We start from the raw sequence: 288,358 nt of genomic DNA on the forward strand, positions 1-288,358 counted from the left end.
TTGTTTCCTTCATTTTGAGGATTTCTGCTTGATACTTTTAATTATCTCTGCCTCTTTATTGAAGTGATCTTTCACTTCCTGTGTTTTTTTTTTTTCTCCAATAGCATCCTTTATTTTGAAGGTCAACCTAACTATCTTACCTTCTAAACTCCTCCTGTGACATTTTTTCTACTGGGTTGTCTACAGATTCTATTGTTGGAACATCTTGGTTCATTAGAGGCACTTTGTTCCCTTGTTTTTTTTTTTTTTTTTTTCATGTTGTTTGTGTGTCTTCTCATCTAGCTGTATGAGTCGAAGGCAGTATAGTTTCTACTTTGTACTCTTGTAGTGTCCCCAAAGGCTTCCAGGACCTCATCTTTAAGGGGGAGACCAATATTAACAGTTCCCAGTGCAAGCAATATACACCTTTAAACCAAATTGCTCCTATTAAGGTGTCTACAGTTTTGTCACAATAAGCAAAAATGATGTGTTCAATTATGGTCTAGAATATAAACAGTAAGATTGCTAAAAGCGTTTACCATTTCAAATGATGAGGGAACAGATGTAGTGTAAGCTGTAATATTTATAAGGGAGAAGGAGAGAAGACAGAGGTAAAAATTTATATTAAGAGTGAGGGGGCTGGGGATGTGGCTCGAGCGGTAACACGCTCACCTGGCATGCACCTGGGTTCGATCCTCAGCACCACATAAAATAAAATAAAGATGTGTGTCCACCAAAAATTGAAAAATAAATATTAAAAAATTCTCTCTCTCTATTTAAAAAAAAGAGCGAGGGAGGAATTAATAAAGGTTGGCTGTTAGTATGAGAGAAGTGAGAGAGAATCCAGCGAGACAGATAAGTGAGAGAAAAAATATATACAGATTAAAAAAAAGTAAAAATATAAAAATACACAGCAAAACTGTAATATACTATTCAGACAATCCATTCCTCAAAAATTTGATGCATGAATGATATTTGGAATCAAAGAGGGCAGAAATGTGAAAGAGAGGGAAAAAAAACAAAAAGGAAAGTCTCAATGGAAATTTGGACTATTGTCTCCATTGGCTCTCAAAAATTTTCTGTTTCCCTCTCCACAGATAGGTGGGGTTGTCTGAAGTTTGATGGGTGGTGGGTGCCAGACTGATTGGGTGGGCGAGCTGATAGCAAGATGCTCTCACACCTTCTTCCAGTCTTCCCACCCCTTGCAGCTGGCCCCTTCCATCCCCCCCACGCACTTCAGGACTCACTGAGCTGGAGAGAGCCTGGTTTTCTCCAGTTTTTCCAACTTGTGCTCCTCCTAGGAACTGCCCCTTGTTTCTGCCTTTCTACAGGTTTGACAGACCCAGCATGCTCACACAGAGCCAGCTGCAATCTGAGGGACCTGAGCTTCAGCTTCCCCAGGTTCTGCTTTGCTGCAGTCCCAAGATCTCAATGCCTTTTCAACTTGAAGAGAGACCACCAGGGATGCGCTCACTCAAAGGAGAAACCCTGCAAAGAGGCAGCCAGATGGCTGCATTAGCACACCCAGCAGGAAGACCTCAGGTGCAACCAGACCAGTGTCCCCAGACTGAGGTGGCTGTGTGTAACCAAACCTGCAGATACTGTGACAATGGACAGCAGTGAGCAACCTGCTGGCTCTCTGTGGGCCATCTGTGGGTTAATGGCGGCAGGTGATCAGCAGGTGGACCTTGGGCAGTGGGCAATGGGTAGGTGAAAGGCAGGCAATGGGCAGGCCATAGGTGGGAAAATGGCAAATGCTAGATGATAGGCGGTGATCACAAGTGATCTGCGCTCGGAAGGCAGGCCATAGGCTGGCAGACAGTGGGCGGTCACATTGGACAAATGGGTGGTAAAGAGCAGGGATCAGTGGGCAGCAAGGGCTGCCTCCCAGGGAAACAGTATTTCCTCTGTTTGAATCCTGAGTCACGGGGAGACAAGGGATGCATCCTCCCTCTAGTTCACCATCTTGGATCCTCTGCCTGCCATATTTGTTATGATATCTTCAATGTGAAGTGTCCGTCCATCTGTTCATTTATCCATCCATCCACCCACTCATCCATATTATGTGCTTTATGGTGTCTGAACAGTTTCTTTCTTTCTTTTTTTTTCCCTAAAATGCTGGGGCTCTAATTCAGGGCCCTGTGCATGCTAGGCAAGTGTTCTACCACCAAGCTTCATCCCCAGCCCCCAAACATTTTGATAAGAGACACGAATACATACATGGGCCAGTGTAAGAAAAGGTATAGATGTTCTGCTGGAGGAATATAGGGTACCATAGAAACATATTATAGAAGTCTTTTGGCTATGATAAAATTAATTCAAACCTAGCAGAATGAAGAAAATATAATTTTTATTATTACAACTGTTAAAATTTCTATTTACAATAGAAATCACTTGAAGGTGTTTCATATGACAAGGTAGATAATTATATAAATTATGTCACATTCCTGCTACAGACATGTTGCTAGTATAAACCTGTGCTTTGAGGACAGTCCCCAGAGTTGCATAATATTTAGATAAAAGTGGTATAGTGGTGGCAAACTTAGCAAAGAAACAGTCTCTGAACTAGTTCCTTCTGGTTTGGGTGTAGCCTTTGGATTTGGGTAGGGAAAAAAATCAGACGCTCAATTCAGGACACTGCTAAGGAGGGAAAGAGGTGCATATTAACATCTGCTAATACCAAAGTCATGGAGCTTCTCACTGTGTGCAGGGCCTCTGCATAAGCTGTCACTCTGAAAGTCCCCCAGAGGGAGAAGCTTCCTTTTCAACTGGGTCTCTCTTATTCCTCAAAAGATAGAAGGGAAGCTGCATCCACTGTTAATGATCTTAATTGTTACTCCCAAACTACCAAAAAGACCTAGAAGAACGACTATCAAGAATGCTAGCAAAATCATAACAGGTCCTCGGCTGGAAGATTGGTTCCCCAACTCTTTTCTAGGGCTAACATGCCTCCTGAACACCGGCTAGCAACCCTTGAGATTATCATTTCCTTCATATGGAATTCTCCTGGATGTGATGAAGGGAAAATGCAGTCCGCTGCCCAGCCCCAGTGCAAGAGGCCCTTTGAAATTACTGAAGAGTCATGCCTATAATTAACCCCCTGTATTAGGAGCACGTGGGGCTGGGCAGGGCTGGGCCTCACAAATGCAGTGAGCCTTTGTTTCTGATCAGAGAATCATCCTTTAAGTCTCTGAGGTTGCTTTGGGACATAGCATGTCTCTGGGGCTATTCAAGGTTCTGGTTATTGGAGAATTCCATTCATCTTTTGGTTTCTGTTGTCTCAGAACATCTGCTTGTGTTTCTCTCAGTCTGGGTGGTGGAGGTGGGCAGGGATTCTAGCTTCCAAGTTGGAATACTCAGGGTGATTTTACACATGGTGGTTATGATGAATGTCACATCCTACCAAAGCCAGGGATGTGAGGAGGTAGTGGAACCTTCAGTAGGTTGCGCCTAGTGGAAGGAAGTTAAGTCCCTGGAGGCCTAACTTAGGGGTCATTGAAGGGGATATTAGGACCCTGGATGTCCATATATAGAAGGATAAAACTACATCCCTACCCCTCACTCTGCACAAAAGTCACAACCTGCCAAAGACATGAAACATTGTTCAACATTCCTAGCAATCAGAGAAATGCAAAACTACATTGAGATTTCATCCCACTCCAGTTAGAGTGGAAATCATCAAGAACACAAATAATAGTAAATGCTGGTGAGGATGTGGGGTACAAGGTACATTCATGCATTATTGGTGGGACTGCAAATTAGTTCGACCACTTTAGGAAGCACTATGGAGAGTCCTCCACAGCTAACAATGAAACTCCATATGACCCACTCCTTGAGATGTTTTCTCACATATGTGGAAGCTAGACTAGAATAAAGAAAATGAAAATGTTGGAGAGGGAAATCTCATGAAAATAGAAGGGACATCATCGGAGTAGAGGAAAGGAATAGAAGAGGAGGGAGGAGGGACAGGAAAAGGGAGGAGTGGTGGAATGAAATTGACAGAAGTATGCTGTGTAGTTACATTAATATACCACCGTGAACTTCACCTCTATGTATATCTATAAAGCACTGAGTTTAAAAACTATAATAGAAGGAAGACCAGTAGTGAGGAGGAAGTGGGGCAGGGGAGGGAGGAGGAGGAAAGTAATGGGGACTCAAGTGGAGCCAATTATATTTCATGCTTGTATAATTATGTCAAAATGAACCCCTACGTTATAACTATAATGTGCTAATAAAATATTAGAAAGTGCTCTCTGTTCACTGCCTCTGCCGGTTCACTTTCTATTCATTTTGTAATTCATGGCAGTGAAGCTTTGCCCTTGGCGGGACCACGACTTCTCACATCCATTTAGTGCTTTTCAGTTCCTATTTGACTTGACTTTTCTGAAGCAAATTACATATGGAACGAGAATTATGATCTTTGGAGTCAGAAAATTCTGGCTTTGAATCCCATTTTACCACTTAGTCGCTATGTGAGCCTGGACAAGCTATTTTAGCTTTCTGGGCCACAATTTCCATATTAGTTCAATCAGACTATTAGTACGTTACTCACGGGATCTCCCTAGGGCCATTAAACGAGAGAACATATGTAAAACACCTGGAGTAGGGCTGCCGGTGGAATAGAGCTCAATGAATGTTGGCGCCATTGCTTTCTCCTCTTCCCTTATGCTCCTGTGATTTCAGTCTCTTTTATATTTTTCTCCCTTGCACACTTTTCTTTATCCTTCCCTCCACCCCCTGAGCTATGTGGTTCCCCAAATTTGTCCAGAGTCTTGCCCTCTTTTTCTGCTACTCTGTGAACCCTGGGTTGTCTCATGCACACCTGGGACTCCAGTTGCTGCCTATCAGTGATCTCAGAATTCACAGCCTCATTCCAGGTCCTTCTCCTGGGCTTCCAACTTGTATTCCCCACTCCTTTCTGACATCTCATCCACAGGTCCCACTGGTATCTCCAACTCATCCCATCCCCTTTTGTCCTCCAACCCTATCTTAGAGAATGGTCCATCTTCCCAGTTGCTCATTGGAAATCTGAGTCCGTTTTTACCACTCTGTCTTCTATGTCTCTTTTATTTCACCACAATAATTTCTAATTTCTGAATATACTTCAAATATTTTCACCTTTTCTTCTCCCTTAATTCAAACTCTAATCTTTCCTTACTTGACTGCCAGCGTTTTAAACTCTTTTCCCCATTCAGTGTGTTGTCTTATAATCTTCCAGAGAGAATTTCTAAAATGGAAATATGATCATGTGATTTCCATTTTTAAATAATTACTCAATTGTTACCTGTCTTCTTGGGGATCATTTCAAACTCTTTAGCATGATAGATTCAACTTTTCATGAATTGGTCCCATTCCCAGCTACACCTGCAGTTCTCCAATGTGCAATGACAAGACCCTGTCTTTGCCTGAGTTTTCCCCACTGCCTGGTCACCCTCCTCTCTCATCCATTTGACAATCTCCACTTAAGCCTGGTAGCACTCGGTTCCAATATCACTTTCTCTTTGAAGCTTCATTTACCTTTTCAAGATGGGGCAAGTGCTTGCCTTGTGACCTCCCCTACTCGACTCCTTTTATAAGATTTACCACACCCCTCTCTAATCCATTGATTTCCATGATTCCTGTGCAGCCCTGCAGGCTGGAATGCCAGGGGAGGTATTCACCGCTGATTCTGGAGACTTTGGCAATGTGTGACCCCCCCATGAATAATGGTTGGCTGAATGAATGGCAGGGTCTGTGCTGGTTTTACTTGAGCAAACTGGCAATGGCCTGGCTCTTCCTTTAGAGCATCCAAGCTGTTGAAATTGTCAACTTGGCTTCCCTCTACCCTCGTTTCCCTATTACATATTGCATGTGAACTGATTCGAGACTTGCTTTAGGTTTTTTTTTTTTTTTTTTTTTTTTTTGAGAACTAACTCAATTTTTCTCCTCCAATTTGGACCAGCTCTGCCACTGAGCAGCATGGCTTCTTGCACAAGTCCCCCAGCCACCTTGAGCTTGAGCTTTCTTTTCTGTATGACGGAACGACTATTCTTGTAAACATTAGCAGGGATTAACTTGGAGTATATGAAAGCATTAAATGCAAGGCAGTATCTGTAGGATACTACACCCAGAATTTCTACAGCTTATACCACCTCAAAATAGACAAGTGTCACATGGCTGCCTGGCTGTACTATTTTGAATCAGGAGAGGCCATATAAAAAATTGTTAGCGTTGTGAAGAAATAATACAGAGTCCTTAAATACCCTAGAGCACTCAGAACATTCCAGAAGACTCTTAGAGACGTGGTCTAAGAATGTCTTTTGAAACCTGGAAAAGTTGAAATGGAGTTTCATGGGATGGAGCTCCAAAGACTGGGGATGTGTCTGACCCGGGGGATGAGTTTAGAGTGTTGCCCTGGAATATGCTTCTGAGACCACTGTCAATCTAGAGGAAGATCTCACTGCTGTGATTTATAAATCCAAGAAATCCCTGAAGAATGTTCTAAACTTAGAGCCCCACGAGCTGCCTGGCTTAAAGGCTATGGAGAGAACCTGGTCAAGAATCAGAAGCAGGGATGGAGACTTTCTATGGATACACCAGTCCATTTGAGAAGACTTGTTGAGGAATCGGTATGTGTGTGGGGTCCACTGTTGAGTTTTGAGAACACAAGATGTATAAGAGATAATTTGGGACTCTGGGCAGTCCCCTGCCAATGACTACATGAGTGACAAGAGGCCTGTTCTCCTGTCCCTATATTATAGGCCTGGGGGCCTTGACAGGTTCAAAGGCAGAACCAGTGATGTGGTTTTTGCTCTGAGTAGTCCAAGAGAATCATGGTTCACAGATGTGGTTCTATTTCATAGGCACCTAAGCCCTCCCAACAGAAAGTTACTTCCCAGAGGCCAGCACTGTGTATCTGCCCTTTAACTATTATAGGGTCATTTCTTCAGACTGTCAATGAGTGATCATTTGAAATATGAATAGTTCTGTTAAGTACTAATAATAGATAGTCCCTACTGAAATCCTCTAAGATGAGCCCTCATTTAAATGTTTTGTGATTAAGTCATTTAATTCTCACAACAACCTAATGAGGTAGGTGTTTTCATTATTTCCAGTTTACACCTGGGGAAATGGAAATGCAGAGCTCTGAGAAACATGGCCAAAGCAGGTCACACACTAGAAAGTGGGAGAGGCAAGATCTGAGTCCAAGCAGACTGTTTTCAAGTTCATGATCTTGATCACTATGCTATTCTAGAAGAGCAGCATTGTGTCCTCTTAGCAATTATTTCCATAATTTAAATGGCTAATTTTTAATGAGGATATATAGGCATGGCACCAAGTGATTTTTTTTTAGAAGGGGGGATACCAGGGATTGAACTCAGTCACATCCCCAGCCCTATTGTGTATTTTTAATTTAGAGACAGGGTCTCACTGAATTGCTCAGCACCTCACTTTTGCTGAGGCTGACTTTGAACTCACAATCCTCTTGCCTCAGCCTCCCGCCAAGTGATTTTTATTATTTCATTTATTGCTAACAAATCCAGCAGAATAGGTATTGTTATCATTACCATTTGACAGATGAGAAAAACAAAATTTGGAGATGATAAAAAATTCATGTGAGGCCACATAAACAGGAAATTTGGAGCCAAGGTTTGAGATCAGGCATTTTCATTCCAAAATCTGAGGGTATTATAGCTACACTTGACAACTGGGTGACACCAGATATCTGTGGGCTGTGAGGCCCAGTTATCTCAGGGTAGTGAGAGCAGACACGAAGAAGAAGTTCAGCTAAAGGGCCCTGGGTGGTCCTGGGGAGAAGGGGACATAAGGGAGTATGGAAACAACTGTTTTTACCCCTCAATGTTGCCCAGAGTTGACTCTGTCCATTGTTCAGCTCAGAATTTGGGAGAGTAGCTTTATTTACTATAGCCTTATTTAATAGACTAAACATTGAACTTTAAATTCACAAAGGTTAAGACTCTTGTATCCAACCCCACGCCATACATAAGTTCCCTAACAGGCACCAACTGTCTTTCTAATTGTATTCTCATTCATAGGAACTCACTGCTTCTCCAAGGTAACTGTGCCTTTTTTGTTTGAGCTCACTATCGTGGTCAGATTATTAAGTTGAAAGATCTCCCTGTAACTTCTATTTCTGGCTCTGCTGGAACTAGACAAATTGGGACCCTGTGTTCTGAGCTCATCTCATGATCACATCTCACACCAGACTCCTCTTACTCTGTGGACTCATGACTCACCAACTTTCCTTGGGACAACCATAAAAGTCATGCACCCTACTGCCACAGGACTTTTGTGTGTGCTATTTCTTCTGCCCAGAAGACTGTCTCCTTCTTTTCCAACCCATTTTATTAATTTTTCACTTCAATTGAATCATGTCCTCTAGAAAGCTTTCCCTAGATGCCCCTCACCCTTGACTTGGTCAAATCTCCCCATTATATACTATCAGAATATCATTGTCTTAGAGTACATTCTCTAATGACAGCCTGATTGGGGCAGAGGATGTGTGTGCTCATGATTTACTGAGGAGCACCCTCAGGAAAACCGGAAAGGAGTGAAGGACACAAGAGGTGGGACAAACAGACACACGAGAAGGTGTAAGGCTCTTAGCTGTGGCTACATCTTGATCTGGGAGGGAGCCCTGGAGGGTAGGCTGAATCTCAGAGTCTGTGCCTTAAGGAAAACGCTGGGCTCTTAGACCTACCCCAGTCAGGTTCGGCTGCCAGGGCAGGTGACTGGCCAAGCACTGTCACAGGGTATCCTCTGGAAAGGTTGTAGGCCCGCCCATTGGGTGGAGACTGAGGGCAGCTGGGAGGTGGGTCACTCACCAAACCCAGGCATCCCAGAGGTCTGCTGGGCACCAACAGTGTGAGCTTAGCCAGCCTCTCCTTCCTGGAACTTGGGTTTCCACGTGTGGCTCTTTGGTTGAAATCTCTCTCTTCCATTGGAGCCTAACCTCCTTGCAGGCAGGACCAGCGTCTCTCTCCCAGTGGTTTCCACGGTGCCAAGCACAGGGCTTGTAGCTAGTCAGTACGGAGTGAATGAAAGCATCTAATGGACGAGTGGACCCATTCCTGTCTTAGATACGCACAGTCTCTTTGACCTCCACGTCTCCTTTCCTACTTTTCAGCTTTTGGACACTTTCTATTCCCTTCTGTCTTACAGGATCTCTTCCCTCGGGCTTCTTTGAATTGCAGTTCCCTCCTAAGAATCCTTCATCCTGCTGGTTAACAAGCCAGCGTGTCTAAAGTCATTCTTCAAGCGCTGGTTCTCAAGAATGGGATCAGCCTGCCTTCGTGACGGCTCAGAACTGCCAAGAACTTCAAAGAAAAAGATACAGCAGCAGTCTTTTTAAAATTGCTTTTTATTTGTTCTAATTACTTATACATGACAGTAGAATGCATTTGATACATCATACATAAATGGAGTTTAACGTCTCATTGTTCTTCTAGTCGTACATGATGTAGCATCATACTGGTTATATATGCAGCTAGGGTAATAATGTTCAATTCACTTTATGATCCTTCCTACCCCCATACCCCTCCCCTCCCTTCATTCCCCTTTGTCTAATCCAAAGTACCTCTATTGTTCCCACCCCTACCCCCGACCCCGTCACCATTGTGAATTAGCATTCACATATCAGAAAGAACATTCTACCTTGGTTTTTGAGATTGGCTTATTTCACTTAGCATGATGGTCTCCAGTTCCATCCATTTACAGGCAAATGCTATAATTTCATTCTTCTTTAATGTTGAGTAATATTCCATTGTGTATATATACCACATTTTTTTTTTATCCATTCATCTGTTGAAGGACATCTAGGCTGGTTCCATTGTATAGCAGCAGTCTTTAGATCCAGGTTTTGTCCTGTTCCCTCAATGTTCCTCTCTGGGTGTTGGGGGAACAGTGGTGAATTCATCTTTTTTGTTCCCCCGGACCTTTCCATGGCTAGCTTCCCACTGACCTTCTGCCATTTTCACTTTTGTTATTTAGACTATTGAGGATTCCCATTAATTCTGGTTGATCTGTTTGTTAATATAATGAGCCAAATCCCACGTGGCATCATATTAATTGCTGTGGAGTCAGGCCCTAAAAGCAGTGGTATGAGAAAAGGTGAAGTTTTGATAGTGGAGAGATTAGAAGCCTAAAAGCTTTTAGAATGCTGATGCTGTTGGGCATTGGGCAAAGAGAACATTCTAGAAGATAATGGAGAGTTCTGAGACCCAGCTAGTCTGGCTCAAATTCTAGAACTGACTCTATCTACTGGATTATGCAGTAGAGTGCCAATCCATGCTCTGCTGTGCAGAAGTGAGTGTGTATATGTGTGTGTGTTCACGTGTGTATGTGTGTTCACACATATGCTTGCACACGTGCCCATGCCCATACCCAACCTTGAGGTTTGCTGCTGTCCAAGGCCCCTCTGAGACAGCCATACTCGTCTGGTTTCCACAGCCTCTCCTTCCATGCATGAGAGCAGCATGGCACACGGGACTGCTGTAGGCCAAGAGAAAAGAGCTAAACTCCATTTCTGGCTCCGTACTGGCCAGCAGGGCCATACTAGGGGTAACATCTTACCTCTCTGAGCCTCAGTTTTATCACTTATGTAACAAGGGGTTGGAATAAATATCTGTAGCGATAGAATCCCATGGCCACATTTATTGTGAGTACTATGTGCCAGCCCTCTTTGGAGGATCTCAGCAGATATCATTTTCTCATTGTGTTCTCTGCTGACATCTTTGATTTATTGATGAGGAAATGGAAGCCAAAGAAATGGAGTTCCTTTCCCGTGGCCACTGAGCCAGTCATGAGAGAGCCAGGATGAGACCCATTGATGTGGACTTCAAGTTCAGTGCTATTTGCTCCATCATTGAGTCTACTACTCACTTCAAGCCATCGATGGACTGTCAGGACTGCAAGGTGGCTCTGGTGGGCAGTCAGAGAAGAAAGGAGGGAAATCCACCTGGAGCAGCTGCTGCTATCTTGCTTGAAATCTCCTGCATACTGAAAATGGCAGAACAACAAAATCAAAATCTCTACACCATGGTGCAAGCTGGCCCAGTTGTCACCAGTGTCACGTGAGCAGAGACGGCCCCAGGAAGGACCCGGTGTGCACAGGAACAGGACTTGGTGTTGTCAGAGAATCCAATGATAGGGGCAGTACTCTGTGGCGTAGCAGTCAAGAATGAATAGTAAATAGTTCATGTGCATGTGATTAGTTTTGGATTTTAAATGCTAAGCTAAGCCCTGTTCGTTGCAGAAGGAAAGAGGAGTTGGCCTCAGTAGCAAAGGCTTCCCATTCTACTTTCAGCTGAGTCCCACTCTGACCTTTCCTGATTGCGTCTTTTTGGACAGTGCTTCCCTCGGCCTACTGCCTGCCATTTCACTATCTATAAAAATGGTGACAATAATGATAACTATAGTCTGGGGTAACATTTATGTTTTGGGGTTAGTTGCTTTTATGGAACACACTGTACAAATGTAAAGTGATAACGATGTTGATTTTTATTTTGTGCTGCCCTGGTTGCTGGGATATAGAATGAAGAGGATGTTATCCTGGCTGCTGAATGCTGTTTTGTTGGTGCTCTTGTGGCCAGGGCTACCCTGGACTTGTATGTTCTCGTTGCTGCAGGTCACCTCGTTTCCTCATTCTCTGGCTTACTGTGGTTAAGGTACACAGAGCAAACTGAGCTGATTTGAGGGAGTGCCTCCTTTTCTCCCAGGTGAAACTCTGATCTCTTGCCATCAGGTTGCTTTCCTAACACCAGCATTCGTTTCTCAGTGACTGATGGCACAGCATAGATGCGTGACACGGAATGCACCTCTGGCATGGGATGAGGAGCCAGCTGGAGTGACCTGGTCCCCTGGAGATAGGAGCAAGGGACCTTGACTGAGTTTGTTCTGATGTAGGAGGTCAGTGTAGCAGAGACTGCCCATTGTTCACCTACAACAACCTCCCTTCTTTTTTAGCCAGAAAACCCCCATTTTTAATTGGGCGTGTGATTGCCAAGTCTTATCACTCCTATGTGTGGTTGTAAGACCAAGTTCTATTATGTGAACAGAAGTGATAGGCACAACTTCTGGGTTGTGTGCCCTTAGCAGATGTGATTTTTACTCAGTCGCCTTTTTTTTTCCTTTCTGTAGGCTAGAATATTGGCATGATGGCAGGAGTAACAGCAGCCATATATTATACTACAAAACAGAAGCTGCATACTGAAAATGGAAGAACAACAAAATCACAAGAACCTGTGTTTCTAGCACCATAGGAACATCATGATAGAAAGAGAAATAACTTATGATGTTCATAGTCAAATAATGAGGGTCAAAAAATTAATTGTATCTTGCAAAATAATTAGTAGAGAGAATTTTTAATGTTCCCAATACAATGATATAAGTTTTTTAGGTGAGGCATGTTTTAATTTCCCTGACCTGATCTTTAAGTTGTATATCTGTACTGAAATTTCACACTGTACCCCTAAAAATATGTGTTAAAAACATATAAAAACCATTACACAAGGGAGAAGTATACCCTATTTTGCTTCAATTTCTGTTATTTTGATATGTGTTATAGCTGTTGGGTTATAACTAATATAATGAGAATGGATGTTTTGTACCCTGTAAGGTTGGACATTTCCACACATTAAAAAGAACTATTTGTTGAGGTGGATATAATTCAGTAGAATAAGCTAACATTGATGTTCACTAACTAGTTTGTTGTGGAGAGTGGTGATCTCAATCATGGCCTGTCCGACTCTAGTGGCTGTGTTTGCCCTGGGAGCCGACTGAGCTAAGTTGCAGGTCAAGATGCCCCAGTTGCTATGGTTATAACCAGCCAGGGGCAGCTACATGTGATATCAGTCCAGGGCTTGAGTTCAGCACCTTCTCCCAGGGATAGTGAATTCTGAGCAAAACTACATGACCCTAATGTCTTGCCAGTCCTGCATCCTTCAGATTGCTTGCTTTGCTGAAACTTTCCCACAATTAACCTTTGGATGATGAAACCTATATAATAAACTTACTGAGCTAGCTCAGAGTCAGTCAAGCCTCCCCAGGGCTTGGCTACCCACCTGGCCCCAGCCTTTTCTCCCTATGTGTGTCTATTTGTCTTTTCTCATGCCCACTCCCCACATAGTTCCTGTGTATTGGGATCTCCCTTAATTTTTAACAGCTGGGCTGAAAGAGACGAGAGAATCACAGCAATTGGTGCCTGAACAGGGACATGAGAGGCTGAGGCAGTTTGTCCTGGTCATGTTATGATTGATAGGTGGGTAATTAACCTCTGCATCTGTTATGATTTGAATATGAGGTGTTCCTCAAAAACTGGTAATGCAGGAATAGTCAGAGGTATGATGATGAGAGCTATTACCTAATCCATGGATTAATTCAGTTTGTGGATTAATAATTTGAAAGGACTTACTGGGTGGTAACTGTAGGCAGAGGGGGCATGGATGGAGGAGGTGGGTCACTAGGGGCTCACCTTGGAAGAGTTCATCTTCTCTGCAGCCCTTTCCCTTTTTGCTCTCTTTGCTTTCTGTCCTCCAGGGACAGAGAGGTGTTCCTCTGCCACGCCTCTCTGCCATGATGTTCTGCCTCACCTGGGACCCAGAGCAATGGAGTTGGCTGACCATGGACTGAACCCCTGAAACCATAAGTCAAAATAAATTTGTCTTCCTCTAAGTTGTTCTTGTTTTGGTTACAGTGACAATAAACTGACTAACACAGAATCTCAGTTCTTTTCTTACTTATAAAATAACAGTAACAGGGGCTGGGGATGTGGCTCAAGCAGTAGCACGCTCGCCTGGCATGCGTACGGCCCAGGTTCGATCCTCAGCACCACATACAAACAAAGATGTTGTGTCCACAGAAAACTAAAAATAAATATTAAAAAATTCTCTCTCTCTCTCTTAAAAAAATAAAGTAACAACAGACAGAACAGTAGCAAGGTCTACATTTTATGAATTTGTATCTTGGGTTGGTGCCACAGATTGTTTGGATTAAGTGAAATAAGAGAGTTTTGGGTGAACATAACACACATGTTAATATATCATTAAACTCTGTTTTATATATATGAGTGTTATTTCTTGATTTTTTCCCATACTGATTTCTTGCTTACCTAAATGCTTTCAGGCATTGACCGTTCCTGAGATTTTTCCATCCACACCTCTCAAAAAATCAGGTCCCCAAGTTAGCACATAATAGAAAATTAATGAGTACACATTAATGGTGTCCCTGACTTTTAAGTGAATACCTCTGTTCACAGAATATTTTTATTTTGGTTTGAATTCATAAAATAAATTAGTTTGACTCCAGAGTTTTGTCAGATGACTTATAAATATTTGCAGTAGAAACCCAAACTACAGTGGATCTCTCTAAGGACACGTAGCTGTGTGCTTCGGCAATCCACTCATTTATTCAAATACGTGACTGATTTTGTTTGCAAATTCCACCATATATTTGAGAGTGGTGGAAAACCCAGGTATTATCTTTCCATCATTATGACACATTTTGAGCTGGTGGGCCTTCTGAAATAGTCTCTGATATATTCTTTTTAGGTAGGCAGGGGTGGGTTTTGAGGATTGACAGCTCTAGAGAGCTACACTCCATGCCTTATTTTGTTAATGGACCTGGTCCATGTCCTCTTGAGTCCTTAACATGTTTCAGTGGGTGCTTGGTCAAGTGAGTAGTCTGTTATGTGACTGGGTTAAGGTGTAAATCTGGAGCATTGTGAGAATTTGCATTTCTAACCAATTCTCAGATGATTCCAGAGTCTTTAAAATTAGAATACCACATTTTTTTCTGTTAAAATGGCTGTTTTAATATAGGAGACATTGTATCCAAATATGTGCCAGAAATCTTCAAATACTCTATTCCAAAAATTAAAAAAAAATAGCCTTACTTATTCTCCCTGCTAATATAGAGACCCCAAATTAAATATTAAATCAATGAAAAACGTTGAGGGTGGCTCCTCTCCTAAATGAAAATAAACATAGATCTAATTCCCAAAATAAGAGTGATTTGGAATTGTGAGTGATTCCATAGTAAAGCAGAGATGAGCACTAGCCTTAAAAAAGAAAGTAAAAATGTTTTTAATTATGTTATATACGTAACACAAAACTTACTATTTTAACCATTTTAAGTGTACATTTCAGTGACATTAATATATTCATACCTTGTGCCATCATCACCACCATCCATTTCCAGAATTTGTTTCTCATCCCAAACAAAACTCCATACCCATTAAACAATAGCTCTTGTTCCTTCTTCCCTAAGTATGTGGTAAACTATTCTACTTTTTTCCTCTATAAATCTGCCTTTTCTAGATATCCCATGTAAGTGAAGTCATTCTGTACGTGCACTGTTGTGTTTGGTTTATTTCATTTAGCATTAATGTTTTCAACTTGCATCCAAGTTGTTTCACATGTCAGAATTCCACTCCTTTTGAAAGTTAAGACATTTTTTTTGGTGGGGGCAGGTTCTAGGGATTGAACTCAGGGGCACTTGACCACTGAGCCACATCCCCAGCCCTATTTTGTATTTTATTTAGTGACAGGGACTGACTGTGTTGCTTAGCACTTCACTTTTGCTGAGGCTGGCTTTGAGCTCACAATCCTCCTTCCCCAGCCTCCCAAGCTGCTGGAATTACAGGCGTGTGCCATTGCACCTGGCAAAAGTTAAATAATATGTTATTGTGTATATATCATATTTTGTTTATTTACCCATCCATTCATGGATGCTTGAGTTGTTTTTACCTTCTGACTATTATTTAATAATAATGCTATAAGTGTGGGTGTACAAGTTCTTGCTTTGTTTCAAAACAGCAGTTTTGACCTCCTATCTGGAGTGGGCACGTGTGTTTCTCCCGGGGTGGATCAGCACACTGGGATTTGCCTGTAGTTTCTGTTGGAGCCTGAATGGAATTTTGGATGCTTCATTGGTGCCTAGACACAACAGCTGGTCCCTGGCACTGCTGTGAGAATGTTCACTGTGTACTGCCATCTCCTCACATTGCAAGGAAGACCTTAAGGGATAGAGAGAACACCAGGGTGACATTGGGATGCATGTTCAGTGTGAGTTTATGCAAATGAATTTGTCTGTTTCTGGATACGACATATCACACCCGATATTCCTAGATCAGGTGGTGTATGTGTGTGTGTGACTCTATTCAATTTGCTGAATAGAGTTAGAGGTTGGACTTGGAGCTGGAGGTCATGACTTTCCATGCCCCAGAGCTGTAAGTGCTATGTATGTGTTTGGCTGATAATCCTCCGTCTCTCAATGTTGGCTCCCTCTTGTAGGAGTAGAAGCTGATGACTTGAAGCTGTGTTACAGAGAAGAATGCCTGGAGAATGTGGCCATTACTACAACTTCTGACAAATGCCATCATGAGGATTCTTACTTAGGTTATTTAGCTCCAAAGACATGGCTCGTAGGCCTGCAGTTTTCATCCTGACTGCCAATGAAGTTTAGAATCAGTGTCAACATGGACACCGCTGCATGGCTTCTGAGTCTCTTCTGTGGATCCTGTAGTCTGAGAGATCAGAGTCCAGGGTGATGGGCTTTTGACTGTCTCTAAATTTCAGACAAAGGAACAGGCAGGTGTTCTCGTCTGTTCTTGGTTTGGGGCTCTGTCCCTTTGAGTTTTAATCATCGAGTACGAATTCAGATCCTTTTATGTGGTGTGGTTTTAAACTTTCTGCTTTTACTGCTTTCTAGACTTATAAAAGGACTTAATTAGATACACCAAAAAAAAAAAAATTAAATACATTGAGCTGTGTTAAGGAAAAAAACAACCACCCAGGATTTACATTTAAAGTTTTGGTTAACTGCAGAAATAAGTTTATGGGATAGAGTAGCTCCAAATCCACTGACTGGAGTCCAGTGCCCTCCATTTTGCTTTGTAGAGGGGGTAGAGAGAGAAGAGGGGAGGGGAGGGGGGGAGGGGGGATAGTAGAGGATAGGAAAGGCAGCAGAATACAACAGACACTAGTATGGCAATATGTAAATCAATGGATGTGTAACTGATGTGATTCTGCAATCTGTATACGGGGTAAAAATGGGAGTTCATATCCCACTTGAATCAAAGTGTGAAATATGATATATCAAGAACTATGTAATGTTTTGAACAACCAATAATAAAAATTTAAAAAAACCAAACAAGCAAAAAACAAACAAACGAACAAACGAACAACAACAACAACAAAACCCTAATTCTATGTCTTCTGCTTTTTTTAACTGAAAAAAAAAAGCTCATTGCTTTAGCCTAGGAAACAGAGCTTGGAGAAAAGCTTATGTGGTGCCACTTCACTGGGAGGAAGCACATCAAAGTAGCCAGGGTTGGGGGAAGAGGCTGCCATGGTAGGGCAGGATGGAGGCTGACCAAGGTGGAGCCCAACTTCAGTCTACAGGTCCTTGGCTGCTACTTCACAGATGCTGGGAGCTAGTTGCTGGGTCCAGAGTGTGGCTCTAGGTAAGATACGCAGAAACACCTTACTCTGAGCAGTCCATCCGGGGATAAACCAAGAAGAAAGTTTTTGACTCTTTCCCATTTCCTGTCGTCCCATAGCTGGAGTTCACCCCAAGGGTGTTGCTGACCCTATTCCTTAACCCCTTGGTGGTTTCCAGAGAAGTTGGATCCCACATACGGCACTTTATCTGAAGTAGTGGGAGGAGCCAGAGGCTGGCCATTTGCCTCACCTGGTGGGTGGGACCAGTTTGTCGCAATGGCAGCAGATGGGGAGGGCAAGCAACAGAGGTCTGGAAGAGAGTTGAAGCTAGAGAAACTGAGGCAGCCCACAAGCTGGGTTTGAAAGGATGTGGTAAAAATTCAAGCAATACAATAAAGTCTACAAATAAGTACGTTTCCCTTCCAGTCATTTTTAGTATATTCACAGATTGTCAATCATGACCATTATGCAGTTTCAGAACATATTCATAATTTCCAAAAGGGACCTTGTACCCATAAATAGACCCCCTCCCCATTTTTCTACCTTCCTCATGATCCTCATAAATCAATATTCTACTTACGTTTCTGTGGATTTGCACATTTGCCTATGTTGGTCGCTGCATGTAAATGGTGTCTGCAATGTGTGTCTTTCTGTGCCTGGCTTCTTTCACTGTGCATAATGTTTTCAAAGTTCGCCCTTGTTGTAGCATGGGTCAATACTTCATTCCTTTATTTCACTTTCTTGCCCTTATCAATTTTTTAAAATGTTTTTTATTTGTACATTATAGGTTTACATATGGTGGGATTTTGACATATTTATACGTGTATGTAAATGGAACTCACTCCATTTCAATCCCCAGGGCTTCCTCTTTCCATCCTCCCTCCCCCATTCCCTTTCCTCTACTCTACTGGTTTCCCTTTTATTTCATTATTGATTTTTTAATTGGTGCATTATAGATTCCTGTAAACGTGGAATTCGTTGTCATAGATCCATACAGTCACATAGCATAATTTGACCAGTAGCATCTGGAGGTTCCTCCCCTTCCCCATCCCTTCTCCCTTCCTCTTGATTCCCTTCCTCTACTTCATTGTTCACCCTTTCATTTTTATGGATTTCCTTTTTGCAAGTTACTTATTTCTCTCTAGTTTCTGCATATGAAAAAAAAACATTCAACTTTGACTTTCTGAGTCTGGCTTAATTCACTTAGGAAGATGTTCTTCAATTTTATCTATTTATCAACAAATGACATTTTGTTCTTCTTAATGGCTGAGTAAAATTTCATTGTGCATGTATACCACATTTACTTAATCCGTTTGTCCGTTAATGGGCACCTTTATTTCATTTTTTTTATTGTGCTAAAATAGACATAACATAGTTATCATTTTAACCACTCGTAGGTATACAGGTCAGTGTCATTAAATAGATTCGGTGTTCTATGCCCATTGTTACCATTCTTCTCTACAACTTTCTCATTTTCCCAAACTGATATTTGTGTTCATGAAATACTAACTCCTTTACCCAACTTCCCCCAGTCCCTGGTGACCACCATTTTATTTTTTGTCTCTATGAATTTGACCACTCTGGTATCTCATATAAATGGAATCATATAATATTTATCCTTCTGTGTCTGTATTTCATGTAGCATAATGTTTTCAAGATCCATCTATTTTTGACATACATCAGTGTTTTATTCATTTTATGGCTTAATCTATTTATCTGTTGATGGACACTTGGATTAATTTCACTTTTTTTGGTATTGTGAATAATATTTCTATGTACATTAATGTTACTAGTGTAAGATATGGTAGTTCTATTTCTTTTTTAAGCACACCATGCTGTTTTCCATAGTGACTGTGATATTTTACATTTCCACCAGAATCACATAAGGATTCCAATTTCTCCACATCCTCACCAATTCTTGTTATTTTTTGGTCTTGTTATAGTAGCTAATTTTAATGGATGTGAAGCAATATCTCATTTTTTTTCATTTCTCTAATAATGAATTATGTTGAATATCTTTACATGTGCTTATTGGCCATTGGTATATCTTTTTTGGAGACATGTCTATGTAAGTCTTTTGCCCATTTTGTTATCAAATTGTTTAATTTTGTTGTTGAGTTAAAACAAATATTTTTTAAAAAGTCTGTATTCCCAGCATTGCTGAGGGTCTTCTGTTTACCGTATTTGAAATTTTCCACTTTCCTCTTGTTATCCCCTTGGGTCTTAGTCTGTTTTAGGCTTCATAACAAAATACCACAGGCTGGGTAATTTATGAGCAACAGAAATTCATTTCTTACAATTCTAGAGGCTGGGAAGTCCAAGACGAAGAGACCAGGCAGACTCCATGTCTGGTGAAGGCTCGCTTTCCATTTTAAAATGAACCTCGTTGCTGTGTCCTCAATATGGCAGAAGGGAAAAAAGAGCTCTGCTGCACTTTTGTATGAAGTTGTTAATCCCACTCAGGTGACTTTCATGACTTAGTCACCTCCTCAAGTTCCCACTGTTTAATGCCATCACACTGGTGATTAAGTTTCAGCTTATGAAGTTTGGGGCAACATACTCAGACCATAGCACATTTAGAACTTGCACTGATGCTTTAAGAAAGATATCTTGGTTAGAGTTACACAGAGCTCTCTTCTGCCTGTTCTCAATCTTATGAAACACTAAGTGACTCTTCTTATTAAACCTTTCAATTTTTATGAATTCAGGAGTGTGTGTGTGTGTGTGTGTGTGTGTGTGTGTGTGTGTTGTCATTGTTGTTGTTGTTTGTTTGTTTTGATAGTGCAAGGATTGAACTCAGGACTTTGTGCATGCTAGCAAGGTCTTTACCATTGAGCTATATCCCTAGTGCAGGGCTTATTTCTTATGTAAGTTCTTTTTTTTTTTTTTTTATTTTGGTACTGGGACTTGGGCCTAAGGGTATTTTACCACTGAGCTACATCCTTCGGTCCTTTTTATTTTTATTTTGAGATAGGGTCTTGCTAAGTTGTCTTACTAAGTTGCTGAGGCAGGCCCCTGAACTTGTCATTCTCCTGCCTGTTGTTGGGATTACAGGCATGCACCACTGTGCTTGGCTTATGAAAGATGATTCTGAATCAATATAGGCCCTCCATATTTACAGTCAAGTTGATGCTTCTAGAATTCACTTCTATGATCATTCTTTTCATTTTGTCTTTGTTCTTTTCCCCTTTAACCAATTTGTGTGATAGCTGAAGGGACATAGAACTTAAATGAGCATCCACTTGAGAAAATAACTTACCATTTAAAAGAATTATAGTTATTTTATAGGTGTGAAATAATATTTCAATATGGGTTTGATTTACATTTCTCTAATAACTGATGATGTTGAACTTCTTTTCATATGCTTATTTGTTTTCTTTGGAGTGGAGAATGTCTATTCTAATCCATTGCCAATTTCTAATAGGGTTATTTGTCTTTCTGTTGTTGAACTGTGAGTTCTCTTTCCATATACTGAATACAAATCCATTATAAGATATATGACTTGAAAATATTCCCTTCTATTCTGTGGGTTACCCTTTCTCTCTCTTAATGGTGTCCTTTGAAGCACAGAAGTTTTTAATTTTGATGACGTCCAAGTTATTTAGTTTCTCTTTGTCACTTGTGCTTTTGGTACTAGATCCAAGAAATTAATGCCTAATCTAAGATCATGAAAATTTATATCTATATTTTCTTATAAGAGTGTTATGCTCTTGGCTGGTCCCTTTAGGTATATGATTCTTTTGAGTTAATTTAAATCTAGGATATGAGGTTAGAGTAAAATTAAAACAATTTTCACAAAACAAAAAGTTTTAAAAATTACATCTGAGCAGTATCATTCTTCCTTTAGTTTGGCTCACTTTCCTTCAGTAGAGATTTGTTCACTTATTCATTCAATGTGTAGTGATTGAGTGACTGCTTTGTGCCAGGTTCAAGTACATAGTGCAAATAAAGAGGAAATAATGAGTAGTTTCTATTTCCCATAAGCTAACAGTAGAGGAGGAAAGAGAGAAAAAAAAAAATAAACGATTACTGCTACTTTGTCAATAGGAGAGGTACATTCAGCTTGAGTTTGACCAAGAGAATGTTTCTTTGGAAAAACGATAATTAACTCAAGCATGGAAGTAGGAGGTCAAGTTTATCAGGTGGACACATGTGGTGAGGGAGGGGGGGATGATCCAGGTGGGGTGAAGGCACATGCAAAGAGTCACAGAGTCCAGGAGCAAGCCTGATGTATTTGCAGACATGAACATGAAGCTGTTACCTTGCAAAGCATCATACTGGGAAATCATAACACTATTCTGGAAGCAAAAAGTAAAGATGCACAAATCTTGTTCAGGGACACTATCACCCAGGTGAGAAATTATGACAGAGTCCACTAAATCAGAGGTATGAAAATAAAGTGGGAGGTAGATTTAAAGGCTATTACACACACACACACACACACACACACACACACACACACACACACATATCCAGGGAAGTAGAATTGATTGGTGATTGATTACATTTTGGATAGTGAAAAAGAAATGCCTTTGGGGGACTAGGGGGGATCGTGTGGTTCATGAAGATGATGAATTCAGTTAGGGACCTAAATGTAGATTTTAAACATCTTTCTTGAATCAGATTCAAAATTTTCAAAAGGCTTCCAAGAAGGTTAAATGTTCTATTCTTTCTTTAAAGCCCAATTCAATTTCTTCCAGTTGAATTCTTAACTAGGAGAGTTATTAACATTTCACTGAATCAGGCTGTATTTTTCCCTCCTTCCTTTCTTCCTCCCTCCTTTGGCTCTGATTCCCTCCTCCTCCTTTTTCTTTTCCAACATTTCTGCAAATTTATATTGAACTAACCTATTGCTGGTTGGAGAAAGAAAGAACCCAGGAGTCCTGGCTCCTGGCGCTGGTTTTCCCATTGCCTACTGTGTGGAGATTCCTCCTTTGGTTGAAAAACTCGCCAGCTCTCAATGGATGCAGAAAAACTTGCTTTCCTATTGGCTCCTGGTAAGAGCATTGCATGGAACCAGCAGATGCCTCCCAAGGAGGAAATGCTGCTTGTTAGAATAGGAAATGCAGATAATTGGCATGCTTCCTTTAATCTGCCAACACTGGCTTGAAAACAAGCCACCATTGAGTACAGCTTTTTCTCAGTGCAGCTGTGGCTCCCGGCACTAAGAGCCTGTTCTTTGGGAATTAGAAACACATTGCTCTGTGCTGTAAAAGCTGATGGCTGAAGACAATCCAATTGCACACGCCATCTCAGGGGCTCTAACTACTGCGTTGTTTGGGTTGTGGGGTTGTCAGAGTGTAGATTGAGCCTGCTCTTTACTGATGCTTTTCCTTTGCTGTGACCCAGCATAACTTCTCATCTGGGTGATAGTGTCCCTGAACAAGATTTGTTCATTTTTACTTTTTGCTTGCAGAATCGAATTATGATTTCCCAGTATGATGCTTTGCAGGGCACTTGTATGACAGGTCCAGGAAACCCAAGGGGAGTCTGAGAATCAGTGTGTAGTCCTCTCCTTCACTAGCACATCAGCTCTGCGAGGATAGGGGAGTCAAATTTATTTCTGTTTCCCATAGTACTTAGCATAGTGTTCTTCCAGGAGAGTTAGTTCAAATTGATTCACCTGAGTAGCTGTGTTCTGAGTGGGCAGCAGATTGGCAACACCCTTGAGCCCCTCTTCCTCAGCTAATTCTCACGTGAACTGATGGGGCTGGGAGGGTACATGGAAGCCATGACTTTCCCAGTGTCTCCAGGGAGAATAGGTTCCGGATTTTCTTGCGTCTTCTGGAGAGAATTGAGGGACAAGCAGAAAACAAGAGTGTTTGCCTCTGTTGAGGCACTGACCTTTCCTGGCTCCCCAAGGAAAGAATTCTGAAGCAGAATTACTACTGATTTGATATTACCCCAATGACCTTGAAGACCCCCGAAGAAAAAGCTCTCTTCCCTGAGTCTCATTCGAGTGGTCCTTGGTTGTGGACTGGTTTTCTGGCTTTGCTTGCTCACCGTGGTCCACCTTCAACCCATCATTGGTTTGTTCCTGTACCAGAGCCCCCAGCAGCCCGGCTTATCTGTCTGAAGGGTTGGGGCAGATGCAAAATCATGAAGAGGAAAAGAACCAGTCACTGGACACAAAAGCCAAGCAGGACGTCTGGCTCTCTCCAAGCTAAGTCCTTTCCGTAGACAAGGTAAGAAGGTACTTGAACAAAATAATCATGAGAATTGTTAAGGAGATGAAATTAGAGCTGTAAAAGGCTTTCTGAAACTGAAGAACTATGGTTTTTAAAGAAATTCAACAGATGCATTTTGAGTGCTTATTACTACAAAAAAAAAAAACAAAACAAAACCCAAAACAACAACAACCACCCCCACTTAATGCTGAGTACTATCAGTACAAAGAAGAGAGCAACCGTCCCTTTTCTCAAGAGGTTTATAATCTATTGAAAAAGACAGGACTAACTAGACACGGTACAAAGCCTATATGAAGTAGGAATGAAGTGTCTTTTCATACACAAGGGGATCTGTTAATTAAAATCAGCAGATCAGAGACCTTGGGCACAGGAAATGCTGTTTTTAGTTCAGCTCCAGGAGATGACAGTGGTCTCAGCAGGGGCAAGGAGAGGAGACTGGCTGGGCAGTGAATGCCTGGGTGAGGCTGGGAAGATGTCATGGATCTGCAGCTGGAGAGTGGTTTTGTGGAGACGTAGCATCGCAGAGCTAGCTTCAGGCATGCTTAAGTTTCAAGGCCATTAGATCTTTCTCAGTTGTGTGACCTTCTGTAACGGCTAGAGGGGGCTTCATCTTGTGAGAGGCAGTGGTGATGGGGGCTTCCTGGAGGAAGGGGTTTTTAGCTGAGGAAAGTGAGCAGAGAGGAATCCCAGGGTGGTAGATGCTGACAAGCTGCCCAGTACTGTTCTTAGGGATGAGGGACTTAACTCTTCTGGCTGTGGGATATGCTACCACACCTTTGCCACATGGCTGGTACCTGCTTCAGGTGAAGAGAATGACTTCACCTAAGTTCATCCACTTCCTTCCATACCCTGACTGACAGGGTTGGACTTATAGGCTTGGGCCTTTTGCTCAACTTGAACAGGCTCTGAAGTCTTTCTTGGCCCCCAAGCTCCCAGCGGTCAATTGAAGTCCTATTGGGACTGCATCCCAGCCCATCCTTCCCACTCCTTACTCCTTCCCCGTCTCAGGTGCTGGCCCAGAGCACTCCTAGTAGATATCTGCATGCCAATTTGTTTCAGTCTACTTCCTGGGGAGTGCAACCCGTGACATGCTGATAATCACCTGTAGCTTTGCACTATAGCAGAGTCTGTGTGACTCGGCCCACACCTAGGTGTGGTGTGGTGAGAGGGCCAAGTCAACACAGAAGGTGGAAGAATATCCAAGAGCCCACTAATGCTCTGCTATAGGACCTGTCCCTGTCACGTCTACCTACTTCCTTAACATCCTTGTGTGGGAGGGACTTTTTTTCTTTAATGCTAGGTGAGTTAGATTGAAGAGTGCATGTGTTTGTGGGACAGGAGATGCAGGATGTGGGAGAACCCTGGAGTGGAGGCAGCCGTCCTCCACATTCCTTTGTGGTGCCCATTGGGTGGGGGAGGAGGCCGGTGTGGGGAAGGAGAGCTGGGGGTGGGTGTTGGCTGAGGGTGAGACACAGTGCTGAGCTGGAAGGAGAATCAGAGTCCCAGAAGGACACTTAATTGGCCTCAGTCTTTTAAAAGCCTGTGCCTGTTTTTGATGGATATAAAAATATTATGCACTGTTATAAATGTGAGAATATTTTCAATTAAGTCATTTTTTTTCTCTAAGGGTTGTTGTTTTTTAAAATTATGTGTATATAAGGTATACAACATGATATAAGATCCATTATAAGAAGTATTATGGTTTCTATGGTGAAACAAATGAACATATCAGGTTAAAACATATTGAAACAGGTTAAATAAACAGGGCCACTATAAAAAAATTCATGCTTGAAAGGATCACAGATGTGCAGGATGGAGAGTCTAACTTCTACAAGTCCCCCACGAGAGATGATTCCATTGGAATGTATTTTCTGTAGTTTGTATGATGTAAGAAACCAGTTATTCTTCATTCCACTTTATTAATATAAAATGAATATTTGTAAAGCTGGGACCCCCTACTGGAGTTACTCTCTTCTTAATATCAAGAACAGCAGTAGGAGGCTGTGTCCAAGTAAAGTTGGGAAGTCTGGGTGGTTGGTCTGCGGAGGTCCTCTTAGTGCCGAGCAGCAACTGGGAACTTGGGGTCCCCAGAGATAGTTTTGCATACTAGTGACGGGAGGGCACAGTCTGATGGAACATGTCAGGCCTGCCTGGTTTGCCTGTGGTTGAACAGACTCAGCACTCAGGTTACCAGGGTGTTCAGTGACTGACCAGGGCCTGCTCTTTGCCCCGGCCCTGAAGACTTCTCATGGCCAAGTGCTGGCTAGGTGAAAATCCAAGACCCAGCAGCAGGGGTGGCCTCCATGGTGGGGTGACCATTCCTCTTTAAACACCCAGAATCTTATTAATAGAAAGAGCCAGATCTAGTTCTCAGAATATATGTGTGTGTGTGTGTGTGTGTGTGTGTGTGTGTTGGGGGTGGCCAGGCTTGGCTGTACCCTGTTTCTTCTCATTTCTAGAACACAGCAAAGAAGCTGGTCCACGTCTTGAATTAGGATTGAAAGACCTTTTGAGAAGTAGAGGCGTTTTTACCTTTTTGGTCTCCTAGGGCCTACAGGCTTAGAGCTTAGTGGTGACATTCCTATCAAGTCTTGGCAGCAGCAGTTGGTGAGGCCAGACTGGGGGCAGGAGACCAGTTTGGGTGTGCCTGTGAGCCCCTAACTATTGGCACTGAGTTGCTGAATTAAAATGGTAGCAGAGGGAATGGAAAAGTGGGATCACTGGAGACACATAGTGTGGGAGGTGACTATGGCTTGGACAGAGACAAGTCCGGTTTCAGCCCTGAGGGCATGGTGGCTGATAATGCCTTTAAAAGAAACTGGGAAGTCAGTTCTCACAAACCCTATGAGACAGGCTTCAAAAATAGATGTGGTTTCAAATTCTAGCCCTAGTATAACTGGCTGTGTAGGTGCCACTGGACATACGAGTCACACCACGGAGTCTGATTTATCTGATTTTTATTTTTTAACTTGTAAAATCTGGGATAGTGATAATTATCTTATAGAATTATTTATTATAAAGAATAAATGAAATGAGAAAATATCCCAAGGCATTTATAAGCAACTGGCAGTCAGCATTTGGTCAAAGGCAGCAGCTGGACAGAGTGTGGTTATTGCTATTTACGAGGTTGTAGCAGAAGCTGGGCCTGCAGAGGAGACAGTTCCAGCTAAGCTCAGGGAGGCGTCAGAGTGTGTGCTGGTGTCCACTGGGATCTGTGGTCTTTCAGATGAGAAGGTCTCTGAAGCACAGAATTGAGACAGTTTGTAAAACTGTTTCTTATTTCTTTTTCAGAATTAGATACAAAAGACAAGTGTGAACACTACTGATAATCTCTTTTATATATAAGCTTGAAATCATGTTCTTCCTCTTATTACCATTTTAATAGCTGAGATGGTGGGGGTACCAAAGATTACACTCAGGGGCACTCAATCTCTGAGCCATATCCCCAGCCCTATTTTGTATTTTATTTAGAGACAGGGTCTCACTGAGTTCTTAGTGCCTCACTGGTGCTGAGGCTGGCTTTGAACTCATGATTCTCCTGCCTCAGCCTCCAGAGTCGCTGGGATTGCAGGTTTGCACTACCATGCCTGAAATACCTGAGATTTTTAAAAAGGGGATTAGGGAACAATGACATTTATCATTTTCTTCACATGAAAAGTTTGACAATATTATTAAGGATCCAGGCTCTTTCCAACTTTCTGAGTCCCCATCTTTCTTGGGTTTTTGGTCTTATACTTGTTGCCTCATGGTTGGCTGCAAGATCACTGCCACACACCAGGCATCATGTCCACATTAAGACAGAAAAATAAGACAAAGCTGCAGCACCATCGAGTTCTCTGGTACCTATCCCTTTTAATCAGAAAAGCAAAGTTTTATAGAAGACCCAGGTGAATTTAATTGGACAGAATTAGGTCACATGGTCATGCCCCACGGTTTAAAAAGCCTGGGAGGGCCAGTGTTAGCTAGAGAACAACAGGAGGGCCTGATGATGGCTCCCTGCCCTAGTGGAAGATTTTTTAAGCAGTGGTGATTTTGGTAACTTAGGTCACTGCCTCCATCAAAATTCTATCATCAAACTGTAGATCAAAGACATCTCCATGGATGAATAGTTGTTTGCTCTCTGTTGGAGGGGATAGGAGGATTGAAAGACCTTTTGAGAAGTAGAAGTGTTTTTACCTTTTTGGTCTCCCAGGGCCCATAGGAGATTTAATGCCCCCTTTCCCCATTTTTTTCCTTGCTTTTAAAAAATTTGAGAGGATCTCTTCAACTAGATAATAACTAAAAAATATTGGTGAATTTCAAGATTAAACCTTCTTGTTGCTTTTTAAATTCATCTATGAGTTTGGGAGTACCCTCAATTGTACAGGAAGTGGAAAGTACAGGAAGGAGGGCAAAGAAGCGCTTTTCCCCTGGTACAGGAAGGGGCCTGGGCCGTGGTGATTCCCAGATGTTCCTTTTGAGCACTCAGGGCTGATGGCAAGTAAGGCCAGGCTCCTTCTTGTGAAGAAAAATGTTTTTTTAACCCTTCATGATTTGGCTGAAGATAGCTTTAGCATTCACAGATATTTAGAGTAGTCTCATCAAATTCCTTGTTATAAAATGAATTATTAGAATTACATATATGATATGGGATTCAGTGACAATGGATTTAGTGACAAAGCAAGTGATTAAAACAACCGCAGACACCTTTGTCACAATAAAAATAACCTCAATTAGTGAAATTAATGACAAAATATTTTTTGAAGAAGGGGCAATTAAAAAAAATCTCAAGAAAAAAATCTGACGACGGATGATGGTGGTGTTTGTAAAACAATGTGAAAGTACTTAATGTCACTGAATTATAACTTAAAAATGATAAATTTCATCATGTCCATTTTGCCCCAATTAAAAAAAAATTTGAATGTATTCTTGTTGAAAGACCTGCTTAAATGAATGGTAAAACAATTTGTAAAGATAAGAACAAATAATAGCATATAAGTAGGTGTTTCCTCTTCATGATACACACCGGGTACATATCTTGGCCACAGTGTTCTCTGAAATGGTGAAAAAAAAAAAAAAAATATATATATATATATCCTGTCCTGCTGTTTGTGGAAAACTCATATATATATATACATATATATATATATATATATATATATATATATATATAATACATATATATATATGTATTATACACACACACACACACACACATATATATATATATATATATGACATTCCATTTACTTGGTATATCTCAGATACCTCAGGTCCACCAGCTCTGAAGCTCAGTTCCATGTCTTCAGTTAACCTGTGGACACCTGCGCCTCCCCCAACCTTCCCTGTTTGGGCATTAATAATGTGAACCCAACTGCTCAAGTCAGAAACTCAGATGCTGTTCTTGAATTCTACTTTTCCTTTATTCTACACACCAAATTAGTCATGAATCAGTTTAATTGGATTTCCTCGGTGTTGCTTTTACCCGTCCCATTTTTCTCCACCCCATAGTTGCCACCCTGAGGTAAGGAATTAGGATCTCTCACTTGAAGAAATAGGCTCCTAGCATCTATCCTGCTATCCTTAAGGGGTGGGTCCTCTCAAGGTGCAAAGAAACAGTTTTCTTAAGGTCAGTGATCTGCTAGCCTTTTTGGATATATGATCAAGTTGCTTAGCAAAGGCCATCAGCCATAAATTTGGAAAGATGGAATTTCTTCAAGTGCCCCAGATTTCGTTCTCTTCCACAAACTAGTCAATATTCTCCTCCTGAAGTAATGTGGACAATAAAAAGACAAAAGAATTGGGGGGTTAGGTTCTCAGGATATGTCGTGGTAAGTGGCTCTCTTACATTAGTGCCAGCTGCCCAAGGACAGGATTGTTCGTTTTATTTACATACTCATGAGCTAATAGCATTGATACACTAACTATATGTGTCAGGGGTAGAGAAATGGGACAAAGCCTCAACCTGCAAGAAGCACACAGCCTTGGGTTGGAACAGAAAAATGGATGGCTGCTTTATAGAGTGGTGTGCTAAGGACAGGGCAAGGGGTCTGGAATCACTGGTCAGGGGCATCCCTCACAGCATGGAAGGATCAAGGAAAGATTCCCAGGGATGGAAAGTAAAGACCTAAATTTAAGATATGTCCTCTCCATATCTGGTCCCTTTTCCATTTTAGCTAAGAATATAATCAATGTAGCAAGTCCTGGATTTTAAAATTCTCTTCTGTAAGTTGTATTACCCTAGCTACCAGTCAGGCTGAGCATCCTTTCATGTTTATGGACCCTGTGCATTTTTCTTTTCTTTTGTCTCTGTTGTCTTACTGTTTGTGGAAAACTCAGTATTCAAAGATAACTCTGGGGCAGAAAGGGAACTTGTCTTTGCCCTTTGAAGGACTGATTTCCCAAATCCTACACACATCTGTGCACAAAAATAAGGACCAGGATGTTTTCCTAAAAGCTCCCTTGCTTCCTTCCAGGCTCTGCCTTCTCTCTGATTATCCAGCTTCCTCTTCTGGCCTGGTGGTCACTCGGGGAGGTCAGCAGGACATGATGGAATCAGTATGTGCAGACACCATTCTCATCCTTGACTGTGTTTTGTTGTTTTTCCTGTCAAAAGGGAGAAAAATCTACACAGATGGACAGAGGGAGTTATGTGTAGGCTTGCAAATGTGAGAACTGTCTGATAAAAGCAAAGTATTTGATTGTGCAAATCTTAAAAGAATGAGGTCCAATACACGGTTTGAGAGAAGTGTCTATAGATAAACTACTACATGCATCTGAGAATGACTCTCATTCATATAATTAGAAAAGGCATTGCCTTCAACCTCACATGTCAATCTTGTCCCTATCAACTCCAAGGACCCAGCCTTTCTGCTAGCTGGCCTGATGGCAGTCAGGACTCTTCAACAGTGTTTTATGTCTTTAATACCTGGTGGCCAGAAGATAGAGTCGAAGCTACCGGAAATGTAGGGATCAGAACATCCAGGACTTGAAGCCAGAGGTCCCTGGCTAGGAGTTCTGATGCTGTTCCTTCTCAGCTCTTCTGTGAAGCCATCTTAATCTCTCTGGGCCTTGCTTTTCTCATGTGCAAAATGGGAAAGACATTTCCTAGATCACTGAGTTATTGTAAGCATGAAATACCACAAGAGTAAATTGCTGTACAGATGTTAGGTGTGTATTCTTTTTCATTATTTTTTCTTTGCCTTACTACATCACACATAATACCAAGAGGGCCTTGAATATTAAACTGGCACTTAATACTTACACATTGCTTGATTAACAAGAACAGTGGATCCTTGGGAGAACCCCTTTGAGGACCAGTTTAATCAGATCCCTAAATCCCTGGCCAGCAACATCTGCTTCAACTGGCAGGTCAGCATGTTAGAAATGCAAATTCTCAGGCCCATACAATCAGAAGCAGGGGCTTCACAAGCTGTTTTTACCTCCAGATGGTTCTACAGTGTGTTAAAAGTTTTCAGCCAACCAAACTGTCTTTTTTTTTTTTCTTTTTAAAATGAGAATGCATTTACATTGTCAATAGTGTGATGGTCAAATAGAATGAGATTTGGTGAAAGACAAAGTGTTTAAATGATAAAACAGTCTCAGGAGGGGACCGTCAACCTGTTAGGTTTTCCTTAAAATAGTAAATAAAACATGTTTCAAGCAGAATCGTTTCCTGTTACTTATGGAAGAAAAGGAAAAGTTAAGCTTACTACAGGATGTGAGATAAGCAATCTGATGCATACACTGCTCTAGAGCAGATAGGTTTATCTCCTTTTTTTTTTCCCTCAATATTTGCTAATCTCAGAATTCATAAACTTATGGTTGCTACACTGACTACTCAGTTCTGGAACATCTAGCAATGGCATTTTGTCATGCTGTTATTTCTGATTAAATGGATTTTTATTTCAATCCAAGAATCATTTGTCTCTGTTCCTAGCCATAGCAATTAAACATAATACTAGACTCATTAACACATCTGCATATCAGTGAAAAACTCCCTCACATCAGGAAATTCATTCTTCCAACCAAGAGTACAATCATTATGGCCAACCTTTCTCAGGCTTGTTTCTCATACCTTAATCTTATGATTATGCAGTTTTTGTGATAGATATTAATGAATAGTAGTATTTAGTATACATAATGAGTGTCTATATTATTGGATATTCCTAAGCCTTTTATGAGAGATGCATCAGTGATCACCAGTGTACCTTTTGATGATCATCAAGAGCTATGAATGTTGTCTGACACTTTTTAGAGGAACCTATGTATTTATATAAACCTATGTATAAGTACAAGTGATTCTATATGCACAGTGCAGTCCTTGGAGTAAGATGTGATGCTTTAATGACCAAAGGCTCATAGAACTTCATTTCTGTAAACTAAAAGAAGCATCAGGGCTGAGGTGTAGCTCTAGTGGTAGGGTAATTGTCTAGCATGCTGGATGCCCTGTGTCCAATCCCTAGTACATGTGTGTGAAGCATGTTATAAATGTTTGATGACAGAATAAGTAAAAATTGCTAAAAATTGCGAGACTATTCATTGTAATAGTATCTACAATATGCAGAGAGTCCACTATTTTGATCTTTTATAACAAAGCTCGTAGGCAGATATTATTGTTTCCATTTCACAGACACCAAAACAATTCTTAAAAGTATTCCACAATGGACACAGATACTTTAGTTCTCAGGCACTCAGTGTGGGAAGATGTGAAATGAAGTGTATGGTTGGTTTTACGAAAGTGGCATCTGAGAAAGTGAATGCTGCATGCTTGAATTGAGGACTTGATTAATCTGACTTTGATAAACAGTTTGCATTGGTGAACTGCTTGTGGAAGTATGTTTCTGGCCTGGAGAGATGACGGAGGAGCTGTGTGGTTAGGTGCAAAGCAGAGCTCAGGTTTTGGAGAGCTTTGAGGCATGAAACAGTGTGCTGATCATACGGACAGAGTTAAAGTTTCAGCAGAGTAACAAGAGGTTGGGATTGCTCCCTTTATAACCTTCTTTAGGTAATCTTTATAATGTTGAAACAAAAATAGATGAATTGTTATTAGACTGAGCAAACCAATGGAAACCCAAAAATATACTTTGCTAGAATTTTTTAGATTAGTAGTGCTATTTTGTGGAGAAAAAAGGAGACATGATTAGAAAACACAGAAAGATATTTCTATGCATAGACATTCTAGTAGAAGAAAATTAATCCATAAAGCAAGAAAATGCTGGCGAATAGCAAAGTTGACACTAAGAAATGAAAAATTACCCCAAATGTCTCACATTACACATATCATGACAAACAAGGTGTAGATAACATCACATCTTATTTTGAGGGCCTAGAGTTGTAGCTCAGTGGTAGAGCACTTGCCTAGCATGTGGGAGGCACTGGGTTCAATCCTCAGCACCACATAAAATAAATAAAATAAAGGTATTGTATTCATATACAACTAAAAGAGAATTTAAAAAAATTATTCTGAGCACAGACATATCTCATTCTTTAGTGCCTTCTTGTGTGATATTACTATATAAATTTTTGCTTAGTTTTAGAGAAAAACACATTTGATATCTATTTATCCTATTGAATAATGTATGGGCTTGAATGTTTCTAACCTGTGTTAACTTCTAATCTGATCCAATTATCTGCTGCAAAGTTGCTTTTAAAATGCCATCTCTGGTTGAGCTCAACAGATTCCACCACCTGTTAGCTCTACAACAATGTTATAGGGTTTTAGCATCTTTCATCAATGTTTGAAGCAGCTACATGACCTTTGGGTACTTGCTCTACTGGTTGGACACTGTTGTCAAGAATATGAAGAAAGCTTCTTTTCACCTTTGCTTCTTTTATTGCACATATCTATCAGATTCTTTTGTAATGTGCCATAAATGACAAAAATGTGACACATACAATCCTGAAGTTGCAGACCCTCATTGCTTTTCCTTTGGCAAGTATCATCATGAATTCCACTGAATGTTCAGTATTGTTCTTGACATTTTATGCACGAGTTTGGGACAAGGAGGGGGAAAGGAAGGATTTTTACATCAGCACAATATTCTTCCACTGAATTCATCTCTGCCTCCATTCTGTTCAAGGACTGATACACTTTTTACCAAATAAGTGAACGGCTTTATTGATCCATGACTGAATAAATCACCGGCCCTCACTTCCAAGTTAATTCTACTAATAGTTCATATAAGTCAGACTTGGGAGACAAGAAAGTTTTATGGAATATTGAGATACCATGTCAAAAGTACACCACAAAATTGGTCTAAACCTTTTTAGATCTTCTAGATGCCAATGTGCAATTTAATTCTGAGATTACGTTCTACACACATACACCAAGTTCATTTAGAGCATGCCTCTAACTCTGCCAAGATATCACTTAAATGCTTATCTTTCAGTAATATTTAGTACTTCATAAACTTCAAATCAAATATAAAATGCATAGTACCTTACTAAGTCATGAAACTACAGAACTGTAAATACATGCTATTCAGAATTTTTAATAGACTGCTATAGTTCTGTCAGCTTGGCAAGTATTAAGGAGCTTATGAGAGTTATGGAAATGGATTCATTTGACCCAAACTGCTACCTTGTGTTTCATGGCATCTGCCGCATTTTCATGACCAACGCGTGACAATGCAGAATAATGCTAGCCAATATATAAAATGAGAAAGCACAAGATTTAGTCAGATCTGGAACTCCAATACAGGATTTCAACTTTTTGAATATATGATCTTGGGCAAAGCATTTAATGGCGGGAGGACTTCCACAGGGATGTTGTAAGAATCCAATGAGACACTGACGGAGAAGTTCACTGTAAAGCAAATGTCTCAAATTCTGTACCAGAAATCACACGTTAGCATCAGTGAGGGAACTCTAGGTGTGAGAAAGGTATACTAAGCTCCACTGAGGAAAGGACATGAGAGGGCCTGCAGCACAATTAACCTTTGTACAGAGGCTTTGTTTCGACTCACTATACTTTTTCAATGTGTTTGAGACACTAATAGGAATTTAAATCATTTTATCCTAGTTTTTCTAGTTAGTAAGAACTAATATACAAAGCAGTTACTCCTGCCAGGCACTGTACTGAGCACTTCAATAAGGTCATTTCCTCCCTTATAGATGAGGAAACCAGGGGCATGAATTAGGGAAGGATCCATAAGCAAAAGGGATCACAGTCAGAATTCCATCCATGTTCACAGTGACTACTGAGCAATGCAGTATTCTGTATGTCGGCTCTTTTCTCCTCCTCTTGTAAATCAGATCCCTAGAGAGTCTACTCCAGAATACTGACATCCTTTTCAGTACCTTTCCCAGCCTATTTCAGAAGCCTGTTTTGTGCCCTCTTGCTTTAGGATTTGCTAGAAGACTGTTTAAGTTGGTAAACCTGCTAACACCTGGAGGTAATAACTGCATTATTTATATGGGGGTCTCTAGTATCTTGGGGGAGAGGGAAGTGCCGGACCCACAGGTAATTCTCAAACCTGGAAAAATCGAATGCAGTCTGAGGAACGATTAGATGGGAGGGCAGCATATGCCACGTCTGCAGCCACCTATTGAGTTGGAAAGACCTGGTTACACAACTTTCCAAAGCAGGGGAAGACTACAAATGGCACTCAGTGCCTGGGGAGCCTGCTTGCCACGACTCTTGAGAAATAGTTATTGCATGAAAAGGGCATGTAGAACAGTTTCCAGATTTCCCAACCACACAGACTTCTCCCCAGCTTTGGCTGCGGCCCTCAAAACGTGTGGTTTGGACTTGAATCTGGAATCGATACTCTCTCTAGTACCCTGTGCTTTCCCGGCCTACTTCAGAAGCCTGTGAAATGCCCTCTTGCTTTAGGATTTGCTAGGAGACTGTTTAAGTTGATAAACCTGCTAACACCTGTAGGTAATAACTGCATTATTTATAGGGGGGGTCTCTAGTATCTTAGCCTCCACAGGAGTGACAGCCTCAGGAATTCTAAGGCACCATGACAGCTCCCTGGGAGGCGATTTTATGCCACACAGGAAGCTTGCAAAGGGAACTGAGGCTGAAAGTTCTGGTGGCAGCAAGTTGATTCAACTTCCCGTTGTGCCTAACCTCCCAGAGTGTGTTTAAGCAGTGGGGCCATAGCAACGTATTAATTTATTTGGAGCACAGTGGTCAAAGAAACTTTAATTAAGTGAAAAGAAAACCATGCAGGAGGGAGATTTACTTCAACTTTTGAGTTTTCCTTAAAAATAGGAACAGTCTTAAAACCCTGGGTAAGGCACTAATCCAATTACTGAAGGCATTAAGCAATGAATCTTATTTTGCAGAATTATTTGAAAGGCTCAACATAAAAGAAGTAGATATAACTACCTTCTGCCATGTGGCTTCTTTTTTTCATTTCTATTATTAGTTTCTCAGCAGATCTCACACCACCACACACAAAAAAAGTCCACAAAAGACAGTAATTTACTCACAAAGGAAACACACCTCCAAACTTTATTAATAACCAATTTCTTTTTATTAGAGCCGATACAGTTGTGAAAACTGTACATTATACATTTTGGTTTCAAGGATTATAAATAAAGGAACTCAGTAGGGAGTTCTTTTTCACAGCAAGAAACTTTAAATAAACAAAGTCATGTTTTATTAAGTACATTGGCAGACTTCATGTGCTGTCCAAAATGTAGAGTACAGTATAACAACCCATTAGAAAGAGCCTTCATGTAAAATACAGCTGGGCACATTTTAGAAAAATACCAACAATTTGAGCTTTGTTTTAAAAAAGCTTATAAATCATACATATATTTATAAATGGAACAAACATGCTCACTTTATAAACATATCCTTTAGTTATCTGTTACCCATTATCTCCAAAGCATTACACATTTTAAATAAACACTTAATAAGATTAAATATTTTATTTTCTTAAAAAAAAAATCAGCTTTCCCCAGCATAAAGAGCTAAAGGATTAGGAGGAGCAGTGAGAGTGCTGAGACCGACACAGGAACTTAAACGTTTGTTCTTGGGTAAAAACGTACTTCCTAAATCGAAAAAGTCAAAGCAAAAATGTAAAAAATAAATATACAAGTTGTAATTTTTCATTTGCTCTCTTTCTGCCGCCTTCTTTATTCCATATTGGTCACACCCAGGATTCTCAACATAATGTACTTCTGCAAAAAACACCACTGGGTTACTACCCTGCAGGTGACAAAGCATGCAGCCCACACCTGTGCTACCGTGGGAACTACGTGAACTGTCTCTTCTGCACTGAGAAGGTAGCTAGTAACGTAAAAAGAATCCGATTAAACCAGGCAAATCATGATCGTCTTTAGGAAGTGCTCCCCCTCCACAGAGTAATGTTTGCAAGAGATTTAACATACCTTTCCTCCCCTGATTTCTTTTTTAATAATTACTTTTATAAAGACTATGCAGATTCTCTAAGCATGCTGAGTAATAAAGGATAAATTATAAAACAGCAAAAAAAAAATCAGAGTATGTCAGAATAACAAAGGACAAATATTTAAAATAAAAATATCTAAGTCTTTAAAATTTGAAATGAAGTTACAAAAAGACTTTTGAAAAATACGAAAGGCAGAAGATTGAGAAGCAGTGATTTTTAACAAGGTTTTATGCTCTACCTGAATGTATTCAACAAAAATTTAAGTTGGAAAGAAAATAAAAAGAGTAGTTATTAATAGCATCTTGCTTAACTTTCATGGGAATTAACATAGCCACTGACAAGATTTTATTTGGTTGTAAAGTACGTCAGCAATGAAACTGAATCCTTTAAACACTGATTACTGCAATCCATGCAACATTTTGACTATACTTTAGAATTCTGTTGTCTTTCAGCTTTTAAAATTTAGCACCTCCTAAGTGCATAAATAATTCATCTCGGTCATGTTAAAAATATTTAAATTATTTCTTTGGAAGGTATAATGCCTTCAGATTGTTAAGTTTTAAAGATAAATAAACTTTTATAGGCTTAAGAATAAACGACATAAAAAAATGATGTATTGCTATCAAAATAAACACATTTTCCACTAGCGTTTTTGTTGTTTCTTTTCCTTGAGATGCAACATGTGCGTTTCGTCCAGCCAGGACCGCAGGTGGTAGGTGACTGTACATCTTATTTAAATAAACAGCAAAAATGAGCAGAGTCGTGCAAGCAAACGAAACGTTCTCTCCCAGAACATTCCAGGAGATGTTAAAGCAGCAGGTCATGGCATAAGACTGGTGAGTGATGCTGCTACCTATTTCTTCTAATGAGATAGGAGTGAATGTTGGAACCTCGTCCACAGCAACACAATCCTCCGACCGCATTCCTCGGGCAGTCGTTTCCCCAGCTCCCTACTAAAAACGTCAGATGGTAAAATAGTAAGGCAGCTGTTGACTTCCATCAAAAAAAAAAAAAAAAAATGCAGCTCCATACATTTCCAGTTTAGTCACACTCTGCTAGGACAGATGGAGTAGCCAATGCCAAGAACTTCGCCGGATGGGGCTGTTTCAGCAGATTTTAAAAAAGAATTATTATTAAGTTTTGTTCTCCAACATGGCTGTGTGCTTCAGCTCCCAGAGGACCCCAAAGCCACAAAGCATTCCCAGGGGGAACTGAACAGGTCCTCTGGCTGAATTTTCCAAGTGTCATCTCTCTCTCTCGCGATCCCATCCTAATTCCAAGCCTCCTTGCCTGTGTCTGAGTCTGACTGGGGTGTGCCATTTAAAGGGCTGACGACACCACGGCAGAGGACTGTGGGCTAACACCACTAGTTGTCATGACTTCACTGAAGGGTCAAAACAGTTACAGCATTAAGTAACTATGTTGAATCACATTCAGGCACAGCCAAAATAAAGTGAAGGACAATATGTCATTGTTTAAAAAAAAAAAAAGTGCAAATTTGAATATGAGAATAGAATGTTATTTACTGTAATTCGGTAGAGAAATTAAGGCTATTCTTACCTTTCCTAATTCCAATCAAGTTAGAAAGTGAACAAAAAGAATGGCCAACCCGATATTCAACAGCATGACAAGGACAATCATGACTGAATTAGGGCCCTGGAAGTGAAACAGAACAAAACAAGCATGATGTTTTCATGTTAATATCCATAACATATTGCCAAAACCAACTACCAAAAGTATAAGAAAACAAACATGGCTGCAGTTAACTAAGGCATGAATGAGGAATGCAGCTCCTAAAGGTGTGAAATAAAAATAGCAAGGTTATGTTTAGATGGAGCTGTTGCTAAACTTTCACTTAAAAATGAATCCAGTTTTACTAAAATAAAAAAATAGTAAATAGCAGATAGATCAGTAGAGGAGGAGGGAGAAAAGAGAGGGAAGTACTAGGGACTGACTTGGAGCAAATTAAATTCCATGCATTTATAATTATGTCAAAGTGAACTCTAATGTTGGGTATAGCTAATATGAACCAATAAAAAAAAAATGGGCTGGGGTTGTGGCTCAGTGGTGGAGCACTTGACTTGCATGTGTGAGGCACTAGGTTCGATTCTCAGTACCACATATAAATAAATAAAGTCCATTGACAACTAAGAAAATATTTTAAAAAAGGAATCCTGCCTTGAATTAAGTTAAAAATGTTTTTGATAATAACCTGCTCTATTCACCTCAAGATAGTGCACCCCACTGTAGGTTGAGACAGTTTGCCACATGGGGGCTGCAGGCTGGTGGGCATTAAGAGGTTGTGGTTAGATCCATTCAGATGAGGAAGAGTGTGTCCTCAAGGCAGGTAGAAAATGAGAGTAAAAATTTGAGGACAATGAAGCCGCCAAGAAAAAAAATCAGGAAAAACTCAAAATGAGATTCTTTAATTCCTGCTTTTTCTTGGTCCCCTTTTGGGATCCTACCTTCTTTAGTAAGTAAAAATGGTTAAGTGGGAAATGGAATACTTTCAGAAGTTATTCCTCTAGGTCTAACTTTTTACTCCTCTAATCACAACCACACCATTACAGAAATAAAGTTATATTTAACAGAATTCAGAATCCTATTTTGATGACTGGAGTACCAGATACTCTGAGGCCCTCAGATTTTTGTTAACTTCAAACAAATAGGCCTCTCAGGGCCTATGTGCTCAGGCCTGGCCCTCGGAGAGGCTACCTTCATTAGAAAGATGCAATCTTGGTGTTTACTATTAAAAGAGCATCTGATTCCTAAATAGCACTGAAGTGTTCCAAACTGGTCTTAAGAGGTAGGTAAGACAGGGAACTTTACTGTTCTTATTTTTACAGATAAGGAAACATTGATACTCTATTTGGATATCAAACAAGACCAGATTGAAACAATGTTGTTGAGGCCTCAAATGTCCTTCTAGTGGCAGCATAAGGAAGACTGGAACTGCCATTGTGGAGCCTTGTCTCTCTGGGCCTTGGGCTTGGGTCATACGTCACTTCCTGAAGGAGCTCTCCTCCTGCCCTGGGACACGTCTCCCTGGTAGAGGTCAGGGTGCTCTGTTCTTTCCCTGTTCTGTTATCACATTCATTGTCATCTGTTGTTGCACTGCATGTTCTCACCTGGACCCTGAGCTTTATGGGAGCCTCATCTTGTTCCCCACTGTATGCAGTTCATGAGCTGTGGGGGTGCCTAATTCACTGGGGCAACCCGTATTTAATGAGACCCAGCATCTTTTTTTTTTTTTTTTTTTTAATATTTTTTTTTTTTAGTTCTCGGCGGACACAACATCTTTGTTTGTATGTGGTGCTGAGGATCGAACCCGGGCCGCACGCATGCCAGGCGAGCGCGCTACCGCTTGAGCCACATCCCCAGCCCTGAGACCCAGCATCTTCAAAACAGATTCAGGTACTGACCAAAGGACACCTGAGTAAAATGAGAGGGGGAATAAAACAAGGTGCCCTTGAGAGAGGGAGTATCAAGGAAAAGAAGACCCCCGGTTCTTAAGCCCCAAGTAATGGGAGGAAAATAGGTTTTCATAATGCCAGGCGGAGGGCTAAACATTTCTAAGTAGATTACTTGTTGTTTATTCTTCACACGAGATATTAGGTCCATTTTACAGAGCTTCAAGAGGGTAGATGTCTTGCCCAAGGTTCCTCAGCCCCTTTGAACAAATTACACAGGTAGACCTAAACCTCATCCTGTCCACTTGCAGCTCTAGGCTCTTTTCTCCACATCCTTGTTAAAGTTCTGGGCCTTAGTTTAAAAGCAATTTCCCATCAAATTCTTTAATATCACATTTTCATCTATGTCCTGTAATTTCCATAGTATCTAATAAGCACCAAATCTTGCTAAGGACCAACTGCTCTTTTGGAAGAGTTAGGAGAATACTAACCTGCACAACATTTCACACAATTTTTCAGTTGCTAAGGACCAACTGCTCTTTTGGAAGAGTTAGGAGAATACTAACCTGCAAAACATTTCACACAATTTTTCAGGGCTAAGAAATGCAGAAATAATGTAGGAAATTCCTATAACTCTGAAAATAATCATGATGATCTTTCAACATTCATAACTGAGTACAGAAATTAAGGAAATGCCATTACTGCTATATACTTTGATTTGATTTGATTCATGAGTGGTATTATTTCAACTCTTTTGGGTCAATGCATTTAATTTGTAATTCTCAAAGATAACTTAGTGATATGAAAGATGAGGGAAAGTGGATCTGAACTGGATCTGGACAATGTATAATGCAGAGTCAGTATCCTAAGGGGACCCAGGAAAAGTGGAATCAACAGAGAAGGTACCTTTAGTAAAGCCAACTTTAAAAGCTTATGGTAGGGGCTGTGGATATGCATCCGTGGTAGAGCACTTGTCTAGCATGCATGAGGCCCAGATTTGATCCTCAGCACCCCTCCCCGCAAAAGTTATGATAGCCTGAATATTTAATGTTCATCCTATAAATCCTTCAAAAGTTCAGTGAATTTATCAGTCCCTTGTGAACTGGTTGGTATTTTGGGTTTGGATAATGTCTTGGGGTGAAGTTAGTTCCTGTCTTCAAGTTTTGGCTCACATCTAATTGTACTGATAATCTGGATTCCATGAATAATGAATAAATGCCAAGATAAATGCCTTATCCAGAATGAGAAATAAATAAATATGCATTTTTCTGAACAAACACATATATATTTATCCTGGACATATTCTAACACACACATACGTATTTATTCAATCAGTGTAGCTCCATTTATAAAACTATTTTTAAAGATGACTCAGTGAAGATGAGAGTAATCCAGTTATGAGAGGTTCAAACCAACACCAGGTGAAAAATGAAAATCTAGGACACTATTTTAGATATCAAGCCGTGACCTCAGTGTTCTTCAGATACCCAGGCAGGCCACGGGGGTGAAAAGCTTTAAGGTGAAGTCCCATAAATATGATTGTGCGGGCCAGTTGTAGCTTAAAATAGCAAAATGGAAAAAAAAAAAGTCTTGCTTTTCAAGACCGATTGGGACAGGTGTAATGGAAACTACAGCAACGGGCAAACTGAAGTCCATATTAGAAGGCCATTAAACAAGCAAAAGTGGGGGTCAAAATATGGAAAGAAATTGTACCTTTAGGAATGAAAGGAAATTTTCTTTTCATTAAGAGATAATCATTCACATTTAAAATTGTGAGAAATTTTTTGCTGGAAATAGAGTTTATTTATATCAAATGTAAAACTTCCCTAACTAAAATCATATGCAAAGAGCAAAGTTTAATTTAGTATTAACAGGAAAATTCAATTATATGAATTTACTTTTTTGGGGGTGAGATTCAAACTTAACCCGCAGGGATGCTTTAAGTTTTGCATAAATTCAAAAGAAAGATCAGGTAAATCTCAAAACTTGGAAGCTGACCATAGTAATGGCTGAGAAAAAAAGTGCAGTCAGCTTTCAGGATAGATGGAGATTTCTGATTGGAGGACTCTTCACTTGTTGCCTTGTAATAAGGCTCTAAAGACAGTTGTTCTGGCTCTTACCAGAGTTTCCATGTTCCAAAACCCTCTATGAATATCCACATCACGTAGGATGCATCCTCCTGGACATGAGCCCACAGGTAACCATGCCCACATCCATCACAAGTTTCCTAAGGCTGCTGAGCCTCCCTTCTCCTGCCTCATGATCAAGTTGTTAATTTGCTCCAAGTGTTAGTCTGTGTCCTAGAAGGTTTTCTGTATTTCTAGGAGATCAACATCCAGGGTGATCCTGAAGATGGATCAAATCTGTTAGAATATTTAGGAACTAATTAAGCTTCAACTTGTACATTAGAAACATAATAGGCAATGCTTTCTGAGCATGTGCTCAGCACGGTACTAAGAACTTTGTGTTATCTCTAACTCTTTAATTCTTTAATGTTGAGATAGGAACGAACGTATGAGGAAACTAAGGCAGAAGAGCAGTTAGTAAACTTGCCCAGAGTTACACAGCTGGAGAGCAGAGCTATGAACCCAGGTGTTTCAAATCTGTGCTCTTAGCTACTAGTCAGTTCTGCCTCAATCAGGAAAGTTGGTTGACTATAAATCTCAGATTCAGGTTGGTCATCATCATGGTTTAGATATGAGGTGTCCTTCAAAAGCTCATATGTGGGACTCTGCAAGAAAGTTTAGAGGTGAAATGAGCTCTAACCTGGATTAACTTATATGGGTGGTATTTGTAGGCAGGTGAGGAGTGGCTGGAGGAGGTGGGTCACTGGGACTGTGCTTTGGGGTTGATTGATATTTTGTCCCTAGTGATGGAGCTCTCTTTGCTTCATGGTGCCATGTCCTGAGACGATTTCCTCCCTCTAAACTCTTTTGCCATGATGTTCTGCCTCATCTTGGGCCCACAGCTATGGAATCAGCCATTTATAGACTGAGACCTCGGAAACTATGAACCTCAAATAAACTTATCCTCTTCTAATTGTTCTTATCAGGTCTTTTGGTCACAGTGACCAAAGCTGACTAAAACAGTCATCCACCTTACAGATGGAGATTCTGACTCAAACTCAATCTCTCAATGCCTACACAAAGAACATTAACTGATTTGTTTTGGGTTTCCCTCAAATGTTGGCTTTAGTGTGAATGTTTCTATGAATTTTAAATTGTGATTTGTAAACTTCCCACTTACACAATGCCTTCATCTAAGAATTGTATGGAGTCTTCTACGGTTTAAAGGCCCCTCACAGACTACCCTTGTAATGATGGCGTCACTTCCTAAATCCTGGAGGAGGTTGTCAGGACTATGAAAGGCAGCTTTCTGTCATCATGAAGAAGACAACATTTTCACACAAAGGTGCCGAGTGACTCTGTCACCTTCAAACATAGGGGCAGTCTGAAGCCTGGGAGGCTGCAGAGCTGCTGGGCCCTCTCTCTCCCTGGGTTGTGAACAGGGACCCTCAAGACTGACCCCTGCAGGTGGAAGATGCCTGGCCAAATCCAAGAACCATGATTCCTCATATAAGCAGAACAGATGCTTTTTCTAAATCAGGAGGCTGTGAAGTTACCAAACATATCTACAGAACTGCTTCACAGAAGATGCTTGCAGGTTAAAACTAGGAAAGTCAACAGGGCCTTTGTTTTTTTTAAACCACAGTCTAATGAGCAGGACATTGGGGCATATGTTTCCCCTGTAGAGTTATAGAAGTCCACTGAACATACTACTAGATATATAAAAATATAAGCTTGAAGGCCTGTTTGAATTTCCCCCTTATAAATCAGATAATACTGATCTATCTAGGAATAGACAGTTTATCTCCTTTTTCTATCTCATGGATACACATAAGAGAAATCATTATTACATTTAACAAATTCAGCACTGATAATATTAACTTAATATCAGGATACTGACAAATCAATGTTAAGCATTTTAAAAATGAATGCTTGCTGAACAGCCAGAATCTCATAATATTAGCCTATTCTGAAAATCATTTAGCTCCATAGAGGTTGACTCTTGGGTAATCCAGCTAATCCGATTAATTCACATTTAGCTAATTTAAAAAGTTGAGAACCCGGGGACAAAGAGAACGAGTGTTTTATAGACATTAGCAAAAGAGACATGAGAAATTTCAAGTATAAATTAATTCAAAAGATGGATTGTGCTAGTTTAATCCTATGAGTAAATGGAGCAGCCCAAACTGAGATACCTATGTTATAACCTTGTTGCCCAAGACACTAGTCTACATCAGTAGGCGCATGTCTCTGACATAACCAGTACATATCAGGTGAGCTGTGGCTTATTCCCTAGCTACATTTAACACCCAATACCAGTGTCAAAGGCATGTGAACAGGTCACCAGGTCATTTTTTTTTTTAAATCAGTAATTACTTAGCTTCAGGTTAATATGAATTCTACAGAATTTGATAACATACTAATTCCACATATTATCCAACAAATAAATCTGACATGAAGAAGCACATAGGCATTTTTCATTAACACAGAACATTCTGGCCAAATGATAAATAAATGTTCAAGATTGATTGATAATAACTAGGATCTACCAGAAAACTAAAATTGCCAGAGCATTTACATTCTGAAATTAGAAGACCAAAGTCATCCTCTTCAACTACTAAAAAATTTCTCTTTTGGGGAAGAAAAATGTTCTCGCTGCAAAGCCAGGCTCATTATGTAAACTCCAAGCTAAACATTTATGAGAAGAATTCACAGTGCTGGAAGAGATGTTCTTTTTGTGTAAAGATGCTGGCCACAGTGGGAGACAAGGGAGGGTTCAGAACTCCCTCCTAGAGCTCTGGGAGGGAAAGGCATGTTTCCTTTCTAGCAGTCAGAGCACAAGCCACCATGAGGATCACCAAGAAGAGCGGACAGAGGCTTGCTAGAATGTGAGGTGGTCCTAGGTTGGTCAGGTCTTGCCCGCCTGAGTTAATGTGTAAGGCAGGCAACTGCCTGGAGAGCTCCTGCTAGCTCAAGCTACAAAGGTGTTACACTCTAAATAACCCCGTGACCCAAGGATCTCTGTGAGCCCAGGCAGGTATGGAGATCCGCACCACCCTCTGTGGCTCCCTGAAAGAACCAAAGGGGAGGAAGGAAAAGAAAAGACTTGTGGTGAGACTTACTGTATTGGCTTCTTTTTCCAAAGGGCACGAATCGTTGCTTGCTGGATTCTTTGGTATAGCAAGTTCAGACTTCTTAGCTTTTGGCTCAGCTTTGCTTTCTTTGGCAACTGGTTTTGTCACAGGTTTGGGGGGACTCCACTTGTTAGGCGATGGCTTGTGCACCAGTGCTGAGGAAGACTGGCTCGCTTCATCGTCGTCCTCCATGTGTTCTGGAGGGTGCTGGGGGGCATTCAGTTTCACATAGTAGCCGTGATACTGAGAATGCAGCTCCCCATTACTGGGGTTGGGGATGTGGTGGCGGCCAGAGTACTTGGACTGGGGCACGATGGCTCCGACCTCCTTCGAGGGAGCCTTTGACAGCAAGGGCTTATTGACGACAGCTGTCACCTGCTCGTCAGCCATACTCCTTTTATCTTGATTGAGTCTGGCCCCAGAGCTGGGGTTTTGCTTCTTCATGGACTTTGGGGAGGGAGGTTGGGGAGAGTGGCTCTGTTTGGGACTTGCCTCAGGAGACCTCGGGGGTGTCGTGCCTTTGCGATAAAAATGAGGAGATTCCTTTGGGGTAGGTGGCTTTTCTGGTACCTTTTCTTCTGGGTTTTCTTTAGCATCTACACCTTCCTGCAATCTCTGTTTGATGTAATCGGGGCCTGGGAAAAAAGGAAAAAAAAAAAAAAAGAAAAATAAGGTGTAAAGTCTTGCATATCCGGTTTCTCTATAGTTTTTTTGCTAAAGGAGATTAACTTTTTCCCCTTTAAATCCGTTTACAAGGCTTTGACTAAGCATGAACACACTTCATTCTCTAGGGAAAGATACTGTTTATTACTGAAAGGGTACTTTTAGGACAAGACATTCTGTTAATTGTCCTATTTTGATAGCCATAAAAATCAATCAACTCTGACTTCCCTAATAATTGTATTATTCTTCTGTACCTGCAGAACATAGAGATGAAATTCATGTTGACAGAGGGACACCATAATTAACCTATTTATCCAAATTAGCACTGTACAGTTAAAACACAGAACGCACATTCTTATATAAAGAAGTGACTCTTGTATTTGAAAATATAATAATGTATCAATATTGTAAGGCAAACCCTGCAGATAACATATTGGTAATGATCTGTCATCAAAGAATCATTAAAACTTTCTAGTTGGGTGCTGAGGTTGTGGCTCAGGGGGACAGCGCTCATCTAGCATGCATGAAGCATCCTCAGCACCATATAAAAATAAAATAAAGAGATTGTGTCCACCTAAAACTACAAAATAAATATTTAAAACATCCCCCAAACCAAAAACTTTCTAGTTGGGACCACTCCTGTAGTTTAGGATGTGCTGTACAAATCCTTTCCAGGTTGTCCATTCACAGCTGTGACAAACAGATGTTCTGCTGGTGTCCAAGCCAAGACAAGGCAGTTGTCTTTGAGGCTGCATCCTCAGGATTTTTAGCCTCAGGATTTTGATTTACTTTATATACTTCATGATTGTTTGTAACAATCATGTTATTTTCTAGGAATAGAAAAATGTTCAGTTTTTAAAAAGTGCGTTTTTACCAGGAATAAGCTATAAAGAAGCAGAGTGCATCATAAGATGGTACAGGCTGACAGCACTTAAGGATGCCTGTGGTCCTGAAAGGGGCAGCTTGGGGGACCTGGGACAGTTCTCCAAGGCAGCACCCTCCTATTAGGCACTTTCGGTCTCTGCCTCTCCCCACGACCCAGTCCCGTGCACACTTTGGCCACCACTCCTCCCAGCTGCTTTCCATTACCATGATATGAGGTCAAGGTCACACACAATGTGGTTGGCCACCATCTCTCAAGTCTACGGTGGGGAAGCCATCCTCTCTTACTTGCTGCGAGATCACTGACCAGCTCTTGCCAACTGCAGAGCCCTGGAGGAAGGTTCATCCTCCTTCCTGCCTCCAACCCTACCCCTCACTCCAAACCAGCAGAAGATTTATAGAGGGCTGAAGAACAATTATCCTTATTTATTAGAAATACATGTTGCACACTTAATATGCTTAACTCTTCTTTCCATGGTGGTCTATGTAATAAGTTATTGTATTAAATTGAGATTTATTATGCCAGGTATTTTTCCAAGATTTAAAGGCCCATCAAAACCTTAGGAAGTAGCTGTTGTTATCCCCATTTTACTCATGTGGTAACAGCCTTAGCAGCTAAAAAACCCAAAGTCATGTAAGTCCTGTATAGCCTTTAAGGTAAAATATAATGCAACATATAATGTAACATTTTAAAGTCAGGATGAGATTTCCTGAGAACGCACAAATGCAGGGTGCACCAAGGTCCCAAACGACTGCATTAACACAATTTCTGTCCTTTAGTGGAAAATTTCCCACCCCTTGGGATTTAAGTTTCCCAGTCCTGTTAACATCACTTGTCAATAATTGAGATTTCCTTTCAAAATTTGAAGATACCAAATTTGAAGTAGAGATACTACCTTGCATTCTATCAGCTCATAATGGAATAAAATTAGAAATCAAGGATACAATAAGAAAAAAAAGCTACTCCAACACCTGGAGACTAAATAATATGCTACTGAATGAACAATGGGTTGCAGAAGATATCAAGGAGCAGATTAAAAAATTTTTAGAGGTGAATGAGAGCACAGATACACCCTATCGAAATCTCTGGGACACTATGAAAGCAGTTCTAAGAGGAAAGTTCATTGCATGGAGTTCATTCTTTATAAAAGAAAAAGTCAACAAATAAATGACTTAACATTACATCTCAAAACCCTAGAAAAAGAAGAAAAACTCAAATTACTAACATACGTGATAAAAAAAGGAAATATCACAATAGACACTACAGAAATACAGAAGATAATCAGAATTTATTTTGAAAACTTGTACTCCAATAAAATAGAAAATATCAAAGGCATTGATAAATTTCTAGAGTCATATAATTTGCCCAAATTGAATCAGGATGATATACACAATTTAAACAGATGAATTTCAAGCATCGAAATAGAAGACGCCATCAGAAGCCTACCAACCAAGAAAAGCCCAGGTCCGGATGGATACACAGCCAGGTTCTACAACACCTTTAAAGAAGAACTTAATACCAAATCTCTTCAATTTATTTCAGGAAGTAGAAAAAGAGGCAGCACTTCCAAACTCATTCTATGAGGCCAATATCACCCTGGTTCCAAAAGCAGGCAAAGACACATCAAAAAAAAAAAAAAAAAAAAAAAAAAAAAAAAAAAAAAAGAAGAAGAAGAAAGACAACTTCAGACCAATATCTCTAATGAACATAGATGCAAAAATTCTCAATAAAATTCTGGCAAATCGAATACAAAAACATATCAAAAAGATCGTGCACCACGATCAAGTGGGGTTCATCCCAGGGATGCAAGTTGGTTCAACATATGGAAATCAATAAATGTAATTCGTCACATCAATAGACTTAAAGATAAGAATCATATAATCATCTCAATAGACCCAGAAAAAAAGCATTTGAGAAAATATAGCACCCCTTCATATTCAAAACGCTAGAAAAATTAGGGATAACAGGAACATATCTCACATCATAAAGGCTATCTATGCTAAGCCCCAGGCCAATATCATTCTAAATGGGGAAAAACTGAAGGCATTCCCTCTAAAAACTGGAACAGGACAGGGATGCCCTCTTTCACCACTTCTATTTAACACAGTCCTTCAAATATTGGCTAGAGTAATTAGAAAGATGAAAGCAATTAAAGGGATAACTATAGGAAAAGAAGAACTCAAATTGGCACTATTTGCTGATGATATGATCCTATACTTAGAAGACCTTAAAAGTTTCATCAGAAAACTTCTAGAACTAATAAATGAATTCAGCAAAATAGCAGGACATAAAATCAATACCCATAAATCAAATGCATTTCTGTATATCAGTGACAAATCCTCAGAAAGGGAAATGAGGAAAACTACCCCATTTATAATAGTCTCAAAAACAAAACAAAATAAAACTTGGGAATCAACAAAAGAGTTGAAAGATCTATACAATGAAAATTACAGAACCCTAAAGAAAGAAATCAAAGAAGACCTTAGTAGATGGAAAGATCTACCTTGCTCTTGGATAGGCAGAATTAATATTATCAAAATGACCATACTACCAAAAACACTATACAGATTTAATGCAATTCTGGTCAAAATCCCAATGGCATTTCTCATAGAAATAGAAAATGCAATCATGAAATTCATCTGGAAAAATAAGAGACCCAGAATAGCTAAAGCAATTCTTAGCAGGAAAGTGAAACAGGTGGCATCACTATGCCAGACCTTAAACTTCACTACAGAGCAATAGTAACAAAAACAGCATGGTATTGTTACCCAAACAGACTGGTAGACCAAGGGTACAGAATAGACGCCACAGAGACTAACCCACAAAATTACAATTATCATATATTAGACAAAGGTGCAAAAAACATACACTGGAAAAAAGACAGCCTCTTTAACAAATGGTGCTGGGAAAACTGGGAATCCATATGCAACAAAATGAAATTAAACCCCTATCTCTCACCATGCACAAAACTTAACTCAATGTGGATCAAGGACCTAGGAATGAAACCAGAGACCCTGTGACTAATAAAGAAAAACTAGACCCTAATCTCCATCATGTGGGATTAGGCCCCAACTTCCTTAATAAGACTCCTTTGGCACAAAAATTAAAGTCAAGAATCAATAAATGAGATGGAATCAAACTAAAAAGTTTCTTCTCAGTTAAAGAAACAATCTGTGAGGTGAATAGAGAGCCTACGTTTGGGGAGCAAATTTTACCCCTCACACATCAGATAGAGCACTAATCTCTAGGGTACATAAAGAACTCAAAAATCGAATCACCAAAAACAACAACAACAACAAAAAAAACAAATAACCCAATCAATAAATGGGCCAAGGACCTGAACAGACACTTCTTAGAAGAGGATATACAGTCAATCAGTGAATATATGAAAAAATGTTCATCATTGCTAGCAATTAGAAAAATGCAAATCAAAACTAAGATTTCATCTCACTCCAGTCAGAATGGCAGCTATCATGAAGACAAACAACAATAAGTGTTGGTGAGGATGTGGGGAAAAAGGTACACTCATACGCTGCTGGTGGGACTGCAATTTGGTGCAGCCAATATGCAAAGCAGTATGGAGATTCCTCAGAAAACCTGGAATGGAACCACCATTTGACTTAACTATCCCATCTATACCCAAAGGACTTAAAAACAGCATACTACAGGGACACAGCCACATCAATGTTTATGGCAGCACAATTCACAATAGCTAAACTGTGGAACCAACCTAGATGCCCTTCAGTAGATGAACGGATTAAAAAAAAATGTGGTATATATACACGATGGCATATTACTCAGCAATAAAAGAGAATAAAATCATGGCATTTGAAGGTAAATGGATGGTGTTGGAGAAGACAATGCTAAGTGAAGTTAGCCCATCCCCCAAAACAAAATGCCGAGTGTTTTCTCTGATATAAGGAGGCTGATTCATAGTGGGGTAGGGAGGGGGAGCATGAGAGGAATACATAAACTCTATTAGATAGGGCAGAAGGGTGGGAGGGGAAGAGAGAGGGTATGGTTTAGAAATTATGGTGGAATGTGATGGACATTATTATCCAAAGTACATGTATGAAGATATGAATTGGTATGAATATTCTTTGTATACAACCAGAGATACGAAAAATTGTGCTCTCTATGTGTAATAAGATTTGTAATGCATTCCACTGTCATATAACATAAAAATTAATAAAAAATAATTGATATTTCCTTTCCAAATTTGGTGAGCATCCTTCCCACTGTCTTTTGTGATGCTCTACAACTAAGCAACAACCCCAACCCTTTTTATTTTGAGACAGGGTTACCCAGGCTGGTCTTGAATTTTTCATCCTCCTGTCTCAACCTTCCAAATCACTAGGATTACAGGTGCATACCACCAGGCTTAATCAAGTGCCCTCTTTTCAAAATTGACTACTTTCTTGTAACTCCTCCATCAAAGATAGTGGTATGAGTTCCAGGCCCAGCAAGAGGCATTGCTCAGATGAAGAAGGGGGGCAAATGCAATATGTGCAAAAGATGACATCTTTGTTTCTGAATTCTTCCTTGGTGCTGTGTGCTGGACAAACAACAATAAGTGTTGGTGAGGATGTGGGGAAAAAGGTACACTCATACACTGCTGGTGGGACTGAGGGAAGAAGGAAGCACCATGAGGAAGCACAAGAGGTGATTATGTTTCCCATCAGCAGATTCAGCCCTGCTCTTTACATTTGTTCATTTATTTTTGATGCCTGGAATCAGATCCAGGACCTCACCCATGCTAAGCACCAGGTGTACCACTGAGCTGCACTCCCAACCTTTGCCCCTACCTCTTTAAAGTCCAAAATGTCTTTCACACTGGTTCTCTGGGGAGAAGCCCCTTGTGATTCTATTGCAGATTTACTTTCACAACCCCTCCTTATCTTCTGTGGTAAAGTATACTTCCCTGAGAGTCCAACACATATCCTAAAATATGTCACCCCTTTGTCCAAAATGTCATCGGAGTTGGCTTTAATTGTGTTTTACTGTCATTCGATTTTATAGTATTACTGAACCTACCCATCTAGGTCTGGAAGTGAATGTATGGTGCAAAAACAATTAAAATAGTCCAGACTCTTAGAGCTGATGGAATTTTAATGTAAACCACATAACACTGAACCAATTATACAAAGGACTAAGTGCTTATAATGTCCTTAAAGGATAAGTGCAAAAGTAATATTTGCAAAAAAATTGCCAGTATCTATCTCAAGATTAAGGAACATTAAATGCTTATGTTTAACTTAATTACACACAGAGAAAAATGTGGAGAAAATAATAGACTCTGGCAAACATGATTAGCTATGTATTTTTAAAGTTGGAAGGAAAAGGTAAAGAGATACTGAACGGTGAGAGAGATGATAAAAGGCCCATGTGTTTCATTTTGAAAATGGGACTGTGACAGTGCAGCTTATAAATTCAGGATTAATCCCAGTGACATTTGGCCTGCATTTACTGTGGAAAGCAGACCAACAGCAGAAATGGGAGTTGCTTCGACAGATTCCCAACCAAAGGGATAGCTGTCAGCTAAGGCGGAGACTGAGGAAAAGCTGACCAGTACAAGATGCTGTTTGCTGGGAGGGACTTAGGCAACTCAATTACACTGGTTCAAGAAAAATTAATTTTATAAGACAGCACTTTAGGATATACTTTAATTATTGGAAAATTCCTATAAAACTTGAATATTATACATTATGTATTATGTAGGTGTGTGACTTAGCTTCTGCATCAGTGTAACCAAAATTCCTGTCATGAACAACTTAGAGGGAAAGTATTTGGGGCTCATGGTTTCGGAGGTCTCAGTCCATAGACGGCCAACTCTACTGCTCTGGGCCCAAGGTGAGAAAGCACATCAGGGCAAAAGGAAGAGGCCCAGTGAAAGAAAACTGTTCCATTCATGGAGGAATCAGGAAGCAGAGAGAGGGCAAGAAAAAGATGCACCTTTCCAGGGCACACCACCAGTGACCTACCTGCTCCATCCACATACCATCTACTCACAGTTACCACCTAGTTATTCAAACTAGGATGGACTGATTTGGTTACCCTTCTCATAATCCAATCACTTTACTTCTGAACATTCATGCATTAACACAAGGGCTTCTGGGGAGACTCCTCATATCCAATCCATAAACATGCTTTCATATAGAGTAAAGGGAATTCTTCCCACTTCTTATACTATATTATTAGTAACAGGTCAAGTTGAAGATAATTTGTCCATTAGAGGAATTTTTATTAATGGCTTTAGAAAGCTAAATTTTGGACTCCTTTGATTTCTTTTTTTTTTTTTTTAAATAAATTTTTAGTTGTCAATGAACTTTATTTATTTATATGCAGTGCTGAGAATCAAACCCAGTACTTCACACATGCTAGGCAAGCACTCTACCACTGAGCCACAACCCCAGCCCTCATTTCTTTTTTTAAAAAAACATACTTTTAGTTGTAGATGGATACACTATCTTTATTTTATTTACGTTTTATGTGGTGCTGAGGATTGAACCCAGTGCCTCACAAGTGCTAGGCAGCACTCTACCAACTGAGCCACAGCCTGAGCTCCTGAATTAATTTCTTATCATGTTTTTTAATTCTCAAATACAAGTCTAATCACTCTTTCAATTTCAGAAGTCTGGTGTGGCACAGGTTTTTTGCCCCAAGTGCATGAGGAAAAGCATGTCTTACATAATTGCTTTTGCCTACTCTTCTAAGATGAGTTTTCCCAGGTATATCCATCCAGATTCATCAACAGGGTTTTGATGAAACTCTAAATCTGTTGAGCTCAAAGAATTGACTAGAGCTGGGTGTGGTGGCACACACCTATAATCCCACACCAGTAATCTCAGGAGGCTAGGGCAGGAATGTTCCAAGTTTGAGGCCAACCTGGGCAACTTAGACCCTGTCTCAAAATAAAATTAAAATGGCTGTAGATGTAGTTCAGAGGTAGCACACTCCTGGGTTCAATCCATGATGCTGTCACCACCACCACAATGAAAAAGAATCTACTAGAACAATGAAAGTATATTTTAGCACCAAAGTTTAGATTTAAAAAAATGCCTAACTTTATTATGCTTTTAAAAATGGCTAGCTAAAGAAATATACACACTCCCATTGGGAACTATACTTGCAGCCAATCCTCAGCCAAACCTGAGGTGTTATCCCCAGAGATTTTTATTTAGTAAGTACAAATCAAAGCCCTAGAAATCTTAATGTTCATCTAATGCTCCAGATGATCCTAGTATACCAAATCACAGGTGTTTGAAAGCATGCAAAAAAAATGCACATGTTGACTGGATGTGGTCCTCATACCAGCCTCATATGACTACATCCATTTGGAAATGGTTCCAAAGTGGCACAGCCATGTGACAGCTGGCCAAACAATAAGTATATACAGCTAGCTTTTCCATAGTAAGATGGAATGCTTTTTAAACAAGACATTTAATATAATGCAGAGGACAGAAGTTTTTCCTGGAAGGCTTTCTCTTGGAAGGCACATGCTGTGCCCGCTACTTGTCCTGTGTGGTTGTGTGTGTTAGGAGTGCGGTGCCAGCAACATAAAGCTGATGAGATGCAGCAGTTCATTAAGAGGACTAGCCAGAAAGCTGCCAGGGAGGGAAATTATGACAAGTGCTGATGCAGTCAGCATTTTTAAGTCAGTCGTGTTTTTATAGACACCATTTATGAATTCTAAGGGCTTTGTCTCCACTGGGGATTTAAACTGGGAAGTAGTCAGATGCAGGTCACCTGCTCAGTGACATGCCACGCGATATGAAGTAAGTCAGCACACCACCCACTGACACTGGAAGCTAAGTCGTCATGGTTGGCACAAAGGTTGTGTACAGACAATGGCAGATGGTGGCAGCAGGGAATCCAGTTTGAACTTCAGAGGTGAGCCACCATGGGCTGGCTATGGGCAGAAGGAGCACCATGAACAGTCCCCCAAACAAATTTGTAGAAGGGCAGTGCCCATAGCAAATGCTTCGTAGTGACAGCAGAAGTCATTAAGCAGAAATTAGGCATTTTCTCAGGAGGCTGCCAATCAAACTGATTGAACAACTCTAAAAGCATGATTTAACCAGTAGCAGGACCACTTTCGCATCCCCTCCTTTCCTCTAGGACCTTACAGATCCATCTGTAACCATGCCACCCCGTCTGTGACCACAGCCATAGCACTTGCCTGAGAGCCGTGGGACATCTATTCCGGTGCCCAGCCCTGGGCCAGCACTCAATACATGTTTGGTGAAACTGAATATTATGGGAATGAATATGTGGTGAGAATAACCAGAAAACTTAAGAATTACTAATTTCATGTGTGCTAGTGGATTATTTGCTTTCTCTTTTTCATAAAAAAAATGTATTTTAGGTTTGGAAGGAGAGCTTAGCAGCCATCTGTTTCTGGATGCTTCATTTTTCTTAACCCAAAGTAGGACAGATTAAGGAGAGGCATAGGCAATTATGTTTTTACAGACTTCTAACTCCTGTCGGAAATGCAAGCTTAGTTAACGCTAGTCCATAATAATCTACACCCGAGACTTCACTTTCACCTTCGATAATGAGTGTACTCTGTGTGTGAGCACAACCTGCTGAAACAGGGCAATAAGCATGTTGCCTAAGGAAGTGGGCTGCCTGTCTCCCAAAGGGGTTCAGAGTCATAAATTCACCACATTCTGGAACAGTGTTTCAATTTCTTTAGCCCATGGCCAGCTCCACTGATAAATAAAACGATTTTTACATCCTATTTAAGAACAATTAAGAACAAAACAAGAATCTTGATAGGGAACAAACTGAAACTACAGGACAAAGAATCCTGTGTATAGTTTCCCAGTTGTCCTTGTTCTCCAACCCCTTCATCTTCTTGGTGATCACCCTCCGAACCTTCATCTCAGCCCTCCTGGCTTAGGAACACGATTTTATCAGCACAACCATGGCTTGGGGTAGATACATATGACCACAGCTCACAAGACTGATGTATGATACCGAAAAGCCAATTCATTAGTTGACAGCAAGCTCTCCCTCTTGACAGACCTCCGTGGAAAGCCTGATCACAAAATTAGTTACTGATAAATGTGGCATGGGGACAAGGAGCATAAGATGAATCAACTACCTAATGGCATGAAGCTGAGCTGGCCTGATGCAGCCATTTCCTGGGTCAGGATGATCTTGCCAAGACAGCCACACACACCGCTGGCTATACTTTCCTGCCTCCTTCCCCCCAACATCCTCGCCAGTGCAACTACAATGATCCCAGGTTTGGCTCAGGCTTCTCTGGGCAGGGTTTGGATGAACACTGCCAATCTCTGCCTCTGTGACTAACTTTTCTTCTACACTTCCTCGGGTTGCTGATTCTTTCTGGAGGTGTTGTCCTACACCCAGTGATGTTAGAGGAAATCCTGCAGTTCTTACAGCCACGCTATCACCGCAGATCATCTGACCTCTCTCTGTGCAGTGTCATGGCTCATTTTCAAGTTTAACCTTCAGAGGGCAAACTTCTTCTGAGTTCTTGGGAGTGACTCACTATGTCATTCACACTGAGAACAATTCAACTGTCTCTATGTAATCATCTATACACACACTCACATACATCCATTTGTATGCTCTTTCATTATTGGAACTTTACTCTTTGAGAACGGCCCATATGGCTGTTTTTTTTTTCCTGCATTTTTAACTCAACTATAGAATCATTTCTTTTTTTGAACTACAGCCATGAGATTTAACTAAGATGGTGTATACCTGAAAATACCACCTGCTCGTAAAAAATCAATTTACCATGAAAGTGTCCAAAATGTAAGCTATGATATCCTTTTTCTTAGGGCTTGCAGCTTCTAGGCATGGCACAGGTATGGCAAACAATGGAGATATTTATGTCTGAGATATGTAGACTCGATGAGCAGCCTGACTTAGAAGAATTCCTTGTAAGCCCTGTTAGCAAATGTCTATGTGATATGATCACCCTGTAAATGCAGAGTGGAAAGCATGAGTTAAGGCCCCTGAGAAGACCTGTGATGCTCCCTACAGAAAGGGCCTTCTCTCCAGTGGATACAGGAAGTGCTGGCCGTGGGTGCAGCCTTTCCGGGAGCTCCGGCTGCCAACAGACCCACTGTCATATCATGCTCCTGGGATGGATTCATTACTGATGGACCCCTTGCTTATGAGAGACTGTTTTAGTTAAGAAGGGGTAGAATTACTTTTTCCCACAATATTTCTTTCCCCTCAAATGCTTTTACACCATAAAAGCCCTTTAAAACCATTCAGTCTGGAAAACTGAGATGACCTTCCATATCACTTCCCTCTTGCTCACACCTAATAGAAGTCTCGAGAGACCTCACTGCCCAGCAGGACTCGGCATCTGCAGACAACAATAGTAAGTTTGCTTTCAAAGCAGCCCAAGCCCAGCATCTCCTCGCTGTCCAGCTTCTTTCTACCATGGCAGCTCCCTGGAGAGCCCAGGAACACCTATTAGGTTTGCTGAACACCTCCTGGAGCTCTTACCTCCCGGAATAGCTAATTCACCAAAGTACTTACACACTGGGGAAGTGTGAACAAAACAGGTGATTCCAGTACTATCTATCAGTACCGGAAGAGGAAATCAAAGGAGTCCTTTTGCAACAAAATATAAATATGTATACAGGATTCAAATCTACCCACTGGCTTCCAAGAGATGTACATGAGAGAAATACCCATATCAGTGATTGCCTCTGTGTTGGTCTTGGACTCTTGGAGAGTTCACTCCATGAGAATAATATCTAACATCTCAGTATTGAACTGGGCCCCTCTCTAGATTTGCTTACATAAAAACTAAAAACTGAGTCTTTTTTAACCTAGCCCTTTACTGTCTTTCTTTTCAAGAAACAATAATGAAATAAAACAATAAAAAACGAAAAAGGGGCTGGGGTTGTGGCTCAGTGGCAGAGTGCTCACTTAGTACATTTGAGATCCTGGGTTTGATCCTCAGAACCACATAAAAATAAATATTTTAAAATAAAGATATTGTGTCCAACTAAAAACTAAATGTTAAAAACAAAAACAAAAAAAGAAGCATACCTCTAAATCAGCAGGTCAATTTTTTTTTTTTTTTTTTTTTTTTTTTTTGCATTACTCCATCCTTTATTAAAGCCAAGTTTCTAGATTTTCTACGGTTCTTGCCATTCTGCGCACATTCACTTACTCTGTATATCGGGACTCAGAGATCCCCCTGGTTCTTATGCTGTCTCACCCTCAGCAGAACCACAAGCAAACCAAACACCCACACCACTCAGGGTGCTGGGAAGGATGGGATGATATGCAGCTTGATTGATTTAATAAAAATCAATGGGTGGAAATTCTTTACCATGAAAATATAAATTTTAATAGAAATTTAGAACATTTTGATCTCTTTACCTAAAAATCTGTTTCTCTCTGTAAACAATCACTAGAAAGATGTTGTATATAGAACAATGGAGACACATATATTCAAAGGTATAGCTATTTTGAAAACAAAAAACCCTGTTAGTATATTACAGAAAGGGATGAAAACAGCTTACTGGGAGACTACTAGGAAGTGAGTTAAATTTAAACTTCCTGCAAGTATTTGTTGGTGGCTATTTCTTAATATTTGAGAGACAGGTGATCAAGATGGTTTTGTTTTTTTTTTTTTTAATTTGAGGTTGTCACTTTCCATTTTTTCCATTACAACATGCATTTCCCTTTTCATCTATTACGGTTAATCTGTTTTCAAGTAGTTACTAACTAACAACACGCCTCTGAGTTTCAGTATAGGTACGTAAAAAAACAAACGAAGAAACCCCACAGTACTAACTAGTTCTTCTCCTATTGCTGATGCCATTATTGTCTGTGTCTCTGAATCTGGGGACATTTGTGATGGAATGTGCAACTAACACAATTTTTCATAAGTCAGATACTTTTAGATTCCTGACTTGTTTGGAGCTCTTGGCTCAAAGCTGGGGGGATATGTGGCTGGGAGTGCAGAGGCAGACAGGGAGTACCCCCCAAATCTCCATTGCTGGCAAACTTGAGGGGATATTTTGTTACTTAATATGCACTCCCACTGATCTTGTAGTATTCATGATTCATGAACAGGGACCTTTATGTGAGAAAGGAAATAAAAGAAAACCAAAGGCAGTGCTCCAATATTTCCCATCAAAGGAGAAGGGTTTTACCTGGTTGGTAGAAATCAGGTGACAGCTCCCTGGCTACAGCTCTCGCGATGTCGCACTCCTGGCGGGCGGCCAGCGCAGCCTGGTCAGCAGCGTCAGCTTTCGCTCTTGCGTGTGCAGTCCTACATGGGGCACGAAAGGGCCAGTCAGCAAAGGTAGCACCTTATTAATTACATGTGGACAAGCAAACGTCCATCCAAGAAAAGAACTGTTCATTAGGATCATGGCCTGATACCTGCAGTACTAAGCTTTGGTGTCCTATCACAGTGGGATTTCAATAAAAAGAGATGAAGCTACCCGTAAATCGCCTCAGACATTTCAGGAGAAAATGAAGAGGATGAGCGGGGCCTGTGTAGCCTGATGCTAAGTCTGGCTGTTGAAACTTATTGGATCAAATCTGTTGGCTGTGGTTGGTGTTACCCACCCTGAAACTATGGAGAGAGCATATGATTTAATACAGTGTTCATGGACTGAATTCCTGTGGTAGAATCAATGTAAAAGTCTGATTAAGCAACATCTGTTAAAGTGGCTTTTGGTGGGGGGGATTAGCAAAACTGTCATTGGTACTCTTTATCAATGTCCGTGGCTTAAAAACTCTCACATGGCCAATTTTGGGTGACCAGCATAATGCTACAAGGGATGTTGCTGGGAGACGTACACTACTGTTTCCTACCTGCCTGCTCAGGAGGGTTACCCAGGAGCCCACTTAGTTCACTTTTAAGCAATATATTTTTTTTTTTTGGTATGAAATAAAAATGAAAAGGGGGCAGAGCTGACACAGACAAAATGGATCTCTTGGTCTTCCATCCCTTCCCTGGCCTATTTGTATTCCCTGAAATCTCTACTACTTCCAAAGGGCTAGGGGCAAGGGAGAAGGAGGCAGGGAAAGCCCTAGGCTTCTTAGGGCAACGCAGGAGAATGGACGTCACCAGTCCCAGCAGAGAGGATGTAGAGGTCAGGCAGAGAACCATGGGTTATCCACTTCCGAAACAGGTAAACCTTGTCTAGTTAATCTTTAGGTGGCAATTATGGGTATCTAATTTTTCTAACTGCTTAAATTTTCTATCATATTTTATTAGCAGTAGGCAGGGCTATAAATAGCTAATAGTAAAAGCTGAATGGAAGTCTGACAGAAGTACGTGCACATCTCCCAGAGACAACAGAGAAGGGAAGAGTTGGGAAATGGCCCTGTGCAGCTGGTCTTCAGGGAGAAACACAGCTGACAGCTGGCTGATGCCAACAGATCCAACCCACAGAGGTACACGGTCAGAAGGAAAAATAGGAGGATGGGGCTGGCTTGAGACCACTGGTAGGAGGCTCCATGCTCAACCTACTTTCTCCAACCCCTTCTTCTCATCCTGGGTTCTCATGGTGCCCACATGTCTTCTTAGGACCCAGCCAAGCCTGGAGGCTTGATGTACTAGATTGGAAGCTCCACGAAGAGTGGGAGTTTGGATGTTTGATCCTCTGCTATAAATCCCAATGCAATGCACAGAACACTACCTGGGCACACTACTGGGGGGCCACTTTATGAATCAAGAAATGAATGACACTTCCTCAGAACAGCCGGACAGTTAACTTACAAATAAATGCAATGACAAAACCATACAGACAATAAAGGAACAGTGGGTGCCAGGAGTTCAGAGTACAAGTGGGAAAAGGGGGAATGAGTGGAGCTGAGGGATGCTCCTTAGGCATCTGTCAACATCCACAGACTCCCCAACAAGGAGCGTGGACTCTAATGCAAACAACAGCCTTGAATGTTATGTACTGATAGTGGCTCGTCAGTTATACCAAAAGCACTCACTGATGCAAGATGAAGGAAGCTGCACATGGGCCTTGGGTAGGGAGAAGAGGCAGATGGGAACTCTTTGTGCTTTCTGGTCAATTTTTCTAGTAACTTAAAAACTGGTCTAAAAAATAGACTCTATTAATTAAAAATAAATGAATTAACTCCAATCCATCAAAACAAATTTTTTTTTTTTTCTGAATCATGTAGGATATTTCCGATTACTTCTGTCTACAGGGTATCCTAAAACACAAAATGGAAACAAAACCAAGAAGCTAAGAGAACATATTCCTAAGCAACTGCTGTAGAAGCTGGTTGCGTGGTGCCATCCTTGATGGTGGGGGAGGCTTTGTTCTGTGTCTGAGAGTCAGGAGATGCCCTCTGTTAATGTTCTTTCAGTTTCTCAGAATCTTTCCCAGAATGATCTTCCATTTTATCTGCTATTCTTAGCTAGAGCCTAATTATGTCTAGGTATCATAATTAATGAAGCCATAAGAGTACAGCGGCGCTGCCTTATCATGTAGTCTGCTAGCCCTTCAATGATAAATCTACAAAACTCACGAATATATCACTTACTCTGATACAATTGCAATGTGCCATTATATACACTCAAATAAAATGGTAGTATTATCTCCACCACTTTTGACAATAGGCTAAACTGGAGAACAGATAAATACAGCTTACTCTTCTGCAGATACATTTTGAAAGCACAGAGTTATGGGAGCTTCATGTGCCACTTTTTTACTTAACTCTTTACTTTTTCATTTAACTCTTTACTTTTTTACTTACTCTTTCCTGTAAGACTAAACCGAGGGAGAGGACTTCCTTGTCTAGCCCAGCTCCATGCTGAACAGAGTACTGCTGCACGGCTGGTCAAAGCCACATCCAAACTTGAACCCAGAAGTCTGCTCAGAAGCTTTTGGTGAACCCAATCTTGAGATGTGGAACAGAACAGGAGCTCTGAGTTTGCTGTTACCATCAGTCACATGTGCCCACGGCTACTGGAATGTCTAGCTTTCGCCCAGGAATAATCTGGACTTGCCTCTGGCTCATGTTAGTGAATTCATGTGTTCAAATCCCAGGCCCGGTTCCAGAGCTGCACACGACCCCTTTAATCAGCCAGCTGGTACAGACATGCCATTGTTCCTGGGGTGCAGCATCGGGCTGGGCAGTCTGCAGAGGTCAGCTGAAACCACTCAGCGGGATGCCTTGCTGCTGCAGCTGGTCACAAGGAAAACATATGTGCACAGAAGGAGCCTGGTACCCAGGACACATTTCATTCATTCAAAAGCTTGCTGACATTTATAAGTCTTTTAGGCCTTTTCCACATACCATTATCACATAAGCTTCCCCCACTGAATGCAGTAAAAATAACCAAGAAGCAACTCCTTTTAGTGAGGCATCAGTTGCTGACTTTTAGGGCTCTCATTTTACAAATAATCCAAAGTTTTAACTTGTGGAGAGTTATGACGTGGGCAAAACCATGAGAATGATGCTGATATACAGAGAGACCTCACAGCCTGATAATTTTTTCCCAGACACCATCCCTGCAGAGGTCAGCTGTGAACAGAGACACCAGGAACCAAAACTTCTTAATGCCAGGCAGAACTTGGGAGTTAAGAATGTAACTACCAATTATTTTTTGAATCAGTCACCTGATGAGTATCTAAGGTTTTTTTTCTTTAAGGATCAAAACAGTGCTTCAAAACCTCTCAGGGCACCTTAGTTGGAAAACAATAATGGAGTTTTCCCAATTTTTTTTTCACTTTCCTCCCTAATTGACACATTCAATTTTTCTTAGATATAACAATGCTTTTATAAAAAGCATATTCAACTGTACACTGAACATGCTCTACCTACACTCCTCCTCTGGCCAACAAACATGCTGCTCAGGGTCCTTAAAGGTCTACTCTGACTTATAGCTTTTGATAGCTCCTATGTCTACCCTGACACAGCTGATAAAGATTTTAATCTAGAATCTACCACAATTCTGCTAATGGTAAAACTGATACTTACAAAATTTGCTATTTCTACTTTTTATACATTCTCTTCTCAACAATAAACTGCTTCAAAAGTACGCTGATTTGGAGGCTGGAGGTTTAGCTCAGTGTTCAATCTCCAGTCTCTTTCTCTCTCACACATATATATTCTGCTGTCCTTTTAAAATGTATTATATGTATTAAGTCAGAGTTATTTTACTGATCCAACCCTTAAAACTTGATGGCAAAGGCTATACTCTAATTGGTTCAGCGTCTGCTCTTGTGATTTGCTTTGACAACCAAGTATTTAAAGCTAATTATTAGGAAAATTTAAAAATAAGAGCAACTGGTAGATAGCCTGAGAAAACCCAAATCTCAGCTGATGGCAATACTGCACTTGCAGTTGCTCAAGCCAAACCCTCTGAGCCATCCCTGATCCCTCCCTTTCTTTCACATGCCCCACCAATTGTCAGCAAATCCAGTTGGCACCACCTTCAAAATACATCCTCAATCCAACTGTTGCTCCTGCCCTGGTCGCAGCATTAACATCTCACCAGGGTTACTGCAAAGGCAGAGCCCATCTCTTGCCATTTTATTTCCCTTCTGGTTCTCTTGAAAATGCCTGACAATAATCAGAAATTCTTTCCTGGGTTATGGCATCATGGGGGATAAAATGCAAAAAATATGACCTGTGAGCCTTCCTTTTGGACTGTGACATTACTCATTTATGTGAGACCTAGATTTCAGAAAACCAATTATCTTGTGCAGACAGTTGCAGCTCTTTTAAAGAAAAAATTAGTCTGTTGAGCAAGGAATACTCCCTGATAGGAGAAGAAGCAACTGGCTGCTGAAATCGCAATTGAAAATCAGAGCCATGATTAGGTGACTAGCACTTGGTAAGAAACTGGTCCTTCAATCTGGATTTGGTTCTTGGATAAGACAAACCCTGTGAGGCTCAGCACATGCTCCTGGTGCTCAGCAAAGCACAGGGCCCTTAGATGTCTTCCACCTTCTAATCTCAATCTTTCACACAGTGATTGACTGACAGCTGATGAAGATTTTGATCTAGACTAGACAATGATTCTACGATCACTCCACTCTCAGGAACTGGTTTGGGAAGACTACATCTTAGGTGTCCTCATCTATCCCATCTATTGGTTCTTGAATGTTAATTTTCTCCATAAATTATCCTTTTTAAAAAAAGAAATACAAGACAGGACCTGAAGTAGTAACTTCAAGAAACTGAATTCTTAGATTCTGGTTTTAAACATGTTATATCATCAGTGAATAGTTCATCCTCTTTGCTAATGCAGGAGGATCATGTCTTCCTTTCCTCTAAAAGACAGCCAGTTATTTAGGTACAAAAGGTAAACTAAGGGGCAGAATACTGCTATTTAGTTAGGTATTTGATACTTACGGGTCTAAATTTTTGCACATGTATTAGAAAACAGGCTTTGGAAGTATTATTAGTCAGAGATCAGGTCAAGGCCCATCTGAGCCACAAATGGTTCTAGTTGAAGAGATCAAAAGTTAAACCATATTACTTTATCACAGAAATGTCTCTGCAGAATTGCAGTCAGTATCAGTCCCTGGCTTTCTGTCAAGGGCAGAGAAGAATGTTTCTATACCTTTCATGAAATGCTGTCCATTATGTGTATTGTTGTCATGTTTATTGAGATTTAGGTGACGCAATCCTCTCATTGTTCAGTGCCAGGAAAAAAATCAGTCTCTGGTGATAAACTGGTTTGCTTCATTGTACCATACAATGTGGACTACACAATCTGTTGTTTCTCTTCTCGTTAAGGCCACCAGAAAACCTAGAGTTAAAGCAGCCTCCACATAAGCTCGTAGCTCTCTAACCACACGCTCTGATGCTAGACTCCCACCGTCAGGGACGCATCGTGAATGTGACAGATGAGAGGGCTCTGAAAGCACTTTCTGGAAACCGGCAGGATATTTACACAAAACAAAAAGCCAATTCCCGGATCAATAAATTCTTGTTACACTAGTTTCTTGAGCTCCAGCCCCTGTCAGTGTGCTAATACTCAGGGGACAGGTATAATGATTTGGGAACAGCAGCGTTTACTACTCAGTCTCCTTTTTATAAGATTTCCTCTAAGTTATAACATTTTCACACTTAGAAAAATCAGTCCTCACTCTTCAGTACTTTAGCAACTTTATTCCCTAACATCTGATCAACAACTTAATAAGCTTAAAGGCTACAGTCTATTGATAGCCAGGTCAAAGTCGCATTTTTACTCCTTAATTGGAATATGCCAAGTAATTCCACTTTATCTTTTTTTTTTTTTTGGTTGCTTCTGGGGATGAAACCCAGGGTATCTTACATGCTAGGCAAGTATTCCACCACTGACCTACACGCCCAGCCCCTACATTTTATTTGACAACAATAAAATAAAATTTTATTTTATAAAAATTATCTGAGATTTACCTCCCGATGTTATTTATATCAGATGAGAAAAAAATGTGATATTAAAAAAAATTTAAGGCATGTTTTATTCTTGAAATAATCTTTGGAGAAAAGTCCTTTTTAATGAGGGTCATTTTAAAGTTCAAGCACATTACCATTAAATAATATTAAAACATCTATTTCAAGCTTAAGCACCTGCAATCCAGTAAATGGGCAAAAATACTTGCCAATCACATATCTGACAGGGGGTTAGTATCCAGAATATATAAAACATTCTTACAATTCAACAACAAAATACCTTATCAAAAAATAAGCCAAAAACCTGAATAGGCATTTCTCCAAAAAAGATACACAAATGGCCATGAAACATGAAGAGGTGCTCAGCATCACTAAACACCAGGGGAATGCAAATCAAAACAATGAGATCCTATCTCACACCCATCAGGATGGTTACTACCAAGAAACCAGAAAGTTACAAGAATGTGCAGAAACCAGAACCCCCTGCACTGCCGGCAGGAAGGTGAAGTGGCTGCTGCTCTTCTGGAACATACTATGGCAGCTCCTCAGAAAATTTAAAATAGAATTGTCACATGGTCTGCCAATTGGATTTTGGATATAGGCACAGAAGTAAAGGAAAGCAGGGTCTTAAAGAGAGATTTGCACACCAAGTTCACAGCAGCATTATAATAGCCAAAAGTTTGAAGCAACCCAAGTGTCAATAGATGAATAAACCACAAAAAAATTGGTATATGTAAATATATTATGCAAGCCTTAAAAAGGAAATTTAGATACATGTTTCAACATGGATAAACCTTGCCGACTTTAGGCTAAGTGGAGTGGGCCAGTCACAAAGAGACAAATATTGTATAGGGTAGCTAGGGTAGTCAAATTTGTAGAGAAAGAAAGAATGAATTGTGGTTGCCAGGGGCTGGAGGGAGACTTTGGAAAGATGGTTAGTGGGTACAGCACTTCAGTTTTGCAAGATGAAAAACTTCTGAGGGATCAGTCATAAAAGTAAAGGAATAACTGCTGGAAATTTTTGGAAAGATGTCAGAACTTCCAAACATGCAGACAGTTTTCCTGTCTGTTTTGCTACCATAAATACCTTCCATAGAAGCCGTCTTCAAAAATCCTAGTGGAAGGGATAAATGGGTGAGGAGGAGAGAAACATAAGGGATAACCCCAAGATTCCAAATAGTTATTCAGACGCCTGGTCTTACAGCAGATAGAAACTGTGTAGGCCCTACTCCAGTTTGGAGGTGATGACACACTCAGTTTTACACAAGTAGGAGTTTATGTGAAGAGCATTTATAGTTGGGAATACAGTTTATAATGTAAATACAGTTTATGATGTAAACTAGAGGTCCAGGCAATAAACAGAAGTGTGAGCACCATGATGCGTTCAAGGAAAGGTGGTTGAACTCGTCAGGAAGCAAAGAATTGAGTATTAAAACCTAAGTGTCCTGGGGACTGGGTGGAAGAAATAGCAAAATAACCCGAGAGAAGGGAGCATACACAGAGCTGGCGAACTTCCCACAGAATCCCTTTAAGTTCTTGGGTGAATCTTGGGCTCCTTTTAGAAGTGAAGTGGGTCACATCAGAATCTGTCTTTCCTCTGGGGTAGCTGCATTTTTCTCAGCCTGACTGGCTGATTTATGATTTATGGCAGCCACTAGCAATGCCGTAAGAATCTGAGGAAGGGACAGTCTGTCAATCCCCCTGTGCTAGGGAAAGTGAAGGCTGAGTCAAGGCGGCTGAATTTGTTGAGACCTATTTGAGGGAGCAGTTGGAATAAGAAGGCCACGGCTGAAGCCAGATGGAAGGGAGTCGGTGAAGAACTGGGCAGAGGAAGTGGAGGAAGCAGGTGTGGGGCACATGCTGGAGACTTTTGACCCAGAAAGGAAGAAGGAAATTTGGACAGTAACCAGAAGAATTAGCTGGGTCAAGGGGAAAGACATTTTACTTGCATTTTAAGTAAATGAGAACTGATAACTAGTGGAAGGTGGGAAGGAAGATGCCCAAAGAATAGGAGAAAATGAAGTTTTGAGAAGATGACTCTTGTTGGAGCCACATCCTAGATGAGGTGAGAGAAACAAAACAGGAAAAAATATTTTTTAAAAAGGGATGAGTTGATCCAATGTTTTAAGGTTATTTGAAGGACAGCAAGTTTGAAAGAGAACAAGAGTGTCATGGGGCTTTGGAACCAGAAAGACCTGGGCTCTCACCTCAATTCATCATGTTGACTGTGCCCCCAATTTTCTTACCTGTAAAATGGGGACAATATTAATGTGTAGAGTTAGACTGAGATCAGGATTGATTTATATGAAGTGCTTAGTATTAACTTAGGGTATTTATTGGATAAATGCCCATTATCTGTCTTCTGCAGAAATTAGAGACAGTGGGGAGATTCTGAGGGCTTAAAGAGGTGAAGATGAAGAATCATCACTGTACCAAAGTTCTAAGGAATGGAAGAGAAGTATATTAGAAATGCTAAGTGGCCCAGGAGAACCTGACCTGGGTTTCTATGACTGTACATCTTTCTCTAGCAGGGTTCTTCTCTGGGAGAAGCACAGGAGGTAGAATGTGGCTATGACACAGAGGCAAAGACCTGGATCAAGGAGGATGGGGAGCAACATAGAATCACCTGGAGCTGTGGGCAGGGAGGAAGAGTCCACCACCAAAGGTGGTCATTGGGTCAGATGAAAAATAAGGAGCTAAGATTGGGTGAAAAATGTGAAGGTAATCAGACAAGTGTAAAGTCATTATCAAAGTAGACTTTATGGTTTTAGGTATTTTTTAGCTGATTAAAATAAGATCTGTCTTTCCTAATGAGAAATTATATAGATAGTGTATTATTTTGACTGAATCTGGCTTGCTATTAAATAATATATCTTTAGGTCCATTTTTTGGGGGGGGGTGCTAGTAGGCCTTTGGCAACATTAGGTAGACCAAATTATTTTAAGGTAGATGCATATTCTATAAGGTGGAGCTAGACATAATCACAAGTACATTTTTTCTTGGGCACTGTCACAGAGACACCTGGATGTGTCTAATAAGAACTCTGCAGCTTCAGAATCTGAGAACTATTTCTGGATAATGATGAAAATTAAAATGTCGATACTGTTTTTATTTTCCCTTCAGTATTAGGTTTCTTGACTTTTGCCAAGGGTCTGTTAGAGGTACAAATTAAATTACGGCTAAGAATTAGAGTGATTTAAGACCACGTAATGGTCAGAACACATGATGGCAGCTCGAGGTCTTCACTTAAAGAACAGACAAATCATTTATTATGGATCATAAACTGGCCTAATCTCCACTTGCTGCTGCAAATGTCCATTAAATGCATACCCCTGGTGCTTAAATAATTCCATTTTATAAATACTTACGTGTTTTTAAAAAATTAAGCCATCACCATTTACTCCTTAAAAACGACACCAGGCCTTTAGATCTTCTCCTTGAACTCAAGTCGAGAAACAATCGCTAAGGTAATAAGATATCCATCTTCTATCATCTGAAATGGCTCTTACGATCCCAAAGCTGCCCCTTCACTTTGTTCTGTCCAGATGAGCCTAACCAGTGAGCAATAGAGGGACCCATTCCTCTATTGGGTTTCTGACGCTTAACGGTACAAACACGAACTTGCTTGGGAGTAGCTATCATCTTGAGCTCTTACCACTTCAGAGGTACACATTTTGAAGCTATAGTTTAGGAAAGAACGACTCTGGGAGAAATACTAAAGTGTCGGGGGTGTGGTTATTCTCTCAGCAAATTAGTTTTCATCATTTCGCATTTCCTGGTAGGAACTGTGGTTCCATTACTCCAGTTACCTCATGCCTAGTCTGGGACCAGAAAGCATTCAATAGTTCAATCAAGGAGTCCTCAACTATTTTTATTTAAATTTCCAGCCTTTTCTGCAACATACAACAACAAGCATGAAGGTACTGCTCTGATACATGCTAAGCCTCTGGATTTGAAGAAGTGACTCTTCAATCTTCTGCTTTACCAGACATATTAAAAACACAGTTGTAAAGTTGGAAAGTCTCTGAGAATCCTGTGGTCCCTCCCTGATGGTCAGGCAATTTTTTTTCTTTTTCCTTTTGTAGAGGTCTGAGACTCAGAGAGACTCAGAAACATATTCAAAGTCACACAGCTATCTTGTGGAATAAATGGATGGAACCCAAGTCTCTTACCCTTTGTGATAATGGCAAGCAAGTATGTTCTGAGAAAGACTTCTGTATTACTTTAGCAAACATTCTAGTATGTAATTATTTCATTTTTCTTTCTGCTCTAAAAATCCACTCATTTTCATAGTTCATGCTTTCTCTTTGAATCTGTTACTGCTCTCTTTAATCAATCTTTATTTTAAATAGACTAATGCCTCTATTGAAAAATGCAAATATTCAGCTTTCTTCTCCTACACATTTTTTTAAAACCAATTTTGGCTGACTTTCAAATGGAATAACACAGCTTAGAAAACATCTTACTAAAGACTACAGGGCAGATTTGCTTCTCATCAAGGTTATTCTTTAGAAGGAACATTTTTAGGTGGTGTTAAAAATACTACAGATTCATCCAACTCAGAGTTGCCTTCCCCAAATCACCAAATTAGTAATTAACGCCTCCAAGTTTAAAAGGAAATATCAGAGGATTATCTAGTTCCCCCTGAATTCTTAAAAAGTTTTCTCTTTTTTCCTCATGAGAATCTCAAAAAATTATGTTGTATTTCCCTATTTTCAGCATTTGCTATGATAAACTGAGAATAGAAAACTTTCATTTTAAAACTCAATAAAATAGCAGCCTATCCAAGGATACTGAGGAAAATAGAAGTGGAAACAAACGGGTAAACCAGGGCTGCTGGTTTTCTCTTTAGCACCTTTAAGTAACAATTGGTATAATGGAGGGGCAAAGACAGTTTTAAAGGTGAATGCATGAACACTGAGATACTAATACACCAATACTTAGAGATGGTAGAAACGCAAAGCAGGATTCAAATCAGGTCTGTCCAAGAATCTTGCTCAAAGAATAGGAATCTTTTCCTCTGGTCCTGATAGATGGTTATATTTATATTCTTACAGTATTTGGAATATTCTTGACCAGATGCCTCCTGTCTATGCATCGACTCTAGAAACATTCTAATGAACTTTTAAATTTTATTTATTTTCATGGTGGGACTGACTGAATCCGGGGCTTGCTAGTTAGCTGGATTGACCCTGTTGCAGCCACTGAAGAATGCAGGGCCTACCTTCCTCGACTCACTGCCTTAGTGACAGATGTATTAACACAAATGAAACCACTCCTCCCCAACAGGAGGATCAGCCCAAGTCCAAAGACACTCAAGAAGAATTCCAGGCACTAAGGGGATGTTATACAACCCAAGGCCGAGGGTTGGGGAGGGGCACAGAGGATGCCATTCCCACCAAGGTAGGGATTTCCCTTCAAGTCCAAGAATTCAGAATCTTCTGTCATCTTGTAATTGTGGGAAGGGCAGGTTGAACTCCAGAGGGGCAGGAGAGTTGCCACCTTAGTATTAAGATCCGAGCTTCTACTGCCTGGCTGGTATCTGATGGTGGCTCTAGCGGGGTCTCCAGTTGGCCCCAGAGCATCCAGCCATCCTTTCAGGTTAGAATTGTTCAACGTGCCAAGTTTTGGCCAGCGATGAGGACTGGAAATAGGTCTTGCCTCTGAAATGACAACAGATTCGGTGACAAAGGACATGCCCCTGCTTTATCAGCTAACTGTCCTCTCTGAAGCATGAATGTGAAAAGCCCCCTTGTCTTTAAGGTGGAGAACACAGAGCCATGAATAGGAGATCCAGGATTCCAGTGGACACTTATAAACTATATTTATAATTTTGGACCCAGAAAATACTGCAAGAGGTGTGATGGAAGACAGGTTCATATTCTAGGCTTTGTCTTGTCATGAAGGAAATGGGGGGGGCACAGAAAGCCCTGTTATAGTGTCATATAGGTCCCTGGGGTCAACCAGTTAGCCGAACACATGAACGTCACTGAGGACAGGGGAGGCTGTGAGAGTCAGCCATGATGTCCAGAAGAGGCCCACCCTGAAGGGACCTCCCTTCCATTAGGGACAGGTATGGAACCCACAGCTCTAGTAGAAAGGACTTTTTCCAAGGAGGACCTGGAATACTCTGGTAGTGGCATTTGTTCCAGAGTCAGGAGGAGAGTTGAGAAGCCTCTGTGTACCCATGACAAGGACATAGTGTTAGAAGCTGGAGGCTGCTCACTGTTAGGAGCTCTCTTGGACCTCAGGAACACTCCCCATTCCTTGTTATTCCTATGGATGCACGTTCAGGTTTCAGATCACTTTTTTTTTTTTTTTTTACATTTTTTCCTTAGTTTTCGGTGGACACAATACCTGTATTTTATTTTCATGTGGTGTTGAGGATCGAACACAGTGCCTCACACATGCCAAGCAAGTGCTGTACCATTAAGCTACAACCCCAGCCCCTCAGAGCACGTCTGAATTTGTGTTCCCGAGAATAATCAGCCTGGCCTGTCTTTCCTGATGGCAAATCCTTATTTCATGATCATCTACTGCTATTTTCTACCTCAAATGAAACCTCAACATACAAATGCCTAGATCTACAAATGCCTAGAAATGCTTCTCTGCATAATTATTTGCCATTCTGGGCACACAGGCAATTTTGCTAATTCTACATACACACTCACTTTCCTTTCCATACTCACTATATATGCCATAGTCCCTCCTTATGGGGAATGGCTATTTTAGTGGATGTCGGAAACTACAGACAGTACCGAACACTAGATGTACTGTATTTTCCTATATGTACATAACTGTGGTAAAGTTTAATTTATAAATTAGGCACAGCATCGAATTACCAACAATAAAAAGATAGAACAATAAATAAAAAGAGAGTAACAATATACTATAATAAAACTTATAAATCATGGGATTTCCAGAACTTTCCATTTAATATCTGTGGACCAAGGTTGGCTGCAGGTAACAGAAACCACAGAAAGCAATGATGATTGCCTGCATCATCATTATCCAGCTCCAGCCCTTCTGAAATTCTGCATGTGAAATGAAAGCTGCTTTCCCCTTAATTTTCTCTCTGGCAGATGAAGGCTGCTGGCAAGTCAATTTCAAATGAGAATTTCTCTGTAATGTTTTTCTGAGATGTCACAGTCACAGCAGCTCAAATGATCTTGTTTGGCAGAGTGAGATGAACAAGGTTCTGATACTGGTCTGAAGGGGTGCTGCTGCATGACCTGAGTGCTGAGACACACACACAGACGCACAGACGCGCGCACGCACACACACACACACATCACCACAAGTGACACTAGTATGACAAATAGCTTCTTGCAAATTACTCGTTAAAGTATAAGGTGAAGAATTCCAGAAGACAGTTTGTCTTCCTTGCTTCTGCAATTCCAAATTTAATTTCTGAAGCACGATCTTTTCCACTCTAAACTGGAAAGATTATTTTATTTTTAAATCTGCTTTGTAATCTTAACTATCACTTTAACCATGTCAACCGTAACTATGAATTTAAATGCTATAAGATGATGAGTCCTTTGTATTATTAAAAATATCTAAAGAAGTATTAAGTGTTTGCTTGGTAGGCTTACTCTTGACAGTGAATTTGGAGTGAATACATAAATAAATGTAAATCTGCATAATATGTACACATTTTTAATATTTATATTTGGAATATTATCTGCAGCAACAAATGTTAAACCCTTAGGACTACTTGAAGGTTTTTTGGTTTGTTTTCGCTTGGAGCTAATACTTAACTGTATTTATTATCTTTTAATAAAACTTTATTTGGGTTTTATTTTGAAAAAACTGAAAATCTACCAACCAACTAAACAAAAAACTTCAGGAATAAACAGTTTAACTCTCTTGTACTGACTACTAACTCTGCCTTGGCAACTTGTTAAATTAGGGCTGCTCATAGTTTTTAATTATAATTTCATTATGTACAATACCAGCCTCCTTTGTCAAATGAGGTTTTATTACAGGGCTATTATGTAATTCAATTCGTGGGTTAAAGTCTCCTCTGCCTGGAAAACACAACTGCAATGGCACTGACCCTGATGCTTGATGAGAATCATCGAACCAGAGAATTCAGTAACCAGATTTTATTTTTTAAAATAATGTAGCCCATTTTACTCAGTTTTCGAAATGGGCTTCTACGCTCCTGGGTATAGAACTAGTGTTCTCATCCATGCTCTGAGAACCTGCACTCACCTGAAACATAAGCCATGCTGCGGGATCACAGGGTATCCCATCTCCTGTCATTATTTTGAGCCCTATGGTCTAGCTCAAAAGCCCATTTTTCCCGGACCTTAGCCATCTCCTGGCAAAGAGCCCTAGTCCCTGCCATTTGCCACTTGTTCTGTGCTATTTTAATTCTGGACAAGTTGTGGTAGTAGGCTATATTTAAATTGGCCTGCACTGTGAAGAAACACAGCGGACGCACGTGGCACCTTTGACATAATCCAATTGTGCTCTGGCTCGGTATCAAGCTGTGTGGGATTCTGCACTATATGCCCCACCATGCTCAGGGCTGGACTCCCACTCCCCAGGTGTTCAGCAGAATCTTCTGGGGAGGATGAACCGTGGCAGAGACCGATGGAAATGTCACCAAAAACTTCCAAGAGTCTACTGAGAAAACATGGACAATAATCAAAGGATAAGAAAAGAGGCCCTCGCCCCTGGCTGAGGACCACTGGAATATTTGTAGAATAATTTTCCAAAGACCCATTTACAGGTAGGAATTTATAAAGTACAACATATCTATGGAGAGAGCCTCAGAGGAAATTGCACGCACACATAAAGCTAGCCTTCTCAGGTCTCTGAGTTTTTAGAAGTGGACTGCAAGTGAGAAGCACTTGCTTCTAACCGATTCTTCCCCATCTGTCCCTCCACTTCCATGGCCATCAGCTGCAAACGCTTCTGTACCAGACACAAGGCTGAGTTCCTACCTGGAGTTATGCTGTTGCTTTATAGAAGAAAAATGGGATGGAAATGCCCTTAAATCATTAAAATTAAGAAAAATGTAAAAAGCAGCTTTCTCCAGAATAGGTGCTGAGGTCTTACAATCCATCCCAGCTCAAAGCTAGCCTAAAGCCAGATTTATCACTTTGTCCGGCAAATCAGAAAATGGTTAACTTTTCAGGAACTTACAAGTCAAGGATTTTTGCCTGGGGTCCTTATGTATGTGGTGCTGACGCTCCCATTTTGCTAGCTGCAGAGTGAAAATCCAGCCTATGTATGTGATCATATTCTTGCTGCAGATCTAGAAGTGCTTAGATCTAGAAACCAGGGTTTCTTCCTATTTAGTTTGCAGATATTTCCTTGGACTGCTTGGAATATTTCTTGCTGTCAGCCAAATCTCTCTATTTGGTTTCTTTGGTAGTAAATAATAGACCTGACTTTTGTTTTCTGGAACAAGTAGAAAAACCATCTTAGAAATGTTATGTTGAAGTATATTTGCCCACATAGACTAGTCAATTAACATGAAACCATTTTTAAATGTCCTTAACAAAAGAGCCATTAGCAGACTATTTGGTTACATGTAGTCTGGGATACAGACTTTTAAACTGATCTATATAGGGGCAACACAGAGGTGCATGTATCAAAACAGAGGTGTCTGTTTTTACTGGAAGGCATACAAGTGGCATTGAATATAATTACGCTTTGAATAGCATCAAAACACGACTCAAAATAAATCCCATACTACCTTTAGTGCTCCGAGCTTTCAATAAATAAGATTCCACCTTATTTCCTGAATGTATTCCAGCTCCCTAACAATGATAAGAATAATGATGATGTTTTGTGGTACTTGGGGACTGAATCCAGGAGTGTTCTAATGCTAAGCTACACCTCCAGTCCCTCTCTCCCTTTAAACTTTTATTTTGGTGGTGCTGTGGGGACTAAGTCAATGTTATACATGCTAGGCAAGCTCTGTGCCACTGAGCTCCATCCTCAGCCCTTTCTAAAGATTTTTATTTTGAGATGATCTCAACTGAGATCCAAGGCTGGCTCTGAACTTGCAATCCTCCTGCCTCAGCTCCTGGGGATTACAGCAGAAGTGTGTCACTGTGCCCAGCTCCAGGCTCATTCTTAAAGTCAACATGACAATGAAAAATGTGTGAGATTCTTCCACATAAATATGAGTAGCAGTAAGTCATGTATTTACTATCTGGATCAAGAACCTGCCATGCGGATGCTGCCAAGGAAACATAATTGTGGCCACATCACAACAGATAATGTGAACATAAGGCCCCTCATGGCACTTTACTGTAACTACTCCAAAAAAGCATCACCTTTTCCTCCAAAAGCAAGGCTATGAAATCACCCTTCCCCATTCCTTGTTTTGAGAAGAAAGATTTCTGAAAAATTCATCTTACTTAGTTCCCTGTCTTGATTCTAACCTAACAGAGGCCAATTTTGGTCTTAATAAAAAAAATGGAAATGAGTGTTATTAGAGGTTCTAAATATATATTTCTTTCTTTTTAAAATTAATGCATTTTGGCTGGGGATATAGCTCAGTTGGTAGAGTGTTTGCTTCGCATGCACAAGGCCCTGGGTTCAATCCCCAGCATCACCACAAAAATAAATAAGTAATATAAAATATAAAATTAATGCATTTTAATTATACAGAACCTACATGCATATAAAATACTTTGATCATATCCACCTCCCATGCGGCTCCTGAATCTGCTGTTCTAAAAATCTCCCCTAAAGATATACTTCTAAAAATTCCTAATTATTTCAATTTTTGCTGTTCTGTGTATTTCCCTGTAATTATTAGCAATTAACACACATATGTAGATCATAATACTCCCAAAGATTAAGACGAATTATGGTCTTGGAGAAGACAAATTATACCAAGGTTCTTAAGGAGGCCAGGAAAGGAAATACCACTAAACAAATGAGTTCCAAGTACAGAAGCCAGAAATAAGGGAGCTGAAGCCAAATCTCTTGTTTTTAGGGAAAAGAGGGATGAATGGATAAGACAGGTCCCCAGGGGCCTTGGGCTCATGCTCCACTCATCCTGGACAAGAGGTTTATTCAAAGTTGTGAAGGTGTGAGCTGGGAGATGACTTGTGAACTCTGCCCTCTGTGACAAGGAGGTCAATTTGGCCAATTTGGCAGAAGTAATAGGACAATATACAAAGGACCCTTCCTGGCCAGTGACTTGTAATCTATAAAGTGTTACTGATGGAAAGTCAAATACACAGGTATCATGATTGTACTAAGTTAAGCAAGCCAGTATTGGTGATGATGATAAATGTGCCAGGGTTAATTTACACTAATTAGAAATTTACAAGGAGTATCTTCTGTAATCCACCCTGGGTTATCAGCTAGTGGGTGGTGGGAGCTGGTTTAAACTAAGATGAGATATTTTCCTGTGCACCCACATGGCCACACCGACCTCTAGTTGAACAGTAAAATTCTCTGATGGTGGTCTTTCTTTCCATTCTACCTGTCAATGTTTTCCCTCATCAACTGAATTACTGTGAGATGAACATTTCCTTCCAGATGGAATTTTTAAAATTTTTCTTAAGTTAACATATCCATTTCCCTGTGTTGATTCTTGGATGTGATGACCTTTCAGGGATAAATAATTCTTAGTTTAAATAAAAGTATGATGGACAATATCAATGAATAAGTGATCGTCAGCTGCACTTAATTCTTCAAATGATTTTACTCCAACATAAGGAATGTGTCAAGTGGCAGCATCTCCTGTTGGCCTGGTGGGATGCTGAGATGCTGCTCATGTGTGAGCTGCTGAGCTGGGTCAGTGTCTTTGTCACTGGGATTCAGGGGTGACACTGCCAAACCCTCCACGGCAGGCACTTCATGCCCTACGGGTGGCATATGAAGCCTCCTGCCTGCCAGGCCACCCTGAGGCCACACTTGCATGTCATCCTGGTCACTGCTGTGCTCGGGCCATCTGGAGGCTCTGGCTGTTCCTTCCCCACCTACTGCCCTGGGCATGTCCTCAGGTGTCTTTGCACTTGTAATATTTGGCTCTGAAAACCAGCCCACTTCAATCCACAGCATATTGTTACAAACACAGCATAAAGGTAATCCTTGGATTAGATTAGCATAATGGGAATTTCACGGTCTCTCTGGATTTGCTCCAGAGATATAGACACATTATTTAGGATTCATGAACTTCAAAAGCTCCAAACTAAAAATACCTCTTACATCATATCGGAATGCACTCAAAGTGGAGTTTCTTGCTGTTGGTCTAATCCATTCCTACAGTGGTTAAAAGCAGAGTTTTAGAATCAATCTGGTCAGATGTGAGCTCTCACAATCATGAGCCTGAAATACAGGGCTAGCTACTCATCCTGGCTATGCCTCAGTTTCTTCACCTGGTAACATAAATAATGGTGAAACCTAATTTTCAGGTTTAAATACGGACCACAGAAAACATGTGTAAAGTCCTGACACAGATCACATAGACAAAGCCAGGCCACAGAATAAGCACTTAACTTCATATATAGAATATTTACTCATTGGATTAAATAACATTAAAACAAGTTTCTAGATAAGTAATAGATTCACAGCAGCTTGGGAGGCTCAGGTAGGAGGATTACAAAGTTCAAAGCCAGCCTCAGAAACTTAGAGAGGCCCTACGTACCTCAGCTAGACCCTGTCTCAAAATAAAAATGAATAAATAAATAAAAAGGGATGAGGATGTGAGGATGTGGCTCAGTGGTTAAGTGCCCCTGGGTTCAATCTCTGATACCGTGCGCACCCCCCAACTCCCTGAAAAAGAAACGAATTTCCCATTCATCCCAATACTAACCAAGCCACACCCAACCAGTGTTGTTTTTTTAAAAAAGGATTTTCCCAGAGTTTAAGTAAACACAAGAAAATATGACTATAAAATCCTATTTCCTCCTTTTCTAAGCAGACGGAAGCAGTCTATGCAATACTTCTGTATCTTTATAAACTGGAACCAGAAAACAGTGACCAAGTAAAGCATAAGGCAATGTATTGTCCTACCCCTTTACCTCGGTGAGGGACAGCAGTGAACCGAACCACCCAGATGACACAAGGCAGCAGGAGGTGAGGGGGTGGTATGCAGAAAGCCTGGATTTGGGTTCTGTTCTGCCCTTGGCAAGCTGTCTGACACTGGGCAGACTACTTAAATCTTGCAGGTGTAGAAGTGGTACAGTCAGCATGGTTGTTGTGGGGACATAATGAAGTATGTATGCAAGAGTTTTGCAAATTGTGAAATAAGACAAATGGGTTCACAGTGTTGTTACAGTGTTATTACCAGTTAGAAGTTATTACAGTCCACAAGTCCACTCTTTCTACTCTGGAAGTACCAGTAGTGGCTATGGAAAACACAAAGTCCCTATCGCTGACTCAAGAGCTGGTTAGCCTAAGGACATTTCCTGCCTAGGGTCACTGGATCCACTTTCCTTGAGCAACAAAGAACTGCTACGAGGTGCACTCTGCCTTCAAATGACCATGTTCAAAGTTTTAACATGGATGTAGTTTTTTGGGAGCTGATATAAATTTTTGTCAACAGTAATTCTTACCTGACATTGGGCTTAAAGTTTGAAAATAAAACAGAGATAAACAGAAAGCAGAGTAGAAGTCATACCAAAGACTTTCAGTTTTCATATCCTCAGAAGCACCAAAATGAGTCCAGTGCTCTAAAAACATGGCTGGCAGGCCCCATCCTTCTCCTCGTCCCCTTCCTGAGGCAGGCATCAGCTGGGAGCTTGGTGGGGGGACTGGCTGAGGGGAAGTTCTGTGTGGGTGTTCCAGAGATTTAGATTTGGGTTCCTTCTATTGCCCATGTCTTCCTTCTCATTTATAGCCAGAGGCCTTTCACCATATCTGCAATGGATCAGTTTCTTCGACTGAAAATTTAGGTTGTTAGAACAATTCTATTTCTTATAAGAAATTTAACACTTTCTCTCCCTTTCCTGTGGAAAGAGACAGAAGTGCATGTTCTGGCTTACAGGTGCTCTGTAAGACCTGTGAAGTCTGAGGAACACACTTTGAAAACCACTGGAAAACTGAAGATTTCTAAAATTCCCTTCAGCTTGAATATTCAATAATTGTTGCATCTACACTTTCATTTCTAGGGAAATTCATTTATTATAAATAAATATTAACAAAAGTAGACCCTCTGCTTTTTCTAAGTGAGGAAAATCTTCCCATTAAATCAGATGAATTATTTTGCTTTGGTAAATAAAGTTAGAAGCATTAGATTCAGGTAGGAAGAGGCAGATATATCTTCTAAAATTATTTTATTATTTGAATGACAAAAAATGCTAAGTAATGGGCCTATCCACGAAGTTATTGTATTTTATAACTACAGATCAAAAAGTCTAGCAATAGATGAATGTGAACATAATACTCAAAGATTCACAGCTGATTATTTTAGTAAGTGGATCTCGAATGGTAGCCAAAGTCTTTATCTGGTAACCAGCCACATCAACCCAGCACTATTATGATGTTAATGCATTTTACAGAAACTCAGATCTCAGACCCGATTTCATTCCAACAGATTTATGTAGACCAGGAAGCCAGGCCTAGCCAGTACGTGACACCCCTGATCCACCATCATGTGTGTATCCCAAGTGTTTGCATGACATGAAATCTATATAATTACACAGGCTTTATGATTCTAGCCTGTTCAGTTCCAGCACCCCTGCTGACTGCATGGCAGGAGGCATCAGAACAGACACACACAGGATGCAAAGCACAAAGACTGCTAATGGGTTGGCCAAAAGGTATCACTTCTTCATCCATAGGTGGTGAAACTCTGGTAGGGGGTGACTTGCCACCCTCATGGGCTATAAGGTCATCATGTTCAGGGAGGGCAGAGAACTGGGCTACTGCCAAGAACTGGGCTATTCTTCAGCAAAACCAATATTTGTTTTTATTGTTGGTTATACTATTAATGCACTTGCCTTGCTTATTAGTCATGAAGTGAATGGAGGTAGGAAGGAGGAAAAGCAGCAAGGATCAGCCGAGACAAAGGTGGATGATGGGGAAATCGAGGAGAGAGAGTAAGACATCATTTCCTGTGGGTTTGGCCTGGCCAAGAGCACCTAACCATTCTAGAGTTAAATTAATTCAAGGAACTATTTTAATTAAGATCTGAGAGAAATGTGAAAACTAAAATTTTAATTTTGATTTATAACTATAACATGCATAGAGATACATATACCCTAATGGTATGAAAATATGTAATACTGTCCTATTATTGAGTATTACATCCTCAACACTCTGCTGAATACTTTATGAACAAAATAATTAGGTTGTATGGTATTGGAGACTGAACCTGGCAGTGTTCTATCACTGAGCTAGATCTTAGTCCTTTTAATTTATTTTTTATTTTGAGACAGCATTTTTCTAAGTCACTATGGCTGGCCTTAAACTTGCCATCCTCCTGCCTCAGCCTCCCAAGTAGCTGGGAGTACAGGCATGTGCTGCGGTACCTGGCCAAAATTATAAAACATTTACAACAACCCTCTAAAGTTATTATTCTGTCCATTTATGTATCATAATACATGTTTGGATACAATAGGTCCTGGTGTATCTAAAGTACACACCATTGTCCAGCAGAACTAGCAGTAGACGTAGGCCATGTTTAATGATAAAGCCTAGGCGCTTCCCCCCACATCATTCTTCCTGTCAGCTGGAGAGATAAGAACATTATGGGGAAAATCTGCCAACTTGCGATGCCCATTTGCTTATCATACTGGCTTTTGTATTTAAGTCTCAAACATCTTAAACTTTTGTATTTAAAAGTGAACTCTCACAACATTGATCATTGTGATAAAGGGGATTTGCATCAATTCTGTGAGCTACAGATAAAATCAATCACTGGCTGGAAATTAGCTAGCACTGCTAAACTCACTCTGTCTACCATGAACCTCCCTGGATCAGAACGTCACCAGTGGTCACTTGGGCATGTAAGGCTTGCCTTAATATAGTAGGAACAAAAGCCCTACTGATCCCTCAGCGAGCCAATTTGGTTAAGGGAGCTGAAAATACTAAGTGGGCAGATGTGTTTACCCAATTATTTCAGTTGAACAGACCCAACCTTGGTATCCAACACACTGAAATGACCCCACACTTGATTGGAAGCAAGTGTCTATGGACAACTTTCTGATCGAAAGTTTGACAAGAACATTCTTGTTAGTGAGAGTCTATATTAAAAAAAAATGCTGAAAGTTGTGATTGCTGGGAATCCAAGTACCAAGTCCTGGATTCACAGCCATGGGTAGATTTGTTTTCATCTGTCCTGTGTGGTTAGCGGGAGCTGCCCCAAGCCCCGACCCAACTCATTCCACACTCATCCCCTCACATCCAGACTTCTGTGATCTGAGGTCATGGCATAGATCTTCTTGGATTTCCCCTTCCCACTCCCTGCCCTTTTCTTCTAACCACTGGTACCACCCACCATCAGCCTCCTCCTTCCAGGAGAGAGCTGAAGAGCAGCCACCTTTGACATTCTAAACAGATGTGAGGCTGGGGTGAGGCTGCGTGGAGTGACCAAGGACCTCAGAAACACACTTGTGAAGCTGTCTAATCCAACCCAAGGCTGGGAGATCTTCCCTAGCTGCCCTTTATTGAAGGCTCAGTACAGGTTGGACATTACACAAAATCCAGGTCATACATGGACTCATTTAATGCTTTTGATTTCCCTATGAGGAGGGCTCTGTAAGTCTCCTAATAAAGACACCAAAGCTAACACAAGTTAAAATAACTTGCTCCAGGTGGAGCCAAGACTTTGCCTGACTGAAAGCATGTGTCCTTCCCACATTCTACGACCTTAGATTATGGAGTCAGTCAGACGAGTCCCCCTTGTGTGCCTACCAGCCTTAGAATCTTCCATCAAGCTTTCCCTATCAAAGTTCCAAACTATTATTAGGGAAGATGTATGAATAGCTTATTCTAAAACAGAACACCCAACCACAAAATGCATTCCACATTCCATCAGAAATATTATGTCTTTTTCTGGGCCGTCAGGCCAGAGTGGTTCACAATACTATGCTGTGGTGGGCACCAACCGTCATTGTAGGAAAACAAATTAAGAACTTGAGAATGTATATTTGAATTGAAACAGGTCCCCCAGTGTTTTACTAGAGGCATTTCAATGAATGGCATTTTGGTTTTTTAAAAGACATTTAATTCAATGATTATTATACTGCCTGTGATAAGGCAAATGTGGTCGTATGTACACTTTTGAATACTATGAAAGGCAGGATCAACAGTGTAGATGTGACACATGGATCAATTTCAAAACACACAACAAAAAACACACATATACATAAATATAAATGCATATAAAATTGAAAAATGTAATATTAGAAGATGAAAAAGATTCTAAAAGGAAGTGAGCTGTGTGGAATGGTGTCATTTGTGTAAACACACAAAAATAGAATAATGTCATGTTTTTCAATTTATACATCATCAATGACGTAACAGACACACGTTACTCAATGTGTCATACAGGGAATGAGCCTGGGAAAAGAGAAAAGGAGAGGGGCTTTCCTCGGCTGGTTGCCTATGAGACGGTGGAGCTGAGGATCGGGAATACTTTACCCTTCTATGCTGAAGGGCTAAGGTGAGAAGGAGGAAAGATGGACAGGTATGGAGATCATCAGAGGATAGACCCATGTTACCAACCCAGCTCAGAGCTCTGATCCCACACATTTGTTTTTTATCTTTTGGTTTTATTTTTACTTGATAGTGGCACATTATAATCATCAGTTTCAGAAACTTCTTTAACCACGGGCCTGTGCACCCACAGAAACTCTCTCAAGCCCTGCTCAGAAGCCCAGGTTGTCCCGTGAGCACTAACACAGCACGGAAAATAGTTACCTGCTGGCCACTAAACTGAACCTTGGATTTAGTCCTACAAAAATTGTTCCATTTTCTTTTCACAAATATATAAACTGGCAGAATATAGAGGACACAGAGGTGAAGGAAAAGAAAAGTACATTGGTGTGGTATTGGATTTACAATGTGACCCTTCCCCTCCCCACTCCTGCACCTACTGAGTCCAAGGGGTGGCAGTGATTGCAAACTTCCCTCCCTTGGACCCCCACCTCTGTCCCTGAGCCTCAGGCCAGCTGGGGAGGCACTGTGGTGCTTGGGGAAAAGACCTTCAGGAGCCAGGGCTGGTGAACGAACTCCTAAACAAACTCTCCACTGACACATCACTAAAAATAAGTATGCTTACATGCATAACACATTTTTGGAACAGTAAACCGAACTCTCTCCTTTATCCTCTCTAGAGACTGATGTGCCATTCTTATTCAACTTTATACGAAATAAATGCAGGTGCAACAACTCTGAGCATTACAGGCAGTTACTTTTGATGTGATAAGTACACATCTGCCAAGAAGCGAAGGAATGGCAGAGCCAGTGGACAGGCACTGTGTATCAGCTGCTAGCCCGGATTCCGGTCAAACGCTGATAAGGCTCACTTGGGCATTGCCTTATTTAGTCAGACTTCTCTGTCCAAACACCGGTGCATGGTGACAACTGCGCATGCTATTACAAGTCTTTCTCCTTTCAGTCATCTGCTGACACACCAATTAAATAAAGTGTCACCACTATTGAAGCAGCCTATTGCCTTGCCTACTAGTGATTTGCCTGCAGAGAATAATGATAATATATTACAAATAAACCTGAATATGTTCTTTTAGCAAAGGGCTTCTCATAAGGAATAAAAATTAAGTTAAAGGCTCCCCCCATAACAATGAACAAATTAATATTGCATAGTATTACTACTGGCTCAGGTAAATTGCACAATTTCCCCCATAGTTAGTAGAGAAATTATACCTGAAAATATTTTTTTCCAGCACCCATTATGGTATTAATGAGCCTTATATTAGAAATCAGTGACTTGATCTAGATATGTGACGCTATTAACAGAACCAATATGAGTCATACAGACACATAAAAAAATAGTTGAAATACATATGGTGATTTAACAAGTCTAGCATGTAAGTTAGTTTTAACTGCTTATAGAATAGGGAAGCTCTTTGTGTGAGAACATGGAATGAATTCCAATATATATTGTTAAACAAAGACAACAAAAACCAAGCAAAAAATCCTGCAAAAAAAAAAGTAACAAAAATCTAGGGTGTAGATGGTACATATTACAAACTATGATCCTTTATCTGCATTTAATTTCAAAATATAAAAAGCTTTAAAAATACCCAAAACTCTTTTTTTATAAGTTTAGTGCCAAAACTTGACAGTAACACCTGGATGCAACTGACAGGCATTTACGGTTCTTTTTTTTTTTTTTTTTTTAATTCTTAGTGTGAGTATTCAGTATCCCTGGAGAAATAATATGTTTGATTACCAGGTGCTGCTCAGACCCCCTGAGGATATCATGTAATTTATGCTATATGCTCTATATTCCTTTTCTAAAATCCAGTAAGTTCTGAATTCTAAAACATATCTGAACCCAAAAGGTTTTGGATAGTAACTAAATATGTGGTATGTGAACATCTGCATCAAAGGGGATAAACTTACATTTGGATATATAAATATCAGGAAAAAATTTATAACGATACTAATAACATTTGCTGCCTTCAGGAAAGGTTTCTGATCAGCTGGAGTTAGGAATGGGGGAGAGATTTAAACTTGGTCTAAACCATCTTGTAATTTTCAAATTTTGTACCACTGAACATGAATCATCAAGAAATAAAATTAAAATTAAAAAATTACAACTTGTAAACATATGGCCAGAGCCCAATCTATTTAAAATGCATCCTGTTAACAAGTTTTCAGAAGGCAATGCTGCACTCCCACAGTTGGTGGGTGGGTACCTTTGACCAACCCTTCCTGGTCATAAGTTCCAGTTTCTCTTGACTCTTGTTTTAAGCATGCCAAGTCTTTCCAAGGCAGCCTCCTCTTCCTCTAAAACACTGTTTACAATCCATTTCTTAAATGAAACTTCTCTCTAATCCACCTGTGCTTACTTCAACTATGTAACCCTATAAAACAAACGTACTTATTTTGTTCTGTCTTCTCCATTAACACTAGAAATTCATGGAAACTGCGATGAAATAATTTGCTTTTAAAATTTTTACTGGGCAGTTTTTCTTACATTGATGGTTAATTTACACTGTGTGCATATTTGGTCTTCCTAATAAGCCTTCCAGGGATTGCCCAAAGACTAAGTGATAAATATTTGCCAAACTGAATTATGCTTATAAAACAATACTTTCCCATTAAGTCTTTATAATGAAAATCAAATGGAAAACATAATCAAGATAAAAGACTCAAAAAGCTCCTGGAATAACAAGTACACGTGTGTGGTACAGAGCCCTGGGTGGACAGAATGCTGCTCTGAATTTACCACCTGACTATTGATACATGCACTTACAGTGGAGAGACCCCAGTTACATTCCGGAGTGCTTACTTACATATATGTGAAATGACCTACTAAGAAATACTGAGGGTTAAAAACTATATTTGTTCCCCATAATGTTAAAGGAAAAAAATTATGTACAGATGTTATTAATAGTCCCCAGGAATCTAAAAGTCAAAAATACTTAAAAATCATGGGCTACTAAATTTAGAGACAACTCAAATGCTTATCTTTCTTAGAATCCTTGAAATCACTTCAAAACGATCTTTGTAAAGGTCACTAAATTGTACTGGTATACATCGGCAGCTTAACAATTAGTTAACATGGTATTCACATGTAATTTAACAATCAGTTAACAATTTTTGCCTAGTATACTAATTGAACAACAAACTATTGAGTCAGTTTCTTTTTATTTTTTTTCCTTTCTTTTTTAAAGGCAAACATCAGAGACTTTTGAAGAAGGGTAAATTCCATCCTGCAAGATAAAATTTCCCTCTGACTATACATTTCATTAAAATCCACTGTTTTGGTGTTGGCATTCAAAACCAAACCAAGTACATTTTGTCTTGGAAATTAATCCTACTAAAGAAGTATACTTTTAAGTACAAACTGAAGCCAAACACCCATGTAGTTTTCAATACAACTATGTACTTGTTCTAGCTGATAATCAGTGTTTTTTTTTAATGCCAGAAAAACCTTGGCAATATTTTGAAGTCACTACTGTCAACACTCTCATTTTTCAGATGAGAAAACTAAGTTCAGAGTAGTCACCATTTATTGGATTGTTCTATTGGCCAGGTGTACAATTATTAAAGAACTGGCTAGATTTATTTAAATAAACAAGTATATTATTGCCCAATAAGCACCCAAACCCAGGTCTGTGCAGAATGGTATGGTGGAGAAGAAGGAAGATGAAGTAGCTGGAGAAGACACCCCAGGGGGGGCTTGGGCAGGGTCAGGTTTCATCTTCCCATCCTCCTTGGGTGGCTAAGCTTCCTGCCGCCCATTGTAGAATTTCAGCTGCACCAGTAATAAGTGAATATAGATGCAATTGGTTGTTTATACGTTTGTCTCACTTAAGGGATGCCTTTGAAAACCCATTTTTTTTCCTTACTACTTTGTCATTTTGTTAAACTAGTTTTCCTATCAGCAATATTTAAAAACATTTTTTATTGGTGCTTTTTTGTTATACATAATATTGGGGTTCATTATGACATAATTGCAAAAGCAAGGAATATAATTTGCTCCACCCATTTCTTGAACAACATGCATAAGAAGGCTTTCAATGAACAGCCATCAAATGAGCCTAATGGATGCATTACTTTAGGGTAAAATGGTCACAGCAGAGCTGGGACATCCCTGAAGGACTAGAGAATGGTGTTCTAAAGGAGGAAGTGGGAAAAGAAAAATGGGGAACTGGGAGGCAGATATAAGTAGAGAGCAAATAAAACAAGAGGATCATTAGGGAGCACACAAAAAGCCAAGGACACACTGCACTACAAAGGTAAAACCAAAAGAAGGTTAAGCTCTTAGTCTCTCCAGAGATGAATGGGTGCACCATCTTTAGAGGACACAAACCATAGAGTCACATAATTTTAATGATAGCCTTAAGTGATTTGGAGAATCTTTTGTTCACATATTTCAGACAAAAGCTAGTCAGTAACTGAACTGTGTAGAGCTGACTCGGTTTATGGTAACTCTCAAACTACACCCTCCTTTTGTGCATGGAATGAAGATCTTACCAGAGAGTTTACGGCTCAGCAACCACAGGCTCACCCACATGTGAAGTGAGAGGCGTGGAAGAGCTGCTGTGTAAACTGAGGGACACCAGCAAACTAGTCCAAAGAAATACATCTACCCTAAAAACTCAGGACCCACTAAACCTAACAAACTTTAATAATGGGAAAAAAACTTTTTCTATAGAAATCATACTGAGAAAATGGAGCAATAGTTCACTTGGGGCTGATTTTCATTTCTTTACATAGGATTGAAAGGAAATGACCAAGGTGGCCTAACCTAACTGCAGAAGCTGCAATGACGATATCCATCACAGACATGCCACTAGCTGCTGAGAAAGATGATAATGCAAATCTGCTTAGCAAGAACAGCAGGATGGTCTAACAGATTAATAATGGTAATTAAAGCTTTAGATGCTAAAAAAGAGAGCGACAATCCCAAGGATATTTAATTGAAAAATGCACAATAATCATAACCCATCCACAGCACACCAGGAGCTGGGTATGTTCCAAGAAGGCCCCCAGATACCCACTGTGCTGCCCTTGCCACCCACAGCCACTTGGAACCCTTTTTTCACACTCTGTGTAGAACAAGCCCTTCTCATGGTTCAAGATCCAACTCTAACCCTCTTTCCTCCTATGAGGCCTTTTCTGAAGCTTCCACATGGATAAATCCCTCTGCTACTCTAAGCTTTATCTAGCACTTAAAAGATTCTGAAAAACACAGTGGATTCTGTCATGTCCCCTATTCTTATTCTTGTGTCACAGTGAGGGAACTCACAATTGGGGTTCCATCTTGCTCCCTCTGGAACACCTTCTACACCCTGCAGTGTTTGCTCACAGTCGCGTTGACAAGCGTGTGTTAATAAAGGGGAGTGGTTTAGGTTTTCATGCCACAATACCCTGGGTGACCAGGTCTGGAGGACTGACTTATAGGCTCCCATTTTAAATTAATTCTTCCAGTGTCATTTTTATAGACTATAAATCTACCCCTACTGTATATACAGAGAGAAACTGCTTTTCAATTATTTCCCCAAAGCCTACACAGACACACTTAGATAAGGATAAAATGAAGATGTTCTAATAAGCTTAAGACAGAGATTTCACACTGTGAAATGCAGAACAGTCTAAGAATTTCCTCATATTTTAAAATCTGGCTGTTTCTTCTGAACAGGCTGACTAAAGTAATGCAGGTGGCAATACAGAAACGCAGGTGGGTAGGTTGGTAGTTGTGTTGAGAAGTCCAATCAAGTCCTGCTCAGCAAGGTGAGACCCAGGACAAAGCAGCCCGTGTTCAGCCCACAGCTGTTTAAACTTTTGTAGCAGATGCACCCAGTGGAGAATCAGGCCAGATTGAGTTTGAGAAGGGAAACCTGCAGTACAAGTATCTGTCTCTATAGCCACGGTTTGCATACACCCTGGATCAGCTTCAGGAACTTAAACAGAGGTGTGGCCTGGGCTTTCTTCTTCTTCTTTTTTTTTTCAGATGTGTATGCAATGTACTTAAAACTATTTACCCTAAACTGGAATTTGGATGAGAATTCAAATGGTACAGTGCCTCAGAAGTAGTATCCTATGTCCAGTGTGACAGCAGAACAACTCCTGATGTGCCCCATTAAGGGGTAAGAGCTCACAGATGCTGGGCAGCATTTCAAATGCTTATGGCCTAGCAACTCATCAAGCGAGCACACTAACCCTGTGGGTTCTATTAACAATCACTCTCACTTTACAGATGAGGGAACAAGGCATGGAGATGCAAAGTCAGTTGCTTGAGTAAGGCCACTCAAAGCAACAGAGCCAGTTTTTTTCTGGTTCTCAAGTCTGTGTTCTTGACCACTACCCCATACTGCAGAAATATTTCAAAATAATTCCCTAAAACTCTCTGAGGAAAAAAGAAAATCAGGTTCTCATGTTAAAGATGAACCATTTCGCTTTTCTTCCCTCTGAATTTCTTGGTGATATAGCTCACGCTCACTTCGTTTCTGATTTCAGGAACCACAAGCAAAATGAGAGCCGGCTTGAGCTGGCTAACTGCCTCTCCTTCCCAGGACCACACTGACTAAAATGAGGGAGGGTCCTTTATCAGAGGTGAAACTACAGAGCAGTGCCGGGATAGGTAGGGGCCCAGTGTTAGAAGACCTGGGGACCAAGACGCCCATCTCTCACCTGCATGCAGTTCCTGGAGAGGAAGGACTACCCTAGTGCACGAAGACCAGCTTCCAAAATATAGCACAGGGCTCATTCTGGTCTGTCTTGGGGGATGGGTGACAACCCTGCAAATCTGAGTGAGCTCCTTTGAAGGGGGGAGCTGGTGGAGCCATGCAACCTGCAGCCACTAAATACAAGTGGCCCAAGGGGCTGGAAGGGGACTCCTGTGAATGAGCTCCCGCGCCCAGGGCCTAGGGACTTCTCTGTAACTTGACTTCTCCCTGCTGAAGATCAACTTCCCCAGCTCCTGCTCTCTCTGCACCTCTCTCAGCCTGCTGAGGGATTAACCTGACCACAGACCTACCTCAATCATGTCTCCAGCCTCAGTTCTAATAGAGGCCTGTGAACACTGTAACGAAGACAGAGAAAAGCCAAGGCAATGTCAGTTACCTCAACTCAAACAGGCCAACAAATGGCAGGCTGGCATGGACTTGCCCTGAGCCACACAGGCCAAGGCACAATAGGCTAAAACAAGCACCGGGTACCAATTCCATTCCCAATTCTCTTCTCCTAGGAATTCCTTCTCTTCCTTCCAACAACTGTTTTGGGTGATGCTCCCACATGTTGCCTGACTTCCATGTAGCTCTTACTTAATTTCAGGTTGTACTGCTAGTTGTTTCCATATCCACCTCTATCACTTGGTCATACACTTTCCTGGATGACAGGGACATCTTTTTCAACCTGGTTTCTCCCAAGGTACCAACTGTGCTGGTTTACATGGAGTAGGCATTTGAGACGTGTTGGTTAAAATGGTTACAAATTCACTCTAACATAGATATTTGGTGTCTACCTCCTAAATCAAGTTTAACGTGCACAACGGTCTGCCGAGCAGCTACCACTCTACTCTGCAGATGAAGGGACTGTGAGATATGCCAAGGTTAAGCCAGGTGTCCCACTCCCATCGCCAGCAGCACAGAGTCTGAGCCGACTCTCCAGCTGCAAAGTGAGTCTTGTTAACCAGTATCCACACACACCATCTCTCTGAGCCCTAGAACCACATGGGTATGAATGACAACAGCATGTTCATTTTTTCAGGGAAGAAATAATGAAATCTCTTAATCCTCCAGGATTTTGCCCATGCAGATCCCTGTGCTTGGAAAGTTCTTCCTGCCCTTTCTACCTTAGGAAATTCCATGTTCCCTCAAGACCCTGCTCAAGATGAACTCTTGAAAGTCTCTTAGTTTCCTCCAGGTGGTTAGGGACCCTCTGCTGGGCTCTTACATATATTGTCCTTTGCTCTGTCACTGCTTACATGATCTTAGATGACCTGTGAGAGTTTTCTTCTCAATCTCTTGCCTCAGACTATGAGATCTCTGAGGGCAAGAGCTGCCTTTCATGATACTTGGCATGGAAACATTTAATAATTGTTGGTTGTAAGGATTTATTAAGCACCTATTAAATATTCACCTGATCTCATTTAATTCTTCCAATCTCCTACAACTAGGTGCCAAATTATGCTATTTTTTGGATAAGAAAGCTAAGGTGTCATAGGCCTCAGATTCTACCCGAATAAAATATCCTACCTCAGCTCAGTCTAAGGTCCCAGAATCTTTCTGGCATCCCTGTCCCAAAACACAGGTTGGAGCCAGTACCCTGGGCAGAGCAGGATGTTCTCATGAAATTTGCCTGCAGGTGGATCTCTCGGGTTCTTGTTCCTGGGACCTGATCTGAGACCTGTGAAAAGAGTAGGTACAGTCCCCAGGTCATGGGCCAGTGGGACCTCTAAAGCTGCAACTCCTTCATTTGCTCATCTCATTTATGTGTACTTCAGCTGAGCCCAAGAAAATCGGTGTCACTAGCCACAAAAGAACTTCATGTCCACTTAACTGAACAACATGTATGCAACAACCTCAGTAAGGCTTAAAAAATGCATATGTAATACAGCAGTGTCGAGTTGAAATATGAACTGTCAGAAACCCGATTAAATCTTAGCCTGTACTGCATATTCTAAATCTCTAAAGAACACTTCTAATTCAAAGAAGATAAACCAATCGCAACCTACTAGAGTGCCTATAGTGTCTTGCTATCTGTGTTAGGTTCCATGCAAAGTATAAAAACTGAATTTTTATTATCTATATGGTATAGATTAATAAGCGTGAAGTAGGCCCCTAAAGTCTAAAAATAACCTATTCACGATTATCACTTTCCTTCCCAGTATTGTATGAGTAAACATTTTATTCTGGTACAGACCCCAGAGTTAGTTCTTATTAAAAGCCATCATAACTTGCTTTAGATTTATGTTTGATTATTAGGAGAATCTTTTAGTAATTCTGACTTTATAGCTCATTAGTTATTATTTATTAATTAAGACTTATAAAAGTTATTTAGAATTCAAGTGAGAATTTCATACTAATAAAGATGCAAAGTATGGTGGGGGGGAAATTCCTGAAAATGTCATGAGAAAATCCAGTAAGAGAGAGCCTATTTTCTTCTTCTTCTTTTTTTAATATTTATTTTTCAATTTTCGGTGGACACAATATCTTTATTTTTATTTTTTATGTGGTGCTGAGGATCGAACCCAGCACCCCACACATGCCAGGCGAGCGCGTTACCACTTGAGCCACATCCCCAGCCCGGAGAGCCTATTTTCAATTCCCAAAGTTCTTTATACCTATTTGATACATCTCCTACAAAGATAGCAACTTGCCTAAAAATTCCTTTTAACCCATCAGAAAATGCCTTTCCTACCCACCCTTACAGCCTTATTAAAGTATAATTAATTAGTAAAAATCACATATGTTTATAGCATATAATATGTTTTCATATATGAATAAATTCTGGAATGATTAAATTGAGCTAATTAACATATCCAAGCAATCACTTCTTCACCTCTGTGGACTGAAAACAAACATTTTATGTTTCTTGCTAACTCAAAGTCCTCACACAGACCAGGAGTATAAAGAACCACTCAATGCAATCCATGATTGTGCAAGAGCAACGAGCACGGCTCTGGCTGCAGTGTGTGCCCTGGGACACCAGGAGTATGAATGACAACGGCATTTTCATTTTAACAGGGAAAAAAAACAAACAAATCTCTCATTCCTCCAGGCTTTTTTAGCCATGTTGGCACCTCTACTTGGAAAGTTCTTCTTCCCCTGTCTACTTCTTGAAGCTGGAAGAATTTATGAAATGTTTGTGATGCAAACAATTATATTTTGACTCATTTATTAATAAGAGTAAAATATTTTTTTCATAGTTTCCTGTTTTATAAGCTTTAAGGAATACTGTTAGTGAACTAGAGTAGAATATTTCTGTAACTGGCATTTTCCTAATAAGAGAAATGAGACTGCCTGACGGGGACCCCTTCACCTTGCTGACCCCCCTACACCTGCCTGCTTCCCCTTCAGACAGGTAGCAGACTGAGATGAGCTGGGGGGGCTTGCTCAAGTAAGGACCTGACCACCACCAGGAAGGCTGGACTGTGCTCCAGGATAGCTCTCAGGCCCTCCATGGATTCTCCATCCTGATCCAGAGAGGAAGGTCAAACCAAGCAACCCTACCAGAAGGCAGAGTAGGGACCAGGGAAAGAAAAGATATAGATGGTACTAGGTCATGAACAAAGAACAGGCCCTTGGCTCCCCTTGGTTTTGTTCCTACTCTGAACTCACAGTGTTCTTTGCAAACTCCTCACTCACTCTTCATCCTACCTCCTTCATGTAGTTAAACTGTCTGCCAAGGTCCTCCCAGGGCACAGCCCTGGAGGAGAGGGTTTGGAGCTACATTAGCCGCTGCAAGTTTTCACACTCTAACTGGTAAGACAAATATCTTTACACAAGACACGGTGCTTATCCTTTTGTTGTGTTTTGCACACAAAGAACTAATAAAAAATGAAAAATGCTTTTTGTGAGGCAAAGTCAGTCACAGGTATTAATTTCATCCTTTTATACAGACTGAGTCAAAGACAACTAGCAGCGTGAAGAGTTAGCTAAAGCTCATGATAACATCGCGGTGGACTAGTTAGTGTGAAAACTACTATATGGATTATGTCTTCATTGATTTGATTAGATTTTAGATGATGGAATTATGCTGCTACATTACATTTCAAACCACAATCAAACCTTGTTTGGTATCTTACTATAAAATGATCTCTGCTTTCTCCTTAGAGATCTCTCCCTAGGCCCCTTCTTAACAACTGTTTATGATAAATGTCAATCAATCTTTGATTTTTTTCATTTCCTCAGGAAGTCCTTAAACATTCAAGGATCTATAGCTCCAAACACGAGACTCATGTATCTTATTCCACCTTGAATGCCCAAGCACTGCAAGATTCCTTCTTGTCTTCCCCCAAGTGTCTCGACAATACTCACAGTTCCACAGGTGCTTTTAGCTAACTGTACTGGTATCTTTAGAGTTCTAGCTGCCTCATACACAACCAGCTGCATCTGAGATGATTTTCCCTTTATAAAGTTCAAGGGTCTAGTTTTCTTTGCCTGGATTGATTTATTCATGTCCTTGATGTCTTCTTTCCTGTCCCCAACTTCTGTGGCTTGCAATCTGCTGTGTGCACAGCAGCTAAGATCACCCTCCTCAGATGTTGTTTTGCTCATGTTACTAACTTCCTCGGAACTCAGAGATGGTTTCCATTTGTATGTTGCATAATACCTGATTAGTGCTGCTAAGAGTCTTTCATAGTCAGGCACCTCATATCTAATTGTCCTCTGCTCTTGCCATGACCCGGCTGTGCTCTATACCTCAGCAATGCGAAACACTGGGCCTCTTGGATTATTCACCCGATAGGGTGGTGCAGAATTCAGAAGGGTTTTTGAGTACATTTTTTGTACTCACATTTGTGACTAAGACTCCTCAGAGGATGAAGCTCCAGAGTCTAAATATGACAGCAGGGTTGTATTCAGCGTCTCCAGCCTCCTACTTTCAGTTTTTTTTTTTTTCTTTCTTCTTCTTTTAAATTCTTTGCTACCAGAAACACTAATTTTCAGGAATTTTGGGAGTAGCACCACTACTGCTCTCCATAAGTTTATGAACTTTCTGGATTGCATTTTTCCTAGTGGTAGGATGAAGACAAGAGGAAGTTGTCTACATAGGGAAAAATCCTTGTCTTGTAGTTCTAGTGACCACAAGAGTCATGCAGGAACATCAACACAGAATGTCAAGAGGTCAATGAGGCCCAGATCAGACCTACTCCAGCAGACTCTGGAATGGCACTGCACACAGACAAGGGGCACTGGTGGTCTTTACTGCCAGAATGGGCTTCCATCTCCTCAAGCTGTTTAGTCATGAGACACACTATTCTCTCCCACCTGGCAATACCTCCACTCACTTCTGCCAATCATGTCTCAGCCTCCTTTGAAAATATTGCTCACTGATCAAATTCAAGTCACTCCAGACCAACTCTACCTGGCACCCAATGTGCAGATTATATCAGATCTCCTTTATTCATGCCATCTAATTTTCCTGCCTTTGGTTGTAACTCATTGCTTCTTAAAGGCCAGCATGTGCTCACACATACACTCACGTGTTTACGTGAACACTGTGGGAAGTGGGAGGCCCATTTTCTTTTCTTTGTTGGCTTATGCCTTCTGTTTCCCTTGAAGCATCTTTAAAGATCTTATTATTGGGCACTGAATGCAGTGGCGGCTCTGTAACTATGACCAATATGGCAACTGCAATTTAAACTTTCAAACACAAAAACGTTTAGTAACTTTGACACCGCAAAAATAACACATCACTGAAGATTCTAGGGCAAAATAAAGAAAAAGAAAAACCCTACTTACATATGCTTTTCTTACCCTTGTTTTAATTTGTGGAATTAAACATTAGCAACTGTCTGTTTGCTAATCAGATTTCAAGAATTCCAATGGGCTGAAAGTTATTGTGAACTAGTGAAGAGTAAGAAGGATAACTTTTAAAATTCTTTTAATGTCTAATTCATACGGTAATATGAGGGGAAAAGAAAACATTACCAGGATATGAGGCCAAATTAAAAACAGTCATTGGAACTGCTTTACGAATAAGCCAATTAATCATTTTTAATTCCTCTAAGCCCAACCATTATGACATTTACATAAACTGTCCTGAAACCTTCATGGAATGAGCAGGGCAGTATTCAACACTGCTGGCTGAATTGTTTTTGCACTATTTTTTAACTACTTCCTGTCTGTACGTGTTACCTCAGTCCGACTCTAAGCCAGTGATGGGGTCAGGCCCACACTCCTCTTTGTTCTTTGGATCCAGCATGGTATGAAGTGTGTATTTGATAATACTTCTGAGATGAACAAAAGAATGATCAGCATTCATGTAATGATCCTGGGTACTTCTAAAAAGTTTTAAATTTTGATCTTCCTAATTATACTTTCATTCCTAATGGTTTACACCGTAGGAATGTTTCCCTTTCAATCCACCAATCCTCTGACCGAGGACAAATGTGGAGTTGGAAAAGTGAAAATGTCAGTGATAAATCACTGTTTCCTGAGTAATTTCTATAAGAGACATGGTTGGTATTGGTATGTAAAGTCAGGTCCAAAAACAGGCAGTAGTGAGATTCCAGGCTCAGGGTTTTCTGTAATAATCTGGACAAGTTTCCCACTTCTTGCATCCATTTTATTGATTGAGACTCACAAAGAAGGGTTGCTTTATATGTTTGAAATAAGTCATCCATATTCTGGGAATGAATGAACCTTTCCGTTAACCTCATGGGCAACACACAACATCTTACACTTGCTTCTGCTTCTCACCCACTATTTCCGGTACACCAAGTCCGGCTAATTTTATCCCATGGCTCCTGCCCTTGACTGGAATCTTTAACAAAATCTCCTCCCCAGACCAGGCCTCCAGTGTTGGGCCCCCTGAATGCCTTCTCCATGAAGACATCAGACCACCCATCTCAAAGGCAGATGGCTCCTTGTTCAAATCCCTTTGAAGACTTCCTAAAGCCAACAGTCAAAAACGCAGCTTCCAAATCTAGATCTTGTTGCCTATCATGTCCCAGTCTCTACCTACCAAACCTCAGTGTGGCTGAGAATACACTCTGGGAAGCTTGTAAAATGCAAATTTCTGGGCCTCATCCTAAGAAATGTTAAATTCGATACTGGATAGAAAAGCAGAAACTTTTTTTTTTAAATTTTTTAGTTGTTGATGGACCTTCATTTTATTTATTTTTATGTGCAGTACTGAGAATTGAACCCAGTGCCTCCCACATGCTAGGCAAGCGCTCTGCCACTGAGCTACAGCTCCAGCCCCAACAGCAGGAACTTTTGAGCACTCCTTGTGATCACCATGGGTGGATAAATGGTGTCCATCCTAGAGGGCACCGCTTGCCCTAGAGAAACAGTTGTTCTTCCAGGCCCATCTGCTTGCAGGAACTTAGGCTGTACATACACTTCCATTTCATTGTGTCTCTGCTCTGATGCTTCCTTCCTTCTGTAACATCCCTGCCATTTGCTTCCGGCCTAATCTCCCCTCCTCTTCACAGCTCAAGCTCAGCCTCATTCCATTAAGCCCCATGTGCCTTCAGGGTCCTTCTTCTTTTGCATTTGCATAGCATTTTTTCTTAGAATTTACTCTATTATACTGACATTATCTGTTCACGCTTGGCCTGCAAATTTTGTGGCAGTTGAAGAATAACATCTTTTCAATGATACAGTGGTAAATCGAAGTTTGTGACTAAATAATACCATTCCCTGACAGCTTGACCTTTATGAACTGAAGAAAAGTACATGGATTCAAGAAAACTTTCCTAACCCAATTCTCTAAACCCAGAGATGAAAAGCCTGTTATGCTGCCTGAGACCCAGACTAGAGTCATCAATTTCCTACAGACTCACAGGGTCATGATGGAGATTAGAGGAGATAATAGATGTCAAGGTCACACCACAAATCCAGGCACCAGATAACCACTCAAGAGCTGTTGGCTGTCTACGTGGCCCAAAGGAATAACCCAAGTCAGTATCCTCAGGCCAAAATGGGAAGGGCACAGGTACTAGCATATAATGCCCTTGGGAAAATGTTGAGCAATGTCTACATGACTTCCTTATCTGGAAACACTGCCAAAAAAAATTAATTCACTACCAAACAACTTTGATGTCTCTGGATCGAAATACTGCTAACAGGATTCCTCTATCACACCTAATCATATTTCTACAGACTCTATGCAGGAATCATTTGATTCTCTAAACTTTTAAAAAGAAACCACTAGTCACTTTCCCTTTTGCATTATGAAATTTGTAGACATTTTATGTATTTCCTGTTCAAAGTGTTCCTATTATCAGGGAGGGGCAAGATTGCTTATTTGAAGAGACATTTTCTGAGATTGTGTCATTGAGCCTGCTATGGACCTTAAACATAATCACTACTAAGAGAAGTTAGACAAAGTGAGCTGGCCTGGAGTGAGGACATTGTTGACAGAGAGTGCTGCTTGTTCAGAGATCCTAGAGAAGTGTCTGTGATGAGCTTGCCCAGGCTGCCTCCTGGGGTTGGAGGTCCCTCCAACCTGTAGCCCTGCAGCATCTGCCAGCTGTGTAAGACCACCACAAACTGAGCTGGGTATTTCCTTTTAATGACAGGTTTCTTATTAATCACTGTATTCCCGGGGCCTGGTGCCATGTCTGGACAGAGCTGGCACTAAATAAATGTTTGCCAAATGATGTTTCTTTAGTATAATAATTTTTGAGAGTGGTATTTTGTTCCAGGATGTTGCCAAGGGGGAAAAAAATAATCCAACAGATCTTGCTCACTGGGTAGTTTTCCTGGTCAGAAATCTTAGAAAGCATCATTTTTTAAATTCAGGAACAGAAATTTTGATACCTGAATTGCACTGTCATCAGGCAATGGATTCCTACTCATTTAAGGCGAGAGCTGCTGACCTGTACCTCTTAAAAAGAGTTGTGTCTAGTATCACACACACAGGATTCCCCTTCCTCTGTAAGTCCTCTAAACATCTTTGTTCCTTAGAGTTGGGATCTGAACTGAACCCTGTGGCAGATCACAAGTCCAGTGCTAATTTCTCACAGTCCCAGGCCCATGTTGTCTGTTATCATTTGGGACTGCATTTCAAAATTTAAGAAGTGAAAAATCCAAATTCATCTTTCTCCCCAAGTTTCCTGTCTGAGTAAACAGGGCCACCATCCATCCAGCTGGCTAAGCCAGGAGCTCAGGAGTCACTCTGACTCTTCCCACACCTACTCAAGTACCTGGTGAGTCCTAGTGGGTCTGTAGGGGTGGGGGGCTCTCGTCCATGCATTTGCTTCTTTCCATCCCCACTACCACTGCTTAGCTCAACCTGTGGGCTTTTACCCAGATTACTAGTTACCAGGTGACTACTTAAGATTGTCTCCAGTCTTACTGCCCCTTACCTTCTCCAATCCCTGTGCTACCTGCAGCCACAGTGGTCTTTCTATTATTATTCATCTCTCAGACCTCCCCATCCCCCAGAGCTACCATTCCCTTTTCCAACGACATTCCATATTTTGCCATGCCCTCAAATATATAAGGGCTATTGTCCTTTGCACCCTCCTGTGTCTTCTGGAAAAAAACATCCTGTGGTTGCCAGGCTGGATGCTGCCTGCAGAATCCTGCCTCCAGCCCCAGACTATGATTAAGCCCCTGCTATGTGCTACCTAAGCTCACAGCAACATGCCAATTATCTGATAGGTAACTGCTTTTTAAAATCTGCCTAACCAGACTCCATGAAGGGAAAGAACTAGGTCTTAATCATAATTTTACATTTACATGACAACCTATTAATACAACAAGAAAATCCATCCACAGCTCAAATGATTTTCAAATCACTGGGCCAAGCAGGAGTGAGGATGGAAACGAGTCACCAGGGTTGGTGGGAGGGTAGGTAACACTCCATCACCTGATGTGTCTCCATTCTTACCCCCGAACCCTAGATTTCTGGTTTCTGTGGTGTATCTCCTCAACATGTTCTGACTAACCATTCCCCTAATGCATGAAATACATTAAATCTTGCAATTCAAAAATCAAATTTGAAAATATCTCACATCCATGTAAAAAGTTAAACAGATAGGAACTTCCAGACCCAAGCAACTGAGACCAAAACTTGACAGAGTAACATCTGCCAAAAGGTTTAACCTTCTTTAGAATTTTTAAAAAATTAGCAAAAAAGTACAACAGAAGTTATTTGTTGATCGCTGGCATAAAATCTATTGTTTTGCTAGAAAGTGAATAAATATATTTTAGTTGGTTTAAATAAGTTTCTTTTGGCCACATGGAAAGTCTAAGAAGATTGACTTCAAAGTGTTACACTGTTTTGAAGGCAATTTTGATTCCTTACATATTAAATTTCTGAGAAAGCAGCTTATTTTTCATTTAGCATATTATACAAATAAATGTGAAACACCAATTAAAATAGAAGGGCAAAATTATGAAAAGCTGATTTGATTTTATTCTCAGGAGGCTCTTGTACTAAAGCTGAATGACTTACATAAATACCTTTGGCATTTGCTGGACCCTGTTTCTAAACACAATGTTCATATTTCATCTATAATAAGAAAAGCATCTCAAAGATTTGCAAGGCACTAGTCTTGCAAGCGTCCAGTCTGGTGTCTTGAGTAAAGTGAGATTGGCAAAGTCAGCTTAATCCATAATGGAAAGTTGTGAGCAGGGTGCTTTGGCTGCCTGGCAGCTGCTGCTAGGAGCAGCCTCCCAGCTCTGTGAGCTTGTACACCAACTCTACCACTTGCCCCAAACAGAATTCTCCAGTCAAAGCTGAAATCCAGAATATGAATGCTGTCACAATTTGGGGGGGGGGAGGACTTTCCAGAAAACATAATAGTAGGGTGTTTTCTGTTACAGATGAAGCTATACTAAAAAGAATCTGCTGCTTTAATTCTTCAAACTTATACCACTGTCGACAGTGTTATACTTCAGAGCTAAATGAGATGGAATCTGTTTAAATTTGAACGATCTAAGCAAACTCTAGAGTTAAAATAAGGTCAACATGTGTCCCCCAAACCTTGCTTGCCATCATCCTGGGTTTTTTTTTCTCTCTAGTCTTCTCAACCAGTTTTCACGAAGTAGATTCCTGCATAATTAAATATTATCTCATATCCCATTCATGGCACAGAAAAGCATCTTCTCCTGCCTGGCCTTCCTTGTTCAGTAATAAAAATAGAGAGACATGCCTACAAGACTTGAGTTTTAAAATGCATGTTTTTAATAACCTAAAAGTCTGGATTACTGTGTGATCTTTCCATTCATTATGGCCTGCAACTAATTCTCATTAAATTTGTATTCAATTGAACCTACTTATTAGTCATGGAAATGCATGCCCACCTCAATGCCTCCGAGTTTGTGAATGAGCCTGGACTTGTGGGGGTGGAGGGCTGGGGGAAGAGGTTTTAAAAGAAAGATCTTCAGAAGCAAAATACCCGAAGAAGGTTTTACCAAGTTCTCCTAACACAATGTGTTCCCATGTTGTGCATAATGGCCTGTTAAACTCCAGGTGATGTAACTGCAGAGCTGAAGGAGGGGTGCACCCACTGGAGCTCCCTGTCTCCTTTACACCTCCTAGTACTACTGCATCCAATCCTAGACCTTCCTTGGGGGCAGGACAGAGATGCCCCCTGGGAGGTCATCTTTTAGGTTCCAGCTGCTCTCTCTGAACATCCACAGAGAATCCTTGGTGCCTACTCCTGTGTCCTGGACAGAGAAGCATTTGTTTCTTTAAACAGCATGGAGACAAATGTGAGGAAGTTAGATCAGGCTCCTTGCTTTCTTCCCTTGGAGACAGGAATTCTTTGGTAAAGAGGAGAAACATGCATTTAAATCCTTACTGTATAATAAAAAATTATAATATGCATAAAAGGACCATAATGACCTACAGAAACATACTTAAACAATATGAAGGTAAAAATATTTTCTTATTATCCTATATTGTCTTCAGAATAGTAGCCCAGCATAATTCAATAGAAATACATATGCCATTTCTTTTCAGTCTTTAAAAATATGTAACTGGCTGGGTTCAGTGGCATATGCCTATAATCCCAGTGGCTCAGGAGGCTGTAACAGGAGGATCACAAGTTCAAAGACAGTTTCAGCAATTTAGCAAGGCCCTAAGCAACTCAGTGAGACCCTTTCTTTAAATAAAATATAAAAAAGGGCTTGAAATATGGCTCAGTGGTTAAGCATCCCTGGGTTTAATTCCTGATATCAATTTAAAAAACCCAGAAAACCATTATATGTAAACATATATAGATAGATGGACGATTGCCTGTTGGCAAAAAAAAAAAAAAAAAAAAAAAAAATTACATTGACTCCACACAGAACTCGGTGCTAGAGATGGAACCCAGAGTCATGTGCATGCTAAGTACACTCTGTGCAATCACCCTTCAGCCCTCCCCAGCAAATCTTGATATGTACTCACATCTATGCTCAGGTGGTGGGCTTGATGGGTTTCATCCCTTTCCTTTTGCTTACCGCTGCCTCCCAAGTCTTCTCTTCCTTCCCTTTTCTTCCTCACTCCATTTTACCTCCGTCCCACTCTGGCTTCTTGGTCTTCTACCAACTTTTACTTTTGAAAATGGTACTATTAGGATTGAAATACTTCCCTGGATATTAACTGAATTCACTAATCGATCATTTACAAAACCCTGTGACATTCTCTCTCATTCAGTCTTCAAAACCATCTTACTGTGAAGGCAAGGTGAATATTAGCCTCTGCTTCCAGTAACTTTTGTGAGCCTCAGATGAGGGTTTTAATCAAACCTCTGGAACTTATTCAGAGAAGTGCTGGTTATAATAGGTGGGAATGGGGTTGGGCAGCCAAGGTGCAGATATGGAATAAGACAGGCATCACCACTACAGAAAATAATTACGTAATGATCTTTATTATTTTGAATATTTGGGGGGGGGGTTGTAGATGGACACAGTACCTTCATTTTATTTATTTATTTTTATGTGGTGCTGAGGATCAACCCAATGCCTCACATGTGCCAGGCAAGCTCTCTACCACTGAGCTACAACCCCAGCTCCAAGTAATGTTCTTTTTAGCTGTAAATTCCTGTAACTTGACCTGTCAAACAGTCTCCTCATGAAATAAGTTACAAGGCATTAGAAAGAATTCATCTTTCTACGAAAATCATTGTGTTAACTAGAAATTAATCAGATCCCCAGTCAAAAACAAAAGAAAAACAAAAAAGCCAAGGAAAAGGTAATTTAAGGTTGATTTTTAGAAATATGACCACTAATATTACACAAGAGAAATGATTAATCAAGTAAATGATTAATTTTGATTTGTGAAAGAGAAAGGTTATCCTTCTGTGCAATAGAAATTAAAAATTTTAAAGTCCTGTCCTTTCACAATAACTTGGCAAAGAATGAATCTTTCCCTAAAAATCAATAGTATTCAGTTTAATTTGGATCCATAACGTATACTGACTCATGGCTGATTTTGGGTTTAAATTACTCCTGAGTGAGGTGTGAATCAAGTCAAGCAATCTTGCACAGGACTGTTCTATCTACCCCACCCAACCTGATGTATTCAACTGATATCATATTATTTGAACTTAAGAACAATGTTCCCCTCCCCGACCCCAAATGGCAGGACAAGAAAATTTTCAAAAGTAATAAGGACAGCTGAATATTCAGCAGACTTTTGAGTTTTAGAAGACAATAAACTCCCATTTCCTGACTTAGTATATACTGTCATGATGTCAAATGTATATGGGATGAAACGATATTATTAGAGTTAGGATAAGTTGACTTCCTGGAGTTGCCATGTCTTAAGAGAAACATTCATATGTACCACCGATCAGCTCAATACCTGTGAAGAATGCAGAAAAGTTTGGCTTAACTTGAAGCTCTATTCCCTGGCCATGCCTTATAATGATAATAATGAAGTTGAAAGGGTACTTAAGACCCACACTTTTGCAATTTCTGCACTTTCTGGACTATTAGTATAGTATGAATTATTGGGGGCTAAGTTTCCTTACTTCCAGCTGTAGTTCATAAATGCCCAGCAAAATCAAATTAGAAGGAGCACTCATACCCTAAGCGGTAAGAATTTAATTCTTCATTCATCAAATATTTACTAGAGCACTTACCTATGTCCCTGATCTAAGCTCATGATGAAGACACAAAAGGGAGTAAACTCTCCTTTGGGATTAGTCCATCTTTCCCAATCCAGTTGTGGCAAGAGATATTCAACAAATGCACTGATGTGCAACAGTAATTTAGAGTAACTGGGGGGGATTTAAATCTAGAGAATGGAAGTAGAATGGGAGGATGTGGGGTCCAGGAACCTGTGAGGAAAAGACCTTATATCTAAATCTGAATGAGGACTGTGGAGTTGACCATGTAGAGGGAAGGGCTGAGCATCAACTCTCCTCCCCGGGTAAAGAAAGCTGGCACAGCTGAATCACTTTGAGGGGAGTGTGGCATGGAACTGTATCTTTTAAATAGAGAGTGTGGGAAAGAGTTGTTTTTTGTTTTTTTTTAATCCTACAGGAAGAGCATGTATCATTTTTATTTTTAAGTCTAAAACTGGCAAACATGGAATCCAACCTCTACTTCTGAGGACAGATGGAGTAGCAAGCTCACCCAGGCTGGAGACCCTTCACATTCTATCCAGCTGCTTCCATGCCTCCTCCAGCCACACCTGTGACAACGTCCCATGGTTGGGGCTGAGGCTGGGCAGCAGGGAGAACAGGGCTCCTTCTTAACATGACCTGTCTAGGTGCCACTGTTATCACCTGAAGTGGCACTAATGGTCGAAGAGAGGTTGGTGACAGCAGCAGCACAGTCCCACATGATTGGTGGGCCTGTCCCACTTACTGACCCTTCAGGGGAATGCTGGGAGATCAGCCAGCTATGCACCAGTGAGCTCCACTAGCTTGAGTGAAGCTGTCAGGTGAGGTGGGCAGAATGGAGTAGTTCTAACTACCTTTCTAACCTCCCGCCTTCTGGTTTCTTCTCACAGGTCTGATATGGCCCGCTAGCATAAGCCAACACTTGGGGTTCTTGATTGCTTTAGACAGCTGTCTCCCATTACTCTCCCTGTGTATCTTCTATCCTCTAGCATGGCAATTACTTCCCCCAAGGCTCGGATCACACAAAGCACTGCTTCTGGCTATACCCCTTCCTAAATGATCAGATCATCTCATTTTTTTCCCTGTTTGTTCACGGTGCTGGGGATGAAACCCAGGGCCCTGCACATATTGGGCAAGTGCCCTACCACGGAGCTATACTCCAGTCCATACTCATTTCCACAGAAGTGCAGTTTCCCAAGGGTCACTTCTCACTTGCTCTCTTAATCAAATGCCTTCCCTTAAAGTTCTTCCTTTAATCATCTTACTCAAGCAGCAGTAACTTCTTTAAAATATCTTTTTAAAAAAAGTTGATGGGAGTCAACAATAACCAGATGAAAAATGGGACTGAAATGACAGGGGCGGCAAGGAATTACCGCAGGTAAGAGCTGAGGAAACAGCCACTAAACACCTAAGGAACCACACGAAACTGGAGTGATCAGTCTCTGCCTTGGAAAATAAGGTCCTTGGACCAGTCAAGATTTCATGACTCTTCCAGATTGGAGATTAGGGGCTTCAGTCTTCTCTACCAAAACACAGTCTGCCCATTACATTTTCTAGAAAGTATCAGGGGACTCATTTTAGTTACAATGCTCTAAACAGAATTCCAGTGATTCAAAAGGGTCCAACTAAACAGTTTGGATAAATGTGGACGAAGGAAAGACTGAGAGGGGTGGGTGTGGGTGCTGGCTCTCCCTGTCCTAAAGTCTCCCAGGGTAGTGTGTGCTTCTACAAAGCAGGACAGGTGGCATTACAGGCGGAGAGTTGGCGTGTCAGCTACTGGCATGGAGCAGCCTCAGTAAAAGCCAGGCATGCTTAATTCTCAATATATTCCAAGTTGCTCTACCATCTCTTGAACATTTCTTTAAAAACAATGTTGAGATTTTTCTTAGTTAAGGGTAGTGATTTTTACTCTCAACCAAGACAAAAGGGGAAAATTTTTTGGTTAAATCTCATCAACACAGTACTTTTTGCATTGTAGCAGAAACCTAAAGAAAATTTCTAGGACTCAGCAAGTAATGAACATTACTCCATTTCTGACTTGCTAGTAAAGTACCTAGAGTCTACATCTACTGTGTGATGTCTTCTACCCACCATTATGTTATGCCCATATTCCGTGATCATGAGAATTATGCAGGGTACACAACAATACTGCAGAAACAAGCCTCCTACCTCCTAAGTGTTGACTGGGACAAACAGCACTCCCTCTCCCTTCACAGAAACAAAGCAAAGTCTATAGATCCCAAAGGTGGTTGGTTCTATCTCTCCTATCTCCCTTAGGGAACACTGTTAAAGGCTACAATTATTGTCCCTAAAAGTCAACTTTTATCTTCTGCTTAAGATAAAATGGGGTGAGATAACATGGGGTAAAGGTACAAAGGCAGACATATTTTCTGGGATATAAGAAACAAACAAAAGCCTCTAACACATAAGATATAACAGAATCAAGATCAATACCATCTGGGTAGACAAACGGAATGGCTGTTAACTATTAAGTGGTCATCTTCCTGTATTGCTACTGGTGAACTAGTGATTTCCATAGCAGTAAGCTCCAGAAGTCTTAGTTTCTAGTTCTTATTCTGACATGATTGGGCTGGGCTGGGGACAGGACAACCCATCATTTTATGTTCTTAATTTTTCAATGTTTTTAAAAGCAAAAATATTGGACTGGCAGTGGAATTCAATGATAAAGTGTGTTCCTAGCATGAACGAGGCACTGGATTCCATCCCAGCACAAGGGGGGGAGCGGCGGGGACCCAAAACTTAGCAGTAACAGCAACAGCAGAAGGACCAGGAAGGACTGTACAAATACTTTGGCATTATAAAGAGCCACAGTTCTTAATAACGCTAGAAGTTCCTCCTTCCAGGCAGCAGTCTCTAAAACCTTAAGAAAATCTTCCATTAAAAAAAATTTTTTTAAAAGACAGTAAACTCTAAACTCAAGAGCTAATACATGGGGATTATTAGTCCTTCAGCCAACCTCTCCAAAAAAGTTGCAAAACTTTATATCTGAAGTAGTAATTATAGCAAGAAATCTGAAAAGGACTAAAAAACTGAAATAAACAAAATATAAAAGTTTAGTTGAATGTTTCTATTTTTAATCTTTCTGTCTATTATGTCACCCAAATAGCAGTATTTTTTTAAAATGGGGTAACACTTAACATGAGACCTGCCCTCACCAAATTTTAAATGTACAATCTGGTACTGTTAACTATGGGCACAGTGATGTATGGCAGATCTCTAGAATTATTCAACTTGCATAACTAACTTTCTATTCATCAGCAATAATTCCCCATTTCCCCCACTCTACTCCCTGACAACTACTGCTGTATTCAGTTTCTGAGTTTGACCATTTTGGATACCTCATATAAGTGGGATCATGCAGTATTTGTCCTTCCATGGCTGGTTTATTGCATTTAGCATGATGAGTTGAGTGTTTTTTAAATAGTTAAGTAAACTCTGTAGTAGTTAGCTGTCTGAAAGTATAAGATTTTTAGGCTAAAGTTCTCCAAGTTATAACTATAAAATATAGTACTCTCAAAGTATATGCTACCCTTAAAAGTCTTTCAAAAGAGAGAATGTGAATAGGACTTGGGTAAATGGGTTTTCATGAGACTAACATAATCAGAGATCATCTCTGCATCACAAGTAGCCCCCTTGTATCATGTAGTTTCCTCCAATTTAAACTAGTCATAAAAGCCAATAATAAGTCATTTGCTAGATTGTCTGTACCGGTTTATCATCTGTCAAGAATGAACTTGCCTTTAGTATACACTAGGTTGTAATGTGGAAAAAAAATGGAAGAATCCAGGAATGCATTTAAAATTAGAGGCTTGGGCCTAGCAAAAGGTATAAAGTTGCTCTGAAAATTAGCTGAGGGCCAGGGAAACCAGCAAGATTAGATGTGCCAAGTAGCCCAGCTGACAAGTGAACTGAAAGTAGACTTGCTGACCAGAGAGAACCATGATCTACAATAAAAGATGTTCGGGCTGGGATTCTGGCTCAGTGGTAGAGCAGTTGCCTTTCATGCAGGAGGCCCTGGGTTCGATCCTCAGCACCACATAAAAACAGATAAAAAATAAAGATATTGTGTCCATCTACAAATAAAAAAAGTAGTTTTTATAAAAAGATGCTCTGTGGAGAAGATGGAAAAAAATCCTTCATGAAAGTTTGTGTTGGTGAACAGGAAACATTCGCTTTAAAATAGGATTCAGTTTGGTATGAAGAGGAAAACCTTGAGGAGTTTCAACATAATATTTATCTAAAAATAGTGCAAAAAAAAATGGCCTCTTTCACTTTCCAATTAGTGTTTGGGATGCTCAGAAGTAAATAGTGACCCTAAGATAGCATTAAAAATAAAATAGCAGCAGCAACAACAAACTCTCTATAAGTCCAGAAGTATTAAGTTGAATCATATAAAACTGCCCATTTTTTGTACATCAAAAAGTTAAGATATCAGAAATTTCATAAGGTTCAATTGAAAAGGGGGAGGTGTCCATTAACTCAATGCTAAGAATAAAAAGTTGAAGACATGCTAATACTTTGCAGTTTCAAAAAGAGGTAGAAGAGTTACTACTGAGGCAGAAACAGAATTTTTAACATTCTATGCCAAACTGATGCTTCAAGTCACACAAAACTACAGCCAGTAGGTATCTATCTAAATATGCATCAAAATCTCCACATATAACCAACCTTTTTCCTTTCTTTTTGTCTAACCTATGATACTCATACCTAATAAAATTTTATTTCCAACATATTCTTCCAGCCCTCTTGCTGAATCCCCAAATCTAGATATTAATGGTAAACTTCGAGTACAAAGTCCTCCTGATCCTACCGCCCCATCATCAATCTATTATTCACCCTTATTCTCCCACTCCAGCCCTTCTCTACTGCTTTTTCTTCCAACCTTGGCACAGTGAGTGTCCCATCTGTCCATGTCAAGTTCCCCAGACCCCTTTCCTTTTAATATACCAATGATCTAATCTTTCCTGCACAGAATGTGGACATTCTTACAAGCCTCAGTCTCTTTGACTTTCTCATACAGAGGAGCTCTGTTGTTTAAAACTACACACACTAGATCTTATCTTAACTTTCTACTTTTGCCACATCTAGATCTTTGTGGCTTTCTTAAAACCAATTTCACCTATAAGACTTCAATAAAGTTTGAATTTATGATAATTTTACAGAGGGAGCTGTACATCTGTTCAACTCAAACATTAGAATAAAGGTTCACATTAATACTGGGTATATTTCTATGCGGAGAGAGAGATTGTCTCTATGGCACACAAAACAGAGCTCTCTGTAGCAGTATTTCAGAGGTTTGTTCTTTAAAAAGGTAACTTCCTGCACTCAGGAAGAGGTGCATAGGGTCGGAGTGAACACCATCATGCTGTTAAATAAGTTAGAACAGGAAAGGGAGTATGATGAATCTTCAACATTTTTTGGTGTTGTAAATTTTCAGAAGAGCGCTAGTACATCATCTCTGACTTTTATTCTACTGGGTTCATTTTTGGCAAGTGAAGAAACCTATTTGTGATGTCACCAGCAGACAGACAAAATATTTTGAATGACCCGACTCAGCAAAACCACCCACCTTGCATTTACATACCTTGAATTCGCAATTTCCACTTTGGTTCTCGCCATGGCGGCTGCCCTTTGCGCGCCTTCTATTGCTCTGTCCACCTTCTCCCTAGTTTTTGTATTTCTTATTGGTATAAGCTGCTTCCTTATTCCACGGACCAGAATATTATTTTTGTATTTTCCCTCTTCTTTAGAGCCATCAGGGAACACGGTACAGCCATATCCATGCCTCTTGTTATTTGCCCACTCTCCTTCATACTTCATGCCGTTGGAGCGCTCGCTGATGCCAAAACCATTGCGCTTGTCGTTCTTCCACTCGCCCATGTAGGTTTCAGTGGTGGTGGCGTCCACGTGGTCTTCCACGGGGCAAAAATCACAATCGACGTCGCCAAAGCTGATGGTGGAGTTGGCATCACTGGAACTAATTCTGCTCATGGCTGCATCGCTGCGGACGGAGCTCCGCTTGCTGGAGATGGAAGACTTGGATTCGGACTTGCGAAGTTTCATGCTTCCTAGAAGGGAGCCCCTGCGGAAAAGGCCACCCTTTTTCTTGCCTCCCAGCTCCGCATCAGCGTGGAAGTTGAGCACGAAGCCTCCGCGGGTGCCTGCCGGGGTGTCAGGTGCAGCTGCAGCATCGTGGAGCACGCTGCCGTTGCTCTGCTCGCTGCGCAGGGAGGCCAGCGAGGTGCGCAGGGGCGAGCGGATCACCGTGGCCATGCCATAGGGCACGCTCTGGCGCACACCGTAGCCGTGCCGCATGCCTCCAGCCCACTGGCCCTGGTAGGTACCTTGGAGAGATCGCAAGAAAGCACAGCATGAGTCAGGGGTACATGGGTGGGACGCCTGTGAGCACAGGGACTACAGGGATAACTCAGAGCACAGGGCAGGTAGGCCCAAGGTCAAATAGGACACACTTCCAAGTCCACCGTAGGGGATACTTTTCATCCACTTATGAATTTCAGCCCTGCAATGTTGGCCTTTCGACTTCAACTGTATAGGATTTCTAAAAGTCAGATAATTTTTGCTTCTAAATTTCATTAAATTTTTCTGAGTGAAAACCATTCCCTTCTAATACAAACAGAGCAAACAGTAGGAAACAACTTTTCCTCTTTGAAATTACTATATCAAAAATTCCTTAGGAAGGCAGTGCAACAGAAGATGAAATGAACTATTTGTAAATCTTATTCTAATTTATTAATTTAGATGAAATTTTCTAAAAAATGACTTAGGTCTATGTTAGTATAATATTCCAACAAGCACAAAGGCTTAAAATGACTAGCAGAGATCTGAATGCTTGGGACATGGGTTGTCAAATGAATGGTCTTAAGATTTTCTGTCACACTCAGCATCTTATTTTTAGGGTAGGGAAAACCATTTAATATATAAAATTAACATTTGGATTTGGGTGAACCTTTCTGAGCTGAGTGACTTGACAAATACAATATCCATCCTGAATATAGCAAACCATCATGGGAAAAAAAAATGAGCAATTTGCTTAACATTTTGCCCTTCAAGTGAAAAGATGAAGTTTTGTACCATATTACTTGCTGCTAAACCCGTTTCTCCTGGCCTTTCTCTTTATAGATTTACCCAGCCTTTACCAGTGCAGTGTAAATCACATTACAGACTGGAAGCACCCTGAGGGAAGAAATTACTTCAAAAAGGATCACGAAATCCCCAAATTCTTGGCTTATGTGTCCTGTGGAAGCTGGATGTTTGATGACTGTACAGCTATGGTGGCTGAAAAGAATACTCTCATTAGCATTGGAAAAACTGAGATAAGGCCAGAGGAAACCTATCTTGAGAAAAGATGTACTTGAGAGTATCCATTAAAATTGTTAGTACCAGATCAGTTTTTCAATGAATAGTATTTGCTTTTTGTCTAAATAACTTGGTACAGGTCTTTAAATAATTTTTTGAGGAAATAAAGGTTAAATTAAGGAATTTAGAATTCCCTTTTCAATGTCAAGCCCCGTTTCTTTAAACAAAGCAAAATTTCACACTATAGTATCCCCAAAAGCAGCTATCTGGAATTTTTAAATGTAATTACTTCTATGTTAATCATGACATTGTATGATGTCAGAAAATAAATCCTGGTTATGGTCGGTCTGCACCTTATTCTATTTGAGTATGGAGATTTTTATCTTGCCCTTTGCATTTTATATTACCATGCACAGGTTTCTAATAGATGGGATACATTTATTTTTAATATACTGAGCAATAATGATATTGGTTTGTGTAAACAAAGGCTGATTATTTCATTGCACGTAAAAGCTAAAACTGTAATGATGGCAATTCCAAGACTACCTTCACTTTCTGACCATTCTGACATACTTCCATCATATAAACAGATAACAGTAGAGCAACAATAGAATACTAAGTGGGTCTGGTACTGTGAATATTATATTCTTCATAGATGTGCTCTTAACCTGACATCTATGAACTTCTAAAGGGATGGGTGAGCCATAGCTTTCTCAAAAGGATAAACCCAAAAGAATAGTTGTATAATAACATTTTAGGGTAAGAAGCTTCCTACTGAATATTTGCAATCGCCAAACACTGCCACAACAGGAAAGGGAACTGAATTATTAGGAAAGTTCAACTTTGACTTTGCCTATATAGATAAAATCTAAATTCTAGGATAAAAGTTATATAATCTGATACATGTACAGAAAACAAACCACCTTATTTTAATATTTAAAATTGCTATAATAATGTTCTTTTAACTTTTCTACATGATGTTTGTTTAGCCAGGACAGTTTATAAAAATATTGTTTGATATCAATACATATTTACACTTCTTAAAACATAATCATCTTGGTAAATGTTTAACATTGATGGAAAATTAATAGCTAGTTTCCTCAAGTTAGTATCTCCAAAATAAGATCAGTATATGGAATTTCTAAAGAAGTATTGCTTGAAAATCCAGGCTGTTTAAAGCAAGAGCAATAATTAGAAAGTTTAAATCTCTGCTTAACTGTCTAATAGGGAGGGGGCAGGAATAGTAGCATTGGCCACAATCCCCCCCTATTTTGTAAAATCACAGTATGAAAGAATTCCTCCATGGCATTGCTAGAAACCATTTTACAGTCAAATTGCAAGTAGTTCATCTGAAATTTAAAATAGGTTTAGTTTAGTCAATGAACCTACAAAAAAAAGGGCCTATTTCTTTATAAAGCAGGTGGGTTCCAATTTCTTCCTGCTGCTCAAATAAAGTTGTAATTAGTTTCTCTTGATTCCTAAAATAGAGATGCAAATTTCACAGGCATAAAAATTATTTTTATAGGTTTTGTTTTAAATTGTGTTCACTTTGGAACTGATATTTTAGATCTAGCTGTTTTAACTGCACACTCTTGTAGTGGAAAGCATCCAGTTCAGAATGAAATTCAGTCAAATTTGGACTGCTCTGTGCCAAACTTAAGTTTATATGCTACAAAGATAGTTAACAAAATAACGGGTATTCCTAAATATTTTCAATAGTTTTATGACAGGTGAAAAAACAGTACAGTAGATCAGAATATGCACAAAAAATTCCATGTACCTTAGATTTGGATTTCTGGAGTATGCTGCTAATTTATTCTTAATTAACACTCAAGGGGTTTCTAGTTCAGCAATACTTCACACACAAATCACTAATAAATTGATAACTTTCAGATGGAATCACTACTTCCTTCTTAACCTTTAGTGCAATGTTACCACAAAATACATGGAATTAAATTTTCCCTAAATCTATAAGAAGGTGTACAGGAATGAATATGTGGTGGTACAGATACTGGAGACAAAAATAACTCTTATCTTTAGAAGAATAGGGAAAGTGATAATTCCTATTTTGACCAAAAATAAGTTATAGCAATATACTTCCATTTAGACCATTTTATTATTAAAGGATTTTTCTAATGAAGTGACATCTGAGGGAAAAAACAGTCAACAGCAGAGTGTTGACATTCAAAAGTGATTTTTTAAGTTTATTTTTTAAATTTCTATTTGTAGCACATTAGGATTTGGGGGGTTTTGGTAGAAAACTACAGTACTGTGGCAATACCAAATTTTAAGGCTGAGTTAATAAACAGAAGACAGATTATTCATAAAGTCATTCTGAAGACTCATTTGGGTTTCTACAACAAGTACATAGATAGATTTTACTGTGCTATATATATTTTGAGTACCAGGTATAATGAATACTCTAAACCAAGAGATTTTGTTTAATGACTAGTAACTTAAAAAGGAGACTATTTTTAACCTAAAACTGAAGTGAGAGAACTATTCACAGTCTTCTAAAAGGGTTATAAAATAATGTCCACTTTTAAAAAGTAAATTTGGCATCCCACTTTTGAGCATGGAATTTAGTTATGTAGTAGAGCTAGGGCTTCCAATAAAAATCTAGTCACAAATTAACAAATATAGGGCTGTCAACCAAGGCATGTTATGTCCATTGAGAACATTTAAGGGCCCCTGATTAACTACTATGGAATTCAGGACTCATACAGTCCATAGAAAAGTATTAAAGTTTTTTTTTTTTTAAATCCATGAGAACCATATCTTTTATTTATACTGTAGGATGAAAAGATGTCCTTTTTAGCCAATCCTACCATTCTGCTGTTTTGCATTTGAAACACGGCCCAAGTATTCTGAGTAAGTGAAGTGTACAAATTGTATAAGCTTTTATATAAGCAATGGCATAACTGGGGTTGCAGTGGGCTGGAGAAACTTTTAATTGGATCCCTTTAATATCCTTTAACTCTGAGAGGCTTAATTTCAAAAAGTGATCGCCTCCACACAATCCTTTTCAATTAAATATGATCATGTTTATTATCAGAAAGTGTACCTTGCCAATGCATGACATTCATCTTTCTCAGTTTTGCATACAAATTCAACTTTTGACACCTGTTCCAATAATGTATACTTTTCCCAATTTAAAAAAGGAACTTCTGTCCTACTGTATACAAAATTTCTTTCCCAAATATTGTTAAATATTAAAATAAGGTGATTTTGGTTCACAGTCAGGAATACTGTTTAGGTCAACACCTTAATGCAAATCAGTTTTCAGTAATGACATTCTCAGAAGCAAAATTGTTGCTAACTTTGCAGCTATAGGAACACATCTTTCAATTTTTTAAAAATGGAAACTTCACTGCCCATTTCTAAAATATTTTCCCATTAATTTGTTCAATGGTCTGCAAAGATCACTATTCTTTTGATGGAAAACCAGTACTTTAAGGAAGCAAAAGAAAACTAGAAAGAAAAACATACACCACTTGAATCCCACCTGCATCAGGTGGCCTCTCTGCTCCCTTGATCAGGACGTTTCCAAATGCACCCTAAATAAGGTTCAATTCCCCAACATCCTAGTTATGGGGTTCTGGCTTCTATCTTTAGGCTACTAGAGGACCAAATGCGAAATACGAAACTCCACGTGAAACCAATCCGAGGAGCCGTCAGCACAGACCGGCAGCCTCACAAGCTCAGGGCGTTCGCTCTAACTCCACGGGAGTGGTGATTTCAAACCCGGCCGGGAGAGGGAGGGATCAGGAACGTAATGAGACGGGCTCAAGTGACAGCGTCCTCTCTCCAGCCCAACCCTCCCGGGCGGCGCTCCCTCCTGGTGGCAGTGCAGCGCTGGCGCCGGCCAGGTATATTCACGCCTCACTCCCCCGGGTGTGGACACATCGCCCGCTACAAGAACGGGGTCAGACCAAACCCTCACGCACCAGTCCCATCCCAAAGCACCCTCCTGGGAGAGGGAGGGCGCGGGAAGTGGGTGGGAAGCTTCCCCAGGTGTTTTGGCGGGTTTCTGGACATGTGCGCTTCGCGTCCTCCCCGCTTCCCCGAAGCCTGGGCAATGCCCACCGCACCGTCTCGCGGAGCAGCTGAGCCGCCCGCGACGCCGCTCACCTCCGTCCCCGTAGGTCTCCACGCCGTACCCGTCCTGCAGCCCGTTACTCCAGGTACCCTCGTAGCGAGCGGGGGTGCACAGGCTCTGCCGGACCCCGTAGCGCCCCTTGAAACCATGTGACCACTCCCCCCGGTACATCCACTTGCCCTTCGTTTCCACCCCCAGCCCGTGCCGCTTGCCCTGAGCCCAGTAGCCCTGGTAGGTGTTGCCGCTGGGCCAGGTGTAGCCTCCGACCACCTCGAAGCCGTGCGACCAGGAGCCCGAGTACTCGCCCTGGCCCTTGGGCCCCGTGCAGATGCCATGCCCGTGCGCCTTGCCCTCCTCCCAGCCGCCGCAGTAGGTGCCGCCATCGTCGAAGTCGAACCTTCCGCCCGTCATTCGGGGGGCAGCCCCGGCGCGCTCCCCGCGGGGGCACGGACGCGGGCAGAGCTAGGCACGGCAGGGTGTAGCTCGGGGGTGGGGGCCCGGCGGGCGAGCTCACGACTGCGCCCCGGGCAGCTCGCGCCGCCGCTCGGCTCCAGTCCGATGCCGCCCCCGTCCTCCCCTCCTCTTTCGCCGCCGCCACCGCCGCCTTTCTCCTCCTCCTCCTCCTCCGCCGCCGCCGCCCCGGCCAGCGCCGCGCGCGAGAGGACAGCCTAGGCTCCCGAGCGGACCTTCAGCTGCTCCCGCCCGCCCACGTGAGCCGGGCGCCGCCCCGCGCCCGCCCCCCGTCCCCTCCCCAGGCGCCGAGGCCCGGCCCCGCGGCGATCCCGCCCCACGGGCCCTGCCCCCAGCCCCCGGGAGCCGCCGCTTCCCTGGCGGGCAGGCGCGCGCGAGTGTTCGCGCAGTGGGATGCGGGTGGGAGGGCAAGTGTACCCGGGGACGCGCGACAGTCACGCCTGTAGATGAAGGCGCGGCTCCATGTGTGGGGGCAGCTCGCGGCGCCGGAGCCTCCCGTGTTTGGGGTTTTTCAATTGTGCTTAAGCTCCTTGTAAGTGCGGCCACGTGTGTGATGAGGGAAAACTCATTGTATGTGTTTGTCTGCATGGGGTTTGTAGTTGCATTTTTTCCAGCATTCCAACTTGTGTACTGTTGCATTTGTCATGCTCAGCTGTCATTGTGAATTAATGTCCTCCAAATATATGTATGCATGTGATATAAATCTGAGGCAGCCTAGATATAATTGTGCAGAATGTTCTTTTACACCTACCCATTTCAAAGCACATGTGTTTGCGTTTCTTTAATGAAGATACTGAGGGAGAGCAGTGCAGTTTGAAAAACCACAGGATAAATTGGTTAGTTTTTATTTGTGATAACGAAGAAGAGATTTTAAAGCTGTCTCTGGAGGGGCATAGGATGCTTTCTTTTCCATTAGAACCTGCTTACCTTAATGCCTCATTTGTTGTTCTTCACAACCTTAGAAATCCTTGATCCTGGAGCTGTGTACCCAACAGGCAGAAGACTCAGTCTGTATGTATTGTATATGTGCCTGAAATGTACACTTGACACATCTCCACTGGTATGCTCGATTTAAGAAAGTAAATAGAAGTTTTCAAGGATGAACGGTAAGTAAAACAGTGCTCTAAACTAACAAAGAGGCTGTGACCTACAAAACCAGGGACAGGTGTCAGCTGATCCACTTTCCAGCTACAACACTGCCTTGTTGAATTCACTTTAGATACCTCTTCTAAACTTTGTGTGTGTGTGTGTGTGTGTGTTTGAGGTGTGAGTGTGTGTAGGGGGTAGGGCTGGAACTCCAGGGCCTCATGTATATGAGGCAATGCTTTACCAATGAGCTGTCCCTCCAGCCCCTAAACTTTTAAAATGGTTTCATTATTTTCTGAATAGAAATAACTAGATTTGCTTTTTTTATGTTAGGTAATAACTGGGTATACTGTGAGAGCAGTGCCCAGCCAAGAATTAGGGATTTGGTACTGGACAAGTTAAAGCAGTCAGTATTGCCTCTTTTAAGGAGACACTGGTTCAATCTCACCCTTAAAATACTCAGATTCACAGCCAAGGGTCTTAGGTTGGCCTCTCAAGAAAACTGCCTTGCAGGCAACTCTTGTTATTCCTTAGACTGAGAGGCCTTTGGCGGAGGACCAGAACACAGTCTGCCAAATACCTCTCACTAGGTATTTGATAAGCAGATAAAAAAAATGTAAGGACAGGTGTTGAGAAGGCAGCAGGGCAAAAGTAGACTTTCCTGCACAGAAAAGGAACTGAAATTGACCTTGATTGTGTCTCTCTTAGGACTGGAGCTGATCTTCCCTGCTTATCTGTCTGAAAGACTGAAAGAAAAATCTCAGTTTACACTGAGCCAAATCACCAAAGAGAATTAGAAACCCTCATCCATGGCGCTGCCGCAGAGTTGCCAGGAATAGTGCTTACCCTAGTGGCCTGAAATAATTAGGCATCTCGCTCAGCATCTTGTCCTGGACTGGGGATTGATTTAGGCCACTGGGAAAAAGAGGGCCCAAAGCTTTGCAGCTGAGCCATAATTTTATTTCTCTGTTATGGGATACACCAGAATTGGGAGGTGGACACATTCCCATCTATTCTGAGGTTCTGTTTGATAGGAGAAACAGTGTGGTTGCTCAAGCTAATATATCTTTTTCCTCCCCTTTTTGAAGGGGCTTTCTTCACAGTAGCTTTTGCCCTTTTGCTTTTTTGCCTCTTTGCTTTTGGCCCTACTCATGTGTGTTAGTAGGTTCTCTTTAGTTCTCACAGAAATGAGAGTTCTTCTGGCACACATGGCATAGAGCAGGTTTCTGGCTTCTGAAATGGATAACTTGTCCATTTGTGGTAGAAGGGCAAAGGATGGCATTGCATACACATCTGGGTAGAGCACGGAGATTTCAGTAGGATAATGGACCTGGTCATTCATTGGTTTCTTCCCATGAAAGGAACCTTAATTAAAAATGAGAACTTTCCACTGCATATGTGCTATTAAATTTCAGTTCTCACCTGACTCTGCCATTGACTTTCTTCATGAAAGAAAGTTTTGGTATCCTGAACAATTTTTGGCAAAGTAATCATATAAGCCATGCTTCCATTCACCTACTACCACTACAGGTGAAGTTTCCCCTGTCACGCAAATGCATTCGTTAACCCTAGCGTTCAGGTTCCATGTCATTGCTTGTGGAAGATTGGCAATGAGAACTAGGAAGAGGAAGCATTGAGAATGACTGCGTAGCAGAGAGAAGGCGGTGGAATAACGCTGCAGTTCAGTACTCAGGGTTAGTAATGTCCTTATTTTCCCTCTCATGCTGAACCTTTGCCCTGGATGAGGGGGAGTTGAATTTAGCTTTAAGGAGGGATTAGTAAGAAGAGAATGTGAATGTTGGTGTGACAGGTGGGATGGGGGAGGTCATTAAAGTCCAGGGGCCAACAACCACTCTAACAGTTTGTTTTCCTCCATGCTTAAAACCTAGCTGTGATGTTTTTATTCTAAAAACTTTTATAACAAATGGTGAGCCACTTAGAGTATAAATACGTGCAGTTAACAAAATGTTGGGAAAGGTGTTTTGCTTAGAATTTAATGATGTTTTATTTTTTAAATGAAGGCACATTGAAAAATTTGATTATTTTATTTATACATTAGAACTAATTATTGATAATTTTTAATAAAAAATTATAAAACAGCTAATGTGTAGGTGTTTATTATCTTAAGGAAATGAATTAAAGTGTAAAACACATACAGTTGAAATCACTTGATGTATTCAAAATTAATACTACTAGCTTGATTTATAAAATCAAATAAAAATATGTTGATTATTTGTAATCATCTAAGCATTTATAAAAATTCAAGAAATTTTTAATAAATTTCAAATTTAATATTTAATAAATACAATAATTAAGAAATATGGCCATAAGCTTTGCAGGCAGAATGAGATCAGAAGAACAAACAGTATTCTAAAATTAGTGATCTTCAGATTTTTTTTTCTTTTTTTTTTGTGGTGTTGGGGTTTGAACCCAGGGCCTTATGCATATGAGGCAAGCACTACTACCAACTGAGCTATATCCCCAGGTCCAGCTTTAGATCTTTAATCCCTTCTTAAAGGTAACTGTTTGTCAGATATTATACTAAGTTCTTCACATGTATTAATTTATGTAAGTCTCATATTGGGTGCAGTGGTTCACACCTGTTATCCCAGCATTTTGGGAAGCTGAGGCAGGAGGATCAGAGGTTCAAGGCCATCTTCAGCAACTCTGGGAAACCCTGTCTCAAAAATAAAAAATAAGCCAGGTGTGGTGTAACATGCCTATAATCCCAGCAGCTTAGGAGAATCTTGAGTTCAAAGCCACTGGCAGCAACAGTGAGGTGCTAAGCAACTCAGTGAGACCCTCTCTCTAAATAAAATACAAAGTAGGGCTGGGGGTGTGACTTGGTGGTTGAGTACCCCGCTGTTCAATTCTCGGTACCAAAATAAATAAATAAATAAATAATAAAAAGGGGCTGAAGATGATGTAGCTCAGTGGTAGAGCACACTTGGGTTCAATCTCCACTCCCCCCAAAAAAAAAATCTCATAATAACTAAATGATATTAGTAATAGTATTACAGCCACCTTGAGGGAAAAAAAAAAAGGCAGTTAGGACATTTGTGTGCCTTGGATTATTCAAGGTTTAAATGATTGAACCTGAACCGGGAGCCTGTGTACCCTGCAGGTGGTTCTTTGTTAGTCTTTTATTCTATTGGATAGAGGCTGAGAGCATGTTGCAAGCCTTAAGAGCAGGGAGGAGGAGCCAGGTGGGAAGTGAGAAGGGGTGGTAAGGATGACTTTTATTTCTTAGGTTTTTCCTAGCTGACTGGGCAAATGGCAATACTACTGTCTAGAATTTAAAAAAACAAAATGAAGAGAGAAGAGGAATTACAGGGGTTGGAGAAGATGTATATTTTTAGTAGAGGATGATTGCAAAATATTCACCAGGGCTGGGGTTATAGCTCAGTGGTAGAGCGCTTGCCTAGCGTATGTAAGCCCTGGGTTTGATTCCCCCATATTGAAGGAAAAAAAAAAAAAAAAGAAGAAGAAGAAAGAAAACCCAGAAATATACACTTGAAGAGATGTTAGGTAGGCAACTGGATACTAAGATCAAAAACTAAATAATAATAAGATACTGAATAAATAACTCTCATGTTTTCCCTTCTCAGTAGCACCTCCTTTTACCACTTGAACTATTCATTCATGCCATTGGTGCCCTACTCTGATCAGCATCTTCTTTAGGCCATTCCCCCATGTTCTTCCAAGACTCATCCTCTGTCCACTGTGCCTTGCCTTGTCCTGGACAGCTTCATCCTGACTTCAGAACCACTGCCTTTTGCAGCTTTATGACCTTCAGCTTTAAAGTTCACTTCCCAGACCCAGCCTGGATCTTACTTTGACCCAGACATAGGGCAGTTCTGAGAACTGGAAGGTTATAACTCCACCTTTTGACAGCCTTCTCTTGTCTTTCCCACTGAACAAACACCACCGACTCTTATCAAAGCCTCCACTGTTTTTATGTCCTTCCTCCTCTCCTGGCTCTTCCCTTCCTTACTCTGCTTGGAGGCTCTTATGAGTCACTTCTGCCACATCATCCCTGGCACTCAGTTTCCTTTTCATAGTGGCCTTCTGGTGCATCTGTCTGCACAGTCCCCAACCTTTATTTATTTTTTTTCCTTTTTAGTTATACAGGACAGTAGAGTAGGACTGAGGCTGTAGCTCAGTGACAGAGCTCTTGCCTCACATGATAGAAGAGTAATTTTGACAAATTTGTAAAAACATGAAGTATGTCTTATTCTAATTAGGATCCCAGTCTTGTGGATGTACATGATGTGGAGGTTCACTGTGGTGTATTCATATATGTACATACGTAAGTCATGTTAGATTCATTTTCCATCCCCTGCTCCTTGGAAGCCCTTTGGAGGTAAGCACATCATTTACCAGTTGCCACTGCAAACTGTGGTTGCAAGCATTGAGCACCTCCATCCTCCATGGGAGATCTTTTCCTAGATGTTTAGTTTCCTAAACTTACAGATGTTTATCACTATCCTGGAGACCCCCTCAGCCCCAGGCCTCTTACTGAGCATGAGACCTTGTCTTTTCCTTATAGAGGAGGAAACATATAGGGAACACCCTTGCTTGCTTTCTTTTCAAAACTTAATGTCTATGGTGATCAACTTTTCATCACTGTGTGACAGATTACCTGAGAAAATCTTCTATGTTTGGGGCTCACAGTTTCACAGGTTTTAGTACATGATTACTTGGCCCTGTTGTTTTTCTTCCCTTCTAGCCAGCAAGCGTGCTTTTGTGTCCTCCATATTAAAATGGCCCTAATTTCTTGGTCCTACTTGGTCTTGCGTCCTTTGTCTAGTCTTGAAGCTGCAGACCTTCTTTACATTCCAGTCTTTACTCCCCCCCCCCCCAGATTCTTCCACCACTTGATTTGCATTCTGTTATCACTAGTCTAGTGAAGATAGATTCTCTAGCCTTTGGGGACCTCCTATTTGACAGATGCGGTGGCATCTCATCCGTTCCCATCCTGCTGGTGGCAGCTATGAATTTCATACTTGAGAGCGCTTATCTCTCAGGCTTCTGTGAAATCTTTGTCTCTTGCTTCTCTCCCTCTTCCTCTCCCACCACTTCAGCTGTTTCGTTCCTATTTTTCTTCTTTGTATCCCTTTCTAGCTTCCTTAATTCTAGGCTACATACTGTGTTCCAGCCAGGATGGTTCATGGTACCAGAATTTTATGTGATTGCTGGATACTTGTTGGCTGGTACAACAAGGCAATCCTGCCTTAGAGGCCAAGAGTCTAATTTAGAAATGGTCTGATTCCTATATAAAACACCAGCTGAGCCTTACTTAAATCTCAAGGGCAGTACTTTGGTTTCTTCCCATGACTAGTCCCCTGTGGCTCTCTGCCTATTCTTCCTAATGGGGAAAGCTCCACGTGGACCTACATAGCATCCGTGTCCAATGATGAAATTTACAGAGGGTTTCAGGAAAGTTCCAATAATTAAAAAAGTATTGACAGATTAAAGTGATACTTAATAAAGTGTAGTAAACTTGAGGATACAGTTTGGATTTCAAATCTATATTGAAGACCTAGTACCTGAAAAAAATCATAAAACTTATATGTACATGTATGGTATGTATGTGTACACATGTGTGTATATATGATACATATTTTAGGTTTGGGTACACGGAAGTAAGGCTTAGATCTTGCTCTTAAGGCCTTTCTATCTCTACAGGGACAGAAGATAAAAAAGAAAAATAATAGAAGTACAAGGGACTGCTGTGGTTGAATGATTTTGGTGGAATTGTGGGCATATTGCTTAGCCTTTGGATATACTTCCAGACATCATTATGTAATGATCTTGAGCTGAGCCACCCGAGGGAGGGAAGGAATGACGGGACTCCATATATAAGTGTGAGACTAGAAGAGACCCTCTGGAAAAGGTGTGCCTGGTATCTGAGGGACAATACGATGAGTTCATCTCTCTCATGCTGCATTTAAAAATCACAGTGCTTTGTTCTGAAGATATGGCTGAAAGGCAAGTCGGTATTTGAAATAGTGCAAATGGGGGATGGCAAGGGAATAGAAAGCATATTTGGGAATGTCAGTATTAAGATATTAAAAGTTGTGAAAATTAATGTGATAACCTTTTCATAAGGCAGCTGAATAAAGAGGGAAGACACATAATATTGTTGAAAGTATGGCTATGGAGTAAATCAGCTAAGTGACTCATATCTGAAGGAATGGGAAAAAATTAACTATTAGGCAGTTAAAGAAATGTAAATTATAATTGAGGAATAAATGGGGTTCTAAGAGCTCTGGAACTTGATTTGAAACAATAGCCAACAGTAGTGAAGGCTTTCTTCTAACTACATGATGGGGTGGGGGGGGTGTTCTGTTCGTGCCAAGTGTTGCAGGCTCAGTCTGCATAGCACCTCAGTACGCACATCTCAAAACCCTTGTGGGATTCTTCGGATACTGATTGCATTTCATGTTCAGCCTACATTCCTCTTCCTTTCCTTCATCATGCTCTAGCATTTTTGTCACCGCTTGCATTTCACTTATTACTTGCACATGGCAAGCACTTTTTAAAGCCTACTGAGACATTAGAACCTTCCATGGGGAGGTCATGGAGGTGCTCAGATCTCCCTTCCAGAGAACCTGGAGTGAGGAGGGAGCCTGACAAACAGCGCCCAGCTGCTGCAACTTTAGCTCTGCAGCAGTGCTCATGTGAGGTCATGCTCTGCCCAGGACATACCCTCCCAAGTTTAAGAGCCAAATACTGGGCTGGGGATGTGGCTCAAGTGGTAGCACGCTCTCCTGGCATGCGTGTGGCCCGGGTTCGATCCTCAGCACCACATACAAACAAAGATGTTGTGTCCGCCGAAAACTAAAATAAATAAATAAATATTAAAATTAAAAAAAAAAAAAGAGGCAAATACTGCATCCTGTGTCTCGTAAGTGCAAAAAAAGAAAGCAGAACACCTTGGTAAAGCTCTTGGGTTCTGGAAGCAACATGTGGCACCCTTCAAAACAGCTCCAGCCTTTATGCTGGGTGATAGAAGGAAAGCTACCAGCTTTGAGAAGGCTTAGCGAAGGACAGGGTTTGCTAGAGATTCAAGCTGTGATGCAAGGTCCTGTATGATCAAGCAGGTACTATGGTGTTGGTGGTTTTGAGTGGTGAGAAAGACATGTGAAGATTATGGCAAGCCCCAGTAGAAGAATCACAACATAGGTCTATGAGAACCTAAAGCAAGACAGTATTAACTGCAATAGAGAATTAGGTGTCTTTCTTTCTTGTTTTTTTTTTTTTTTTTTGTGGTGTTGAGGATTGAACCCAGGGCCTCACACCTGTGAGGCAAGCACTCTACAAACTGAGCTATATCCCCAGCCCCGAGGGGGGGAAAAAAAAATACTTCTTGGTAAGTTACTTGGCTTTGGGAGAAAAGAAATATTTGACAATGAGACCAAGTGCCATTTGTCCAATATTTCCCATTATAAGCTGGGTCTGTTGAACCTGCCAAGACAAAGCTGGACAGACCTGAAGCAATCTAAGTTAGACATGGTACATCCAGGACCAGACTGGGCAGGACCAGAGGGCACAAGAATTCCAAGAATAGGTTGCCTAGTCCTCTGTGTCCTCCACCAGAGTTGCACTCCAGCTCTCTGGGCAGATTTGGATTCCATACAACCAGCTAAAGGAAGAGGAAAGATCATATATAGTTTCTGGATAGAAGCTTGTGGTATGAATTAGCTGGAAATGAGTTGAGATTACATTACACCCCCACTCAGGGAAAGCCTGTGGACAGGGAAAATCTTTCCAATGGGTACAGCTGTGAGCCGTGAACCACGACATATATTTTATGTGAAAGGAAAAATGGCCCAGTGTCTGAATATATGTATATTTCTGAGCAATGACCAACAGCCTGGTCATTATGCCAGGGACCTCTAAGGAAGAGAACTGGAAGAATGGAGACATAAAGGTCTAGGTAGAGGCATGTGGATGAAAGTATAGAGGTAGACAGAGTGTGAAGGGTTCTGTACTGAAGGCTAAAGGCCTCCAGGGAGGAGGCACTGAAAACCCAAGTAGACTACAGGGTTGGGCTACTTGATTTTAGTCAGCCTTCCTCATTGGCCATCCCACATCTGGAACCAGGGACACATAAATTTAGCAGCCTCAGTGGCAAAGGTTCCGGTTGAACATGGGTTCAACAACAAGGCCTATCAAGGCCACTTTAGTGGCTGCTGCCTCTGACTCTCTAACCTGCCAGCAGCAGAGACTATTTTGTGAGGATACTAGCTACCTACTTGGTGGCAGGTTGACTGTATTGGGCTCATTCCAGCCTGGAGGAGCAAGTGGTTCATCCTTACTAGGGATAGACAACTACTCTGGGTATAGATTGGCCTTTCTGTCCGGAGCCTCAGCCTCTGCCACCACAATCCAGGAGCTAATGGAGTGCCAGATCTGCAGGCATGGAATATCATACAACAAGTGTCTGACCAGGGGGCCCACTTCATAGTGAAGAAGGTGCTGGAGTGGGCCCTGGTCACAGGACCCCCCGCTTATCCTATCACATACCACATTACCCATACGTGTATTATCTATGAAGAGCCAACCTCATGGAATGGTAGAATGATCTCCTTAAAGGTACAGCAAAGTTGCAGTTTTCTGGTATAATCTGCAAAGATGCAGTTGCGTCTTTTGGGGTGCAATATATGCACTAAATAAGACTGCTCTATGGCATTATCTCTAATAGGAAGAATATGTACACTAGGGAACTAAGAGATGGAAGCATCAGTACCTAGTTGGTCTTATCCAGTGACTTACTCAGGCTTTTTTATCTTTTCTGTGCCCGAAAAGGCAACATCTTCAAGAGTCCCGTCTCCACCTGGCCACCTAGGCTTCTGATAACCCATAGTGCTCACGCAGGGCCAGGGCCCCAGAAGAAGCCTCACAAAACCCTGCCTGCAGCCAAGCAGAGGCAACTGGGCTCTTCTGGGTCCCTAGAGGAGAATCTAGAGTAAAAATCAGGAATTGTTTTGAACTACAACCTATGTCTGCTGCCTGGCAGACTTCAGTGACTTATGCCCAGAGACCATCAGATGAAAAGAATAATCACCATACTGACAAGGATGATTTTTTTATATGATGGGGACAGAAGGGAGTATGTGCAGAACCCAGCTGATGCACTAGAGTGCTTCTTGGCACTCTGCTGGTGCCTTGTTACTATGGATACACGTGTGAGAAGGGTATGACGTACAAAGGGTTCACTCTTTCCTGAAATGAAGGTTTGGGTCACACCACCAGAGAACCTGCTGATGTCATACTTGGGGGTGAGAGGAATTTAGAATGGAGATGAGGAAGAAGATGAGAACCATTTGTAGCCTCAAAATCAACTACAGCAACGGGGCTGCTATTGGCCTGTTAATTCCTCTTTTCAAAGCTTCTTTTCAGGAAGAGAGGCTCACGGGAGCTGCTTCCAAACATGTGGAGATGATCTTTGCAATGGTTTGGGGACCATGTGGTGGTCATGGATATGCACCATTTAGAGATCCTCCTCCAAGAGAATTTGCTGCAAGGAGTGAGGTTGATGAACAGCTTCAAGCTGCTGCAGGTTTGGATCCCCCACAGTGTTCTTGGCAATGGCACAGGCTACCCAAGCTGTTTCCAGCCAATAACTGAGCACAGTGGGATAACAAAAGTTGGGTCACTCCTTCTCAGCTCATGCCTCCTCTGATGGGTAATACTTTCTGTTCTCCCTACTGACCTAGCTGAAACTTTCTTAGGGCTATTGCAGTCTGAGGCTCATTGGCCCAATTCTTCCTTCTCTCTTTCCCTTTCACCAGTTTCAGACCTGCATTATAACCCAGAGGCTTTCCCTATCTGTCCATGTTTCCTATGGGTTCTGCCCTTCACATGTGTTCCCCCTGGTAAATCTCTTATCTTCCTAATTCTGTCCTGGTATTTGTTTCTTGGAGGTCTGAATTGATATGCCAATTAAAGATCTTAACTGATGTTTAAGAAACAGAAACACATAAGGGTCCTAGTCAGGGAGAGATGAAAAGTCTAATCCAGGACTTCATAGAATTTGAATTGAAATTTAGATTTCATGGTCTTTGAAGAAGAATGAGGAAATTTTCTATGTACCAATATGGAAAAATCCCCAAGATCTACTGGGTGTTAAAAAGCAAGGTACAAAACAAGGTATGTGGCATGCAATATTTTGCTGTATTGGTATGTGGTGTTTAAACCTGTAAAGATACAAAGAAAATGGGGATGGGAGTGGAAAACTTCACTAAAGAGCAATTTGCTTTGCTTTTATTTTGCACCTTGAAATTAGACCGCGTCTTGCTAATTAAATTGAAATCCGAAAAAATAAATTGAAATATAAATCTTTAGCTTCTGAGCATTTTATTATATTTCATGATTTAAAAATGATCCTGTATATGTGATTGATTAGCACTGTCAGTTGGCTGATGACACAATAACAGGTGTGAAGCAATGCAGAGACAGACCCAGTGAATTTTAGGACCCTCCAAAACTTACTGTCCCAAATGAAAAAAGACTGCCTGGGTAATCCAGATGGTATGAGTGATTTCTGACTCATCCATTGAATAATTCAAAGACTGTCTGCCAGCTGTGACAGAAGTGGACATTTAGAAACTTCCACCTGTATGCTGGTGTGCTAGTCTTGCTGTATTTGCTGGTTTGAAAGTTTTGTTATTTCTAGAGAGAAGTGTGTACTACCATTTCCATCCATGTAACAGCCCATGATAAATTCTACCCCATTTCTACACCTTAGATCCATATGAAATATTCCTTTAGGATTGGAAGGAATATTTCATGGAAGTGAAAGTAATAATCCTATGGTGAACTTTTTCAAAAGCTCCTTGTGCAAGTTACACCCTTTACACCTAGTAAAATCTGTGAGCATGGTCCCATTACATACATTCTGAGAATTTCCTAGTGATCATGATGTATTTCTCTGATGAAATTATTACTGAAGGAACATTTCAAAAACTACCCTGCTGACAATCACCAGCTAGCACTTGTTAAATATATACATGCCAAGGTTTCTCTCTAGATGTATTCTGATTCTCTGGGTTTCTAATGGGGACCAGGAATCTGTGTTTTCATTAAATACTCTGTTCTTCAGGGAAATTTTGCTTTAGGGAAATTCTCTCATGTGGACTTCCTTTGATTCTATACACTAATCCAATACATTTAAAGTTGCCCAGTACTCATGATCCTAGTATGACTTCATCTTTTTTGCATGAATTTTTTTTTCTGCAAGTGTTTCTTGCAAATTACAAACAATATCTTCCTACTTATCATTTTAAAAGCAAAATTCAAAAGTACAAAGTAAAAGTGTGTCTCCGAAATGGATAAATGTACACTGGATGGTAAATATGTATAGAATAAAACAAACTGCTAATGAGGCAGCCTTGAAACTGAGAAAACAATGAAACTGAAAACTGTAGAGCAGACCAGTGAGTGGACTTGCAAGGTCTTTATCTCTTGTCCAGTGCCTGGAGCCTGACCTCAGGGAGATATGATGTCTCTTGAGACCACTGGTCTTGAGAAGTCTGTCTCCTTTACCCACCTTGGAGAAGTGGCAGGACACAGGGACTAAGCCCAGAAGAACTCTGCCCATGGGTGAGAGTTCCCACTGCCCCAGCTCTTGGGTTTCCAGTACCTTTACAATCAAAGCACTGATCTGACTGGCAAGTTTCCCATGACATTGCCATTTCTGGGTATTGTTTCTGCCAGGCACATTGGCCTCCCCTGCTCCTGAGTGCCAGCATCTCTAGGACCTGTTTTTCCTCCATCACTCCTGGGGGTTGGAGCAGTGTTGGGACAGAGGACTGCACACACAAGAAGTGAATGTGTCCAAATGATCTTGGGATAACTCTTCAAAATTTTTTCAAGTTACTCTTTAAAATTTTTCTGTTAGAGCCAGGAGTGGTGGTGTATACCTATAATCCCAGTGACTTTCGAGGCGAGGCTGAGCCAAGAGGATCACAAGTTCAAGGCCAGCCTCAGCAACTTAGTGAGGCCCTAAGCAATTTATCGAGACCCTGTTTTAAAATAAACAGTAGAAGGCTGAGGATGTGGCTCAGTGGTTAAGCGTCCTGGGTTTAATTCCTGAAATAAATAGATAGATAGATAGATAGATAGATAGATAGATAGATAAATTTATTCCTGTTAGAGGAAAAAATCGTTTCTACAATTATGAGTAAGTAGTTTGGTGACTGTTGAATTATATATAGCCTAAGACCTATTCTATGAAGCAGTAATTAAATTTTGCTTGAAAAAATCTATAGCCTTTGAAATCATTTTCATACTGATTATGGTGTATATTTTATCTATGATTTGTGTCCGTGGTGGCCATCTGCAAGTGATGTTTTAGTTTGTGACTTTTTTCCAAAGGAAACGCATTACTTTTCCTCAAAATTTATCATTCTTTTGGATTGTTTCATGTTAATATAATCCATTAATTAAAAGATTTTAAAATGTTATAAAAGATCGTTCCCTCTCCTTGCAACTGTTTCAGTGATGTGAATCTAATCTTCAGGTATTCTTTTTGTTCATTTACTTAATACTTTGGTAGACTTAAGGTGCCTTTTAAATGGGATCTCCAGTAATAGGTATAAAGTCATTAATTCTCTGCCTTCATGGAATGTGTAGTCCTCTGAGGAGATGGATACTGAATCAATACACATTGCAAATGCTGTGCTACAGAAGGAAAAATAGTGCTATAAGGAAGAATAGAAAGGGACGTTTTCATTTAGATTAAAAAGTCAGGGAAGGCATCTCCATCCACCAATCCATTCTTCTCTCCTTCCATTCATCCATCATCTACCATCCATCCTTCCAACAGATAATGCTCCAATTTTTCTGTAAGGAGATGACAGTCTAGCTAAGCTCTGAGGGATGAGTAGGGATGGCCAGGAAAGGAAGTAGATCAACTGAAGGAGAGGAAACAACCCTGATGTAGAAAAGAGCTTGGTGCATTGGCGGGTCCAAGAAAAGGACCTTGTGTTGTGGCTCATTGAGCCAAAGACAGGGTCTTGGTGAGAGGTGATGCTAGGCAGAAAGTAGGGACCAGGGTCTGTTTGTGATCTGTTTGAGAGCTCAGTAAAAAGCTGTTTAATTGCCTTCCCCATAGCTGGGGATGGAGCAGAGAGAAGTGAAGAGGAAAAAGGGTAGTACTGGAGAATATGGGAAGGGTCTCATTAATGTCAGCCTCTCCCTACTGATCCTAATGCATACCCTGAGGCAAGATGGGGTCCCTCTTCTATGAACCAGTGTCTTACAAACTGGAGAGATTGACAGATAACTTGGGGAGGAAAATAAAAATGCACCTAGACCTCTCTCCTATGGTAACTTTAATAATTTCTTTTTTTTTTTAAATTTAGATTTACCTCAGCCATTAAAAAGAATGAAATTATGGCACTTGCTGGTAAATGGATGGAAATGGAGACTGTCATGCTAAGTGAAGTTTGCCAAGCTCAGAAACTCAAAAGTCGAAGGATGAGTAACATAAAAACCAATCAAATAGAAATTAATAGAGGAGCGAAAGGAAGTCTAGTAGAGAAGAGGAAGGAGAATGGGAGAGGGGTGGGAGGAAGGGAAGGAAAAGGGAGAGGAATAAGGTGGGGATCATGAGCTGAAATTGATTTCCAGGCATGTGTGAGTTTGTTGGCATGAACCCAAATACTATGTATAACAATAAAACTCTAATTATAAAAAATAGATTTATAATGGTTGTTTATATGTACTTCCATAAGTAAAAAATAAGGTAAACTGCTGATTCACAATAAGTGTGGGGGGGCGCTAGGGAAGAATAGAGGTACTTTGGATTAGACAGAGGGGAGTGAAGTGAAGGGAGGGGGTCTGGGGGCAGGAAGAATAGTAGAATCAATCAGACATGAAACTGAAACTGTAGAGCAGACCAGTGAGTTCATATATGATTATATGAACCCTGTGATTCTACATCATGAACAACCAGAAGAATGAGAAGTTATACCCCATTTAGGTATGATGTGCCAAAATGCATTCTACTGTCATGTATAACTATTTAGCACAAAGAAAAAAATAGTAAATTTGTGTATGCTTATAGTTTATTTACAACATAAAGCCAACCCAAATTGAAGCAATCATATTGAAATTAACAACCTGAATTTAATGTGACAGATGATGTTTTGCATTTTGAAATGTTAGGGTACTGCCCACGGAGGTACAGCTCCCCCGAGTTCAGCACAGCATCCTGTGGCTGCTGCTGAGGACTCTGCTCTCTTAGGAAGCCTCTGAACAGTGCATCGGCACACCATTTGGCTATGCTTGGTGGAGAGGCACGAGTTACATAGTAGGCCTGCCTCTCTCCTCATTAGTCAGTAACCATCAAAGTAGAAGGAGTCGGTGTCAAAGTCAGCCTAAACATAAACAAAATCAACCCGAAAATCAAATAACAGTCATCGAGATGAAAAATCTGGAGAGTTTTTCCAGACCCCTTAGAATACATGGGTGAACTCCCATGGGTAAGTGAACTTGTGTTTGGAAAACATCCTAAATAAAGAACAGATCATTCCCAGAGACTTCCTAGAGGTAAAAAGGGAAACTGTCTCTTCTCACATAGAGCCATGGGGCAGAATAACTTGTTCCTTCTAACTTTCTAAAAAGGGATCATTAGAACTCAAAGTTTGGTAGGCCAGGAGGGATCATTAAGATCTGAGTGTAAGGAGAGGCCAGTTTGGATGAGGTCACAGTCCTTGTGGATTCTTCTTATGATATCCAGGACAGACAAGATGAGAAAGAGGCCACCGAGAGGGCTGCCTTCATGGGACATGTGACTGAAAAGGCTTTGAGTAGTAGCAGGTACAAACCCATCCACTGGGGCGTGGGAAGAAAGTTTTAAGAGCTTTGGGAAACCTGAACCCTGCCCTCAGGCACACAAAGAACAGCTCTCATGGACGTTAGAGTAGGGGCTCTGCAAAGTTGAGAGTTTTCAATAGTTTGTATATTTTATCAAATACAAACAGCAGCCATAAAGGAAATGTGCATTTTGTGACAAGGCAAATAATAAAAAATAAAGGAGTAGTCTATATTTGAATGATCAGATTAATATGCTTGAAATGTCAACTAAGGCTGAGTTTTCACTATTCCAAGTGATCACAAGTCTTCCTGTCCATCAACAGTGTTCATTCTTCAGGGCAAGGTTCAAAGGAAGTAGATTTGAAGCTTTCTACTTGAAAGCAGATTTTTAACTTTAGAAGAAATGATTTGCATGCCAGGCGTGGTGGTGTACACCTGTAATCCCAGTGGCTCAGGAGGCTGAGGAAAGAGGATTCCAAGTTCAAGATCAGCCTCAGCAACTTAGTGAGGCCCTAAGCAATTTAGTGAGACCCTGTTTCTAAATAAAAAACCAAAAGGGCGGGGGATGTGGCTCAGTGGTAAAGGGCCTCTGGGTTAAATCTCCAGAACAACAACAAAAATAGATGAAGAGAAATGATATGCAAGAGATGAAAACTAATATTTGTCAGATTCAGGCATCACTGAGAAAGAAAAAAAATTTAAAGTTTTCCTGAAGGTTACCAATTGGAGGTGATTGTTCATTTTTTACTGGGAAACACAGATGAGGAAAGTTATAGGATATGGTATCAGAACAGTTTGGAGAGCTTTGGGGACAGTTTGAGAGAAATTTCAAGAGATTCTGAGGATCTGAGAATGGAAATGTCTCTAACAATACTTCCTTCCTGAATACCTGGGGAGGGATGTGATAAGATTTATCAAATAATAAACCAATCCTAAAGAACCAAAGGCTGAATGCTTTCTCTGACATGCAGATGCTAATTCACAATAAGCGGGGATGGGAGAATAGAGGTACTTGGGACTAGATAGAGGGGAGTGAAGGGAGGGGGAGGAGGTATGGGGGTAGGAATGATGGTAAACTGAATCGGACATTATTACCCTATGTGCATATATGATTACATGACCTGTGTAACTCTACATCATGTACAACCCGAAGAATGAGAAGTTATACTCAATTTATGTATGATATATCAAAATGCATTCTACTGTCAACATATAATTAGAACAAATTAAAAAAAATAATCGGAGCCAACCACCCAGCATAGCTACCCCAAGACAGAGAAGATGGTGTGGTATATTTGGGCAGATAGAGAATGGGTAGCCCTCTATTGGACCTGAAAGCACTGGCCAGGCTCCCTGGATAGGCCCCCTGGACAGGGCATTGGTTTCCCTAGCTGCTGTGAGTGTCCATGGCCAATGCCTCTCAGCTGGCTCCTTGCTCAAGAATTTTCCTCAGCCAAAAGAGGGCCTTGCAGCTGGAGGTCATGTGAACTTTTGGGGGCAGCCTGCATCCACCACTTGTTGATTGTGGGTCATATAAATATCTGCCCCACCTTGTCTCAATTGAGGTAAGGCTGTGGGTGGACATCATAGAGGCAAAGGACTGGATGGGAGTCATGGCTGTATTTAGAAGATCAGTTAGAGCCAAGTTTGAGTCAGCTTTGGTGAGGAGGGGTGGACAGCTACACGCTGACCATGCCTGACCGTGTTGGGAAGACTGACCATGAGTGACCCTAGATATGAATCTTTCAGCAGCTGTAGCAAGACCAGAGGTCAAATCCCAAACATCCAGCTGGACAAGACACCTCAAGGGAGGTCAGTTAGGACCGGAGGATGGCTCTAAAACCAGATGCCCCTCCTCTGAGGCCAGGAGAACACTAAACCACCAGAAGATGAGATTGATTCCCACACTCCCTCCACCACCAAAGGGGAGGAGAGGGGTGACTGAATATTTACCCCTAGGAGATCTGTATTGTACTGGAGATGGCTGAGTTACCCTAAAAGGTAAATTTTTTTTTTTTTCATCATTAGTGGAAATGGGACTCTAGAGAGATGAATTTTGGTCCTTGAGACATAAAACAGTTCCATTTTTACATATATGAGATGTAACAATGCAGAGATATGCAGTTGAGAAGAGATGGCAAACAAAAGACATAATGAGTAAAAGCAAACCAAATCTGCTCTACATTGATGTATTTATCACTTTAGCATTCAGGATTGTCTCTGTCGTAAGAGCTTTCATTTGAGTAATTCTATAGTTTATGGAATTTTCAGGAAAAAATTAGCAGGCTGCCTGCTGATAGTGCACTTTAAATAATACCCAGGATATTGGAGCGGTATTTCCCCGGCAGGCAGCCAGAAACACTGAATCTGGAGCACAACTCTGTATTGTCCTTTAAAAGAACAGATAGATGAAGACGTACTACGACTGCTCCCAAGGAAACTTGCCAGAATGAAACCTCCCTGCTCTAAAATGAAAACAAGCCTCCTGGCTCTGGCTTTTAGTTTTTCTAATTGCTTTTGCACACATCTTCCTCATAGAATTCTCCCAACAAGCCCATAAGGTGGTTACTATTATCACTTTATAAGGGAAATGGAGGCTTACCATGGTTGCACAGCTGAGCTATGGGCAGGTGTTCAAACCCAGAGCCCATGGGCATCACCATTGCTCCCCATTACCTACACTATAAATTCTCCAACTTCAAATTGGATTTGTGGAAGGCACAAGAAGTTTGGAGAGGCTTAGCTACGGTGATCTTCCAGGTGGAGACAGACATGGGCAGATATGAGCTGTGACAGAAGATTCCAGTTGGGAATGAGGAGGGGTTAGTGGTCAAGTCAGAATCACCCTTCCTTGGTGTGGGTAATGCATGTTGTAATTAGTTATTCGTGTGTCCAAGTTCTTCATTTAGAAAACCTGTATATAGTTACTTCCCAGGATCTGTCACCTGTGCCCTGTATCATTGTAACCTTAATTGGAGCGTCTGTGGCTTGTCATTTAGTCCCTTTCACGTCACAAAAGAAGTGTGTCTTAGTAGGGAAGGCTGGAGGGACTTAGGTCACACCCAGGCAAGTGGAAAATCTTCAAGTGTTCTGGTAACATTTGGACACTCCCAACACTCAGCAGTGAAAAAGTCAACATTTGCCAAATTTCTAAGCTGTCCTTATCCGTCAAGTTGTTTTCTCTCTTTATGCTTGTTTCCATTCCTTAGCAAACTTACCACCAAGAGCTGCTTATATGGTAATATTGGGATGCTAAGAGTACACATTTAGAATAGAGGACAACAGGATTGAAAACTTTTAATAACATACCACAGATGGATCTAGAAATGCCTTAGAACTTCTCATTTGAACTTTCCTCCTGATGGAATCTATTTGTATCACTGGTTTCAGCCCTTGTAGACTTGGAGGGAGCGGTGAAAGATGAACAGGCAGTGCTTAGCCACAAGGGGAGAACAACGTCATCCAGTCCCTAGAATAGCAACAGCAATAAATATGGCCATGTCGCTCTTCAGCCGAGGCTGAAACGACAGACGGGATCACATTTACGGCACCCAACAGGCCTACTGGCTACAAGGGGTGGCTCAGGGGATTGGAGGAATTGTGTACAAAAGTTGATGCTCACTTAGAGACTTGATTTCAGAGCTGTGACTTAGCACAGGAAGAGGGCACAGTCCACAGACCCCACCACAGAGACTCGCCACCAGCCAGGCCTCAGGGGAGGACGTCCTAAATCAGCTTTCAAGACAGCTGGCAGAAGGCTCTTAAGAGCTGAGCCGAGAAGTCCCCTGCATGTCTGAGAACTTGCTGCTATCTGCAGCTGCCCTAGCCATCAAGGCACACGCGTAATGAGGAAGGTGAAAAAGAGGGCTGTCGTTGGTCATCAGTTATTTAAAGAGGGCCCATCGTATTTCAGTCACTTCATTGTACAGAATCAGCATCTTTGCTCTGGGAGATCTCAGAGGAAGGGGCATCTCCCTCCCTTCAAAACTCAAGTGTCCTTTCCAGACTTGGGCCATGGTGTTCTAGACACTTCTGGGACTTTGGGTACTTCACCTTCATCTGTCCATTTTCACTATATTCGGATTTTATACATTGTGTAGTCTTATCTCCAGGTAATTGTGGTTTTACCATCTTTACCTTCTTTTGCCACTTGGAATTGGCAGGACTGGGTTTTTCCATTTTCATAATCTGCATCTGGAAGCCTCTTAGGTTGCAAAGTTTTTAAGCTAGCCTGTGTAACTGATTCTTCCCAAGTGCTTTGGAAATCAAAGCATCACCTGAATCTGACTTTTTTCCCTTTCTCTGTTAAACTTCCCTGATCTGAAATGATAGTTTCTTATAAAGCCATTCTCTTCCTCTCTGTGGTCTTTGTGGTCTACTGATCTCTGCAGTCTGTCCCCACAGGGAATCACTGGGAGATGGCTCATTTTGACCACGTCACCTATTTCTTTCAAGTAGTTTTAATAGGCACAGACTCAATTCCATGCTTTCGTTTGTCTCAGTTACATGCTGAGGATTTAAATTCACCTTTTCTCACAGTATTGACTTTATTTGAAAAATACAGTATTTTAAAAAAATGAAAGCCAATGTGCTTTAGAGTTGGATGCAACATGAAATCCAGCACTGTGTTCTATTGTTTCTGTTATCTCAGCTTCTTTAGGATCTTAAGACCAACAAGATAAGTGAAGTAGGCTTTTATAGCACTAGCTCCTGTATTTGTTCTCTCAATATCCTTGGTGATGTTGGATGGCTAAGAAAAAAATCATGCCAGTGTGTCGAAGTTGATGCCAAAGGATCATAGATGACTATTTGGTGCCCAGAATCTGCGGCTGCCCAGAATCTTATCTTGTCCTATTTTTACCTTCACAAAGTAAAATCTTACTTAGAGCAACCCTTTGCAACATTAGCAATTTCCTTCTTTGAAGCTTCTGTCTGAATTTTAGTGCCATTTTTTTTTCTCATATGGCCAGAGACAATGCAGACATAAATTAATCACTTTTTATTTATTGACTAAAACAAACACACACACACACACACACACACACACACACACACACACAAACACACACACAGAAGGACATTTGAAAAAATAAATTCCAATGTATTATTAAATATTCTAATTTGAATTACAAAGATAGGCACTGAATGATCTTACATTCCTAGAAAGATTCCTTTAAGCATTAAAAAAAAGAATGAGAAAACTAAGTGTCTGGGAAGACTCCCTGCATCATTTATTGGGAAATAGCTAGAAATACGCAACTTCCACTGAGATAAGGGCATTCTGTAGTGATGAAAGAATAGTTAAAATGTATACAAGCACATTTTAAATTAGGAAGAAAGCACTAGCTTTAGGAAATATACCTAATTAAAAGCTGCAATTTCGAGCTTAAGCATGAAGTATACTCTGTGGAATATGCTTTTCCCAAAATTATGTCTAAAAAAATCTAGAGAATTTTATAGTTGCAAACATTTCTAAATAAAGCTCTTCACTCTTGTTGCATTAATGAAGGAAATGTTAGTGATGTTACTAGTTTTATTCCAATAGTAGAGCACACTGGGATGTGACCCTTTTTTTTTAGATTTTGCTTACCTTCATTCATGTAATCAGTGCTGTTTGCAGAATAGTGACACAACTATCAAGTGTTCTTTTAATGATCTACTCAACAGGCACAGCATGAAATGCACTCGCGGATGTATGAGTAGTTTCTAAGGATTTTATCATGTCATTTCTGTCATTAGAAAGTTTATTATCTACCTCAGAGAGATTATTTCATATGTGTCATTGAAGTCTAAATTGCTAGGGGATTCATGTTAAATCATTAGAATTTTTAAAAATGAACTTCAAAAGCGCAAACAATCTAGCAGGATAGATCTTCCAGCAGAAAACATTTACTCAGAATATTTAAAAATCCATTATTTTTACCTTCCTATCATTATTAATTTTTCTATATCATGTGTAAACATTGTGCTAAATACTTAACTTTAAAAAAAATCACAATCCTCACAATATGCCAATAAAGGTGGTATAATTTCTTTACTGTGCCCACGATCATGTAGCTGGTGACTGGTGAAACCAGGACTGGAATTAGTTCTGACTGTAAAGTCTGAGCTCTTAACTACTTCTCAGTATGCCAGCATGGAGAATAATGCTAAGTTGACATGGAGAAATGACATAGTGAAGTATAACCTTGGCCACTATATTCACAATGGGAAGACCCCACAGTACTGGGCCAACAATGCCCAGATTCATCACTGTAACTCAAGTAACTGAATAGAAGTCAGTAAAAGAAGAGAAGTCTTTATACTTTGATGCCAATGTATAAAGAGGGGGCTGAGGAGCTGGCCCGTGCACAGACTGAGGCAAGGAGTGGGCAACACTGAGGCTGCAGATGTAGTAGAGTATGTGTGGAATTTGGAGCTATGAGCCTTGTGTTTTAATTTCAGCTCTACCATTTATTAGTGGATGGACAACTCCACACCTCAATTCCCATTCCTTATCTCTAAAAGGGAGTTGTTGGGGCATGAAATGAGTGCTATTTATAAAGGCACTTTGTAAATTTTAGAAGGAATTCCTGTCTTATTATAGGAATGTTGATACAAATTTGTAATAAGTGTTATCTTATTTTTAGGAAGATATTCTTTTCATCCTCCTTCCCCCAATATTTTCTATGCACTCTAAACAATTTTACTCCTGCAGTAAAACACTCAGTGACTTAAGGATTAGGTAATATTTGTGAAACTAGGGAAGCCATAGTTGCCGACCATGGTTGTGCTTTATATAGTAAGGCTGGGTTTTGTAAGAAAATGATCTCTAGACCAGACTTCTGGGTTTAAGAGTCAGTTTTGACACTACTAATAGTGTGAATTTTCACATCTTGATCTTGGGAACTCTAACTGATGGCTTGGCATCATAGGCTTTTACCTGTTTTGTAGAGGTTGTTCCAAACTATTAAACTTTTTCTTCCAGGCACAATTAAGTCAGCCTTTTCACTTTCACACACTAGTCTGCTTTACAAATTTTACAGATGGTGAAACAAGAGGCTGAGAACTGTTAATACACTAAATTGATAGTTGTCAAACCTTATGTGCACCAACGAAACCTGGATGACTTTAAAACACAGATTGCTGGGCCCTACCCCCAGAGCTAATGATTATGTAGAATGTGCATGTTTAACCCATTCCCAGGCAATGATGGACTGCTCATCAGAGGACCACACTTTGGGGACTACTGTGATAAATTAAATATGGAAGCCAGGGTGATTAGAGTTCTGGTAAAATAAACAGAACCATTGCAATTTTTGTACCAAATCAACTCTATGAGCCATCTTTTATCTCTCTTAACTAGATAATGCTTAGAGTTTTGTAGATGCTTGAAAATATCAGATAACAGGAATTGTGTTCACATTTAAGATAAAAAATTTTTGAGAATCATTTCTAAATGAGGAACCCTCCTTTGTTTGGGGTGGAGTATGCATTCCCTGGTCTACATATGCCTTGGTTTCACACATGGTGGAAAGCCCCTTTGACACATACAGATTTTTCATGCCACTACATCTTGGTCACTGAGCTCTTGTCCACAGTGTGCTTTTGGTCACAGTATGACTAGTTTTCAGTGTGCTTGCTTTTTCATGCCTATTTAATGTGAGTGAATACACCTTGCCTTTTTTTCTGTATGTAAATCCTATGTAATTCACATGGATTAGGTTACTGGCATGGGTCAAGGCAAAACAGGTAAACTAGTTTTTGCTAAGTATTAACACTTTTACTGTCAGGAGAAAGTGGAGACAATTCAATTTTTCTATAAGTTTAAAAGATTTTTTTTAAATTTTGGAACATCTGCTTTTGAATTTGCTTAGTTAAATATATTCTTTGGAGAATATCGCCATGTCTGTTTTCTAATTTGTCAAGAAATATAGCCATGGGATGTTCTTTTCTTTAAAAATAGAGACCTCTTGTGGTCATTCATAATAGTGCGTTAAAAATCAAAAACCATAAGAATATTCTAATTTGTCATGGTTTAGATGACCTTCATTAAAAAAAAACAAGAATTACCTAATAAATAAAGATTACCTCAAAATCTTTAAGATCAGTAACAAGACTTTACATAATGGTAAATGTTATAAATATATATATCCTTGAGTCACAACAATAGTATATAATTAAATCAAAACCTTATTGAAAGAGGAAAGTGCAGAAATCATAATTGTCAAGGTCAAGGAACTTTCCCAAACTTGGAATGTCTATGTAGCCAAAATATCTAGTAGATATTTATTATAATTTTATCATAATTTAATAGGTAAGATGACTCAGATGCAGAGAAGTTATGTATGTTGTTTTAAAACATCTTGGTAGTAGTTTGAAATTTGCCATAGTAGTATTTATACTACTATGGCAAATCAAATCCATTTGGACTTCATTCACTCAAAAACATTTAAATGATAAGGTGCTATAATAACTACTAACATAAAAGACTGTCAATTTACAGAGTCATGATTCACAATCCAAATTTGTAAATATCAAATTTGTCAAATGAAAATCACCACATCACACGTAGCATTTCTACAGCAGTAGGCTACCAGCATACAACTTATTATTATTTGTCACTGTTTTATTGATGTTGGTTACCTATTCTTTTTCTCCATCAATTAATAGGCAGTTTGGATGCATCTTTTATGTACCAAGCACTATTCTGGATTCCTGGTGATATAAAATGAATAATATTGAATCCTTGTCCTAAGCCTTAAAAGGCTTAGCCTAATGAACATGAAAGACATAAATAGTGGTTTGATATCATAGTTGATAAGAGCTCTCATAGAAATGTATATATCTATGTGGAATAGTTTCCAAGAAAGTGGCTATATTTTCCCCAAAGCCCAGGTCAAGTGGTCTATAGCTTGGAAGTTCAACACTCCTTGGTTTAGGGCTATTATAATATTGTAGAAAATAATACTGGCTAGTAGTAAGAAATTCATTTTTGTGTTATAGTTTTGTCACTAACTCTAGGATTTTGGACTAATTTCTCAGCTACTAAATCTCATTTCCAGGGTGGTAGAGTACTTGCCAAGCTTGCATGATCCTCAATACTGCAAAAAAAAAAAAAAAAATGGAGTGTGTCTCAACTATCAATTATGGATTGTCATAAAGATAAAACTAAATTATAAGAAAGTGATATGTGTTCTTTAGATGCAAAAGTTTTATGCCATTTGTTTATAAAGTATTAATGCAGTATCTACTTCATGGTTTTAAAATTTCTACTGGGAAAATGTGCTAGAGAAAGTGCTCAGTGTTCCATAGTAGACAGATTGCTATGTGCATATCCACTTTCTTCCTAAGCACAGTGAGAAGAATGAAAGGTACCTAAGACAGTCTCTGAGAAATGGAGAAGGAAATAGAACTAAAGTTGGTTGGGACAGGAAGAAGTGACAAAAGCAGATTAGTACACAAATGTACTCATTCACAGATTTTTTTTAGTATTTATTTTTTAGTTGTAGTTGGACATAATATCTTTAATTAATTAATTAATTAATTTTTATGCAGTGCTGGGGATGGAACCCAGGACCTTACCCGTGCTAGGCAAGCGCTCTACTGCTGAGCCACAACCCCAGCCCCTCATGCACAGATTTAATCAGGATTTTCCTGGCTATCATCATAAAAAACAATTTATTAAATACTGAATAAGAGATACATTCCACAGTATGTCAGTAAATGTTTAACAACCAATTCTCTGGGGAAAAAGAAATATACCATGTACTGATTTTGTAGTATAAATACTACTAGGGCAAATTTCAAACTACTAACATGGTATCATTGAACAAAGAGTTAGTAAGAGATGCACAATAACATACCCTTATATACTATTTTCATCATGTAGATATAATACATAAATAAACTCAAGAGCATAGATAATAAGATAATTCAGGAGTGATGAATTTTGAGTATTTGCTGGCTTTCTTTAAAAATAATTTATTAAGTAAAAAAATCAATTTGATTAATTTTTAGTAATGGCTGGATTGAAATCTAGCTTGCAAAATTCCTGAAAGTTTAACATTTAGCTATCATGAGCTAATGGCAGCACAACACTGGGTATATTGGCAACTGTCCTAATATAATACTTGCACAGGGAAACTTCAAAACCATTTAATTTTTTTGTAGTTGTAGATGGACAGAATGCCTTTATTTAATTTGTTTATTTTGATGTGGTGCTGAGGATCGAACCCAGTGCCTCACAGGTATGAGGGAATTGGGCGCTCTACTACTGAGCTACAGCCACGGCCCCGCTAATATAATACTAGTTGTGGTAAAGATTATTGCCTCTTATGAGAAGCCTCTCCACGTTAGGAGCTTTGCTATCATAATTTAAATATTTAAGCAATTACAACACTGCATTTAAATGTTATTTTTCTCCTTCCACATAGGGCCAGTGACTGTGAGGTTTAACCCCATTTCTTCTGCATCCAGTACTATGCCTGAAACATGTGGTGTTCACTAAATGTATATTGAAACATTAATTTTCCTGAATCTGGCTTCTATCCTCTGGGAGCCCACAATAATGCTAGGACATACAAAGACATAGTACAGAATATAAAGACAATTTAATAGAAGCTCTGAACTAACACCTGAATAGATAATTTGATTTTTGTATTACCTACCAGTGGTTTTTACTGGGATACAAAAATAAAAGGAAATGATATTCTTTTAGTGTTCACATCTTTAAGAGGTAAAAACAATACATATCCAATTATAGAAAAATTAGAATCTACAGAAGCATAAAGAAATAGAAACCACTTGTATTTCACAAAGTTGATATATTAGTGAGGAGAAGTTAAGACACGAGCATCTGGAAAACCCCAAATAACACTGCCTGTTATGGTTTAGATATGTGTTGTCCCCAAAAGTGCATGTGTGAGACAACGCAAGAAAGTTTGGAGGTGAAATGATTGGGTTGATTATGAGAACCTTAACTTAATCAGTGCATTCATCCACTGATAAGGATTAACTGGGTGGTATCTGTAGGCAGATAGGGTATGGCTGAGTGGTAGGTCATTGGGGGGCACGCCCTTGGAGTTTATATTTTGTCTCTGGTGAGCAATGCTGAACTTTGTAGTTATGGTTTGGATGTAAGGTGTCCCCCCAAAACTCACGTCTGAGACAATTGCAAGAAGGTTCAGAGGAGAAATGTTTGGGTTGTGAGAGTCTTAACCCAATCAGTGAATTAACCCTCTGATGGGGATTAACTGAGTGGTAACTGAAGTGGTAGGGTGTGGCTGGAGGAGGTGGGAATTGGGGGCATGGCTTAGGGGTATATATTTCTATCTGGCAAGTGGAGACCTTTCTCTCAGCTTTCTGATCATCATGTGAGCTGCTTCCCTCTGCCACACTCTTCCACCATGATGTCTTGCCTCACCGGAAGCCCTGAGGAATGGAGCCTGTTGTCTATGGATTGAGACCTCTGAAACTGTGAGCCCCTAAATAAATCTTTCCTCCTCTACAGTTGTTCTGGTTGGGACCTTTTAGTCACAGCAGCGAAAATGCTGACTGAAACACTCTGCTTCCTGATCGTCATGCCCTGAGCTGCTTTCCTCTACCACACACCACACTCTTCCATCATGATGTTCTGCCTCACCTTGAGCTCAGAGGAATGGGCTTTTACCTCTTAAAGATGTGAACACTAAAAGAATATCATTAAACAGATGAGATAAGGGATGATGGTATGTTCTCTTTTAATCACAATGGGTGTAGAACTATGATCTGAGAGCTTTGAAACTGTGTGTCAAATGAACTCCTCCTCTTCTAAAATTGTTCTTTTCAGGTCTTTTAGTTGCAGCAATGGGAAAACTCACTAAAACACTGCCTTAATCCAGATGGCTTACATTTTCTTTAAGCATGGAGCTTTGGAGATGGAAGATGTTACGGTAGTTCTGTTCCCCAGTGTTTTCATAGGTTATTTCCCTCCCAGCTCATGACTTAGCCATTCCTAGTGTGTGGCCCCCTTCCTCCTCATCTAAGTCAGTGTCCACTTTCCTGGGGGGCAGGATGGAGATGGGGATGAGGAGGCAAACATCTGGCTGCCTCTGTGAGGATGATTCTTAGAACATGTGTGTGGCACATCCATGCCCGTTTGTTTGAATACAGTCATAGGGCCACATTGAGCTGCAGCGTAGCCTGGGAAATGCAGTTTTTATTCTCAGCAGCCACGTGCTTTGCTAAAATTTCTATTACCATAGAAAAAGGGGAAAATAGATGTTTTTAGGGCCAACTGGAGACTTTGCTAGTTTTTCCTTAAACTGAAAATACAGGAATTGACATAAGTTATGTTCATTTTGAAGATTTTTGATGCATATTGATAAATTTCCCTTCAGAGGCCCTTCACATGTTTACACTGCCAATGAATATGAATACTTGATACTAAACAACAACACAGCAATCAGGCAGTTCATTCAATGTTCACTATATGGTTTTGCTACTGGGAAGATATAATGGAGAAGGAAGTTCTTAGTGTTTGATGAACCAGGGTTTTGTTGTCAGGCCTCTTTCAGCTTCAAGCATCAGAGGACTCAACATGAGTGTTGAATTTATTCAAATATTGAGGTGATTTAGTAAATCAAGGAAAAAGGAGCTATATATTTCAGAATTTGGAGTTGGAAAATTAAAAATACAGTTCTTCTTCTGAAGAATGGGAGGATCATATAGGTACTGTAGTTGTAAGAATTATGAGGCCTAAAAAGAGGATTCAGTGTAGTATGAGTCTTTTCCTGTCAGTGGAGGGACTCTTAGGCAAACTTACATCAACTGGTACATTCTAGGCAGTGTCTTGATGCTTTTTTCTTGGTGCATTTCTCTCCTCGAATTGCCACGGCATTCTGGGTTGACACATATTTTTACACATCCATATTTTATATGTGATGAAGTAAAAGCTGAAGAGAGAAGTCAAGCCAGGGTGACTGCAGACTTTAAACTCTATTCTGTCTAATTTCAAAGTTTGTTCATTCCCCTTCTACTTTAAAGTGAACTGATGCTCAATGGTAGAGCAAGTACTTGGCATGCTTGAGGACCTGGACTCAATACCAGCACCTGGCCTGGGGTGAAGTGGGGGCACTGACCTACCTAAAAAACAAATTTTGCAAGGAGATCACTTTTGCTGAAGCATTTCAATTAATATGAGAATATATGCAGACAATATAAAATCTTTTAAAATTGTAAAAATTACAGGGAACAAATGAAGTACTGTCTTTATTGCACTCTTTGGAAGAACTTCAGGAGATTTTTGTGTCTCCTAGGGGCCCTTCCTATCTGGGCTGGGCACCATCCCTTTCTTTCTCACAGTATCTTGTGCTTGCCCTAAGACAGTTTTAATTTTTATTGTGGTTACCTATTTGTTGTCTCTGCCACCAGAATTATATTTTGGGTGCTAGGTTTCAGGTCACACACAACTTTGTATTCCCCAGATCTAGTAAAATACCTGGAAAATAATAGGTACTCAATGTTTGCTGCACAAATTGCACAGGGATTTATTTCATGATCCTATTTATGTGTATTTACTAAAAATGTTATCAGTTTACTATGATGCCCAATTTTAAGAGGTATACAATGATAATTAGTATGAAAGCATGATTCTGCCTATGACTATAAAGAGATTTTATAAGGCAACTGAGCTTGTGAATAATATTGTGTGTCTACAACGTGCCAGCTGAGTGTTTAACATTTTATTTATGTATTAAGTTCTTGCAAAAACGAATATAATATGGGTCAATAACAAATTCTGCATGAGCAAAATAAAATTACCTCCACTTCAAAAATGGGGAAAAAGAAAAAAAACTAGGACATAACTCAAGGTAGTTCTGTTGTAAAATTCTGTGTTTAACAACTAGTCTGTTTTACATCGCCACAGTTTATGTTTTTTTCTTTTTTCTTTTTCATGAGAGCATCTTCTAGTGAAAACTCATTGGTCCTGATTAATCTGTCACCGGAACTTCCTTTTCACCAAAGAGCCCTAAGTATCTTGGGAAACTGCTCCCTTCTACCTAAACAACCTCCAAAGCCAATGAGTAATTTGCTATCTCCATCTTCCCCTTACTCACCGTAATAACCAGGGACTTTTTTTTTTTTTTTTTTTAACCTAAAATACTCCCAGTTGCACCTCCCAGCTGACTGGCGCGCTCCAGGCTCTCGTGCGCGCGCAGACCTCTGCTGCTCTGCGGCCTCGGCCCCGCAGCTTCTCGCGGGTGAAAACTACACTTCCCAGAGGTCTCTTCATCGTCCCCCCACCCACCCCGCCAGGCCTCGGGGCAAGCCTAGAGAAGCTCCGCCAGGCGGCGTGGGTGGGAGAAGCGACTGGCGGACGGGCGAGGCCCCCTGCGCTCGTGCTCTCCGCAATGGCTCGGAGGCCGGACGAGCAGAGGGCGGGAGCGCCCTTGATGGCGGAAGGCAAGTCCGACGCGGAGGTTAAGCTCATTCTGTACCACTGGACGCATTCCTTCAGCTCTCAAAAGGTACAGGCCTCGGCTGCCCGGGGCCGCGCGGAGCGGATCGGGTTTCAGCACCGGGACAGCTCCCGCTGGGTGTCGCCGGGCCACGCCGGCCTACCCAGAAACCCGCCTCCAGAGTCCTAACCCGGCGGGCACGCGCTCCGGGGCTGGGATGAGCTTTGGGAAAAGGCGGGAGAATCGGTCTGGGATGGAAAGGGAGCGACCCAACACTGCCAGTCGTGACATGCAATGAGAAAGCGTCACTTTCAGAATCTGAAAGGCCTCTCTGGACCTTGCGCGCCGGGCCCTGTGGAGTCAGGCAGACGGAGGCGCCTTAATTCAACCGCTTAATAATCTACATTCTTTTTTAACCCTCCCTTCTTCACTCTTCCTAAAATTCACTCTCTCCATCAAGGCCCAGGATACCTATACTTCAACTTCTTGTCGGGGGAGGACCCATAATGAGGTTTAGGTCATAAAGTGGTGGTGATGGGAAGGGTGACTATAATCAATACAGACAGAATCATTTTCAGTACTTTGTCTTCTCTAATTTTTTTTTTTTTTTAAGAGTAGGACCCTGGAATACATCTCATTTATTCGTTCTAGGAATAGCTATCATTATAAGAACATTTAAAATGTTAATATCTCTGGAAGCCCAGCAAGGCTGCTTAGTAGTATCCAGGAAGTCATTTAATGGAAAGCTTATCTGCACTGCTGTAACCCTTGTGAACTCTTCCAGGTGCGTTTGGTAATTGCTGAAAAGGCATTGAAGTGCGAGGAACATGATGTAAGTCTGCCCCTGAGTGAGCACAATGAGCCTTGGTTTATGCGTTTGAACTCAACTGGAGAAGTGCCTGTCCTTATCCACGGGGAAAACATAATTTGTGAGGCCACTCAGATCATTGATTATCTTGAACAGACTTTCCTGGATGGTAATGTTAAGGCTATTTGTGATTTCTTGGATTTACTCTCAACACAAATGTGCACCTTCTTTCTCTCCCCCATCCCTCTCCCTCTCTCTCTCCCTCTCTTTCTCCCCTTTCTCATTTCATTATGGTGGATTAGTTATTAAAAACCTTTTCCATTTCCATAAGCACACGAATATAATATAGGTCAATAACAAATTTTGCATAAACCAGTATGCATAAACTCTGTTTAAAAGAATTTTATTTAAAGTACAAATGTTAATGTCAAAATTTTCCTTTTAAATCTATTTGCAGAAAACCCCGCAGGTGTGTGGCTTGTGGTTGTGATTTAATTGCCTTAGGGTCAAATTCAGAATACTGATTCTAAATGTACACTGTGAAAACCAATTCAATCTATCAAGTGGTTTCATCTTAAGAGGAAAAAGAGGAATAAACCTCAGGAAAAGTAGAATAGAACATTAGTGTACTTCGATTTCTATGCCCCAAGTACTTCTGTATAAGTTGGAATTTTTAAAATCTTTTTATTAAAAAATAGAAAAAGGCTTAAATTTGTATAGTGTTTGCCAGTAATAGTCATTTATTAATAGCTTATATATCAAACATTTTATAGTTTCTATTCTAGCCAATCATCAAATGAATCTAGACTAATTATTACCATTTTGTACATGAAGAAAGAGGAACAGAGGGCTACCCAAGGCAATATAGCCATTTTATAGGAGGGTCTTTGGCCACCATTGCCTTCATACCAAATGGGCTGTTTCCCGTAGTCTTTGCCACTTACATGTTCTCACTTATTCCTAATGACAACCCTTTTAGTTCAACTGTGGCTTCAGTGATTTGCCCAAGATTACACTGCTGATCGATGGTGGAGCTGAGGGCAGGGCATAGGGCTCCTAATTTTCGGCTGAGTTTTCTTCTAAGAGAACTGAGATCCTGTTACTTTTCATCTACTACTAGTTATGCTAATGTTTAATTTCATAGGATGAAACCAGCATGTAAGCCCGAATTAGAAGCAACTGAGGAAGGAAATTACCAGACCAAGAATAATCTGAGGTATCCAGAAGGAAAATGGGTATGAGACATAAATGAGGAGGATGAGAAAGCCCAAGAACTTAGATGAGCAATCCCTATTCTTGTGTGTGTGTGCGCGTACGCCTGCACACGCATGTGTATACACACACACACTCGCTAAGGAGATACCACTATTAAAATTTAATTTCTTAGATTCTGGATTCTGATTGGATGACTAAAGGTGACCTTGGCCTAAATCAGATGTTTTCATGAACTACTTATTCTTCACCATTATTTGTTGTTGCTTATATGCTGCGAGTCATATGGAAAATAGTGACTGATTTGACAATTTTTCTCAACCTTAAGCTTTTTGGAAATGGATAAGTCTGTTAATATAATTTGTATTTCTTGGGAGAAATGATTATACTAATGAACAAAAAATGTGTAAGAATTCTATTTTATATGATAAAAATTTTTAAGTGGAAAATCATATTTAAATCTTTTTCTTAGCGTTGATGAACTAATACTACTACTGTCATATTACACATCTCTTGCACCTTCTTTTTCTCCTTATACTGTTTTTCCTCCTGAGAAATTCTGCAATGGTATTTTATAACATAGTAATGTTACTGATATTAGGTTTCCTTAGGCTTTCTCTTTTGCTTTTACCATATAATAATGACAAAAATGAAATGCATTCTGGGTCTTGCTAAGTTATATTTAGATAATTAACCCAGGGAAATACTGTTTTTTTTTTTTTTTATGATTGCTTATTGAAATAGAGGAGCGGTTACTCTGAACTACATGATAGAATGGAAATATAGAATTGCAGACTTTGTTCTGGTTGAGCTTTTATAAGAAAGCAACCAAGAGTTCCAGCTTTTAGTCTGATGCAACTACTAAGTTGCTGAATACCTTTCGTGATTAAATTTCTCTATTTGCCTTTTAGATTAGGTGATTCAGGTTTATCAGTTGTAGAGATAAAGCAAGTCCAATGAACTCTTATTTCACTCTTTCCTCTTTCCCAGGAGGGTAAGTATCCAATTGGAAAGGATTAAAAAAAAAAGATTAAGATCTATAATTTATGGTAGATAGAAAGACAGAAAGAGAGCAATAGTCATATAAATCAAGCCTAATCCAGTTGAAAGGTCAAGATGAAATTTACCTCAGAGTATTGGAATTAAAAAAAACAAAACACACATCAGTGTTATCACTATTGTAATTAGGATACTTAATTTTTATCTTTAAGAACTCATGGGGAAATAGGAAAAGAGCCACAAGTGATAAACGTAATCCCAGCAGTTAAAAGAAAGGAGAGAGTGGAATCCTATGATCCTGGCATTTAAACTGTGTTGCATCCACCAGCAGCACTGACATCACCCAAGAGCTTGTTAGAATGCAGCACTGTAAATCTCACAGCAGATCTACAGAATTAGAACCTTTGTTTTAACAAGAACCCTGCGTGATTTATGTACATTAATGTTTGAGAATAATGCTATAAATTTCTGTGTTGAAGCTTTAAGCACTGCTGTAAATTACTGACTTGAAGTCTGGCAGAATTCTAGAATGGACTGCCAATGTTTTTTTTTTTTTTTTTTTTTTTTCCCCCCCTTTCCAATTAAATAACTACTCTCCTGGGAAAGAGAAAAGAGTGAAATAAGAGTTGGTTGGATCTGTTGTATCTCTGCAACTGATAAAATTGCCAAGGGTTTTTAAAATATAGTTTTAAAAGTTTTGGGTCTTTCAGTAGAAGAAACTAGCTTAAGTCTCAACATGGCTTGAGAATGTGACAAACGTATTTTAAAAAGGTGTCTATTATGTACCAGCCATGGTTGTAGATACATTGTATCTTGATGTAAGTAGAGCATTTCAGATCACTTTATACAATACCCTTGTGGGATAAAGGGACAAATATAGCTAGATGATAGTAATGCACCATTTGTAGATGAATAAATTACCATGTTGATGGATATTCATTTATAGATTTGTTATACCAGGTTGCCCTTCTAGCTATGGACTCTTATTTTACTTATGATTATTTTTATCATACTTTATTTTAAATATGTGAATGACTTACAGAGTATGGTAAGCACCATGAAGTCAGAGACAATGCCTATCTTATTAAAAACTGTATTTCCAATGCCTTGCACAAGTGAATGCTTTTTAATAGGTGCTTTAAAATGCTTTTGAATGATTAAAATGAGTGAATTATTGAAATAGGTGTCAGCCTGGTTGGGGATCTCTAGGGCATTCTTTTCTTTTTGGCTGTGCTGGGGATTTAATCCAGAGTCTTGTGCATCCTGGTAACCTCTATACCACTGAGCCTCAACCCCCAACCCTAGTATTCTGTAGTCTTCTATTCTCTGACTTGAACCTGAAAATTGTATAAATGAGTTGAATAAAGACATAGAAGACATTCTATTACATATGTGAATGACAGAAAATCTAAAATGATTAAAATGATGACCATCTTATGAAATGTTTCTAATGGAATAAGAATTAAAAAAAAGCTCAGATAAACTTTAATGAGGCTAATGTAATATATGAATTTTGTTTTTAAAAATCAGCTGACTTAAGGAAGGATTATGAAACAAAAGGCTAGTGTGATCTCAGGTTCTATCTGGACTGTACAGGTGGTAATCCTCTGCATTCAAAGTTGGTCAGAACATTTGGCATTTTGTCTAGGTATGGATAGGATTTTGAGGAATGTTGACATGTCAGAATATAATAAGCGGATGTGGTTCAAGAGGTGTGATGAGGAGACACTGGTGTGGCCGTTCTTCTAAAGAACAACGGCATATAATGAACCAGTATCCCTGTTGTCCTTTGCTGTCCTTTTTTATTCTGTCAACTGGGGTCTATACTAAAAATGATGATTTGCTTGACCTTTTTGTGTACCACTATTCATGTCTATATCCTTGTGCTTTTGTGATGATCCATTAAATAATGGATAGTTTTAGGGGAGAAATATGAGAGTCAAGGTAATCCTTTTCAAGTCTTAGCCTAAAATCGTGCATATATAAATTGGTTAATGGCTATGTTTGATTTTTTTTTTTTTTTTTTTTTGGAAAGCATACACATGGAGGAAGGATGTAGACATGACTGATATTGTCCAGGCAAGATTTGGGCCAAAGGAGGAATTTAGACAGACTCAATTAAGAGCTGGCCTAGTGCTCCCCTTTCATTCATTCTTTCAGTAGCCATTTATTGGGTATTAATTGGGTGCAAGGTCCCAGCATACTTCAGAGATCCCAAATCATTGGAAGCTTATTAATCTTCAAATATTTTTTTCCTATAAGTTCAATAAAATTTCCTAATTTGTTTTTAATATATGCATATGCTATTATTACTATTCAGTTTTTCATGTACTTGATATCTTTTTCAGTGCAGGTGTGTAATGAATAATTCTATTAAAGCAAGCCATTGATTAAGTTAGATGAGGTATGACAGTAAGCAAATTAGGCAAACTCAGGAACAGGATATGACAAGGACACACTAATATGAATTTTAAAATCCGGCTATTTTTTTCCTATTCAAAATTTCTTCAAATAAAATTTAATTTGGCTACTAGATTTAAAAAACGAGTATGAAGTTACTCTAAAATATTAGAACATCTGATATTTATTATGCCAAATAACTGAATGGCAAGCTAGAATCAATGATATATGATGAATATTGAGTTTTGGTAATTTAATATGTTATAATTTGAAAATTATATCCTGTGCCTTATATCATTTAAAGTTTTTAGAAATTGAATTTGCTTTGGAAATAATCAACTATCCTGGTCTGATATTAGAATAACATATAAGTCTGACCAGGAAATATAAATTTATTTTATAAATACAGTATATATTAAAATTCAAGCATAACATTTTAAAAAGCATTAATTTTGAAGTAATTGTTACATTAAAATATTTAAGGCCAGTTGTTAAGGTTTATAAAATGATTTTATGCTTATCAATGAATGGTTTTCCTATATAATTCTCATATATATAATTAAATAATTGAATAACTTCATATGCCTTTTAGCACATTTACTGAAAGCTTCATATTAACACAAACTGGAGAAAATGGTAAGGAACAGAAAATGAGTCTTTAAGATTAATGATTATGTCAATAAAAGTTACTTGAAAAGAAGTTATTTTTTTACTTTGTGATTTGTCCAATTTTAGCAGACAGATAGGGATATTGAAGTGCAGAGGCCATAGTTCTGTAAGTGTATCCAACAGTTGGCACAAGTAATATTTGTCCTTCTCATTGCAAATGTTTCTGTTAAAAGTCTTAAATATAATACCTATAAAAGTAGTTGAACATTTACTATGTAATGTATAAATTTATTTTGAAAAATAAATGCTAGATTTATCTCTGTCTCAGAAAACCCTGGAGGCATATCTTGAGTTCACATAATTTGACACCAAGTGTTTTTTTTCTCTTTTGTGTTTAGATTTAATCTTTCTAGTACCAAAGCTATGAGAGTCTTTAGTCAGCTTGTAACCATATCTTTTGCTTCAGGTCATGACTTGTTTACCATTATTACATTTTTAAATAGCTTGATGGATGCCTAATTTAAGGGTACACTATTGTTCAGTAACTTATGTATATACTCATGCCCCCACTATGCAATAAAAAAAGCAATAGAGTTAGATTTGAATTTTAATGTGTTTTCATTAATCTAATAAGGAAGATAGGGAAGTTACTAAAATAGACCTGAGGGGTGTGTCTTCCTTGAAAACAAGACATAATAATGGCTTTATCTACTGTCACTAGAGATGTTAGGAAACCAGAGCAGTTAATTTAGTAGAATAATGGAAACTTACTTTTAAACTCCTAACTCTTTTCATTTTTGCCCTTGAGAAAACCCATTGTATTTTTGTTTTTTGTTTAAATAGCCTAGAGCTATTATTGCTATTGTTATTCTACTCAGCAACACAGGGGCTCACATACAGGCCATTTGTTTCCACTAAATGGCTGTTGAATGCTTCTATTGTTGTTTTTGCCCTCCCCCCTTTTGGTTTCTCTTGCTGTTATCACAGCTTTCTTTCTGCAATAGGAACTCTGCTTTATCTCTATTGGCATCTTTCTAATTTGCCACCTAATTTAGGTGCAATACAAGACCTGCCTTGTCACTTATTTAATTGGTCTTCTGTCAATTTATCTATTTATTCTTTTTGTTGTTAGTAGTGGTCCTGGATTTTGAACCCAGGGCCTTGTGCATGCTGAGCACATATCCTGCAACTGAGCTTACACCCCAGCCCCGATTTATTCTTGCAGTCACCAAACCTGGATCCTGCTGTGCAACCTCGCTCCCCAATGCTGGGACCTCCTCTCATCACTTGGTTCTGAAAACTCCCCTGATTCCCTGCCCTTCCTCTGTGTACTGTATATAACCAAGAATCTCAATGAAGGAGTTGGAAACTAAAATAGAATGAGATTGGGAGGGAAGATATCTTGTATAATTCAAAGGAAATTCCCAGCTGTCTTTTGAAAAAATGTTGTCAGAGGCAGTGGATGCTGCAGTGCCCTGGGGTGAGGAGGAGGTTGCCTGTGTGATGTTGGATAGGACATCCTTGAAGCATATGGGGAGAAAAGCGAGATGGGTAGAAAGTGTGGATGCAGCCCACTGCATCTTACGCTGTGTCTGGTGGAGTACTTTAGGAGATAGTAGGCGGCAAAGGCATGAGAAGAAGAAATTTATTTTCATGAATTTAAGCATTTGTTCTCCTATGAAGTATTCAGGTTTGGCAGATGGAACTAACCCAGGAAGCAATTGGACATTGTTTTTCCTTCTCTCCTTTACTTTCCTGGGAAGGAAGTGGAATGCTGTTCTGGAGAATGCTTCAGGCCCTGGCACCAGAGGCAGCCAGAGCCAGCAGTCATCAATTTGACATTTGGGAAGCATTTGAAAATGTTGTGCTGTTTATGGTTATTAACCTGAGAATCTTTGACTTCCCTAAAGCAGTGGTTCTAAAACTTTTTTGGTCTCATGATCCCTTTGTCTTACAAATAATTGAGGATGCCCGAGAGTTTTGTTTATGTGGGTCATTTCCATCAATACTTATATTTAGAAATTTAAACTGAGAAAATTTTAAAATGTTCAATCACACATCCTGCTAGTTCTCAAAGTGATGTAGTAATCACCTTTCCTGTGGCCTCTGGAAAGCTCTGCCCTATGCTTAAAAAACAACAAGAGTGAAAAAGCAAACAACATCTTAGTGTTGCTATTAAAAAGTAGCTTTGATTTTGTGGATTCCCCGCAAAGTATCTTGGGGGAAACCCAAGGACCCTTAGTCTATATGTTGAAAATGTTGCCCTTAAGGGTTTAGGAATAGAATTTAGGAGAGTTGAAATATTTGAGAAAAAATTTTCTTTATTTTCACTAATTTCTAACAGGAATCTATCATTTCCTTTCATTACCTATTAGGTATAATTCATAACAATATCAGGAATGCTTATGACTTTGTTACCAATGAAAATCAGATCCATTCATGGCATATTAAATTATTATAGATATCTTAATATTTTTTTAAATTAGGATAGTTATTAGACCTGCTGCTAAATCTTATTAATGTGTTAAAGAGACATGCATATTAGTATTTTATCATTTAAAGTTATTTTCAATATAATATCTTTTGCAGTCCCATGTCTTGTATTCTATGCATTTAAGAACACTATTATTTTGAGAAGAGTTTGGTGGTAAATGAGAGGCTAAAAATCCTTAAGATTTCAAGGCCTGGGATCTGTGGTCTGCATGGAAATGACTACCATGCATTAGTTGGGTCCTGGTGCATCACATGTTCACTGTAGAGGTCCTGAGAAGTCAACCCAAGGAATTAATTGTAAGATCCTCCATGTTGAGAGCCTGACTGTGTCATAGGTAACTTACCTGCCCTTTTTCCATGTGGGGTCAGTATTGCAGTATGTTCTGGTGTGGTAATCTTTTGGAGGAGCAGAATATAGCTGATACTTCATTCTTGGTTATTCTAATGCAGCCCTTAACGTTGTACTCTCCAGCAGGGAATTGGACATTTGTCTGCTGGTTTGAAGAGAAATCCATCTTCTTTATTCTTAGAGTCAGAAATAGCCTGCTAGTTTAAAAAGCTTATTCTACTTGGTCAGACATTAGGAGATCTTGCCTGAAATGCTCTGTTGATGGAAACCAACTATGAATCATTGACATCTATGAATGAGTAAGAGATTCTCAGAAAATTCTAAATTAAATAGATAATGCAAACTAAGAAATCAATATATGAAGAACATTGAGACTGTTTCTTTCATTAGGCAGAATAAGCTGGTTGGTAGTTTTTCAGGGATGGTTTAAGAAACAGTGGGAAATGATTCTGAGGGGACATATGCCTGACATTTGGGGTGTCACTATTATTCTTTCTGGATAGTCTCTAAATCCTTTGAAGATATTATAATAATATCATAAAATAGAGCATTACATCTCACTGGAACCAGATGCCTTCAGTTCTTGTTCTGCCTCTAAATAGCTGTGGGATCCTGGGAGAACTTCTCAGCCTCCATATCTCACTGTCTGCCTTCACTAACTACTTCAGAGCTTCTTTCTTGAACTCCAATATTCTAAAATAACTGGAAGTTGGGAAAGTATTAATTATAAGTTAGTGAGCACCTACTATATCAGATATTATATTAGGCACTAGGGATTTAGTAGAGAACAATATATGATTTCTGCCTGCAAAGAGTCTGCAGTCTAGATTTTAACCTGCCCTCAAGTGAAGATTCAAGTGGAACACACTTTCCAGATATTAGATGTTCCTAGGGAAAGTGCAGCTGTGGTATATGTTCAAAGGCTTTTGTTGTTCTATTCAGATTGTCATTTCATATTTATATAGTATTAGTAGGGTCACTCCTAGTGTTGGTTGATTATTTTCCCATAGTGAGTATTCCTTCACTTGTGGAGGGCCTAAAATGTGTTTCTTCTCAGGAAGATGTTCATGATGCAAAAAGATACAACTCTTTATAGAGTGATAATTTCTGTGTAAGAGTATGTGCCTGTATTATGGGTATGCAGAGGAAGGCACACCTGAGGTAATTGATGGGTGATAGATGCAGGAGGTTGGGCATGCTTCATGGAGCAATTGGTGTAAAGAACTGGACTTTGAGGGTTCAGCAGCAGTTTGCAAAGTGGAGAAGTGAAAGGATGTCAGTGTGATTGTGGTTAGGAATCTGGTCTAGTGCATCAGGCTATTTCAAACAGACTGGACTGGGGACATAATCTTTTAAATGTAATTATATAATGTTGACATGTTAATGATGAGGGATGAGGGTTTTTGCTTTTGGATGTAACATTTTAACTTTTTCTTCAATACTTGTGTTTATGTTTTTGTATTTTAGAAAGAACACCCAGGTTAATGCCTGATAAAGGAAGCATGTATTATCCACGAGTGCAGCATTACCGAGAGCTTCTGGACTCCTTGCCAATGGACGCCTATACACATGGCTGCATTTTACACCCTGAGCTGACCGTGGACTCCATGATCCCAGCTTATGCAACCACAAGGATTCGCAGTATGTAAAAATTTTAAAGACCTGGAATTCAGTCTGAAATTTTCTTTCTTTCTTTCTTTCTTTTTTTTTTTTTTTTGGTGGGGGCTACCAGGAATTGAACTCAGGGGCCCTCGACCCCCGAGCCATATTCCCAGCCCTATTTTGTATTTTATTTAGAGACCGGGTTTCACTGAGTTGCTTAGCACCTTGCTGTTGCTGAGGCTGGTTTTGAACTCATGATCCTCCTGCCTCAGCCTCCTGAGCTTCTGGGATTATAGGTGTGTGCCACTGTGCCCTGCTGAAGTTTTCTTTTGATTCATTTTTGAGACATAGCATGGTAATTGAGAGGGAATAGGGTTATTGAGTGTGCTTTGTAGGCATGCATATTCTAAATTGATCCAAGAACGAGTCAGGCTTATCTGCTCTTTTGCAAGGTAGCTGGAAGTTTATTGTCGGTGGGCCCTAATTTGTCAGCTCTTAACTTTGAGGGCCAAGCTTGGGTAAAACTCTGTAAGAGTGACCTGTGTGACAGTAGAGAACATCACATGTTCTTATAAAACAGGTGGACTAGGAGTCAGAAAAACTGGAATCCACTTGGATTATGAACAGCTAAGTTTACATGTCTGGTCTATAATTATCATCTCATGGTGTGAGGGAGCTGGACTAGATGGTGTCTAGGCATTGCCTCTGCAGTCAGTGAGTGGAGATTTATTGAGGTTGAGTTGTGTCATACAGCTCTCTCCCTTCCTTCTGCCATGAGGCTAGAGGAGGGTCAGTGCACAGGAGGTGGAACCTTCGAAGGAGGTATGCTCTATAATGCCAGTGACTGGAGACAGAGGCCCAGGGATGGTGACCATGGTCAAACTCAAGGGTGTTTGACTAGGAACAATCAAGTCCAGGTCTTCTAGATGCAGAAGCCATGTTTTCCCACCACATCATACCTTGCCTTTATCATTCCTCTTTATGCTGTTATTTTTCCTCCTTTGACACTTCTTCTCTTTCCTCTCTACTTCCTTCCTCTTCTCCTCTCCCATTCTTCTTGCTTTCCCTCTTCTTCTTGTCCCCAGTCTATCTCTTCATAAGTACTCATTATATGATTTGAACACACATTCTGACTACCATTCTATCACCTATAGTTAACAATATTTTAAAAATAAGGCTTTTCCTCTTCACAAAGAAGTTCATATGGAAACTTGAAGTGCGGGAAGGGAGAACAACTCCCGTGCACAGAGCCCTGGAATGTGCCAGGCCTTGCTCTAAGTGCCTGTAGGAGCTGCTCAGTTCTTAGCCTGTGTGGTAGGTACTCATTATCTCATCCTAAAGGTGAGGAGACTTAGGCATAGACAGGGCATGTCTGAGGCAGTGGCAGGGCACCAGCCCCAGAGCTCATGCCTTTACCATAGCGTTTTCCCACTTCCTCCTGTGTCTGTACGGAAAGGAGAGAATACTTTTCTAATCTCAAAAATGCTTCTGTTATCAGGCCAAATTGGTAACACAGAGTCCGAATTGAAGAAACTTGCTGAAGAAAACCCTGATTTACAGGAGGCATATATCGCCAAACAGAAGCGGCTCAAAGTGAGTGACCACGCTGTCTGCAGTTGACATTCATCTATTTGTAGAACATCTTCTATTAAATCTTGCTGTTCACCAGTGTGTATTACCTGTAGCTTATGCTTTCTTTTAGAAAAAATTTTCATTACTACATTTGATAGTTAAACCAAGAGATGATTGTATAGGAAGCAGATACTGAACATGCTAGCTGCCATGGAAGATTATAAAATGCAACAGCAAATTAATACAATAAGCCATTTCTAGGCCTGTGTCCTTCCACATGTGACATTTGCTTGCTCTGGCCCCTGACGAGGAGCAGCAGTTCCTTTTGCTTTCTGTTGATTCTTTCCCCCCATCAACACATGGAAGACTCTCCCACAATGTAGATGTAACAGCAGCAGCACTCCCAACTGTCCCTCCATTTCCACCTTCCTTTATCCTCTCTTTGCTAAACGAGCTCCTCAGGAGAAATGCCTGTGCACACAGCTGCTGTCCCTTACTATCCACTTGCTGCACTCAGACTTCTGCTTTGTTCCTAACCTTTGGGTCATTCATTCTCTCAAGGCTGCTCTAACTGATTCTTCACTGTGGACTAGAGGAGGCTCTATGTGCCTCACATTTGACAGTGGGCTCAGGTTCTAGTCTTTCGATGTTTTCACAGCTGGGGTATTTCCCTGCAATTTCACATTGGCTTTGACAAAGTTATTATATATTTTTTTCCATTATCTAAAATAAACAGGTTCCAACTCTGTAAGAATTTATATCTAAATTTGGCTATGTGGATACTTTTTGTAGGCATAGATAACCTATATAGTTTCTTTCTTTGGTTATTAATTAGTCAAAGCTGCTTGATCATGACAATGTCAAATACTTGAAGAAAATTCTTGATGAGTTGGAGAAGGTCTTGGATCAGGTTGAAACTGAGTTGCAAAGAAGAAATGAAGAAACCCCAGGTAGGTTCTCCTTTATATTCTTTTTCTTGTTTCAACATCAGGAGTACTTATAGGAACATCACAAATCTCACCAAACATGTTATATTTATAATCTGTCTTTTATTGTTATTATTCATGAGCAGATTTAATTATGATAGCAACAGTGGTGTTGCTCTGAAAAGAACTTAGGTACCTAATTGCAACTCAGTCTATATGAAATTTGACGGGTGAAGTATTTTTCTGCACCATTTGTATTTTGGTTGGGAGATTCCTCCCTAATCTGTTTTACACATTTGTAATTAGTTTGTTTGAATAACCTGAGTAATTACTTGAATGCCCTTCTGATTTTTTTACTTAGGTAGGGAGACATCTTTCAGTCTAAAGTGTAAAGTGGGAGCCAGCATGTGTGTATCTGTAGGATGACCGGTGAGCATCCATGTGTTGCACCTGTGAACTTTAGGACTAAGCTATCACCCAGGTGTATACACATGGACCATTTGTGCTACTCTGATGACAGAGTTGAAGACCATGTTTCCTGAAACTTGTTTATAATAGGAATTCTCTTCTGCTTTCAATAAGTATAGTCATCCCTCAGTATCTGTGAGGGCCCATTAGGACACTAAAATCCTTGGATTCCCAAGTCCCTTACATAAACTAATACAGTATTTGCACATTACCGAAGCACGTTCTCCTGTATATTTAGATTACTTGTAATATGTAAAATAATGTAAATGCCATGAAAATAGTTGTTATACTCTATTGTTTAAGGAATAATATCAAGAAAAAAGTCCATACTTGTTCAGTACAAATGCAGTTTTCTTTTTCAAATATTTTTGATCCATGGAGGTGGAGCCTGTGGATAATGAGGGCTTACTATGTCTAGAGCAATAGTCCCTGAGTGATGTTTGAAGCTAACTTGATGATTTTTCTAAGGCGCACCTGTGTTTTCCTTCCAGGAGGAAGTGTCTGTTAAATCCTTTGGTTCACAGGCTTTCAACTTCTGAGGCCTTTACAAAATGATAGAATGGCTTTGAGCTCAAGTGATTCCAATGTTACCTAAGGACTTAGGTGGCTGACAGATGTCTAAACAAGTCTCCTTTAGCTTGGGATACATTTTCATGGACTTTTTTTTTTTAAGCATAAAATTACTTAGTGTGATTATCAAGGAAATTTGCCATAGCCTTCATTTTTTAAAAAAATTTTATTATTATTTTTTTATGTGGTGCTGAGGATCGAACCCAGTGCCTCACACATGCTAGGCGAGCACTCTTCCTCTGAGCCACGACCCCAGCCCCATAGCCTTCATTTTTTGTTCCACTCATATTTGTCCTTAAGGCTGAGACTACAGGTACCATGTAGTGTCTGTTGATACAGTGCTTGCCTCTAATTCTCCATGTCCTTTTCTCTGATTAGAAGAGGGCCACCAGCCGTGGCTCTGCGGAGAAGCCTTCACCTTGGCAGATGTCTCACTTGCTGTCACACTGCATCGATTGAAGTTCCTGGGTTTTGCAAGGAGGAATTGGGGAAATGGAAAGCGACCGAACTTGGAAACCTATTACGAGCGTGTCTTGAAGAGAAAAACATTTAACAAGGTTTTGGGACATGTCAACAATATATTAATCTCTGCAGTGCTGCCAACAGCATTCCGGGTGGCCAAGAAAAGGGCCCCAAAAGTTCTTGGCACCACCCTTGTGGTTGGTTTGCTTGCAGGAGTGGGATATTTTGCTTTTATGCTTTTCAGAAAGAGACTTGGCAGTGTAATATTAGCGCTTAGACCCAGACCAAATTATTTCTAGGTTTGTTGGGATATGGAGGTGGCAGCTCATCCAACCATTCAGCTAGACCCTTGTCTACTCTTACAGACCCAGTGAGGAATTGTCCTGGGAAATTAGTGAAAAGCATAATTTAATTTACTCTTTGAGTAGTTTATGTGGGGAGAGGAGGTTATGAAAATGTTTTTGTAGGTTGGTAATTGAGATGACTTATTTGCAAACCTAAACTAATTCATTCTTAAGACAAGTGCAAGGTTAAGATATATCAAATGCTGACAGGTAGGACATAGACCTTAAAACCAAAATGCCATTCAAGTTTTGAATTCTCTTTTTGGGAGAAGGTTATTATGAAGAGACAGTAATAATAGCCCATGACCACACATAGCTTTTAATCTGAGATTCTCTGAATATACTGTGTTGAGTTGTTAAGAGTATCTTCTCCTGGAACTCAGAAGTCATCCTTGTTACAGGAGAAACTGGGGAAATTCTGTACTAACTCATGGGTCCAGACAGCAACAGAGTACAGCACTGCTTCATCCTGTCCTACTAGCTTCAGGCAGAAATGAGTGAGGCAAAGGAGAAGGAAAAACAGGAGAATGAAATCTGTGTAGTGTACAGCAGTTGATTCTGATCTCCAATTGCTTCCAGTGTCACTTGCAGCTGCCTGGCTCCTTGGTAAACATCACATTTAACTTTTTGTGGCCACCACCCACACACACATTCTTGTAATTAAGAACTCTTGAGAAGAGAAAACTGGGAAGTTGGTGGGTCTTGTGGGTTGGAGAGAACCCCAGACTTTACATACATAGCACCTCATTTGACCTTGAATACTTATGAACACGCTTATTGATTTAATAAGATTAAGTGATTATTTATATACATGAACATGTTTATATACATTGGAACATGTCTGTCTAGCATTTACATGTCTTTAAGTGATGTTAAAATGATTCCCTATGATCCCCAATTCCGTGGCACCTGTGAGATATTATTCCTGGAGACCATTGTATCCAGACCTAGGGTCTTGGCCTCTTGGGCCATCTTTATGCACATAAATGATATGTAGATGAATGTCCCAGGTAATCAGCAGCATGACATGCAGATGGGTAGTGGACATTTTGATGAGTGCCAGATATGCTCATTCTTCATTTGGGAAGGCTGGTGCATTAACATACAAACTGTTGTTTAGACCTTTTATCTCTTTATGATCATTGACAAAGCCTTAAGAAATTGAAGAGGAAGAGAAATGTAAAGCCTTAATCCTTGGTAGTTGATTTAGGGGACATGAAATATATAGTGAGTGATACCCACCTGTGTTCATCCATGTATATATAGCCACTTTGGGGGATACCTTAGTCCATTTAGAAGAGACAGTACCAGTGTGTCCCAAGAACAACCATAGAACCTGCAGCATTGATATGCCCAGGAAGGTAGTTTCTCTGGAGCTGGCCATCAATGCCTTGGGAACAGTTTTGGGTGCCTGGTGGGTAGCTTGTACAGAGATGATGAGCTAAGGTTCATCATTATGTTACTCATAAGTGATAACAAAAGCTTGTATGGACTGTCTCAGCGGGGCTGGGCAAGTAGCCAGAGAATGTACTGTCTTTTATGAGTAGGAAGTAGACATACCTGGGAAGCAGTGACCTTTTGATGGTAAAGCTATTCTGTAATTCCATTTTGACCTTATATTCCATTCCATGATCTAGCTGTATCATAAAAACTTGACAAACTGGATATTTTCAGTTTACAAAAAGTCAATAATACCTCCAGAGTGAATTCAGCCCAACAACAGTGCACAAGCAGCTTGTGTAACGTCTTAATTTTTCACATCCGTGATGTCACATGGGATGTCTGAATCTGTCTATTGCTGGGACATTCTAATCCTTATGTTCAAAAGAGCCATAGAATTGATTATTCAGTAGTTCTTGTGTGTCACTCTGTTAGAAGCAAGAATTGAGACATACATAAAAATGGAGTTTAATAAAAATCTGCAAGGAACATTTTCCTGTGAAAAGGTTGTTGATTAAGAATAAATATTGGAAGCCTAATATTGGCTTTTCTTTTAGTATATATTACTGAATCATAGGAATCTACTAGGAATTGTTTGCAGTTTTCTTATACAGTTTCAGAGATACGTGTGTCAATATTAAAGGTGAGACATCTAGTATTCTCACTTGTTTCATGGATCTGTTTAAAAACATTTGTCTAGCGATATAATGGCCACTAGATGTCACTGTTCATCCAGTAGTCTAAGATCAGGAGTTCATTAGGTTCAGCCTTCTGAAATGTTTCAAGGGAAGATAAAACGCTAATGACCTTAGTTTTTGAAATGAGGGTATCTTCATCAAGATTATTCATCTGCAAAAAAGCTTGAGGCAAGTTTAATATTGATTTCTAATGCTTTGTAAGTGATAACAGCACATAATGTCAAGCTGATGAGTTGAACATATTAGGTAAATAGGCACTTTTACATATTTTTCATAATCATTGGTTAATAGCCACTGTGCTTCTCACTTTCCAAAATTTGTATAAATATTATTAGACAATGCCTGAGGTACTAAAGCTATGTTGGCTATTTATGTCTTAACACACAGACTATTTTATTGTTATCACAATTACACGCCTTTTGAATATCAAATACTTATAAATTGCTTGCTGGATTTTTAGTAATTATTGTTATTGACAGCAGAATTCTAAATCTTTGGTGTCGTTGAATGTTATAAAGAGATCAAGATGCTATTCTGCCTATAAGATCAATAAAAGTAATTGGAAAACAAATAGGAGCCTTAAGACAAAGTACTCATTTTGTAATCTTTTTTGGGAAATATATTTATTTATTTATTTATTATTTAAAATCACTGCATCATGCAATTAGAAAGGGTAAAATAATAATTTCAGTATTCAAGATTTTTAGTTATAGGATGTCGTACTTTTCTTAAAGCATAAAAATTACCCAGTTTATTGAAATAGGTGCAATTTTATGGTTAAAATGAATGGCAAACTTGGACTGGGGTTGTAGCTTAGTGGAAGAGCATTTGCCTAGCATGTGTGAAGCACTGACTGGGTTCGAATCTTAGCACCACATATAAATAAATAAAGGTCTATCAACAACTAAAAGATATCTAAAAAATATTTAAAAAGTGAATGGCAGCCTAAAGAATAACATATTGATCCTGGTTATTAAAGTAGCTCTTTTGCAGCCAGTGTGAGCATGCACATGGTGAACTCTAAGCAAATATTTATCTTTGCAAAAGAGTTTTGTTACATCTTTAGTAGATTTTGTATGTTACTCTTAGAATATTTATGTGTACTTCTGATAGTTTTTTTTTCTTTCATGAAGTATGGATTATGACTATACAGATAACCATCTATATTTCTAGCCTTGGTAAGCTTTGCTTATTATTATCAAATAGAAATTGAATACTGTTTTTTTTCTTTTACCTTGAACTAAGCAAGTTAAGTATATGTGTAAGCTTGTCTTTTCTGAGTTTACAAACAAAAACAAAAGGCAAGAATACTTAATATCCACAAAAGTCAAGTGAATATATGATAGTCTGCTCAGAAAAGAAAGTACTATGTTAAAAGACAAAATCAAATTAATGCAATAAATAAGTCAGTATTTAGACATAGCCTTTTTGTTATTTGTCGAATATTGATCCATTTATTTTGTTCTTTCTATTTATTCCAGAATGTCTCACTTTTTTAATACTCGAGCACAGTTGTGTTTTACTAGGTAGGGTAGTAGATTCCAAACCAAGTAAGAAAATGTCATTTCTGGTGTGAGCATAATCATTTTGTTTTGATTGTATTTTAATTAGGAAAGGGAAGTGAGAGGGAGAGAACTGTTTCATGGGTTGGGAAAGTGGTGCATTGATGAAAGCAATATCCCTATTACTGGCATCTGAATTGAGGTGTGGATTTTTGTTTTAGGAGGGAGGAAGGATTGACAGGTGAGAAGGTAATGAGATAGTGCAGGCCTCCAGGTAGAGAAACAACACCATGGAGAGCTTGAGATAAAATGTGCCTATGATGCGCCTTGATACATTGTTTGATTCAAGTGGGGTGGTGTATTTCATTCACAGTACTTTATCAAACTCTTTTGGGAAAATTATAAGTTTTTTTTTTGTCTTCAAACTTTTACTTTAGACACTCTTATATCTTGGGTTCTTGATCACAATATGCTGTCATTAAACTCCCTCAATATAAGAAGCCATTCGTAGGGGTAAACATGCAAAGGGTTAGGTAGCAGTAAAATTCATATTTACATGTATAATTCCTAATCAAATAAGTAAATTTGGGGGCATATGGTTGGCATGTATAAGCATCACTTTTTCTACCATATTAAACTGTATTTTGAGATTCAATAACATTCCATAAAATAAATGAACATCATATAAAGGACACATTTTCAGAGATTCTGTACTAAGTTTAGTGCATAAAAAATGTTTGCAATAAGAAAATGCTAGGTGCCAAGAATTATTAGTACTAAAAGAAGTGGCTAAATTGCAAAAATAGCCACAAAATCTCATTATTTCACTTATTCCCTTGTGCTGTAATGTTACCTTCTGATCAAGAAATAGCGTCTACAGAGAAGACTATGTGAGGCTTACCAGAGAGCACATACTAAAGACATTAGGCACCATATAATGCTGAAGGTCATTGGAGGTCCATTCCAGGCAGAGTAGAGGGCTTCAAAACCTCATTAATTCCCCCTGGTAGAAATAAGGACTGTGCCTTAGAGTACAGTTTACAAGGGTTTTCAATCTCAACAGTGTTGATATTGTGGGCCTGATAATTCCTTGTGTGGAGCTGTGCTGTGTGTTGTAGGGTTTTGGCCAGCATTCTAGGCCTCTGCCCACTGAGTGCTAGTAATGTCCTCCACCCTAGTTGTGCAACCCCAAATGTCTTAACATATTGCCAGATGTCACCTGGGGAGAAAATCATCTGTAACTGAACACCATTACTCTATACCCACTGCAACAAACCCTAACACTAAGCCATGACAAGACTGCAGAGGCAACATATTTTGGATGTTGATTCCTGCCAAGTTATAGGTAAATGGGAAACATGTTGGGGTTCTACATGTTCTCCACAACAAAACATAAAATCAAACCTAGCCAATTTGAAGATGGCTAGCCAGTAAGTGAGTTGCCTACTAGAACAAGAATCAACAGTCTTCAAAAGGAAGATAATAGAATCCAGTCTCTATAACTAACAATATCCAGTAGATGGTTACTAGACAAGCAAAATAGTGGGTGATAGTCAATAAAAAAGTATTAGTAAGTAGAAACAGAAAGATGTGAACAAATGTTGGATTTAGCAAAGACTTTAAAATGGCTAACAAATAGTTTTGCTTGTAGAATTAAAACAAAATGTACTCTGATTGAGTCAACACACAGAAAATCTTAGCAGAGAAATAAACATTGAAAAAGAGCAAATGGAAGTTCTAGAATAGAAAAGTACCATACCTGAAATGAAAAATTCACCAAATGGGCATCACAGCTATTAGATTTGTGAAGTGTAGTATCAGTGTCAGGAGAGATATGCCCAGTGTAAAGTAACAAGTGGGAAGAAGAAAGTGATATCAAATGTGAAGTAGTACAAATTTTCCCCCTATGGTTCTGGGGATTGAACCCAGGACTTTGAACATTCTAGGCAAGTCCTCTACCACTGACCTATATCCACAGCCTGAAGTAATAAAAATTTGATTCTAGATAGATTCTGATAAGCTAAGGATGCATTGTTAGCTCTGGAAGAAAACTAAAAATTAATTTAAAAATAGCAAAGAAAACAATAGAATAAATAGAAATAAAATACCAGTGAAAGAGCACAACCAAGAAACAGAAGGGACAAATGGAAAACAAATAGTAAGACTGTAGATGCAAACACATACCCATAATTACGTTATACTAAATAACATTATATGTAAAATGTTCCAATTGCAGGTCAGAGATCGTCAGATCCATAGGAACACACAAGTATATTCTGTCTATAGGAGTTCCATTTTAAAGACATAGATTGAATATCAGTGTATATAAAGTGACATACCAGGCAAATAGCACAAGAAAACTTGTGTGGATATATACATTTCATAAAGTAACAAGGAGCTGAAAGGTGGACATTTATAAATCACAAAAGGAATAATTCACTAGGAAAACATAACAACCATAAATATATATTTATCTAAAAACAAACATTCAAAATTTATGTAGCCAGAATAGACAGAACTATGATGGAAAAAGTAGTTGTAGATGTTATCACCATTCATTCAGTAATTAATAGAAGAAGTAGACAGATATTTAGTTTCGGTCTAAAGATCTGAGCATACTATTAACTAACTTGAGCTAATTGACTAAAAACATTATCAGTAACTGGGCTAAACATTTTTTTTTTCAAGTGCATGTGGAATGTTTATTAAGGCAGATATGTACTAGACCATAAAACAATTCTCAGTAAATTTCCAAAAATTTTCATATTGCAGAATATATTCTATAGCCAGGGCAGGACAAAATAAAAAATAATCAAAAGATTTAGAAAATTTCCAAATATTTGGAAATTAAATAACAAAGGCCTAAGTAACTAATGGCCTAAGTAACTCATGAAAGAAGAAATCCTGAAGGAATAAGGAAATATTTTGATTTTAATGTTAGTGAAAATGCAAAATTTTTAAATTTATGGGATACAGCAAAGACAATGGTTAGAGGGAAATTTATAACTTATATGCCTATATTAGATGAGAAGAAGAGAAGTAAGGCTTAAACATTTTTTAATTAGTATAATAGTTCTACAAACTTATGGGACTCAGTATGATATTTTGAAGTATGTATATGATATTTAATGAATGATAGTTGTGATGTAAATTTCCACTTAAAGAGCTACTGACAGAAGAGTAAGTTAAGCCCAAAACAAACAGAAAAAGTAATTATCAGTGCAGAAATTTACAATATAGAAACAGAAAAATTAGCAAAGTTTAAAATTCATCCCTTGAAGGATAAAATTGATAAACTCTAACAGGATCATTCAGGAACAGAGATCTGTACACTACCAACATCACAAATAAGAGAAGGAATGTCATTGCATAGCCTATGGATATTAGTGGAAAAATTTAAAAATGTTAAAAACAAATTGTATCAATTAACAACTAAATGAAACACAACTTCTCAAGAGTAACTCAAGAAGTGGGAAATTGGAATAGCCATGGATCTATTAAAGACCTATAATTTGTAATTTTTTTCTACAAAAGACACTCAAATCCTCCATAATTTCATCTGTAATTTCTATAAAAATTATGTAAAAATTACACCAATCATAACACAAACCTTTTCAGAAAATAGAAAAGTGTTTCCACAACTAGTGAGATCAGTGTAACCCAGATGCCAAAATCTAACAAAGATTTGCAAGAGAAGAATTTAGAGACAAGTATTCTTCATGAACATAGATTCAGAAATTCTTAATAAAATATTATCAGATTGAGTCCATTAAATTACAAAAATATGTATCATACATATGGCCAAGTAGAGTTTATTTAAGTAATGCAAGCTTGGTTTAATCTTTGAAAATTATAATGTAGTTAACCATATTAAGTGAATAAGATTTACACATGACCATCTCATTAAATGCAGAAAAAGATTTTTATAATATTCAACACATGTTCAAGATAAAAACGTTCAACATAGTAGGAATAGAAGTACTTCTTTAACCTGATAAACAAATCCCTAAAAAATCCAAAGATAATATACTTAGAGGGAAAGACTGAGGTTTCCAGCTTACAGCTTGGGAATAGGACAAATATATCTACTTTTATCACTTCTATTCATTTTTCTATTGGAATAATAACCAGAAAATAATGCAACTATGAGAAATAAAAGGCGTCAAATTGAAAAGAAAGAAGAAAATATTTCTATTTTTAACTGACATATTGTCTATATTAAAAAATCCTAAGGATTCTTCTAAAAAGCACTTAGTAATATCAAGTGAAGTTATCAAGGTCACATGTTGGGCATGGTGTAACATGTGGGGCATGTTGTATCAGAAAAGAGGAAACCTAACTTGCTAACTTGCTACCCACTTCCGGGTCCTGGGGCCACATGTGGCTAGATGGCGCCTGGCTATCAGCCAGGAGGGGTGCTGTCGGTGGTGACGAAAAATCAGACCACCTCTAGGGCTCAGAACCCTTCCGCTCTCATGGACAGCTGGTGTCTCCCATTATGGCCTATAGGATGGGTGTACACGTAAACTCTTCCCATCCTGCTGACCTTTATCCTGATTGGCTCCCGTAAATTATATTAGCTGTGTGTGTTTTCTCATTAAACAAGATCCTGCTTTGACTGGTCTCCTTGGCACATCTGATTGTCCTCTGGCGAGGGAGGGCTGGGTGTGGGCCGCCAGCCGACCTTTACCTTTCTTGGCTCGTCCTGGTCAGGGAGTGCTTTTCTCACTTCTCACGTTGGTCAGGAGGAAACGGGGGCTAAAAACCCCAACAGTCACAGAATGCAACTCAGTTGTATTTATACATACTAGAAATATACAATTGCAATATAAAATCAAAAATTTCTTTCACAGAGCATCACAAAACATAAAATACTTAGGATTTAACAGATGTATAAGCGAAAAGCTGAAATAATTGATAAAAGGTTTTAAAGAAGACCTACATAGAGAGATATACAATATGAATGGATTGGAAGATCAATAGTTAGGAAGTCCATTCTCCCCAAATGTATTTGTAGATTTGATAAAGTGCTAACCAACATCCCAGCTGTTTTCTTCCCTTTTAAATAGGAACTGACGACTTACATTTTAATGAAATAGACATAGAGTAGCTAAAACAATTTTGATATAGAACAAAGTTGGAGGATTTGCATTATTTTAAATCAAGACTTAAATCTATAACTTTCAACTTAGTATAGTATTAGCATAAAGGTTAATGGCACAGCATAGACAATCCAGAACAGACCTTCTATGTATGATCTACTGTTTCCTCTCTCTTAAGAACAGGAGCCAATTTATTTTACTGGAGATACTGAAATAACCAGATAGCCATATTAAAAACATATACCTCAACATTAATTTTAAACTATATGTAAAAATTATCTTGAATTTTGTCATGAAATTAAACATAAAAGCTAAACTACAAAACTTCTACAGGAAAATAAAGGAGAGTTTTTGCTACTTTTGGATGGGGAAAGAGAGGACATAAGCACTCACCCCCAAAATGATAAATTAGATTTTATGAAAATTGCACTTCTTGCTTTCTAAAGGACACCATTAAGAAAATGAAAATGTAAACTTCTGGATGGAAGAAAATATTCATAATATATGTATCTACAAAGGACTTATAGTCAAAATATAGAAAATATTCTTACAGCTCAGTGATAACAAACAACTAAAAAAATAGGCATAAAACTTTGACATTTTACAAAAGAGGATATATATATATATATATATATATATATATATAACTATTTTTAAAAAAGATATATATATATAACTATTTTTAAAAAAGATATATATATATATACATATATGTGTACATATATATATATATATATATATATATATATATATAAAACTAGTAAGCCTATGAAAAGATGCTCAACATCATCACACACCAAATCCAATGAGACAATTGGATTCAATTGGAAATTGCATATACTAATCATTATATCAACACAGAAACTATTAATACTGCATGGTCTAAGTCAAAGTCAAAGTACAAACTACAATAAGTACTTCACAGACACTAAAGGGTTACAATAAAAAAGACTGACATATTAATTGTTGGCAAGGATGTGGAAAAACTGGGACTCTTATAAATTATTGATGGTAAGGTAGAATTTACATCTGTTTTGAAAATAGTTTGGTAGTTTCTTATAAATTAAAAATATACTTAATGTATGTCTTAACAATTCCACTCCTAGTTATTTATCTCAAAGAAATGACAATCAGTATCCACATTTATGTGCAAGGCTTTTACATAAATGTGTATAGCAGTTTTATTTATAATAAACAATATTTGGAGACCATTCAAATGTACATCATAGATGAATAAGTAAAAAACTGCCATGTTTATACAATGGAATACAATTCAGCAGCAATAAATATTTATATGCACCCTAATATTGATGAATTTCAAAACCATGGTGTATGAAAGAGGCAATGGATCACACTTGTAACTCAAACCCAAGTATGACTATCACAGGCTCAGAATTCTGAATTTGTCCTATGTCTGACATGAGTGAGAATAGTTTCAAAACAGGGTATCAACACCATTTTGGCAAACTAACCTTATATGATCATATGAAAGAAACTGTCCTAGTTAATGGAAGTGAATTGGCTACCAACCAGGCCACTCTTCTGGAGCTAGATCTGACCATGGACTGAGTTTTTCAGGATTTCTTGTGACTCCTCATGCAGGTTTAATAATTAGAGATTATCCACCAGGCATGGTAGCGTGTGCCTGTAATTCTAGTGAGTCAGGTCACTGAGGCATGTGGATCGCAAATTCAAAGACAGCCTCAGCAATTTAGTGAGGCTCTAAGTAATTTAGTGAGACCCTGTCTCAAAATAAAAAAGGGCTGGGTATGTAGCTCAGTGGTTAATCACCCCCCTGGGTTCAATCCCTGGTACCTAAATAAATAAAAGAGAATATACAAAAATGTGAGAAACAGGGCCAGAGCCCATGCAGCTCCTGGTCTCAATTCAGTGTTTTCTGTCCGGATGGCACTGTTGGTTCTGGCAAGTACCAGGCATCACAGGTGGGCTTAGAAAAACTTGAGAAACACACTCTAAAGCACATCCCGCCCCCTACATTCTGGGACCCACATTGTTTGCTTGAGTCTAAGGCAATACTGTAGGGGAATGTTTCAGAAATTCAGTGGTGGTTATTCTTATTTGGTCTGGGATGACAGTAAAAGATACTGTCATTAAACTATTTATCAGTGTCATCAAATTACTATCAGTTCCAAAGGATTCCGAACTAGCAGAGGCCAGGTAGCAGCACTTAACTGACAGAGGGGAGATGCACATGATTAACAAAATGAAGAGCAACGCTGGAGTCACAGTGAGGGGACTTTGAGCCACAGCATGACAACTAATAGACCATGCATTCCCAGAGGAGCAACATGTGAGTAGTCTAGTAGGGCATTATTATTGGACTTGTATGACCAGAACATTGAGAGCCTGTGAGCAGAAGCCTGATAACAGTTGTTGTAGTGAAAAATCCTTATCTTTCTGTAAGTCTCCAGATCTAAATAAGTCCTGAGACCCAGAGTCTGTTACCTGAAGGGGAACTATCCTTTGGAGAAAATGACTTGCACTTTCAACACTAAGGTGTGTGACAAATGACTGGTGATCTTACCTACCACTTAGGTTACAAGATGTGGGGCAAGCATACAATAGAAATTGTTGGCCTGAAGCTATCACTCTTATTTTTCCGCCCGGGGCCTCACTCACTCATATACATACACCCCAATCTGCAGGTCCAAACTCAACACCTCTAAACAGCCAAAGTCCTCTTGGGTTTTCAGGTATCACACCAGCAGCATGATATACTCTTGACTGGAAAGAAATAGGGAATGAGTAGCATATAGGTTTTGGCAGTGGGCTCAGGCTAATTGGGGACCAGGGAGTGGGAAATCACATACTACTGATACCTTGAGTATTGTTTTGAATTGGCGATGTGGGCTTTGAAGGGCATGTCCTTTTGGCCCTGCACACATGCAAGGAGAGTTGTGGTTGGAGGCCAGAGTAGTCTTTTATTAAATGCAAGTCACAGAGGGGTTCTAGGCAGGGTTGTTAGTTGTTTCTCAGGGTGACAGTGTACATTGGTGAGAGAGAATTAATCAGAGTTTTTGAGGACAAGTGGAATCCTGATATTTATCTCCTGACTTGAATAATACGAGCCATTGTGATATGATGGGCCAAGTAATAAAGCCACCAAAATTACCAGGGTCCCCCAATTTCATAGGCCAAAATGATAAATCAGAAGCCAAGTTATATTCTCAGAGATTAGTGTTGCCCCAAAACTTAAAGTATACAGACATGATTGTTTCCAATTCACTTCACTTTTAGAGATCTTGCAAAACCCAATGGTACATAGTGGTTGCCTCTTATTATGGTAAATTCAACCTAGTGGCAGCACTAATTATAGTTGCTGTATCAACCATAGCATCTTCTTTGAAACATTATCAAACTTCTTCAGTCATTTGAAATGCAACTATTAACTTTTAATCTACATTAGAAAAAAATGCCCTAGAGTAGTTTCTTTTATATGGGAAAAATAAGAATAGACCTTCCCTATCTTTTATTTCTTAGCTTTAGTCTTTAAGTTTTGGTCTTAAACATTCAGCAAGCCAGTTTCACCAGTATTAAAGTAAAAGTACTGGACTTTACATTTAATGTCTATAACTTTACAGTTGTTTATCCCTTCTATTCACTTGGGGGTCAGTATTAGTGCTGGACATTAGCCTTATATCCTGTCTGTCCCATAGAGGATGGCCTATTATCTCAGATTAACTCAGGTTGTTATATGTAAGTTGTACTTTTGTAAGGCACTAACAGATAATAGTTAAATTTTATAAGAGAAATACAAAATGAAATTAACAAGAGTAAAAACATGATTAGTTTGTATAATAGCTGTGAACTAAGAAACATACCCAAAACTTAATTTAAACTTTAGTTTGAAGAACACCAGTTTGGTAAAATGTTCTTCTAAACCTTATACTTTAAAGACTTATATACTTGGAAGATACGAATACATTTAGGATAATTCAGAATCTGTAGTGTAATACTCTAAAATAACAGTTGTTTCACCAGAGTTGTACAAACTCTAACTTCTTTGAGACTATCTTCTCTAAATGATAAAATTTAACAGATACAAGAAATTACCTTGAGAGATAAGAGAAGATTAATGTTTTAAGGAATTCCTTGTTATTTCAACAAGTTATTTCAACAAATATATATTATTTCAATATATATTCAGTATATTTCAAAGTTTAGATTAAACTTTGATTTATATCAGCACATTAATATTTGATCTTAGGAAAAAGACTTAAATAACTAACTGATTGTGATAATTTTATATAACCAATTTAGTTACACACAAACTTTATGAAATTTACCCTCCACAAACCTTCTGCAACTTACTTAGATATTCTACAACTTTTTACTTTACCACACAAAAGACTTTCTTATCCAGAAATATTTCTTTTTCTTTCCACTTTCATACTAAAACATATTTCCTTACCTAGAACCTTCTTATATCTCCTTCCTAGCTTTTGATGCATTTTTAAATTCACACTCTGAAACAATCCTTATTAAATTTTTAAATGTTTCCAATTGCTCTTCTTAATTAGATTAAAAACTTTATGCTATTTACAGTATTTTAATTAAAACACAGCTGAAATTTTTGGACTCTTTGCATACAGAATTACACCTGTTAGAATTTCAACATTTTGAGAGACTCAACATGGCAGCGGGTGGGGAGGCAGTGCTTTCAGTACCTCCTCAACCACGGGGACAGAGAGACGCATTAGAACGTTCAGATTCTACCTGCTGAGAAACTCCGAGCAAAATTCCGCTGAAGTGAGACCTGCTGGGGAATTTTGGGATTATTGGAGGTGACAGTTTGCCCCAGACAGGTGAATCTCTGCCATGAGGTGCGGAGGTCTGGGCCCACTGCCATTGCCTGGCGACCAGCACAGTAGGAGGCGGTTCAGCACTGCGCGGCATAGAGACCCTATGAAGAGGTTGCTAACCAAGCCTTCATGAAAGAGCGAACCAGAACTGAAACCAACGAGACTGGGACAGATCAGAGACAGGCCAGATCCACCACTCCCATTGGACACTCCGGCAAGGAGTCTGGGGCCCGCCATAGCAGAGAGCTGACGTCACCAGAGTTTGGCAGACGGGATCCCTTTCCAGTGGAATCGGCTTTAGCAAGTGTGTGACTCCCACCCCCACCAGACACATACAGCTGGGAAACCTCAAAAATCTCACCCCAGAGCTCCATGGGTTTGACTGTAGGGGATGAGGGAAGCAGAGGGAACTCCCGACCCCCAACTCCCACTACCGCCAGCGGCATGGGTGTGACTGTAGGGGCCAAGGGAAGCAGAGGTGACTCCAGATACCCAACTCCCCCTACCACCAGCGGAGACACCCAAGGCCTTAGCTGCCACCTCCCGGGGGCATGGCCACCAAAGGGGTCAAAATTAAACTGTCAGTTCCCAGATCACCGCTCCACAGCCCTGGGGTTTGGATGAATGAAAGAGAGAGTGTTCAGTCGTTCGGGAAATAGGGGACACAGTGGGGATGCAAGTGTAACCAGATCCTTGGAGATCGCCTCCGGTGAGCGGGAGTCTGGCTGGCTGGCAGGAGGAAGGGGAGGAGGGGCTGGAGAAGAGAAATGGCTCTGGACTAACAAGATTAGAGAGACAACCAGTAGGGGAAGAGGAGTCCCCTTACAGGGATTGCTGCTGGCACATAGAGGGCAGAAGCTCGGCTTGGAGGGCACAGCTTCGCCTACTGGAATAGAAGAAAATAGATCTCTAAGACTTCATTTATCTTTTTTTTCTTTTTTCTTTCTTTTCCCTTTTCAATTTTTATTGTTCTTTCCATTCTCCTCTATTCTACCTATCTTTCTCTCCCTCTTTAAGAACTCCTTCCTTCCCCTTTCCCCTAACTTTCATCCCAAGCATTACGTCTTTCATTATGTGTAATTTTTTAAATGCAAATAGGTGATTGTTTTGAGGCTGTCTATAGGGCTTCTAAATACCTCGCTATTACCAAATACCCTGATCCATTCGCCTGTTAATATCCCCCTTCAGTAAAGCAATCTTCCAAAGTAGCCAAGACATACTTACCTTCATACCATCATAGCACCCAACCTAAACATAAAGTCCTAAGACCAAAAAACAGATCACTATATGCATACAGAATCTGTAAGCCTTTTATGAATCGAATGAATCAGCTTTAAATTACAATAAAGCCCAACATCTCCAGGCATAGTCTCCCACCACAAAGGAGACTATAAAAAACCAGAGATATACAAAACCAAAACAAATTTATAGGAGAAAACAGAAACACAGCAGTTAAACAGAGTTGGAAATTAACATGAACACCATGAAAAAACAAGGGAAAAAAGGATTACAAACAATGCAGGACAACTTAACTTTACAGGAGAACCTAGAGGCATCAGAAAAATGGACAGAGAAAGAACTCAAGGCATACCTGACTCAGATGGAATGGAATCTTAAAGAAGTCATTAGACAGCAAGTCCAAACAATGAAAGAATACTTTGAAAATGAATTGCATAAGCAGATTCAAGTAGGAAAAAATGAACACTACCAGGAGATAGATATTTTTAAAAAATCAAACAGTAATCCTAGAAATGCAGGAAACCAAAAATCTAATCAAAAACTCAAATGAGAATATTACAAATAGACTAGATCAAATAGAAGTCAGAACATCAGATAATGAAGACAAAGTTTATCAACTCGAAAAGAATATAGTCAAGACAGAAAGGCTGGTAAGAAACCATGAGCAAAACATCCAAGAGATATGGGATGTCATAAAAAAACCAAACATAAGAGTCTTTGGGATAGAAGAAGGTATAGAGGTCCAAACCAAAGGAATGAACAATCTGTTGAATGAAATAATCTTAGAAAACTTTCCAGATATGAAAGAAGGAATGGATTGCCAAATCCTGGAAGCCTACAGGACCCCAAACATACAAAACTGTAATAGACCAACTCCAAGACACATTATTATGAAGATATCCAACATACAGAACAAGGAGAGAATATTAAACGCTACAAGAGAAAGGAGGCAGATTACATTCAGGGGTAAACCAATCAGGTTAACGGCTGATTTTTCATCACAGACATTGAAAGCGAGAAGATCCTGAAAAAATGTATTTCAAACGCTGAAAAATAATGGATTCCAACCAAGAATACTGTATCCAGCAAAATTAAGCTTCAGGTTTGACGATGAAGTTAAAATATTTCACAATAAACAAAAGTTGAAAGAATTCACAGCCAGAAAACCAGCACTGCAAAGCATTTTGAGCAAAACACTACAAGAAGAGGAAATGAAAAACAGCACCCAAAACTAACAGTGGGAGGTAACTCAGTAAAGGGGGGGGGAAATAACCAAAGAGGAAAAACAAGCCAAATTAAAATAAATAAATAAATAAATAAATAAACATGACTGGACGTACAAACCATATATCAATAGTAACCCTAAACGTTAATGGCTTACACTCACCAATCAAGCAACATAGGCTAGTAACCTGGATTAAAAAAAACAGATCCAACAATATGCTGCCTTCAGGAGACTCATATGATAGGAAAAGACATACACAGGCTGAAGGTGAAGGGTTGGGAAAAATAATACCACTCATATGGTCCTCGGAAGCAAGCAGGACTGGCCATACTCATATCGAATAAAATCAACTTCAAACCTAAGTTAATCAAAAGGGATAAAGAAGGACACTATATACTGTTAAAAGGAACCATTCACCAATAAGACATAACAATTATCAGTATGTATGAACCAAATAATGGTGCTGCAACATTCATAAAACAAATTCTCCTGAAGTTCAAGAATCAAATAGACCACAACACAATAATTATGGGTGACTTCAACACACAGCTCTCACCAGTGGACAGATCCGCTAGACAAAAGTTGAATGAAGAAATTATAGAACTCAATAACACAATCAATAACCTAGACTTAACTGACATATATAGATGATATCAACCATCATCAAGTGGATATACGTTCTTCTCAGAAGCACATGGATCCTTCTCAAAGATAGACCATATATTATGCCATAGGGCAACCCTTAGTAAATACAAAGGTGTGGAGATAATACCATGTATCTTATCTGATCATAATGGAATGAAACTGGAAATCAATGATAAAAAAGGAAGGAAAAACCCTGCATCACCTGGAAAATGAAAAATATGTTACTGAATGATCAATGGGTTATGGAAGACATAAAGGAGGAAATCAAAAAATTCTTAGAGATAAATGAAAACACAGACACAACATATCAGAATCTATGGAACAAAATGAAAGCAGTTTTAAGAGGGAAATTCATTGCCTGGAGTTCATTCCTCAAAAAAAGAACAAACCAACAAATAAATGAGCTCACACTTCATCTCAAAACCCTAGAAAAGGAAGAGCAAAACAATAGCAAATGTAGCAGAAGGCAAGAAATAATTAAAATCAGAGTGGAAATCAACGAAATTGAAACAAAATAAACCATTGAAAAAATTGATAAAACTAAAAGTTGGTTCTTCGAAAAAATAAATAAGATCGACAGACCCTTAGCCATGCTAACGAAGAGAAGAAGAGAGAGAACTCAAATTACTAACATACGGGATGAAAAAGGCAATATCACAACAGACACTACAGAAATACAGAAAATAATTAGAAATTATTTTGAAACCCTATATTCCAATAAAATAGAAGATAGTGAAGATATCAATAAATTTCTTAAGTCATGATTTGCCCAGATTGAGTCAGGAAGATACACACAATTTAAACAGACCAATAACAAAGGAAGAAATAGAAGAAGCCATCAAAAGACTACCAACCAAGAAAAGCCCTGGACTGGATGGGTATACAGCGGAGTTTTACAAAACCTTCAAAGAAGAATTAATACCAACACTTTTCAAGTTATTTCAGGAAATAGAAAACCGAAGGAGCTCTTCCAAATTCATTCTATGAAGCCAACATCACCCTGATCCCGAAACCAGACAAAGACAATTCAAAGAAAGAAAACTACAGACCAATATCTCTAATGAACCTAGATGCAAAAATCCTCAATAAAATCCTGGCGAATCGGATACAAAAGCATATCAAAATTTGTGCACCATGATCAAGTAGGATTCATTCCTGGGATGCAAGGCTGGTTTAATATACGGAAATCAATAAACGTTATTCACCACATCAATAGACTTAAAGATAAGAACCACATGATCATCTCGATAGATGCAAAAAAAGCATTCGACAAAGTACAGCATCCCTTTATGTTCAAAACGTTAGAAAAACTAGGGATAACAGGAACTTACCTCAACATTGTAAAAGCTATCTATGCTAAGCCTCAGGCTAGCATCATTCTAAATGGAGAAAAACTGAAGGCATTCCCTCTAAAATCTGGAACAAGACAGGGATGCCCTCTCTCACCACTTCTATTCAATTTAGTTCTCAAAATGCTGGCCAGAGCAATTAGACAAAAGAAATTAAAGGCATAAAAATAGGAAAAGAAGAACTTAAATTATCACTATTTGCAGATGACATGATTCTATACCTAGCAGACCCAAAAGGGTCTACAAAGAAACTACTAGAGCTATTAATGAATTCAGCCAAGTGGCAGGATATAAAATCAACATGCATAAATCAAAGGCATTCCTGTATATCAGGGACAAATCTTCTGAAATGGAAATGAAGACAACCATCCCATTCACAATATCCTCAAAAAAATTAAATACTTGGGAATCAACCTAACAAAAGGGTGAAAGACTTGTACAATGAAAACTACAGAACCCTAAAGAGAGAAATAGAAGAAGACCTTAGAAGTTGGAAAAATATACCCTGTTCATGGATAGGCAGAACTAACATCATCAAAATGGCGATATTACCAAAAGTTCTCTATAGGTTTAATGCAATGCCAATCAAAATCCCAACGACATTTCTTGTAGAAATAGATAAAGCAATCATGAAATTCATCTGGAAAAATAAAAGACCCAGAATAGCAAAAGCAATTCTAAGCAGGAAGTGTGAATCAGGTGGTATAGCGATACCAGATTTCAAACTATACTACAGAGCAATAGTAACAAAAACAGCATGGTACTGGTACCAAAACAGGCGGGTGGATCAATGGTACAGAATAGAGGACACAGAGACCAATCTACAAAATTACAACTATCTTATATTTGATAAAGGGGCTAAAAGCATGCAATGGAGGAAGGATAGCATCTTCAACAAATGGTGCTGGGAAAACTGGAAATCCATATGCAACAAAATGAAACTGAATCCCTTTCTCTCGCCATGCACAAAAGTTAACTCAAAATGGATCAAGGAGCTTGATATCAAATCAGAGACTCTGCGTCTGATAGAAGAAAAAGTTGGCTCCGATCTACACATTGTGGGGTCGGGCTCCAAATTCCTTAATAGGACACCCATAGCACAAGAGTTAATAACAAGAATAAACAAATGGTACTTACTTAAACTAAAAAGTTTTTTTCTCAGCAAGAGAAACAATAAGAGAGGTAAATAGGGAGCCTACATCCTGGGAACAAATTTTTACTCCTCACACTTCAGATAGATCCCTAATATCCAGAGTATACAAAGAACTCAAAAAAAAATAAACAATAAGATAACAAATAACCCAATCAACAAATGGGCCAAGGACCTGAACAGACACTTCTCAGAGGAGGACATACAATCAATCAACAGGTACATGAAAAAAATGCTCACCATCTCTAGCAGTCAGAGAAATGCAAATCAAAACCACCCTAAGATACCATCTCACTCCAGTAAGATTGGCAGCCATTAGGAAGTCAAACAACAACAAGTGCTGGCGAGGATGTGGGGAAAAGGGTACTCTTGTACATTGCTGGTGGGACTGCAAATTGGTGCGGCCAATTTGGAAAGCAGTATGGATATTCCTTGGAAAGCTGGGAATGGAACCACCATTTGACCCAGCTATTCCCCTTCTTGGACTATTCCTTAAAGACCTTAAAATAGCGTATTATAGAGATACTGCTACATCGATGTTCATAGCAGCACAATTCACAATAGCTAGACTGTGGAACCAACCTAGATGCCCTTCAATAGATGACTGGATAAAAAAATGTGGCATTTATACACAATGGAGTACTACTCAGCATTAAAAAGTGACAAAATCATGGCATTTGCAGGGAAATGGATGGCACTAGAGCAGATTATGCTAAGTGAAGCTAGCCAATCCCTAAAAAACAAATGCCAAATGTCATCTTTGATATAAGGAGAGCAACTAAGAACAGAGCAGGGAGGAAGAGCATGAGAAGAAGATTAACAGTGAACAGGGATGAGAGGTGGGAGGGAAAGGGAGAGAGAATGGAAATTGCATGGAAATGGAAGGAGACCCTCATTGTTATACAAAATTACATATAAGAGGAGGTGAAGGAAAAGGGGGGAAAAACAAGGGAGAGAAATGAAGTACAGTAGATGGGGTAGAGAGAGAAGATAGGAAGGGAGGGGAGGGGAGGGGGGATAGTAGAGGATAGGAAAGGTAGCAGAATACAACATACACTAGTATGGCAGTATGTAAAAACGTGGATGTGTAACCGATGTGATTCTGCAATCTGTATATGTGGGGAAAATGGGAGTTCATAACTCACTTGAATCAAATGTATGAAATATGATATATCAAGAGCTATGTAATATTTTGAACAACTAATAAAAAGATATTGTGTCCAACTACACCTAAAAAATAAATACATATATTTTTAAAATTAAAAAAAGAACTTTAACATTTTGTAACTTGCTTTAATGAAGACCCAGAAACAAAAAATCTTAAACTCTTTTTTCATTTATCAATGTATAAAAGCACATTTCATGTTTAAATATATTACCTTATGGAATTTAAGAAGTCAAGCATCCTTGATTTTATATTTAGCAGTTGATATTTTAGCACTTTAACTTTGTAAACTAATCAGATGTCTCCTCTAAGAAACACATTTATGATTAATCCTATTGAGGTTGATGTTAAATTAGATTTTTACTCATTTTGTTTTTCTTTTTTTGGTACTGGGGATTGAACTCAGGGTGCACTCAACTACTGAGCCACATCCCAAGTCCTATTTGTATTTTATTTAGAGACAGGGTCTCAGTGAGTTGCATAGCACCTTGCTGTTGCTGAGGCTGGCTTTGAACTTACTATCCTCGTGCCTCAGCTTCCCCAGCTACTGCACTTAGCTAACTTACTCATGTTAACTATAAAATCCAAGTGTAATTAACAGTACTAGCTATTTCTTCCCTGTTGAAGAAAAGTCCTAGAAACAATTGATATTACATTCTGGACATTTTATAGCAACCAACTCTCTGTTAATTGTCTGACCATACAGAAAAACTTGTAATTTTAAAGACATTTAAAGTTTTTTTAGTTGTAGATGGACACCATACCTATATTTATGTGGTGCTGAGGATCAAACCCAATGCCTCACATGTGATAGGTAAGTGCTCTACCACTGAGCTACAACCCCAGCCCTAAGGACATGTTTACTCTCATCTGTTTACCTAATTTAAATTAAACTTTTTAAGTCACATGAACTAAAAGGTATTTCAATCCATTTCATTTAAATTTTAATATATGAGTGCTCATTTATCTATGCCAATTTTGATACCATGTACATATGGACACAGCACATATGTAGACACAACAGCACAATAGACAGATACACATACATTCAAAAAACAGATAGAAAACAGAGATCTTGTAACTATTTGTAGGTAGATCTCCACAGGAAGGAGGCATCACTACAGATGTTTATTAGATTTAAACTGTTAGAAATTAAAATAGAGCTTATTAGACATTCACATTATGACTTAAATACAGAGGGCTGTGCAGTTGGAAATGCTAGGTGTAAAGTCTAACAGCCATGGTGGACACTGAGATCAGGTGGCAATTTTTCCTCAATGGCTATTAGATTTATTCCCCAAATCACCATGTCTATGTCTTTTTTGGGGATTTTGTAAAAGAGGAGTATCCAATGTATTTGAGAGCTAACCCTTGAAAATTTGGCCTCTAAAAAAAGAGTGTAAAAGTCTCGTTAGTTAGATAAAATAAGACTGATCAGAAAAATATTTTAATTTAGGAACACAGGATCAAATGTGAATTCACCATAAAACCATGAGCTCAAAAATACAGAATTCTAAAAACCAGGAATTCTAAAATGATAAAAAAACCCCCAAAAACGACACAGCTGTAATTAGTAAAGGAACATACAGAACAACTTTATCAGATCATAGTGAAGTTTTATGTCAGATTAGAAATCAGTTCAGATATTGAAAGAATAGGAGAGCCTGAAATCCTTAAGTAAAGATTCTCAAGATAAAGAAGACTTGTATATATGAGATAATTCCATCTTCTCTCCCTGTGATGTACTGTTTGGGGAGGAACTCCTTAAAAAGCAGCCTGGTAGACTGCTAAGAGGAGATAAGGCAGCTAGCCATTTAGGTCCCACAAGTGGTTTGGATTTAAAAATGATACTTTTTTTTCTTTGGTCCCAACTGGTTCTCAAAAGTTCTTGCAAACTTTGTAAATCTTGAAAGCTCTGCAGGCTCTGTAAACCTTGGAGAGACAGAGAGAGAGAGAGAGAGAGAGAGAGAGAGAGAGAGAGAGAGAGAGAGAGATTGATTGATTTGGCAGAGGTTTAAGAAGTAAGGGAAGCTTCTTTTTTGAGCAGAACTTCATGCATAGGGCATTTTAACCATTTTTCATTATCCAGTTGGTAATCAGGCCAGGTTTGGGTGCAAAAAATTATTAGGCATCTCCTTTATCTAATTGTGATTAAGTCATTCCTTACTATTACTTTTGAGGATAAGGCTCCCCTCTGAACAAAAACAAAGAAACAAACAAATGAAAGAGAAGTGATCATGGGCGTCTTTGGATAGGGACATTTCCTCAATCTTGGAGCCTCTAGAGGTTAGCAATTTCTGCCTTTTTTTTCATGACCTCTGTCTGGGGCCTCACTCAGAATGGAGGATACTAACTAACTTCTTGATAACTATTTTAATTTATAGGAGGACCTTTGCCAGCTAGTTGTGCTGTTAAAATTTCTTACATTTCCATTTTTTCTTTATGGGTCCTTATACTCACAGAACCATGATTTTATATTATGCTCCACACTCTGAAGTAGGAGGCAAGCTGTGGTGATATCTCCACTAGAGAATAGAAATTGGATTCCTGAAATAGGACAGATGAGGGGTAGCTTTACTCTAATTAACTGAGATAGACTTTCTGGTCTTTTTCTTGCCAAATGAGGGGAGTACAGAAGAAAATTTGTCTTATGAGAGTCTAGAAAAGGTAGTCTAATTTTAAAGCTAGGGTCGCTCTATCTTAAGAATCTTTCATGGGGCTGGGGTTGTGGCTCAGTAGTAGAGCACTCGCCTACCACGTGTAAGGCCCTGGCTTTGATCCTCAGCACCACATAAAAATAAATAAATAAAATAAAGTTATTGTGTCCAACTACAATTAAAAAATAAATATTTTTTTTAAAAAAGAATCTCTCATATCAGTTCTCTGTTTAAGAGGCAGCCAGTATGAACAGAATTGGTACAGAAGCATTTCTGAAGAGGGATATATTGCTTGGCTCATGCTCTGGGGATTAATGGGTCACTTCTTTTCCAAAGACCTCAGATCAGAGTGAGATTTCATCTCAGGATCACTGGGTGAGGGTGCCCTCCACCATCAGACCAAGTCAATCAGAAATAGAAATAGTGGTCATATTTGGTACCCTGAGGGCTGTCGGGGTCCGATTTGGGACATGAGATCTTCATGTAGCACCAGGGAGTGGGCCTAGCCAGCTGCCTCCAGTTGTCTCAAGCCTTCCTCTGTCCTACACACCAAATTTATTCCACAGAAAAGAGACTGAAGCAAGTCAGGACCAACATTACCAACACCTGGGTGAAAGGGGATTCAACCCACCTGTTGACTTCTGACGGATAGTAGGGTGATATCAGACTTTCAAGTCCCCACTGTTATGGCAACTCTAGGTCACCATGGCTCATGCTGACCGGTTCTAATTGGATTCCTAACCATACAGTCTTACAGATTCTATGGCTAAGAGGAACCATCCTTATCTCCCAGAGTTTCAGGATCTAGTCACAAAAGCTTCCTCCTTCAGGGAACCTTGGCCTCCTTTTATCGACATTATTTTGGGCCTTTCTTTCTCCTGTAGTGAACAGGTAGTTTGATAAGGAATGTGATACATCCTGTCCACAAAGGCTGGGCAGGGTTGCAGGTAAATTGCTTCTTGGAAAAGAAAGCATCTGGGGGTCAGCACAGTGGGCCCATTTGATAGAATTATTATATGCAACATTTAGCTTTTATAATGTCTCAGATGTCCTCTCGATCTGTAGTTAAGGTGTCTAGTGCCATTTGATTTTTGCAAATGCCTTTCTTTCGGCATTACCTCTGTGGTTAGTAGAGATCCCGTTTTCTGTGTCAGGGCTTCCTTGGTAAAGTTAGTTAGAACTTTTATGTTCCACATTACATATTTTAGACCAATATGAAGGATAAATACTGGGGCTAGATATTCATACCAGCAAACACAGAAACACAGATCAAGCCTGAAATGTAGGGCATTAGGAAGATCTGTAGGTCTCAAATTGGCTCAGAAAAAAGCTGTGACTCTAATAGTCTCTTTTGATAGTTATCAGGCACTCCTGTCTATAAAACTTTATAGTACAGCCTCCAGCTTTACTTACTTTTGGTGGGGGTTCATCTGCTATTTCAATGGTAGTAAATGAAGAAGAGGGCTGGGGGTCAGGACCTAATCTAGGGGGCTTATGGAGTCAGTGAGAATTAATCCTAGAGCAGAGCAAGGTTGGCATCATGAGGGACTTGAGCTTGGAGGTAAGGAACCTCGGGCCATTTGATGTTTCATTGGAGAATATTATCTAAGTCTTGGAGGATTTTTGGGTGAAAGGTACTGAATTCCAAATTTGGGCTTTTGATTTAGGCTGTCTAATTTAGATTGCAGCCAGATCTGGTATTATAAGATTAATAAGGTGTTTGCTTTTGAGGTCAGATTGGAGGTGGAGGATTTTGAAAATTTTAATGAGACAACCTAAGGGGCAGTCGTATGGGACAGACTCATTGGCTCCTATGTTGGAGAGATTCAACCAGGCTGGTGGGTGAGAGCAAAGCAACCTTTTTGATGTCTCTCATCACCAGAATTCCACCGGAGAGTGAGAGGGTAACCCCTCCTACAATCCCTTTGGGTCTGAATGAGCCAAAAGGTGAGGGTCTCAGGCAGGGTGCCCCTGTGAGAGATGGGAAGGGATCTTACCTCTCTGAAGAATGAGAAGGCCTGTGTTTTTTGGAGAAACAAAATGGCAGAAAGTAGCCTCTGATCCAGAAGTCTGAATACATAAGAGAAGGAATAAATTGGAGAGGATAGGGTTAGAAGGAGGATGCCTCCAACACCAGTAAAGAACCTGATATAGGCCCTTGCTCTGTCCAAGTGGCAGTAAGGCAGCAAAAATCTAGCCCAACATTGGGGTTGATTTCGGGTCACATACTGATTGCCATTGAGCTACAGTGGACTTACAGTGTGAGGGCCTCCTTCTATTGGGAGGAAAAAAGGAAAGAATTGGAAGGGAAATGAGAAGGGATAGTAGAAGTTCATTAGGATGGGAGGGGTAGAGGGCCCCAGACCCTGCCCCAGGTTTTGGCACCAAATGAAAGCAAATGCAAGAGAATACAAAAAGAAAAAGAAAGGGAGAAGACCTCAATGGATCAGCCATCCTTCATCAAGCATCAGAAGGGCACATTTCCAAGAAGGCAAATGGTGATGGGCCACAACAAGGATCTGAGTTTTATAGGGTTTAGTAGGGCCAGGTCATAGGAGGAGTTGGTCAATTACTTTTGGTGGACTTACTTTTGGCCGGCAGGGGGATTTGGGCAGATAAGGGAGATTGTGACAGGTCAGATGCCTGAGCTCTGTTTTGCCCTGAGGGTTTTGTAAGTCTCTATTTCCTTCAAATATATTGTTAAGACACCTTGAATACAAAAAAGGATTTAGAAAATATTGTCACTAATAAGTTTCCAGTTTCATTGGAGTTTACTGATTTTACCTAAGAATAAAATGATACTCAGTAACATGTTTTGAATTAATTCCTGAGGCTATCATTCTTTTTTTACCCTCTCCCCCCATTGGCAAAAACTACATTACTTATGAATTCCGTTTATCATTATTGGGTATAGGGAACTATACTAAGCAAATAAGGTCTTAAAATAATCTGTTTAGATATTATTATTATATTATTATAATAATAATTATATAAGGTCTTATTATATTATTAAGATAAATAATCAATGAAGAGAAAACTGGAAGACTGGAGTGTTTGTTCTGATCTACAATCTTGGAAAACTTGTAACAGATTTTTCCCTGTTTAGAATTCTACTTTTGTTTTTTTCTCTTGAGTTTGTATTTGCTTGGAACTCTGAATTATTCAGGTGGAGAATTTTTGGATTATTCCGTCTACCCTTTATTTCAACTACTCTCCATTTGGAATCTCTTCTTTTCAGGAGGTCTAAGTTTTTTACCCCCTCGCCTGTTGAATTATCAATTTAGAATTCATGGAATCTGAATGACATTTAAACTAAAAACAAAACCGACTTCTTTTTGCTTAGAAATCAATCACCTTACACAATGTTTGTAAAACTTTCCAACCTGGGTAAAGTCTGGGTCTTTTCAGGATATAGCAATTCAAGTTAACCCAAGTTCCATGAAACATGACATTTTGTTTCCCTGGGTGTTTGCTTACAAATTCACTAAACATATCCAAATTAAGAACAACCTTTCAGTACCTTAGTTGGCCCCTTCAAAATTATGTTGGGGGAAATCTTAAAAAATCAATTCAAATGAGCTTACTTTGCTAAATTTCACCTGCTTGCAGGTTTCTGATGGCTGTCACCCAACCTTTAACTCAATCCAGGCTTATTGGAAAACCAGACTGCATTGGCCTCAGAATTGACCTGGGCTTGTTCCAGATGCATCCCACTGAATTGCAGCCCTCTGTAGTCCAAAGCTCATCTCTAGAAATTTCATTTTTCCCTCCTCTTGGGAGAGAAGAATCTGGCTGTGTTTTAAGTAGTAGAACTGATTTCAAAAAAGTTTAGATTTAACAAATCTGCTTTTAAATTCCTACAACTATTTCCATCTTTAATTTTAAAATACATTTTTTTTTTCTAGCAAAAAGAGAATCCAACACTGTGTATAAGTGCTGACAGAAATATTCACATTTCCAAATCTTTCTGTTCATCTTGCAGTGGTCTGGTGCTTAATAACCCTTTTAACTACATCCTCTGACATTCATGACCCACACCTTTCCACACTCTTTCCCTGTGAATGGAAGAAGTTATTTTTTTCTTATTTTGCCAGTTAACAAGTTGTTTTGTTTGGTTTTTAGCTCCACTTCTTGCAGATTCACTTCTTCCATAAAGTCTTCCAATCAAAAATCTAGGATATGCCAAAAAGAAAAAAACCATAAGGTCACAAATATAACAGTCAGATTTTTTCTTCAACCTTGTGAATCAGCCCATGTCTTGGTTGTCCTAGGTTCTGAGCATGCAGGCCATAAGACTTTTGTCACAGAGCACCCATGAATTCAGCCCCTTAACTTCAGATTGCAGGTTTCCTGTCTCAGAAATGATGAGAACAGTGACTTCATTATTTACCTCACAGGAACTTCTTATTTGGAATATAGTCAGCTGAATTCAGACAATGCACTGATAACCAACTGTTTGCTTTTTAAAACATTCCATTATTTGTATTAAAAGTAATTTGTTGAATTTGTCCATGAACATGTGACTGAAGTTAACATTTTCTTCCCCCAAGAAGATTGAGTTTGTTTCCACACCTATCTTCCGGGAATTAGCTTCAATAGGGATAATAACGACACTGTATTACACAATTTCTTTAAATTCCTTTCAGGCGACCTCTTTTCAACCACCATGTTTTGGTTCCAGAGCCCATGCGTGAACAATTTTTTGTATTTTTCCAAAGGAAAAGTTGTTTTCTTCAGGTCTTTTCTTTCTACTAGGAAGTCATGTTTTTCCCGTGAATGGAACTTAAACCCTAATAGTTCAATTCTACGTTCAAAACCCACGGAATTTGGTCTAAAGTAAACAAAACACATTTATTCTCCTGTTCCTAATTGCTTGAAATTCTATCCAGGTTTTCCAAAAGTTGACTGAGTCTGACCAACATTTTCTATGAACCACACATGGATTTGGAGTTTATGGAGAAACCTCAAGCTTCTAGAAATAAACCCCACATCAAGAAAGTTTCATTTGGTTTCAGGTTTCACTACAAAAATTCAATATAACTTCATTAAAAAGTACTAAGTAACCCCAAAAGAAGACAATCTCTGCTGCCAGTGAAATGCCATCCCTATGTTTCACTGCATAGCTGTGCTAATCTGCATCTTCTGGTCTTGAATGAAGTCCATTCTATGTTTTGCAGCCTGCAAAACTATGAGCATTTAATGTATAAGGTTTCAACACAGTACCAACTTAACATATTGAATTCACACAAAATAGTGTTCTAAAGAATAATATCATATGGATATGGAACAATTCTAAACCACAAGCGAGTGATATTAAGGCTATCAAAACAAATGACATGGATGCTATTAGAGAACATTAGATAATATTAGATAACATTATTAGGTTAACTCCCCAAAGACTCAAGCACAAAACTGGAAGGGAACTTTTGGGAATTTTTTATTGTGGTGCTTCTATTGCAGTAGAAATTAGATATTAGTAAATCCAAGTCTCTTATTTTTATGGAAAAAGGGTTAGGTGTTACGTACATCTGTCTCTACTGACAGAGTTGAATATTAATCATTTGTGGCTAATATTAATATTACTTGTTAATTTTGGTATTATCTGTGATATAGGCTTAGTATTTGTATATAATAAAATATAAATACTAAAGTATTTGTACAAAGTCACTTTAACTTCATTCACACTGACTTCAAGTACAAGGATGAGAAAATTATTATATTTATTTAATTCATTTTAGATACAGGGTACCATAAATTAGTTTCTGTTAGTCTGTTTGATTCATCTTTTACTATTCTGTAACTTTATCTATGAAATAAGGATTTTTTAAAAAAATATGGATTTAATTGATCACCAAAGCGCTACCTAGCTTTATCAATGTGATATTCACAATATTCCATATCATCTTACTTTTGGATTTTAGCAAGAAAAGTAACAATTTTTGATGTCCATAGTTGCAAAAAGCAAATTAAATAAAATGGGAGAAAAAAAATAAAATCTAAACTGACAGTTTCCATACAATTATAAACATCTAGCTGTCATTAAGGTCAATACAGATCTCAGTGAAAAAGGTTTTCTATCTTGTTGCTGCTTAATGTTTTATTCATGGTATGAGATTGTTTCACATTTTAGTTTGTAGAATTTGTTTTTACAATTTATCACTACATTTTAGGGAATATCAGTAATCCACTGAGAGTTAGGATTTATCTTTGATAGAACAGAGCTGTTTCTCAGTCAATGTGGGTCTAGGAATTGTATTTTCCACCCTCCTTTGTAACCAAGCATGATCTTATGATAACTTCTTGCCAATGAAATTAGAGTGATCTTTGCCATTAAGAGACCTGGCTGGTAGAAATCTTCTATGTGCTCTTTCTTCTTCTACTAGAGTTGATATTGATGTCAAGGCTTAGGGAACAGCAGGGTCAAAAGACAGAAGGAGCCGTAGTGTGGAAGAAATTTGCTGCTAATCAGGAGTACCAATATTGAAGAAAAAAAATCAGTCTGGTTAAGACATGGACATTTGGAAATTTGATTCAGAAGCTAGCACTGTCCTTACAGCATGTACAGAATGTATTTTACATATTTTTTGGTGTTTTTAAAATCAATATCAAAATATACACATATTAAAAAGAACTTCAAGTGCCTAAGTTTAATATATTTAACCATGTCATGGAATTGTGTCATGTGGGGTAATATTTTTTTAACAGCAGTGAGAATTTATTATAGCACATACCATACCTTTTGACTTTCTTGTCAAAGCTAACTTAAATGATTGACATAATTATTCATTTATAGTAAAGAGAATTACAGAAACACAAAAGTGAAGTCAATAATTTCTGCTTTGGACAAAAAAAAAAAAAAAGAGGAAAAGTGTGTTTCTCAGTTCCCTATTACCACCTCCTTGAATTTTGAAATATGGCACACTGTTTTCCTCTTCTTTTGCTGGGTAAATTCCTTTGGGATAAAGGATAATAGTATAAATATGAATAAAAGGACTCAGGGAACTTTAGATACAAAAAAACTGGACCCTCATTTTTGTTTAACGTGCATAAACTATGTAAAGTGTCCTGGAGCAAAATGTTCTGAATAGCCTAGAAAGATAATGATTATTTTGGGTCAATTTTATTGTGACCAAAGAAAGAAAAAAAATAAGGGGTAGAAATTTAACAAGAAGTATCAATGGACTTTGACTATCAAGTGTCTCATGTTGATCCAAGAGAATAACAAAATATATCATATGTTTGACTAAGTAGCTAAGCTCCTCCTAACAATGCGATCATTGAATATTATGATAACTAACAGTTAAAGCAAAGCTATTATAAACATTTTAGTTAACACTCAAGTGTAATTAAATGAGGGCCAATGTCTTTCAACAGGATAATATATTTGTGAATGCTTTTAGCTGCTAGATAACTCTTTGGCTTCTGAGAGATATGCCCCCAAATGGAACCATGAAGGAGGTGTCACACTGGATATTTTATGAAATACCTCCACCACTTAGGATAGAACCTTCTAGAAGCTGTCTTCCTAGACATGTCTTGTAATAGAGCCCTGGAGGAGACACATGTTCACATCTCCACGCTTTTGCACTTGCTGACCTCCCCATGTGGAGCACTCTTCCTCTTATTCCTAGCTTCAGTGGTCAGGTGAAATGCACTCTTCAGCTTCTCTAGGTAGAGCAAGTCCTTCCTTCCTGGGCTCTACGCACCCACTCACACTATGTCACATTGACCAGAAGACTCAGTACAAAGGCAACCTGGGGCTAGAAGTTGGAGGACATGGAGAAGAAGGGGGAGTTAAGCAGATCTGGAGGTTAGGAATGGTGCTGCTGGTGACAGCAGGAGCAAGGAGCCAAGACCGAGGGTTCAGGAAATGGGAACCAAATAGGGTTCAACCCTGGAGAGAGCTATCATGGTAATGGGATCAGGAAGAAAAATTGTCAAACCCAAAGTTGAGGGAATATCTGAAGTTGCATCAATTGCAAATAAAATGCGTAACTCAGGCCAGATAACTCTGCTTCCACGCATCTTTTGGCGTGTTCCACCCTTGTGGAATGTCCTTTTATCACATCTGTGTTTGGGCATCTTTGGCATTTTATTCCTCTGAAATTCCCAGTGCTTAGTCCAATTTCTGGTGCCTAAATAATGAAAGTAAATGAATGAACAAGTTCCAGAAGATATTTTCCTTATTTTATAGATTATAAACATGTTAGTGGGTATAGACACAGCTTCAAGGGTAGTTGAGTTAGAATGTGGTGCCATTTAGTGTCTCTTACTGTTAACTTCAAGAACTTTGTTGTGTCTAGTAAGCACACATTGTATCTGATTTGTATGCAAAGCCTTCAGTATGTATCAGAGGTGGATCAAACACACAAGAAAATAGAACTCTTTCCCCTTTACACCCCACCCCCACTCCCAACTCCTGGGAATGGAACCCAGGGCCTTGTGCTGTACTACTGAGATACATCCCCAGCCAAGAATATAGGCATCTTAATTTCATGAACTCTCTTCTTGCAGAATAATGAATGAACTGGATGAGGAAAAAGGATTAATTCCTATTGCACACAGTTTCACTGTTTAGCAGTCTTAAGTCCATGTTGCAGAGAGTATGGGTGGTGTACTTGAGATTGAATTTAGGGTCATGCAATCCTGCTTTCATATTACTGATACTAGCACTAATGCCCTGTTGCAAGTGGGCATTGTTGCTGCCAACTCTAACAATGGAGTGGTGTTAGTTGCATCTTCAGTCAAATCTAAACAAAGCAAATCATAACACCTGAACCTATATTTTAAATCATTTATTCTTAGACTTAATGGAAGTTAGAACACTTTCCCCATTTATTTAGTATCTAATGTATGTAATACATTGTTTTAGATTTTACTATAAGATGGAAAGACAAGTTAAAAAACATTAAGCCACTACCTCAAGAACTTGTGTAACAGAAACTTGGGAATTTAGTGTATTCTATTTTTTGGGACCTAGAAATCCCTCTTCACAGAGCTTTTCAGTTTTGAAATTTCTTACAAAGGATTTTTTTTTGAAAATCAGAGAAATTAAAACAAAAACCTATGCAATTACTGCTTTTCAAAATTTCAATGTAATATTATTTCATCAGAATAAAAATCTTAATTTTTGGCACTAAAAGCTAAATTCTTTTCTTTAAATATAAACAAATGACTTTTTACATACACAACGTCTTGAAGTTAACATGTAAAACTTCTAATTCTGTAGAAGTTAATTAATCATAAAATTACCTATCAAGATACATCTGAACAGATATACCACCGATTCTCCTCACTGTTGTTGTTGTTGAGCATGGTGCAGTGAAGACAATTTTCATTTCAATATATAACATTCCTCAAAAGGTAATGGGTCATAAAGATGACAGATATGTAGAAGCATACCATGAATAGAACAACCACTATAATATAGCAACGAACATTTTTATGACAAGCACATACATGGCAAAAGTGGCCAAGGAATTTTTTTTACCTTTTTAAAAAATTTGTTTTAACTAGCTATACATGACAATAGAGTGCATTTTGACAAATCATACATAAATGAAGTATAATTTTCCATTCTTCTGGTTGTACATGATGTAGAATTACACTGGTCATGTAATCATATATGCATATAGGGTCATAATGTCTGATTCATTCTATTATCCTACTTACACACATACCTCCTCCCCTCCACTTCTCTCTGTCTAATCCAAAGTACATTGATTCTTCCCTAGTCACCCTTCCCCTTATTGTGAACTAGCATCTGCATTTTAGAGAAAACATTCAGCCTTTGGTTCTTTGGGATTGGCTTATTTTGCTTAGCATGATATTCTTCAGCTCCATCCATTTACTGGCAAATGCCATAATTTCATTCTTCTTTAAGGCTTAGTGATATTTAATTGCATGTATATACTATATTTTCTTTATCCATTCATCTGTTGAAGGGCACCTAGGTTGGTTTCATAGTTTAGCTATTGTGAATTGAGCTGCTATAAACATTGATGTCCCTGCGTCACTGTAGTATGCTGATTTTAAGTCCTTTGGGTATAAACTGAGGAGTGGAATGAATGGGTCAAATGGTGGTTCCATTCCAAGTTTTCTGAGGAATCTCCATACTGCTTTCCATAGTGGTTGCACTAATTCGGAGTCCTACCAGCAAAGTGTGAATGTACCTTTTCCTCCACATCCTTGCCAATGTTTATTATTGCTTGTATTGTTGATAGTTGCCATTCTGACTGAAGTGAGATGAAATCTTAGTATTAATTTACATTTCTCTAATTGCTAGAGATGATCAACTTTTTTTAAATATATGTTTGTTGATTGCTTGTAATTCTTCTTCTGTGAAGGGTCTGTTCAGTTCCTTAGCCCATTTACTGACTGGGCTATTCATTTCTTTGGTGTTAAGTTTTTTGAGTTCTTTATATGCTGAGATTAGTGCTCTGAAGTGCATGTGGTAAAGATTTTCTCCCATTCTGTAGGCTCTCTCTTCACATAATTGATTGTTTCTGTTGCTGAGAAGAGGCTTTTTAGTTTGAATTCATTCCATTTATTGATTCTTTTTTTGGTGGGGGCCAGGTACTGAGAATTGAACTCAGGGGCACTTGACCACTGAGCCACACCCCAGCCCTATTTTGTATTTTATTTAGAGACAGGGTCTCACTAAGTTGTTTAGCACCTCATCATTGCTGAGGCTGGCTTTGAACTCATGATCCTCCTGTCTCGCCTCCCAAGTAACTGGGATTATAGGTGTGTGCCACCACACCCTGCTCTCCATTTATTGATTCTTGATTTAACTTATTGTGATTTAAGAGTCTTGTTAAGTCAGTTCCTAAGCCTATGTGGTGAAGATTTGGACCTACTTTTTCTTCTCTTAGGCACAGGGTCTCTCTCTGTTTTAGTGCCTAAGTCTTTGATCCACTTTGAGTTGATTTTTGTGCAGGGTGAGAGATTGGGGTTTAACATTTGCTACATATGGATTTCCAGTTTTTCCAGAACCATTTGTTGAATAAACTATCTTTTCTCCAATGTATGTTTGGTGCCTTTGTCTAGTATGAGATAACTGTATTTATTGTGGATTTATCTTTTTGTCTTCTATTTTTTTACCATTGTTCTACATGTCTATTTCGGTGCCAATATCATGCCATTTTTGTTACTATTGCTCTGTAGTATAGTTTAAGGTCTGGTATTGTGATGCCCCCTGCTTTACTCTTCTTGCTAAGGATTGCTTTGGCTATTCAGGGTCTCATATTTTTTCCAAATAAAATTCATGATTGCTTTTTTTACTTCTATGAAGAATGTCATTTGGATTTTAATAGGAATTGCATTAACTCTGTATAATGCTTTTGATATTATTGGTATTTTGACAATATTAATTCTACTGGATATAAAATTCTCAATTGACATCCATTTTCTTTCAGAGCTTGATATAAGTTATTCCAGTTTCTCCTGGCATTGAGGGTCTGGGTTGAAAAATAAATTGAGATCCAAATTGGTTTCCTTCATCTGTAATTTGATCTTTTTTTCCCTCACAGCCTTTAAAAATCTATCCTTATTCTTTATGTTAGTCATTCTCATTATAATATGCCTTGGTGTGGGTCTGCTGTAATTTTGTACATTTGGGGTCCTATAAGCCTCTTGTAGTTGATTTTCCATTTTATTCTTTAGATTTGGGAACTTTTCTGATATTATTTAATTGAAAAAAGTTGTGCATTCATTTGGTTTGTATTCCACACCTTCATCTAGTCCAATAAATCTTAACTTTGGTCTTTTCATGTTGTCCCATATTTCTTGGTAGTTCTGTTAATGGTTTCTTACCATCTTCTCTGTATGGTTGACTTTATTTTCAAGAGTATATATTTTGTCTTCATTGCCTGAGGTTCTGTCTTCCAAGTGTTCTAGTCTGTTGGTGATACTTTCCATTGAAGTTTTAATTTAGTTTATTGTTTCCTTTATTTTGAATATTTATGCTTGATTCCTTTTTATAATCTCTGCCTCTTTAATGAAGTGATCTTTCTCTTCCTGTATTTTCTCTCTGATACCATCCTTTATTTTGAAGATCAATCTAACTATGTGCCTTCTAAACTCCTTCTCTGACATTTCTTCTATTGTGTTGTCTATGGATTATATTGTTGGAACATCTTGGTTTGTTTGAGGCACTTTGTTCCCTTGTTTTTTTTTTTTTCACGTTGTTTTTATGTCTTCCCATGTAGCATTATGGATCTGAGGTAGTATAGTTCCCATCCTGTAGTCTCATAGTGTCCCTGAAGGCTTCTAGTACCTCACTTTTAGAGGGAGAGACCAATATTAACAGCACCCAATGCAAACAATATACAGCTTTAAACCAAACAGCTCCTATTGAGGCATTTACAGTTTTGTCACAACCAAGAGAAAGGTTGTGTTCAATTATTGTCTACAATATATACTCTAAGTTTGCTAAAAGGTTTACCATTTCAAATGATGGACAAAGAGGGAACAGAAGTAGTGTAGGATGTGATGTTTAGGAGGGAGAAAGAGAGAAGATAGAGGTAAAAATTTATAGTAAGAGCGAAGGAGGAATTAATAGAGGTTGGCTGTTAGCATGAGAGAAGTGAGAAAAAGAATCCAAGGAGACAGATAAGTGAGAGAGAAAATATATACAGATTTTTTAAAAAAGTAAATATATAAGAATATACACCAATACCTGTAATATACTATTAAGACATCCCATTCCTCAATAAATTGATGTATGAAAAATATTTGGAGTCAAAGATGGTAGAGATGTGAGAGAGAGGGGAAAAAAAGGAAACTATGGAAAATGGAATGATTGATTCCATTAGTTTTCAAAAAGTTTCTTGGCTTCCCTTCTCGGCTTCCCTTCTCTGCTGACAGGTGGGGTTGTCTGAAGTGTGACGGTAGCTTCAATTTGATGGGTGCCAGACTGCTTGGCTGGGTGAGCTGATCGCAAGATGCCCTCACACCTTCCTCCAGTCTTGTCATGCGTTTTTGTGGGCCCCTTTCGTCCCTGCACACTTCAGGACTCACTGAGCTGGAGAGAGTCTGGTTTTCTCCAACCTGTGCTCCCCACACCCCGGGGAACTGCCCCCAGTCTCTGTTTCCACAGGCTTGCCAGACCCAGACTGGCCCACACAGACCCAGCTGCAATCTGATGGAACTGGGCTTCAGATTCCCCAGGCTCTGCCTTGATGCAGTCCCAAGATCTCAATGCTATTCTTACTTGCAGAGAGACCACCAGGGATGCACCCACACAAAGGAGTCACCCTGCAAAGAGGCGGCCAGGGGCCAGATGGCCACCACGGGCACACCCAGCAGGAAGACCTCAGGTGCAACCAGTCCTGCAAGTACCCAGTCTATCTACAAGACCTTGCCAGTAGCTCCATACCCTGTGATGGCAGCGGTGGTGGTGGCAAACCTGCAGGACTCTTGGTCCTGTCCTCCCTGGCCAGTGTCCCAAGATGGGACATGGAACCAAACCTGCGGGTACCTTGACATTGAACTTCCAGACAGCAGTGGCAGTGGACAGCCAGTGATCTGCATGCAAAATGTGGGTGTTAAACTTAAAAACCGTGGGTGATCCCAGTGGACAAATGGGGAGCAAACAGCAGGGAATTGGTGGCCAGTGAGGGCTGCCTCACAGAGAAACAGTATTTCCTCGGCTGGAATCCCAAGTCTTGGAGCAACAGAGAATGCAGCTTCCCCTCTAGTTCACCATCTTGGATCCTTAGAGTAATTTTGATTTCCATTTCTTTAATTGGTTAGAGATGTTGAACATTTTTTTTTTCATGATTTGTTGATCGATTGTATTTCTTCTTCTGTGAAGTAAGTGTCTGTTCGTTCCTTAGCCTATTTATTGATTGGGTTATTTGTGGGGTTTTTTTGGTGTTAAGTTTTTTGAGTTCTTTATATATCCTGGAGATTAGTGCTCTATCTGAGGTGCATGTGGTAAAGATTTTCTCCCATTCTGTAAGCTCTCTTTTCACATTATTGATTGTTTCCTTTGCTGAGAAGATGCTTCTTAGTTTGAATCCATCCCATTTATTGATTCTTGATTTTACTTCTTGCATTTTAGAAATCTTGTTAAGGAAGCCTGTTCCTAAGCCAACATGGTGAATTCAGACTTGGGTGGATAAGGAATTTGATGTTAAAATATAAACAAATCTTATACCTAGACTTGATAGAAGAGTCATGCACTAAGTGTGTTTGTTGTATTGGAAACATTTGAATGTTTCAAACTTATTTATACTCAGATGATTCATAATGATATAGATACCCTAGCTTAATTATTTAAGTTTTACTAGCATTGAATTCTTCATCCTACCTCTTTCATAGTATGGCCCATATTTTATTGTTTTGTTTGAATAAAAATTTAAAAGAAAGAAAGACAAGAAGAATGAATTATAAACATATTTAAAAGTTTAGTTCTTAATTGTGTTCCCATACAGTCAGAGAAGAGCAGAACATATTTACTTGATTTACTTGGGTATCTATCTTGGGCTACTCATTTTTACTTGAGTGGTAGCTAGAATTGAAAAGGAACTGAGATGGTGAAATTTGCCATTCTAAATAAACTGGCCAAACATTTGTAAGTTTTACATGCTTGTATTTTTGCTTTTGTGGATTAAGCAACTCTACTGGATTTCACTAGTAGTTTCAGTAAAAGCCTATGGAGTATGGTCAACAGATTTGTGTAAGGATTTGGGCAGATTTCTCAAGCTGCACTGTGTCTGTAGTGTATGCTTCAGTAACTTTACAGACCACTTGATAGAACAGCAAGGGTGAACCATGATCATCCAAAGGGTTTAGCTTATGTTTAAGCCTGAACTTGAAGGAGTTGCTTTTTTTTTTTTGTTTGTTTAGATTCAATGAACATTTTAAAACTCAAACCTCTAAATATATTTGGTGCTATGGAAGAGGTTTTGCAAGTATATGCTATACGGAAAATGTTTTTTATTCTCTGTGGAGAAACATTTCAGCAATCAATCTTTCAATATGAACATTTAAAAAAGGAAGAGAGGGCTGGGGTTGTGGCTCAATGGTAGAGCGCTTGCCTAGCATGTGTGCGGCAATGGCTTTGATTCTCAGCACCACATATAAATAAATACATTTCAATGGACAAGTTAAAACAATATATATGTATATATATATAAAAGAAAGAGAATAGTGTTTTGAGTTTATTCAGTACAAATAACTTGGAATGTTAGAAATACCTATGATAATAAAGATCATGAGATTTATTAAACTGTGACTAATAAAAATCACAATGATAATGTAATTCCATTACATTTTAACCATGGGATAATGACTATTTTTTGAGTGCTTACAATATATCAGAAAATAAGTGATATATTTTCTCTCTCTCTCTCTCTCTCTCTCTCTCTCCCCCTTTTGTTATTTAGTGAGAATTGTTTACTTTGTGCATTAACTAAAAAGAAATTCCTACCTTAGACTTATTGAAATAGCTTTACTCTAATGATTATAGCAGCTATCATTTTCTAGATGATTATTATGTGCTAGGCAGTGTGTATGAATTAACTTTCAGTCATGACAAAAACTCTTCAAGATATATATTATTACATATTTATATCATTAATATGCATGATTTGATTATTCTCATTTTAAAATATAAATATACTGAGATGTAGAAGGGTTAGGCCATTCACCAAAGACCATGTGGTTACTAAGTTTGGTGGGAGAAGACTCCAACAGTGAGTCTGGCTGACTTTAGAGGTTCCATTCTTAACCACTAGACTGCAGTAACTCTCAAAGTATACCAATCCTTTGATATCCATGAAATCTGACGTTGTCAACTGATCTTTAGGGAGAACTTCCCTATCCTCAATGACTTGCATCTAAATCAGAGTTCTCTCTCCTCTCCATTCCCTCATGCTTTGAAGATTTTCTTGGGATGTTGAGAGTATAGAGTAAATATTTGTTGAACTGAACTAAATTAAAGTTTACCATGGCTTGTGCTCTGCAAAGGGTCCTTTTTTCATGTTTATATTTTTGCACTTACTGAAAGTTTACTGTTGTGGTGTGTGGACTTAATTTTTTTCTTGGATTTAAAAATAATATTCCTTATAAGTGAACAGGTAATCACATTATTTTCAAAATGGCTAAACTATTCTTGAAAAAACAAAGTTGAATCATTATAGTATGTCCTGATATATAGAGCAAAGGGGAGAAATTCAGAGACTAAAACATGAGTGAGTGTCTTGAGGGCAAAACCTGTCCAAAGGAGTAGAATTTCAATATTTCAGTGCTGGCGGCCAGTCATTAACATGACATTGATGTATTAAGGGACCTGTTTGGGTAGGAGGTGGTGTGTTCTGGTGAAGAGTACATGTCCGAGGAGACATTCTGAATTGTGAAAGTTTCCAAGTGGGATATTTTCCAAGGAGTCAAAAACTATTGGAATCAATAAATGTCAGTAGTTTGCGTAGGCTTTTAAACCATTTTAATGTAGGAATATAAAGCCTTTGGCATAAACAAAGCTGACTGCTCAGCCAGATTCACATGCCTTAGACGATCCAAGACACTCACCTGACTAGTCCTGGTTTAAATCTTGTTTTTAATCACTGAGGGATTGTGATTCTTATGCTGAAAGGCAGATGAGGCAAAAAATGTGTGGTGCATGTCTTTTCAGCAATATGGCAATACGTTGAGAATATTTGTGGCTCAAGTTAAAGTTTTGGCAGTCAGTGCCACTTAATGAATTCTAGGTTAGCAATGATAAATAAACAGTGATTCAGAACACTGTTTATTTTCTGGGCTTGAGTCTTTACTTTGGAGTGAGCCCTATATACACCCATGTACTTCTCACAGGGCTGGCATTAACATAATACTCTGTGATAACAAGAAAATATGGTCTGAAACATGGATTCTGCCTGAGTGAACAGCTCCCTGTGAAGAAACCATGGAAAACTGTATTTACAGCAGCAGATGTACATTATTTTATTTTTATTTTTCCATATTTTTATGGGTGCATTATATTTGTATATAATAATGAGATTTTTGTTACATACATGCACACAATATACCAATATAATTTGGACAACATCATTCCCCAATGTTTCCACTTTCCTTTACCTCCCTTCCCCATCCGTTTCACCTACAATACAGATCTCCCTACAATTTTCATGAAATCCCCTCCCCCATCATTCTTTCCCTTTCTTCTTCTCTAGCTTCCACATATGAAAGAAAACATGATTCTTGATTGTCTGAGTTTGATTTATTTTGCTTAACATGATGATTTCCAGTTGCATCCATTTTCCTGCAAATGACACGATTTCATTTTTCTTTATGGCTGAATAAAACTCCATTGTGTATATGTACAATATTTTCTTTATCCGTTGATGGACACCTAGGTGGGTTCATAGTTTGCTATTGCAAATTGTGTTGATGTAATCATGGGTATGCAGGAATTGCTAGAGTATGATGACTTTAATTCTTTAGGATAAATACCTAGGAGTGGTACAGCTGAGTCATATGGTGGTTCCTTTCCTAGTCTTTTGAGGAGCCTCCACACTGATTTCCATAGTGATTGTACTAATCTACAATATTCCACCAACAGTGCAAAAGTGTTCCTTTTTCTCCACATCCTCTCCAGCATTTATTATAGTTAATGTTCTCAATAATTGCCATTCTGACTGGAATGAGATGAAATCTCAGTATAATTTTGATTTGAATTTCCCTAATTGCTAATGATGTTGAACATTTTTTCATGTATTTGTTGACCATTTGTATTTCTTCTTTTGAAAAGTGAGCAGATATACATTTAAAGAGCAATTATACTGAGTACAATTTTAAGGCCACTTAGTAGAAATTTCTGCAATTATTAGTGCTTAATCTGAGACCAAAGAATAAAGGGCTTAACCTGTATCCCTCTCCTAATTATTTCTCTACTTCACAATGGTGAAGAAGTTTGCATAATAATCCAATACCACTTCATCCTTTGCTTTTATTATAGACTCCCATAGTATGTTTTTTTTTGTGGGGTGAGGGTACTGGGGATTGAACTCAGGGGCACTCAACCACTGAGCCACATCCTCAGTCCTATTTTGTATTTTTATTTAGAGACAGGGTCTTATTGAGTTGCTTAGCACCTTGCTTTTGCTGAGGCTGGCTTTGAACCTGTGATCCTCCTGTCTCAGCCTCCCAAGCCACTGGGATTACAGGTGTGAGCCATTGTGCCTGGCTCCCATAGTGTTTTTTGACAAATAATTATTCAAGTTAATACTAGTAAAGTCCCAGAAGCTAATTTACCATGAGATAATTTGTTTTCCAAAGCTGGAGAGAGCCTCCACAGCATACCTAGTTGTAGCTGTGTGCAATTAACTCAGAGGAAAGCTAACAATCAGGCCTCCTGGGAGCATTATAGCTGCTTTGTTCTTAGAACCATCATACTATAATTTTCTTTGCTCACATAAAGTTTCAGGCAGTTGGCATACTTGAAAAAATTTCTACATCAGTCACTCATGTGTTGTGAAATTTTTAGGCTTTGATTAACAGAAAGTACCAGATAACAGTGTATGATCTATTAATTATATAAATCATGGTTCTCAGAAAGAAATATCAGTTTCTACGAGCAAATGCTATGCCCATCCCCTTGACAATTGCCGACTTTTGTCCCTACTCCCTGCTTTTTCTACTTTAAAATTGGCCTAGACAACCAGAAAAGGACCCAGATCTTTGTCTGTTAAAATTAGGCCTGATCACAAATTTAAAAATGTTCTACTTCTCTCCTGGACCTGAACCATATTCCTTTCTCAACTTTTCAGAATTAAACAAAAAAATTCAAATTTCCCAATTTAAAATTCTGGACTCCCATGGCCTGATTCTTCAGATTTTACAATTTTTCCCCTTCTGATCAACTAAAATCTCTCAGGTCAAAATCTCATCTCTGATGTTTCCAAAGAGAAGAGGGCCAGAAACCCTGTAAGTACACCTCTTTATTTCTCTTCTCTGAAGACAGGCTTAAAAATTGCAGCTCAGCAATGTCGCTTTTGTATTTCCATGGTGGTCTGTAATGCACTTTCCTCTGCAGATGGTTGAATTCTCCCAGGATGTCCCTAGAAGGGGCCGGTTGCCATGGTCCTAGAACTCATGTCTTCCCAATATTCACAAGCTGAAATCCAACTCCCAAGGTGATGGCATTAGAAAGTAAGACCTTTGGGAGGTGATTAGGTCATGAGAATGGAGCCCTTATGAATGAGATTAATGCCCTTATAAGAGGGACCCCAAAAAGCTCTTTTCCACCAGGAGAGGAAGATACAGTGAGAAGTCATCATCTATGAACCAGGAAATGCACCTTTCCCAGGCACTAGATCTGCTGCAACTTGTTCTTAGACTTCCCAGCCTCCACAACTTTGAGAAGTTTATGTTGTTTAGAAGCCATGGGGCCTATTGTATTTTTGCAGCAGCTTGTGTTAGTCAGCTCTCCATCACTGTAACAAAATACTTGAGATAATCAACTTAAAAAAAAAAGATTTATTTTGATCCACAGTTTTGAAGGTTTCCTATGATCGATCGGCCCATTGCTCCTGGGCCTATGGCAAGGTAATACATCATAATGGGATTGGGTAGTTGAGGAAGCTATGTACTTCATAGCAGCTAGGAAGCAGAGAGAGACAGGAAGGGACCTCAGTTCCAATATCCCCTTTAAGGGTATGACCCCAATGACCTAACTTCCTGTTTCTACCTCCCAATAGCACCAAAGTTTGGGGGCCAAGCTTTCAACACATGGAACTTTGAGAAACATTCTAAGTCCAAACTACAGCACAGTCCTAACAGACTAAGACATGAGTGCAAGTGTAGATTGTGGCACCATTTCCATGATCCTGTTTGAAGCCCTCTATTGATTTCTGAACTTATTGATAATGTAACTAAGATGAAAATCAGCTCAGACCCCCAAATTCTTGAGTCCTTCTAATGTGGTAATGGGTATTCTCATTGGAACCCTGAAGAATATGCAGCACATAGGCTTTAACCATCCTTTATTGTGGACAGGAAACCTGATCACTATTGCCTTTCTGATTACCTTTCCAGATGAATTGTGATGGAGCCTTGGAGAGCTTCGAGGGCCATGTTTCTTAAAATGTAGTCCTAGCCACCTGCACCAGAGTCATTTGGGCTGCTTATTTAAAAGTTCTCTGGCTTTCAGTATAGACTTACTTAATCTCTAGGGATGGTGTTTAAAATTACAAGTTAAAAAAATGTCCCACAGGTGATTCTGTAGTACAACTGGAATTTTGAAATTGGTACAGAAGTCAAAATTAGAAGTAGATATGATTGGCTAGTTAAAAAAAAAATTCTCTTTCCTTCTGGCCTTCGTCATTTGGTCTTCTAGGATTAGGTGTACCTAGTAAATTGGCAGTATCCCCAGCTCTCTGTAAGTGTATCCACATCATGGCAAAGATGTGAGGAGAGACATAAGGGAGAATTGTCAATAAGAAAATATGAAACATGATATACCTGCCTCCTGAGTCAATTATATGAAGTCATCCATGGGACAGTCTAATGCCAACTCTGATGCCAGCTGATTCATCAAGACCTGAAATATGCCAAAAATTAGAGCACAACAGGGAGGAAGAAAAGAGGAACAGGAGAAAAGCTTGAATTGATCTAGCTTATCCACATTCCCAACCAGACATGACTGGGAATGGGCAATGTTACATTTTTTAACATTAGCAGAAATGTTGGCATGGATGCTAACTTATAGTCAGTGACAGAGAAAACGGGCATCTATGATCATGAAATATTAAGTTGGACACAATAAAAAGAAGTTATTTATAAATGAAGATTAGCGTTTTGGTGTGGTAACCCCCAGAATTTCTTGATATATTTATTTTTAAAAATACTGATAAAATTGGACTGGGGATATGGCTCAAGTGGTAGCATGCTCGCCTGGCATGCGTGTGGCCCGGTTTCGATCCTCAGCACCACATATAAACAAAGATGTTGTGTCCGCCGAAAACTGAAAAAAAGATTTTAAAATTCTCTCTCTCTCTCTCTCTCTTTTTCTAAAAAAATACGGATAAAACTCAATAGAGAAATGGAGAATTGGGAAAATTGTTTTAATTCTTTGCAAGAATTGAAAGTTCACAATCAACATAGCAATGTTACTGGTCTGCAGGATTTGACTTAGGTCAACTGCAAAGTAAGAGGAGGAGACATATGTTAAGGTGAACACTCTGGGCATCTGGACAGGATCACACACGAGAGCAGTAGCTCAGGCTTCAGGATCTGGTGCATCATCTTGCTGATTGCTTCTGTCATGTTCTGAGTGTGTGCATGTGGCCTTGGGTTGGCAATGATGACTTATTCTTATAAATAAAATAAATACTAATACATTTTTACATTTTTACACATTTTGCTTTATATAACTTCTAAGAAATAACAAGTTTTGGAAGCAAAATAAGTCCTCAAATTAATATTTTTGATTCATAATTGTGTGTAGGGCTGTCAACTTTGCCAGGCAATTCAAATGTTGTGTTAGAATTTCTAGTAGTATTCACTGAAATTTTCCAGGGTTTAAATACTTGCTATACATGTGAACACTATTACTACAGCAGTCATTATTTATTAAGCAATATATATATATATATATATATATATATATGTACACATATATATACATATATACGTAATCATACAAAGTAGTATAAGGATGTTGGAATTATTTTAGGAATGAAACAATGTTGAGAATTCTGAAAAATTCCTGGGAATTTCAACTTCTTATCCCTGAATTCCAAACATAAATATCCACCAGAAATTTGGAAACATTAAGTGTTACTTTAAAAAAAAAGTATCTTTAAAAAACTGAGATAAGAGGCTGGGGTTGTGGCTCAGTGGTAGTGTGTTTGCCCACTTGGTTCAATCCTCAGCACCACATAAAAAATAAAAAAATAAAATAAAGGTATTGCCTCACCAGCTGTCCGTGCTGATGACATCATCTGGGTTCAAAGGAGCTGGCTGCAACACTAAACTAAGAAAACAGTGAAGAAATCACGCAACACGTGGACATGAGTTTCTCAGGTCCAGGGTGGGACTGCTCTGCGACCTTAAGGGTCAGCTTCCACGCTGGACAGCACTGGAAAGAGAGAGCACTGGAATCTCTTTATAGGGGGAACACACACAAAGGAGTTTCAATGGTATGTTCTTCACCAAATTAGGCAGCAGATAATGTTTCAAAGATGAAGTCTTGCTTTTCGATGTCTTGCGGTTAGCAGATTGATTGATATCTGGGAAAGTCATACCCATATCAGGTGCTGTGTGGGAACACAAGCAGAGTGAAAGGAGAGGCACACTTATGTTGCACAGCCCAATCAGTGTGCAATGTCAGACCTGTCCCCTCATATGGCTCTAATGCGCAGAGCTCACACAAACAGCCCATGGATGGCTCACAACAGTATTGTGTCCATTAAAAAAAATTGAGATGAAATTGAATGTATTTTCCTATTTAAATCACTTATAATTACTGTAGCTCCATAGAACATAAGTTTACAATATCTATCATACAATAAAATAATCACCTAGGTGTGAGATTCAGACTCATTGGATGGATTAAAAAGAACACTATATTTAGCCAACGGAACATGATTCAAAGTAACTATGTTTGACAAATTTTGCAAAAGTAACAAAGAGAGAGAGGAGAACTATTGAAGAGATGTAAAATATGGGATAAGGAAATCTGCCACAAATTGGGCTTCAAAAAGAGAGTATTGAGTAGGTGGAGGATAGACGGTACTTGAAAGATATTGTCTTGGAATTTCTAGATAATAGCTAAATAAACAGTTTCTCAGATTCAGGCAGCACAGATCTCAATCAAAGAGAGATTAAGATTTTAAAAACAATAAGAGAGAAAAATCCATTTACTTACAAGGGAATTACAGTAGTCCCTCTTTTCATTGATGCATATGTTCCAAGACCCCAGTGGATTCCTGAAACTGTGGATAGTACTGGGTTTTGATGTACTAGGTTTTTTTTTTTCTTATACAAACATACCCATGATAAAGTTTAGAAATCATTTAGACAAAATAAGAGATTAACAACAATAACTAATAATAAAATAGAACAATTGCAATACTATACTGTAATGAAAGTTATATAAATGTGGTCTTCCTCTTTCTTTCAAATATTGTTCCGTCCTCAATCTTCTTTTTGTGATGATGTGAGATGATTCAATACCTGATATGAGATGCAACGAGGTGAGGTGACTGATACAGGCATTGTGAGATAGTTTTAGGCTTGGACCAACACTGCAATATTGCAATACTCAATAGGATAACCAAGAAGGCTTGGGTCAAAGAATGATTCATGTTCTGGTTGGAGCAAGGTGGCAAGAGATTTAATTATGCTACTCAGAACAGCATACCATTTAAAACTTATGAATTGTTTATTTTTGGAATTTTCCATTTAATATTTTTGGATTGAGTTTAACGACGAGTAACTGATGTTCTAGGAACTTTCAGATAAGAGGGAACCACCATACTGTGAACTTAAATAAAAAATAAATTTCTATCCTATTAGGAGAAGCAAATCCAAATTACAATTCTGATGGGGACAAAAAAAACTCTGGTAAGCTTCTTCTTTATTCTACTGTCTTTGCAGAGGAAAAGTGGCAATGAAAAACCTTGCCTCTACTACAACTTGTAGTTTATTATTCAAGTTAATTGATTAGAAATATTTGAATTGACTTAAAACTTGAGGTTATTCAGCAGTCATTATATATCTTCATAGGTTCATTTTTTTTTTCTTATGAAGTTTACCACATCTATTTCTTTCTGAATTGAAATTAAGTGAACTGGAGGGAGAATAAAAAGAAAGCCATCATAGAATTTAGTATTGGCTCCTACACAAGCATTTGGGATAATGAAGGAGTACTTGTCACTGTTGGTTCTGAATACCAAGAAAGTCATATTTTCTCCTGTTTTTTAAAAAGCCCATGACCTGAAGAGCTAAGATTCCTGGCCAGTAGTGAGTAGGTAAAAGTGATGCTAACCACAATGAACAAACTTCTCCCAGAGCCAGCTGCACAGATCAACCTCAGCTTGCAGCGACTCAGTTTGCAAGAGGTCACTGTGTGAAGTCCACTGAGTGGTGTCATTCCTCAAGGGGAAATGACGTTGTCTCTTAGCTCTATGCTGGGACATTACAGCAGGGACACTGGTTCCACTTTTGCCAGTTGGCTTAGCTATGAGATATGACAACTGAAATTCTGTTTGGCAACTAATTGTAAAAGCTGTTTTTTTTTTTTTTCAAAACCAGAAAAGGCACACTATTGCCTGATTTTCATTAAGCATGACTCTTTTGGATCCTGTATGACTCGTGTGACATAGAACGCAGAATTTGTATTCTTATCATATTTGCTTTTAAACTATGATTGCTAAGGCTCACCTTGACATTTGTGAACTTCCAGCATCTTGCTGCAGCTTAGGCAAAGAATAGACAGGTTGAAAAACTTAGAATCCAATTAGAGAGGGTCAGCATAGATGCAATGGGAACATGGATAGCTTTTTGTTTTTTGACCTCACAACCCAACTTATTAATTCACGTATGGCAAAATCTTCTCTGTGTTAGGATCTTTGAGATATTTTGCTGGAGCATTTTCCCTCCAGGTCTGCATGATTGACTAGTCAACCTCATCCCACTGAAGGAAAGAGGTCCTCCCTACTCCCAGCTAGGCAGGCTTTTGCTCTGACCCTGTTATTCTCTATTTCATTAAAAAGATCAGTACCATTTCTCTTTCAGGTTTCTAATTTTAAAAACAGTTTATTTTTTTTCTTCTCACTTCTTATTTTCTGGACTCTAAACTTGTGAGAGTCACAAAAGACAGGACTGGATTTGTTTTATTCAGGGATACATACCTAGTGCCGAATAGACTGTTTAACACAGATGGGATGCTCAACAAATATTTGACAAATGAATTGATGATGTTTTCGTTGGTAGTGACAGAGGTGCTCTCCATTTTTCCAAATCCTTTGGTGTTCATATGCCCAATATAAGGTAAGTAAGTTTCCATGTTATGATTATTTAAATTTTCCTAAGTACAGATATGGGTTTTCTGCAATTAGTAGATTTAACTATTATTACGTAGAGCAAAAACCACATTGATTCCCATAGTACAATTGTCCTCCTTGTGTAAACTGATGAGATGGTCATTAAGCATGACTCTTTTGAATGGTCTCTCTTTATGCGCAAAAGGGATTTCTTGCACTACAGGAGAGGCACCTCCAATTTTGAGCTTATGCATACATCGTCTCTTCCCCTTCTGAGAGAGTAATACAAACCAAATTTCCCTAATGTAGACAAAGTCTTTTTGGGTAGAGAAGGGGGAATTCTCTGGGTTCTGACCCTTTGGAATATAAATCTTTTCCTCCTGGGATGATGGGTGGTGGTAAGATTAGCCCCTCTGGGTTACAACTTCTGGAATATTTTATTGGTTCCAGGTTTTGCCTCCCTCGTGAAATATAAATGCATACCTTCAGGGAGCTAAGTCATTTTCCTGAATTTGCCTGTGATCCATTCAGTCAATATTTAGCTTCCAAGATATGTCCTTTAATTTAGGTTCCAGGAAAATTTACTCAGGCCTAACCATGAAGAAAAATGAAAATATGAACTTCCTGACAAGTAACTGCAGATATCTAATGCCATTTATGTTTTTCATTCTTTTGATTATTCACTCTGAAACTAGATTTTGCTTTTTAGTGTTTCATAGAGGAGTATGTGCATTGCTATATCACATTTTTTTTTGTTTTTTTTATTGGTTGTTCAAAACATTACAAAGCTCTTGACATATCATATTTCATACATTAGATTCAAGTGAGTTATGAACTCCCATTTTTACCCCAAATACAGATTGCAGAATCACATCGTTTACACATCCACATTTTTACATAATTCCCTATTAGTAACTGTTGTATTCTGCTACCTTTCCTATCCTCTACTATCCCCTCTCCCCTCCCCTCCCATCTTCTCTCTCTACCCCATCTACTGTAATTCATTTCTCTCCTTGTTGATTTTCCACATTTAAAAAAATATTTTTGCAACTGCATTTTGCAATATAACTAGTTTCCTTTGTAATTGACAGCTTTTCATTTTGCACATTTAAGTGAGTATTTTGAGAAGGTGTTCTTAGGCTTTGTCAGACTGCCAGCAGTGTCCAGGCACAAAAAATAGTTGTAAGTCTCTGGTCTAAGTATTAGAAATTAGGTCTGTGGATTACACTGATTCATATCTATTCCACATGTCCAGGACCATACCACATGCTAGCACATACTGAATTTGTGGGTTAGCACATGTTCACTAATTAGCACTTAAGATCTGTAAATATACTTTATATTTCTAAGCATTTTTAATCTTGTATGATGAGAGTGAGCATATACGGGCTCCTTATACCCTTCTCTATCTGAGGAGTAAACTACATTCCACTCACACTGGCTGTGGTATCCCCATCAGTAGGTTAAAAAAGCATTGTGTAGATACCTGTTTGGTTTGGGCTTCAAGAAGAATGCTGTGCTTTATGGATCACCCAGAAAATGTTCCACATTAGCCTCCAAAGAAAACCACACAGCACATTTCTTGCTCTATCTCCCTACTGGCTTTGGGCTTTGGTCACTGAAGTCTCATGAATGGTGCTATTGTTTAGTACCATTTGCAATGTCTCTTATAATATTATTTCTCTCTAATATGGCCAATAAATTACTTCTAATTCTACTCAGCCTTCTTCCAATCTGAATGTGAAGACACACAGTGGTGACTGTGGCTCATTTATTTAACCAAAAAACATTCTATAGCAACATGTAATAACTAACAGAATAACATTGTTTTTAAACCAGACAGTAAAAAAAAATTAATTGCTTTGTACAGAACAAAGTAGAGAGAGAAAAATGGGATTTGATAGATACATAGGAATAAAGAAATTATTCTATTTGATTAGAAGTAGAGATCCATTTGAGCCTTTGAGTGATGAATGGCATAACTAGGACTTCAGCCATGTGAAAGATGTTCTACATTATGCAGTAAAATTTATCCTGCTCATTAACAGTTGCTTAGGTTTATCGACCAAATGTTAGTTAATGATTCAGGATATCTGTGAAAGTTGTAGATAGGAATATTTAGAAGGTTGTCTATATCTTGTTTTGATTCCTGCTCTCTTTTTTCTCATCTTTAGTTATATTAATACTATTATTATATTAAAGGGGGGAAATTTCCAGGGGAAATTAACAACTTATTATATGTTGTGAGTTTTCAATGAAACTTTCTTAGTTATTAATAGATTAAGCATACTAAAATAAATAGACATTGAAAAGTTGGATAATGTAATTTACAAGCTTGTTTTTATGAATATATAAAATTTTGTATTCCAAATTCTATCATACATTCTACTGACTATACATGGGATATTTAAAACAAGTGGCCAAGTAGTAGACCATGAAATAATTTTCAATTTTAAAAAAATGGCATCAGACTAATCATGCTCTCATATTAAACACCATACATCAAAAACAAAAAGTAAGTTTTAAAAATTGCAATATATTTGTAATTTTGTAAGCATATTTTAAGTAACACATTAGTCAAAGAAGAATCATGATAGAGGTTTTAAATAATTATTTTAAACTAAGCATATTATGAATTAAACATATATTATCAAAAGAAGAAACACAAATGGCCAAAAAATATGTGAAAAATATTTCACATCATTAGAAATTAGAGAATGCAAATTAAAAGTACCCTGATATTTTATCTCACATCAATCAGAATGGAAGTCATCAAGGATACAAACAATAAAATGTTGGAGAGGATGTAGAGAAAAAGAAAAACTTTTACATTGTTGGTGGGATTACAAATTAGTAACCACTGTGGAAATCAGTATGGAGGGTTCTTAAAAGAACAGGCATGGAACCACCATGTGACCCAGCTATACCACTCCTTGGTATTTATCCTAAAGTCATCATACTTCAGTGCAAGCTTCTCTATCCTTGACAACACCTAATGGCAAAACTATTTTTAAGAAATAATGAGATATGGAATTCTAGCTGCATTCTAAATCTCCAGAGGCAAGACTGCCTAAAGATTAGTTCATCATATATCACTGCTTCAGTTGCATTATATTCTAGTTTCCCTAAAGAATAGACATCTAGGAAATAGAAGAGATTGGTGGGGTAGAGGAAGAGGATTAAGGGGGAGGAAGGAGGAATGGGAAAAGGGAGGAGCAGTAGAATGAATCTGAAATAAACTTCCTATGTACATAAATAAACATAAAACAGTGAATGTCACCTGTAAGTATATCCATAAGGCACTAATTAAAAAAACTATAAGTAAATACAAGATAGATTAGTAGAGGAAAGGGAGGAGGGGAGGAAAAGGGAAATTATGGGGACTGAATTGGAGCAAATTATATTTCATGCTTTTATAATGATGTCAAAATGAACCCTAATATTATGCATAAATAAAATGAACTAATAAAAAAAGAACAGTCATCTTGGAAGAAAAATGAAAAGTTCATCCTCATCTTTAAAGAGATATTGATTTAAAACCTTAGTGAAATGCAAAGGTGGCTTCTCTGACATTCATAAGAGCAACAGAATGACTCCTAGTGAAGCCAAGTCTTCATCTTGGAGCTGCCCAGAGCAGAGCAGGGTCTGCATGCTGAGTGAGGCGAGCCAGGGTGCAGCAATCTGTTAACCTGTGGCAGCCCAGGCCAGTCCTGGTGCTGATACCTGGTCCCCACAGCACAGCTTGGAACCCCTGAGCATCCACGGTCCAGTGCCCTCAACCTCCTGCTTCCCCAAAAGCAGTGAGAAAACGGAAGTAGGACAGACCTTAAAGGAAGTTCAGACTCAAGGGCTAACCAAGACCCATAGTACTTTTCCAAAAAACCTAATTAGGATAAATTTGGACCAATAGTGTTGACCTATGTGCTATATAAACTCCTAGACTAGCACACTCAGATGGCAATCCTAAGGACCTTCTCCTTCCTTTTCAATTCCTCATACTTGAATAAATTCTACTCCTCTCACCCTTGCCTTCTGTTGTCCACTGTGAGTATCATTTCTTTAGATTTGTGAGATAGGAACACAGAAAGAAGTTGGCAGTGAGCTGCTGGAGTCTGTGGCAACTCTGGAGAGCACAACCGCCATTCAGAGTGGCAACATTGAGAACTGTAACATGCCACTCAGTGATGGTGGAGGAGAATCCAGTTTTGGTGGTGGCAGGCATTTCCTGCTGTGGTTAGCTGCTAACACTAAATCAGCCCTTTCTCAGCAGCAGAACCTGCAGCTTGCACAGGCCCACCTACCAACAGAAGCGGAGCACTGAGTTTCCTCTTAAACTCTGGTTTCACTAACTGCAGGTGAGAAGGGTGTCCATGTTTTATGTGAAATGTGATCTCAGAGGTAAAACACTTAAAAGTCTAAAAGAGAAATTGCTAATTACAGTGGCTTAAATAAAGAAGAACAAAAATTTACCTTTTAAAACTACATGGGGTGTATTAGTTTGCTAGGGCTGCCATAGAGAAACCACAGATAGAAACTCTTACACAGAAGATGCATATTCTCCATAGCGTGGAGGCTGAAAGTCTAAGATCAAGGTGTTAGCAGGGTAGGTTTCTTCTGGGAGCCTTTGCCTTGGTTTGTGATGACCATCTTTCAATGTTCCCACATGGTCTCCCCTACAAGTTTCATTGTCTTTTTGTCTTTTCCCCTGTACTGGGGGTTGAACCCAAAGGTACTCTACCATTGAGTGACAATTTTTTTTTCTTGGATACAAGGTCAACAAAAGTTGCTGATACTGGCTTCAAACTTATGGTCTCCTGCCTTAGCCTCCTAAACCTCTAGGATTACAGGCATATGCCATCAAACTTGCCTTTAGCTGTGTCTTAGCTGCCTCTTCTTCTAAGTTCACCAGTAGTACTGGACCAGGGTCCACCCATATGACCTCAATTTAACTTAATGATATGTCTTCTAGTAATTTATCCTATTCACACAATACAAAAAGATACATGGACAAGGCCTTCACTGGAGGACTATTTGAATAAAATAAGACTATAAATAACCCATAAATCCCTCAGTAGGGAATTAGTGAAATTACCTAGAGTATGACCACACTATGTGGTTCTGTGCAGCTATTAAAAGGAATGAGGGCTATCTTTAAGGTACATTAAATGGAAAAAAGCAATATGGAGAAAAGTGTGAAGGACATTTTAACATTTATCAGAGAAAAAGTTGATACAGTTTCCTCTTTATAAACAATGGGGAAGAAACCATCAAATTTAAAAACTTATTTAAAAAATGGAGGGAGACAATAAGTTCAAGGGAACAGAAATAGGAACTAGATTTTTTTTAATTTGACTTTTTGAATATGACATGTAATCTTGGCTTTTGACCTGTGTAAATATTTTACATAATTATAAAACAAAACAAAGAAATAATCATTAAAAATTCTATTGGAGGCATAACTTTACAGAAGTGAACTCTTCCAAATTGTTTTTAAGACAAAGTAATTTGTTCATTCCTGTTGTACAAAAATAAATTTTAAATCACTTTCAGTGTTCAGGATCCAAACATTGTTTTATGTATCTTTTTAGTTTCTTAGAATCCATATTTCTCCCACCATTTATTTTATTTTTCCTTTAAGTTTTAAAATTTTGTTATCCGGTATTTTTCGTCAGTCTGAATTTTCCTGTGCATTCCCATAATGTAAAAGTAAAAATGGTTTATGAAATTCACAAGACAATTGAATATGTAAACATGGACTGGTTGTTTGATTGTAATTATTGCTTATTTTTTAGGGTGACAGTGTATTATGGTCTTGTTAAAAGGAGCTACTTACCTATATGTGGATCAAAGGCAAATGATGTGATGATATCTGGGGTATGCTTCAATATAACTTGCATTGTGTTAAGTAGAGTTAAGTTGGGGATATTATGGACAGACATTATAATGGCTTGACTGTTTTGAATAAGCTCAAATTTTATGTTAGGTTTTTTTGTTGTGAAAAAATACCTGAGAAAATCAAGTTAGAGAAGGAAAGACTTATTTTACTCAGAGTTTCAGAGGTTTCCATCCATGATCAGTTGGCTCCATTCCTCAGGGCCTGAGGTGAGGCAGCAAATCCTGGGGGAAGGGTGTGGCAGAACAAAGCTTAAATCCTGGCATCTGGGAAACAGAGATTGAGAGAGGGGTAGAGATCAAGCTCAAGATGGGCCAGGAACAGGGATTACCCTTCCAGGTCACACTTCCAGTGACCTACTTTCTCCAACTCGGCCTTACCTCCTGCAGTTTTCACCATGTCCCAATAATGGGCGTCAGCTACAAACCCATCAAGGGATTAATCCGCTGATGAGGTCAGATCCCTCATGATCCAGTCACCTCCCACGAGTCCCAGCTCTGAACATTGCTACACTGGGCACCAAGCCTTCAACACATGAACCTTGGAAGACATTCCAGACCCAAACCATAAGAATTCTTTATAATAAAAAGGTTAAAATGGAGCTCTCTTGAGTCTACCCACCTGGGTTTGAATTCTGGTTTCACCAGTTAGCAAATAAGTGATTGGGGATGAAGTATTTCGAAGTATTTTACTTTTCAGTTTCATAATTTCAAAAGTGGGGTTGACAGTATTATTGTTCCACAGTATTCTTGAAGTAATTAAATCCAATACCTGTAAAGTTCTTGGAGCACATCCCAACATGTGCAATAAAGCACGGAAATAAGGCTGTGAAGGCATTTAAGCATGCAGTAATTCCTATAATCACCATCTCTATAATTGTTTTCTTTAAGCTTTAATATATAAGTGCTGGGCAAGAGGTGGTGTCTCTCTCAGAGATCCTGACCTGTGACAGTAACTGAAACCTGGAACTTCTGGTGGCCATTGTTCTATCAGAGGGTGGCACAACTCACAGTAAATCAGGAGCTGTGTATGGGCAGCTGCGTTCTTTGGGCTCCTGGATTTAGCCATTCTTGAAGGTAGTTATGCCATGGGAACTTCTTCCCACCTACTGGGTCAATAATCCATAAATTCATTTGCGCTGGATTTCCAATACTAACAAATCAAATTGTGCCAGCCATCCCACCCATTTTAACATACACTAAACAGAGCATCCACCCTCTACCTAAAGCACATTTCTGCTCACTATATTTGTCACTTAAAATCTGAATAAAGGTCTCCCAGTTTTTTAATAAAAGCCAAACCCTTTGAAAGCCTGTTATACAGCATCCTTTTTGACTTAGTCCAAATCTACTATTCTACTTTGCCTACATCCCCATTTTTCCTTCTCCTGGATGAATGAATGGCTTTTTTCTTGACCAGGTTACCTCAGAGTAAGAATCTATAGCATGTATCTATAGCATGTAAGATTTTGGTAACTTCAAAAAGTATACATCCCTGATATTTCAGTGTCAATATTATTATTAGTTTAAGAATTATGAAACTTAAGAATGCATACACTATCATCACTTCCCTTGTGCTTGGAATAAAATTCCATTACTGTTGTGCATAAAGCCCCACATGATCTGGCTCCTTCCAGACTCTGTGATCTTGTTGTATCACATGCTTGTCCCCTTGTCCTATATGCTCCAGTCACATATTCTTTTCCGGTCACTGGTTCTTCATATTCTTCAGAAGAACCAGTCTTTCCTGCCATTGATTAGTTGTCCCCATTGTCTGTAAGTCTCGGCTTCTATTTTTTCCCCAAAGCTGGTGCCTGCCCATCATTTATGCTTTAGTTCTCAGATCCTTCTAGTCATGCTACCTAGACATCTCTTTACCTCGGCCTATCACATTATCCTATATTATTTTTATAGAACTTATAACTGTCATAAATTGTCATATTTGTTTGCTTACTCCTTGAATGCCTGTTTCTGTCCCCTCCCCCTTCTAACTTTAACACATTGAAAGTTTTATTTGGTATTAATACTGTACTTCCATTACCTAGAACAGGGGCTAGCTAGCACATAGTTGGTATTTGTAGATATTTGTTGAATGAAAATATCCTACACCCTTTACGAGATTATCTGTACTAAAAGAAGCCTATTAACCTCAGTTATTATGATCAAATGTCATAATTTTTGCCCAGTTTGTGCATAGTAGACATTTGCTGAGTGGACTGTTTTCCTCCTTTTACATTGCACCATATGAAATTGTCACTTTTATATGTCAAAAATGGTTGACTATGAGGTGGAGCATGCCTGTAATCCCAGCGGCTCAGGAGATTGAGACAGGAGGATCACAAGTTCAAAGCCAGCCTCAACAACTTAGCAAGGCCCTAAGCAACTCGGTGAGACCCCTGTCTCTAAATAAAATACAAAATAGGGCTGGCTGGGGATATGATTCAGTGGTCGAGTGTCCCTGAGTTCAATCCCCAATACAGCCCCTGTTCAAAATGGTTGAATATTGGCCATTTCCTATGGTTCAACCTAAAATAGTAAGCTGTTTTCCAAAGAACTAACCTTACCTAGAGAGAATTCTGGACTTTTTACCTTTGGTTACTGGGAGGTGATCCCCTGGGTTTCTGGAATGTCCTGCCTGATGGGTGTATCTTTGTTTACCTGGGAGTGCTGGCACATGCCCCATCAGTTGTGAACTCTGGAGGAATTGAAGAGTAAAATTATTAGCTCGAACATTAGGGAAGATGCACTAAGTATCAGTGACACAGACACTGTGTGATTGAGCTTTAATAAAAATTCGGGTACCAAAGGCTTGGTGATCTTCTTGGTTGGAGTGCTCTGAGGGTACTGTCATACTTTGATACATGGAAAATTATAACCCATGCCTCCACAGGAAGCAGATGACCAGCAGCTACACTTTCAGAAACTTACCAGATTTTGTCTTGTGCATTTCTTCTTTAGGTTTATTCTAATTTTCACCTTTGTCAATACTAAATGTGACAATGAATATAGTAGCTTTAGGGAGTCATTTTAGCATACTTTAGGATGGTTGTCAGGATCCCTAAATTTGTAACTACTTGGTCTGAGGTGAGGCTGCCTAGGAACCTTTGAGTTTGCAGCTGGCACCTGGAGAACAAGCAGTCTTGTGGGGACTGTTCCCTCTGACTGTGCAGTTCACCAATACCCTTGCTCGTTTAAATACTTATTTACTCAAGAGTGAAGATTGTACTCATTTTTATCCCTCCCCAATATCTAGCACAGAAGCAGCCCATTAAACTCTAGAGACTTTCTTCCTCTTTTCATCTATATAAATGCTCACTGGAGTAGACTGCTCACCCCTTTCAGGAAGCAATTAGACCTTGTTGGTATATCTTTAACATTTAAAATGAAGTACTAAATTAAATGACACTAAATGTCAAAATATACTGGATAGAAAGTTCTGTGTTAGGACTAGGGCTTGTTACTAGATGCAAAATCAACATCAAAGAATATGGGAGTTGAAATGGCTTCAGGCATAGACAGAATGTGACATGAATCTTCACTCTGCAGGGTCTTTATCAGACACGGAAAAATGGCTAAAACTTTAAAATTCAACTTTGTGGATAGAATCAGGCCTCATACCATGCTCTCCCTCTCAACATTCTTGATAGTAAATGAAATTTCACAAATTACCCCTGTTATCCCTAGTTCTCAAGGAATTGCCATCATCTCTTGATAACTCTTTAGGTGCTGTTTGAGTTAGCAAGTGATGGTTAAGTCAGGCCACACTCAAGTTTAAGATGACTTCATACAAAAGTGAAGTGCTTATCTTCCAAGAGAGTTGGAAATAAACATAATATTCCAAGTTTTTATCCTTTCTATAATGGATCTAAATTTCTGTTCAGTTTTTTTTGTTTGTTTGTTTTGTTTTTGATCTGTTTTTATATTTCTGCTCCTCCATTTGGTAACCTGCACTAAAATTAGATGATTTTAAAACACTAATGAAAATTAGATGACTTTTAAAACATATTTAATGGCACACACACACATAAACTACACTCTACTATTCGTATTCTACTAATGTAAAAGTAATTCGTACCAATGCTACTTGTAAATAAAATTAATAGGCAAATAGCTTATTGGAAATTACATCAGAGAAATCTCCTCCTTTAAGAGATTTTTATAACACAGAGCCTAAGATATTGAGAAATATTTAGTAATGAAAAGACGGTTTGTAATCCTAAATTTATACTTCAAAAGCATAAGAATGAAGTGATACAAACTATTATGAATATGAATCATGGTCCCAGTAAGCTAACATCAAGAGCCAACCCTGCTATTTTCAAAAAGCTTAGAGAAATAGCCTCTTGGAAACCACAGGTGCATGTATTCAGTGGCAATTCAGTGTCAATATACAGAGGGATAGGTTGAAATAATTTCAACAAAAGTTTGTGTCTGTCTTTGTTTCTCCATCCAATTCAAATGATAAATTTGAATCATAAAGTAGATAATTTGCATGATTATAAAAATTCCTGGAACACAAATGAATTTTATATCAAAGTGAAGTGGGTGTATGGCTGCATGGAGAGTGCTATGTATTGCAGATATGGGTCCCTAGGAATTAGCAAATTTATTAGTTAAGAGTAAGAATCTTCAATATATGTAAATGTTGAATTTGGTTGTTATGGTTTTCATGATGAGTCTCAAAACAGACATGTTGACATACTTCTACTTTGCATCTTCCAAATATCATAAATCAATTCTTTGATTTCTCTACACTTATTTTTTTCCAATTTGTTAGGTTAGAACATAAAAAAGTTTATTGTGATCTTTAAAAAAGTAGATTGAAACACGTTTCAAGACCTTGAAAGTTGCCAGTGGGTTATGAGACCAATGGGAGAAAGTAGTCCAATTTATGGCTCGGTATTAACACATAAATATTAATGAGTTCAAATCATCTCCAAGATGTCAAAAATAAGAGAACTATTTGGAAATATTTTTGAAATGCATTGTATTGTGCTGATTCCACGGTGAAACTCTTTAAAATTTAATGAAAAGCAGGCAAACACATTCTCCTAATGTGACCCATGAATCTGGTGCATAGATTGCCCAGAGAAAACTACTTCTGGGGTTGCCTTCTTGTTTCTGATCACTCCTTTCTGGAAATTGAACTTAGTCTCAGAGGTAGACTCCCATGGATTTTATCTGTAATCCCTGGCTCCTTCCACATAGCCAGTTGAACTGAACATAGATATCTGACTCAAGCTGGACCAAAGGGGTATCCTAGTAATTATAGAATTGGTAAAAAGTGACCAGAACACTGAAGGTAGTTGGGGATGAGTTTTGTAAATGGCAGGAATCTTAGGGAGAAGACCAATAACATTTTGATACAGAAATCCTTAAACCTTCCCTTCCTAAATTATCTTTTCCTTTGCTTCCAATGGATACTTAGAATCCTTCCAATAATTGTTTTTTTCCCCAGTCAGAATAAATTTTTGTTTCTTGCACTGAAAGAAACTAAAAGTTAAACAAAGATTACATTAGGACCCAAATATTTAAGAAAAGTAAGAGATTATCCAAACATCCCTCAATACAGTGGAAGATGGGTCTGTTCAGGCTGGGTACAATTGCTGCTACAGTGGAAGGAGAGCTAATTTTCTGCTACCAACCAGCATAGACTATGAAGTGGATATAGGTGGAAAGAAGGAGCAACAGGACACTTCAAACAATAAGGGCTGTAAACAATGTAGGAAGTTGTGGAATAACATCCAAGTCAAATTCATTTCTTGAGTTTCAAATCATTTTAAAATTCGAATTATTACCAATGCTTTTGTTGCCACTGATGCTTACAGTGCTTTGATTTGAATTTTCTAGCTATAAGGGACCTTGGAGATTATCTAGTACAATTCTCTCATTATACAGATAACGCAAGTTCAAAGAATTTAAATGGCTTGTTTGTTGAAGATCTTTAGCTATCAATTGTAGCAAAGCTATTACTTAGTTGTGAGTTATGATTTTCATACTAATTTGTTTAATTTTCTTTTCTTTTGGTGGTACTGGGGATTGAACCCAGGGCCTTGTGCATGCAAGGTGAGGACTCTGCCAACTGAGCTATATTCCCAGCCCTTGATTAATTTTAATTAGTATTCACATTGAACTTTGTTTTCAATTCATATTAATTTATTATTTTCATGATTTTAAAAAATTCAAAGAGAAATAACTTATTATAGAATCATGGATATACTTGTATGCTCCCTGTATGCTCCTTCTTAAATGTATTTAAACTCTTCTTCCCATGGTGAGTTTTCCTGTTTATCATTTCTGATACGTGTGTGTGTGTGTGTGTTACACACACACACACACACACACACACACACACTGTATGCCAATAAAATATGTAGTCTAATTCTTGTATGTTTAAAAATGTAAATAAATTATAACATAATTTAACATCATATTTTAGGTTTAACCAAATGATGCATATAACTGTTATTCATTTTCATTGTATTGACACATTGCAATGTATCTACTCCCTTGTTGATGGACATTTAGATTTAACCATTAATAGAATGCAACAATAAACATCCTTGAGCATGCCCCCTATGAAGAGACAAATTGTTTAAGTACCATTAAATAATTCCTCTTTTTCCCCATTGATTTTTCAGTGGTAGCTCTGTCATGTCAGTTCTTTCTATGTGTGTCCATCTGTTTGAAAGTTCTCTATTCTATTCCATTGGTCCACTTCTTATCTTTGAGACAACACTATAATAAGGTAATTACTGTAGTTTTGTAATAGATCTTTATATCTGGTAGTAAAAATTCTTCCAATACTTTCTTTCAAATTGTGTTGAATCTTGGGATATTAGGTTTTTTTTTTTTCATACCTAATATTGTTTCCATTAATGCCATCTTGATTTTTGCTTTCTCACTTTTTCTCTGAGGATTTAGCTTTCATTAATTATGAAAAATAATATCTGTATATTTTCAAATTTTGACTTTTCTTCATTCTTTCTATTCTTGCTTTCTTTAAACCATGAATTGAATTTTGCATTATAATAATGACTAAAAAATTTAGATATTCTGTTTGACTCTTTAAAATGTTCTATAATACATTTATGGAATATTTCTTCTTTTATATTTTCAGTTCACTTGTGTATGTGATGTTATTTTTAATAGATTTACTTTTGAGTATCTATTCAATAATTCTACCACTTGGCATTACTGAATAATTTTATATATATATATATATATATATATATATATATATATATATATATATATATATAATATTAAACCAAATGATGCATATAACTGTTATTCATTTTCATTGTATTGACACATTGCAATGTATCTACTCCCTTGTTTATATATATAAATAGCTGGTGACTTTTCATAATCATTAATTTCTTAAACCCTTATCTATTTTAAAATCATCACAGTAACCCCCTTTTCAGTGAACTTTTCTCATGGGAATTCTTTATGGCCTGGGCTGAGAACATTTTTACTAGAGATTTTTTGTCTATGCTTCTACCAGGCATTCCAGTACTATTGTGGGTTTGGAGCCATTTTTATACTAGTGACTAAGGCTTAAGATTCTTTAACCATACACGAGTATGTAAATTTAAACCTCCATCCACACTGGGACAAGTCTTTGGTTATAAATTTTAATAGATGTTCCCTTTTTCCCAAGCCCCAAACTACACCAAAACAGAGAAATCATCCTCATGTATTTCTGTGCCATTTCATATTTTTTCTCTTTTTCAAATTTTCTCTGACAATACATTTTTCCTGTCAGTTCCTGATTTGCATTAAGAATGTCAGTCATATTCCTTCATTTTCCTTGTTTCCTTCTTCTTGTTTCTTATCCTTTTAGTAGTAATAAAATTTTAGACTCTCATATTATTGAGCCAGCATATACCCAGAGCTATGGCAGAAATATGTAGTTCCTTTTTTTGCCTCATCATTATCCCTTTGGGATTCTCTCCCTCCCTCCATCCCTCCCTCCCTTCATTCCCTCCTTCCCCTCTCCCCACTCCTCCTCTGCTATTGATTTAAAATTTGCATGTTAAAATATGTTTGTTGCATTTCTGGGTGTTTTGGAGTGGGAGCTAATTATGTTTGCCATATTTCTGGAAGAAAAATCAGTATTAAAACTTTAGCATATTGACAGGTTGCATACTTGTAATCCCAGAGGCTTGGGAGGCTGAGACACAAGTTCAAAGCCAGCCTAACGGTGAGGCTCAGCAACGGTGAGGTGCTAAGCAACTCAGTGAGACCCTGTCTCTAAATAAAATACAAAATAGGGCTAGGGATGTGGCTCAGTGGTCAAGTGCCCCTGAATTCAATCCCCGGTACCCCTCAAATATATAAATAAATAAAATACAATTTTAAAAGGGCTGGGGATATAGCTCAGTGGCAGAGCATTATCTTCTCTAACTCCATCCATTTACCTGCAAATGCCATGATTTTATTCTCTTTTATTGCTGAGTGATATTCCATTGTGTATATATGCCACAGTTTTTTAATTCATTCATCAACTGAAGGGCATCTAGGTTGATGCCCAAGCCCTTTTAAGAGCACATCTTACCATTATGTGTCCTAGATGGTATATACAGCATTGGATTTATTTGCCTGACTGGGTTTTGGTCTTGTTTTGGTCCCATCTCTTCTTCCTATGCCCCCGATCCTCCCTTTTGGAGTGGGAATGTTTATTCTGTGCCATTTTATATTGTATATATATATATATATATATATATAATTAGTTTTAGATTTTTGCAGGGGTTCATAGCCAAGAGTTTATCTTGAGTCTTAAGTGAAACTTTGAACTTGGACCTTTGGGTAATGCTGGAACTATTAAGATTATGGGAACTTTCAGAAATAAACTAATGTATTTTGCATTGTGAGATGGGCATGAGCTTTTGGGGTCCAAAGACAGATGTTATAGTTTGGATATGAGGCATTCTCCAATAGCTCCTTTGTTAATGCAGGAATATTCAGAGGTGAAATGATAGTTTATGAGAGCTGTAACCTAATCAGCCCATCCTAAAGGACTAACTCTGGGGTAACTTGAGGCACATGGAGCATGGCTGGAGGATGGGTCACTGGGGGAATGCCCTGGAAAGGTTCATCTTCCCTGAAGTCTCTTTCCTTTGTCTTCTTGCTTCCTGGCTGCTGTGTGGTGAGTAATTTTCCTCTGCTATGATGTTCTGCCTCACGTTGGGTCCAGAGTAATGGAGTTAGATGATCATGAACTAAATCTCTAAAACCACGAGCCAAAATAAACTTTTCCTCCTCTAAATTGTCCTTGTTAGGCATTAGGGCCATAGCCACAAAAAGCTGGCTAACATATTCTACTTAACAATCTTTTATTTGTGCTATCTCCAAAGCCTTAACTGTTTTTAGATACACGACACATGCACATACACACATGCACACATGTGCATACACACACACACACACACACACACACTCCATATCTTAATTTATCAGACCCAAATATGAAGTGGTGAAAGTATACTTTCTTATTGAAAATTCCTCAGTTGGGTTTTCTCTGTTCAATTTTCTTATGCTCATGTCCAGAGCATTCCTGTTACCTCTAAAACTTTTGTCCTAGATTTCTCAAACTAAAGTAGACTTAGTTAAATGAGTACTTTTTCCATAATAATGTATTTTGTGACTAGGATAGTTGCATTTCAAGAGAACACCTGACAATAACCCATTCTAATCCCCAGGGACTGAACCTGGGAAAGGGGTGTTTCAGACACACTGGAAGCTAGGTGGGGAGATACTTTGGATTTTCAAGGCCTTGGTTCTTCTTGTAGCACCTTATGTCTACTTCTAGGCTTCCCTGAGAGCCCTACACCAAGGTATCTGTGCTCTCCTTCTATATTCACTCTGCTGAGGAGCTCTTTGACTTATAGAGCTTTAGGTTTAGATTTCTCTCGTGACATCAACTCCAATGCATAGAATGAAATTGAACTTTGTATTTTTTATTGTTCACTTTATTTTGTGTTTGGGTCCCACTTCTGAGGCCATAACTTGATTAAAGTCTAAGACCTGAAATTAAACATAATAATATATATTTATACAATTTCAAATATGCTGGAATCCAGATTTTCAGACCTCAATAAACTTGGAGATGATTACTCATTTAGAGAAAATATTGAAAGAGACTCCCTTGAAACAAGTGAGTTTGCTGGTGATGATAATGGAAATATTCATGGTTGGGTTGTGTGTGTGTGTGTATGCCCACACAGGAGGGCAGGGGTAAAGAAGTCGCAAAAGGTTGTATGCAAACATGTGGAGTCCACGTGACAAAATAAGCAAATTTCCCAAATGTTCAAGTAAAACAGAAGAAGGGTTGCAGAGAATTCCAAGTAGCATAAATTCATCAAAATTTCAATATTTTGTTTATTTATTCATTCATTTTTTTGGTCCATTTATCTATTAGAACTCCGCTGGACACTAAAATGAAAGGCCACTTTTGCTTTTGAAGAGATTTGAGGCAAGTCAGTCCATGAGAGTTCAGAAACTGGGAAGCTGACATTGATACAATTATAGAGACACTGGGTTATTCCCTGTGTGGGCTGAGGCACAGGAGGAAGTTCACAGGGTGGCTTGTAGGGAGGAGCACAGTGGGGCAGAGTGCTGCTACATCAAGAGAAGAAGGAAATAGGCACTGTGAGTGTCTTGCTGGGAAGGCAGGGCTGTCTGATGTGAACCTTGGTTTCTAAACACTGTTTTTAGGTCAAGAGCAGATAGTCAAGATTTTTTTGTTGTTGTTATTGTTGTTGTTATTCTAGTACAAAAAGGTTTCATAGAGTAAACTTTGTCAAAATTAAGGAAGACTTATTTCTCGAGAATAGTTCCTATTTTAAAAGTCTTGGATCATCTTTGATAATGTGGTTGGTCTATAAAATCCAAACATGTAAGACTGATTTTTATAACCCAGGACCTGCTGTTCCAGGGGGCCAGCCGCAGGACTGGTTCCAAGCCAGGAGTCCACCTGCAGTTAGGAACCTTACTTCGGGCATTCTCTTCTCACTGTTCTGGACACTTCTGTGTCTTGTGCTTGCTCTCACAATCTCCTCACTCTGCGCACATTTAAATATGCCCACATTTCTGCCTTTCAAGGGTCCCTTCAACGGCTCTGCTTTCCCAGCCTCACATTCAGACCTCATTCTCTCTTGTCTTCAGTTACAAGCCTCCTAACCTTGCCTCCCAACATAGTCAGTATGCCCTCCAGGGTCACCACTGGTATCTGTCTCTGCTTGTCTCAACTTCAGGGATTATTTGTAACAATTAACTATTTTTTTTAAAAAATCCATTTGAACTGCTTTCTCCCCTTGATTTCTGTGATTCTACACTTTATTGGATGTTTCCCTTACCTCTCTGCCAATTCTTTCTTGATTCCTAATACAGGTGAAATAGTCATATTCACGGCTGTGTTTCTCCTTCTTGGTTCCTTTTCATATATTATGCCTTTCCTAGACATAAGTCAAATGCCTTTTTAAAAACATATGCTCAAGACGAACATGGAGGACATTATGCTCTGTGAAATAAGACAGGCACAGAAAAACAAATACTGCATGATTTCACTTACTTGTGGATTCTAAAACAGTTGTACCCATGAAGACATAGAAGAAGGGACTGGGAGTGAGGGAAGTGGGAAAGTTTAGTCAAAGAACCCAAACTTCAAGATGAATAAATTCTGGAGACTTAATGTGCAACATGGTTGTTATACTTCATAATAATGTATTATGTACTTGAAATCTGTTAAGAGGGCAGTTATTGTTTGTTATTTTGTGGTACTGGGGATTGAACCAGGGATGCTCGACCATTGAGATACATCCCCATCCCTTTTTATTGTTTACTTTGAGACAAGGTCTCATTAAGTCAATGGCTGGTCTCAAACTTGTGATCCTCCTGCCTCAGCCTCCCCAGTAGCTCGGATTACATGAGTGGACTATCATGACTAGCAAGGGAGTAGATCTTAAGTGTTCTCATCACACATGAGAAAAGTCACTGTGTCATGTAAGAAAAGGTCACTATGTGAGATGATGGATATGTTAATTATCTTTACTGTTGTTATTATTTCACAATACACACATATGTGAGAACTTTATATTGCATACCTTAAATATATGCAATTTTTATTTGTCAATCATACCTTAATAAAGCTGGAAAAAATGTGCTCAGTCTAACTAAATGAAATAATAGATTTACCTCCCCTCTCCCGCCAGACTGGGAATTCAACCCAGTGCCTCAGGCATTCTAAGTAAGCACTGTACTCCTGAGCTGCTGGCCTCAGACACACACACACACACACACACACACACACACACACAACCTTTTTTTATGTTGCTGACACATGGCTATTTTCTCCCAGATGAAAATACCTTAAGCATAGATAGAGCTTGTGGCATTCAGTGTGGTGCAGGCTTTGCATAAATTGCCAGAACATTTCTTGAGGTTAAGGATGAGTCTACACGAAACCCATGTTTGCAGTACTCCTCCATCTCCTTCCTTGAGTGCTAGGAATTACAATTTCAGAAGGAGGTATTAGTGAACTTACACTAACAGCTGTGGTCAGTTAACAGAGTGAGAAATAAACAAAGGAATTAGGAACTGGTGATTATACAACTAAATAACTTCAGACTTGAATTTTGGTTACATTTATTTTAATTAAAGATCTGTAAAATTTTCAGTTTCACACAATATGAAAAAAATCAGGCAAAATTGAAGGGAGAAAAGAATGTGAAACAAAACACATGTTGGCTTATAGTATTGCACCAGAGATTTTAAAATTAAAAGTGTTAAGCACTTTATTTTAAATGAGTTGGATTTCTCCTTTAAGACCCAAAATGAGAAAATACTTAAATGAGACTACAAATTAGATTAGTTCTAAGGAATGGATATCTTTAGAAACATCCTAAAGGCTACATATGTGTTTTATTGTCTCTATATTTTAAGGGCTGCTCTTACTCACATTTGTCAGAAAGTAGAATTTGCTATTTCTAGTCAAGGAAAATGAAATCTATTAGTTTGATTCTGGGGTTCTGAGATACTTTGGCAAATTTCTCTTTGGTGTCATAACAAATTTTCCTTTGTGTACTTTGAGGTGTCAAGTTCAATGTCTTAGTCAACAAGCAAGTCTTTTGGGGATCCATACTAAGCTGCAATGAATCATAGGATAATCGAATTGGAGGGGAATCCAAAATAAAATTCTATCTTCTTCTTCCAGGCAAAGATATCAGAATCATGCTTCATCCTCTTTCCAAAATTTGAAAGCAGGAAATAGAAATACTCTGGAACACAGGAACTAAATACTTATAAGGTTAACTATTGAAACTGTTTATTTCTTGTCACCTTTTTTGCTGGACTGAGATCTATAAGTGAATTTAGGTAAAGTTGTTTCCTTTGCTGCTTTTGCAGGTTGTATTCTTTACTGGATCAAGATCTATCAGTAAAAATAGGTCAGGTTGTTTGTTTTGCTTCTTTTGAAAACTGCATAATTCTATTTAAGAGTTGGCATATTTAGCCTGAGTAATTTTAGCAGCTCCTTCCACAGTGTCATCATGTTATAAAAGGCAAAGGCTGTCCTAGAGAACTATAGAAATATACAATCACTGCTGAGGTTGAATAGTCCACATTCTTTTTTTTTTTTAACACATACAAGTTTATTTAATTTTCATTCTTTAAGGCACTGATCCTATACACACACACTAATTTTTTACCATTTGAAAAAATACTATCAAAACTCTCTTGATTATTTTACTTTACTTTTTTTTTTAAATTAATGGGGGAAAAACTGTCCTAGGAAAAGATACCATTTGACATAACTTCTAGAAACCTCTTATATGAACAGATTAAAATACTTTGTAGTCACTGCAGATTTTAGTTTGAGAATCCATCAAATCAGACATAATGATGATGGAAGATGGTCTTGGATTGTATGGTTATCTCAACAGTTGGCACAGAGGGATGGTCAGGGAGGGTTATTAAGAAAGTTTTTAGGGCTGGGGATGTGGCTCAAGTGGTAGCGTGCTTGCCTGGCATGTGTGCGGCCCGGGTTCGATCCTCAGTACCACATACAAAAACAAAGATGTTGTGTCCGCCAAGTACTAAAAAATAAATATTAAAAAAAAATTCTCTCTCTCTTCCTCTCTCTCTCACTCTTTCTTTAAAAAAAAGCTTTTAAAGGGAATTTTAAAGCAGTTATCCATTAAAATAAAGTTGCTGTCTTCAGGTGCAAGAAAACTTCACATTTCAAATAAACCTGTGCAACGGAATGGCAGACACTCTCTTGACTCAGCTGACTGGGATAAAACCTGTGACCTCTCTGTACTAGAGGGCTGAGTTACTATGGCAGGATTGTGATCCAAGTTGTGGATTAGAGATGACTGCAACACCCATATCACACAGTCTTTCAAGAAAGTAATTTTTTGCCTTTATACTTTAACATGTAAATAGCACAGAAAAAAGCCCTGTCATAATGTCCTCGGGTAATCAGCAGAGAATAATGAGACAGTGGAAAACAGTCCTTTCTTTCTCTGCTGTGATGTCTCTTTTGGCTGCTCAGAAAGTCCAGAGATCTGGAATTTGTAGAAATGCTGAACTACATTTAAGATGGGTTCTGGAGACTAAGTCAGAGAACATGAGGTAGCTATTTTTTCACACCATAAAAGATACCTTGAAATTGTTAGGAATCTTCTTTTAGAAACAACTCATCTTGTAATACAGAACCTCCTGAAATTGCCACTATGGCAACCTGTTTTACAAATCCAAGTGAAATTTGGCATTTTTTTCAAGTTACAGTTTGAAAGATTTTTTTAAAAAATCACTTTTAGTTTATTAAAAAAAAAGATAAAAATGTTTATTTAGCAATTACTGTGTGCTGGGTTCATATAAAGAAATTGTGGTATATCCATTTGGTGAAATGTTATTTGGTCTTATAAAGAATTATACTTTTGATACATGCTTCAACATAGATGAACCTTGAAGGTAGAAGTCAGGCACAAAAGACTACATATTATGATTCCATTTGTTTGAAATTTCAAGATAGGTAAAGTCATAGAAACCATAGAGACAGAGGATAAGGTAGGAATTACAAGGGAGTGGAAAATGACTACTAATAGCTACTAGGTTCTTGTGTCCTGGCATTAGGCAGCTTTCTGCTCTTGTGGCAAAATACCTGGGAAAGTCAATATAAAGCTGAAAAGGTTTATTTTGGCTCATGGTTTCCAAGGTTTTAGTCTGTGGTCATTTAGCTGGGTTGCTTCTAGTCCTGTGCTAAGGACTACCTCAGGTTGGAAGTACCTAGTGGAGGAAAACTGCTTGCTTCATGGAAGCCGGGAAAGAGAGAGACAAAGAGGGGAGGAGAGGAAGGGAGAGGAGAGGAGATGAGAGGAAGGGGCTGGGTACTAGATATACTATTCAGGGGAATGTTCCTAATGACTACTTCCTCCAAACAGGCCCCAACTCTAAAGTTCCTATCATCTCCCAATAACCCATCATGCTATGATTCTATCAACGGATTAATCCATCAATGTGGTCAGAGCCCTCACGATCCAATCACCTTCCAAAGGTCCCACTTTTGAGCACTACTGCACTGGGAACCAAGCTTTTAACACATAAGCTTTTGAGAGACTTTCCAAACCATAACAATGGTGATGGTAGCACAACCTCATCAATAGACCAAAAGGTACTGAATGATATACTTGCAAAATGCAACATAAGTGGGATCCTCTGTGATACAGCTCTTGTGAGCATGGATGAGGTCCTGGGTTCGTCTCCATTATGTAAAAAACCCAAACAATCAACATCATAAAACATCACATCTATATTGAAAATGAAACCTTTATGCATGGGCTGTCTTTCCACTTTATTAAATAAAAGATCAGCTGAAATGAGAAAATAATAATTCCATATAGGTGGATTAGGTATAAATTAATACCTTAAATACAAAGTAGAAAGAAGTAAGTAGCATGAAGGTGAAACACACCAAAATTCTGTCAAGCTTTTTTTTTTTTTGCCTTGTGTCTTTCAATTAATTATTAATATCAATTAATAATTTTGTTGCCAATGCCAATATAATTTTCTCATTAATAAGATCATTCCATGAAATTATCTTAAAGTTGATAATTACTGAATCTGAAAAATGGCTCAACGGAGTTTATTATTCCATACAACAAGAATTTCACCTATTTCTATGTCTGGGTGAACATTTCTGTAGTAGTAAATTGATAGTATTGCATGGTTGAGGAAAGCATGATTTTCTTAAGTAAGCTGAAGTATTTACTTTTGTACTTTTGTAATGGAGGTAAAATCTGCATCTGTGTAACACATGAGTATCAAAGAGTATAATTTGATGAGTTTTGATAAGCGTAATCACTCCCTGGGACCATTCCTTCACCTTACAAATTTCCTAGTCTTTGGCTCCCATATGAAGCCACTGTTCTGATTCTTGTCACTTTGATTTGTTTTGCCTATTTGAACATTTCACAAAAAATAAAACATGGTTTGTCCTCTTCTCTGACTTCTTCTGCTCCACCTAGTTTTGAGATTTGCCAATGTTATGTTTATTGATAGTTCTTCTTTTTTGTTGTTGAAGAGTGTTTTACTATAGTAATATGCCACAATTTGCCAATGTGGCCTTATGTTGATGGACATTTGGACATTAGTTTGGTAATTTTGGAATCCTCGATTACTTGTTCTCACACAAGTGTTTGTTGTGAATACACATTTTCATGTATCTTGGCTTTCACAAAATTATCTAACAAGAGTTTTCGGAATTGTTATATCAATTTACATTCTCCCCAGCAGTGAATGAGTATTCTTGTTGCTCTGTATCCTCACTAACATTTTGTTTCATTAGCTTTACTTATTTGAGCCAATCTAGCAGATGTGACATGGTATTAATCATGGTTTTCCTTGGCCTTTCCTAATGGCTAATGACCTGAGAGTCTTCTAAGGTATCAATCACTTGAGTATAACAAGTACAACAATATGCTTGTCATGACTCTTGCTTATTTTAATAATTAACTTATCTGTTATTTATTCATAAAAATTCTTTATGTATTCCCCCAATTTTTACCACAGCATGCAGTCTCTCTTTTCATACATTTAAGTTATATCTTTTGATAGTAGAAATTTTAATTTTGAAGAAGTTCAAGATAACATTTCAAAAATTTTCAGTGAAAAATACTTTTTATTTATAATCTAGTCGGAAAATATCTTTTAATTTCAGGCTACTATGGTTTGGATCTGGTATGTCCCCTGAAAGCTCATGTTCTTGAAGACTTGGTCTCTAGGACAGCAATGTCCAGAGGCAGGGCTTTGGGAAAGTGACTGGATCATGAGGAATCTAATATCATCAGTCACTTAATTCATTTGATGGACTAATATCTGAATGGGAGAAGCTGGGAACTCTAGGCAGGTGGGGCATGATTGGAGGAAGCAGGTCACCAGGAGACACCCTTCCTTCCTTTCTGTCACCCTGCTTTCTGGCTGCCACGAGGTGAGCAGTTTTCTTCTTCCTTGTATTTTCAGGATAAAGTTCTGCCTCAGCTCGGGCCTGGAGCAATGGGGCCAGCCACCTATGGACTGAAACCTCTGAAACTGTGAGCTGAGATAGAACTTTCTTCCTCCAAGTTGTTCACGTCAGGTATTTTGGTCACATCTGGCTAATACAAAGCCAGATGTTTATTTACATTTAATAAATTACTACTTCCTATCTGTTATTTGGGTCATGTATTTTTTTTAAAATTCATCTTTCCATTATTTCTGGAAATTAAATTTTCAAACTTGTAAATCTCTAGACTAATCGAAGTTTTTTATCTATCTATCTATTTATTTATTTTTAGCATTCTATCTTAATCAATAGCTTATCTTAACTATTTTCAGTAATTTTTTAAAATATATATATATATTTTTAAATATATATATATATATATATATATATATATATTAAATATAGTATACATAGTATTTGTATTACTTTTTGCTTTCTTTAGAGATTAGAAATGACTTTTTACTTGTCATGGGTTATTTCAAATTAATATTGTCCCACCCCATGTAAAATGTAAGATAATTTTTTGAAAAATTTACTTATTCATTTATTTGTTACATACATGACAATAGTGGAATGCATTACACTCATTATTACCCATTTACAGCACAATTTTCATAACTCTGTATATAAACTATATTTATGCCAAATTATGCCATTATACATGTACTCTTTTTTTTGCATTACAATTCTTAACACACATATATACCACAATTTATCATATCTCTGTTTGTATACAAGGTATGTTGACATCAAATTCAAATCTTCATACATGTATTTTGTATAATGATGGCCATCACCTTCCTCCATCCCTGCTATTCCCCTTCCCCCTCCCTTTCCCTCCCACCCCTCTAATAGGATAATTCTATTTATATCTATTATTTTTGCATATACTTTATATCTACATATGTTATATATCACTTTTAAATGTTGTACATTACATGAATTTATTAGTTTTCCTTTAAATAAATTAAAAGAAAAAAGGAGGGCTATTTTATTTAAATACATCTTTGTCATTTTTGGTTCTCTTCTTTCTGTAGATCTGAATTTCTACATGGTGTCATTTATTTTCCACTTGAAGATTTCCTTTTGCATTTCTTTTAATGAAGACATATTGGTAACACATTCTTTCAGTTCAAGTTAAATATATGCTTATTTCACTTTTTTTTGAAAGATACTTTCAATGAATTCTATATTTGTTGAACATAGTATATTCTAGGTTGACAGTTCATATCATTCTAGCAGGCATTTGAATTATTGGCTGATCATATTGGGTTAGTGGTGGCTTGGGTTTTCACTTTATTAGGGCACATCTGCTTTGGTTTTGTTGTTAGTGTTATAGTAAATCACTTAGCTCTGGAACATAGACTTCACTCACAAGGAGTGGGTCTACAGTTTCAGTAGAAAGTCCAAGATGATTTTAACTGTGTAACTCATTCTTTAAACTTAATTTGAAAAAATTAATGATTTACGTGTGCAAATTAAAAAACAGCTCTACTGGATATATTATTGGGAAATCTCAAACATCAGTTTTGATAGAAATTTACCATTATCAATAAAATGGGGACAGAAATTATAACCACGCAGGCTATGTGAAATTAAAAGACAATACTTATAAAGCACTTATAGAATGTAACATATTGGAAGAGCCCAATAAATGTTAGGTCTTATCCATTAGTAAGTTAATTAATAATTAATTAATTCACTTGCCGAAGATTTGTTAAAGCATTGACTATATGCCCCGGGCTATGCTAGTCACTAGGGATGTAAAGGTTTCATTTGTGAAAGCAGTAGCCTTTGCACTGAAAAATTTGGACATTTGTATTGACTTTTCCATATGACTAGGCAAGATTTGATATTACTGTCCTTTAGCAAGCCAAATTGAAATCAAGAGGTGTCTTAGTTCCAGGTTTGTTACTCTCTCCTTATATGGTTTTGGACTAGCCAAGATTTCTTTCTTTAGCTCTCAATTTCCTATCTATAAAACAAGACTATTTCACTAGGCTAACGGAAGCCCCATAATTAGAACAATTTTAGTCCTACTATGATGTTAATTGAGAAATTAGATCAAAAGATTAGTAATTTTTTTCTCCTGTAGATAGACTCTGTTAACTTACTATCTACTAATCTGAAGAAAACACACACACACACACACACACACACACACACACACACACACACTATTCTAAAGGCTCAAGGGGAAATTTCTAGAGCCAAACTTGGGAGTCAAAGTATTTATACATACAGTATGTGAGTAAGAATTATTGGAGCTACTACTAATCATCTAATTCGGTCTTTTTTTCCTGTTATTTAACAAGTATCTAGTGGGTATTTGGGCTGTTGGTTAAACTTTTTATAAGAGTTGGATTTGGAAATTGTTTGTTCAAATAAAAACAACAGAAATGAATCTGTACAATTTCCAAATGTGCTCACCTGGGCAGGGTTTAGAGCAGTGAAAAAGGAAGCAAGATCGGGTGTGGGTGGCTCAGAAATGGAAGCATAATTTATAGAACAAAAACATACATAATTGGTTTGGCTTCTATTGTAAAAGAGAGGGGCCAGGTTAAGGGGAAGGAGCCACAGAGTGAGGATTTAAAGCCAGAAGTAAGCTAATTTTAGATTACAGACATTGGAGATGGAGAGATCCACAGGATTATATTAACCAACCCACTCCTCTGCCAGTTCAGGATACATATGAACAGAGAGATCAGGTGTGAGACTGACCTCAACCAAAGGTCAGATGGCAGGGGAGGCTGCTGAGGGCTGCTACATGCTTTCTCAAGGCTCCTGCTGTTCCTGATAAGCTAAAGGGTGACAGGGGATATGTTTAGGGGTTGTAAACAGGAAAGATAAATGTGAGTTTCTGCTCAGACATTGCTTTGAAGAGTTTGAGTGATACTTAAATCATGTCCTCTAGTCTACATTCTATTCCCAAACCATTTCCCTATATTTTAAAGTTTCCAAGTTGTTTTCACTCATTGCTCACTTGATAACTGTTTGGCTGTGCTAAATGCTATAGCTATGCAAACCATTCTGTAGCCTCTGCTCAGTGGATGCACAGCAAAATTAATCATATACTGTAATATTTAGGATGTGCCTCTCTGGGGCAGAAGGGAGTGCTTTGTGTTTCTAGACACACTCATAAAGCTTGTGTTACTCTTGATCAGTTAAAGGATAATTGAATATATTGAGGAAGCTAAAGCAGGAAAGATGAATTTGAATCTGTGCTTACTCTAAACTAAGTATTCCCCCAAGTTTTTCTCAAAGAGAATTGCTAAAAGTACTCCATCACATTCTTTTTTTAAAGCTGATTCTCTTCTTAAAAATCAATTCTTTTTAATTGCATTATAGTTATACATGCATGCGGCATAGTTTGGATAATTTAATTCTGTAGTTTCTTCCTTTCACCATCATCTTTTCATCTTGCTCATCCCCCTTCTTCTCCTCCACTGCTTTTCCTTCTGTTTTCATGATATCTCCCCCACTTTCAATTCCCCAATTCTCTTTATCTTCCACATAGAAGAAAATAAATCCAATCCTTGACTTTCTGATTCTGATTCTGACTTATTTCACTCAGCATGATGTTCTCCAGTTCCATCCATTTACCAGAAGATGATGTTATGCCATTTTTCTTATGGCTGAGTACAACTCCACTGTGTATATTCACTACATTTTAAAAAATATCCATTCATCTATTGAGGACACCTAGGCAACCTGGCTCATGAGTATTTCACTATTAACCTAGTGACAAACATTTTTTTTTGTTTGTTTTATGTTGATGCTCAAATTCCCTAGTCAGTTCAATTGCAATTTTGTTTTTGGCATTTGAAAATACACAGAAACTAACTAAGGTCAAGTGCTTTATAATTCTGTCATTGGGGGAGAGTAGGTGGGACTGGTCTATGTAAAGGTAATGTTAGAATTAAAAAAAAATAAAGTTTGCCTTGTATCCGAAAAGCCCATATTTTAGTAATTATGTTATACAAAATTTTCATGAAATTAGGAAAATTTCTCTCCCAGAAAAAGATTAATTTATTAAATCAGTTTTTATATTTTTCCACTGCTTAATATTCATGGTATAGATATAGAGAAACAATAAGCTTCAGGGTGAGGGAACTGAAGAGATGGGTTGAGAAAACTGGGTCACCTTACTGCAAAAAAAAAAAAAAAAAAAAAAAATCTTTCTGGCCCCTTCACTTCTAAATGCTTCCTTCTGATGGTGCTGACACTTTGGAATTAGTAGAGAAACACCCGTGATGCTCTGTGGAAATGTTAATAGATATAAACAAGAGATAGAGCCTTAACTGTTTCTGGAAGACAGTTAAAGTAGTACATGTGCTCTCAGTTGTGCATGTTGACAGTGAAAAACAACTGATAGGAAAGCCATGAGACAATTATAAAATAATCAAGGTACTGAAATAGCAGTCTTGTTTGTGCCACAGGTTTGAGGGTAGGAAAGAATGTTAATATGCTTAGGATGAGGGTTTGACCTAACATTCTGATGTGTGATGAAGTCGAAAATATGTAACTTGGGATAAGAAAATGATCTGTAAAGAGAGGGGAAGGAAATTTGTGGCTTTTTTCCATTTGAAAATAATTATGGTTTCCTTTAGCCAACTCCAGGAGATTTAATAACTTTTTGTATTGGAGAAAGGTGGCCCATGCCATATGGCTACCCCCTGCTTCTGTGTTCAAACTACAAATAGCACAATTTGGAAGCCCAGCACAATTTGTTCATTGTAAAACCCATGCTGTAATTCTATTTTATGTCTTAAAATTATATTCAGGACCCCTTTCTGGCTCTTGAATTGCCTTTTAGAAAACCCAACTGGCAAGTGTCTGAGGGAATTGAGGGAATAATTTATAAGTGAGTGACAGAAAATGGTGTCCTTCCCACAGACCATTTCGAAATAACCTTTGAGGGTTGATTATCAATTTTAATTACCTGTGCAAATATCCTGTTTCTAATTTTGAATGGCCTTGTAACTCTGTGGAATTGCTTGGAATATTGCTATTTAGATATAGAATGCTTTATGAGGGACATGTATTCAATTACAGAATTAAGGGTCAGAGTATTTTAAATTTTGAACTAAAACTCAGTCCTACAACCTTGGACCATTCCAGTTTTCCTTCTAAATTCTTTCTCCCTGTTTATATAGAAAGAAGGAAAAAATGATTTCAGAATGTTATCAGATTGTTTCAAGCAATTTATCACATTAAACAATTCATTCAGGCAGAATAAACATTGATTTCAACGGCTGTTATAGTCAAGGAAGTAGTTATAATATTCTGCTTGTTTAACATGTTAAACATTGATTTAAAATATTTGAAGAATTTTATGGAGATTTTTATTGTGTCCTTTCTCCCAAATAGACTTGAGAAATTTATGGCTGGTTGGCAATTGGCACAATGACCACAATCACTCAGAATCACTTTGATTTTAAGTAGTGTTTAGCTGCAAGATACTTAGCTTAACTTAGGGAATTCAAATGAATAACCATACTTTAACAGTTTAATCCAAAATTCAGATTAAATTATTTTGTAATAGTGAAATATTAGTGTTCTTTAAGCTAGGAGTAAATGATTATGACCAAATTGTTCCTGGACTATACCATCCAATCTAATTGTGAGGCCATTACAAATGACATATGCAAAGTGAGGTCTGTGTTTACAGTGGCTGGTCCCAGGAGCACAGTTACATGTACAACATCATTAGTGGCAGAAGATAAGCATCCAGGTTTGATCTGACCATATCAGGATAGATAGGATCTAAGTGATGAAGAGGCCCAAGGCCTATATATGATTCAAGGATTGTTTTGTAGAGTAAATGGAAAAAAGAAGATACTTTGATGAGTTTAGTGGAATATTGGGGCATTTCAACATATAGATCTCAAGTTGTAAGGAACCATTTGCACAGAGATGATATATACTGGGTTGAACAGTATTCCTGTGTGGAACCTGTGAATATGACCATATTTGGAAATAAGATCTTTGCAGATGTAATTGAGTATACGTGAGGTCATACTGGATTAGGGTGGCTCTGAATCCAATATGTCTGGTATCTTTACCAAATGAATTTTGGTTAAATTTACACACACACACACACACTTGTATATGCACACACTTAGAAATTTGAGTGGTATATCTATAAGCCAAGAAACACTAAGGATTGCTAGTAACCACAGAAACTAGGAGAGAATTTTTCCTCAGGACCTCAAGACATCTGCTGACACCTTTGTTCCAGAACTGTGAGAGGAGGAGGTTTGATTGTCTTAAGCCACCCAGTTTGTGCTAATTTGTTACGGCTGTGCAAGGAAACTGTACAAATGATAACCGAGTCTTGAGACTGAATCAGTTCACTACTGGGGCAATAAAACAGTGATAAAAGAGGAGGGTAAAGATCAGAACATTGTGCAACTATTCCACAACATTTTGGGTGGAAACCCAAAAGGAGAAAGAGGAAAAAAAAAAAAAAGCAGGGAAGACCTGAAAATAATGCAAACAAGCTCTACTTTTCAAGGAAAGGCGCTCCAACAAGCATTAAATGTCATGGAATAATGAGGATGAGATCTGGAGAAATGGGCAAGATGTGGATTATTACACACTTTCAAGAAAACATTTCTGAAGGAGCACCATCTCTCAGTCTTGAGTGTACCTAAGAATCACAGGCAGACCTTGCCAGCGCAGGTCTCAAGCTGCCTCTGGAGGGGCTGATTCTGTAGATCCAGGGCTGGGTCTCTATTGTGACAAGCATTCCAAGTGATGGAAGCTCTTTGGACTTCAAGATATGAAACACAACTGTCTGGGTGGGGTCGGGTGTTATGGTTTGGATGTGACGTGCCCCCAAGAAGCTCACATGTGAAACAATGCAAGAAGGTTCCGAGGAGAGAAATGATTGGGTTGTGAGAGTCTTAACCTCATCAGTGAATTAATCCCTGATGGAACTAATTGAGTGGTAAGTGAAGGCATGTGGGGTGTGGCTGGAGGTGGTGGTTAATTTGAGGCGTGGCTATGGGGTATATATTTTGTTTCTGGAGAGTAGAGTTTCTCTGATGGGAGCTGCTTCCCTCTGCCCCGCTCTCGCCATGATGTTCAGCCTCACCTCGAGCCCCAGGAATGGAGCCCGCCTTCTATGGACTAAGACCTCTGAAACTGTGAGCCCTCCAATAAACTTTTCCTCCTCTATAATTGTGCTGATTGGATCTTTAATTCACAGCAGCTGGAAAATTGACTAAAACAATAGGGGTGAATTCAGGGTTTGTGGAACACAAAGCTAACACAGTTTGGGTGAAGTTTCTCTAGGAAAATACAAAATTATGAATATAAAATTGCAAATTCAGAGTTAAGATAAAGTGAGGGAGGTGAGAAAAGAAATAACAAATTATAAGGTAAAGGTGGTGTAATTATCACAAACTTAAAAGACAACTTAAAGCTTCTACTAGTTTGTTTCTTTCAGTTTACGTATTTGCATTTCTTGGATACTTGAGAACACATGTATTATAATAATTTTGAAAACTGTACAAAATTAATTTGAAATTAAAATTAGTGAGCCATTCAAATTCACTTAAAAATGCAACTCCATTATATTCAGCTACACAATTTGGATTCAATTACTCTTGATTTCCACTAGAACATGTATAGGAATTTTGTCACAGGAATACTTTTTTCTCCAGGAAATTTTTCTGTATTGGTGGCAATTTTGTGGGCATTTGAGTAGAATATCTAGTCTTTCATAAGAAAAAATGTGTCAAATACACTAAGATACCATCAAGTAATTTGGGATGCATAAAACATGTTAATTCAAACACAGACATATTAGGATTTTTAGAAATGCTATAGATATGTGCCCTACAGGTGGGAACTCTGATTTATTTTATTATCTCCATTAAGAAGGAAAATATATAGTGCATTTTAAACTCTCTATATCTTATTGATCAACTACTTTTTTTGGTACTGGGGATTGAATTTAGGGGCACTCAACCACTGAGCCACTTCCTCAGCCCTATTTTGTATTTTATTTAGATACAGGGTCTCACTGAGTTGTTTAGCTCCTCAATTTTGCCGAGGCTAGCTTTGAACTGGTGATCCTCCTGCCTCAGCCTTCTGAACCACTAGGATTACAGATGTGCACCACCACACCCAGCTGATCAAGTATTTTTTGATAAGAGAAAAAATTTATTTTGACTAAGCATCAGTGGTTCCATTTGTAACTTTCCACAGATCAGTTTCTGGATCCATACATTCCAAATCTTGTTCTCCTCAATGTCAACCTACTTCTGGTGTTCAGATGCCACATTGGGACGTAACCCTGACCCTACAACCTCATGCCATCGTGCAAATTTTACAATGTGTTCACAAATCTGGGCCACTCCCAGAGCTTTGGATTGTGGGTCCTTTGAGGAATCCTGAAGCTTAAGCTGGAGCAAAGATCTAACATTGAATAATAAGGAAAGAACCTGTTATAGGGAGTTAGGTGCATAGATCTGGTGGGTAGTCAGAGGAGTGCTTAGAGGGACCTGAGGAATTTGGAACAGTTTAGTCAGTAGAAAAGGAGGATTGGAATGGTGGTGAGAAAGAGTGATTGGGTTAAAGAGAAAGGTTCTATTTGTGGAGGTTTTTAAATTTTTTAAAATTTTTTAGTGTTTGGGGACATGAATATACAGGGGGGGGAGGAGGATGAGGAGTAGAGTGAGGAGGAGAGTGAGGAGGGCAGAAGGTGAAAGTGGAGAAGAGGAAAAGGAACAGAACTGGGGTAGCAGCTTTGAAGTCTCCCATTGCAGACCTTAGGGTTCTGGCCCTTTCTCTTTTCCTTTCCTTGAAGTTGGTCTAAATTCCTAAAGGCTTTCTCTGCTGACCCAGGTATCTGCCATTTTCTTGGACTTTCTTTAAAGAGCATCTCCCAGGACTAGGAATTCATCTTTGTATCTTCACTTGCGTCTGCTGCCAACATTTTCCCACTTTGCTCTCTGGACACTGGACCTTGACCCTCTTGGTTTTTCTGCTCCCAGACAGAAGGTGTTTTCCTGGACCACATCCTTCTGGAGAAATCTATGAGATAGTAAAGAAAGGATTAGAGAAGCCCAGTAAACAAAATGGGGCACGTAGGAAGTTTAAGACAGAGTATCTTAATGTAGGTATCTTCCTAGGAACTGGAACATAAATGCTTTGCTCTCTAAAATCTATGGATTCAAACTCATTTGCAGACCTTGGTTTTTACCATTGTAAGTGTTCCATATTAATTCTTTATCAAAATAAATCACAAAAACTGTACTCTAAATAGTTATTTTTTTGGATAATGAAAGTCTATTTCTTTTAAGAGATTTTGGAACCTGATATCTAAACTAAACGTAACAACATACTCAGAAGTGCCCACATTTGGCTGTGTTCATCTGCTGCCAAAAAAATTCGGAAGAAAAGTGAAAAATTCACTCATTCATTTGGCTGTTTCCAAGTCTCCAGATGTTTGGCACCATGGAGACTAAATGTTAGATGACTAATTGATTGGGTTGCTCTTATTCCACGTGTTTGGCATTATAGATAGATTTTGATCATGCTTTCAGATATGGAAGTACAATGTGTTTTGTGTGTTCGCTTTGGACTCAAAGTTAATAGTGTCAAATGGATTTTGCCCATTTGACCCCCATGGACACAGTTCAGTTTCACTCGTGATTTTTCGTTCCACAAAAATGCAGGTGCAGATATTTTATTGCCTTTGAATCTCATAAAGTCCTAAAATATTTGAATGAGAAAAATAATTCTGTTCCAGCAGAAAGAGTTTCATCCCAAGAAATAAAATTTTCCTCTTTTTATTCCAACAAATGAACAATAAAAATATATGAAATCATAAGATCATCAAGTCTGAGAATAAACATCAAGAGATGACTGTTTTCTTTTAAAGCAGAACTAAGAGATGAAAGACAAAAGTTCTGTTAGGTGGTATCTAGACACACCTTATTACTTTAACAGGTATTCCCCAGGAGGGCGAGGCTATTCTTTTTAAATTGATTGTGTAATGTATGTGGAGCTCTAATAGAAAACTGGGAAAATGATTCCTTTGGAGAGGAGAGAGCTACCACAGAGGAGATACATTAATTTAAAAGGCTCAGATCTATAAACATTTTCTTCCATATGTCTAATGACTTAATTCGACAAATATTGACTGAGTTGTTTTCATTTGAAGAGCTCTCATGTTAGTGCCTTGGGACGTGGAGAGTTGAATAGGGTAAAAATCCTTCCTTCCCATTTATTCTAACTTAGAGAATATTGGACAGAAGCAAGCAATCTTATAAAAATGCACCATAGGGGAGAAATGTTACCTACTTAATATAGGTACCAATATTTTGAGATGTTGAGACTTAAAGCAATTACTAACATATTCTTTAGGAAAAGGTATAGAAATTAGGAATTATTAAAAAAAATCCTTCCTGCTTCTGTTTGACATAGAAAACTTTAAGGAGAAAAGATGGCCAAAAAAATTAGGGAATGAGAATTACAGTGTTTTTTTTTTTATATACTTGAATGATTTCAAGTATAGAATGTTATTAAAACAAGCCTTCAAGAGTTCTAGTAAATCATCAAGCATTTGAGTGATAAAGTGCCAATAGTATTATAAATGCTAATCAATATAAGTAACAGACTCTGATGGATTGTTTCATTCAGAAGAGATCAAATTATTAAAAGATAAAGTTCAAAAGGAAAAATCTGTAAGTGTCAATGTGTCCTGATCAACTGGGAGGAAAAAAACATACAACATGTGGAAGCTTGTTTTTTTGGTTATCGCAACAGACTTGTAATTAAGGACATAAACTAGCAAATGTAGTAAATAAGATTTCTAAAATTGGTCTTCAGTTGTGGGTTACAGTGAACTATGCAGTACAGTAAGCATGACTCCAAGGGTGTTTTAAAAAAGAACTGCCGTGTGATGTACACATTCTGCTATAGAAAGTTTTTATAAAGCAATAGAAGTTTCTCTCCATCCTCAAGCTGTCCAATTTAATATAAATAAGTATAAGAAATAGGCAGCTCTGAGGGAAGGACTAAGTAAACATAGAAATAGAAAAAGCAGCATTAAAATGGTTACTATCACAATGATAAGAAAACATCTCAGTAGTTGTAATAATAATTAAAACTTTCTGCATTTTATTCATTTATACAAAAACCTTTCTGCATTTTATTCATTTATATAATGGCCAAATGTAGGATTGTTGGAGTAAAAGTGCTAGAGGGATTGTTGGTCAGATGAAAGGTTCTTGAAATTGAGATGATGGAGAGATTGAGATAATTGGAAATGACAAGGTGGAGGTTTTCCTGGAGTGAATGATTGAAACAGGATATTAAACAGGGTAGTTGGAGGAGGAGTTGAGGAAGGTGCGGAATCAGGATATTGGAACAATGATCAAATTAATCAGTATTGGCTTTTATAATTTCTGGTTCTTTGAGTTATTCGGAGACATTTTGCTCTCCAGTGTTGTAAAATAATTCTTCTGTGTTATCTTCAGTTATTTTAATTGTTTCATATTTGCATTTATTTATTTCATCTCTTAGGAATTTTTCTTAAATTACAGTTTGAGTTACCAATAAACTTTATTTTTTCAGATGCATACCTGTGTTAAGGTCATTTGTTGAATAGTCCACCTTTCCCCGCACCAAAAAAAACCTTTATTTTATTTATTTATCTTTATGTGGTGCTGAGGATTGAACCCAGGGCCTCACACATGCTGGGCAAGCACTCTAGCTCTAAGCCCCAGCCCCAACCTTAGTAGTCTATCTTTTTGTCACTGATTTGAAATAACATCTTTATATAAAAATTATATATGTACTTGGGCCTACCTTTGAACTTACTGTTCTGCTTTTTATGGTCTGCCTATTTCTATAGCAGTCCTATATTCTTTAAATTATTAAGCTATTAGAATATGTTTTAACATTTATTGGGGCTAATTCACTCTCGTTTTTCTTTTCATGGTTTCTCACCCATTCTTATAAGTATATTTTTTCATATACCTTGGAATATGCCTATTAAAAAACTACTAGTATTTTAAATTGGAGTTTATATATTAAACATTATTGACATCTTCGTGATTTTGAATCTTGCCTTTCAAGGCCTAACTATCTGTACCCCTTAAAGTTATAGTTTTATTCCATTGGTCTAATGAATTTCCTGCTGTATTTATTAAGTCTTATATTTACTTTTTGTTGCTACAGTGAATGGGATCTTTTCTCCTATGATAAATTTTTAATTGGTACATGTGAAATTCTTCTGTTAAAGTGAATTGGCTACTAATTCCGGTACACTGTTAAATGATAGCAGAGATACTGATCATTTTTCTTTTGCTCTTGTCTCAATGGGAATTCTTCAGTTGTACCACAGTGCTGGATTTAAGTAAAAAAATCTTCTTACCTATAGTTATGTTACTAATGCCAAAATATAAAGAAAAATTTGAATTTTGAATTTTGTATTTTTAGCATATAAGGAGATGCTCATATGATTTTTTTTTCTCCTCAGATATATGAATAGGATGAACTAACTACTAAGTGAATTATTTTAATAGACTCCCTAATTGTGAACTATTTTTGTATTATTGGAATTAACCTACTTGCTTTTAGTAAACCATTTTTTAAAAAGTACTACTAGTGTTACACATTTGTATTTTTATTATATACACAAGGAAGATTGTTCTGTATTTTTTTTTTTATGACAATAGAGTGTATTTTGACATTTTTCATACAAGGAGTATAACATTCTAATTAGGATTACATTTTTGTGGTTGTACACAATGTGGGTCTGTAGTTTTTTAACACATGTCTTCTTGATTTGGTATCAATATTATATTTACTTCATGAAAAATAAGAACTTTATTTTAGAGATCTGAAACATTTTCTATTTTTTTAAAGTTATTTTGTCTTTAAATGTCTGTTAGAATTACTCTGTGAATCTGAGCCTGGAGTGTTAGTTGAGGGTAGAAAATTGTTCTTATCTTCGTTTCTTCGATAGATATTACTTTTAAAAAATTTTCAATATGTATATTTTTTAGTTGTAGATGAACACACAGTATATTTATTTATTTTTATGCAGTGCTGAGGATCGAACCCAGTGCCTCACATATACAAGGCAAGTGCTCTACCACTGAGCTACAGCCCAAGTCCTATGGATATTACTTTGTTTATACTTTTTCTTCAGTTTTGGTAATTTGTGTTTTCCAAGAAATTATTCTTCCTATTCAAACTTTCAAATTTATTTGCTTGGTGTTAAGCAAAGTAATTTCCTATGACTTTTTAAATTCTTCTGGTTTTATGGGTATTTACTCATTATAATTTAGTTAAAAATATTCTCAATTCATCTCCCCCCCCCGTTAGTTTTGCCAGTGGTTTTTTTTTATATTTAAAAGATTATTTATTTTTTACTAGATTTTCTTTTTAATCAGAGCAAATTCTCCTCTTATCAATTCTCACTTGTTTTTCAGTGGTTTAATTTGATATCCTTTTTCTAAAATTTTAAGTCACATCTTTATTTTTTATTTTTCATGGCACAAATTTTTTAAATGTATGTATTTTTTAAAAAATATTTATATTTTTAGTTGTGGTTGGACACAATACCTTTATTTTACTTATTTTTATGTGGTGCTGAGGGTCGAACCCAGTGCCTCACATGTGCTAGGCAAGTACTCTACCGCTGAGCCACAACCTCAGCCCAAATGTATGTATTTTTTATTATTTCATTATAATACATAATAGTGAGATTCGATACATTCTTGTACATTTGTACAATGTAACAAAATAATTGGTTAATTTTATTCCCTAGTACCTTCCCTTTCCTTCCCCTCCCCTTCATTAGCATAGATTTTTAATGCTAAAAGCAGTATTTTAGGTGCGGTTAAAGACTAATATGTAGTATTTTCATAATTGTTGCTGTCTAGAAATTCTGCTTGAGTCTTAAATTTCAGATGGAGGAGCTTTCTGTTATTTTGTATTTGATTTCTACTTTTATTGCATTTTAAAAGGGTATCATTTATTTTTAAGGCCTCTAAGTCAATAAATATTAATGAAGTTACCTTATGTTATTTGATATTTTAGATGCTTATTTTTACCCTTTTAGTTTTATAGGTTGGGAGGTGAAGTTAAAATCTCTTATAAGAGTTTCTAATTATCATTATATCTCCTATAATTTCTTCTTTATGGAAGTTGTTTCTATGTTAATTGGTATTTGTATCTGCAATGTCCAAAGCATTGAATGGAATCTGTATTTGTTTTGTTTTGCTGCTTAGCAAACTACCTCAAAAGTTCATAGCTTAAAATAATCACTCTTTACTTTCTTCTCCACTCTGTGGGTCAGATGGCCAATTTGTGGACCAGCTCAGTTGGTCCTGTTAGGTTCTCTCAAATGTTTGCAGCCAGCTGGAAGGTTGAGTTGGCTGCTGAAGCATTCAGGATGACTGGCTCCTACTCAGAGTGTAAGGGTGACTGGGCTCTGTAGCCTTCATTATGGAGCAGACTTGCCTATCATCTTTACATGGTGGGTTCAGATTTCTAAGAGCAATGAGGGCAGAGACTGCAGTGCCCCTTGAGGCCTAGGCTTGGCCCCCGTCCAATGTCACTTCTGCTGCTCTCTGTTGGGCAGAATAATTCACTAGGCTATTTGAGATTGACGTGGCTATCCCAGAGAGAGAAATAGGCTGTTCCTTGATGGATGGAGCTACCTAGCATTGTGATCCTTTTTGCAATCAAATACATCACCTGTGCTTTCACTCTAGATGTTGGATTGGAGGGCGAAGAGCTTGCTTCCTAAAGACTAGTCAGAAATTTGGGAAATAGATTCTATAGGCCTGAAATAGAGCAGCCCGGGCAGAGATATACTGCATATAATTTGCATGTGGAAAGTGAAGGAGAGAGAGGAACAGAAGACTCCATATTGGATTTCTTTCTTGATATGTGAATGGTAAATGCCACTGTAGTTCATAAAAGTGCATGTGTTGCCTGCAGAAGCTCTTACCTCCTCCTCTCTGTTCTATCCTTACAGAACAGGAAGTGGACAAATTTGAAATCATTTATTGAGTCAATTTCTAGTGGCTGACCCTGATTGGGAAGTGTGAAAAATAAAATAATTCTATCCCAAATGACTATGCTGTGACTTTTTGAGCTCTACCTCTTGCTGGGACCTGTGGTCATTCTTCACACTGTAGTAGTAGATTTTGGTGTGAGGGTGGAAGTTAACCAGAGTAGGCCTTTTGTCTTATATTTGTTTTAAGTCATCCAGGTAACAGGATTCATTCTTGATCCAGTATACCCACTGGGAATCTAAAGCTGAATACCCTGATTGCAATAGCGCATTATTTTGTCTTGCTTTGTTCTGGAGAGAGAGTAATTTGATATTTGTTAAGCACTTACAATGTATCTAGCAGCATTCTCAATGCTTTATGTTTTTTAAAATAGTTTAGCCCTTATAATAATTCATGTTAGGTGTTAACATTATCATTGTCACCTAACAACTGAAGAAGTTAAGTTACTGAAAAGTTACCGAGCAGGTGAGGATTGGAATTAGAATGCCTGGTTTTGAATTTAGCTCTACCACTGAATAGCTGCCTTTCTCTTGGTGTGCCTAGTGCTTTGGAACTCTAGTGAAAATAAAGCTGAATTAGGGGTGGTATCTCTGGACAGTGCTCTAGGCGTGGGTGGGGCTAAGCTGAATAAGCCCTACTTACCCTCTAGGGTTACATTTGGAATAGCTGCAGTGTTGGAAACTATAAAATTTTATTACTACTATATCAATGATATATCATTTCTGAAATTCTAGTCCTTAAATCTACTTTTTGATTATGTCATACTTATCTAATGAAGTTCATTTCTCATTGTAGATAATTTTCTCTTTTTAACTAAAAATAGGATTATTTACCTGCATCAGTTAAATACATTTAAGTCTGATTTTATCTCCCCCCCCCCCTTTTTTTTTTGGTATCTCTGTTCTCCAAATAAACATTCATTTCAGGCAATAAAGCCTCTTTTTCTAGTAAGTTGTTCACCCTGTGGCTTTATTTTGTTCTGACTGGATCTAGGCCACAGTGCAGATTTGCTCATTACTCTGGAGGCTAAAGCTAAGAATTGGCTCTTCAGTGCATTATTAAATAAAATAAGCTTTCTTCTTTTGAATAATTTTCCTATCAATATTACAAAACATCAGCATATAATAGACAGAAGGGGGAAAATTTGGAAAATTAGGGGGAAAATACCCAATCTTTTGTTTATTATGGTTGGTGATAGAAAATGATTACATAACTTATTATTACTAGTTTGAAACAGAGTGGGGAAAAAAATAAAACAATGGAAATGTAGACATGAGGGATGAGAGGCTGGTCTTCAACAGGAGAATTTATACATGGAATTGGGGGGTCATGGAGCTTATACTTTGTGTAGCAGGAGGTGGGATGGGAATACCATGGCGGGAAAAGTGCTTCTCAATCTAAGTGGAGGTTTATTAGAGATGATTTTTCTTCCAGGATCAAATAACGTAATATTAATACTGTTTGTCTTATTTATATTTTTGTGTAGTTAAATATATGCTAAACAGCAGTATCAAACTTGTGGAGTCCAGGATTTCTTTAGTCAAAAGTGGTATGTCTCATATCATGAGGAATAGTTCCTCCATCTTTGGCCCCCATGAATATTTATATATCCAAGTGATCAAATACTTCAATAATCTCTATGCAACATTATAATCAGGCTTTTCAGAGACATTTTTCTTGTTTTTTCTTCCTGAGGACTTGCTAGGGATTTGTTTCAATTACTTAATTTCCACATTGTTTTCTAGGTTCTGTGCCTGTAGATAGGCTGGATATCAACCACTTGTATACATGGTATGGTTAAAAAAATGAAAAAAACATCATCATTTAGATGATTGGGTATTCTTTTAATATGGACACTTTCAAAAAAGGTACTTGGATTGTTTTTTTATGCCTTCTCTAATTTGGAAGCACTGTCTCAAGACTTCCTTCTCTAAAACAGTTGTATGTGATTATTTCCTTTCCTTATCCTAAATGAGAAAGATAACCGATTAAAGTCTTTGAAACTGTGTCCCAGATAGGGACAGTTCTTAGTAGAAGTTTGTCAGGGAAAGGCCTGATTTTCACAACTATCAACTTCTCTTTCCTGTGACCATAACTTCCCACTGTTTTTTGTGCTTTTGCTTCTGATTTAACCAACATTCCTAGGGTTAGTGTAATGTACTGATTACAAACATGGGCTCTGGAGTTAGATGAATTGGTCGTGAATTCTGGTTATACCATTCTGTGGCTATGTGACCTAAAGTTGTTAACCTTCTGCCCTAAGCCCTAGCATGTTAATCTTAAAGTTAAAAAGTCAATAATAATAATAATAATAATAATAATAATAATAATAAATTAGTTAGGACTCTGATAAACACACAATAAATCTATGAATATTAGTAATTATTATTGGACATTAAGTAAGTCTATAACACTGGGCTAAGGCCATAGGGATTACAAAGAATAATATATCCTATCAAACACTCAGAGTTCATATTTTTACCGGGTGAATAAAATAAATTATAATAACAGGAGGGGATATGTTGGGGGAGTGGATAGACATTTGAACTAATTTTTCAGAAGACTTTACATGGAATCCAGAATTGGAGCTGTGTATTAAAACATGGGTAGTCTTGGGATAGAAAAATATTCTTTTTTCTTCCTTGTTAAAGTCTGCTCTTAAGATAGACTATTGCATAAGTCATCTATGCATTGGCATGCAATTTTAGAAGTCATCTTTTATAGGGTTATATATATTTAAAACACCGTCTTCAGTTATGTTATAATAAACTGCACACGTAAAAAAAATTTTTTTTAGTTATAGTTGGACACAATACTTGTATTTTATTTATGTATTTTTAAGTGGTGCTGAGGATCAAACCCAGGGCCTTGCATATGCTAGGTGAGTGCTCTGCCACTGAGCCACAACCCCAGCCCAGAAACTCTACACTTTTTACGGCATTACCAAGTTAGTGGTGGAAATTATTTTTGACTTGAAGGATATTCCCAGAACTTTTGAATGATATTACATATTGGTTATATATTTTGTCTGATTACAAGGGTCCTGTTTAACTCCAGTCATAATGGAAGAACAGCTTCTGCTTTGAGGAAGTTGGTGTGCTCACTTTTCCCTTTTGCTGAACTAGGTTTTTCTTGAAATGCTATGATTTCTCTTTGTGCCTGCTCTGGGGCCACACTAAGGAATACTAGGTCTCTTGACTTTCCTATGGGCACAATTTCAATAGGTTGAGGTGACTTAGGAGTGTATGACTGCCTTCAAATGCTCAGGCATGTCCATGTCCTTCCCTCTTTACTGAAGGAAAGAGAAAATTGAGGTCAATACACAAATATACTAACTCATATTTAGAATATGGATTAATGTTTGGCTTACTAATTATAATTATAATTTGATATGGAAAATTTTATATAGAAATAAGCAAAAGATTTGCATATTTTGTATAAATATGGAAATTCTAAAAAGTGAAATCAGTTGACCATTTGACTCAGTTATACTATGTAGACTAACCCAGTGTTGTCATAGGACATTCCTCTTGTTACAGGACTGATTGGACAGGAATTCACTGCCTGAATTAAAACATTTGGTATGAGATGATATTTCCCTTTTCTGGGCCACTGAGCCTATGGAGTTATTATTATTACTTTTTTTAATGAAAGGAAAAAATATAAATGAAAATGCAGGGATGTATTCCATATGACCTATTGCCATGTTTGACCACGCAACTACAGGTGATCACCCTATGTTCTTGCTTTTGTTTTTCTTTGCACATTAATCACACACTGAGACAAGCATTTCCTTTACATTCTAGCTCTCCTCCAATACTGAAAATTTAAGTTAGAAGAATCTTGTTTAAATAATATTTTATTTTCAGTGCTTTGTACAATTCACTCTATGAACAAATTAGTGAATAGTCAGATGATGCTAGAATTTCTGCTTTGATGACTCAGTTTTCATACAAAGAGGTCAAAAGGTCCTCAGAAAAATCAGTATAGGGAATTGGTTGTGCTTCTTCAAGTTAAAGCAAAGTCAGAAAGTGTGAAGGGCTTCTCTGCTTCATGCAGACGGTAGTGGTTTTGTCATAAAATTGACTGTATGCAGAATTATTACCTGAAGGGTAATAACCACAAGATAGTACTTTACAACTAAGAAGACCACATGGTGTTCCCTGTTTGGAATTAATGTATTTTACCTTTTTTTCCCCCTGCAGTTTCTAATCTTCCTAAGTGGCTCTCAATAAATCCTAAAATTTAGGTACAAAATCTATCCTTTATTTGTACTCTCTTGATGTTTTTCATGGTGAATTGTAGTAGTAAGGATACAGTCAACTTGAATGGGCTTTGGGATCAGATAGACCTGATTTGGATTATTATATCTCACTAACAAACTGTGTGACCATTCACAGTTTATTTCTTCTCTATCCTGTCTATAAAATGAAGGTAATAATAGAACATAACTGCAAGGAGTCATTTTGATTATCAAATGAGATATATATTTAAAAGAACATTGTACAGTGTCTGGCACATGGTTAGACCTCAATTAATATTGGCTATGGTAAATATTATGTATCAAAACAGACTATTCTCAGAAATTAAAATGTCAGTCAGTTGACCTAGATTAGCAATATTGATATGTATCAATGAAAATGAAGGAAATCTTTCCAGTTAAAACACACCTTAAGGAAGATGAGTGCATACTCAAGAGTGTGTGATGGGAAGACAGAAAAACTAAGATAAGTTCTTATTTTCCTAAAATCTTTTTTTTAAGAGAGAGAGAGAGAGCGAGAGAGAGAGAAAGAAAGAGAGAGAATATCTTTTTTGTAGATGGACACAACACAATGCCTTTATTTTTATGTGGTACTGAGAATCAAACCCGGGTCCCGCCCATGCTAAGTGAGCGCTCTACCACTGAGCCACAATCCCAGCCCCTAAAATCTTAATTCTCAATCCTTTCCCCCTTCATTCTGATTTCCAATGTTCTATAAAATCAGAATATACTGCCTCTTTTAAGGGAATGAGGAATTCTCTGTCCGGGCAGGCAACTGTGGGTGAGTTTGGGAAATTTCTTGTATTCATTCATTTTTTAATGTCACTTTTTAATTATACTTGGGCATAAGAATGACATTTCTTGGACTTAAAGAAAGAGCAATGGCTGTGGTTTCTAATGGCAGTTGTTATGGATAGAGTGAGTTTGTTGCCACTGACCCAAGTATTCTCTTTACATATATGTTGAACTTATTGTGGTGAATATGTTCTTACAAACTATCAAACTATATGTTTGAAGATCAACAATTACCGAATTGATTTATTTGCTTTTCATTTCTAGCTTCCTCTACACAGTGTACTGATGTAAGAATATCTCACCTGGTGCCAAAGATAACAGAGGACTCGGCAGAGCTGGCTGTCTCCACAGTATATCAATAGCAGAACTGAGCTGGCACCTTATGGTTGGATTTATTTCAGCAAACCCATTATTAAAATTTTATTAGCCAATGATGAATGAATGGGTTTGGAGCCTTCTTCTTCCCTTGCTATCTTATTTTATATAATCATCATGGTGTGGGAAATTTTACCATTTTTCTGATCCCATACTACTGTTTTCAAGGTAAAGCAATCAATACATTTTTATAATCAACTCAAAGTGCCCTAGGATTACAGGCCAAACATAGAGGGCTATGGATGAATTTTAACAAGTTAAGTAGGACGCCAACAAACATAAGCACAAAACCTTGATTATTAGTATAGACTTAACATATGATGAATCTAGACTGCAGTTACTTGGCCCTGGAGAAATGGTGGCATGCATGTAACCAGAAGGATATTATTAACTTGATGGATTGCTTTTTGTTAAAATTAGAGCATGATAGCTATACATAATAGTTCATTTTGATAAGATCATACATACAGGGAATTTGATTTACTCCATTTCAGTCCCCAGTAACCTTGCTTTCCCTCCTCTCAACCCTCTACTCTATGGACATTTCATTTATTTATTTATGAATAATTAGTGATATATATATATATACATATACATATACACATACACATATATATATGGAATTCACCGTGGTATATTTATGTATGTACACAGGGCGATTTTGTTAAATTCATCCTGCATTCCCTCCTGTTTCCTGTCCCTCCTCCTTCCCTCTTGATTTCCCTCTTTTACTCCAGTGATCTTCCCTATGCCTTTATGATAGGATGAATTGCTTCCTAACGGAAACCTGCATATACTCAGTGATGCATCGTCTGGGAACACACAGCCCAGCAGAGCACAGGCAATCACAGGGGCTTTGGGTCTTTGTAAGGCCACACCGTGCCATGCCAGACATCTGCTTTGCACTAGAATGACACCTCAGGGTGAGGTAGAGTTAGAGCTCATACAAGTTTGATTTAGAAAGTCGACTCAAACCAGGTGCACTTCTACTTCTTATGTGAGGCCAGCAGGAAAGAAAATATCTCTTCCCACATAAGATGCTTTTCAGATGCCCATCCTTTATTACTCAGACCAGGATATTAGAACACAGGGCATTTCAGAAGTGAAAGAGACTACTACGACTGAGTCTACTGTCATTTATGAAAACTATGTAGTTTTGCTAGGAATAGAATTGAGATAGGGATGTTAAAAAGAGACAGATTATAACCCAAGATTTTCCTACATTATCAGATAACGATGATGTTAGGACACAAAACACAGCATCTTTGTAGTGGTTAATTTCTCCGTGGGAAATATGTTAAGAACCATTATTTGTACTATGTTTGTACTCTGTCTCTCATTTGGTTTCCGTGGCCATCCTATGTTATTAACACCTACCACTCCTATGTGTTATAGGTAGATGAATTTTAGATTGGTAAATGAAGCTTAGAAAGGTTCAATGATTTGTACCAGGTTGTCCAGCCAGTGCTAGGTGGCAGTGCTGGAATTTGAACCTGTGTTGTAACTGAAGTAGGATGCTGTTTTCACTCTACAGTTCTGCCTCTTTGTAATTGCTGTTGTCTGACAGCCCCATGAACTGTTGTGAAAAATTATATCACTGTTGATAAATAGCACATGCTTTGAATCAGTCCTGCATTTTTTTTCACATGTAGAAACCTCAGAACCATTAAGAACTCCCACAGATGTCCAAGTATATCAGGATGATTCTGGGAAGAGAATATGGCTCTTCATCCAAAGTTTGTCTGTTATTATTTCAGTCATCATGCCTTCTGCATCCATGAGATCATTTTTCAACACTCCTCAAAGCACTTTTATTTTTGTATAATGCTCCAATCAGAGCATTTTAGATAAATGACCTGGGATACTTGCTCATTAGATCAGCTCTATAAAGTTTTCTAAATATTTTCTACCTAGTATGAACTTTCTTATCAGCTCCCCAGAAAGGCCATCTATCTTTTCTTCACTTAATCAAGAGGCACTCTCTGAGAGAGAGCAAATAGTTCCCTGCAAGAAGAATCTTCTGGTATCTCTTTACTAATTCAGGAAGCCACATATAATGAAAGTGGAAAGAAAATTCAGATCTTATCAAAACCATTTTGCTTCTCAAAGGGTCACTGCAAAAATAAATAAAAAATATTCTTCACATCATCTCTTTGTTCAGCCTTTTCCTCACTGTCTCCTGTGTTCACTTGTACAATCTCCTTCTGTTTGTTCCAGAAGAGGATTTTTGATGGTATACAAAATACACTAAAGTGATATAATTAGAAATAGGTGAGGAATAAAAAATATTAATAATAGGAAGAAAGAAAAATACCCTATGGATTAAGAACTTCAGAGAAGATCTCTAGGACCAAGTTACTTGCCCGATAAACAGTAAACACTCAAGCAATGCTAGCTAGCTGTGGTTTTTAGGGTGATTCTTTTTAAATAAATACAGAACATCAACACTGAAAAAAATCTCAGAAAATTTAAGTTCCAAGTATACATATACATGTATCACTTTATACATTGCGTTGTGTGTATTTTCTACCTTCTCATGACTGTGGTAGTGTCAGACTTTGATCTGCTTAGGAATGTTGCTGTTCCGTTGACATCGCAGGAGGTCTACTACTTCAGGGATCGTTAGATGACCTTGAGTTAGCCTTCCACCACTGTGACCGAAATATTTGATATGAACAACTTGGAGGTGAAAAAAGTTTATTTTGGTTTCAGAGGTCTCAGTCCATAGTCAACCAGCTCCATTGCTCTGGGCCTGAGGTGGAGCAGGACATCATGGCAGAGGGGATTGTGGAGGAAAACGGCTCAACTCATGGCTTCCAGGAAGTTGAGAGAGAGAAGTCAAGGAGCCAGAGACAAGAAATACCCTTTCAGGTTACACCCCCGGTGACTACTTCCCTCAACTAGACCAAACCTCCTCAACTTTCCACCACTTCTTCATAATGCCATCAAATTATTAATCTGGATCAAAGCTGGGTCAGAACCCTCATGATCAAGAAACTTCCCCAAAGCCCACCTCAGGACATTGATGGGGAATAAACTTTCCAAGCATGAATCTTTGGGGGGTATTTCATATCCAAACTGTAACAGACCTTGATCTCTTTGCATAAGAAATTTAAGTTAAGGAAAACCACTTTGCTCATGTGGGGTAATTAACACCGCTCTATATTGCCCAGAACCATTTAATCAATGAGAACAATAGTTGATGTATGAATTTCCTAGCTCCTTTGACCCTTAGATGGTGTAACCATGTGGTGCACATTTTCCAGGGGTTCTCTGGGGGACCAAGTCCCAGTTACCTGTTCTAGTAGCTGTCTTGCTTTTATTGCCTGCCTTCTTCTCTCACTTTCCTCTTTTCAACCAAATAAACTACTCAAACAAGAACCTTTGTTAAGACAGTAATGTATCCTAAGAGCCTATTTTAGTCCCTAACACAAATTAATTGATTGGATAACATAATTTAAGACAAATGTATGCTTTGACTTATAAAATTACTTTTCTTATTATCTATTAAAAAGATTTTTTTGAAATGCAAAGACTCAGATGGCTAAGCTTTATTCTAAACTTTACCGTCTTGGGGCAGGGGAGGGGGCAGAGTTTTGTTCAGTCTGAATAAAGAGCGCTCTGTTCACCAGGGACAAAATAGAAACCCCAAAGCCATGGCTCTAGTGATGTACTTCCTCTAGCCATACCACACCTGCCTACATTTACCACCAACTAATCCATTCAAATTATGAATCCATCAAATGAATCAATGCACTGATTAGGTGACTGCTCTTATAATTGAATCATTTCACCTCTGACCATTTTCCCATTGTCTCACACATGTGTTTTTTCAGGCCACTACCTATTCAAACCATAACAAGGTACTTCTGCTAATCTCATACTCTGAAGCCCTAGTCAGGGTTTTGCCTTCTCTCCCTCTGGAAGACTTCAGTAAACAGCCAGGTTGACAGTATGGGAAACTTGTTTCCTATCACCTCTGTCTACACGGTAGAGCTGAGAGCAAATCCTCAGCCACCAGCTGCCTACTTCCATGCTCTGGTGGTCCATCTGGCTGTTTTAGGCTTTAAATGGGACCAGTTCCATCAAGATACAGATTTCTGGCATTCACCGAAAACAATCAGATGATTTAGTAGCTCTGATTCTATGACCTCGTGTGGTAATAATTGGCTGGAACTGCGTAACTACTGTCTTGTTTAGATGGGGCTCTTATCCTCTACTTTCCAAACTTACTGCCTCCCTCATTGATGTCACCTGCTTTTGGGTTTGATATCCCTGGTGACCTCTTAAAGCTATCTTATTCTCTCATATGTTTTGTACTGGAGTAAAACTGGAACGTATAGCAGCCTCTCCCTACTGCTTTCTCTGTCTCTAGTGAAGATCACTCTTTGTGGTTAAATATTATCAAGTCTCACAGAGGACTATGCCAAGGCTTAGAATTTCTTTGTAAGAAGATAGGAACTGTAGGAGTTGGCTAACAGTTAGTGTGACATGGATATGAGAATAAAAGGACTCTCTTTGAATTATAGAATGACATCATAGTTTGGGTGCCACCCCCCATGCCTGCCTCTGTGGAACACAAAGCCCTCTTTCAGAAGGGACACCTTCTCTGCTCTCTACCTTGCCTCACAAAAACTCCAAAGCCAAGCCAATGATATCTTTCAAGTAAAGGAAAAGCTGACGGATTCCAAGTTTCCCCAGGGCATGCCTTGCTTGCCAAACCACAGGTTCAATGAACTTTGAGCTGCTTCCTAAAAAACTTGTCCTCTCTTTGTTTTATTTTAATGAAACACATTTACCATTTTTATAATAATTTTAAGATACTCCTAAATCGCACTTTAGCTTTCTCTGTGCCCTCATGAAGAACGGTGTGACCTTTTATAATATAGAAACCCATGTTGTACCAGTCCATTAGATCAGGAAATGTCAAAGTGGTTGGATTTTGCAAGATTCTGGCATCATCTCTCATGACCTCTTCTGAGAAAAACTCCTGGAGGATGGGGTAGTGAGCTTATTGATATCTTTCAAATAGTTGCTCTGAAAAACTGCTGTTAGATTCACTTCTAACTAGGAGGAAGGTTTTAATAGACTTTTTCTAAGTATAGTCATGTTTATTATATTTTAAAATAACATGGTTGTGGTTTGTTTTGCTTATCACATTCACTCATTTTTATTAGTGAATTGTGCAGTATCAGAAGAGATCTTTTACAAAGTTTCAGATGACATGAAGTTGGGAATGTATTACAACTGATGCCAACATCAGCATCCTGCCAGATCTTGAGAGATGGAATGATGAGGTGAAGCCGTTAGAGTCATTACATTTAAGAGGAAAATCTATACCCTTCTATGCTTTTATGGAAGGAAAAACATGTATGTTCCAAAACAACCATTGCACAAGTCTAGCTGGAGGAGGTGTGGCTTTTTAGCTACATGTGTGAAGAAGTTTCCAGTTAACTGAAGAAAACTCCATGAGTCAGCAACATGATGTGATTGTCCTAGAGAAATGAAATCTTCAAGAGATTAATGAAAGGATTTTTGTCCAGAAAAATGCAAATGATAATAATCAAATGTTATTAAAACCACACTTGGAATCTGTTGAAACTTCTGATACCATAGGTTAAGTGGGATACTGATAGACCAGAGTGTATTTAAGGGATGGGGTCTAGATGAGGGAGGTTTAGAAAGTATGGCTGGTTTGTAGATGGAAATACTAAAGAAAGACATAACCACTGGTTTTAAATATCTCCAGGATTGTCTTGTGAAATGCAGAAGAGATGTGTCCTGCATTGCACTTGGAGGGTTGAAGCTGATCAGTGAGAAGACATTTGAAGGGAATACTGATATTTATTTTCATATAAAGAAAAGTCAACTTTAGCTAGATATGGTGGCACATACCTGTAACACCAGCGGCTCAGGGGGCTGAGGCAGTGGGATCATGAGTTCAAAGCCAGACTTAGCAACTTAATGAGGCCCTAAGCAACTTGGTGACACCCTTTTTCAAAATAAAAAATAAAGACGTCTGGGGAGGTGGCTCAGTTGGTAAGTGCTCTTGGGTTCAATCCCTGATACTAAAAAAACAAAAAAAAGGACTACACTGGGTGTGATGTGTTAGCTTTTTTTGTTGTTGTTGTTGCTATAACAAAAAAGACTCGAGAAAACAAACTTAAAAGAGGAAAAGATTTATTTTTGTTCATAGTTTTAGAGGTTTCAGCCCATTGTCAGCTAGCTCCATTGTTTCTGGGGCCTGAGGTGAGGCAGTACATCATGGCAGAGAAAGCTACTCACCCACTGGCACCAAGGAAAGAGGATGGGGGTGGGGTGGGGTGGGTGGGGATGGGGAGAGGGAGGAAGATGCCCTGCACAAGATATCGTCCCTAGGGGCAGGCCTCAAGGGCCCAACCCCTTCAACTAGGTCCCCTCTCCTACAGTTTCAACCATCTCCTAATAGTCTATTCACTAATGAATCCCTCAATGGATTAATCCACTGATGAGGTTAAACCCTCATTATCTGATCACTTTCTAAAAGCCCTATCTCTGCACATTGCTACATTGGGGACCAAGACTTCAACACATGAACTTTTGGGGGACAATTCATATTCAAACCATAACAGGTAATCTGGATACATAATTTTGCAAAAAATGCTTCCTATTTACATGAGCTAACACAGATATCTAATTTTATATCCTAAAAATCTGACATATCTAAAACTGTACTGTGCTGCCTCAGTAGGTGTTTTCATTATTATTTGTGAAGTTCAAGAAAAGCATAGATATGAAGACATAAAGTCACCAGAGTATTTATTAGCTAATATCTCAGTGACCTTAACATTCTGAAGGTTCTTGAGTCTTATAAGCAGAAGCACTAAATGCTCTCTGGTTGGTCTGATTTTAAAATAAGGTCCTTCTTCCAAGCCATAATTTCCACTGAAGTATAGTCAATCAAATCATTTATTTGTATACTTGCTGTTCTAATAGATCATAATGCTATTTACTTACCTCTAACCCCAATGCCTAGCATACAATGCAGTCTGAGTTGAGTTTCTTAGGTAAATGCCAATTTTTAATTATAAGAATTTTTGGTTATACTACTGTTGCTCCTAAAGGCACTTACAAATTTAGCACTATAGAGTTTTTTCCTCATACATTTTTAACCTTTTAAAAATTTATGCTAATTAGTTATATATGACAGTAGAGTGTGTTTTGACACATCTTACATAAATGGAATATAACTTCTCACTCTTCTAGTTGTACATGATGTAGAATCACACTGGTCCTATAATCATATATGCACATAGGGTAATGACCCATTCATTCTACTATCTTTCCTACCCCCATATCCTTCCCCTCCTTTCACTTCCTTGTGTCAACCCAAAGTACCTCTTCCCTTGTGTATATATATATACACCACATTTTCTTTATCCATTTATTTGTTGAAGGGCATCTAGGTTGGTTCCATAGTTTGGCTAATGTAGATTGAGCTGCTATAAACATTGATGTGACTGTGTCACTGTAGTATGCTGATTTTAAGTCCTTTCCTGAAGATACTTTAATGCATTTTTACTATCATGTTTCTCTGCTGTATTAATGCTGTGTTCCTCAGAGTCTCATCTGGATATCGCTGGGGACCCAGGTTCTGATTTATGTATCCTGTATTCTTCAGGAAATATGGTAGTACACCATTGTAGTATATACTGCATCAGATGGTGCAGCTTTTAAAGCTCACACTACATTTTCAGCTGTAATGCTAGAGATGAAGTTCCTTAAGTGCTCCAGGGAAAAAAGGCTAATATATTTAATCCCTGTAGTAAAATACTTATCACATTTTATTCCTTGTAGCAGTTTAGATTCTTTAAAATTGATCCTCCAGCTCTTGTCTCTATTTAACGTAGTAGCAGCTTCTCCTTCTTTGCGTCTTCCTCTCCTTTTTCCTTTCCTCCTGGATTTTAAGATCATCTGATGTGAGAACTTCTTTCTTTTCCACCTGTCTATGATTTTTGCCTTTTGCTTTCCTTCACCTAGTAAGCAGTTTTGATCCTCTTTCCTCCACTCTTTTGTGGATAAATATCTTCCTTTTCTTCATTGTTGCCAACATCCTATTTCATGGCTTTTTGGTGAAATTCTCAATAGATGTAGGCTTATAGTAAGACTTTTAGAGGTTTGATGCCCTGAGAAGATTAGATGCTTTTTCTGAGATGTATTTCAAAGTAAAAACAAAATAAAACTATAAAATAAGTGTAAGATGTTCAGCACAGTGACAACCCTTTTTAATATACTTCTAACCCTTTTTAATATACTATCTTCCAAGAAAGTATTTGGGAGTAATGTCTCTACTATTTTCAATTGTTTCTGAGTTATGCCCATAGAGGACATAGGGAGAAAACGCAGACCTGATTCTCAGGGCATGTCACATTTTTACCTCCATTGATGAGGAATTGGGGTCTTTTGCTTTTCATTATAGCTCTTAATATTTTTTTTCCTTTTGAACCATATATCAAGCCATGATTACATTATTTTTTTTATTATTAGTTGTTCAAAACATTACAAAGCTCTTGACATATCATATTTTATACATTTGATTCAAGTAGATTATGAAATTGGTATATGGGGTAAGCCATGATTACATTAAATATAGTGTTTTACACACACACACACACTCACACACACAGCTTCTGAGCCTATCCTTCACATTTTTCTTTATTTCATATTTTCTTAATTACTATTTTTGAAAATAATAAATGTTATGTAATACAGAGGAGGTTATACTAAAAACTCATTCCTTGACCCCTTCTTGACCTTTCCCTGCTATGCTTCTTATAGGAATTCCCTTTTTCCTGTTTCCATTTTGTGTTGTTCTGAACAATAAGTATATATATGTGTGTATACACACACACACACACACACACACACACACACACATATATATATATATATATATATATATATATATATATATTCACTTCAGACATTGTCTGTTCATAATAGGCAATGATACATGAAAATTTGAATCTTTAATGACATTATCAGCTTCTATATTCTTATTTTTGCTTAATATACTCTTTTCCTTTTTAAAACAGCATAAAATCCCTTTTTTTCTACAGAGGTTAGAATATGCTATTTCCAGATTTGGGGATGATTTGCTATTTCCAGATTTTTCTTGTTTATGTTTGATAATTCTCCCTCTCACTGGTTCATTTGTCCTTATGGTTTCATTTTTGTTTTTGTTGTAAACTTAACATGTGAGAGACCTTTTTCTCTGTGAATCTTGGGTTCTCTGGGCCATGGGATGAATCAGCACAGAGTGATTTTTGCATTTTCTTGGGTTCTTAACTGGTGCTAAACTACATTTCTTAAAAAAATCAAATTTAATGGTTCTAGCTCCATCTGATTGGTATAAATTTGGATCCATTATCCAAGCATGGTGCCATCTTGGGTTTCTAGCTTCTTTCCAGTAAGTCTTTTTCCATGGAGATGACAGATGACAGATGACAAAGTGCTGTTCTGCTTCCTGCTTAGGAAGGCTGCTTAGGAAGGCAGAGGTTGGAGTATACATTGTTGTTATTTCTGTTTTATGATAGGACACCTCTTTGAGGCTCCCCCCTTAACCAAGAAGGCTTTGTTCTAAAATGAACAGCCATAAGCTTTACCTCCTTATGCCCAGAGGGTCATTAAAATCCCATCAACCAGCACATGATATTTATGTCTAGGTCCTGCGTTTTGGATCTCGTATTTTAAGCTTTTACTTGCTACTTTCATATTGAGATATGTCTTCATTTCTGGCATCTGTAGATTTCTTTTTCTCTCCATGTCTCTTTTTTTTTTTTGATTTTGAAAATTGCTGTGATTTTACAAAAAATAAATAAATAAAAAAGTCTGCTATGTCCTACCCAGCAATTTCATGTCATTGGAGTAATAAGGTAATTTTGTTCATCAACTTCCAGTTTGTCAGTATTGACTCAAAGTCCCAACTGTAGTTTTGCTTAATTACTTTAAAAATTTTTTTTGGTGAAGTTATGAATATTCATAGTTAAATTATATACAAGACTAACAATAAATTATGAGGGACAGATAATAAATGGAATCCTGGACAAAGTCCATTGGGTCTGACAACCCACCCATGATCATTTCCCCAGTTTCTAAATGTATAATTGAGATTGGCATGCTTGGCAATAGGCACAAACCCCTTATTGGGTCTTAATTTAAGAGGTAAGTTCTAGCATAGTGGAAAAGGCAAGGAGGAAGCCTCTGAAACTATCCTTCATCACAGATGAGGTAGTAAATCAATAATCAAATTACAACCCAGGGCGGGGAATGGCAAAGATGAGTGCCACCTTAAGGATCTAAAGCAGGAGTTTGGAAAATTACAGACCATAGACAAAATCTGGTGCATAGCCAATTTTTTGCATAGCCTTCAAGCAAAGAATGGTTTTTACATTTTTTAAGGATTGTTAAAAAACAAAAATATGCTTCAGAGACCATATGTGGTCTGAAAAGTCTGAAATCTTTACCATCTGTCTTTTTACGAAAAAAAAAAAAAAGTTGGCCCTTTATTTAAAGTATGCAGGAGTGGTGGTCCCATTATATCTATTTAACTCACCTCTTTGGCCCTGGCAAAAACTGAATGGATCCCACAGGTTGACTGCAGACTATGAAAATCTCAACCACATGATAGCCTCCATCACAACCCTCACAGTACATATGTCGGCTATCTCTGCCAGAATGGATTAATGTGACATCAGATACAACTGTGTATGTAGCCACTAATTTGGCAAATGTGGATTATTTTGCTTTAAAAAAATATCGATCAGGAAATAGTTTGTCTTTATATAGAAAGGGCAACATTATACATTTGCCTCAGGACTGTCTCCAACCCTCTGTCATCAGATAGTCCAAACACATTTGGAGTAGCTTGGCTTCCTTCAGATCATCATATCCCATTCATGATGTCAATAACATTATGGGGATTAGTGACATGAACCAGAAGTAGACATGCTGGCAACCCTGATGAGACACATGAATTCCAGAAAGTGAGAGATAAACATTGCAAAGATTCAGGGTCCATTCATATCTGTAAAATGTTTAGAGATTTGTGGTGAGGGAGCATGACAAGATGGCCCATCTGAAATGAAAGACAAATTAACACATTTTGCTCCTGCTGAAGGAGCAACAAGGAGACATGCTATAATTTGGATCTAGAATGTCTCCCCCACACCATCAAAAGGTCCATGTGTTAAAGGCTTGGTCCCCAAGATGGCGCTATTGGGAGGCGATGGAACCTCTAGGGGTGGGATCTAGTGGGAGGTCTCCAGGGCAGGCCCTTGAAAGGGATTATGGGATTCTGTTTTCTTTTTCTTTCTTCTTTTGCCTCCTGGCTGTGAGGTGAATGATTTTGCTCTACCATGTCTTCCTAACATAATGTGTTGCCTCACTACAGGCTGAAAGCAAAGGGCCAACTTCTTAGTTCAGGGTCTGGAATCTTCTGATCTATTAATCAAGATAAAACTTTTCTCTTGGGCTGGGGATGTGGCTCAAGCGGTAGCGCGCTTGCCTGGCATGCGTGCGGCCTGGATTCGAAATGTTGTGTCCATCGAAAACTGAAAAATAAAAAAAACAACTTTTCTCTTTATGTGCTTATTATATCAGGTATTTCATTATAGTAATGAAAGACTGACTAACACAAGACACACATTGGAAGGGCTAAAGCCTCAGTCAGTAGGTTCTCTTGAGATACAGAGCAAAGCAAAATACTCCCAATGGGTGCTATACCTGGAGGACTACTTTGTGGGGAATGGTAAATGGTTGGAAACACACACACACACACACACACACACACACATTCTCTGGATAGAGATCTGGAATGAAGGAAGAAGGGAAGATTGGGCCAAGGAGGTCTGGAGTAATATGGAATTAACCTATATGGGTGTGGGCACTAAGTGTGGAGGTCTTTGAATGTGTCACACCCATTAGAGAACATCCTTCTTGGAAGTAAAGTCAAGTTGACAAAATCATGAGGCCAATCAATGCTCACCAGCCTCTGTCATTGGGCACTCTTGTGCTGGCATGAGGGCCAGAGGAGGTGGCTGAGATGGATGACATGAAGGTTGCACTTGACAACATGCACTCCCCCTTCCTACGGTTGATCTAGCTTCTGCCACTGCTGAATACCTGACCTTCACCAAACCCCAGTGTGGAGCATCTCTTGAGAAGATCTACTGGCCATCAATGTCAAGTTCACTATTGCATGGATAGAACTTTCCATTTTGGAAGGGTAAGAGGTTTGTCCTCATAGGAATGGACACACATTCAGGTGTAGAGTTATCTCTCCTGCTTACTGAGCCTCTGTCAACACTATTAACCAAGGACTTATGGAGAGCTTGACTTATCAGCACAGGGTCCCATATAACACTGGATGGGACCCATTTAAGAGGGGGTCTACTTTAGGAAAAAGCAGGTGCTACAGACTGCTGACTATGAGATTCCCTGGTCACAATCACACAGACACCATTCAGAGGTTGCCAGAATTACAGAGCTTTGGAATGATTTGCTGCAAGCACGGCACCAGCTTGGAGATGTACAATGTGAGGAGGGGGCAACATCCTGGGAGACACTGGATATATATTTGCATGTATATAATAATTAGAAAGGACTCTTACTTGAATGCACTTCTTGAGTCAGTAATTGTTTCCTTTTCTTGGTTCTGGGTAAAGTTAGAGATTAAGGTAATAATATACCTTATAGGAAAGCACAGGATAAGGCCAAAAATAACAAATGGAACAGTTGCAGTCTATAAATCAGTCTATTCATTGGAAATCCAGTTTCTGCTTTGATTTGCTTTATAAAAAGAAATTTGGCTAAGTAGCCTGCCTGCCTGCCCAATATGGCTGTGGACAGCATGATTATTTGATCAACCTATGCCTGTTGCTGACTCCATGGTACCACCCTATAGAATTTAAAGTGTGTCTATGGATTCCTGGATTCCCAAAGGCTTCTTCTGGTGCTCCCCTGGCCTTTGGATGGTTTCCAGATGACAGATTCTGAGCTCGTGCTAATGATCTAAATATGTCTATTGGGAAATTTACTAGCTGGATCAAAAACAATAAACGTGCTTTCTGTTAAGAATTTAAGTTAATGTTTTGTTTGCAAAAATACATCAACTTTTCTCTTACTACAGTTAAGGCTGAGTTGAGAATAAATTATTTTGCCAAATTCCCCCTAAAGAAAGGTATGCTCTTCATTTATTAATTTTATTTCTTTTGATTGAACTCAAGTTTGTGTCAAAAATTTCCTCCTTGTAAAATGCATTTCCTTGTCCAGCTTTCACATTGGAACAATTGTTTTCCCCATACAACTCTTCTTTAACATGCTTCTTTGTCATTTCAAGCGGGGAAAAGACGTGCTTTCCAAAACTCCACTCTCCCAATAAGACTAAACACTCTATGCTCTTTTTGTTTTTTGACATAGTCACATGAAAACTGTTCCATGGCTGGCTTTTGTCTGTGAGTAGCAGAATTCAGTAACAAATTAGTGCAACTATTCAGAAAATTTACATTAAATATTGGGATCAAACCCAGTTTGAGCTGCATAGCCACAATGATTTCCTAAGACTTACTAAATTCATCTTTTCCTATCATACTTCCCAACGTTGATATGAAAGATCAGGGTGTTAAGAGACGGGCATGTCTGAAGTTTCAACTGGTGAACACCTAGAATGAACCTGGGTAAGTGCATCCTCTTCAGATCCTGAATAAGTCCATATGATGATGACCTCTTTTCTCCTTCCTGCAGGCTCTGAGAGGAATCACCTGGCTTTCTTCTCTTGGGTGCTTCCCACAACCCTATCTATTTGGAATTCTCTTACCTCAAATATTGACTGGTTTTTCTCAATCTCTTTTTACTTCCAATCAAGAGACTTGCAAGAATCCCAATTTTCAGTGGAACACTGATAATTAGCTATGTGGCCTTACACAAGATACTTAACTTTTCTGGGCTCAGTTCCTTCATAGTCAATTAAGTGATGAGAATAAGAAGGACTATACAATGTTTGGAAATTAAATGAGATGGTTTGCATAGTAGTAAGTATATAGTAAACAGTTCTCTGCAAGTTTTTTCTTTTGTTTTTCTCCTACGTACAACTTAAAACACACAAGATTTTTTAAATTGTTTAATTATTATAAGTTTATACTGGTATGATAATTCATGGCTTTAATAATTATTTTCATGTATCTCATCGTGTATGTGTGTGTGTGTGTGTGTGTGTGTGTGTGTGTGTGTGTTACTAGAGATAGATCCAGGACCTCGAAAATGCTAGGCAAATGCTCTACCATTGAGCTACATCCCCAGATCTTTTTATTTTAGTTTGAGATGGACTCACTAGATTACCCAGGCAGGCCTTGAACTTGCAGTCTTTTTGCCTCAGCCTCCCAGGTAGTTGGGATTATAGATCTGTGCCACCGTGTCTGGCTTATTTAATCTCATCTTATTTGCTGGTGCCATACTAATTTGAGTTACTAGGTGAGATCCTTTATTTTTCCTAATTTTAGATAAAGCTCAGGGAAATAAAAGTGCATAGATTCATAATGCCTTTAACAGTGAAGTACAAATAGGATGGGGTGGTGACCCTTATTTCCTGGGTTTGTGGTATTTAGTTGAGACAACTCTACTTGAGTTGTGATACTGGAAACCAAAAGATAAATTCTGGAAATGTCTCCAAATATCAACAGATCAAAGCCAGGGAAAACAGTAAGAAACCAGACTGTCATGTAAAATGTCTGGACAGACAAAAGTAGATGAAGAAACCATAGCCTGGAAGAATTCTCCAGAAAGAGCTGAGGTTCCACGTGGGCACATACTGTGCATTCAGGAATGAAATAGCAGCATTTGGAAAGGGCCATTAAAATGCATTCCACTGGGGCTTATTGCTTTCTTTTGTCAAAGTTGCTTAAGTTGGTTATATGTGTAGGTAGTGCCTAAAAACATCAGAATCCACTAACAAGACACTAACAGTTAATGTATACATATAGATGGAAACACTACTGGGCTTTCATGAATGACTTACCAGTGAATGTTTAGAATTTATTCCCTCTCACCCATTTAATTGACCATTCTTATGTACTTGGGATACACCAGATACTTTGCTTGGTACAGGGATGATATCAGCAAAAATTGTCATGAATCTTACACCAGTCAAAGACATGTTTATAATTTACTAATAGGAAAAATTATATATGATATTCAGATTTTTTTTAAATTAAAAAGAATGAAAACTAGAAAGGAGAAACTGAATGTGATTGGTCTCATCATAATTTACTTGCATCTGAAGTCATCAAACTAGCATCATGTACAGTGATAATTAATTACATTAATTAAGTACATTAATTACTTTTTAAAAAAGTTTAGAAGCAGTTGGAAAAAAATTCATTTTATTTGTGATAGTTGCATTTGTACAGAGTATATGTTTTTGTGTCTCAAGTATATATTATCATTTCTTCTCCATTAATTTTAATTTGCCTATAATGCTAACAGAAATGCTAATATAAAACTAATATAATCTAGTTTTACCACATACTCTTACATATCATATTAATAAATATTTGTTGCATGCCACAGGAGACTTTTTCTTGCACTTACTGAAGGTGTCTATATAAATTTCTTAATCTTAAGATTTTTATAATAATGCTATGGGGTAAAAATATTTTTACTACCAATTTATTACAGAAGAAAGGCATAGAAGGGCAAATTTTCTAGATTAAGCAACACAGCTGAAAACTGGTGGAATCAGTCTTTAATCTCTGTTCTTTCTGTATATACCATTTTAAATATCATATAATTTTATTTCTTTTATAATACCATCTGACTAGCATTTGCCAACTCTATTATATCATTTTTATCAACTTCAATAAAATAGTTTTACTTTACTAGAATATGATACAAATGATACAACCATACCAAATCTCTGGATTTGTAATTTTAATTTATTACTAAAGACTTTAACATGATTACAGGGAAGTTTACTCACTTAATCAATCAGTCAGTGAATATTTACTAGGGACTTATAATGCACTAGACACTGATTTTTATTCTGAAAATTTGAGAAATAAAACATTAAACTAGCTGGCTTCTAATTTCTCCAGCAGAAAATTCTCTGATGAAAACCATCTGTCCAATAAAATCTGCATATGCAATTTCTAAATTTCCTATATTTTATTAAATTAAACTAGCTGGAAATAAAAATTTAAACTACTGTAAAGAAATTTGGGATTGCCTGTTACAAGAAAAATAGTCATTCAAAGTATTGTCATGAAAAAGGACCATCTTAAGAAACAGATAAAATTCTTTAATACTTAAATTAATATACAAGAATATTTGAGAATATTTTTAAAAGTAGGTTAAATATTTTCCTTGCAATTTTGTTGACTATATTATTAATATTCTTAGTCTTTTATTTAATATGAGGTAAGCTTCAGTTGACTTCAGGTAAAATTTTCAAATATCCTGAATTAATTGGCAGTATGGCTGTATGTATGTATTCCCGTGTACAGGGAAATTTTAATGACATTTTCTTTAAGAATTGAAAATGTTGGGGCTGGGGTTGTGACTCATTGGTAGAGTGCTTGCCTGGCATGCTTGAGGCACTGAGTTTGATTCTCAGCACCATATAAATGTAAAATAAAGATATTGCATCCACTTATAACTAAAAAGTAAATATTAAAAAAAGAATTGAAAATATTTGTATGTGGAACCAATGGGGTCATTTCACTTTGCCTGGGGGTAAAAACCCAGGGAGAGTTAACCTAGTATCCGTAGCCTATAATTTTCCCTGCCTTTGATCTTTTCCAAATATACCTGATTGAGTGGTGGAAGAGCAGAAACTAGACATTGTAGAACGCATGCTCCCTTATCAGAGTCTGAACAAAGTAGAGATTTTTTGTGTCTGAATAAGCACATTATTCTAGATATATTCTAGAATATATAGAGTTTTAGAGTTTTATATGTTCAGAGTTTTAGGTGCGTAGTAGTGTAGAGAGCCAGGTTTTATCAAACTTAGACTTGGTAAGAGACCATAGACAGGAAGAAGAAAGATGTAGTTTAGGTTTATTTTCTGTAGACCCTGAGAAGTTTAAAATGAGAATGAGCCTCGGAGGACATGTGTGGTCTCTCTCTCTCTAGATATGAGAAGCTAAAAGTCCAGAGAGGCATTCTGGCTTGCTCAAGGCAACTCCCTTGGTTATTTGTGGAGCCAGGAACCAGGTCCTGCTTACTGATGCCCTCTCATAATCTCTTTCCATTATTGGCCTCCTTGGAGGGAAAAATCAACCATTAAAACCCTTCAAATACTTGGCTTTCTTTTCCTTTGAGTTAAAAACTATATATTAGTTTTTTGGATCATTTATCCAGAGCATTAGATAGTCATTTCTTTCATCTCCTCAAAACATAAAGTAGGACCCCCAAAGCAAATGCAACTAGACTCTGTGTCTTAAATATTTGCTACGAGACCTCAACATGAAAGTCATGCACTTCTTTTTTCCCCACGAAGAGACCCTTAGGTTCTCAGACTTCCTGCTTTCCTTTTTACATGTAATTTTTAATATTAACCAGTTAGAGTTAATCATTTAGAAGAGAGAGAGAGAGAGAGAGAGAGAGAGAGAGAGAGAGAGAGAGAGAGAGAGAAGAGCAAGTACTAGTAAGATTTCATAGTTAATAATGGGTAAAGGAGATTAAATAATGTTGTGGATAAACACAGATGAACTATGCAAGTTACGTTTTTGACTTGAAAAGTTGTGCTTTTGACATTTTAAAGAACATAGCCTGTTTCTTTAACTTTATATGTATTTACTGGTTAAATTACAAGTTTGAGACTATTCTGTATGTTGAGCAAGGTGAAGCATTGGAAGCTGTTGGTAAGAAAGAGTCTAAGAGTCAATATGGTAAAATAACTGTGTTTGATATATGTCTAGTTTTGTTTTGGAAAATATACTTTTAACAATCATGTGCAATCAGTTTCATTCAGTTATTACAAAGACCTAGAAGAAGGATGGTCAACATTTCAGCCTCCAGAGTCATCCCCAAATGATTGGTAATGAGTTGTTTTGCATGATACTTTCAGGAAGATCTTGAGTGTGTATCTAGGTTGGGTGGTGGCGGGGAAACACTGTGAACAATTACTAATGTTTACAAGGGACATGGAAAAGAGAGAATGAGAAAATGGTGGCTCTTGTGACATTTACTTGCAAACCCTGGCTTACGTCAATCATGGGCTATTATTTCTATTACCTGTCTCTTCAATTTTCATGTTACTACAATTAACCATTGTTTCTGTGTGAATGAAATGCAGTGGAGTTCAATATTAGTGATGTGTACTAGGGGAAAGAGCAGGGAAATTGGTTTTGAATCTCAGCTTCCACCAGGACTAACATTAGCTTGAAAATTTTCCACAAATCTCTGCTAAATTACCTATAAAATAGGCAAAATCAAATCTACCTGTGGTTTTGAGAGAACAAGATAGAAAATCGTAAGTAAAAATCTAGCTCTCCATTTGCAGTTATTTAGATGACTTCTTCCCCTGCCAGTTCTGGTGTGTGCTCAGGGGAATATAATGACATTTTGATACTGGTTTTAAATATAATTTTATTAAAAAATAAATCCGTTACACAATACTTATGCATTCTAAAGACTAATATACACGAGGTTTAAATGTTGGCTCAACTCTTCACTTACATTAACGTAGACTACTGACAAATGTCTATTTCTTCTGTATGCAACACTTTTACAAGTTTATGTAATTGAAGTACAAAGATAATTTGTGTATTCAGTCATACATTATAAAAACACTCAAAGAGATTTCAGTACAGAATTTATACCAGTTAAAAGAAGATTAAACATGTCATATGTTATATGAACATATAATTTATAGGTTTATTTCAACAATTCCATTTATAATTAATTTTAGACAAGCCTTTGTACAATAGATCTTTGTCTCAAATATACTTTGCTTTTTCTTTTGCTGCTCATACAAATGAATTTTATTTTCAGAACTGCAGCCTGTCCAAGTACACCCTCTACTGGTTTATGTCTTTGGTGCACCAACTTTTAAGTTCTAAGGAGACCTCAAAAAGATCACACTGATATTGTAACAGCTGTCATCCTTAGAAGGGAAGCACGCAAATAAGCGCATGTCAGTTATGTCAGATCCCCGCCTTCTATTGTCCTATTTTGGAGAGAAGATTTAGTTTGTTGTTCTAGAATTCTCAATCGCTTCTTAAGGTTTATGGCCAGAATATCCTTATTCCACTTATACATTTAACACACACAAGTTCATGCCATCTTTAGGTACAGCTTGAGAAAAGAAAGAAAGAAAAAAAATCTCTGTTTATATGGAGGTGGTGTTTTGCTTGGGACCCCAAATGAGAAGCAGTCAGACCAACTGAAATCTCAGTACCTGGGACAACGAAGAAAGCATCCTGTGACAGGATAGAGCTTAGAGTAGGTAATGAAGACAAGAAGCCATTGTTACCAGAATATACTGGATGGAAGAGAAAGGGTAAAATTAAGCAGAAGTCATAGGTGGGGGTCTGAACATCACAGGATCTGAAAATCACTGTAAGGGAAGCTATTGAAATTTTAGGCAGGGGAATAATGCCATTCTACATATATATACACATACATATACATATATATGTATATATATGTATGTATTTATTTTAAATACGTGGCTACTCTGTGGAAAATGGATGTTATGGGAGTAAAAGTGGAGTCAGAGAGCCCAGCTACCTCCCGGTTCAGGCTGGATATGATAATGTGTCAGCAGTTATGGTGAGAAAGGTCATGATTTAAGGTGATTCCCCCCCCCCCCCACTTTTTGCTGGTTGTTAAAGCCTAAAAAAATCTTTCCATGGTTTGTATTGAAATGCAGCTATCAAAATGTTTTTTTTAAAATGTGAAATATTAATTACTATATGTTTTTTTCACATATTGAATTATAGAATTAGTGGGTCTGATAAGCCATTAGAGTTTGGATCAGGAATGTCCTCCCCAGGCCCATGTGTTGAAGGGCTTGGTCCTCCCCCAGCTGGTATTATTGGGAGGTGGAAACTCTAGGAAGTGAGAGCCTTGTTGAAGGAAATAAGCCACTGGGTGTGTGTCCTGGAATGGTTTGTCTTGTCCCTGGCCCTCTCCATCCCTTTCTTTCCTAGCCACTGTGAGGTAAGCAGCTCTGTTTCCACATGGACTCCCCAACATGTTATTCTGCCTCCCCACAGGTGTAATAGCAATGCAGCCAATGGATCCAATGACTGTAACCTCTGAATCTGGGAGCCAAAATGAATATTTCCTCCTCTACATTGATTTATGCCAGGTATTCTGTCACAGTGATGAAAAACTGAGTAATACAGATCCTGAATATAAAGATGTAGTTGTTAGCCTTTTCAATTTTACTGACTCTCTGCTTTAGTGGCAGCGGTGATAACATGTGTTAGTCCATTTTATGTGTTGCTAATAACCCCATACCACAGACTGTGAAACATTTAAAGAGGTTTATCTTGGCTTGGGGTTCTGCAGGTCCAAGGTTGAGGGGCGGCCATGTCTGAAAATGATTTTCTTGCTAGTAGAGTCCTGAGGAAGTGCAGAGTATCAATGGCAAGAAAATGGGAGCACACCTGTGTATATGTGTTCACATCTCTCTCCTTTTTCTTTCCTTTCTTTTTCATTTTCTTGTGGTGTTGGTGCTTCTTCCTTTACTTCTTCTTATTAAGGATTCAATCTTGGGTCTCCAACCCAATGACCTCATCTAGTCCTATCCACATCCAAAAGGCCTTGCCTCTAAATATCATGGTGGGAATAGGTTTCTGCCCAGAGAAAAAGAAGGATCTAAGGAGACAATGACAGCCTAACTCAGGTGTGTAAATCTGTGTGAGCAAAATAAAAGCAACAGCAGTTTGGCCATAGGTAGATACTTTTGTTTATCCCATACAGTAGGAAATGTGGAAATCCCACTTTTTGAGCTAAATACAGGTGAAAGTTAACATAAAGTAAATTAAAAATGTGCTTCAACCATACTGCAGTGGTTCCTTCTGCATGAACAAGGCTAATTTTGGTGTAAAGTTTAATTATGTACAATTATCACCCCAACTAGAAAGGTTTACAATAGCATAATGACTAACACAGTACATTTATTTTTTACAACAGTTTTTTAAGAGGCTGTCAATTGCAATTGCAGAAACTTTGAAGGCGAGAGAAGATATAATAAAGAAATTTCACATTTTAGTAATTAAAATGAAAGAATGAAAATGTCACTTTATAGTTCAGGGAGTACCACAGTCAGTCCATGTGTGTGTGTGTGTGTGTGTGTGTGTGTGTATGTGTGTGTGTGTATGTGTGTGTGTGTGTATGTATGTTGTGGATGGACACAATACCTTTATTTTGTTTATTTGTTTATTTGTTTTTATGTGGTGGTAAGGATCGAACCCAGTGTCTCACACATGCAAGGCAAGTGCTCTACCACTGAGCCACAACCCCAGTCTCCATAGCCAGCCCTTCTATATTTGGGCTGCAACAATTTAAGATGTAGCAAGGATATAATAAATAAAATGCAGTTTCTTTAAACATTTCTTCATTTGATTAAAATTTCTTTTTTTTTTTTTTCCCCGGGAGTGACATCACCAAGATGGTGGAATAGGAGATACTAGCATCATTCTCTCACAAAAATTCAAATACAAACAGTTATTCACAAACTAAAATAACGTAGAGGGGGCTCTTGGGTCTATTAGAAAATCTGAAGCAACACAGTGGATCAAAAAAGCAGAAAATATCCATCTAGAAAGTATCAGTGGTGAGACTGACACATCAGAGACTCTGACACTCTCTAGACGGCTGTTTCCTAAGCATCGTGTCTATTACCAGTGCAGAAGTGAGGGTGCCCATGCTCCAGGGACCAGTGCTGTTACTGCCTCACATTCCAGAGCCATTGTCCCTTCATGAGTGCCTGTGCTTCAGGCGTCAGCTCCATGGCTGCTCCTTAGTATCAGGTACTAGTGCCACCGCTGCCACAAGTAGGCTTGCAAAACAAACGCACTGCCGAGAGGGAGCCCTCAGCCACAATTTTCCTGATGGAATAAAAAGCTATTAGGAACACTTTAGCAGCCGTCACCACTGAAGACCCCAGAAACCCTTGTCCCACTCTGGATATCTACACTACTGGATGCAGAAGATCCCTGCAATTGCAGTTGCCAGTGACCTCAGCTGGCAGAGCTGAACAGAGACTACACAGATGGCCCCTTGCTCGTGCCAGAAAGCTGCACTCCGCTGAGCCAGGGCCCTCCCATTCCCCATAGGGGAAGGTCTTTTCACATGAAAGTCCACAAAGTCTGCAAGAGGTGACGGCTTCCCTGAGTGCACAGACATCAAGATAAGGCCAAGAGAAACACAAAAATACCAAAGAAAAATAACACCACCAAAAGAACACAATCATCTTCTAGCTCCTAACTCAAAAGAAATGGATACAGAATAGCTGACAAAGAATTCAAAACAATTGTTTTAAGGAAGCTCAGCAAATGTTGAGAGAGAGAGGAAAAAAAAAAACCAAAAAAATCCCAAACCACCACTCCCAAAACCCCCAACCCCCCTGACCCCCAAAACTTAAGAGAAAATTTTGTGGGAACAGAAAAGCAATAAATGACTAAAATTAGAAATTTAATAGAGAGATTAAAATTCTGTATATTATATAATTCTATATATGTAATAATTATTATAAATCAAATAGATTCTGGAGTTGATAATTACAATGATGAAATAAGAAATGCAATAGGGGGCTGGGGATGTGGTTCAAGCGGTAGCGCGCTCGCCTGGCATGCGTGCGGCCTGGGTTCGATTCTCAGCACCACATACAAACAAAGATGTTGTGTCCGCCGAGAACTAAAAAATAAATATTAAAAAATTCTCTCTCTCTCTCTCCTCTCTCACTCTCTCTTAAAAAAAAAAAAAGAAATGCAATAGGGAACATCAGTAACAGTACTGATGAAACTGAAGGAAAAAAGGAAAAAAATAATCTGTGCACTGGAAGATAGTTTATTTAAGAATATGTAGCCAGAGAAAAAAGGATAAAAAGGAAGGAAGAAAGCTTATGGACTTTAGGCAATAACATCAAAAAGTATAAATTTTGAAGTGTAGTCATCAAAGAAGAGAGAGATTTATAAACAGAAGTTTTATTTAAATTGATAATAGTAGAAAACTTTCCAAATATGGAGAAAGATATAAATATCTAGGGAGGATGAAGGTCTCCAATCATATTCAGTTCTAATAAGACTACATCAAGACTCAAACTGTCAAAAATTAAAGACAAGTGGAGAATTCTACAAGCAGAATGACAGAAAAATCAAAGAACACATAGGGCATTTTCAATAAGTCTATAAGCAAACTCTTACAGGCCAGGAAAGGATGGAAACATAAATTCAGGGTGTTCAAAAAAAAAAAAAAAAAAAAAAAGTCCTACCAACCAAGAATATTATGCTCAGCAAAGTTGTACTTCAGAAATGAAGGAGAAATAAAAACTTCTCCAAACAAAATCTGAGGAAGTTCAATACCACAAGATCTATTTTACAAGAAATGTTAAAGGAAGTTCAAGTTAAAAGAAAAAGATGCTAATTAGTAACACAAAAATATCTGAAAGAATAAAACTCATTGGTAAAAGTGAATACACAAATTTAGGACACTCTAATACTGTAATGGTTATGTGTAAATTAGGGGGTTAAAAGACAAACTATTAATAACAGGTAAAATAATTTGTTAAGTAACATACAACATAAAAAGATGCAAACTGTGACATAAAAATACAAAATGTAGGAGGAGGCAAAGTAGAAGTAGAGTTACTTTAGGCAAAGTCAAGTTGTTATCAACTTAAAATAGCTTGTTATAATTATATTTTATGTACGTATCATTATAACTACAAGGCAAAAACTTATAGTAGATAAAAAAGATAAAAAGTGAATAATAGCATACCATTAGAGGTAATCATCTAATCATAAAAGAATACAGCAAGAGGGGAAGAAAGGAGCAAAATATTACAAAACAACCAGAAATCAGTCAACAAGATGGCAATACTAACTTCTTACCTCTAAATAACTACCTTGAATATAAATTGATTATGAGAGATCTGTTTGCTTGGAGACCTTAAAACATTGATGAAAGAAACCAAAAAAGATGACATAAATGGAAAGATATCTCATGCTTATGGATTGGAAGAATTAATATTATTAAAATGCCCATATTTTCCAAAATAATCTGCAGATTTATTGCAATCCCTATCGAAAGTCCAGTGACATTTTTTCAAAGAAATAGAAAAAGAAAACAATCCTTAAATTCGTATGGAATTACAAAAGACCTCAAATTGCAAAAAAAATTTTGGGCAAAAATAAAAGAAGCCAGAAGAATACTTGATTTCAAAATCTACATAAAGCTAAAGTAATCAAAACAGTATGGTGCTGGCTTTAAAACAAACACAGACAAATGGAACAGAATAGAAAGCCCAGGTGTAAATCTACACATTAAAGTCAATTTATTTTTGACAAAACTGCCAAGAACACCCAATAGAGAAAGGATCGTCTCTTAACAAATGGTCCTGGGAAAACTGGACAGCCATATGCAGAAAAATGAAATTGGACTTGTGTTTCTCATCATTTTCAATAATCAACTGCAAATGGATGAAAGACTTAGATATAAACCTGTTTCATACTTACAAAACGACTTACAAAACAATTAGAAGAAAACATGGGGAAATGCTCATGAAATTGGTCTGGGCAATGATTTTTTATATGTCCCCCAAACACAGGCAACAAAAGGAAAAACAGACAAATGGGGTTATGTCAGGTTTAATGTATTCTGCATAGCAAAGGAAAAAGTCAATAAAGTAAAGAGACAACCTATGGAATGAAGAATATATTTGCAAACCATATATCTGATAAGGAGTTAATACCCAAAATATATATGGAACTCAAATAACTTAATAGCAAGAAAACAAATAGCCAGTTTAAATGGGCAAAGGTCCTGGATAAACATTTCTCAAAATAAGACATACAGATAGCCTAAAAGTACATGTAAAAATACTGAGCATCACTATACACTAAGGAAACACAAATTAAAACCATGATGAAATATCACATCACACACTGGTCAGAATTGCTGTTATCAAAAAGATGAAAAATAAACATTAGCAAAAGTGTGGATAAAAAGGAATTCTTGTATACTACTGATGGGAATGTAAATTACAGTCAATATGGAAAACAGTATGGAGTGTCCTCTAGAAATTAGAAACAGAACTACCATATTATCTCACAATCTGAGTATGTATGCTCTGGGTATGAAGCCAGCATTCCAAAGAGATAGCTATACCCATGCTCATCACAACCTAAGTATCCATCAACAGATGAATGGATAAAGAACATGTGGTAATACATAATGGAATATGAACCAGTCTTAAAGAAGGAAATTTTGTCACCTGTAGGTAAACCTGGAGGATATCATTTTAGGTGAAATAAATTAGGAGCAGAAAGGCAAATAGTGTCTGATCTCACCTACTGGGAATTTTTTTAAAAGAGTAAAAGTCATAGAAATAGGGAGTAGAATGGTGATTGGGGAGATGTTGGTCAGAAGACATAAAATTTTGGATAGGTGGATGGAATAAGTTCAAAAGATCTATTGAACAACATGGTTATTATAGCTAATAACATTATAATTTATAGTTGGAAATTGCTAGGAGAGTAGATTTTGTTTTAACCTTAAAACAAAAGTAAACAAGTAAAGGATCTATAGGTTTAAAGGATCTATAGTTGATTAAATCATTTCATAATATATTTATATAGCAAAACATGTGCTTCCCCAGCACCACAAAACAAAACAAAACAAAAAAACATTGTGCTAGCCAGGTATGGTGGCGCACACCTGTAATCCTAGTGGCTCAGGAGGCTGAGACAGGAGGATTGGGAGTTCAAAGCCAGCCTCAGTGATGGTGAGGTGCTAAGTAACTCAGTGAGACCCTAAATAAAATACAAAATAGCGTTGGGGAAATGGCTCAGTGGTTGAGTGCCCCTGAAGTTCAATCCCTGGTACCCAAAACAAACAATAAACCTCCCCTCAAAATATTGTGCTGTATACCATAAATACAATTTTTACTTGACAATTGGAAATTTTATAAAATCATAAACAAAAACAAATAGCCCCCCATCAAAACAAATATAACAACAAAATCTCAAAGTCCCCAAGCAAAAACAACCCATCCATGCCAAAACCCCCCAAACCTTCAAATTATTTCTTCCATTTTTCAAAACAAAGAAACTAAAAATGTCACTAGAAAAAACAGGACTGTTCCCTGGTTCAATATCACTGGAAGGGTTCATTAATTAACAATCTAAAGGACGGAGTAGAGTCATTTTTATTAAAAGAATGAACTACTCTTTCCACAATAGTGGAGACTTTTCTTACTTTTGGAGATTGTGCTTGCAAAGTTAATGACTCTCCAATAACTTTTTAAACGGAGGTTTTGCTTTATGAATTAGCTGTGAATTGGAATTTCAAATAGGCAAAAGGTTTCTGGTTTAATATAAGAAAGATAATATTAATACTTGACATGAAAATGTATTCCTTGCAGTCTATATTTAAAAAGTTACCCATGCTGCCTTTGTGACATTTGTTAGATGAAAATTCATTGTATCAGGAATTGTATGGGCTGAGCCTAAAGCAATATACCTTCCCTGTCTTTAGAGCCTGATGAGTTCAGAATGCGTTAGGTTGGAACTGCAATGAAATAGCTACATAGTCACAAGTTACTAGAAGCAAGGCTCAATTAAGTGTTTTGAGTCACAGCTTGAGTTTGTACTTGGAAATCCAGATATTGCATCTCATTTCAGAAAAAAATTGTAGAACAATAAAATATTATAAAAACGAGAACACTAATATTCTATCCTTTTAGACATTCAAAGACAACCTTTATAGGTTTTTCCCTTTTCCAGCTACATTTTATACTCAAGCCAACTTTTGAATACATAATTCTACCGGTTTGTTGTGCTTCTCATGACTGGATTTTGTTTAGCAAAGTTTTTAGTTGTTAGATGAACTCTATCTTTTTAACAAAATGTCCTATTTTCTTGTTCTTTAAATATGTTGCCTGCAAGCATAAAGCAATAGACCAGTTTGCCAATCACTGTGCTTAAAAACAATGGTTATTGAAAATGATGTTTTATTTTTAGAGATTCAAACAAAATTCAGGCTATCAATGAGCCCTCGATTTATATATGGAAATGTGATATATTCAACTCTAGGAGCCCAATATTTCTAGTCCAATGGAATTCTTTATTTTTCTGTCTTCTAAAATGTAACATATTATTTATTTTCTTTTTTTTCCCTGGTACTAGGGACTGAACTCAGGGGCACTTGACCCCTGAGCCACATCCCCAGCCCAATTTTTGTATTTTTATTTAGAGAGAGGGTTTAACTGAGTTGTTTAGCACCTCGTTAAATTGCTGAGGCTGGCTTTGAACTGTCAATCTTCTTGCCTCCAAATCCCAAACCACTGGGATTACAGGCATGTGCTGCTGCGCCTGGCTATTATTTATTATCTTAAAGCATCATAGCACAATAGTAAGTGTATGGTCTTATTAGTAACATATTTAGAGATACACTTGGGTTTAACTCTCATTCTAATCACTTAACAATTGTAGGATTTCAGGCAAGTTAATTAACTTCTCAAATCTTAACTACAAGATGGAAATTACACATACATCTTAGTATTTTTGTGAGGAATAAAAGAGATAATATACGTCAGGAATTAAGTTTCTGGCATTTAATAAACACTCAACGAAAGGTATGTTATATAAGTTTTTGTTCTTAATTAGGTAACAAGTAATCATAATGAGTCTTATAGATATTTATATATGAAAAAGAAACATAGCAGTCCTACTATTGTTACTGAAGAAAGGCTCAAAGTCCTGAATTTTCATCAGGTAATAATTATGATTCATCAGGTAATAATTATGAGTTGGTGTTGTGCAGCATGTTACAATTAATTGGTCTATTATGTGGGAGGCCATCTTTGTGATTTGAGTTACCTCCCTGGCTGGGTGAGAGGCGCTTAGATGCAACTGTGTCATAGCCTTCCCCACCCTGTCCAGGTATGAGGGCTTGTCCATGTGGAGGTGTGCCTGGCCACTGACCCGAAGACCAAAAAATCACTGACCCTGACCTTGGAATGCTGCCCCCCTCGACCTTCATTGGATGGGATTTTCCCTTGAATTTTTTGTTCCCCAATAAAAGCTCACTCCCTGGCATTCTCTCTCTCTCTCTCTCTCTCTCTCTCTCTCTCTCTCTCTCTTGCCTCTTTTGTAAACCTTGCCACCACATTAGGTGGCTGGAGGTGGGAGCTAGGAGAAGCCATCTCTGGAGCTGGGAATTAAAGGTAATGAGAGTCTGTCTCTTTAACTTTAAACTCACTAGTACAATTCTAGGCTTCGAACCTTCTTTCATGAAGCTCTCCAGCTGGTCGCGCGGCAGACTATTACATATATTCTCTTATTGGGTTTTACTTAAAGCATATGGGTTCCCCTGACATTGAAAAGAAACTCATAGGTTGAGGAGAAGCATTTCAGTATTTGGTTATTCAGCTCATTTTTCTATGTGATGTGAAAAGAAAAAAAACTAAAATGATTCCTAAAGAGGAACAGATTCTACAGATTAGTTATTGGTGAAAAAAAATTACATACCATACAAGGGACAGCTCTAAATTCAAATGAGAATTCCAAGGATGGCCTTACCTGAGATAAGACATAGCAAACAATGCAGATGTCAGGAGCAAAGTGCATGATGTATCTGTTTCCAATGAGGCAATGAACATTGCATATGGAAAAAATATATAGAAAAGAATTAAGAATAGCTAGCTTACTTTGGAAGAATACCTCTGTGCAAGCCACGGAGGAAAACTGTGCTTCATGCAGAAATTCATAGTGTGATCAAAATGGTTTAGCCTAGAGAATTTAGGGTTACAATTTAGTTGTCCAATAAATTGACAAATTTTGGGTGTGAATGTGAGTGTAAAATTTAGAAGGACTAGGTCCATATCTTGTTATTGTCTAGAATACTTTATATGAGCAGTAGAGGTAACTATATACCTTTTGTGAATGAAAAAAAATTATTTAACATATTCATTAAGTGACTTGAAGTTTTTATGTTGTCTCTAGAGACCATTTAATGAGGTATGCAAGTACAGAATTTACTTATGTTGGGAAATTTTGTAAGGAAGGCAAAAATTCAATTAGTCCATAGAACTAGGGAGGTAGGAGAGAAGAATGTTTGAAAATAAATGATCAAAATAGTTCCTGGTTATATACACAGACCCTTTGAAGGAAACATAGCTCAGAGGCTATATGTACATGGGAGAAAAGACTCATCACGTAAGTGAAGGATGAAAACATGAATTTAAAAGGGGTGACAGGGGCTGGGGATGTGGCTCAAGTGGTAGCGCACTCGCCTGGCATGTGTGCGGCCTGGGTTCGATCCTCAGCACCACATACAAACAAAGATGTTGTGTCCGCCAAATATTGAAATTCTCTCTCCCTCTCTCTCCTCTCTCTCACTCTTAAAAAAAAGGGGGTGACAGTATGAAATAGAAGAAAAAAACATGCAACAACTCAAAATGGTAGCAGTAAAAATGAAGAAAAAGAAGTTTGAGTGCAAGAAGAGAAGAAAGCACATACAAGAATGGTCAGACTGACCCTTACTCTATCAAATGGCTGGTAAGGAGTTTAGGAGGCTTTTTTTTGTTTTTGTCTGGTACTGGGGGACTCAGAGGCACTCAGCCACTGAATCACATTCCTACCTCTATTTGTATTTTATTTAGAGACAAGGTCTCACTGAGTTACTTAGTGCCTCCCTTTTGCTGAGGCTGACTTTAACTCAAGAGTCTCAGTGTCTGGAGCCATTGGGATTACAGGCGTGTGCCACCACACCTAGCCAGGTGAAAATTTTTTGATCTTGACTATTTTATTTGTCTAAAGGCCAAAAGTCCAGGGAAGTGGCTGATTTTTCTCTGCCTTTAGAGTGCAGACCACTTCCCACTAGTAATGCAGACCAGGGAGCAAATCTTTAACATATGACTCTTTGGGGACACTTCAAATCCTATCTTTTCCCAAAGAAAATTTCAGATGAGGAATAAAATTGGAAGAAAACAAGAGAAGTTTGGTGACAGAGATTAAGCCAAAAAAAAAAAAAAAAAAAAAAAAAAAACCGAATGAACAAGAATGGAATTAGCTTATAGGAAACTTCACTATTCACTGCAGATTCATATGGCATGGTTATTGATCTTGATGTTCTGTAATATCCCTAATTATATCTATAGTCTTCAGTTTCTCCAAGGGTTTTAAAAAAAGTAAAGGTAGACTGTTGAAAAAGTAAAGGTAGGAAATCGTAGGAAATCAAATTAGGTACTACAAAGCAGACTTTGTGGGCAGAAGGATTGGATTGAAGAGCTTCCTCTTTTTCCCTAAGGAAAGGTTCTTGATATAGATCTCTGTATTTTTCAGATAATAAAAAAAGTTAGTGAGATTCCCCCTTTTAAAGTTCATTATGTCGGTTTGCTTTCCATTGCCATGGCAAAATATCTGAGAGAAATCAATAATACAAGGAATAAAGACTCATTCTGGCTCACATTTTCAGTTCACAGTTGAATGGCTCCATTGGTTTGGGGCCTCATTGAACAGGATGGCAGGGAGAGTGTGGTGGAGCAAAGCTGCTCACCTCATTAGGGCTAGGAAGCAAAGGCAGAGAAAGCGGTGCCAGGGTCCCAATATCCCTTTAAAGGGCATGCTCCCAATGACTGAGCTTCCTTCTAGTAGGCTCCAGATCCTAAGGGTTCCACCACCTCCCAGTAGTAACACCAGCCAGTGAACAAACCTTTAACACATGAACCTTTGGGGGACACTTCAAATTCAATTCTGTCATAATAATTCACCTAAAAGAAACTTGTTAAGGACAATTGGAGTTTCTTATTGAGAACTGAAATACTACTTTCACACTAACTGTAGATTTTTTTTCTACTTGCTCTAATGCTGAGGTTCTTCAGACAGTAACTATTTACATCAGCTAGAAAAGAATAATTGTTGTAGAGTCTAAAATACAAGATGAGATAACTTGGAAACCCATATAAGTTGGTGGAAATTAATGCTAATGTGAAGTTCATTTGAATAGAGAATAGTGTTATTTGCAAAGCATTTGCTTTGGTACCTCCTAGTTACTGGTATGGAGTACATAAATCATATATATAATAGATGAATTCTGTTTACTTTGCTAGGTCTTGGCAGACTATTCAGATAAAGTAATTATGTGGGGCATGGTTTGAAACAGGAGAGATTAAGGCCATCTAACAATAACTAATTTGGCTGTGAATATAATTCTAATCCATATTAGCTTAAAGATAATTTATCTAACTTCAGATGCTACTAAATCTAATTACTAGCTAAGTAATTATGCAATCATGAAAAGACAAAATATTCTCAAATTAAAAAAAAAACCCTGAATAAAAATATTTATAGGACAAATGGATGATGATTAACAGATCTACTCTTTTAAAATAAAGAATTTTAGCAAAAGATAAAAACCATAAAACAATGAAAATTCCAGAATGAATAATATTAAAAAATTGAAATTAGGATCTTGTGATATGGATGTAACAGAATATTAGAGAGTTAAAGGGAGAATTAGAGTATTAAAAGGTAGATAACAATAAAATAGTTACATTTAAGTAGAGATAGAAAAAAAATGGAATATAGACAAAAGAGTGTTAGAGATAAAAAGACTGTTGAAGAAGTTCTTACACAATGAAGTTTTCTTTCCATGGAGTTTATTTTCTCAAGTGAGAGGAAAAATGGAGCAGATGTTAGTATTTGAAGAGGTAGTAAGAATTTTCTAAAATTAATAAAAAGACACCAATTCACAGGTTTAAGAAGAGTTAAAAAGCTCTACCAGCATAGTTAAACAAACTCTATCTAGGTATGATATGCTAAAGTGTCTAAAAATATAAAATTTAAAAAATTCCTTAGAAGGAACCACAGGAGAGGACCAGGGTTGTGCCTCAGTGGTAGAGCGCTTGCCTAGCATGTGTCAGGCACTGGGTTCGATCCCTGGCACCACATAAAAATAAACAAATAAAAAAAGGTATTATGTCTATCTTCAACTATATATATATAGTTGAAGATAATAATATATAATATAATATTATCTATATTATATAATATAGATAATATATAATATATTTAATAAAAGTAACCATAGGAAAAATCAGACTATCTTAAAAGGAGCAACAATAAGACAGAGTTAACTTCAGCTGAAAATAATGGAAGCTAGAATACAACTAAGTATTTTCAGTGTGCAGGAAATGACTGCCAAAGTAGAATTCTATACCTGGGAAAAATATTCCTTGACCAGTAAAATAAAAGAATCTTCAAATAAATCTAAGAGGCTTTCTTAGTGATTGATATATATATATATTCACACAAAAAGAAATACTTAAGTGTATTATTTAGGCAGAAGGAAAATAGTCTTAGACGAAAGCTCAGAGATTTAAAAAAGAATGAATAAGAATGGCAAAGGTGGATATTGGGTAAATCTGAATGGGTATTGGCTGAAAAGAACTGTAATAATGTTTTGTGTGGATTAAATATATATTCAAATAAAGTAAACAGCAATCTTATTAAATAATTTAGGAAGAAAATAAGTGGAATAATGTGATAAAATTGCTAATTTATTTTAGGCAAAAATAGATGTTTAAATATCTGCAATATTGGTAAGTGAATTTCCTTTCATGATAAAAAATAGTTACATATATGCTGTCTAAAATGCTAGTCAAAAGTCACATGTGGATATTATCAGTTCTAATAGTCTTTTGGTAGAATCTAGGTTTGTTTTTAATTTATATAGAATAATATCAGCTGCTAAGCAGGGATAATTTGACTTCCTCCTTTCCTATTTATATCCCTTCTATTTCTTTCTCCTTTCTAATTGCTCTGGCCACAGTTTCTAGTACTATATTGAATAAGAACATTGAGAATTGGCAGACTTGTCTTGTTCCTGATATTAGAGGAAATGTTTTTGGTTTTCTCCCATTCAGTTTGATGTTTGCTATGGGTTTGTCATATACAGCTTTTCTTATGTTGAGGTATGATCTTGCTATACCTAATATTTTCAGGGTTTTGTGATGATTAGATGTTGAATTTTATTAAATGGGTTTTCTGTATCTATTGAGATGATTATATGATTTTTATCCTTCATACTATTTATGCCATGTATTGTGTTTATTCATTTGCATTTGTTGAACCATCCTTGCATCCATGGAATAAAATCAACTTGGTTATGGTGTATGATTTTTTTAAATACTGTGGAATTTGATTTGCTATTATTTTGTTGAGAATTTTTGCATCCACATTCATTCACTGGGGATATTGATCTGTGTGTGTGTGTGTGTGTGTGTGTGTGTGTGTGTGTGTTTGTGTGTCTTTGTAAAGTTTTAATTACAAGATAATTCTGACTGCTTAGAATGAGTTTGGAAGGGCTCCCTGTCTTTCAGTTAGAATTTAGCAGTGAAGTCATCTGGTTCACACCTTTTCTTTGTTGGGAGACATTCTTTTGTTGTGGATTTAGTCTCATTACTTGTTATTAGTTCATTCAGATTTTTTGTATACCATTTGTTCAATTTTGGTAGGTCATCTGTGTCCAGAATTTTGTCCTTTTCTTTCACAGTTATCAATTTGTTATAAATAATCTACAATGAACCTTTAAATTTCCATGTGTATCAGTTGTAATGTTTCCTCTTTTTATCTTGAATTTTACTTGATTTCTCTCTCTTGCAGTCTAGCTAGTCTGTCCATTTTATTTATCTTTTCAAAGAACCAACACTTTGTTTCATTGATATTTTGTATTCTTCTTTTAGCCCATTTCACTTAGTCATTAGGTTGTTTATTTTAAATATGTTCTTTTTTTGATGTAGGCACTCATTGCTATAAACTTTGTTAAAAAAGTCAATTAAAAAAAGAAAATAAATAAACTTCCTCTTAGTACTGCTTTTCCCAATTCCCAGAGATTTTGATACATTGTGTTTCCATCTTCATTTGCATCAAGGAATTTTTAAATTTCTTGTCTGACTTCCTCAATGACCATCTGCTCATTCAAAAGTGTATTGTTGAGTTTCCACATCCTCCTCCTCCTCTTCTTCCTTCTCTTCTTCCTCCTCCTGTGACTTGGTTTCATTTCCATTGTCATCAAAAAAGATATAGGATTTGATTTCATTAAAAAAAATTGTTAAGATTTGTTTTGTGACCTAATGTACAGAGAAAGTTCCATGTGCTGATGAAAACAATGTGACTCTCCAGCTGTTGGGTGGGGCATTCTGTCAATGTCTCCGCCCATTGAGTCTATACCACCGTTTGACTCTGATGCTGTGCATTCTCTGGGTTTGAACTAGTGTGTAGAGTGACACATAGGGAGGAAAATCTTCCGTATCACTGGAGATTTGGAATGATGTAGGTGCAGCGGGGAGGGATGAGGGTAGAAGAAGGATGGATAGACTTGATCATGATCAGGGCACAATGTGTGCATGTATGGAAATATCACAGCGAGTTCCATTAATGTGCATAATTAATATGTGTTAAGAATAAGGATAAAGAAAATATATTCAAAATAACAATAAAAATAAACCAAGAAACAATATGATTATATATATACAAATATATGTATATATATATATGAATAATAAAATATAAGGCAAAAGACAAAGGAATTTAGAAGAAGAGGGACAAATAGAAACAAATAGTAGGGTGGAGTAAATAAAACAAGATATGCTAGGAATTATACTAAATAAATAAGTTAAAGGTAAAGATGGTCAGTCTGGATATAAAAGCCATGTGTTGCTTATAGGAGGTCAATCATTAAAGAGGAGAAAGCAGCAAGCTTAAAAGTAAATGGATAGAAAAGCCACTGACCATGCAAAGGTTATCTAAAAGAAACCTGGCAGAGCGACATGGATACCAATGGACTTCAAGCCAAAATGTTACTGAGCGGAAAAGAAAGCATTTAATAATTAGAAAATGTTTACTCCACTCGAAAGAGCAATTTAAATTTGTCTGCACCCAGTAGCCCTCAAATACACATAGCAAAAACTGACAAAGAACTAAAAAGATAAATGGACAGATCCTTAATTAGAGGAGCCAGTGAAGCATGTCTTTCATTAATTGATAGAACAAACAAAAAAATAGCAAGACTTGGAAAATTTAAACAGCAAAGACAGATCTTGAATCTGTGATGGGTCATCTCTTTCCTATCTTCCATGTTCCCACATGGTATTTTTATGGGGCGTTTCTCATTTGTAAATGTGAGACATAGGTGACCATGAGGCAATGCTTGTCAGCCCTGAGAGCTAATTATGGTGGTATAGGTGAATTTTAATAATTCTTTGTTTGTCTTTTTTATAAAGTACTTTTCATGAAATTGCCATATCCTTGATGGTTATCTTCCTTCCAGAGATTAGGAATGTCAGCTTAGATCGTCTAATTTACTATCAGTTTCACAAATGCTAAGACCCAAGTTTTACTATT

General features: G+C 38.4%; 2 protein-coding genes and 1 non-coding gene across 10 annotated transcripts; 2 read left to right on the plus strand and 1 right to left on the minus strand.

The window, feature by feature from the left end:
* Window positions 1-36,331: 36,331 nt before the first annotated feature.
* On the minus strand, window positions 36,332-115,834 carry Jph1 (junctophilin 1). Of its 5 annotated transcripts, none has more exons than XM_076835999.1 (6): window positions 115,251-115,834; window positions 109,387-110,146; window positions 59,266-59,384; window positions 45,550-46,196; window positions 38,512-38,607; window positions 36,332-36,721 (listed from the first exon to the last, which is right to left on the minus strand). In XM_076835999.1, the coding sequence occupies exons 1-5, from the start codon at window positions 115,627-115,629 to the stop codon at window positions 38,527-38,529; spliced, it is 1,986 nt and encodes a 661-aa protein (XP_076692114.1). In that variant the 5' UTR covers window positions 115,630-115,834; the 3' UTR covers window positions 36,332-36,721; window positions 38,512-38,526. The 5 variants fall into 5 exon arrangements, with proteins under 5 accessions (XP_076692114.1, XP_076692113.1, XP_076692110.1 ...); XM_076835998.1 differs by having other exon boundaries at window positions 36,332-37,904; XM_076835995.1 differs by having other exon boundaries at window positions 36,332-38,052.
* Trnaa-cgc (transfer RNA alanine (anticodon CGC)) lies at window positions 75,986-76,058 on the plus strand. The gene has a single exon. It is a non-coding gene; the product is annotated as a tRNA-Ala (tRNA).
* Window positions 115,835-116,102: 268 nt separating the features above from the next.
* Gdap1 (ganglioside induced differentiation associated protein 1) lies at window positions 116,103-163,419 on the plus strand. 4 transcript variants are annotated; one of them, XM_076835817.1, is made up of 6 exons: window positions 116,103-116,221; window positions 116,652-116,795; window positions 156,362-156,535; window positions 157,995-158,089; window positions 158,904-159,018; window positions 160,411-163,419. In XM_076835817.1, exons 2-6 carry the CDS (start codon window positions 116,789-116,791, stop codon window positions 160,791-160,793), a joined length of 774 nt encoding a protein of 257 aa, XP_076691932.1. In that variant the 5' UTR covers window positions 116,103-116,221; window positions 116,652-116,788; the 3' UTR covers window positions 160,794-163,419. The 4 variants fall into 4 exon arrangements, with proteins under 4 accessions (XP_076691932.1, XP_076691929.1, XP_076691930.1 ...); XM_076835814.1 differs by lacking the exons at window positions 116,103-116,221; window positions 116,652-116,795 and adding exons at window positions 145,977-146,093; window positions 146,809-147,001; XM_076835815.1 differs by lacking the exons at window positions 116,103-116,221; window positions 116,652-116,795; window positions 156,362-156,535 and adding exons at window positions 145,977-146,093; window positions 146,809-147,001.
* The last annotated feature ends 124,939 nt before the right edge of the window (window positions 163,420-288,358 follow it).

The sequence above is a fragment of the Callospermophilus lateralis genome, chromosome 16, assembly GCF_048772815.1.
Source record: "Callospermophilus lateralis isolate mCalLat2 chromosome 16, mCalLat2.hap1, whole genome shotgun sequence".
NCBI lineage: Eukaryota > Metazoa > Chordata > Mammalia > Rodentia > Sciuridae > Callospermophilus > Callospermophilus lateralis.

Coding starts and splice junctions, on each gene's coding strand:
- Gdap1 (XM_076835814.1), top strand. CDS start 145,977: ATGGCTCGGAGGCCGGACGAGCAGAGGGCGGGAGCGCCCTTGATGGCG. Junction 147,002..156,361: donor TGAACAGACTTTCCTGGATG/GTAATGTTAAGG, acceptor TTTGTATTTTAG/AAAGAACACCCAGGTTAATG. Junction 158,090..158,903: donor CCAAACAGAAGCGGCTCAAA/GTGAGTGACCAC, acceptor GTTATTAATTAG/TCAAAGCTGCTTGATCATGA.
- Jph1 (XM_076835999.1), bottom strand. CDS start 115,629: ATGACGGGCGGAAGGTTCGACTTCGACGATGGCGGCACCTACTGCGGC. Junction 46,197..59,265: donor ACCTGATTTCTACCAACCAG/GTAAAACCCTTC, acceptor CTTTTTTCCCAG/GCCCCGATTACATCAAACAG. Junction 38,608..45,549: donor TGGAAAAAGAAGCCAATACA/GTAAGTCTCACC, acceptor TTTCACTTCCAG/GGCCCTAATTCAGTCATGAT.